Raw genomic sequence first — 272,123 nt, forward strand, 5'->3', positions numbered from 1 at the left:
AGACTAAAACTATTATTTCGTGTCGAAATAGACATTTTTCGAAGACGAATACTTACTGTTCAACGTTTCAAGGAATCTAAATGAAAGATTTGTATGGAGAGTTCTGTTTACATACGTTAGTACGTATGTACATATGTATGTGCGTTCGGGATACCATTTTTCATCGTTCATATCTCAAGTACCAGTAAAGATATCGACTTTAAACAAATTTAGTTTTGTTTTCTTAAAAGTTTTTATTTCTTATATAAAAAAATGCAAGTTGGTGGTTAAATTAATTTGAAAGTTTTTATTTCTTATATAAGAAAATGCAAGTTGGTGGTTAAATTAATTTGAAGTAAATGTCTTCTATCACTCACGAGATATCAAAAACCGAACTTCAATTTTTACCAATTTTGCCTACTATTTCTTATTTATTTTTTTATGAAAAAAACTGACTGTTGGATTCTTATACAAAAGTATTGAATGTCGAAGATAATATTTTGTGTGAGATAAAATAGTTTGAAGATAATATTTTTAAATTTTGATAAGATATTTGAGTCGAAAGTAAATTTTTACCAAGTTTTAGTATTGTGGTTTTTAAGTTATTTTTTTTATTTTTTGTAAAAAAAACTGTCAATTTTATTTTTCTCAAAATTTTACCGAATGTTGAAAACAATATTTCTTGTAAGATAAAATTAGTTGGAAGCCAATTTCTCAAATATTTGCAAAGATATTTCAGTCGGAAATACATTTTTTAACAACTTTGAGTAATATTTTTTTAGTTTCTTATTCGTTACACAAAAAACTGTCAATACGATTTTTCTCAATTTTGTTCTGATTTATAAAAAAACGCTAATTTGATTTTTTCTAAAAATATATTTGTTTGGTATCGCGTTACAATATATAATACAAAATTTAATTCAAGTCCCTAGCTTTATTGGTTAGTGAGATATTTAGGTTTAACCAAAATGTGCACCTTTTTTTAAATTGCTATGGTAAAAAAACCACCCACCCAATTCTTTTGAGGTTCCTTCCTGCATATTTCTGCATTATTATCTAAAAAACAAAATATATATGAAGTCGATATTTCTACTAGCTCTTAGGCTGTGGACGACGAAAAAAACTTAACGAAAGTGCTGACGTACGAACGTATACGTGCACACTTGCGCACAGACATCTCATAAAAAATATTTTATTTCGACTCTAGGGACATTGAAACGTCGAAAATGTCAAAATTTTCAATTTGTCAAATCGGACCTATAATAATTATATTATAATAACTTCCTATGGGAAGTTAATAATTTTGAATAAACTTTCAATAAACGGTTTTTTATACTAAAAAATTAAAAACAAATTTGTCACCTTGAATATTTTACGAAAAAAAAGATATTAGCTCATTTGGTAAAAAATGTACAATTTTTTACAAAATTAAAAACCTATAAAAAAACACAACTAAAAGTTGGTAAAATGAATGGCAATATCTTGGCAATAAATAATCTAAATTTATCTAATACAAATGTTACTTATTTTATTCATTACATATTATTGCTGTCTTTTAGTTTATTTTTACGAAAAATACAATGGACAACTTAAAAAAAAAAAAAACAAACAACAAACTGGTAAGAAAAGGTTTTCGACTCAAGTATTATGAGAAAAAAGAAAGATATTGAATTCAAACTTTTTTTTATCTCACACAAAATATCATTATTATTTTTTTTAAACTTTTAGAATAATCAATTGACGGGCACGATTGAGAAATTATGAGTGTGGGTGTCATACCAGTTTCTTTTTAAATTACCTTATTTTTTTTATAAAGTAAGTACGTATGTACATCTAACTTAGGGGACTTTTCCTGTTATGTTTAGCATTAGTAACGATTATAAGAGGATTGAGTTTGGTAAAGAATTCCACATGGTCGATCCTTAATGAGATTTTCAGTCTAGTGAATTGTTTTAATTAAATCGTTTTTCAAAAATCATTCAATTCAATTTCTCCAAGTTCCTATAGAGCAAACCTTATCGCAACAAAAATCAAAAAATAGTTCTTAATATTCTTTCTTCTTAAACAACATCAGCTTTAAATCCAATTTTATTGTAGTTTATGGGATTAGGAGATAATAAAAAAAAACATTGACTGGTTTTTTTTTTATATTAGACTTTTAAAAGTAAGTGTACTCTTTAAATGATTACTTTAGAAATAAAATGTGTCAATATTATAAGAGGAAGCAAATTAGTTTAACGGAACAAAATAGGTATAGCTGATGATAAAATTCATTGAATAATAAGTTTATTTCTAAAATATTAAGGCTCTTAATAAAATAACTTGTTAATTGTTATCTCAGTGGAATGTACTGATATCATTTATACATGCTCACTTAAGATAGAATTTTAAAATTTGTTTGTTAACAACAAAAATAAATTAGTTTAATACTTGCTACTTATGAGTTTACACGTGTGTGTGTTTTCTTTCAAACATAATATACATATCGCCGGCTGAATGCTTAAAAGCCATATATACAAAAAAATTATTCTTCAGAAAAGGAATTTTAAGGTTTGAAACATAATTTCGCAATCTTGCATTTGACAATTTCGACCTTTGAATTTTTATATACATGAATGGAATATTTCTGTTTTTAAATTTGAAGTCCTAGGTTTGAAAACATTTATTGTTATTTAAAAAAAAATAAAAGTTTAGAAAAAGTCAAAAATGGATATAAAACCCTTTCCATACGAATGTTAAATCTATGAAAACCAAACTGCAAATTTCCTATTTTTTAAAATCTATTTGTAGTGATAAAAATATAAAACAAAAAGGAATATTAATATAATGGCTTATCCCTTCCCTATATTACATTGGCTTAATTTTAAGTCGATAAAAAAGTATGAAAAATGACAAAGTATTTTTACACTTTACAATTAAAAATACGCAACTTGAACTTTGGTTCTTAAAATTTCCTAGAAAAATACATTCATTTTTTTTTGGAATTGGTTTAAAAAATACTTCAGCATTCATAGTATTAAGTTTTAGTATTTTTTCACAGTTTTTCAAATTAATTATTTTTGGTTTTTACCTTTTTTGTTTTTATCCATTTTAGTTAAAACAAAAAAAAATGCTTGAATATTATCGATAAAAACCTTATTAAGAATACTCTAAATGCATTTATATAGTTTGTGAATCTGTAGATATAGAAATAATCTTATTAAAAATATTTTGTTCCCATTATTTTTACCTCGTTTTTATTTTTTTTAAAAACATAAAAAAAAATATTATGGCCTTTTTTGAGAAATTATCCTCATAAACACAGCAAATATTACTTAATCAGCCCTGAAAACTATCAAAACCAGAATGGAAGCGTCCAAAAATAATCAATAAATATGTCATTAATTATAGACAGCATAATACTCGTAAATAAGTGATCTCGAAAATGTTACTTCTATTTATACTTTTCCACCTGATTGCACTTTTGTCCATGGATATAGGGCACATACGCAGGAAAAATGTCACTTGGTTTCAATAGATTGTGAGAGGTTACATGCTCTATATTTCATGTGGATATGAGGAATTTAAGCATTAAGCGCCTGTTTTAAAAACTTTAATAGAAAAACTGCCCCACCTCGTACGAATTTTGGATATGCGACAAATAAGCACGAACAGAACCGAAAATATGTGGTCTATGGAGCAAAACTGGTTTCTGTAACTTTATTGATAATAGAGATAGAGCAACGGGAATAGCACCAAACGAAAGAGATACGATTAGTATAACTGCATCTTTAACTCAGTTTCCCGAAAAAGTGGTCTGTGGGGCATTTAAGCATTCAGCCGGCGATATGTACATAACTCTGTGAAATTTCTTAAAAGCCTTGGTTAGTGAAAAAGCTTAAATTAATGATTTTTAAAATATTTAAAGTATTACTTGAGCCTTTTTCTTTGCATGTAAATAGCATTCCACAATACATACCAATGCGAAGTGTAGTGTAAAACCATATATATTGCATGTCCAGTTAAAATAAAACATCCAAATTATTACTGTAATCTTAACTTATTATTAAAATATATATACCTTCGTATAAAAATAATGACATGGTTTGGCATTTAAAATTGTTTTAGCACTTTTAAACGCTAAGATTAAGATTTCAATTACATAGTCTCAACATATTGTTCACGTCAAAATTTGCCTTTTTTACTCGTTAGCCCTTAAAAGTCATGTAAATAAATAAAAATTAAGAAGTAAACTAATATTAAAACCTAAATCTATTGCTGGTCTCAATAATTATATATTGATAAACTATTTATCTAGAAACTAATTCATAAGGTTTTTTTTTATATTCTATAAACATATAGATTTTCCTGTTTCCAGTAAACTGAACATTTGTTGTCAAATTTTAAATAAGATACGAACAAAATCTCCTTTGTATGTTTTGTTTCTTAATATTAATCCGATGATATTTGTTTTGCGCATTTTGTTGTATGCTGTAGTACTGGACCAAGTGAACATGAAGAAAAATAAAATACTTAATACTTTGCTGAAGGAGGCTTCAGTCCAAGGTTGCATTTGGATTTGTATAAGAGAATCCTTGAAATTGTTCCTGATCCATTGATTGGAGAATTTCCTTGTCAATAGGTGTTAGACGCACCCTTTCCCTTGTAAAACTTCTATCGAAATACTGGGTATCTAATGGATGTTTCTGTAAGATGTTATAAATATTATTAATAAATGTTAAGTGTTAAGAATATACTAAAACCAAAATGTTGTATTATGCAGATGATAGTCTTACCACTTGAGGTTTGAATGGTGGTGGAAGCTGTCGTTTTTCCAGAAGTCCCCAGTCGATATCTTTAAAAAATATGTGATCACAAATATCGCCAGCAGGACTATATTGTGAACCAACACGTCTCGTATAGTCTTTTTCCAAGAGCTTTTATAATTCAAAAAATAAGTATAATTAGTGTAATTAATTAGTTAACTACTATTAAAATAATTAAGCCTTGCTCAAATGTTAAAGCGATGCCTATATCCATATTAAAAATGTTAAAAATTGGGGATTTTTTTTTATTATCATTGACTAACCATTTCTTCTTGTGAGAGTCACCACAGGTCGCAAGATCAAAAAATAGAATAGATAATGTTTACTAGATCTATTGATAGGAGGATAGGGTTTTTTTCATTCATGTCGAAATCATAATTCTGATGAATAGAACTTACTGTTTCATGAGAATAAACTAAATAGTAACTTTTAATTTTCAGACAAAAGCAATTATTGAATTAAAAATAAAAATTTCTTAATTTTCACTTGGTAAAAGAACTAAAAGTTAATTACTAAATTAATTGAGGATGGCAAAATTAAATATAAATTTCCGTGTTCGAAGTTATATGTATGTATGTATGTATATGTACATAGGTTTTGGCATAACTTCATTTAAGTTCAATCAAAATGTGGAGATAGATTGTTTACAGAATCTGTATATTACCATCGAAAAAGTATGCATCACTATTTTTATAGAGGCACTAAATATGAGTTAAATAGCATTATTAAAGTAAAACAATATCAACGGAATCTAATACTCATTTTTTATTTCGCGTTCGATTTTTGTTACTTGCACTGAAATTCTAATGCTGCTATTCAAAACAATAAACCATAATTCAATTTACTTTTCTTAAGTCTTAACATCAGTAGTATCCGTGCCTTGTGTTTAGTGCATAGTGCAACAGGTGCTAAAAGAGGCCAAGGATAAGTTCTTCAGTTTCATGCCCCGAAGTTAAAAATTGTACATGGTTCTTCTGAAGAGCATAAGTTCCTGCGCGGAACCGCAGGTGTTCTAAACTGAGCTCCTTCAAAAAACCAGTGACGATCTTGAATTTATCGGGGTTAAGACTTTCACTATGGTGAATTCCAGGTGAGCGGGTAATATGATTTCAATGTCCCATTATCGCCCCAAACATAGTTTGGTAAGGTTTCTTGGCTAACCGTTTTCTACTGTTATTTTAACGGTCTATGCCCTAGAGAAATAGGGAGCTGCATTCCTCCTCTTAAACAGTTCAATCGTAATACTCGCACTTCTAGAAATGCTCTTCAGTATACCCGTATAAAAGAAAAAAACAGCCCAGTCATAAAGATGAAGAAAGTCGATCAGTTCGACAGGCTCTCATACAAAAATTCGTAGATCCCAAACTATCCTACGCCTAAATGATATCAGGGAATGGGAATACGAGACAGGCTCCAACAACGGTTGTATGCGGTTTAATGACTTTTGGTGAAGATCATCAATAGGAATCTGGCTAAGTGGACTTTGTACAGCAAAATAATGCCAGATAAACATTTCGGGTTTAAGAAGGGTCATGATGCAAGTGGTGAATTTGCCGATTCTCTTCAGTATTTACACTAACAATCTGATAGGTATCCAAGGCAATTGCGTATGGTGAGGAACTAATTGCGTACAGAACGGCCCGAAAGATTCAGGTTATTAGAATTATCTTGCAGCTTGATTGAGCAAGTTGGAGTTAGTTCTGAGCAAAAGCATAGTGAAGTACTTCTGTGTCTGGTAAGATCAGTATTTATATTTCGACATACATACATATAAATGCTGCTGTGACCAGGCCCAGAGAAGCCTTTGGCCTGAAGAAACGGTTGTTTGGCCTGAAGAAAACTTCATTATGACGTTATCTAAAAATCTAATCTAACTAATATTGAATATAAGTTTATTTTTACATTTATAATGAAATTAGAAGCTTAGGAAATGCTACATGGATACATTACCTATTTGTTTACATTTTGTTGTTTTAAATTAAAAAAAATATGTTAGGTACATTTTTCAAATTCAATAAATTTACATACGTACGACATCAAACGATTCTTAAAATATAATTTCTACTATCTCTTAATATCGTTTATTGAACACTAAAAGAATAAATACTCACGCCTTTTAAAATGCTTGTTGCCTCGTGGGTTATATAAACTGGAAACCATGGTATTTCATTACATATTGACCAGAATAGTTCATCCTCATCACATCCACTAAATGGTGATTGCCCAATTAACATTTCATACAGCAAAACTCCAAATGACCACCAGTCGACATTTTGATTATATTTGTCACCCTGTTTGTTTTGAATAATAAATAATAAAATCAATTTATTATTTGATCAGTTTATATTTCTAAGATCTCTCTAAATTTCTCATTCTCCCATAAACAAAACAATATTTTTTTAAGGGATTAATATGTCCTTAATTCGAATTCTGCCTTTAATTTTTTCAATAACATCATGTATTTTAAATTCACCCCTTTAAAAATGCCAAAAACAACCAAAAACAATGTCTTTTAAGGCTAAGTTAAAAATCAAAACATCTCTTAACAATAATTTGCATGAGGATTTTGCAATACAATTTAAATCATTTTAGTATCTTACTTAGTTTTTGAAAATTCTTATTTTTCTTCTTTGAATTCATAGTCTAAAAAAAAGAGTTTTAGAATTAATTTTTAGTATTGATTTCGAATCCAAACTTTATTTTTAAAATGTACTCAAGTTTAAAAGATACTAAGTTTTCAACAATATTTCTATATTTTTCAATACGTTTCAAAAACAGATTCGTTATTAAAAATCTTTATGTTAAAAAAACAGTCTTAGCATAAATGATTCAGCGCTTCTTTGTGATTTTTGTAAGACAGGTGAAATCTAACTATGAAATGATTAAGATACTTTAACTAATCTTTGAAGAAAGGGATTTCAGATTTCTAAAACCAACACAAATGCTATTAAAAAAAAGCTACAAATGCAACATATGAAAAACCTGACGTGTTACATTCAATTTTGAAGTGGGATTTGAATTAAGACCACCAAAACCCATTGAAAAAGTTCCTTTTCATTCCCATATATACTTTAAGGATATTCAAGCAATGTTATAAAACACTGTAAAGGTTCACCATTTAATAAACGATTTACACAGTTTAGTTACAATTTTTTAAGGATTTTAATGGATAAAATTATCCAAATATTTCTGGCAACTTTTATTAAATGGATAGAAATATAACGAATTGTCAGTTATTATCATAGTTAGTCATAGCTCTTCTAAGAATGTATTCTGTTTTTCTATGTGCATATCTACCATTATTATATTGAATTCTTTTGTTCTGTCAAACTGACTGAGAAAATTCTCAGAAATATTAGAAATATACATAAACTAGACAATTATCAAATTTTAATATAATACCTTAATTATTTCAGGCGCCATATAATCTGGAGTGCCACAAAAACTGTCCGCTGTCTTATCTAAATATATTTGGAGTTTACACATGCCAAAATCTGCAATACGGACATGTCCATCGAAATCCAACAAGACATTATCCAATTTAAGATCTCTATAATTTTATATTTGTTGAAGCAAAACAAAATTTTTGTTTACTATAAATGTTTTTAAAGAAGCATTTTACCTGTAAATTATTCCCTTCTTATGTAAAAACTTAAGTCCCGATATAATTTCCGCTCCATAAAATCGAGCTCTGTCTTCAGGAAATCTTCCACTTTCCTGTATGTGGAACATGAGATCACCGCCATTCAGGTACTCCATAACAAAAAACAAATGACTCTGAAATATTAAAACAAGAGAAAATAACATTTTCAATTTCCACGTACATGTAAGGTAAGACAAAATGTGTATATTTAGTTTGAAACCATTCAGCGTTTGTATATATGTAGTTAGCTTTTAAGAAAGATTTTGTATCTTCTCAATATACCTATAGATGTGTTTGATATTCCGAAGCTTTAAAATTGATGTTTAATGAAATTTCGCATGAGGACATGAGCCGTATAATTAATAAAATTATAATTAATTAAAACTGCGAAAGAATAGTTGTTGTTGTTGAAGGATAGAGCGCTAAAAGAAGGATTTTCAAAATCCCTATCAAGGTTTTCGAGGTGGAAGACAATAAATTTTGCGTTCTCGTTTTATCTATCGTATTATCTAAGAGCATGCCAAATTTCAGCTTTGAGGAACTGAAAGTTAAACATATTTCTGTTATACATGTTGAAAACATTTTACTTGTATTTGCATGGCAGATTTTTTGCAGGAGAGCTAGTAGTTCGAGCAACAATTGATGTGTTTCGTACCACGTTTACTCTAGTTTATTATGCGCATCCTAAGAGATGCTGCGCGCGCCGCCGCACAGTGGGAAATAGACGAATAAACCTGTTTACCAAAGTAGGATTTTAAAAAATTAAGAAACATTTTATCAAAGTAAAAATGATATAGAATTCGGAAATAGATTTACAAAAAAAAAATTGTCGTGGATATTTTCGATTAAAGTTGGAAAACAAGGACATTTGGCAAAAATATGAGTAGTTTTAAATTGTTTTGTACCTTTTAAAATGTTTTTTTTTGTAATATGTTTGAAATAGAACAAGCACATAAAATCATAGGTTTTTTTTTGTAATTCGAAATTGTATAGTATTTTTATTTTAGGAAAACTGTTTTTAAAGGTTTTTTTAAAATTTAAATAATGTTTTGACTGTAAGCTGGTTAATTACTATTTTTTCCAAAAAAATCTCACCCGAATACGTCCGAATTCGGATATTATAGCCATTTGAAACTGAAAAGTCAGGTAAAAATAATGAGTTTCGCTGGTAGATAAAAAGAGTGTGTTTGATGATACAACGTTTTTTTAAATATTTTTTGGAGTTCTGAATTTTCAATATCTACCCCAAATAAAAAAAAATCCAGTTTTATGGTAATTGTGAAGGAATTTTTAAAAAAAGTGGAAAGAATACTCTATTGAAACTGCGAATATTGCTGTTAAATTATATCCTTGGTACTACTTACCAGAAAATGTTCATAAGATTCTTTTACACGGAAAGGAAATTATAGAACCTTGTGAACTTTGGTACCTTGTCAGAGGAGGCTCAAGATAGTCGAAATAAGGATTACAGATATTTTCGATCAATGTTGGGTTTTAGAAAAAACATGTTTTGGTCAAAAGCATTTCCTCTTCTTATGGGCGTGACAGGGGGCGGTTATTTTTATAGTTGATTTTCCTTGCATTAATCAATCTTCTCTGAAAATTTTATAAAAATCAGTTCAGAGGTTTAGATTTTATCGAGTTTTTTTCCGGTTCCCCATATAAGGTGCACCATCTGTGCGCCGCAGCCGCGCCGCTGCCGGCCGTGCCGTACAGTGTGCACCGAAGGCCCTATTGCTGTGGGGCAGAGTATCGAAGAAGACCCGAATGAGGCCATTCGACATCGCGAGCGACAATTGTAGCTGTGCCCATCCACTTTATGGAAGATTTTGAGGAAGGATCTTGGTTTGTGGGCCTACAAAATTCAACTCGAGCAAGAATTAAAGCCATTAAGAGCGTCGTACGTTCGGCGAATGGACACAAAACTACATGGCCATCGATCCGGATTTTGTTCAGCGATGAAGCTCATTTTTGGTTGAATGGGTAAATTTATTAGCAAAATTGTCGTAAGTAAAATTATCATAGATAATCCCCAATGGGACGACGGACGTCTCATTCTCAAAAAGTCTATGTTGGGTGGGTATAATAAAAAATTGGTCCATATTTTTTTCAAAAATGAAGCTGAGCTGTTCATGTATTTCAGTCAATTGGGAACGCTATTGAGAGCCCATGAGATAATGATTTTTTCGTAGTGGAAAAATGAAAGATGTTGATGTGGATGACCTTTGGTTTCAATAATATGTCACAACATGTTATGTACAATCAATTTATTAAAGGAAACATTTTGTGCACCGAGACTATATTGAGAATCCTCGTGGGCGCATTATTGCTCGCATAGGTAAAAAGTGGTTGAAATGGGAATCTCGACTGGAATTTAATCGAGCCTGACACGGCGACCATTATTCCAAAATCATTTATGAAACATAATGGCAAACATATTAATAATAAAGTAAAATTCTTGGCCATAAAATTGAACTACGAGTACATGCACTCCTAAAAAACCACCTGTTAAGATATATCACGGAAAAAATATCAATTTTTTTCAAGGAAAAAACTCACCTCAGTTTGAAATGTACAAAACAAATGACACAAATATGGATGTTTTGTTCCCAAAGCCAAGACCTTACGTTCTATAAGAGTGCATTCAACATCATCGTCTTCAAGAACGACGTCTTTTTTTAAGCATTTAACTGCATAATAAAAGTCTGTATTTCGCAGCTCCGCTAAAAGGACCTTTATTAAATATAATTCAATAATTATAGTTTTGTTTTATTAGTTTATATGTAATACATTTTTTACCTTTCCAAAACTGCCTTTTCCAAGTACTGCAAGGAAATTAAAATCTTCAACAGAATATTTCTTAAATCTAGGTATTGTTGTGGCCGGAGCTGTTATTCGTCCTGTTTTTTGGAATTGTAAGTAAGTGTACGAAGTTTCTAAACAAATAATAAGACAAATAATTAAACACAAAAGTAACATTTAAAACATAGAACTAAAATTTAAATATTTATTTTTGAACAGCTTATATATGTGAGTGGAGCTTTTTCGTAACATTTACACTAACATTTACATAACTTTTTAGTGAATTAAAATATATTATTCAAATTGTATTTATAGAAATAAAACGAAAAACGGTACCACGTCGTATATAAGCTGTTTTTATTTGTCTTCACTTGCAAACATTACATAAAAATGAAATAAATTATTTAAAAAAAAATACCATCGTCGTTCGTTTCAATTTTGAAAGCTGGGTTCATGCTTAGAGGAGAACATGGTGAGTCTCTAGTTTCTCGTGCTCCTAAGATATTTATACAAATTATTATAAAATAACGAAATAGTAATAAAATATTTATTAATAAAATTTAAATTTAATCTTATTAAAAAAAAAGTTTAATTCCAAATTATTTATTTTAATATTTTATTTCACTAAAACTTAAATGATACATTTTAGGGCCTACACGTGCTGTTTTCAGAAAATGTAATATGTAATAAGAAATGAGTCTTTAAGTTGTTTGTTGCAGAGCTTGAAAATGGTTCAACATGTATTTGAGAATCTTTTCTAAGTTTCAAACAAAGTTTTTTATAGTTGCAATCCTGGGAAACATGTGTGTACCTGTTACTAGATGAAAGTCAAATAAAATTAAATTTAAAACCACTATGGAGCCAAAAGACGTCTCTTCATTAAATCATTTTTTTTTATTATTTCATCCAGCAGATAAATAAAGTAAGTTCTTAAGTTAATACCATGTTTGTGTTTTTAGTTTTAAACTTGCTTGGTTGTTGTAAACTCATTATAATTGTAAGTATTGAATTTCTAACAGTTGACTATAATAAAAACAAATAATTTAAAATTTTTTAATTTTTTTGTGTTAATAACTGACTGCTATTCTTATAGGTAGGTAGGTTGAAATGGCGATCTCAGGGCAACCTAGCCTGAGATCCAATTAGCGCTGTAGTGCACCGTTTTGATACTAAAAACTCATTTGACCTGTGATAGAAAGGGAAAGATTCATAGAGAAGCTTTATAGCGATTATGTTAGAGCCATTTTGTCGCATTGAGAAAAAAAATAAGTCTCTAATCTTTGTCTCAGTTAGATCATCAAGTTCGTGAAAGAATGATTTTCCAAAGTATTTCATTCTAGTGTTTGCGAAAGCAGGACATTTGCAGAGGAAATGGATTATCGTTTCACTTTCTCTTTGGTCACTTCAACTACGGCAAAAGGTGTAGGAGATACCCAACTTATCTGCATGAACTCCTATAGACGAATGTCCGGTACATACCGCAACAATCCTGGCTATGTCTTGCCTTGGCCTGCATAGAAGATCGTTTGTACCGGTTTTATTATAGGTGGGCCATATCTTCCTAGATATAATGTAGTTGGGTACATTGTTCCACCTTCGGTTTGATTCAGTTTGGTAGATAGAAAAGATTTTACCCTTCATAGCACCAAGAGGAATGTTAACCATTTCCGCAAGTGAGCTATGAAGGGCCGATCCTTGCCTGGCTAGCTCGTCAGCCCGTTCATTTCCCACGATACCACTATGGCCCGGAACCCAGATCAGGGTAACACCGAGGTTAATATTCAAGCTCGCAAGCTCATCGCGACATTGCTGGACTAATTTAGATGAATATGTGGCCGAGTTAATGGCTTTGACAGCTGCGTGACTGTCTGTAAAGATAACCGCATTTCGGTTTTGGTTTGGGCTTTATTTAAGTATCTTACATGCCTCCCTTATTGGCAACAGTTTAGCCTGAAAAATTCTAGCAAAGTCAGGAAGCCTACAGGATTTAGCTATTCTTATAGACGCAAAACTTTTCAGGCTTCCAAATTCTATTGTATTCTAGTTTTTTTCGGGTCATGGCCAAAGTAACCGAAAGACGGAAATAATTTATGAATTTACATTGCAAATATTATGACTGTATGGTTTTGTATGAACTACGGATTGCAAAATGTCTTTTAATTTTTAATAATTCATTGTCTTACTATTCGAATATAAAAACTAATTTCTGTAATAAATTTGGACTTCCCAATTTTAAAGCACGATGCCATTGCTTAATCTTTAATGAATGCAATTTACAATTATTTCATAAAAAGCTATACATATAAAAAGAAGTTCTGGCATTGTGTATAGAATTCTATTAGAGAAGAAAGCGACCACTTAATTATTTACAAAACAATTCATTTTCAAAAACGATATTTTACAATCTAAGCCATTTTGGCTACTCTCAGTCTTGCCAATATATGGCATCAAGAACAACACCAAATTTACTTAAAAGACTTTCTTCCTATGTTTTTAAATTTCTTATTTTAAATATTCTCATCAACATTTTGTATGTTATAATTTATAAAATTATTTTTTATACAAATCAAAAGAAATTAAATAAATAATATGAAAAATATATAACATTTGTATACCTCTTTTAACACATGCTAGAGCTTCCACTATTAGTTTTTGATTCACACCACATAAATTAGCCGTTAATTTTTCACATTTCTTATGACAATTAACGTCACAGTCTAAAAAAGAGGTTTATTAAAATAGATTGTTTATAATTACATATACGGGTACCTATTTATATTTTGTAAATTACGTCCATATTGAATACCTAGTCAATTTGTGGCAAGAGTATGTTTATACATTATTACTCAAACTTAATAATAAATCAAAGGAAAACATGATGTTGGATGAATGTTCTCAAAGAAAATTAGAAAATAATTTGTGAATTTATAAAAACAATGCAAACATAAGTTTTAAATTAAATTCACAATTAATTTGTGATGATTTAGCCAGGTTTGTGGTCAGATTAATTAATTATTAAAAAAAAGGTTTTTCCTTATTGACCGCAAAAATTGTAATAAAAAGGCAAAATTTGTTGTTTTTAAAATTTTAATACTTTTTATTCAATACGAATGCATTTCGGTTCTCAGCTGCTTAACCATCTATGTAATAATAATAAACAAGGTTAAATGTCGCGCCTTTCAATTTATACATAATCAACTTAATACTACCACAAATGTTAAGAATTGGGTTTCCCGTCATATTAAAAAAAAATCAATATGTTTGTATGGGAAATAATTTAAGACAGTTTTTGTTAATGATTGATCATTGTTGAAATATTGCCACCACACATATTGGCAATAATTATAATACATCAACAAGATCAATTTCATGTACTTTCGTTTTATAAAATACAAACTTAATATAAATAAAATAGGAAACATTTATAAATTGTCCTATATTGAAGAAAAGTGTTAAATTGAATTGGGCTATCAAACGGAGCTTTATTTGCCGTTTTGTATAAGGTTAGTTTTACGAATTTAAATGTATCCCTCAATTCTACCCAATCCCAATGGAATAATACTGGCGAGATAATGTGACAACTCTGGCTAATATTAGTATTACAAAAAAATTTTTAAGATTAGTTTTAAAAAGGATGTGTGCAAAATTTTAAATATATCCATTGGTGCAAAACTAACATAGGACTATTTCTTATAAAGTTTGTTAAAGAATTAGACTTCAAATTCTGTCTTTATAAATAAATAAATTAGGTGGAGCAACAGGCCATTGAGAACATAGTAACTTACAATGGAAGCCGAATCCGAACGGCTAATTTGAGAAAGCACGTTTCATGACAAGAATTACTCTTGAAGGATTTGTCAATTCCTCACAAGAGGCAGTATCCGTGACAAAAACTTTTAAATGGCACAGGTAGGGATTGAACCCAAGACCTCTGGAATCACAGTACTACGCACTAACCATTACGTCGGGGGAACCACATTCTGTCTTTACTAAGCTGAAAAATTCAAAAGCAGATAATATGTTCCAAGTATAGTGTATGTATGTACTATAATGTGAAACATAACCAAGTTTAATCAGTCCAAATTCAAGATAGCAAAGTGTAACAAGATTCTATTCAATAAATAAAAAACATCGCACAGAGCATTAACACATTTTCCGGTTTATGAAGCACATTATTAAAAATTTAGCTACTTGATCAATTTCTGAATAAACTTCGAATATGTTATGATTTAAAAAATACCTTTCCTAATATTTACTTCGTTAAGGGCTAATTATTGACTGTACTATCTATTATTCTACATTATTTACTATGCTTTTTTCTTGAAATGGTTTATTTTACTTTACATTAAAACAATGTTTTGCAAATTTCCGCCAATTATTTGTTGAAAATGATGTCAAACTATTTTAATAGAATAGTAAAAAAAAAGGGTTAGGAACTTAAAAGTTGTAAAATTTTACTAACTTTTTCCCTAATTGATATTGATACAATAATAAAAGAAGAAAAAGTAAATTTGCAGTAATATCCTAAATCATTTAAATTCAAACAACCAAATTAATAAATTAACATCGAAGACACATGCCGCTTCCTTTTCAGGACTTTTTGAAATATCAGTTAGATGTTCAGTTTGATTTGGTGAAGAAAATACCAAAGAAAAAGAATTAAGATTTTTCAAATACACATATATATTTTTATTCAACGATTTCAAACGATAAAAGAAAATTATATTCCTAAATATAATTTTTACTTTTATGTATAAACTAAATAACATAATATATAATGCCACGATCGGTAAATTTATATATAGTTTAGCACTTTCTATATCCGCTTTGGCAATCAATATAAATCACCTTGAGAAGTAAGATAAACAGAATTGTACGTATGTACATATGTCCGTGCATGTATTGTTTTATGAAAAAAAGCTATTAACGTTAAACAATTTTAATTAAATGTATAGATAACTTATACGAGTACATATCATCCGCTACTTTTTAGTAACTTGTTATTTTGTCCACATTTGATTAGGTGATGTTTTAAAACACGTTCGTATTCAACTTAAAAATGGGCCTTATTTGTGTTGTATAATTATGAAGTCTAAAAGGATTTAAAAGTTGTAGTAAATATAATAAGTTGCGAACAAATTTGTCATCTAAGTTGTTATTATTATTTTTAAAGTTATTGTTTAGTGATGATATAGAGTAGACTAAGAAAAATGGCTGTATTCGCTCACAGCCGATGCGACCCTGTTTTTTAAAACAAAAACAATTCTCATTTGTCTGTGATTTGTACCTAAATGTTTTAGTGAATTTGTATTTTTTGTTTGTTTTCTATTTAGATTCGAATGAAAATGATTCAAATGATTTGCGTCATACAGTCATTGCATTCAATTTACAATTATAATGAAAAAACAACATACTAGAGGTATTTTCTTTATTATTATACTCTTAACATTTAAAAAAATCCTATTTTGAATAAAATTAAACTAATACACTTAACGATTAATATCCGTTTCTTTAACAATTTGGCATAAACAAATGGAAGATAGGTAATAACTTTGGTTTAATCAAAGGTCATTGATATGGTTGGATGGTATGCATGTTCTTATTATTTGAGTTTAATTTGTATGTTATTACATAAACACTATTTATATCTTTGAATTGTGTATTTATAAATATTTAGGAATGCAAGACTGTAATCAAAAGTCCAAAAAAATTCAAATTTTGTGTTAAAATAAATATAAACAGTATATTAATAAAAATTATTTTAGATATTAATTTAGTGACAGCCATATAAAATAACTTATGGTACTTGGTTTTTATTATTCTTTGTGATATTTCAGCTTTTTTTCTATTATTTGTTATGATCTTTTTGAATTTGACGATGGCTAATGTGTAGTCATTTTTTTAAGCGAATTAATTATGAATCCTTTTGAAATTATTGCGTTAATCCAAGACAACACTCTTTTTTATCTTACAATTTTGAATACATAATAATAGCGTTGAGTCACATCGATAAAAATGGATTTCCGAAAAGATACATACAAATTGTGAGGGGATAACTACGAGTCTTCAAAAACAGTAAATTATATACAAGAGCTATCAGGACCTGCAATAATTTTGAAGAAGATTTTGTTTTGTGATCTCATTCATCAGTTTGAAAGTAACTTTTTCAATTGCTGCTTGTTCTGAATAAGAACTGATAGTCTTTGTGTTTCTAAGACATTTAAATTAAGAAAATTTAGGAAAAATTAGGAAAAGAAGATTTTCTTCAAACTGTCGTTTGATGGTTACTATTTTTTTGAAATAATAATCTAAGAATAATGGTTATTTGGGGAGACACGAACTTGACTAACAGAAATTAATACAATTTATCATAAATATGGTGTTATTATTGAAGCAGCTATAGGATATAGCTATAGTATGAAATGACTTTGATTTTTAATGCTTAAGCTTACGCTTAATATAATAATATTTGTTTGTAGTAACAGAGAGCTGTGAACGATAGGGTTTATGTAGGTTTTTAGTTGTAGTAGCAATTAAATCAATATTTTTTGATAGATATTGATGAGCGAAATATACACCAAAATAAAGAAACTTTTAAATAGTGGCCGATAACAGCGAATAACATCATGATTTGCGAATAATTCGCTTAACAATCATATTCAAATTAAATTTTTGTATTTGATTTAGTGATTTATTCAAATAATAAATTATTGCAATGTTTTAATATTTAAACGAGTTTTTCGAAATACTGCAGTGAACAAAATAGTTATAAATAAATTTTTAAATATTAATTGGTCATAAACACAAAAGTATATACATATATACATGTATATTTGAAAACATAATACATGCAAAACAAAAAACAATTTGTCTGTTTTGTTTTTATTTTAAATGCTTTTTCTCATAAATGTTTATCAAAAAATAACTTCATATACAAAACAACCCTTGATTATTTGCAGGTGCTTTGTGTTATAAATAATACTCGTAAACAGCGTGACATTTGTACACATAATTCAAAAATATTTTTAAAAATTAATTGAAAAATTTTGTTTGATATAAATAATTATTAAATATCACGACAGAATTGTTTTGGAAATGTTTCAAAAATGTTTCCAAAAAAAACTGTTTGTTATGGGACCAGAGAAAAATACGAGTAAATAATTTGTTTCAGCATCACAACAAAAAAGTATTTATTATACATACAAAGTATTTTTAAATGTGTGTAATGAAATGGTTTGTTTATACGCGTAGTCCAAAAAGTCTCCGTACAACAGCCTTATTTAAGTGTTTTTTTTTTTAAATAGTACTAGGAATAAATGTAAAAACTAAAGTGGTAATAATCAAAATAGTTAGTTTTCACCTTCACCTTTTTACCAAATTTAAAAAAATGTGATTGTGATTTTTAATATATTGTTATAGTAAATATTTTGTCTCAGAATCAACAAAAAGAAAGCTGCTGTGCGGAGACTTTTTGGGTTATGTGTATGTGTGGCATATCTATATCCACGTGGTGATGTAGTTGCAAATAGAATAAAATATACGTAAATATCTAAAAGGTTCTAAAAGCGTGCAGTTTTTTATTAAAATAGAAATAAAACATGTTTGTATACGTGAAAGTATATAGGTATAGTTATTTTTGTTAATGGTCATTTCATATTCTGACAACGTATTTTTAAATGGTTGATAAAAGATTTACGATTTTGAGATAATTTTTTTGAAATAAATAAATACTAAATATTAAAATTATCATATACATTTTTGAGAGTTGAAAGCAATTTAGAAACGATTTATATGCGACACTTTGTCTTTTTTCTACTATACATTTGTAGATTTGTTTTTTATTTAAATTTCATTAAATTTCTAGTTTGCCGAAAAGTATTCCTAATATACATAAATGTTTTTAATTCTAATTTTTATTAGATATCTTTATTAAGGTGGTACTACAGTCCTGTGTGTACTAGGGCCTCACCCAACAAACTTCTCAATCCATATTGGTCCCTAGTTAGATATCTCCAGTTGCGCATTGCAAGTTGAGGGCGGAGCATTGGTTTCTATGCGCTCTATTTGACTATAGTCTTTGGGACTTTTATCCTTTTGGCTAAGTGTACGTCGCTATACTGTCTTCTTATCCCAAAGAAACAGAATTCTTGTTAGTTTATATTGTTTTATTTTACTATTTCGGAGTAAAATTACAACGAAATATCATACATAGATAGTCGTCAGTAGTGCAATCATTCGAATGGAACTTGGACATTTTCAAAAGCTGAAAATGTTTTTTTGCTAGCATAACTTAGAATCATCATTGCCTTGAATCTATTCTATTATATTTATTATATAATTAGAAGCTGAACAAACATTTGTTCGCGATAAGAGAAGGTGTATCAAATTATATAGTTTTTCTGAAGAAGGCACACTTGGGCGTATACGTGTTTTTTTAAATTTGGTTTACATATGCATATGATTAAATTTTGTGGTCTATATAATAGAGAAAATAAATATACGCTTTCTTTTACAATACCGAAACTTCATAAAACATTTTGAAAAATGAATTTTGAAGCAGTTATCAAAGATTTTTTATAGAAATCTGTTTTTCAATATTATTTCTTGTGATCGCCCAAATCTTTTGGAAATTTTTTTAAAGTCCAAATATGATATAAATGCACATATGTTTTTTCTTTATTTTTACCAGTTCAAATCAGGCGTAATTTCGTTCTCTGTTTCTTTCCAACACCTTTGTATCTATCAAAAACACAAGGATGACATATTTTTTCATTATATGTATGAATACTGTCAGCTATTGATAGCTCTTACAAAAAATTTTAATTTGTTAATTTAGACCTGAGAAATATTAAAGACATATTTCAAATTTTCTCATATAACCAAAAATGCCAAAAAGGTTTTTGTATGTATATGTATGCATGTATAGCTTAATTACAATTTAATAGAAAGTCGTAATTTATAATTTTTTGCTTACCTACAGATTGGTAACGTTCCACTTTCATCTAAGAAAATTGTTTGCCAAAATTCAAATTATCTGTTGTGCATCGAGAATTCAGTGCGGAATCATTCAGATATTTTTATATTCTTATAGCGTAAAGTGTATGTTGCACTACCTATAGCAAGGAACTTGAGGTTTAAAAATAAATGTCTTATAGGACGTAATGAATTTGTATAGCTAAGTATGTACATATGAGTGTAATTACGAGCAAAGGTTTTTAAATAAAACAATTTTTTGTAATGTCAATGGCGCCAGAAAAATGTAAGATTTGTCTATTCCTTATTGTGAAATGAAATTAGATAAATGTTTCTGGATGCAAAAGAAATAACTTCCTAATTCATAATTATCCACGCAAATTAAATATTTTTCCTCTCCCGGATAATTCAACGAATGATTTAAATTTTGTGTGATCATCTGTGAAGTCATAACGTAGAACAATTTTCTAAATATAAGCAGCATCCGTCTGTTTTAGCTAGGTCGCTCACCGATGACGCATTAGCACGCATGTGTAATTAAATAAGTAGAGAGACGAGAGCAATTCAATGGACCAACATGCAGTTTTAATACCTGAAGCATAGTGTTATAGTTATGTGATTCTTCAATAAAAATGCCTGCTTTTGTTAAAATAGATAAAACCAGGGATGTCAACAAAAATAGTCCTCATCAAAATATTCGTTAGATGTTAGTGCATTATAAGGTGTTGATACAGTGGCCCTTAAACATACATATATAAAACAAAGAAGGAAGTTGTTTTTATTTGTATAGTACGCAGTATGATATTTACTAATAAAACGAAATGGTACGAATACTATACAAATGATCCTTTGGACAGCTCAGTAAGTGTTTCGTTTTTGTTTCAGCTAAGTGGATTCTTTGTGTCTTACAATTCATTACTGCTATATTTATAGGACAGATTCCAAACTATTAAATTGGTTAACACCTGACAGATTGTGTGGAAATGATGGAATGTAAATATTATTATGAAAATTTTGAATACATTTCATGTAAAATTTCCTAAACTTTATTTGTCTGATATATATGTATATGTAGGTGAAATGAAGGGACGATCTTTTTTGATGGTGACTGTTTTTAAAGTAACATGAATTTTTATTTTATCATATCATAGTGTACAAATAAGAAATAGAAAGATAGAAAATCTTTAGATTAACCTTTTAATGTCCCGAATTAATGTACAATGCAGATTTAACGTTTTAAGACTTATAATATACTTCAAAAAGATACAAATACCATATAACAAGATATAACAAGTGATTTTTCATATCAATTTAGAATTTTTATTGTGTAATGTGTGTCCATTTCAAAATTATACAAAGTTCATTTTGAGCATTTTGCATATCAAATTGTTCAAAAAGAAGTATATTTAAACATTTGTACAACTTTTCATACAACTATGTAGGCACATGAAACTTTAAAGCAGGAAAAACTCTTGAATGGGATCCCAAAAATAAATTTGCTCTTTAAAGGAGTAGATAAATAAACAGACTGGAAGACGATATGACCAAACTATCGAGAAAAAGGCAACAAATTACGTCACAAATTTCTGGTCTGTCAATTCACCTAGCCGTTTGCCAAGCATATGCAACAAAACTTTTTTCCGTCTTATGTGGTAACCTTGATTTTTAATTCGCAAAGAATCGATGAGAACCTTTAATAGCCATCACGCAACTCTCACATGCATCTATGCCTATAAAATTGTTTAATACATTTTTGAAACTTTTTCATAGCGATTGACAACAATATTCAAAAACAATTAAAAGGCATCAGTACAGATCAAACGCATCGATAAACGCTGAACCCTCAGGAATAGCCAAGAAAACCATACACACTTATAAGATCTTGAAGACTTGAATCTGTTTTTTCATAAGGAAAACGTTAAAATCGTTCGGATTATTCATTCAAAATAAATAAATACATACATACATATATGTATAAACATACAAATACATGCTTTTATATTTTAATTTTTTTTAAATTCGATGGAGATTCTGAAAAAGAAATTATTTCTAATAAAAGATATTCTTGTCAAGTTGGTAATATGCTATTTACCAACTGCAATTTTTTGAATAATATGAAAATTAAATTTTGAAAATTCAATTAATTATCACCTGTCCCTGCCTATTCACATTATTATGATGTTTTTTTCGATACAATTTAGAAAATAAAGACAAAAAAGAAAACAAATCTAGTTAGGTAGTAAGCAAATTTTGAAACTGCCATGAAAAATACAATTACATACAACAATAACAATTACTTTGATCTTTCACATTACAAGTAAAAATACTTGTAACCGTAAAAATATATTTCCTTGACATTGAAATAGTAAAATTGTGTTTTAAATACAAAAAAAAACAAGAAACGTAGTTCTTTTGTTCAATGTAACAAGATTTTGTTCAATGCGTATATAAAATTCTTTTTTAAAATAGGTTTGCTTTGCTGCTAAGAGATCTACGTGTAGTTGTTTGCAAATGAATACATTATAAGTTTTGGTTTTTGTGGGCTTGTATTATGTTTGCACTTACCTAAAACTTTTTTTGGACTTGAAGGTGTTGTACCACCATCGAATCCTGAATCATTGCTGCAGGTGCTCATGCGAATGATTGCGTCTTTTGGACACAATTCATCCTCGTACTCATCTGAAGTTGTACTCTCACTTTCACTTTCTGTTTCTTCGCTGCTACTATTTGAGGACTCCTCGTAGACGATTTTCTCGCGTTTCCATAGTGGCCTTGGTGTTGCCACCAAAGGATATCGCGGTGCTTCCTCTTTCACATAACACTTCTTCTTTGTATCGATTTTAATTTTTTTATTGGGGTCAAACGCTTGCTGCGCTTCCTTAGCTTTTTTCTTGAGTTGCTTATTTTTCTTTTTCATGCTTGCACTTAAACTACCGTCCCCGCTATACGAATCACTAGAACTGTCGCTCTCCTCGGCCGAGGAGGGTATGTAATCTTCTAGATCAGCATCAACGTCTAGCAGATACTGTGCCAAATTAGAAACTGTCGCGAACTTTGATAAATTATTGCTGCCGCTACCGAGGACAGTACTGTTGCAGTCGGTTGCATCAGTTGTGTTTGTTGTTTCTACGATTCCAATTGATTGCGATTGAGACTGCGATTGGGACGAAGATTCAGTTTTTGTTGCAGTTGTTTGTACCTGTGCCACTGATACATCTGGTATCGCTTTTGGTGTCACTAGCGGTTGCTGTGTAACATTTTGAGTTTCGCTTGACGGTGACGTTTGCACCGATAATGGTGACGTTGCAGCATTTAAGTTTGTTGGTAGACCATCTGCTTGTTTCGAGTCCTTTTCTAGCTTTTTATCAACTAGTTCCGGTTCGGTGCTTCTGACTTTCTCAGATGATTTATTATCACTTTTTGCGGTTGTCAATTTCGTTGACTTTCTCGAGAATGTCTGTGTAGTAGTTGCTGAAGGTTTTTGTAATTCCTCATTTACTGATTTGACTTTTCCCTTTTCCTTATTTATCGGTTTGGATTCGTCAATTTCCTTATTAATTGTGTTAGAAGTAACTTCAATTAGAGACACACTCTTGGTAATACTTTTCTTGGTTGTGGGTTTAATATTTTTGACAGATTTCCTCTTATCAGGTGACTTGGCACCGCTGCCAGATCTTATTTTAGTCGAAGAGCTGTTCTCTTCGTGTGTTGTTATTGTAGTCGTTGTTGATGCTGCTGTCAATAAAGATGCACTTGATTTAGCTTTAGGTTTGGTATTCGTTTCTAGAGGTTGAGGTATTTCTTCTTTGGTACTATTCTTAGGACTGGATTGCTTTTTCGAAGAAATTTTAATTGTATTTTTGATTTTTGGGGAACTTGTAAGGGTTTTATTGAGAGGGTCGTCATGCGTTTTTTCTTTCTTTAATTGATCTGTTAAGAGCTTGGATTTATCGTTTAGTTTTTTCGGTGACAATGATTGTTGCTGTTGGCGTTGTTCGGGTATTAAGGAAATTGACTTGTCAGGGACCTGCGGTGATTGACTTGCTTCAGATTTATTTTTCAGTTTCATTGTAGAAAATGATGCTTTAGATTTTTGGTTTTCAATTTTATTTGAGGAAATAGTGTCAAAATTTTCTGGGCTTTGCAATTCGTTTTTAAACGTTGCCTCAGATTTTATCGCAGAAAACACTTCATTGCCTGATGTTTCAATAGTTGTTAGATTTTTAAGGTTTTGTTCTTTAGTAAATGAATTGTCTTGAGTCAAGACTGAAGCAATGGAGGTTATGATAGTATTTTCATTATTGTGGGAATTAGCCAGATTTGTATCGTTCGAAAATTGATCACTTATTGATTTATCAGTTAACGCATTATCATTTTTCTTGTCCGGGACAAATTTTTTGGACTCAATCTTATCGTTATTTATCAATTTAGATGGGTCCTTGAATGATGAATCTATATCCACGTTTCCAGAATTCATAGTTTCCTCTATCGCAAATTTGCAGTTTTCTACAGTTTTTTTACGTTTATTCATGTATAATGTCTCTCTTGTCCCGATTTGTGACCAAAAATCTTCGGTACTATCTGATTTAGAGATTTTTTTTATAGGTTTTGGAGTAGCAACCTTTTCATCAGGCTCTTCTTTTTTCTTCAGAGAAATTGGTTCATCAGGTGGAAGACTTTTTGGTGAAGAGAACTTGAAAATCTCAGTATTTATATCCGTGTTACCAATTTGTGCCCAAAAGTCTTCACTATATTCAGAATTTTCTTTATTGCTGATAGGTTTATCTACTGTGCTCTTTGGCTGGGAGAAAGATGAGTCCTTTTCCAAGGAAGTAGTGAACTGTGCTTCCTTTGGCTTTTCTTCAACAACTTTTTTCACCTTAACACTTTTGACTCTTTTTTTTGGGAGCTTAAATACCTTATGCTCTTCGATTTCTTCAATATTAAATGTAAATTTGGGCATCACCACAGGGCTTGTTGTTGATGGATACTCTTCTTCAATTGTTTGCTGAATTACAGGTGTCAATGGTGGATTTATTATTTCAACATTGGCAGTTATCTTGTGACGAAGTTTTTTGCTCTTTTTTGACTTGCGGCTCTTACGACAATCTTCTTGACTAACATTACGCTCCAAATGTATAACCTGAAAAGACCCAGATTGTGATTTTTGCAGTTCATTGATTATTTCGATTTCTTGCTCCTGAATGAGAGAGGCTCGTCGTCTTAGTTCACCAGCATTTAAATCATCATCGATTTTATCAGATGAAATGTCCTCGCAAATATCATGAAATGTGGGACCCTGTGGGATGCTCAATCTGCGAACAGCATGCGTTACAGGATCAACCTCGATGACAACTTCACTGAGAGACGTTTCACTACTTTGCGATTGAATCATATCGGTTACAGAAATTTGTGTGCTTTGTTCTTGAACACGATCTTGAATGTAGAATTTTTCTGGCGACTCTTTAGCTATGATAGCCGCTGACTCGTTTCTCTCGGGATTTACTTCAACATCATTTCTTGTATTTTCGTCTGATTCTGAAGTCTTTTTACTCCTTGGACGCATCATTGAAAGTCTCACCACAGCTCTATTTCTTTTGATTGTTGACCTTGCAGTGTGTCCAGTATCGGTGCCATCAATGCGAGGCATAAACGGTGAGTTTGGGTCAACAACACTGCTATTCGTATCACTGTCCGTGTTATTATAGGCTGCTGACTCGTTTTCAAGAGCATCGGACTTTTCGCCATCGTCCTTCCTATCCTCCATGTGATGATGTTTGCCATAGCGTGAGGTTGCAGAAACGTCAATATCAGCGGTATTAATTGTCTTAAGGCGGGTTGAACGTGGTGTAGGAATATAAGCAGTTGATAATGATGGCGAGTACGATGAAAGTTTTGGCGATTTAATACGGGTTAGGGGGATAAAATTTGATCTGTTTAGTGGAGATTCAGTTATTGTCGACAGCTTTGGCTGGTATGCGGACACCATGGTAGTGTATCGGGTAGATCTCGAAGAAGATGGAAGAGAATAGGTTCCACTAAAAGATCGATTATAAGTTGATGAATAAGGAGCATACGGGCTCGAAGAAGACGACGATGTAGACCCATATAAGGGACTACTGTAGTAGGGAGAATACATACTTCCCACGCTACTACTATAATATGAATACCCTGGGTCTGTGTATAAAGGCATTGTCTTGTTTTAAGCTCTTCTTTAATTTGACAAAATTGTATTTATTTTTTTCAATAGACACTGTTGGATGTAGCTTGCAACATAAGTAAATTATTTTAACATACAAAAAACTGAAGTACGAGTGACAATCACATATATTTTCCACAAAAACACAAATAGCCCCTGAGGCGCATATATTTAGCGGAACGATTTATTTTCAGATAAATTGCTGTAGTGTATTCTTTCTTTGTTGAATTATGTAATCTGAATATTTATTGTTTTTTCTGCGTTCTGAACTTCTCATTTAAAAATACGTAATATTGCATCGAATTCAAAATTAATTTAGAGCAATTTCGTTCATCAAGTTTTAATAGACACGAAAAAGAAATAATAAAAAACAAAATAAAAAGAGTCGGATTAGTAACTTATACACAAAGAGTTTTTGGTCAATTATATTTCGAATTATTTTTAGATTGAAAAAACTTCCAGTGCAGAATAATTGATCGTTATTGTGAAGAACAAATAAATAAATTCCAAATTATAATTGATATCTTTTAAAAGTGAATTTATGCAACCGTTTTCGCGGAAACAACAAAAATTACTAAAAATGTATAGCTCGATTCCCAAAGGACAGTAGTCGGTATATGTAATAAGCTATTTTCACTATAGCCGAGACCATCCGACAAACGCTCACCGAATGTGAAAAAATTGATGAAATATTTCAAAAATTGTTCTCAACGAGGCTTTCGAGCAGAATTTTAAGATATTCTGCACAGACTTTGATTGTGAGATCATGGTCTTTAAATGTTTCCTTCTCTTTTACGGAAAGAAAAACTCACCAGACGTACGAAAGTATGTAATTATACGTAGTTCTACTAGAATGGATTGTCTAAATGGCTAAAGAGAACAAAATTTTCTTAGCTTTAATTTTGTTGCTTAAGGTTCTTTTTAGGCAGAGACTTTTTTCTCTTCCTGCACTTGCGGAGAACATGGGTTTATATTTAAAATATTCAGGATTGTGAGATATAGGTTCTATGTATTTATGTGTATCTCAAAAAGTTAAAAATAAATCCCCAAACAAGAATAGGCAGAAGATACAATATTTTTACGTCAGTGAATGATGTTGCAACCTGGACGAATTAAATCGTGAATATAATGATTATTTCGAAATAAATTTCAAGCATTTGTCATGTGCGGAGTGACGTTTGTTGTAATTTTTGAGGTATATATGTACTCAAGTATAAATTGTTGTAATTTTTAATATTTTGTGTTACAAGTCAACCACTTTGCTTTGCTCTAGTAAACAAGAAGATCAATGAAGAGGGAAGAATTAAAATGATGCCCGCTTTTCACCATGACCGTGCTGAAATTTAGTTATCTACTCGATCTTACGAAGTGGTGGTGATTTACCAATTGTTGTCAACGATTTTTGTTTATTTTTTTGGCGGCTGAAACTGTTGAAAATATCTATTTTTGTAAATCCAACACCTTCGTAGCATAAGTATAGCTTAGATCGGGTTCATTCGATGTCATTCTGAGATTGTTACTTTTTATCCACGAAATTGTCTTTGAAGTTTCGTGTATGTTTCTTATCAGAAACTCGACTAGAGTTTCGAATGATCAAGACAAGGTCACAGAAACCCCTTTCTCATGGTTAATGTAGTCACCCAACAACATGACGATGTTAAAATTAAAACGATTCTATGTGGATATCACTGCATTTGTCTTGTTTCTTTTTATGATAAATGAAAATGAAATTAATGATAAATAAGAAGACAGGAAAATAAAGTACTGCAATCGAAATCCAGATTCCGAATTAAACTTTTGGGTACTGGGTCTGATAAATCGTAACAATTTTAATTTAAAATTTAGTTTTTCGAGTTTTAATAAGATCGCGAACTGATAATAAAAAACTATATTAGTTGATAAAAAAAAACATATACAGTGACGGACAATGTAATAGGATAACTTTTAATATGGTAAATATTTAAAGCACTATCTGCAAATAATTTAGGTAATAAAATTATACTGATCTACTGTCAATACTGTCCAAGAGGCTTAGGTAAATTGTAGGAGCAGCAGTTGCAGTTGTTATCAATCTTTGGAAGTATAAAATTTTGTAGATAATATGTAGATCAGAAGGAGAAAAAACTTCTTGCATCGCCTTAGGAAAACTTAAATATCTTGCGGCATTGTTGGTGACTTCGCATATGTTATCGTTCCACAAGAAGTTGTTGGTGATACACATAGTGAAAACATCGAGATTTTCAGTCTTATTGATGCAAGTGCCATTCATATGGAAAAGGGCAACTGGGTAGATATACAAAGCTTTTAAGGTCGGAACCTAATGAGTATATCATATTTTGTCAATGCAGTTTCACATTCAAAGACAAAGATAATTTTAATTAAAGTATCGAGAAAAAACAGTGTGTTCCTTAAAATAAGATATTATAAAAGAAATTTTCACAAAAAAGCCTAGTAAATTATAGGGCAACTTTAAAAATAATAAGCAAACAAAGCGACGGTACTAGATAAACTTTATGAGTCATCAGACGTTTTCCGACTAATGTCGCATTAAGCCTTACAATCTTATAGTGCTTCGATTAAATTAAATACTGTTATCATGCTGAAGATAAACTTAATAATTTTCCATATCAATACTAGTCCATACTCAGTTTTTCAAAAATAAACTACGTACGTTCATGAAAACACCTTCAAAACCAATGCATACTTTATCAGTAGTAAGTATACACGACAACCAAGTTTCCATCTTTAATAAAATGTCTGATAACTCGTTAAGTTAATCTTCTACCGTGGCTTATGTCTCAATTTTAAATATTAAATAGTAATTAATATTACTCAGTAGTAATTAATATTACTCAGAAATAGTCTAGTGCTGTAAAAACCAAACGTCAAAACCAATTTTGAGCCAAAAAAAAAACAATATTTAAAAATAAAAGTCTTACTCGAGAACGATAACTTATTAAGTGACTACCTTTAAAAATACTTGAAATAGTCCAACATGAAAGCTACATCATTAATTATTAACGGCTATATTTATTTTCCAAACTTCTATTTTTTGTTATAAATTTCGTAAAATCGTCTGTAATGAGTTTAGTTTATTTTAAGTTTTGTTTAAATGTTTTAAAACTAACACTTAAAGAGATATTTTGTAAGTATAAGTATAAGTACAAGTAATTTTATTTACAAATAATTAATTAATACATACAATTTTACAACAATAATGCATGGCTATTCGCCGTCTGCCCGATTGACAACTTTGTTTGATTATTACTTAATTAAAAATTTTCATTTATAATTCTATTCCTATACTTTAATGCTATTTTACAATATTTGTATAATAAGGGAACATCAACTTCATTAAGATAATATGTTATACGAGATATTTTGTACAATAACAAATATTGAACTTTATTTGAATTTCCACAGAAAAGATTTTATCATGAATTGAAGTTTAAAATTGTAAACTCTAAACTGTAACTCACATATCCTAACATAAAGACGAGTTCTTAATGTTCTGTAAGGGAGGCTGAAAGAATTACAAAACATAATGTGGTTTAACTTTATATTTACTATTTCAAGGGCTACGGTGATAATTTTTTATTAGTTTCTATTAAAACACAGCTCTCACAGCTTTCTAAATAATAAATATTTAAGAAATAAGAAAACAGAACTTAGTATATTAACTTCCCATAGGAAGTTATTGTATTGGGTCCGATTTGTCAAATTGAGAATTATGACATTTCTCGACATTTCAAGGTCCCTAGAGTCGAAATAAAAGATTTTTAGAAGGATGTCTGTGCGTGCGTGTGTACGTACGTCCGTACGTCAGTACGTTCGCGACGTTTTTTTCGTCCTCCATAGCTCAAGAACCAGAAGAGATATCAACTTCAAATAAATTTTGTTATTCAGATAATAAGGCTAAAAGTTGCAGAAAGGGCTCTCAAGAAAATTGCGTGGGTGGTTTTTTTTTTACCATAGCAGTTTGGAAAAAGGTGAACATTTTGGTTAACCGTAAATATCTTACGAACCAAAACGCTAGAGACTTGAATTGAATTAAATTTTATATAATATGTATATTGTAACGTGATACCAAACAGGTATATTTTTTTATAAAAAAAATCAATATAACGGTTTTTTTATAAATCAATAAAACTGAAAAAAAAAATTTGTCACCTCCAAAATTTTACGACTGAAATATGATTTCATCTCTAAAACAATTTTGTGCAACGAAAAATAATGTTTTTGACATCTAATAAAATTTTGAGAAAAATCTAATTGACAGTTTTTTTATAAAAAATAAAAATCTAAAAAAAACATTACTCAAAGTTCGTAAAAATTGAAAATCGATTCAAATATCTTTTCAAAACTTAAAATTTAAGCTTCAAGCTTATTTTATCTTATAAGAAATATAAACCTAAAAAAAAAAGTTGGTAAAAATTGATTTTCGACTTAAATAACTTTTCAAAACTTTGAGATATTGGCTTTAATTTACTTTTATCTTTTAAAAAATCTTGTTGTCAACATTCAGTTAAAGTTTGAAAAAAAAAATCGAATAGGCTTTTTTTTAAATTAAAAACCGAAAAAAAATTAACAAAAGTTGGTAAAAAATGATTTTCGACTCAAATATATTTTAAAAACTTTGAGATAATAGCTTCTAACTGATTTTTTAGGACAAACTTTGAGAAAAATCGAATTGAAAGTTTTTTTCACAAAAAATAAAACCTAAAAAAAATGTATAAAAGTTGGTAAAAATTGATTTTCGACTCAAATATCTCTATAAAAAAATTTTAAATATCGTCTTCAAACTAATTTTATCTTATAAGAAATATTGTTTTAAAAATTTGGTAAAATTTTTAAAATATTCGATAAATCGAGTTTTTTTACAAAAAATAAAATTCTAAAAAAAACAATACTAAAACTTGGTAAAAATGTACTTTCGGCTCAAATAGTTTTTCAAAAATTAAAAATATTGGCTTCAAACTTATTTTATTTCACAGAAAATATTGTTTTCAATATTCAGTAATTTTTATTTAAAAATCTAAAAATCTACAAAAAATACTACGCAAATTTGGTAAAAATTGATACGAGTACATATAGACAAACTTTTAAGCAAGACAAATCGACAGACGGGATGGGACGTTATCAGTGTGGGTCGCATCCCAGCCTCTTTTTTTTTGTGTATTTTCTTCTGACGCCATTTGCGCGAGTCCATAATTACTACCGTTTTCAGTCTGCACATTCGTAGATTGGAGCTAAAGCAGATAAATTGTAAAAAATTTAGGTTTTGCGTGAACCTTTTGAAAGTATTTTGTTAAACAAAGGTGTCAAAAAAACATACAAGATAGTATAGAGAAAAATGTTTGATTCTTAAAAATTAAAAACCAATCAAATTAAGGTAAACAATTACATATGTGTGTTGGGAAGAAACTATAGTGCGGCACTCACAAATTACACGGTGTTAATCTCTTCCCACTTCAATTCTCGAGTTATTCAAAGATTTTGTATTACATTAACAGATATAAAACGTACATTATGTATTTCAATTAGACATACGTTTAAGGAGAGTGTCCCTTTTCCTTTTTTTGGGACATTTTTGAAATTCATACTTAAATCAAAGTTCTGGTGCATCCAAATCGAATTCGCTTCAAAAATAGATTTCTTCAATTTATTCTTAATACCCGAGTCGAAATGTTGGCCCTATTTTCGTCCTCAAAATTCAGGTTCTCTGATGTTCAAAGAGGTTTAAAGAGATTCAAAAGAGGATCACTTACTGTTAAAATGTTGCTCCTCATTTGAACCTATGGTGGCAGTTATCGGACAAAATACGATGTTTAGGATCAAATGAAGACGGCAGCAAAAAGCCTCAAATGAACCTTTTTTAGCTTTTTTCTTTGTTCATTTAGGTACTCCCTCTCTAACTAGTTTGTTAGACTCTCTCGCTCCCTATCTTATTTTCTTTTCTCTTTCTTTCTCTATCCTACTTGCTTTTGTTTTTTCTCTCTCACTTTCTTTTATTTTATTTATTAGCAAGCTTTTTTAAAAAATAATATAAATTATATTTTAATTTTATTCTTTTTTTATTTTTTAAACAAAAAAGTTTTCTTTAATATTATTTATTAATTTAAAAGTAATAATTCTTCCGCGAAATCGTCTTCTTCGTCGTCGTTATCGTCGTCTTCGTTGGCGTCGTCGTCGTCGTTGTTGTCCTCGTCGTTGGTGTCGTCGACTAAACCAACTTCATCGTTACCATTTTTACTATCACTACGAGCCCTTACCGCCAAATTATCGTAAGCGACACTTTTGTCAAAAATTCGTTTTTTATCGAAACTGCTATTTTAAGCCATAACGGACCCATCCAGATTAATGTTTCGCTCATAAAAAAAACCGTTATAAAGTTATAGCGTTTGCTAAATTTATCGTGACTCTATTTATTTGTAAAGCTTTAACGTAAGCGACAACAACTAAATTTATCTTACATGCCTGCAATTGCTTTTTTGTAGCGCAACCGACCCTACTTGTAATCGACTTCGATTCGTGCTTCACCTTGAGGTGTGACCTGTGGTGCCTTGTTTATTTCCGCGAAAGTTATGATGCTAAAATATCGTTCTCATTGAATTATTGGTTTAAAAGTAGTTTCATCCTAAAAACCGTTCAAATTACTGTTTATCATTGTGTATTCATTGTATTGATTGTAAATACTCGACAGTTATCAAATAAAACAATAAAGTCGACCCCAGCAGTAAGGTATGTATTGTATTTTAATTTTGGTAATTAAAGTGTAATATTCTCCCATTTAAATTATTGGTGCGTTTAATTAGTATTGATCAAAACAATAAATTAGTCTAGTAAAATTTAAATTTATTATTTGTTTGTTATAGTCACGAATGAAGAAAATTACGCAGTTAATATCACCACTCCCCTTACCAAGAAGAGTGTAATCACGAAACTGCTTTTTTCGAGAATATACAGCAAGATACGGAGGTTTTAGTTCTACATTCATTGTTACTAAAAGACAGCAACAACGATATTAACATGGACCCAATATTAATTGATACCACATCACCATCTTTGATCGATTTAAATTCTGAGCAAATTACCAACCCACATGCACCATTACCTGTGACTTCACTTGTTGATTACAGTGATTCTGATACTGACAATTCTTACACTTTAATGTTTTTAGATAACCAAAATAAAATATCACATTTAGACTTCACAAATAATAATGATCATACTAATACAGGCAATCCTACTATTCCAGTTTTCATTGATCAATTAATACAGCGGAGCACCAGTTCACTGTTTGACCAAAGAGAACAAAACGTGCCCAGAAAGTCCTTGGAGTTCCAAGACAACAATGCCTGTATTGATAGTGAAGATTCATGGAAGCCATCCTCATCATCCAGTGATTCAGATGAAGATGAGTCAGCTCAAAAAATAGATGAAGAAACGTGTCGTGTGTTGGTAAAAGAGGATACAGGAAAATAAAACCTATACCAAAACGTCTTTTATCAAAAAATAACCGTGCTGTTGGGAAATCTGTGCAACCTAACCCATGTATGAATAAAAGATGTGGAAACTCGTGTGCAAATAAATTCACTGAAGATGATCGGAATAATATTTTAGAAAACTATTGGAGATTAGGGTGTGATAAAAGACGAAAAGATTTCCTGCTGTCATGTGCTAAAGAAAAACCGATTGGCAGAAAAAGAGCTAATAGTAATATTCGCAAAAAATCATACGATTATTTTATAAGCTACAATGGGCAGAATATTAAAGTATGTCAACAATTTTTACTTATGACCCTAAACATATCCCAAATGTCTTTGAGATACACCATCGAAAATTCCAATAGAATTCTGAACACCGCTCGAGAAGGCATAAAAACTCATCATCCTCATAACAAATCTGATGAAGTAAAAATCGCACAGTTAAAACCGTTCATTCAGATGTTGCCTGCTGTTCCATCCCACTATTGTCGCAATAAAAGCACTAAAGTATATTTACCTCAAGAATTTCAGAACATATCGTTTTTGTATACACACTATGTTGATCACTTAAAGGAAAAGAATCTAGAATCATCAGTATTATCAAAAAGAGTATTTCGCAACATTTTCAAAACAGATTTTAATATTGGATTCCACTTGCCTAAAAAAGATAAATGTACTTTTTGTGAGAAGTGCAAAAATTTATCACCTGAAAACAAAAATATTTTTCAGCAAACCACTGAATATAAAAATCATATTCTGGATAAAGAAAAATGCAAGAAACTCTTTTTAGAAGACAAAAAGGTTGCTGATTCTAACTCCTTATGCGTAAGCTTTGATTTGGAAAAGGTAGCTTATGCAAGGTAGCTGATTCTAACTCCTTATGCGTAAGCTTTGATTTGGAAAAAGTCCTCAGTACTCCACATGGTAAAAGTGTGACCTTATATTATTCGAGAAAATACGCATATTACTCATACTGTTGTTAATCTATATTCTGATAGCTGTGCTGGGCAAAATAGAAACCGTGCAATGATATCAATGTTAATTCTTTTCTTGAAAACTGCAACAACAATTACAGAAATAAAGGTCACTTATCTTTTACCTGGACACACCATGATGCCTGTTGACTCGATTCATAGCACAATTGAAAGTTTCGTTCGCAATAAAACCATATGGGCTCCTTTTGAATGGCCAACTATGATTACAAATGCCAGACATAATCCAAAAAGCTATATTGTAAATGTTTTAAATTATGGAGACTTCATGGATTGGAAGTCCTATTCACAATTTGTATTTCCAGCTAAATTTAAAATAAATTTTAATGCACTAAGAATTGTGCAATTTCATAAAAATGATCCCATTATTAAATTTAAATACGGTTTTTTTGAAGACAGTGACAATTACGAAATTAATATGGATTCCATGACCAGGTCGAGAGCAAACATTGCTACGGTCCAAAAAGGACCCACACCTTTATACGTAGAAGAGCTCAAAATTTCAGCAGCTAAATACAGCAGATTTACAGGAGCTATGCAATAAAAATATAATACCCAACAGATACCATCAAGAGTATTTAAGTATGAGGCATGATGGAACCATGCGCGATGCCCTAGCTGAAACGGACGAAGATGATTCGGATAGAGAAAATTAATTTGTTTCTTAATTTTATATAAGTAAAGTATACCTAGTACATAGTCTGATTGACCTCATTATTTTTTTTTTTATTATTATTCATAATTATTTTGTTTGAAAACCATAATGGAACAATGCGTGGTGTTAAGTTAAAACGGAAGAAGAAAGAAAGAAATACTTTATTTTATTTTATAACTAAATATGTACAAACATAAGTCTAACTCATTATTCCAAATCTTTAATGTAAATAAATATATTTTGATATTATAATATGACTTTTCCTTTTAAACCCCTTTTTAAGTGTCTAATTATTTATCAAATAAAATTTCTTAGACATGGTGATCTTAACAGATATTGTTATCGTAAACGCCAAAATAACCGTAGATTATGACAGCAAAAACAATGTAAGCGCCATAAATAGCTTAAATACTTATTTTTTTGTGTTTTTTTAAATAATGTATCTAAATATCTTAAAATTATTAATGCATGTGAAATTTTAACTAACTGAGACATTTTTGGTTAAAAAATATTTAAAAAAAACCTTCCCCTGTAAAATTTGATTTTTGTCGCTTACGATAATTTTGCGGTAAGGGCTCGACTAGCTCCAAGTTTTCAGCAAGTCAACGTAAATGTAGGCTTATTAAGTATGAAAAAAGGATGATATCTATTTTTTATGTTGATAAACCTTTTATTTTACCATTTAGGACGAAATGAGCGTAGAAAAACGGAAAGAATTTTAAAGATTCATGTAGGACGAAATGAGGACGATGAAAAATCCTTTAGGATGATATGAGGTCCATTTAGGACGAAATGAGCGTAGAAAAACGGAAAGAATTTTAAAAATTCATGTAGGACGAAATGAGGACGATGAAAAATCCTTTAGGATGATATGAGGTTCATTTTACTGCATGTAGGAGCTAATGAGGAGAAAATATCCTTTTAAGGATCAGAATAGGGCCAAAATTTCGACTCGGGTATCCAATCAATTTTGAAAAAAAAAAACACTTTCGGAAAGCCTTACACTCTTTACGTGCGTAGAAAATATAAGATGGATTTGAAGACTAGTTTCAGGAAAGAAAGGCCAAATTCAGTTTTTGTTAAGAAAGCAAAAAATGATATCTGTTCAGAATAAATAATATAAAGTTTATAATCACTTACTCAAGATTTCTTCTTGAAAATCGAAATCTCATTAAAATAATTTAAAGCATTAGGCTCTTTTTATTTTAGTTGTTTTTGACAAATCTGTAGATGAAACCTTTGCTAATTGAATTAAACTGTATGAGCCTTATGATTGATATGAGCTCCTGGATTCTTCATTGGTTAAAAGTTGATGTATCTGTGTGGCGAGAATGGAATTGGGATGGATTTTCGATTTATATAGTGTTCTTGGCCCTTCTTGTTGCAATCAAGTGGAAAACAGTAGAACACAAATTTAGTTTTTATAGATCTATAAAAACTGTATTTAGCATCCTCGATGTTTAATAGTATCTTTTTTCCTGATATGATGTGTTTTAAAAACAAATATACATATTAAACCTGGAAAATCTATTATTTTTCGAGAAAGCCAACATCATATTTCCTTTAATTAATTTATTTAATTATTTACAACAATAATTATTTTGATTACCTTCACATTTTACGCCTTGTCGAAAAAATCCACAAAGAAGAGATCCACAATGATCGCAAAAAGTTGGTGACACAAAAGTGTAAGCCTTGAACCGGTGTGGTACATCTATTTTGAATCTTTCCCGTAACATCTATTCATAAATACAAAAAATTATAATGAAATTATTAAAAAACACACAAATTTAAATCTCCAAAATATTTTGCCTATTTATTTTCGAAAACATAATGTATAATTTTGAGAAAAAAAAATTGTTTGTGTTTGACTTATTTTTATTATTATAAAAAAAAAAAAAAAAAAAACAATTTTATCACTTGTATTTTTTTTTTTTAATTACTCGTAATGATTACGTTGTTATATCATTCATTTTATTTTCAGATGTAAAAAAATAAATGTTTAATAATAATTTCTATAAATTAATACGTCTGACATGTTTATTTTGCGGAAATTACAAAACAAATTTATGTACACTACATACATTTTTAAATTCTAAATTTTATTTTCGAGTTTTTGTATTTGAAAAATCCGGTATGAGACATTTTTGTTTATGAATTTAACTGCTTAGCAATGGTTTGAAGGCTGATTTAGTCCAAATAAATATATTAAGGACTTAACACCTAAAGGAGGGGCAGTACGAGCATTAAGCATTAAATCTGGTCTATATACAAAAAGCCCATTAAACCCTAACAAGCATTATTTGCAAATATCCACTTACACATCAGTTAATATTTAAATACATGTATAAAGTATAGATTTACAAAGAATCTATTTAGCTATAGTTCTATCATTTTATTTAAAAAAATAAATTGGGTGGCGCAACAGTCCCTTGTGAACCAGGGCCTAGTGACTTACAACTCGCAACCATTCCTGTGCGCGAGTACTGTTGTCAGGAATGGAAGGGACCTAAAATTGTATGCCGAATCCGAACGGCTTATTTGAGAAAGCACTTTTTCATGACAAGAATTACTCTTGAAGGAATTGTCAATTCCTCGCAAGAGGCAGTACCCGCGAAAATTGTTTTTTTTTTTTTTTAAATTAAGGTGGCACAGGCAGGGATTGAACCCAAGACCTCTTGCATGACAGTCCAACGCACTAACCATCATGCCACGGGTACATCATTTTATTTACAAATCTTAATATTCACACATAGACATACATAGTATGTATACCGATCGGCGTGTTTCTTATACGTCAATTCTCGTTTTTGGAGTCGTGTCGTTTTACTGGCTTTTCATAAGTCATATTCCACATTCAACAATATGGGCGCATTCACAAAGCTAGTGGCTACGTAGCCAAAAATTCAACTAGCTTTGTGAATGCAAAATTGCACTACAAAGCTAGTCAATCCGGAACTGTCATATTAATGACAAATACAAATATATAAAATAAGTAACATTTGTGTTTTCAGAACTTAAGTAGTTTTTTTTCTTTTTAAATTCAATAAAACCAAATAGAAGATATAATATGATTGATTTATATTTGTATTTAAATTCCGAAAGATTAATTTCATTTTGAATTCTTGTGTCCCTACCGAGCAGCTGATTGTAAAACGTCAAAATCAGTGTGCACTTACTTTGTAGCCGAAATTTTTACACATTTGTAGTTACATAGATTTAGCCAATCAGAATCCCTTGGCTACGTAGGCACTAGCCTTGTGAATGCGACCTATGATTTATACAGTCAGCTGACATTTGACATAAAAGTCATATAAATTCAATTGAAATTGGTTTTGAATTTTTATTTGAGTTTTAAGTAAAATTGTTTTAAAAAAATAATCAACACAGAAATGTATAGTGTGTCAAGCTATTTTTCGTGAAGCAGCGTTGACAACGAAGAGGAAGAAAATAGAAAAAAAGATTAATTAAAAGCAAATCCATAAGATTTACCGGACGCAAAGTACGTTGTAATTATTTGAACAATGGTTTAAGATTTAAAATGAGCTTTTGTCTAGAAGCCTTCAAATATATTCTAAGTTTGATTAAAAGAGAATTCAAATCCTCTGCTAAAGACTCCCATCCAGCATTTTTACTTTTTTTTTGAAGAAACACATCTCCTGAAGTTGTTGACAAGAAGCTCATGTTGCTCCATGAGCTCAACAAGTCTTTTCATTTATCGTTGACTTGTTGCTTTAACTCTAAATAAAGATTTTAAAAATTATTCAACTAAAAACGATCAAAAAAGTCTTAAATTTTGGTGTATTTTAGTTACAGACATTAGCCAGTTTTTGACGACAGGAGTTGGGGTAAATACAAACGTTTTTGTTATGAAAACGACTTACGGAATACAAAATCAAATAAACGAATGCGTCCCACAAGCTTTAAACGCCTTTAGTCATGCCAAATTCGTTCTGTCGTTGGCGTTGACGTGGCGTTCAGAGCATTAAGGAATAAGGGTGATCAATAATTGGTTTGATCATATTGATCTGCATACTATCTTTGATTTTCTATAAAACTCATCGCGTAACACTCGTACTTCCGTAAGAATGTAAGAAGCTAATTTATGATGGTACAGTTTCAAATTTTGAAATAAATTTATCATTCACTGATTACTGACTTAAGTTTGATACTTTAATTTATTCCTTTCACTGAAACTTCTCGAAAAGTGAATAAATAAATAAAAAAGTGAGAAATTAATTAATTGCATTGACTAGACTCTGACATTTATTCTACCTTAAGGAAGAATACTAACACAGTTACAAAACTAAATGGTTTTAGAATAAGATATTTTATTTTGAATAGGCCGCTGTTTGGAAACTGCCATTTTTGAAACTCATCTTTTTGCGAAATTACTTTATAAATTTATCTACTTCATAAATTTGTCTAAAACCGCTTAATCACCTCAGAAAATTTTTATTTGGTTGCAGTTCATAGAATTTTCGGATTCATCCATTTACCTTGAAGATGCTTTTTAAAAGAATTTTATTCGTTTTTTTTTTAAATAATTGTTTACGAGCTCACGCGTTTCTTTCCCAGGTCCATTTGTCATCTCTTGCATTTTTCCGTTCCATTACGTAAAATTGGTATTTTGGATTTGTTGTTTTTAATCATAATGCTCCAAAAGCGAAAATAGTCTTGGAGTTTGGTAATCATCATTTGCCTTGTGCTCAGCTAATATGAAGTTATCGTCTGTAGCAAGTCTAATTCATTTATGTATATTATTATTACCTGTGGAATACTCTTTCCATAAATTGACATGAAACTGGTTCAGTAAGCCGTTTTATTGTACTAAAAATTTTTTGCCGATCTGGAATGACTTAACTGACATTCATTAACGAGTTCATAAACAAAAGGACACAATAGTTTTAAGGATCGTTAACATCATCCTCTTTGCAATTTGTGAATATAATATATTTAAGAACACTTTCTGAAACGATTCTTCTAATACTCTATTTATACGAGTAGTTGTGTGGCTCTGTAAGTTTCTGCGGCTTTGTTCAGATTGCATCGGTTTATCACTTTCGAGACTCCCTGAATAAAGCGGGAACACTAGAGGTCTTTCTTTTTTTTAGAATAGGAATGGTTTGAATTTACTAGCTTTGGAATTAAATATTCCAAAAAACGACATTACACATTATTTTTCATAAATAAGGTTTTAAGGCTTTCATTATTTAGTTATACATAAACTTAAGCCGTGGATCACCAACAACATTACATCATAGCTGATAGGGTCTTGAAATGCATCAAAATGATCTAGATTTTCAGGGAAAAAACATTTTCAGTGATAAGGCAACTTCAACTACGTTACTAATAAGCAGAAATGCTGCATTTTGTGCTCAGAAAATCCATGACTCAACAACAAGAGTGCATCCTATTGGTGAGGTTACTCCTGCAGTGAATGAATTGCACTTCCAAGCTACAGTTTATGATTTTTCAGGCCGGAATTGGAAGATATTAATTTGGACAAGAAACTAAAAATACTCCATTTACTGTACTGTACTGTAATTTTTGCAAGAAACAATCACTTTTTCGTAAGGAAAATTACACAGATCGACAAAAAAATATTATTTGTGCTTGGGTTTAATTTGCCTTTTGTGTTTGGAGCAAAAATACAATTTTTATACAACATTTTCATACAAGAACCGTGGATTGAAGAAGAAAAAAAATGTAAATATTTTAAAGCTCTACATTTTATTGAAAAAGTTAGTGCAAACTAAATGTACAGCCTGATTCAAATGAAGATAAGAAAGGAACCGTTGTTCTTTGGCACTTCTTTTTTTAGTCTTTTCCAAAAGCATTCCATTTATATTTCAAAGGAATGAGAAAAATTTTAACAGTATGAAAATCTAATCGAGCACAACTGGATAGAACGAATTTTTAGCAAGTCTAATTTTTGTTGGAAATTAATAAAGCAAAAAATGTCATTAATGAAGTGTAAATACGATTCTGATTCATTTTACTAGGTATGTGGTAAATTTATTAAATTAAGAGAAATAAAATATGAAATAAGTAAGAACGAGAAACTTTGTGAAGCATACGAAAAATATTTTCCACCTTTCCAAATAGTTTCCTCTAAGGAATCAAAACCAGCCATGGGCTTCGCATGTGGCTTTTAATAACTGTACAAAATGTTTAAAAGGGAAAATGTTCAATCATTTTCAACAATTGGTGTTTATTTAAAACACTTAATTTTTATGAAGGTTGAAGAGGAGTATGAAGTTTGGAGTTCCGACTGCTACTTTTGTATAGTTAATTCAGCTCAACGCCTGAGAAGCAGGAACCAACCAATTTAGCAGAATTAATGGGTTCTCGCTCAAAACAGTGGAATTTACTGGTTGATGTCACGGTAATTGACCAACTGTATCGAAACGATATGTTTTCCAATTTTTTTACAAAAGAAGATGGGTTTTGTTTTTTAAACGACGTAACAGGTATATTTGAAGCAATTGGGATATTTTGTCTTCCTAGTGAATGGCTTCTGTTTATTGAAAGCAGTTTAACTGCACAATGGAAATCTGTTTCCATCTCTTTCAATTGCAAATTTCGAGCTTCTCAAAAATTATGGGAGTGTTGAAATTTTATTTGACGCTTTAAAATATAAAGAATATAAGTGGGAACTTAAAGGAGATCTTAAAATGGTTGGATTTCTGATGGGACTTTAAGGTGGATACACTAAGGCTAGGCGCGCACATGCAACTTTTAGTTTCGAAACTGTTCGGTTTCTAAACTGAGCACTATAGACTTATATATGAGAGCCAACGCACATGCAGAAACCATTCTGTCGCCCATTCGAGCAACTTTTTAGTTCGATCACCTTGAACCAATTCCTTAGTTTGTATCACTAGGAATTATAGGTAACTGCGCGGAAATTCAACTAAATCCTTGAATAATTTTCTGTAAGTGAAAATCCAAAATCATGGCCGAAAAGGACGGATTTTCAGGTCGGAAGCTAAAATGTGGAATGCGAAGATTGCGCATCAAATTAGGATTAGTGAAAACATTTGTTAGGGCTTTGAGTGTTGAATCTGAAGTTTTTAATTTTCCAAAACTCTCGGACGACAAAATTAAAGCTTTGTTGGCCCACAGATACAAACAAATATTCGACAGTGAAGATTTCCCGAAATTACTAACTAAGCCTCAAAGAAAAGCTTGGCACCGTTTTAAAGCCGTAGTATTACAATGAGATGGGATGCACACTTGGACAAATTTAAAAACAACATGGGAACATATTTTGAGGAACAGGGAGAACGAATTCATCAAGATATGTATGACTTTGAACGCCGTTATCAAAGCAGAATAACGAAAGTATGATGGGAGAGTATATTTGGGGTCACAGATGAACACAAAAGAAAAAGCGACAGGATTTAATTTTAAGTTAAGTCATTATTCGTTAGAAGGAATATTTTTTACGAATCAGCCCTTTTATTTATCAATTACTTAAGTAAGGCATAAAAATGGCTGTAAATTGAATAAACACTGGTCAAAGGACTATTTTTTACGAATCAGCCCTTTTTGTCTCCCTACTTTTTGCGAATTGCTCAAAAAAATTGGAAAAAAAGCTATTCATTCAAAAAATTGCACTTCGATGACTCCTATTGGCGAACCAGTGCGTGTTACATAAAAAAACATGAAAGCAATTTTAAAGAGCGTGAAATTCCCTATAAGGTCCATTAAACCGGTTGACAATATTGTAAAAGATGCGTGAGCATCAGAACTTTTTTTAAAAAAAGGATTTTTTTACATGCATTTCACATGGTAAAACTTCAATTTTAAATTGTAAGTACTTAAAATTGATATTAAGAGCTCTACTTTGGTGAGAATTTTTTTTCTATAAGTAAATTAATATTTTGCTTGAGCACCGAAAAAAAAAAATGTGTTTGCGGAAATGAATGACCCTAATGTAGATACAAAACAATACAAATGCTATTAAAACAAATTAATTAAATTTTTCAATACATAAAGAATTTCAATATGAACCATTTTGGATGCAATTATTTGTGTAAGCAGTTATTTTTGCATAAAAAAAATACCATCAGGGTGAATCAATTTTAGCATGAATATTGAAAAAAGAAGGTATTAGATAACGCCACAAGCTCCCATTGCACGCGTGACAATTTTTGACAGATTTACGTGATCCATGGATAAAAACTTTAGATGGCATAGGTGGAGATCGAACCCAAGACCTCTGAAATGACAGTCCAAAGCAGTAACCACCATGCCAAGGGTACTACATAGTGACAACCCAAGCACAAATTTCGTGTTGAACTGTGCTATCTGACAGTGTTATTTTTCGAAGAGCTGGTAACAATTCGCTACTTTGATCGGATTTCCCTACCATTCAAAAAACATCTTTTCGCACATCGTGTGTTTATAATTCTTTTGTTATCCTTATTTTAAACAACAAATTTAATTCACATTTCAAGTTCCATAAAGTTAACATTAGTTTAAAGGGTTTTCCGATAGTATTTTACCTGTTTTACTTAAAAAAATATAAAATCATTAACTACTAAATAAAAAAGCCTGTAACTTTACGTACAAGTGTTCAAATCAAAATTGATTTGACCTAAAATTAAAAATGCACCCTAAGCTAATGTGATATATCTATATGTATTAACCGAGTGGCAAAATAAGGGTTGGGTACCCTAGCCCCAAAGAAAAAATCCCCAAAACATAACCCTCAAATCTAAAGTCCAGAATTCCTAAAATCAAAATATATATATCGAGTATATACTCGAAACATGGTGAATCTGTTCTTAAGGATTTTGATTTTTCCAATTGACGTTTTTCTTCGCTGCTTATTTTCTCAATTGTAGTAACAACATCTATCATTTCCAATTGTGGGACAAAATTCCCAATCCGTGTGTCCCAATGTCTTTTTTTCAAAAATGTAATGTAAATGTAAAATGTAATGTTTTTGTCATTCCCAAGGCAATGGTTTCCAATCATTATTCATTCCAATGCCAAGTTTTTCCAATAATAATGTTATGAATTGATAGTATGGTGGATGGCGGCGCGTGGACTAACAGCTAGGAATCACTATATGATTTGGGGTGGGTGCGAATTTGGGTATATGCAAATTGAGCTTTTAAAATTAATTTAAAATATAAATAAATGTTTCCCTGCTCTAAAATTGCTATAATTATTATTTATTTGCACATTAATATCTATAAAAAAAAATCCTGAGTTTTTTTTATCCCTACAATGCAATTGAGGAAGCGCGGCGATGCCAAGCTTCAACTACATTTTTTGTGCGAGGAAAATTATTTTTGGACAATCGACAACTGACTTTAACTCGGGTATGCTTTCTTTTTCCGCATCCAGAAAATTATTTTTGAACCAGAAGTCAAATTTTGAAAAGTCGTAATCTTCTGAACTATTGCTTAGCTCCAAAAAGTACATTCAAATGATGAAAACAAACATGCATTGACGGAGTTTAAAAAAAAATAGATGTGGGGATTTAGATCCTGGGGATTTTATTTTTAGAGATTTTGTGCCTGGGCATTATGTCGGTATCACGCAAAATAAATATTTCAATATGGACATATCTGCACCTCCCTTTTCTCTGGGCCTCTTTGAATGTGTTTTGCTTTGTATTTTCTGGTTATATTTTAGCTATTATTCCCGAACTATTATTTAAAAACCCGTTTTAATCTATTTTCAATTTTGTAGTATTATTTAAATTTACCAACATTATTCGATAAATACTTGAGTAAGGGTTGGCGTCAAAATCCATAACGAAACAGTTAAGTTATAATTTATTTAAAACAGGAAATAATAAGGACATAAAATATTTCAAAATTACAGTATACACCAAAATAGATATAATTTTGATAGAATTTAATAGATAGTTGTGTATATGGTCTATTCAAATCAACCTGGGGCGACTGAATTAAAAAAAAGTAAAACAATGCAAAGATAAAAGATTTAAAACATTAATAAAAAGATACAAATAACAGTCTAAAACGATTAACTTAGAAATTGTGTTTATTAACTTATAAAAATATATGAAGTGCAGCCTGAAATTAATTACTAACAAAATAAAAACTTTGGACGTAAGTATTTCATTTCAGAGGTAAGTTTTATTTAAGTTAATCAGCTAAGTAATACATTTAAAATGACTTGAGCTTCTAAAAATCTAAGATAATTATAAATTTATGGAAAACTTTCGAAAGTTTGAAAATTATATTCTAGTTAAATGAAATGTTAAATTGTAGTTTTATGATATTGGGGCATATTTGTATTGTTAGACATAAGGTTCAACTATTTGTATATCTGTCATATCAGTTAATAAATTAATTCTAATTAACTAAAACGGATTATATTAAAGTGCTGTGAGCTTATATTAATAAATTGGGAAATGAGATGTTTCATTGACAATCAAATATGTCAGTTTATAAATATCATATATTTATGTATTCGAGAAAGCTAATACGATTTAAATGGCAATTCTCTTAATTTCTTCTTCCAAAAGGAGATATGTGTGATATTTATGTACTATTATTTTTTGTTATAATAAACAGATGATTTATTTGATATTTAAACTTACTATTGTGCTTGCTGAATTGAAACTTGATCCAGAGCATTTCCCCAGTAATTTTTCATGACATCTTTTATGCACGGCAGTCTGACAAGCTGTAAATTTTGAAATTATTGGAAATGAAATTAATGTAGCTAGACTTTTTTTAAATTATAATACATAGCAAATATAGATTCTTCATTGAATATTTTATTTTCATGTAGCCAGACTTGTTTCTCTACACTGTACATTTATTTATTTATAATTATAGGGTAATATGAAATGCAATGTGTATTATAATATTTCTTTCCTTTTTTATTTTGATTAAAGATGAATTCAATTTTTAACATAAATACTCTCTTATTTAAATGTACTCGTTTGTCATTTTTGAAACTTTATTTGTTTTATTTTTAAAATATTTACTCTATTATGTTCATAGAGTATATAGGCCGATTCAAAACAGCTAAGTTGAAAAAGCACTTTTAATGACCAGAATCACTCTTGGAGGATTTGTCAATTCCTCACAAGACTTATAACCATAACCAGTATTAATTTTTCTGTTGCTAATAATAGACAAGTAAAGAACAACTTTCGCAAGGTTAGCAATTAAATTCAATCGGATTCATTCAATGACAATAAGTAATAAGGATGTTTGAATGGAGCTTTAAAGTTTGAACAAATGTTATGTAATTGATCTCTATCACATCACGTTTTTCAAATATACCTTTTTAAAAATGTTAAACATTACATAATTCTTCACAATAAAATATGTGATCAGTTTTGAAAAGACAACAGAAGTAAACATTAATGTGTATGCTTTCTAAAAAAAATACAAAATAACAGTTCTCAACAAATTTTTTGTATTTTTTTTTTCAATTTACATACATATTTCAAAATCTCGATGTAGTCTCAGTTAGATTTTGAATTCGTGATCAGAACAAAACTCATTTTAGCCTTTCTCTTAGCCTTATGAAAGGTTGTGGCAAACAATCAAGTGAGTATTTTTACTAAACCACTTGTTTCTTTCATAACATTGTGGGTTTTTGTTGTTGATGTTCCTTTTTTTTTAATTTAGGAACACAATAATTTGCTGTTAATGGCAGAGTTTCCAGTTTAGCTATTGATGAGTAAAATTAATATAAAAAAAACACTATTTAACAACGTTAATGTATGTAAACTCATGAAGCTGCCGTGAAGCGGTAATACAAAAAAAAAACCTCAATACTGTCAACGATTTTTAAACGAAAAAGGAGAACATTTTTTCAAAGTTTTTTGAAGTATCAGTTACAAATCCGATCAAATTTCGTTTAATCTATTGGAAACAATATTTAATTCGAGTTTTCAATGACCCACATACCGTCCAGGAATCTTTTTTAAAACAAACCCATTTGAAAACATGTAATTGTAGGTTGTTCATTGAACCTGTATTTCGATCATTAAGATTTGTACTTGCAAAACGATCACACAAATTGTTGTGATTTATATGTGCATTAACAAAAGTATTAACAAAAATAGGACTATTGATTTGCTTTAAAAAAGAAACGTTTCCCTTCTTCAAAAATTGGTTCGAAAAAAAATATTTGTGTGGTTATCCTGAATTTAAAAATTGTACAAGATAGTATTTATGTACATCACAAAGAGCCAGTGAAAGAAATGACAGCAAAACACGTATGATGTTTTGCCGCACTAATTAAAAGCATATGTAATAGTAATTACGTTAATAGATCAGCATTTCAAAGATATTTGCCTACAACTGAATAGAAGTACACATTAAAAATTTAACAATTAAGCTATGTTTTGCTACGCTGATTAACATTTAAGAAATGCAGTTTGATTTTTCTTTTACATACTTATACATTGATATCCTTGTTTGCCAAAGCCCCAGAGAAATAAGTTACAATAGGCACAGAATGTAGGTTGACGGAAAAATTTCGCTACAAAACGATGACCATTAACTTCGTGAGTTCTGAAACAATAAAACTTCTGTTTATTAGTTCCATTTAACATAATTATGAGTATCAATAATTGCAATAATTCGTATACTTTTGATGTTTTATTGCTCCCCTTCGGTTGGTGATACTTCGAGGATTCGTTCTTCTATCAACAAATGGTGTATTATGATGTGAATATGAGTCTTCTTTTGAATTTTGTCGAGCTAAACCTAAGGAATGCGCTGATGAATAATTTTCACTGTAGTAACCACTTGAAACGGTACTATCTCTTGGTACCATTCTGCTTGATGAGCCTACTCCTCTGTGTCTAGACTATTTAATAAGAAAATAATAAAAGATTATTATTAAACAAATTCAAAAGAATTTTAACTTAAAATTACCTCAAAACCATATTGATTACTACGGCTACTTCGGGGCTTTTGACTGCTCGAGCTTCCATTTGCTTTTTTGCGCCCATGGGCGCCCGTAAACATCATTGCACAGATTTGTTTGAATTTCTTTTATGATCCTTGTCAAAGTAAATTTTGTGAAGAGCTGAAAAACGTAGTTTTTAAAATAGAAAAACAAAATGATTAGATAAGTTTTAAAATTATTATTATTACATTGGTAATTGGTACCTAAATATAATAGTAAAATTCTGATAGTAAACCAATCATCCAAATTTGATATCGTTTGAAATGTTAAAACTTTCGAAGCTTAAATAGATAAGCCAAATGACTAAATTATCTTGGGAATTCCTTGTACTTACTTACTTAAGGTGGCGCTACAGTCCTGTGTGAACTAGGGCCTTGTACTAAAAAAATAATACATATTGCACACGGAGAATTCAAAATCTTCTAAGAGTAATTTTTCGGATTTGACTTAGAACTGTAGATGTTCTCTATCCCTGAAAACATTATTCTCACTCAGATATGCTTGAGAGTTGTGAATCACTGGGCTCTAGTTCTCTGCAGACCTTATTATTTTGGTAGCAAAAATTAGCAAAATAAGAAATATAAATTATTTGTTAGAATCTTTTGATTTAATTTGTAGTACATATATTTATCACACATATTATTATTATTAAAAAAGAAACTTATTGTGCTAACACTAAACCATACGAAAGTTAAAAAACTGAAGAAGAAGGAAAAAATTTGTTTGTGTATTAAAACCTTGCAAACGATGTTAAGAATGCATATTGCAAAAATTAAAAAATTCCGCTAAACGATGGAGAAATTTTCGGATGAAATTCTTCAACATTTTTTTTCCGGATGAACATATCTTCATTGCAAGTAGGTGACTTTGTATTCATAGCCGTCTCTTACAGAAATTACACAGAACTTCTAACAAACAAATTGAAATTCCAGATGGTCAAAAATTGATATAAGCCAATAGTCACTCCCACTATTTGGAAGCTTTTAAATAGTTGCTCCTTTAAAGAAATAAGCTGTTTATTCAATAAGGAATTAACTTTAAATTACTATTCAGACAACGAGATTGTTGTTTTAACTAAGGGAAAAATATTCCTGAAAGCCAATGTTTTTGGATGTGTAGAATGAACCCAAATTTTGATCACAGCCCAAAAATACCCGTTTTTTCTCCTCTTTAAAATTGAATGTCGTTTTACTTTTACTAACACAAGTACTACGATGCTCATGAATAGATTATGCGCTTCGTTTACATTTATAAATGCAATTTGGCAGTATTTCAGAAGTTCCACAATTACGAACTCAGCTTAACTGTGTACAAGTTTGCAATAACAAAGAACCCAAAAAATATAGAAGTGTCAGTTTATTATTTTGAATTCAATTCATGTATGTACATACATAAATACATATGTACATACATATGTATGTTTTACTCTATTCGGTTGATTTTTAGAAAACTCTTTGATTTTATTTGGACGGAATGAAATTTCTAGCTAGGATTCAACCCTATTTGCTGTTGAATATATCTTGGTATCATAATAATCTTATTTTACGTGACAAAATCATTAAAAATATCCTTAATAAATACAAATATTTTTGTTATCATAATAATAGTGTGATTTTTTAAAGTTTGTGAATTTTTGACCTAACTAACTATATTTTAAGAAAATATTTGTATACAAACTAGTTTTGGAAACGGGCAAAAGACAACGAGCAAAGTCAAACAATTCTTAACTCAGGTCTAGAAATGACCAATTTTTTATTTTTGTTTTCATCTTTAAATTATGAACATACATATACTCCCAGAAGACCTTACCAACATGTTCGAAAAGATTTGATTTTTAGTGAGACTAGCTAGTTGTGCGCATTGAGTCAAACAAACCTTTTTATTAAGAAATTCGAAGTGCGTGACATTGAAAAAGGATAAAAATGATCAACCAATTTCGGTTAATCCTCCCCATTGAACCCTAATATCTTAAAGTTTTGTTAAAACTGAAGCAACCGAGAAAAAAATAGCTATCAGAACCTAATCTAGTAACTTAACCATACTATAAGAAATGGGTTTATTTGCCTTTCCGTGCATTTTAGTAGAAAAGAGATATATATTTAAATACAGGGATAACATTATGTCCATTAAAGTTACCTTTTTTTTCGAAAAAATAATATCCTCAATTAATCATAAAAAGATAACTCCACATATGTAAGATCTCTAGTAGGTTGATATGATACAAGAAAGTTGGCCGACTTTACAAACTAACTCGTTCAAAAAATTGGGTTACCTCCAATGTTAACAATATTCAGAAATGAGTATTTAAAGTTAGATAACTCCCATCATCCCATATTTCTTTAATAATAATTATTTCTTAAATAATAAAATAAATTATGAACATTTTTAGAAAAATGTTTATTTTTTTCTTTTTAACAAAATATTTATATGGATATATGTATGTATTTGTGAAGAGAGAGGGTCTAAAACAAAAGATCAAACTATCGTGGATGCAATGTCATAATATGAAAAAATGCCAAACGTGGAATTTACTATAAGAATTAAGTCACTGCCTTACGAATTTCTTAACCATTTCATATGACCTCAGGGCAAAGCACCATTGAAGATGTTTTTCCAACGATTTATTCATTTATTCCAAGATATTAAAGATAAAATAATGCAATCCATTCATTTCATCATGTTAATGTGTCTAGTTAAAAAGAATTTTCTATAATGATGGAAAACCGAAAGAAAAATAAACAACTTCTTCACTTACAATACTTATGCAAATAATTAAAAAAAAACAATCTCAAGATATTATGTTTTGATATTTTCCTGCCGATTTTCTGTATTGATTTTCGTATGCATAAATATCATAGATTTATTATTACGAACAAAAATCTTAGATAAATAAAATCTTAAGTTCTCTGATCAAAATAAACAACAAGGAAAAACATAAATATTTGCATTTTAAAACGTTTGCCACGTAGCTATGTAGAAATATGGAAATGTACATGTCGATATTTTTATATCTCACCTCCATCTATTGGTTATCCGAATCGAATTTTATCATTTCCTGTGGACTTTGAAATAAGACAGACATTCGGGAACACTTAAATTTTGATGCTGAATATTAATATTTAGAACGATCGGCATAGCACGCACTCTTCCGATGAGCAAGCACATCAGGGAATTCAGGTAGATAGGTATAGTAGGTACAAATTTAATTTTTGTTCAAAATAAAACCCACACACGGGCGAAAAATCAGGCGTTTTATTTATATACAAAACAATTTTTATTCATTTTTGCGATACATCCAAATTGTGGAATTCCAGTTGTTGTAGATTTCCATTAAAAAGAATCCATGAAAATGTATTATATTTTTGTTGGTTGTTTTTATTTTAATTAAATTCACATGTGGAATATAAAAGCTTTATCACGTTTAGTATACATTAATACACAAAGAATAGTTTTAAATTAATTTATTTTATGAAGGAATTCTTTTTTTTTATTTTATATTACTTTAGCAAAGGTACATATACATGTATTGTTTTTTTTTTTGTTTGATTGAAGGTAGATTTTTAAGGACACAAGAAGCTAACAAAGAGAATGTTAGCGTAGGCACTATTTTAAATTATAAAGGTACACAATTCACTTTATTTTTTGTTAAGTTTTATTTCTGCAACAAATTTAAAGACATTGTAATAAAAATAAACCCATGACGCGGAGATCGACAGAATAGGAAAACATTAGTTGAAAAGAAAAACGTTGCCTACACTCAGGGAAATACCTGCGATCTCAAGTAGATTGTTTGAAATTCTTTTTAACTTTTTAATGTAGCTCTTGAGACGTGCACTTTAAGACTGAAAAAAATTCACTCATATTGCTTCATGCTTCTCGATCAGATGAGTTAAATTATGATATTTACAAATTTTCTTTCGATAAACATAAAATAATTTGAGAAAAATCTTGGACAGTGCGCAAGAGTCCGATGAAACAAAAGAAAAGTGCGCAAGAACGTTCATTAATTTCCTTTATTTTAGCTGAATTTTCTTTGCATTTCTTAATGCTCTTAGATTTAAAATATGGTAAGTAAAATTAAGTTAGGTTCACCGGACCAATGATCGAACTAACTTGACTGGCCTATTTTGTAGTTTTATATTGAGCGCTATAGAAATCATTTAAAAATAAACAATCTCTTAAAGTTTAATGAAATATTATAAAAAAAAACTCAAACTAAATGATGCTTTCTCTTATGAATAGTAGTTTGCTAAGAGACAAAATATTCATATAATGAGAATACAGAAAATTAACTAGCCAATTCCAAGTAAATTAAATTTATCACTCTGTTTACTAAAATCATTATTTTAAGCTAAATTTGTCATCATTTTGTAAAATTGTCAGTTTTTTATGTGTCAATATAATTCTAGTTGGTTTGAAAAGTTTATAAGTTTGTAAAAATCGTTAAATAACTCCAATTTTATAGATCAAAACATATTAATTTGAAAGTTATTCACTTATTAAATCCTTAAAAATAAAATTTGCGAAACTGCATATGTACTCGTATGTATGTAGGTACATCTAAAAAATAATTTTTATTTGAATTTCCATATCCTTAGCTCGACTAAAACTATTTGAAAAGTACCAACACGCACAATTTGCTGGGGGTTTTCCTTGTTGAATTTATATTTCAATTTAATTTTTTGTTTTGGGCAGTGGAAACCAATTGAAAATATTATTTTTGTTTCCACTTTCAAAGAAGAAAAATATCTTGATTTTCCAACTTAATCATTTTTATGCGGAGACAAACAGTTACCAGTTAACAATGGAAAAAAGCAAAAATAATTCCCATCCCCAAAAACTCGCTCTGCAATGAATTTAGACCAATTTCAATACTTCCATTTCTGTCTAAGGTATGTGAAAGGATAATGCAAAAACAATTAAGCAACTTCGTCAGTCGCAATAACCTTTTAGTCGATGTTCAATCAGGTTTTCGTTCGCACCATAGCTGAATAACGGCACTAACTAAAATAATTGAAGACATAAGGACTGAACTCGATATTGATATTGTAACTTTTTTAGTCCTATTAGACTTTTCAAAAGCATTCGACATGGTGAATCACTCGATACTTCTAAATAAACTGCGTCACTGATTCGACATATCTTTAGAAGCTATTAAACTACTTTCTTCCTTTTTGAAACATTTTTATGCCGATGACATTTTTATGCCGATGACATTCAAATTTACAAAAGCTGTCCTTTGGGTTTAATTGACGACTGCGCTCTTACCCTGAACCAAGAACTAGAAAAGATATCCTACTGTGCGTCGTGCAATGGGTTGGTTCTCAACGCAAACAAATGCAAATGCCTGGTTATATCAAGAAAAGAATTAGAATTAACATACTTTCCTTCCATATTTCTAAACCAGAACCCATCAGAATTCGTAAATTCCAGTAAAAATCTAGGAGTAATCTTCAATAAAACATTGACCTGGAATGACCACATCAACCAATTAGTAGGCAAGACTTATGGAACGCTTAGAACGCTGTGGACCGCCCAAAACATCACTCCATTAAAAAACCAGACTAATGCTTGCAAGGACCCTTGTAATACCTGTTCTCACTCATGGATGCGAAATTTTTTACAACTGCGATTCCAGCAGCAAACATAAATTAAACATAGCGTTCAATAGTATCATTCGATACATCTTTGGCTTAAGAAGCTACGACCATATTTCACATTTGCAAGAGATTCTGCTTAGTATGCCTTTTAATGACTTCATGAAGCTTCGAAAATTAATACTGTTTTTTATAATCTTGAAAACACGCCAACCAGCTTATATGTTTGAAAAAATCAGAATGTCAACATCGAATAGATCGACGTCGGTGATTTTGCCACGCTTTTGGTGTTTGACCTCAGAAAGGCAATTTTTCAGCGCTGCATGTCGCCTCTTGAACTCACTTCCAACTCATTTGCGGTATATAAGTGATATACATATTTTCCAAAAAAGTATTAAAATCTTCTTTTCGAACCAAAACAACTAACTTCTTAACTTTAACTAACTTAACTATCTTTTCCTTCTTCTATTTCTATTATTTCTATTTTAACGTCAATTAATATTTTATTTATAAATTATTGTTATTTTCTTTTTTTGTATATAATTTAATTTTATATTATTTTCTTACCCTATTTTTTAAAAAATTTGAATTGTTATTATAAAGTTGAGTCATAGGCTTTCACTAATTTATAAGATATCTATTATCTTACTGTGTAAGCGTTATAAATAAATAAACTGAAACTAACAAAAAGTTACCTTGCTAATACTATGAGAACTGTACCTTCTTTCTCTCAACATGATCTTATTATTGTTACTTTCAACTTTAGTACTAAGGGGTTACCAACTTTGTTTTCAATACCAAGATTTTAAAAATATGTATGTATAAATATTAATGTTCTTGAGCAAAAAAAAAAAAAATTAAATTGAACATAAAAAGCGATTAAGCACCACTAAAGGAGTCTGATGATCGGGTTGGTCCCCGTGAAATAGCTATAACTCCAGCCTATGAACTTGGCGGCAGCACACACAAGTTGTTGTTGTTTCATTCTAAATTTTCAATTTTCTATGGTTGTTAAGATAGAGTTTGTTGTGGGAAAGTTTTTATATGTGTCATCACCTAACGATCCTATTTTTGTAAAAACCTTTATTCCACATATTTTGACTCACATGCAATTTATTTTCAACTATGTACTTACGAGTTCAAAAAGGGTTTTTAAAACAACAATTGAACTTCTCAATTAAATTAATATTAAAATTGATACACTTTTAATACGAGTACATATTAATAATAATACACTATTAATTTTGTAGTAAACAATTTTTTGTAAATTTACAAGTAAAAAACTCAAATCTTTTTAAAATTGTTGAGTTTTAATACGGTTAAGAAAAATAATTACTTACCATAAAAAGGTTGCGTAGGTACTAAGTTGAGTTCAGCTTATGAATAACACTTGTTGCAAAATAGTAGTTCATTTATTTCAGTATATATTGAAACAAAGTAAAGTTTTTTTTTTAATTTTTATAATCAAAATTTGTTTTTTTTTTTAAATCATTTATGGATATACAATACAATATATTTTGTTTCTGTTATATTACTTTTTTAAATTTCCAAACATAACATCCACCATTTATTTAACACTAAATATAACAAATTAGTAAAAAATATTTTTTTGTTATTGCGTTTTATTTGATTTGTTATTTATTAAATTGAGGAAATTTCTAAACACAGTAATCATTTTATGAAACCAAAGAGTCGTTGGATTCTGGACAACAATATGCTGAATAATTAATGAAATTTGGTGTTTAATATTAACTTTTAAATGGCTTGAATTTTTTGTATCCATATTTTTTAATTTGATAAATTTCTTTTTCTTATATTTACAAATTGAAAAAATGTATCTTTAAAAGCTTATATTTTTAAACCATGAACAAAATGTCTTCTGCTTGTGGCTGAAGTTTCCTCCATTTTTTTCTTAATAATTCTTGTCTTTTAATGACGGCAAACATGTTTGTTTCATTCAAAAAAAAAGTTTGGGTCTATTTAAATGTAATGAAACATTATTTAGGAGAAGTTTGCTGACTAGATATGTTTTTAAGCAGGTCCTTAGTAAAGAAATATAAAATATTTAAATAAAAGTTTCACTTAGCTTTTTTTGCAAATTTACACATTTGTCGTTGCAATTTTATAAACATTTTACAAACCCAACTAACATAGACTTCAATACAAAATAATTAAAAAAAAAGAAACTATCTAGTAGGTAAACAATTTCACCTTCAATACAACACTAGACATGTAGGTATGTATTAAAGTTAATGATTTTATAAATACATTCGAAATTGATTTGAAATTTACATACATTCGATCTAAATACGTATTAGACTAGCGAAAAAATTAATAAGTATTTTTTTCTTTGTAATCAGGCACAGTTTTTTCATCTTCATCAAAAATTGTATCTCGTTTGTATTACTGTATAAATATTAAACAATTTAGTTATCAAATGAGGGTATTTTTGTTTGAAATTTGAGATTAACAAGAAGTTCAAGGTATGGACATTATAACATTTCAAATAAAAAAATTACGAAATCGGAAAGCTTCTAAATTGAATATCGCCAATTTATCTAAACATCACATTTTACAGTGACACATTTATACATTTATAATCTTTTTTGAACTTTATACACTCATAAATAATATTTTATTTATTTTCATCATATGCATACATACACTTATAAATCAACACTTAAGGATTAAACGATAATAAAATATCTATAGTCATTATAATAACACTTATACCTTAAAAACAACAACTATTTTTGACACATTTAATAAATTAAATAAACATTTTACTAATTCAAACACATATCCTTCATTAAATATATAAAAACTAAGGGATAAGAGTATAATATTATTATCAGTCAAAATTTTCTTTTCTTTTTAATTAATCACACATAATGTTCTATTGGCGTTTCCTATTTGTGCCTTAAATATGTAGCCTGTTTATGATGAACATAAATGGACGATAATATCGCGTTTATATTTTTGTTTTATTTGTAAAAAAAAATAGATTTCCGTATTTAAGTTAGTGAAACTTATTGTTTGAATACGAAGAGGCCTGTCGGGTCCCACTCGTTTTCATCTAATGGTCCAAAACACTCATCAAAGTACCATTCCATTGTTTTGTAAACGTGATTAAGTGACCTGGCTAAATAATGGTCTTCATCGGTGTAGACCTAGAAGAACAAGCAAGAATACAAATAAAAGGCTGAGCACTTGCAGTTTTCCCTAAAATAAAATAATAGTAGATTTGATAAGAATGGGTACAGTGAGGTTGGTGTAACATTTTGTTTTGATTTTTTTAAAAGTCATTTTTTTTTTAAACAATTAATATATCGTTCTGCCCTATAAAGCAAACAAAATCTAGTTGAATATTAGTGATAAACTTTGAACTTCGAATCTATTTTAATATAACAATCTTGAACGCGAATTTGGTGAAAACTCCTGGAGAACTTAATTGCATTAAGGAAATGGTTTTATGCTATGAAAATACAAAGGGAAGCAAAAATTATCATCTATAGCTAAAGTAATTAGATTTTACCATTTCGGATGATACTTTTGAAATTATATATTTGTAAATGTAAACTCAAATTCTAATTCGATATTTGCGAAGAAAAGAGATTTAAAATTAATATCAACAAGAAAATCGTAACTCCCCAAACAATTCGTGTTGGCGGTGGGCCAACTTGTTTCCCAACAGATATTTCAAATTCCGGGTATTTTTAAATATACTAATTTCTAGAACCAGTTAGCTTTCAATTGATCTGTAGTGCTTCATTTTTGGTATAAATACTTATCAATAAAAAAAAACACTAAATTATAATCAAACACACACGCGTACCTGATTTCTAAATTTGACTTCCTGGTCTATCAGTGCTCGAATAAGCATCAGTGAATGTTCTTGATGTATAAATGTATCAGCTGTTCCATGCATGATCATAAGATTGCGGCCTTTAATATTTCCAGCTTTCATCGTGAGATCTGCTTCTTGTAAAGCTCTTAAGTAATCTCCTTTTAATGGAATATAGCGTTCAGTAAAGAACGAATCTACAAAAATGTTGTTTAATAAAATACAAACAAATGTTTTTCCTCACTCTCTTGTTTTACTTACAATGATATCCAAATGAAACAACTGGGTTAATTGCAACACCACATTGTAAGACCTGCTGAGAATCTTCGATAAGTGTCATTGCAGTGGCATATCCACCATAACCTAGGCCATAAGCACATATCCTGGATGGATCTATAAATTTGAGATTATCGCGAAGATACCTACGTTAAACAAAAATGTATGATAAATATTCCTAGATTTCTATAAGTTGAAACAGTAACATACGTTAAAACTCCAAGCTGGTCTTCGATTTCCACTGTACCCAGTTTACCATGAATTTGAGTGCGAAGAAGTTCTCCCTGAAATCCACTACCACGACCATCAATTTGTGCGACAATTATTGACCGCTGACTGCATAGATACCAATTCCAATCGACGTGAAATTTTTCCGATACCAGTTGTGATCCAGGCCCTGAGTCTCTGGAATTTTTTTTAAACGAAATCAAGTTAGAAAGGACAGACGGGGAAGTTATGAAATACCATACATTTGGAGAATGAGAGGAAATGCAACTTCTTCTTCTTCGCGCATTCCAGGTGGTAGGAACAGCCGTACTTGAGCATGAAAACCATGACGTATTTCTACACTGAATGTCCTGATTTGTGGAAGTGCCAATTGAGCCAGCCTGTTCCTGAGTTCTCCACCCGAATTCAACACATAAATTTTGTTGTTCGACTGCGTTTCAACAAGGTACACTGACGGTGAGTCAGGGCCCAAGCACTCCTGAATATAGTATGAAAATTCTTTACTAAAGTAAATCTTGTTGTATAGGCAATTATTCGGAATCTTAGGTGGATTATCATCTTCTGTGGGTGTTGTTTGATTATTTATTGAAGGATTAACGATTTTGAAAGTTGTTGGTGAATTATCGCATGTCAGGCAGGTTGGTTGTGTCGATGTAATGTACGTGCGATTTGGTTTTGTTATATTTAACTTAAGGCTTATTTTATAGAGATGCCGTTCACCGGGTCTCTTTTCAGGGGCGGCCATAAAATAAACGATTTCGTTGACCTCATCCCAGCCAACGATCTCAGTAACTTCAAATTGTCCCATTGTCAGCGGTACCCACCGACGATCGAGAGTTGAAATAAATACGACATGTCGAAAATGACCATGTTCACCGTCACGGACTGATAAACGCTTCAGAAGATATCCTCCATTGGAAAGCTCGTAGGTTGTCAGACCTTCGGTCACGTTTGCCCGAGCATCTGAACCATTCTTTGTGCTATGAACATTGTGATGTGCATTTATTTGTGCACTTATTCTAGATGAGAATATTGGTTTTTCTGCTGGCAAAACCCAACCATCACTAACTGTAACTTCGGTGTGAATGGATTGACAGGTAAAAGATGGTGCCCGGCACAGGACTGTAGTGGCTTTTGTTTGTTCGCGATTTGTGACAGTTACAGAGAGATCAAGAGCAGAAGCCCAAGTAAGACCACCAATATAGCTACCGTTTGTAAGTTCGGTAGGTAGTTTAACTTGGCTTGGAAATATGTATTTTAGAACTGTTAGATTTACAATATTGACTGTCACATTGGGATTTGTAGTACCAGCTTTTGGGTATCTTTCAGATCGAATTTCTGGATATTTCAAATCATCGCCCATCCACGTATATCTTGGCAAGAAATTCATTATTGTAATTATTGTTCAGGGATAAAAAAATGTTCTTACTTATATTCGTGGACCTCACTGTCGTTATATGTTAAAAATGCCAAATATTGTAGATCTGGTGAAAACATCATTGTGCTGCTTCTAAGCTCTGGAACATTTTTGTACATCCAATCTGGAATACCATTTGTTATTACCCCAGTTGTTCCTGACAAGAAATAAGTCGATGCAGTTGAAAAAGATATTAGGATTAAGAATTAACGACGTTTACCTGTTGTAGTAAGACGACAAACGAGGTCGCCTTGAACTTTTGGCTTGTAGTACAAGTCATTCGCATAGACAAAGGCTATCCCTTGGTTTTGTGACGACTTAACACTAGAGGCATTTTGTGGGCTTGGTGCCCATTCTACGTGCTGCAGATAAGGTGCATCCGCACTGTTTTCTGGTCCTAAGGGAAACGTATTCCGAGTGAGAACTTCGTACACATGATGTCTGGAAGAAAAAATCATATATAGTTGATAGATTTAAATACTTCTTTCAAGAATTTGTTTTTTAATAAACAAGCCAAAGAAATCAAAATTTGTATCAAAATGCGCAAAAATTTGATATTTAAAATTGTTTTTTAAGACCACATTGTAAAAGTTAATAAAATAATTATTGTTTAAGATACAGAAAAGCAAAGGTGAACTAAAAGCTATAGACGATGTCTTCTTAAGATTTCTGAAAAAAGGAATAGAACATACATTATTTGGCCCTCAGGAAAATAAAGAGGATTTAAGATGACCTATTTATGCTTAGGGCTAAGATATTTCTATATTCAGCAATACAGAAAGATAAACTTAGGGGAAACTAGCAGTAGCAGATGATTTGAAAGAACATTTTATAAAACTAAAAAATAATTTTAATCACAAACACAAATACCTTGATCCTTCTGCATTGCTATCTGACTGTAATAACACATACTTCTGATCCGGAGAAACCAAAAACGATTCTGCGTTAAGTTGCCTCTGAAATATTAAAATTAAAAAAAACATACATATACCATATATAATATGTCATACTAAGTATAAAATTATTATTAGCTTCCCCATTTTACATTTAAAATACAATTTGTATACAATATTCATCGTAAAAAGCACTTACAAATGTTGAATTCGTCATAAGCACTCGAGTGGTATAATTCTCTAAATTTAGGATGGACAGTCCTCCGGTTGAATCTCGGAACACAAGTTCAACATCTGAAAAATGTAATTTATATCGTAGATATTTTTATATAACTGTAAGTTATTGTTTGATACCATTAATCCATGAGCCATTAAAAGTTTTCCATTCCAAGCTGTTACCAATTACATCGCTAAGTACCATTCGTCGGCCACGAATTCGTGAACCTTCATCCTCTTTTGTTTAGGAGAAGACAAATTTAAAATTCAAAATTATTCAATACAAAACATGTAATACTGTACTTTGAGAACTTACCAGGAGACAATAGAAAAATTGAGAATATAATAAGGCTGAATACAGCTGCTATCACTAATAGAGCAATAAAAATTCCACGCCAGTTTCTTCGTTCTGGAGATATTGCAACAAGCTCCTGAAATAAAAATATACAAGGAAAATTTTTAAAAACTGTGATTATAGTAGAAACATTGTATTTTACTTTATTTTTAATATTAAGTTACAACGCATCTTTATTTTTCTCTCTCACTTTCTATATGGCTTTCTATTTTGACTCTTTTAAAATTCTTGGTTGTTGGTTGACTTTTATTCGCATTTCATAGTTTGTCCAAAACTTATGCTTAATCAATTAAATTTAAAATACTCAATATTTATAAACTTTATTCATACTGAAAAAATGTTACTCTACACAGAAGCGATACCACTAAATTGTGTACTTAAATTAATCGAATAAGAAATAAATGGACAAAAGTAAATTGACAATTTACTCTTTCGCAATTTGTAAAAAGTAACAAATCAGTCAAAAATAACCCTGATTTGGGTAGTCGAAAATTGAATATTTAAAAAGTTAGCGAAAAATAGAAATATCTAGAAATTCTAAAAATGTGCTTTATAACTTTTATCATTTTTTATGAAATGAACACAGATTTAAAACCCGACCTCAAGGGATTCTGAACAGATTTAAGATTCGGCCAAATTTGCTAAGAAAATATATTTTTTTTTATTTTCCTAGGTTAACTGTATTTATTGTAATCGGTCCAACTTAGCGAATTGAACATTTTGACATTTCTCGACGTTTTGAGATCCCAAGAATCTAAATCAAAGATTTTTAAGGAGATGTATATGTGTGTAGTACATCCATTCGTCCGTACGTTCTGGAACCAGAAGAGATAATGCCTTAAAATAAATTTTGTTTTACAGATAGAAAAGAAAATATGCAGAAAGGACTTTCAAAAATTGAGTAGGTGACGTGATACCAAATCAATATAATTAAAATAAATAATTATTTTTTTTATAAACAAAAAAAACTGAAAAAAAACATTTCACCACGAATACTTTACCAGCAAAACGTTTTTGACCTCTGGTAAATATTTAAAAAAAATCGAAGGAACAGTTTAAGAAAAAAAACTATTATAAGTTAGTAAAAATTGATATTCGACTCGAATGTCTTCGCAAAAATTAAGAATATTTCAATCCAATAGACAGTTTTTTTTTTAAATATAAGAATCTACAAAAAATACTACGTGAAATTGGTAAGAACTATTATTCGATTCGCATATTGACTTTAAAATTATTTTATTATATGCAAAATATTTTTGTTAAAGTAAAATAATGCTCTTTGAAAAATGGGTTGTTTTTTATAAGAAATAATAAAATTGATATAAATTGGTTTTCGACAATCAGTGAGGGTCTTGATCTCTGACTCTTTTTTTTAGTTAATTAAGACGTGTATCATATTTTTAATGAACAAACAAAGACCTTGTTCCTAAAAATACTATTTAGCCACCAGAATTAACTCATCTTCAACCAGAAATGAAACAAGCACTCTCAAATTATTTAACAACACGAATGATTGTTTAGTTTTCACAAATAAAAGATACCAGAGTTGCCATATCATTGTATTAATATTCACAGAACAAAATTTCTAATAAAATGCAAGACTGGAAATTCACAAAATAAACATTCAAGAACTGAAATACCGGTAAGCTTCTACACTTTTCCATGAAAATACAACTTGGATTATTGGATTATCAATTCAATTGTCTTATCTGACATTGTTTCCTATTTCTTTAAGCAAATAGTGTAACTAGAATCTTAAGTTTTGTAGATTTTTATAGAAATATTTGTAAAGTTTAATCAAAATCGTTGTTGCCATTTTTGAAATTTACAAAAAGAATCATTAAATGGGAACGACCAATTTAAGTTCAATTAGAAATTATATAAAATTGATATATTCCAAGAAAAAAATTGAAGTTATCGAAATATGTAAACTCTTTTTTATTCAGCATTTTTGTACTGGCACCATTTTAGGGGAGGTTAATACAATTATTGTTGTAGAGTGCACTTTAATTATAAGAGTGTTGCTCAAGAGATTACTACCATACATAAAGGTCACGAATAAAAAACCTAGTTCATAACCATATTCGCATTATAACAAATTAATTCAGTGTTTTTGTTTTCTGATTATGTTTTGCGTTCCTCACAACTTGATGAGTCCTACACTATACACAATATTATTAGCAATGTTTATAGTTTTATTGCTAATTTGATCTCACTGTTTATTATGAGGCTTCCCGCAATTTTATTAAGAGCAAGTAATATTTTGTTTGGTATTCTAAGCCAATTCATGTGTTTATATTCATTTAACATTCACACATAATATTACCGTGACGTACAAACGCATATACATATGTATTATGTACATGCATACGCAAGGCAAAGGCAAAAGAATTTCATGTTAAAAGTCGATTGTAACAGTTTTGTACAAATGGTTCATGTAGAAATTGAAAACTAGAAATATTGTCATCATTTTATTGAGTTGGGACAATAGAATTAGTTATTTTAGAATATAAAATAAACAAGTTTTGAAAAAAAAGCAAAATAATTGTTTTTGTTTTATACGGTTCAAAAATAATCTTCAATTGCTGTTTTTGGATCAAAATCCAAATTTAAATTGAGGTGAGTGTATAGGTAGTGAGAATCTTTGTTTGGTTTGATTTTATAAACATGAGGTGCTAGTAAAAAAGAATGAGAAATCCAAAAATGAAAGTAAATACTTCAAAAAACATATATTAAACATTTTTTTTTAATGTTAACCTAATATATAAGAGAAACAGATACATTCATTTAATTGCAGTTTATGCAGTAATTCATTGTGGACGGTGCCTAATTGGATTACTTATTTAAGAAGGTTGAACACTGTAATTTCTTTGTTTTCAAGTACGGATGTACATTACAAGCGTACTTTTTCGCCCACAATTTAGTTGGATGTGTCGAAGGTAAAGGCAAGATGTCAATAATAGCTTAATGAAATTTTGTTCAAATAGTGTGTGGTAACTCGTATTAACAAAATTTGTTTTCAATAATTTAATAAGGCCTTATATTATAAATTAATAGAATATTAATATGAGCAAATGTCGGTCACGACTTCGTTAATTATCTATTAGAAGCAAGTTATAGCCAATATTAAAAGTTTTGATCATTGAAACCAATTTGAACATTTGAGGTTAGTGTTCATCGTTGAAAGTAAAACTGACAGGTAGAAATACAAAGAAAATGAAACGCTTTCAGTGAAACGATTTTGTTCCGAAATGAGGAATCAATAATAAGTTCATTGAAAGCGAATTTATCATTTAAAAATAAAAATGAACTAGGTAAGAGAAACTATTGTTTTTACTAAAAAATACTACAACTTATTACCTTTATTTTAATACCGAAAATAGCAGAGTTGACTTTCCTAATCGCTTTTAAATCTGGAAACAACATTTTCAATGATGAAAACCAATGATAGCTATAACAGGCCCCTTACTGTGCTGTACAGATTTGACTAAACTTAAATTATGTTCGGTAAGATAATATTGATTATGAATCCATGAGGAAAATGTAAGCTACTAAGCTTAGGCTGAAGTAGACTTTGGCAAGAAAAGGAAGAAATTTCAAGAATCCCATCTTGGTTAAGTTTTTTATATTAATAAAAATGTGCCAGATTCATCAAATTTAAAGTTTAAAATGTATGTGCGAGACATACATAAATGTACAAACGTAGACATTTTGTGAAATCGTTTTTGTATAATTTATAAAAGATAATCGCCGAAACATATTGCTAACGAAATTTTGACAGCATGTAACAATAGTAGAAAATTATAAATTATAACAAAAATAAATATGTAACTGTCCAATCACTTTGCAAACATTGTCATAATTTCGAACAAAAACAAAATTAACAAAAATATATAAAGTGAATTTTTTTTTTGTTTCTTGGGCTTTGATCAATCAGTCTTGGTTTTACCCTACGTTTCGCCAGTTGTTTCCCAGCTTCTTCAGGGTATTTATCTCTGTGCTTTGTATAGTGTGGCCATACCTTAGTTGTTAAATACGGTGATATTAGTGTTGTCCATATTTAAACTTTTCGCACTTTTTGTGCAACTTTTAATCATGTTTTTTTTTTTAAATATAAAATACAAAATAAATCCCCTGAAGAAGCTGGGAAACAACCGGCGAAACGTAGGGTAAAACCAAGATGGATAAGTTTTATTTTATTATTAATCGCATCCAACTGATTGATCATAAAAGCCCAAGAAACAAACAAATTTCTCACAAATTAAACACATGATCAAGTTTCCATTATCAAAAATAAATAAAATATTACAGTTATCAATGTAAATGTTTTATTAACTAACACTTACTTTGACTATTAAACAGGTAGGTCAGTATAAAATATATATTGAACTTCCTAAAACCAGGTATTTAAAATTACTCCTAAAGTTATATTGATTTGTTTTGCAAAATACATTACAATAACAATAATAATAACAACAACAAACACACGAAAAACAACAACAACTATTCCATATTTTCTTACCTCGTCATTTGGCACCAAAGTAACTTTTTTCAATGGAGCACTTACGACAACAGTTTCTCTCTTTAAGGACGAAGGTAATTTAACGACCGAAGAACCCTTCTGTATTTCAACCATTTTTATACAAAAACAAAAGATACACGAAGCAAACAATGACGTATTTTAATTGACACTTGAATAAAAAAGCCTTATGAAAAGGCCAAGAAGTCTAGTACCAAGAAATCGTTCAGGACTTTCGGACGTCTATGAAGACAAATCAATCACAATTTTAGATAGAGCCATTACCTCATGAGTTCTTTTTTGTTGTAGGTAATGTATGTACGTAAGTTAGGTAGGTATACAAGCTTCGTGTTCCTTTTTTGTATTGAAAACTTATAACTCGACGGGGGTACTGTACAAATCGATGATGCAAACTTTGATTCGATAGATATACATAAGAGTTTTGTTGACCAGGTAACGCAAGGTGAATTAATTTACAAATTTAAAACAAAAAAAAACTATTTATTATAAATGATTCCACCATATGCTGTTCTCACTTAGATGATGCCACTTTCGAACATCGATTTTGCTATGCGTTTTCATAGGTACCTACATATACCTCTATACGGATATTAAAACAATTGAATTTGTTAACGATTAAATTATGGTAACTTATTCAACTAATAAAAACGTAATATATGTAGTTATTGTTTTTTTTTCAAATATCTGTGCCATTTAGATGTTTTACAGAGGATTTAAAAACACATCACTTTCGAGAGGGAGGACTTATTTTCTTTACAAAATATCTAACGCAACTGAATGGAATGATTTTTGTTTTTTTGTTGTTTAATGAAAAATAAACATCGGTGTGTTGTTTCGAAAATGTGAAAATGAGAAACTGAGCGTTTAGAAAACATGTGTGGAACGTAATTATTGCGTTATCAGAAAATCTGTTTTTGGATAAAGATGGAAAAGGAAGAGAAAGCATAATTGAAAGCTTAAAAGCTTTATCCGTAAGGTTTGAACACTAGGTAAGAAAAACCTCAGTTTTCGAAAGTATCAAAAGCTTTGTATATGAAAACCATAGTACCTTTGTATATGAAAACCATAGTACTCTCATGGGCGGCATCTACATATTTTTTGTGGAACGTCTAGCGAAGACATTAATGTAAAAATCGATTGCAGTCGGGAGACTTAAAAATGTTATAATTTGATATAGAGAAACATTATAGTGAATTAACGAAAGTCTGGTTGCAAAGGAATACACATTTGTTTCTTTGGGTTTGTATTTTTTTGTTTTTGATTTTGCTTATATTATTTTGTACATTGGCAAAACGGTAGACTTTCTATGCAAAGATGATAAGACAAAAGCAGGTGAATTGCGATATCGTGTAGGAATTTAATATTCTTGGTTGAGATTTTATAATTTTGATGATTTGAGGGTGGTATTAGGGAATTATAACTTGAACTATTATAGGGAAGTAAATATGTAGGTATTGTATTTTTATAAAATAAAAGATAATAAATCATTTTTTTTTTAATTTGGTCGCCTAAACCTTTCTTACAGTTTGTTTTCAAATCGAGCATAAAGAAGTTTAAAATTTCAAAGTAAATTTGTTGATTGATACTAAACGCAATTGAAAAGCTGGTTACACTATTATTGACAACTTATAGTGAAATAAAATATTTTGATGCATGTTAAATTGTTTACAAATATAAAAAGATAATAAACATACCTACCTATTATCGCATAATTTAAGGAAATTTTAACTTGGACGTGTTTTAATGGTAGTGAATTTTTTAAATGGGATGGGGAACTTTTAAAATCTTTTGTTTTAAAAATTAATACAGATAATTGAGTTTATAAAGTACCTATAGGTACTTATACCTTCCGGTCCAAAAAGTGATTCACGGACAAATTTGGAGACAGTTTTACTTAAGTTCTTATGATATTATGCTATATGTAGGTATCTATTTATTATAATCTATCTTTAATAGTAAGTTATCAAGGATGTAAGGAAATGCTTTCTTTTATTTTAGTAAACCTACCCTGGCCCATTTTTAAACTTACATACATTTTGTTTGCATCTTTATTTTTAGAGGAATATTGGACTTTGTAATTGTACTTACCTACATAAATTTGATGACTTTGTCTCAATGGTAAGATATCTAAATTTTAGCAAATGCAATTTTTTTCTGTCAGAGCATATTTTTTAAATTTGGGGTAATTTTTCTATAAATTTGGAATAAGCATTAACTTTTACTACTGTTTTAAAATATACATAGGTACTAATAATAAAATTAAACTCCAAGAGAAATTTACGAAAAAAAAAACAAACATTTAGTGTTGCTATACATAACCCCAGATAAGTTATAATTAAAAAGCAGTTTTAAGCTTTAAGTGTCAAAGATTGTAAACAGAATGGGAGAGGAGAGTACAATAGCTTGGCCGCCAAGATTTGGTCGAAACGGGGTTTTATTTCTTTTCGTGTAGTAGGTAGAGGCAATTTTAGAAGTAATAATGGAAATTGAAAAAAATGCTATACCTAGTCTATTTAAAAATATTTACTATATTTTAAGGCTGAATAATATACATACATACATACCTGTTAAAAAATTTTGTTTTCAAAAATGTTAGTGCCATTTGATTTCTCATAAAAAGGTTTGGAGGTTTTCGTGTTTTGTTTAAAAAGTTATAAGTTGAACTATTCATAAAAAAATTTAAAATTACGAACAATATTTTGCATATGATGAAATAGTTTAATTTCAAAATATATATTAACGAGAATTGTTACCAATTTTAGTAGCAATTATTTAAAGTGTTTATTTCTTATATAAACCAATACAAATTTGATGAATGAAATTAATTTGAATTCAATATCTTCTATTGTTCACGAGATATCGAGAACCAAACGTCAATTTTTACCAAATGTGTGTACTGTTTTTTGTATATTTTATTTTTTGTGAAAAAACGGACTGTTGGTTTTTTGAGTCGAAAATCAATTCATACCAACTTTTAATAATGTTTTTGTATAGGTTTTAATTTTTTATAAACAAAACTGTCGAATCGATTTTTCGCCAAATTGTACCATTAATGTCAAAAACGTTATACTTGTTGCACACAATAAATGTTAACTTGTTGCAAACAACATACATATATGTACATACTTAAATACCTAACTATATATGTACTACATTTGTATGTTGTTTATGCCCTCTAAGGTGTATTGTTATTAATTAAAAATTATATCTACAACAAAAGCAAGGTTGGGACATAAATAAAAGACATACATTTCAACTATCAAATTATTTAAATTATCTGGACCACCATATGTAAAGAATTATTTTTTATATTTATTTTAAACTACTACTACTTTCTACTACTGTAACCTTCCTATCTTATAATCTCTAACAAATTGCTAAGTGTACGGATACTATCACTGTCCGGATGCTATAAAGAATTCCCTATGAACTACCATACCCTTTATATCTTAAATTTGAATTTAAGATCAAACCCACAGCCTGAAAAAAAATAATTTACCAATGGATATCTATATACAACAAAAAAAAACAAACAAATCTAATCTTCAAATAATGCAGAAAAACTTGATGCCAAATAAAAGCAAAATACCAACCAGCTATATCCAAACGTATAACTACCCTCATATTCTTCTTCTTTACAAAGATCTGCAAAACAAAAATCGCATCGTAGCTTTGTATACATAATACAAACCATTGTGCATATAATATATATGTATGTACAAAGATCGTACACAAGGAGAAGCAGCCTTATGAATGTGAATAAAAAAACAAATATCGGTAAAAGATCCTTAACAGCTGATGCAAAAATTTCATTCAACCCCCTTATTAGACACAATATTGACACATTTTTGTTTACTTTGCCGTTTTCTATATAAAAGTCCATTGATATAATGATATAAATAAGATACAAAAACAAATTCATCGAACTTCATATGGAAGCCTTGTATATGAAAACATATACAAGGATGGACTCAAATAGAATGAAGGAAATTGTGTAGACATTTCGGGTGGAAAATTAATTATCTCCCTTATTCTGCAGGCTTCTTATGGAAATGGAACTAATATTTTTCTCTCGCTCCCCCGAAATGTCTCCACTATCGATACTACCGCCAACGACTCGGCATCCGGTCACCCTAAAAAGTTAAGCCTAGTACATACTTCCTCGTGAAGTGAACGTTCGCCAGTGGAGAAAGTTAACTTTTGGCATTGCTCACTGGTACACACTTCTGAGTACACGTTTTGAACATTTGACTTCAGCTTCACCAACAGTTCCCGTACATTTTGCACGTGAATTGCCCGTGAACGAAAACTCTCAACTTTGTTCTCCACTCAGCTTCACGAGCAAGTTCACGGGTGAACCAAAAACTGAAATTTGTATGGGTTCACGAGATGGTTCACAAGTATGTACTAGGCTTTAAAACAAACACTTCAGGTTGAGCTATTCACTTAAGTATCGATTGTAACTGAATATCTAAAAAAAACAGAACTCATCTCAGAGAATCGAATTCTATACTTACTCAATGACATTTCTGTTTTTCCTCTTATTCTCTTGCATCATATCTGTATTTCAATTGTCAAATTTGTATTCCCAAATAATATTTAGGGGCCTATTATGTAAGACAACTAAGAACAAAGTTGAGTTGTAATCCGGCAATCGGTATTACCGATCACAACTAGTTGACTGTCACAAGTCAACCAGTAGTCAACTAAAAAATGGTTGACTTTTTAAATGTGTTCGGAGTATTATGTAAGCCAGTTGAGTTGTCTCTCAGTTGTGATTGTTGTCAAAATTCAGCAACTGATATTTACTAGTTGTGTAGTGCATTTGTGTGTACAAAAAAAACGGTAGGCATCAACAGTTCATTGAAAACCAATTTTTTTAAGAAAATGGAGAAAAAAATGTAAGTTTTACAAATGATAATATAAACATCTGAAAAAAAATAATTTTTTTAGATTAAAAATAGCTAAACCTGCCCAATTCAAAATACTAAAGATGGCATATACACTTACAAACATGATATTCAGACTGTAGTAACCTTTTCTATTTAAATAGAGATGTTGAAGATTTTTTTTTGGTGCTATGATTCGAATATGAGTTCCATCGATCCTATTACTCCAGGAAATCTGGTTTTCTGGTAAAAATGAATTTTTGATAAATTCATCTCATCATTTGTCATACGAGCCTTAATCCATTGTGGACAAATAAGTTCTTCTACTACTTCTAGCACTTCTTTTAACACTACCAAAACTGTTGGCTGAGCAAGGCCTAAATTAAAATCATTACCACTGCACTTTTGGTAACTTCCTTCTGCCATGAAACGTAGGGCCGTGCAGAGTTTGAGAATTGGTGGGATTGCGGAGGAACGCTGTGGTTGTTTCAAATGATCTTTAATTTCATTTAGCACATAAACAAATGCGTCTTTGTTGAGTTTAAAATAACTTATAAATCTGAAACAAAACGAAGACATTAAAATCAACACTCATCAAAGAATTTGTTTATAAATAATACTTTTTGTTTGGAAGTTCCAATGGATTGAAGTGATCTCGAATATTTTTTCTCATCAGCGCAACATTCAGGGGATTTTCTTCTTCCGAATTTCCAAGAAACAAATCATTAGAACTCTCCATTTCCTATTATTTTGTCTTTTTTATAAAATTTTGCACTGAATTCAAAATTTTGAAATTCCTACGTATTTTACTTTACACAGCTGATTTTGACACAAAACAAGCACATAAAAGTAGGCAACGTATTTGGTCTACTCAACTGAAAAAAGTTGTCTCCCATAATACGACTTTTTTTTGCAGTTGTCTTCAAATTGAGTTGTCTTGATTACAACTCAACTAAGTTGAGTTGTGATCCATAATAGGCCCTTTACATTTTCTGTTTTTACCAATCTCTAATGTTTATTTTTAGATATCTCAGTTAAAATCAAAAGTCAATATGTAAGGTCAAAAGTCGAAATAAAAATTTAAGGGCCTATTATGGATCACAACTCAACTTATGGATCACAACTCAACTTAGTTGAGTTGTAATCAAGACAATTCAATTTGAAGACAACTGCAAAAAAAAAATCGTATTATGGGAGACAACTTTTTTTAGGTGAGTTGACCAAATACGTTGCCTACTTTTATGTGCTTGTTTTGTGTCAAAATCAGCTGTGTTCAAAATTTTGAATTCAGTGCAAAATTTTATAAAAAAGACAATAGGAAATGGAGAGTTCTATTGATTTGTTTCTTGGAAATTCGGAAGAAGAAAATCCCCTGAATGTTGCGCTGATGAGAAAAAAATATTCGAGATCACTCCAATTCATTGGAACTTCCAAACAAAAAGTATTAATTTATAAACAAATTTTTTGATGAGTGTTGATTTTAATGTCTTCGTTTTGTTTCAGATTTATAAGTTATTTTAGACTCAACAAAGACGCATTTGTTTATGTGCTAAATGAAATCAAAGATCATTTGAAACAACCACAGCGTTCCTCCGTTCCCACCACTCCTCAAACTCTGCACTGCCCTACGTTTCATGGCAGAAGGAAGTTACCAAAAGTGCAGTGGATTTTAATTTAGGCCTTGCTCAGCCAACAGTTTCGGTAGTGTTAAGAGAAGTGCTAGACGTAGTAGAAGAACTTGGCTCGTATGACAAATGATGAGATGAATTTATCAAAAATTCATTTTTACCAGAAAACCTGGTAAATAGGATGTATCGATGGAACTCATGTTCGAATCATAGCACCAAAAAAAGTCTTCAACATCTCTATTTAAATAGAAAAGGTTACTAAAGTCTGAATGTCATGATTGTAAGTGTATATCCCATCTTAAGTATTTTTATAAAATAACATTTATCATCGACAGGTTTGTGACTACAAAATGAATGTGCGTTTCGTAGATTCCAGATATTCCGGTGCTAATCACGATTCATTTGTTTACAATTTAAGTGAATATACATAAGGAAATGTTAAATGAATTGGATGAGAACACTTTTATTTTGGGAGATGCTGGATATCCTTTAGAGAAACATCTAATGACTCCTTTTCGATTGGCTGACAGTGGGAGTGCAGAATCACGTTTCAATACCATACACGCACCAACAAGAAACATTATTGAAAGATAGATTGGCGTGATCAAAAGTAAATTCAGGTGCCTCCTATCTGCCCGAGGACTGCATTACAGTCCTGAAAGAGCTGCGAAATTTGTCAATGCAAGTTGTGCCTTACATAACATAAGTCAACATTTTAAAGTAGTATATGTCGGTGAAATTCAAAATGATGCCGCGATTGATTCAAATGATCATGATGTCAATGATTTTGTCCATGGAGTAACTGAATCAAGAGCAAGAGAAATCAGAAACAACATAATGAATTCATTTTAGTTAAGTAGTATTATTAGTTTAGTTAGTATTTTTAATTTACATAAAAGTTGTGTAAATACAAAAAAAAACTTAAATAAAGAAAATTTCTCAAAAAAAAAACAAAAAAAAATTAACCATATAAAATTCACAGAATTTGAAATCTTAAAACTAAAACAAAAAAACTAATTATTCTTTAAAAAAAAGGCTATGTTGAGAAGGTTGTTTGAAGTTGCAGGATTTCGATTTTCCTTTTTTGATTTGCACATTCAAAGCATGGAGCTCCGAAGCTTCTTCACATTTTTTCTTTTTTAGTTTGATAGATTTTTTCTTCAATTCCAGCTTTTGTTTGTTTAAACTATAGTTTTTATAGTTTGTATTTTCTATGTTCTTTAACAGCTGCAGCATTTAAGTATGGTTTTCTGTTTGAGTTTTAAGATACCCAATTCTTTCTTCCTCAATTGACTGCAATGGCTATCTCTTCTTAGCTTTCCTGTAAAATGATGTGGATGCTGAGACACTTTTAAGGTGAGGATGAGGATCCTAAAGTGTTCAGTCCACATGCGGTTCCTGTTGGATTCACTGATTTTTGCAGTTCAATCAACCCAACCACGCTCTCTTCCAGATTGGTTAAACTTATATTCTGTGATGTACCGCCCCCTGTGGTTTTCAAATTTAGCTTGCTGTTGGCAAGCTTTCTTTTTAAATTTCCCTTGTAATGGATCCATACCTATATATGTGTATATACTTTGTAAAAAAATGATGGCTTTTGCATTCAGTTAAACTTACTCTTTGCAATTGGGTTCTTTTTGTGAAACCGAATTGTCCCTTGCCTCTGGCTTCTGCTGCAGAACCTCATTCAACCTCTCGAATTGGGCAGGTTTAGTTATTTTTAATCTAAAAAATTATTTTCTTACAGATGTTTATGTTATTATTTGAAAAACTTACATTTTTTTCTCCATTTTCTTAAGAAAATTGGTTTTCAATGAACTGTTGAATGTTGATGCCTACCGTTATTTTTTTTACATAAAAGTGCACTACACAACTAGTAAATATCATTTGCTGAATTTTGACAACAATCACAACTGAGAGATAACTCAACTGGCTTATATAATACCCCGAACACACTTAAAAAGTCAACCATTTTTTAGTTGACTACTGGTTGACTTGTGACAGTCAACTAGTTGTGATCGGTAATACCGATTGCCGGATTACAACTCAACCTTGTTCTTAGTTGTCTTACATAATAGGCCCCTTAGTTCATGCTTTAAGATAATAATATGTAGTATACATTGTACATTATTGTCAAAAAAAAAGGAAAATTATAATTTGTCTCAGTTGGTGTCGGTATGTATGTTTGTATCTTCTTCGAGATAATCTTCATTGTTGTCTGTTTCTTCTAATTCTTCCCAATCAATGCTGTCTATTTTTGCAAAAGGTTTAATTTTATCAGCAGCATGAACGGAAAAATATGGCCGTTGCGAAACTTGAAAAGCTTGTTTGTCGCCGATTAGATATCGATCGTTTTGGAGAACTTTTTTCACTTCAAAGGGACCCTTGTACCTCGGCAGAAGTTTTTGATTGTCCGGTAGCTGGATGCTCTGCTCGTAAGAGGACTAAATCGCCTTCTTGGTATACTTGTGGTTTTTGATGAGCTGCGTTAAATTTATCAGCCTGTTGCATTTGGAGATGTTGGGTAAGGCGATTTGAGTTGTCGCGAAGTTCAGCTAATGAAATATTTTCGTCTTCATCACTAGAAACATCTTCTTGAAGCTGAATGTTTAGTGTGTTGCTGAATGCGTTTTTCGGTTTGAATCCAAATTGTAACTCTTGTGGTGTTTGCTTAGTTATTCTGTATTTTATTGTGTTCAGTCCTAATTGTATTGCTGACAGATGATCTTCCCAGTCTCTACCATCTTGCCGAACAGTCATTGAAGAGAGTGAAACCTTGACTGTTCTGAAATAACGCTCGATTTGTCAATTTGCTCTTGGTGTCCTCACGGCGTTCAAGATATGTTGGATTCCATTTTCTGAGCAATATTTTTCAAATGCCTTCGAGGTAAACGCAGTTCCTCGGTCACTAATAATTCGCGTCGGCGTTCCAAAAAACTGTGAGAGTTCAATCAATGTTTTTATTACAGAGTTCGAATTTGTGGTCTTTACTGGTCGCAATATTAAGAACTTTGTGAAGCTATCGATTAAGCCCAGAACATAAAAGTTCCCTTTCGTACTTTTGACATATGAACCTAAATGATCTATGTGCATCGTAAAAAATGGTATTGGTGTTTTAGGTATAGGATGAATTTGATAGCGCGTTTCATCTTTACCACGTTTGTTATACAAACAGGGAATACAGCTATTGAAGTATTTACCCACAATGCTTGTCATCTTTTAAAACCAATATGTTCGTCGAATGTGATCAATTGTTCGCTCAAGACCACCATGGCCGATGTCATCATGCGATGATTTGATTACGCGCCATCTTACTCCTCTTGGTACAACAAATCGAAGTCCCTTTTCAGTTTTTTTAAAAATGCGTCCATTGTTTAAGACATATTGTTTTTCGTAGTCTTTTCTTCTTGAACATTTTACATCAGAATTACTCAGAACGTCTTGTATTTCTTTCAGTTGACTATCATGGCTTTGTAAAACGGAAATCCAATCTTCTTGTGCAGCTTGGACTATCATCATACTTAAACCTGCCTCCTCCATTTCAACAGCTTTTTCGGTTGGGTTCCTTCTTAACGCGTCTGTGTGTTGCATCTGTTGTGCTGTTCGATACTCCAATTTAAAATCGAATCCTTGAATTTTTAACCACCACCTGGCAATTCTTTTGATGATGTCCATTTTTGACTGAGTCATCTTTAATGAATTGCAATCCGTATAGATTGTAAAATGCTTTCCCAACAGTTAGTATCGAAAACGTTCCAAACTCTCAACAACAGTTAGAGCTTCCAGTTCATAACTACGAAACTTCTGCTCGTCCTTTGTTGTAGCTCGGCTAAAGTACGATACTGTTTTTTTTCACCGCTTTCATTTAGTTGAATCAAAACTCCAGCAAGACCCATACTACATGCATCAGTATGGAGTTCATGTTTTTTTTTCGGATCGTTTACATAATTTTGTTTTAAGGATTTTAAAAGCCTTTCCCATTTCACTTGTCCATTTGAATGGGGCACCTTTTCTTAATAAAGCGTTAAGAGGTGAAGCTATTTTGGCATAATTAAATACGAATCGGTGAAAGTAGCTGGTCAGTCCTAGAAATTGTTTTACTTGTCGTGTATCTAGAGGTAAAGGAAAGTTTTCTATCGCTTTAATCTTAATACTTCCTGGCTCTATACCCTCTTCACTTATCTCATGTTCTAAATATGTTATTTTGTTGGACAGAAAAACACATTTTTTTATATTCAAGGTAATTTTAACGTTTCTGAGAACAATAAAAAGTTTCTCTAACTAATTTAGAATCGTGGGCACATCTTCCGCGAATAAAACAATATCGTCCATATATATTCAAATGTTCTTAGATGCTAGTTTTCGCACAACGAGATTCATAAGTCGCATAAAAACTGATGGAGAATTTGATAGTCCGAACGGAACACGATTAAATTGGTATTGTCCATTAGGTGTTACAAAAGATATTAGATATTTTGAATTTTCATCGATTGGTATTTGGTTATATCAGTGCATTAGATCGAGGACAATAAATATTCGATCAAGTTAATCTGTTTCTCCATGTTAGGCATGGGGAAGTTTTCGCGACCCGTAATTTCATTGAGGCGACGATAATCAATGCAAAGGCGCCAGGAACCATTTTTTTCCTTACTAATAAAGCGGGACTAGCATATTCAGAATTCGAATGTTCGATAATTTTATTTTCTAAAAGTTCATCAATTATTTTGTCAAGATGTGGCCGTTCATTAAGAGAAATACGATAGGGTTTGTATATTAGTATTGTATGCTCTTTTAATTTTAGATTCATTTCGATTTTGTCTGTAATACCGAGTTCACTTAAGTTTACTGCAATACAATCGCGATATTTATTCAGTATTTCAAGAAGTTGGATATGGTCATTAGATGTGCATTTATAATTTGCGACCGAAATTCGTTAATATTAATTTAAGACAATTCCGCTTGTTTTGGATTCGAATTATTCCTTCTTAGTCACATGTTTTGTTGGTTATGCGTTATAGTTAGTTCACCATTTCTTCTTGTTAGGCAGACCTTTTCCGAATCCAAAAAGTTTCTACCAAAATCATTGGGTAGTTTTGTAGTTGATCCTGGACGATCCAAATGTCGATATTTAGGGTAACTTTCCCCAATGTCAGATTTTTAGTTGCTTTACCTATAGCATTGTTGGAGGTCATGCCAAAACCCTGTAGTTTTGTATTGCAATATAATAACTTCCAACCCATCTTTTGTACTTCTGATTGCTTTATAGTACTACAATCGCTTCCTAGGTCTACAAAGGCTTTCATGGGGTGCCCATCTATATCGATATTCTTTACTAACCCGCCTTCGTCTTCGACGCGATGTAACCGGTGTATTTTCTTAGGTGGTTCTTCGAAACGTTGATCATCTTTAAATGGGTGGTGACGCTTCTTGCAGTCACGAGATAGATGACCTGGTGTTTGGCAATTATAAATTGGTTCTTTGCGTTGGTTTTGCAAATTTTGGTGTTTAGAGTTGTAAGAAACAGGACGGTATTGTTCGCGGTTATTGTTCTACCCTCGCTAGCGAAACGTCTTGGTGGTGGATAGTTATGGCGTTTTTGCATATTTTTTTCGCGGTACGCAGACTTTCAATCACTTGTGAAATGCCCAGGATAACGACAATTATAGCAAATTTGGGGAAATGAATTTGTTGAATAAGTTGATTGCCTTTTTAATAAAATTATTATGGTTAGGTTTTAAAACTGGTTGAGGAAGATTCTTAGAAATAATACTATTTTCAAAACGCTGTCTGGTTTCTGCTTGTCTTTGAATATCTTTTAATGATTTTATTGTTGTCAAAAGTTCGGAAATGTTATTGCAATTTGAAGTTATTAAGTCACCTCTTCTGTACCTAGTCTTAATGAGATTTGACTAGATTTGGGTTATTTGATGCCGTATTTTGTGAGGATCGGCTTGGTGACCGCCGACATAAAGCTACTTCTTTCTCAAGTTCAAGGTTTTTCCTCTTCATCTCTTCCAGTTGTAATTTAAGCTTAAGAATCTGAGCCTCACCTGGTTCGACATCAACAAAACGTCTAGGTAATTTTCTTGCTCGCTCCGTCATATTTAATAACTTTCTTTATGTTTTATTATTTTCGTTTAGCACTTTAAAAATTTATCTAATATCTTCAAATCAAACTGATCAAAATCAAAAACTGAACTGTAACGACAATACCAAGTACCGTTTTCATTTATTGTTTCCCCAAGCTACATACTACTCGTATCTATCCATCGCGTTTGTTATTTATGCATACCCTTTAAACATTTAAGGAGTAGGAGAGTAAAATAGATGCACAATTGTTTATTATTTCCCACTCTACTTATACAAACAAACACACATTTGCTTCTTCCTAGAGATTGTGTATATATCTCTCTCTCTTTAACGGCTGAAATTCAAATTTATTATTATACTTTGTGGGTGTACAATATATGTTTTTTTTCTCTTTTAACCTTTGAATTTAAATTTCTATATAAGCTGTCTCTTTCATCAAATAGTAAAAAGATTTGCTTACCAAGTGTAGAAATTATGTTATATTATTGCTAGTTTACAGGTAGACTTCTCTTTTTGTTTGCCAATTAAATGTAGGAATTATTCACTTCTTAAAAGGATTACTTTATCACACTTCTGAAAAAATTACACACTATTTTGCACTGCGCTAACTCGCCAAGCGCCCCTACAGGTCAGATACGAAAAGCGAACTCAACTCAATGCGTCTGCCTCACTTGACGAGCTGCTTTGTGCAGTCCTACTCTAAACTGTTATACCTTTGAGCAAGAGGGATTTCCCTGCTCAATAAGTTATACTGATCCTAAGGAACTTTTACACTATGGGTTACATTCTTGGAAATATTTAAAAAAAAAAAAAAAATTGCTCAATGTAAATGTATTTTGCATGCGATGAAATATGTATAATTTCAATACCTGTTTTTGTTTACGACATTTTGAGTCGAAAACCAATTTACTGTAAGACACATACAGATAAGAGTTTCCTAAGAACGTTGCATTACGTCAACATTTTGCATAGAATGGAATAATTTAGAAGTCAATAAACTAATCTATTTTCGAGAAATCGAATTTTTTCCAATTTTACAATTATTTTAGTTGGTTCTTCTATTTTACAAAAAAAAAACTAACTGCTGTTTTTTTTTTAATTTTTAACTAATTTTTCATAAGATAAAATTTGTTTGAAGGCAGTTCCATTAATATTTGACAAGATATTAATTTTTTTTTTGGTTTTTATTTTTTAGAATGAAAACCTGTTAGTTCGATTTTCCTCAAAAACAATTTGTTAGTTCGTAAAATGTCCGAGGTGACAATTATTTGTTTTCGTTTTTTTTATTTATGAAAAAAAAAATACTTACTTGAATTTGTTTCAAAAATCATACTAACTTTCTATTATGTCACATTTTATAATATACAATGTAATTCAAGTCGCTGGTATTATTGGTTCGTGAGATAGTTGGTGTCTACCAAAGTGTCAACTCTTTTTTAACTTCCCATAGGAAGTTATTGTAACGGGTCCGATTTGTCAAATTGAAAATTTTGACATTTCTCGACGTTTCAAGGTCCCTAAAGTCGAAATAAAAGATTTTTAGAAAGATGTCTGTGCGTGCGTGTGTACGTACGTTAGTACGTCCGTATGTTCGCGACATTTTTTTTCGTCGTCCATAGCTCAAGAACCAGAAGAGATATCGATTTCAAATAAATGTTTTTTATACAGATAATAAGGCAGAGAGATGCAGAAAGGGCTCTCTAGAAAATTGCGTGGGTGGTTTTTTTTACCATAGCAGTTTGAAAAAAAGGTGAACATTTTGGTTAATTTATTGTTACGTGATACCAAAGAAGTATATTTAAAAAAAAATCATTTAACGGTTTTTTTATAAATCAAAAAAACTGAAAAAAAAATGTTCAACTCTAAAATTTTACGACTAAAATATGATTTCATCTTCAAAACAATTTTTTGCAACGAAGAATAATGTTTTTGACATCTGATAAAATTTTGAGAAAAATCGAATTGAATTTTTTTTTATATAAAAATAAAAATCTAAAAAACCTTTACTCAAAGTTGGTAAAAGTTGAATATCGATTTAAATATGTTTTCAAAAACTTGAAAGGGGTATGCTCATTTTCGGCCCGGAGTGTACACCAATGAAATTGGTATCAAATTAAAGGTTGTTCTAAGCCGGATATATCTGCAAAAATGTTTTGTCGATAACTCATGGGAGATCCGAGATATTTGAGATTGAAGTTCGAAATGTCCAACCATTAAAAATCAGCACTTTTTCGACATAAATGCTAATATCTTTGGATATAAAAAAGCTAGGAAAATCAAAAAGGTATTAAAATAAAGGTGTCAAAAATATCTTTCAAATGAAACAAAAATTACATTTCTATAATTCATATATTTTGAGTTATTTTTAATGAAACCTTTGAATAACAGCATTTTTAGGCAAACTTTTGTACAATAATATCTTTTAAAATTCAATTATGATATTAATTTTTTTGGCACAAATAAGTAGCTTAGTTCACAACCTTTATTTTCATATATAATTTTTTAGAGTTTCTTCAACAATTTATTCATTTTGACAATAATAATTCAAAAATATGCATTCGGGTTGCGCTGCATTTACAATCATTGGAGCATGACCTGAAATTCTGTCAGCGCGCACCCAACATCTATGGCAAATTCGATCTGAATTATGCACCTTTAAGAAATACATGGAAATAAAAGCTATTTCACAAAATAACGAGTCTTCTATTTTTATTAATTTTACCTGAAGAGGAGCTACCCATTCAATAACGATGTTCCTTATTCCAACTTGTCTCTCATTATTTGATGAAAGCATATGCGATCTAAAACGTAGAATTGACCTTTGGGAATTAACGCATACCTGTCTTCGATTTCCCACACCCGAGCTAGGTACGTTTCTTTGCACTTGGGAACTATTTACGTTACTTGGATTTTCATTAAAAGTTGAATCGTAATCCATTTTTGTCAAAAAACATATTTTAAGAAGAAATCACATCAAAAAACCAAATATCAACTGCATCAAACCAAAAAAATATAACGGAAAAAAACTTATTGACAGATATTTAATAGCGTGAGTGGTTAACTCTTTCCTGTATGTTAAGCTTATACCGGTCACATGCTACTCTTCTAATATTATAGTGTTAGGTATAAGATTTTTTTGTATTTTGGGAGCATATTTTTGAATTATTATTGTCAAAATGAATAAATTGTTGAAGAAACTCTAAAAAATTATATATGAAAATAAAGGTTGTGAACTAAGCTACTTATTTGTGCCAAAAAAATTAATATCATAATTGAATTTTAAAAGATATTATTGTACAAAAGTTTGCCTAAAAATGCTGTTATTCAAAGGTTTGATTAAAAATAACTCAAAATATATAAATTATAGAAATGTAATTTTTGTTTCATTTGAAAGATATTTTTGACACCTTTATTTTAATACTTTTTTGATTTTCCTAGCTTTTCTATATCCAAAGATATTAGCATTTTTGTCGAAAAAGTGCTGATTTTTAATGGTTGGACATTTCGAACTTCAATCTCAAATATCTCGGATCTCCCATTAGTTATCGACAAAATATTTTTGCAGATATATCTGGCTTAGAACAACCTTTAATTTGATACCAATTTCATTGGTGTACACTCCGGGCCGGATGTCCCTTATAAAATGAGCAATCCCCTTTAGGCTTCAAACTTATTTTATCTTATAAGAAATGTTGTTTTCAAAATTCGATAAAATTTTGAAAAAAATCGAATTGACAGTTTTTTTACAAAAAATAAGACTCTAAAAAAAACAATACTAAAACTTGGTAAAAATTTACTTTCGACTCAAATAGCTTTTCAAAAATTAAAAATATGGGCTTCCAACTTATTTTATTTCACAGAAAACATTGTTTTCAATATTCAGCAATTTTTATATAAAAATCCAAGAGTCCGTTTTTTCATAAAAAATAAAAAAAATAGTACCCAAATTTGGTAAAAATTGATACGAGTACATACTACATATAGACCAACTTTTTGGCAAGACAAATCAACAGACGGGATGGGAAGTAATCAGTGTGGGTCGCATCCCAGCCTCTTTTTTAATTTTAATAGTGAAAAACACCCATTTAATTTAGAAGTCAATTCTGTATTATTATCTATGTGTATACAAACTTCTTGAGATGTTGTCGACGAAAAATGGTATCCCGAACGTATAAACTTACGTACACATACAACTTACTAATAATCTTTATCTATCAATGCAACGTTAGGAAACTTCAACATCTTCAATTCGACAAATCGGACCGATTACAAAAACTTCGTATAAATTTATAAGTAGTATTATTAGTTTTGCCTACTTTTCTTTTGGATAGTAAATAATCTATTGATGTTAATATTCGGCTATCAAGCCCAATACAAACTTGGTGGCGCTAAAACAGCTCATAAATAATCAGGTATAAGTCACTTTGCAACTGTCAACCATTTCATTTCAACCATAGTAAGCAACATTATCATCTAAAAATAACATAAACAAATATGTAATCCATTTATAAAAGTTTAACATGTTTTCTGTCGAGAGATCCATTAGACGTATCTAAAAACGTTATCAAACTGCAAGAATGTTATTCTTTGTAGTTTCAATTAGTTTGAATTATTCGTAGGTTCAGACGTACATATACATATGTATGTACATTGAAATTATAGGTTTTTGACAATTAGGATCTATTACAACAATTTTCAATGGGAAGTAAATAAGAACTTTAATACAAATTTCTTGCGTTTGTCATTTTCTGATCGTTATAACTGGAGCGGTAGTAGATATTTTGTTCCTTCTGAAAATATAAATATTTGCTGGTAATATCGGTTTTTGATCTAACTTCACGTAGCACTTGATGATTGATTATACAGGCTCTGTGCAAGTAACATACAAAAATAGTGTGAAGTAAGCAGCCTTCATATTCGTTCATTATTATTTGTTCTCTGAAAGAGTCCAAAACAATTTAAATGCCTAAAGCTGTTGAACAGAACGAAATTTATTTTACAGCTCTTGTTTTGAAACAAAAATAAAAACTATTTTGTTACTTCGATTATTCTCCTTTTGTTATATGTTGAAATTAAACCAATACTTTTAATTTATTATATTCAATAATTGAATCCACAATTTTTTGTTGTTAATTTTGTTAGTAAAAAGTGTATTCCTTTAGGCTATGTTGGCTTAGTTATTTAAATGAAAAAATGATCAAGCGAAACGAAAAATATTTATGGATTTTTTTTTATTGAGGAACCGAAATAAAGAAATTTCATTTTCCACGATTTGTACCCCTATATTTACTTCCCACAGAAAGTTGTTGTAATCAGTCCGATTTATCGAATTGAAAATTTTGGCAGAAAAAAAATATAAACCTAAAAAATAATACTAAAGCTTTGGAAAAAATTACTTTCGAGTCAAATATCAATTAAACATATTTAATCAAATATTGACTTGAAACTAAATCTCCAGAAGATACTGTTTTTGATATTCAGTAATTTTTGTATAAAAATCTAACAGTTCGGTTCTCGATATCTCGTGAATATTAGAAAATATTGACTACAAACTAATTTCATTCATCCAATTTATTTTTGTAAAAGAAATACAAACTTTTAGGAAATGCTACTAAAATTGGTAAAAATCTCGTTAACAAAAATAGACTTTGCAATCAAACTATTTTATGATGTGCAAAATATTGTTCGTTAGTTTTAATTGTTTTTAAAGAATAATTCAATTGACAACTTGTTTAACAAAACACCGGAACCCCCAAACCTTTTAAGCAAATCGACAGACGAAATTTGAAGTTATCAGTGTAAGTCGCATCACAGTTTCTTTTTTTGATTTCTTAGATAAAAATATTTATTAAAGCTTTACACATATCACATATATTAAAACGAAAATAACTTATATCCATTTCATTCAATAAAAAGTGAGGTTATCGTTGTACTCTTTATTCAAATAAAATGCACGACTGGGTCGCACGAACTTGCTCCTGTATGCAAAGAGTCTGTTTAAAAAAGTACTTATATGAGATTTAAAAATATACCTGTAAAATAAGTTTGACTTGAAAGATATAAATGCCATTTAATTTGTCAAAAAAAACCGCACGATCTTTGCATATGAAAACCATAGAACTCTCATGAGCAGAAACTTTTAGGGCGACCAGATGCAGAGTCGTAGGCGTGGCGTTAGTATCGAAAGTGGTGAAATTCAGCGGGAGCGAGAGAAAAATAGTATTGCCACTCCCATAAGCAGCCAGCAGAATAAGGGAGATAACTAATTTTCGATCTTAAAAGACAACACAATTTTCTTCATTTTATTTGAGTCTATCTTCGTACATATATGTTTTCAGATAAAGAGCTTCCAAATAAAGGTTCATGAATTTGTTTTTGTTTTATTTATATCAACGCACTTTATATAACAAACAAAATGGCTAATTATTGTATATAATAAGGGGATGAAACAAACTTTTGCATGCATAAGTCAGCTGTTTAGGATCTTTTACCGATATTTGTTTTTATTTACATTCATTAGTCTTGTTTTACTTGTGTACGATCTTTGTATATGAAAAATGGTTTCTATTACATATAAAGCTACAATGCGATTCATATAGATTCAACTTGTTCCTTAAAAGCTTTTTTCCTTAAGATAGCTTTATTGTAATTTCATATTAGAAGAACCAGGATGGAAAATAAATAAAATAAGAAAAAGGCAGACCATGAATGTTTAAATTGTAAGGCTATCGCCTATTGGTTGTGTAGTTAGGTAGCAGGTAGATGTCTAAAACGACCATAGAATAGTTCACTTGGCGTGCTTAGCTTTATGCAGATAGATAGATAAGGACATGTTTATGATGATAATGAAGGAATGTTATTGGTGGCTAGAAGGTACATACTACATTCCTTCTTTACTACAAGTTTTCAGCGCAAACATGGAGTTATTACGTTCAGTCTATTTTTTTCACTAAAGTTTTAAAAAACAAGCATACGAACAAGTACAAGAAATTGCTGTTCATGTGTTGTTTACAGTCAGGGTCTTGTGCGTTTTGGATTTTAGTTAAGAAGTGACACGTAAGCAGTAGTTGTAGAAGTTGTACGTAATAGGTACCTTTATAAATAGGTACAATGTGTATGCGTTGAAAAAGTGATTCTAATAGAAAATACATACCTATACTCTTTCTGGCCAGTTTCTTTAACTTGTAGGTACTAAGTATTTATTCTTTTATAAAACAACTATACACTATACAACTTAGTATTTATTCTTTTATACAAAGTTACCAAGATAATACTTCTTGATAGACACTTTAAAATAGAATGTTGATTAAATGTATCATATAAATGTGTACAAAATGCATTAATTTGGATGAAAGATAGGAATGTAATTACAATTTTGTCAAAATAATGCGCTCTTTCGGGCTCATGTACAGTTAAAATAATAAAAAAAAATATTTTAAGATTCAAAATTTTACCTGAAAAATAAGTTTGTCTTCAAAAATTTAAATGCCATTCTATAAATAAAAAAACCGTTGATTTTTCAAATTTTTATTTTGAAAATCGTTAGAGCGGTTTTTTTTTAAATTAATTTTTTATATATAAAATGTTTCAATTTTGTTCGAAAAATATTTTTGGAACGCAGTTGTTTAGTGATTGTAAATATACGTCTCACGTTTGAATTTCGTAAAAAATTGCTGACCCGTTTTTGAGATATAGAGTTTTGAAAAATAAAAATTCAATATTTTTTAAAAAATCCAAACAATTCAAAATTGCATTTTTGTTAATCAAATATTGTTAAGGCAATATGGGAGCTTATTCAGAAAAATTTTTATTAAAATCAGTTCATAAGTAGCTGAGAAAATTAAAAAACAAAATAACGTTTCCATGGGCGGTACCTTTCCTGAGCAATACAAAAATTAATTTTTCTTATTAAAAGAAGCCAAGTTAAAAAATAAAATTTTAGAGAAAATTTAAAGAAAATCTATCGGTTTGTTTTTGAGAAAATTCGAATTTTCGTTTTTTGGCCATAAAAATTGTATGGTGGCCACTGTTAGTTTTGATCTTAAAAAAAAAATGAAAAAAACGCCTAACGCGAATCTGCTCAAAACCTTAACTTCCAAGTTTGAACTCAATCGACCCAATGGTTTAGGCTGTAGGAGCGTGGACAGACAGACAAAACCGACCGGACGGAATCGCGGGACCCACTTTTTTCGACTTCTCTACCATCGTAATATCATGTTTGATTAAAATCTCGAGTTCGAAATTTTGCACGAATGCAAAACTTGCCATATAGTTCCTATATGTCGCAAGTAAAAATGACTGCACATTTACCCACACTGAAAGAATTTTTCGTCCTCCATAAAAATGTGTGTGATATATTTTTTTTTGCTTATTGGATGCATTTGAGGAATGTCAAGGCAGTCCTATATAGACATTAAACTGCAAAATCGCACGAATGATTTTTAAATGTAATTTATTTGGCTTTAGCACCCTCCAGCTGTCTAATGCTGTAGTTGGCTCCATAAAACCAGTGTACATATATAGATTTCCATATAAAAGAAAAAATCCTTGAAAAGGCATTAGACTTCAATTCACCAGTTGATTTGTACATTTGAAAATTATTTTTTTTTACAGAGCATATAAGTAGTGTATACATTATATTATATACTTAATTGAACTATACAAAAATGTCAGCCAATAACTTTCTTAGTTTTAGGGTAAGGGGCCGAAGTCTATACCTTCAAAAAGTCTATCGTTATTTTTGCGTAACGAATGTTACTACATATCTTTTTTTTGGAATGAATTATAAACCAAATATAAATACTGTTTAAATTTAACACCTCATTAATTTCAATTATAATATTCTCTAGATAAAAACTAGTCCAAGCATTGGTATAGAATTCCAAAATTCCATTAAAACGTAGTATTATACAACGTTTAAATATTCCAACTTGTGTTTTCGTTAGTTTTTTACTTGCGACATATAGGAACTATATGGCAAGTTTTGCATTCGTGCAAAATTTCGAACTCGAGATTTTAATCAAACATGATATTACGATGGTAGACAAGTCGAAAAAAGTGGGTCCCGCGATTCCGTCCGGTCGGTTTTGTCTGTCTGTCCACGCTCCTACAGCCTAAACCATTGTGTCAATTGAGTTCAAACTTGGAAGTTAAGGTTTTGAGCAGATTCGCGTTAGGCGTTTTTTTCTTTTTTTTTTAAGATCAAAACTAACAGTGGCCACCATACAATATTTTTGGTCAAAAAACGAAAATTCGAATTTTCTCAAAAACAAACCGATAGATTTTCTTTAAATTTTCTCTAAAATTTTATTTTTTAACTTGGCTTCTTTTAATGAGAAAAACAAATTTTTGTATTGCTCAGGAAAGGTACCGCTCATAGAACCGTTATTTTGTTTTTTAATTTTCCCAGCAATTTATTTATCGATTTCAATAATATTTTTTCGGAATAAGCTCTTATATTGCTTTAACAATATTTGATTATCAAAAGTGCAATTTTTTATTGTTTGGATTTTAAAAAAAATACTGAATTTTATTTTTTCAAAATTTGATATCTCAAAAACGTTTCAACATTTTTCTACGAAATTCAAACGTATAGCGTATATTAACAATCTCTAAACAACTGCATATCAAAAATATTTTTAGAACAAAATTGGAAAATTTTATATATAAAAAATTAATTTAAAAAAAAACCGCTCTAACGATTTTCATAAAAAAATTTTGAAAAATCAAATGTTTTTTTATTTATAAAATGGCATTTAAATTTTTGAAGACAAACTTATTTTTCGGGCGAAATTTTGAATCTTAAAATAGTTTTATTTTTAATATTTTAACTGTACATGAGCCCGAAAGAGCGCATTATTTTGACAAAATTGTAATTACGTTCCTCGCTTTTATCTAAATTAGTGCATTTGGTACATATTTATGTATTTTTATAACTAAAATTATTGTAAATACCAACGATATGGCCGCCCATGTAGCGCAACTGTATCGTATATGATATACCTATTTAATCAACAATCTATTTTAAAGTCTCTATCAAGAAGTAATATCTTGGTAACTTTTTGTATATGTGATTTTAAAATATTATTCTTTACGAATAAGGTTGTTTCACACATGATTTACTTTCCTTCGCCTATATAAACTTAGTACAAGTTAAAGAAACGGGCCAGAAAGAGTATAATGTATTTACTATTAGAATCACTTTTTCAACGTATACACATTATACCTACTTATAAAGGTATTACGTACAACTTCTACAACTACTGCTTACGTGTCACTTCATAACTAAAATCCCATACGCACAAAAGCCTGACTGTAAACAAAACATAAATAGCAATTTCTTGTACCTGTTCGTATGCTTGTTATTTTTTTAAACTTTAACAAAATAAATAAACTGAACGTAAAAACTTCATGTTAGCGCTGAAAACTTATAGTAAAGAAGGAATGCAGTATGTACCTTTTAGCTACCAATAACATTCCTTCATTATCATCATAAACTTGGTTTTATCTATCTATCTGCATAAAGCTAAGCTCGCCAATGAACTATTCTATTCGTTTAAGACATCTACCTACCTTATACCTAACTACACAACCAATAGGCGATCGCTTTACAATTTAAACATTCATGGTCATGCCTCTTTCTTATCTTATTTATTTTCCATCCTGTTTCTTCTAATATGAAATTACAATAAAGCTATCTAAAGGAAAAAAGCTTTTAAGGAACAAGTTGAATCTATATCGAACGCATCGTAGCTTTATACATAATAGAAACCATTTTTCATATACAAAGATCGTACCGAAGTAAAAGCAGACTTATGAATGTAAATAAAAACAAATATCGGTAAAAGATCCTAAACAGCTGACGTAAGAATGCAAAAGTTTGTTTCATCCACTTATTAGATACAATATTAAGCCATTTTGTTTTTTATATAAAGTGCATTGATATAAATAAAACAAAAACAAATTCATCAACTTTCATATGGAAGCTCTTTATGTGAAAATATATACAAGGATAGACTCAAGTAGAATGAAGGAAATTGTGTAGACTTTTTGGGTCGAAAATTAATTATCTCCCTTATTCTGCTGGCTGCTTATGGGAATGGAAATAATATTTTTCTCGCGCTCCCGCTGAATTTCTCCACTTTCGATACTAACGCCACGCCAATGACTCTGCATCTGGTTGCCCTAAAAGTTTCTGCTCATGACAGTACTATGGTTTTCATTATGTACAATTGTACATAATGGCATTTATATCTTTGAAGACAAACTTAATTTACAGGTATATTTTTAAATCTTATATAAGTTCTTTTTTAAACATACTCTTAGCATACAGGAGCAAGTTCGTGCGACCCAGTCGTGCATTTTATTTTTATTCGCTGTATTAAAATCGAGTGTCATTAAACTGAAAATGTAATGACAAAGAGTAAAGTACAGACTATATCCAAGGATATTGCTGTAAGTGATTTATTGACTGCTATTATACTTAAATCATGGTGGCTGAATCAATTAAAACAAAATAAAGGTGAATGATGCATAAGTTAGATATGATGAATAAAATTAACTTAAAAAAGACCTAACCAAAACACCCTAGTTCATTTTTTGTATCTTTAAAAAGATTTCTTAATTAAACAAAATGGATTCTGAATGTTTATGTAAGATAAGTAACCATTTGTTTTTCATTTTAAATAGCTTTATACCATATTTCTTAAGGGCAGATTCTTAATAGAATTTGGAAATAAACATTATTTTAAAGACAAATCTTAAAAATAAAAAAAATCGAGTTTATTTTTAACTTCCCATATTAATTTATTGCAATCGGTCCGAATAGTCGAATTGAAAGTTTTGATACCTTTAGAGAGATGTCTGTGCGCGCGTGTGGGCGTACGCGTTGGTACGTCCGTACGTCTGTACTTTCGGGAAGTTTTTTCGTCGTCCATAGCTCAAGAACCAGTTAAGATATCGACTTCAAATAATTTTTTTTATACAGATAATAATGCAGAAAGATGCAGAGTGGGTGTTTTTTTTTACCATAGCAATTTTAAAAAAGGTGAATATTTTGGTTAACCTAAAATATCTTACGAACCAATAACGAATCAAATTTTATATTACATATTGTAACGTGATACCAAACAAGTATAATTTTTCAAAAATTAGAAGTATGGGCTTTAAGCCAATTTTATCTCTCAGAAAATATTGTTTTTTTGCATTCAGTAAATTTTGTATAAAAATCCAACAGTCAGTTTTCGACTAAAAATGTCGTTCACAAAAAAGATTTTGAAACCAAACTATTTCATCATTTGTAAAAAATTGTTGGTAATTTTTGAATTTGTTGCAATAATTCAACTGACAACTTTTTTAACAAAACACAAATACCCGCTTGTTCCCCAAACTATATGATTCATTTGGAGACTGGTATTCCGCCTATGTTTTTAGATACTCTTAATCTTCATTTCAACTACACCGAAAAAAAAACGTTGGTGATATCAATCAATATTCTTGGTTAATTTGGCGTCAACCAAGAATCATTCTTGATTTCACTATGATTGCGTGATTAATTCTTTTATCAAAACTTTACAATGAACGGTGTTGATTTCGTAATCAATGCATCACCCCTAATAGTTTTTTGACAATATTTGTGCTACACTGAGTATTTTCGTACTCAAACGATCATGGCTGTTGTACTTCTGAAAAATTATTTTTGAGTATGACCATGATGAATAAACAACTCTTGTGATAGTTTAACCATGTACATTGTTGAATGAATACGTTTATTTATAAACACGTTCATAGTCAAATGACAATGTTCAGGCTTAAACTATAATGTTTCTGTTATTCCTTAACTACGTTTATTGTACACCAACTACAACTGTGATTGCTTAACAACGCTTATTTCGTAGTCAAATGACAATTTTCAGGCTTAAACCATAATGGTTCCATTATTCTTTAACTACGTTCCAATACAACTGTGATTGCTTGACAACGCTTTATCTTCAGTAGTTTTTTGGTTTTATACTTACTTTAAAATCTGTGAACTCTAAAAAAGGTAAAATAAAAAGTTGATTTTCATTTAATTTAACTGTTTTTTATTGTTTTTTTTTTTTATTTACTTGATTTTTAATCAATGTTCTTAAAGAATAAAATACAAAATAAACACATTATTCAAAAAAAATTTAAAAGTATAACATTTTTCATACTAGAGTTTGAAAGCAAAGACACAGGAGGCCCATTAAATTCATTAATAATATAAATAAAATAATTTTGAAATCTTAAAAGTTCTAAAACGTTAAAATGATCAATGTAACTGGATATTATTATTTTTTCACATATTATAGATGGAACATTTTTTAACAAAATAGTACAATTAATTTTATAAACATCATTAAAAATACTAAAATAATTATTACTTTCAGTAAGAGAATTGTAACTTATCACGTCATTTAAATACATTTTTTAAGAATTAGCTTTTTTGAAACTCAAAATTAATGATTAAAATTTCTGACTTACTCTTTTTCCACTTTTTTTGTATTATAATTATTATGTCCAAACACCAACTGACGACGACCTTTTTCCAGTTCTTATTTGGAACTCTAGATATTATTAAAGATGCTAAGCAGAATGACGAAGTTGAAATCTTATGTAAGGTTTCTGAAAATAATATTTATTCGCATTAAGTGGTACAAAAAATACAAATGTAATTGTAATTGCATTGAAAAAACAAAAATATGATAAAAGTTTTCGACTTACCCCTTTTGCGATTTTCAATATAATTTTTATGCGTTCACTTCAATGTCCAAACACCAACTACAACCGACGACGACAAGCCGATGCTGAAATTTTAACACTGGAAAAATAATTCCGTTATCTATGAAACGCGTCCTAAACCTAATGATCACGTACGTTGTTGACCATACTGGAACCATTCTCAATTGTAACAATGTTCGTGATGGAAGTTTTATATTCGTGTTAACTGCACTATTATGGATGTATTAAGCTACTCTTACATTTCAACAAATAATTTAATGACAACAAATCAGATTCTCATTTGGAAAATGATAATTACAAAGTTTATTTAAATATTGATTTATTGCAAGGTTGGAGGAAAAGGAAATAAATGGGATGGACTGTGTTTTTTCATAAATATTATGCATCTGTTTTTTTTTGTCCAATTTCTAAATGTACAAATAGTGTACGATTGCTTTTAGGCTACAACAGTTTTTAAAGAAAGTTCTATTCTCTCTTTTTAGTTGTAGACGGGTTTAAACAATGCGGTTTTTAATGGCATGAACAAATCTCTATATATTCCTCACTCAATTTGTGTGTACAAAAATAAGACAAAAACGTTTTGATTTAAGTCCACTCTCACAATGGGAAAATAATAACCCAGACAGAAAATTATTTTAGATTATTTAAAATTTTTTGGTAACACACACAGTCAAGCTTTATTAAAGAGAAAAATAAAGAAAATGTTTTAAATAAACTAAAAAAGTCATCATAAAATATGTTAAACTTATTAACAAAATTTCTGCTTAAATACATATGTATCTTTTAATATCAACCCAAATAGATTTGAGAATTTTGGCTTGCGAATTAAACATAAAGTAAATAATGTAATGACAGTGCATGAGTGTGACCCTGATTATGGTTACAATTGCATAGGTACCTAATGTCCGTTTTGAAATATGAAGGACAGCAAATTAAATTCAAAATAAATCACTTTTTTAAAATTATGATATTTTGATGCACTGTAAGTGGCTGGTTACAATGATTAAAAAAGAGTTTATTCTCAAAAGAAAAAGAGTGATTTTTAGAAAGAAAAAAAGGAACAGAAAAAATCCATTTTCTTACAATTATCCTTTCTATTTTGAGAACTAGTTCTATTCTATGTATATGAAACCAGCAACTTAAGTATTACATATATTTTTTTTTATCAATGAAATAAAATATTCGATATTTTTTGACTCAGTTGATACAGGGCCTCAAAACATTTTAAAATCTAAAATATTGCCAATGACCAGCGTTACCACTTTACTTTGAGAAATTTCAAATCCACTTTCTACTTCGCATCATTTCCAAAATATTGAAATCTACATTATTTCTAAAACTACTGCAATTCTACAAAAAAGAAAAAATCTATTTGTTTTTCGGTATATCACAAAAGTACACGAATTTTATGAAAAGCTTGTGTGTGCATTTGCAGAATTTCCCTCTAACATAAATATTCTACTTTTTCCAATTTATTATATAATTTTTGTTGGGCGATAATCCTTCGCCTGTAGGTACCTCTTTTTTCTTCTTTTCTGTTTGCTTTTGTTAGGTATTTCTGGTAAGCGGTGCTAAAGTAATACACTATACATAGATTAATATAAAAAAAGTTAATTAAGGAAATCTACTTCTATTTTTTTTCAATCTACTTCGCCTTTTTCCTCAAATATACTTCGACTTTTTTAAAAAGTGGTAACGCTTACGAATATTGTTCCCCAAACAAAAACTACCGAACTTTTCACACTGGAATGAGCAATAGACACAAAATAATGCCGTTATCGATAAAGCGCGTCCTTATGATCACGTACGTTGTTGACCATACTGGAATCATTCTCAATTGTAACAATGTTCGTGATGGAGATAATATGATCGTGTTTACCGCAGTATAAAGCTACTCTTACATTTCAACAAAAGATTTTATGAAAACAAATTAGAGAATTACAAAGTTTATTAAAATATTATCAATATTTTTACGAGGTACACGAAATTTTAATTTTTAGGGTGAGTCCTTTTGACTTCTTTTTAGTTTAAGAGACGCTTTTAAACAATGCAATTTTTAAAGGATAAATATATCCATACTATTTAATTAACTAATGTGTACAACAATAAACAAAAATTCTTGAATTTGGTTTTGATTTTCATCCCCCTTTTAGAGGCTTTTCCATAATCTTTCTTTATTAAGATATTATATTTCCGATAATATTTTTTTTTAATTTAAATATGAGAGCTTTCGCAATCAGACTGTAACAAAGTTATTTATAATGTGAATTTTCATTTATCTAACCAAAACCTAGGAATAAGCTCGTTTAATGTGTACGGTGTGACTATTGTGTGAAATTTATTCTCTAACAGATTTCAGCATAACTAGAAAAAATACGGGATCGTTTGTATGAGTTTCTAGTTTAGGGATTACTACAGGATAATATGATTTTTAAGGACTGGTTGCAGAACGGTTCTAAACATATTTGTCTTTTGCTGCGAACTTCATAAACATTTATATCAGACTCCCTTATGATGAATGAATTAAACTCAAATTAATAAAATAAAAAAAAAGAGGACAAATATGATTTTATTTTCTTAATTTTGTTTTTGCTACGTACAACTAGTTGCTCTAAATCTGGCGATCTCGTTCGATTTGATATTCAATTTTAGCATCTAATGTAATTCTTTAAGTATAACATGGGCTTGTTTGTACTCTTCGTCAATGTAACAATTAGGAGTGAAATCACGTAAGGCGATAGTTGATTCACTATGTTTATAAACAGAAAGATTTCCTTCGCTTGTTTGGTTGTTTCTGTGATATACAAACAAGAAAGAAGTAAAAGAGTTCTGACCGTTTAAAACTAATGTATATACATTTTGATTTTTTTTATATAGTACTTAACAATTTACAACAACACCAAGTCTGCTTGGTTAATCTTAACATGAAACGTTGGTTATTGCCACAGAAACGTACCATTTCAATTTTACTATTTCTTATTTTAAAACTATGAATGTGATTGAGTGATTATTTTTACGATACTTAAAAAGTGCGAATATCGCTGCTTTGTTGATTTATTATTAAACCTTGCTTCTTCAAACACGTTTGTGATTGATTTTTCATTTATTGAAATAGTATTCAAAATTAACTATAAGAGTGATCGATGAATTAATGTTTATGGTATCTAAAGGCAAAAAAATATCAACAACGTTTAGTTTGTTAATTTAAACATGAAAAGTCCTGGCTGAATCATCACAGACGTACTCAATTTCACAAATTTTTAGGATTTTTGTTGCTTACGACGTGCATACTTAAGCAACAATGAAATCAACAATTGAATTATCGTTTTACATTTAAATCATGTTTGAATCAGCTATGAATGTGATTGATATCACTATTTTCATGATACTTAGCACGAAAAAAAATCAACAATGCTCGATTAGTTGATTCGATCACGAAGCCTTAGTTGATTTGACTACAATTGTAGTAATTTTCACAATTTTGTCTGCATTGTCAACCAACAATGAAACATATTTGAATCAACCAACCTTTTTTCTTTCGGTGTACATAATACGAGTATTAGCAATGCATGAGCAGGGAACACCAAAAATAGTACTTATGCACTTATTGTCCATTGAAGAAGGGTGTTTCCGAGAGTGGAAGAAACTTGCATCCGAATGTGGAGTAAACCTGGTATTTACAGTTGAAGAGCAAGTGGAATCGTTAAAACCAAAATTTGTGAATTGCTAAAGAAAAAGGGAAACCGAATGTACCATAAATTCATGGAAGAAGTGCAGAATTCGCCTTACAGGTTGTATTATAGCAAATTGGACCACTACTTAAATGAAAGAACATACTTCTCAGCTAACCATTCTACGGAATTAATAAGTACAATCTTCCGATTAAGTGGTGAATTATTGAACCTCAATTTCATACCACACTGACCAGAGTTACCAATTATATGTACCTTATGCAACCGTTAGAAAGAGAAGATGTGTTCCATTTTATGGCAGTCTGTCCCGTTTCAAAGGAATTTCGATTGCAGTATTTTGGATTTCAGTCATTGGAATTAGAGGAAGTGCTAACAATTTTAAATGGAATATGTGGCTGGGAAGTACTTTTTAATTTCACTAAAAAAGCATTAAAATAACGAAACTGCATTGTAAACGAAAACTTTTGAATCAAAAAAGAAAAATATGTATGTATATCTATAATAATTAATAATCAAAATTTAAATAAGAATTTAACGTATGTCAGTCTGGTAGATGGCTTTTATGCCAAACCAATAGACTTTTTGTTAAAATAAGCAAAGAATGTTTGAACTTATTTTTATAAGTCAATAAAACTTAAAATTAAACTAAAACAAAACACGAAAACCTACAAATCTCTTAAGCAAGACGGGATAGGAAGGTATCAGTGTGGGTCGCATCCCAGCCTTTTTTTATTTAAATACATTACAATCAGATATAAACCAATCATAGGATGAACAAAGTTAAAAATTATGTTTTAACATCAATCAGGAAAATATACATTTATTTGGAGACCATTTATTTAAAATAAAATAAGTAATAATACTAAGTAAAAGTTGAGACGAACACAATTGACTATAGCGCATTAACACTGCTGACCAGATCAAAATATATTTACAGCAGATTTTAATTTTTTTTTGAATTGACGCCTTTCAGTATATGACATTCAACTATAGTGGTTCTTGAAAAGCCCATACATCGATCGATGATCAGTGACTGTTTTTGTGGGGTTTATGGTCTGACGTAATGGTCTGACGTTCTTTGTCGTCGTGGGAACACACTAATTAGAAATGGGGGTAGGCTGTTACCGTGAATAGCGTCTGTTATCTGGAGATGATAGGGATAGCGTAGTTTTTTATCCAGAAATTGAGGATAGTTATACGATTTATTGTTTCAACAGCACAAATCTCTGTTGCTCGAGATTTGGTGATTGCCGCCACGTTCACATGAGTTTACAATTGACTACTTCGACTTTTTTCAGTGAGGAAATTTACAAAAAATATCCGTACCCAAATAAACAAACAAATATTTCAGATTGAATTGATCAGAGAATTGGGCATGCGAATTTACGGCATTCAAGGTCAATTATACATCAGTGTGTGTTGGCAATAAAATAAAACACACAAAGTTTTGATTTGACTTTAATCATTAGAAAGAGAGAAAAAAAACACTTGCATACGAAATAATTTTTTGAATCATCTTTTAAACCCACAAATTTTTATAAAAAGAAGAATTTTTTTTAAACCTAACAAAGCACACGCCTTTTTTTCTTATTATAATTATCTCGAACCAGCATTTCCTCAAAAACAAATTAAAGATAATCATATCAATAAACATGGTCCTTCAAATCGGTTTACTTTTTAATTTCAATTTAAAATAGTTCTCCGTAGATTTCACAATCATATCAAGTTTTCTGTGAATTCTCAACTTGCAATACAGAATTGTCATTCATCTGTTTTCATGTTCAGCATAAGAAAGATTTGCTTAAAACTCGAAACGTTTGATGTTTTGAAAAGGATAAACAAAAGTCCTTTCGGATTTGTCGGAAAATTCAGAAAAATCTTCTACCTTTTTCAAGAACACATAATATACGAGTATTTTTTTTTAACAATAAGAACACAGGGATTCTGAATGTAGAGCTTCATGGAGTTTCTAAACTTCTGAAACTGATATTTTTCTTTTCAAAAATTTTTCCTATTCGACGAGTACCTACACCTATACCTACTGTTTGTTGCTATGTTATATGTTATAAACGTGTGGGTTGTTTAATTACACATAATTACTTAATACACATTTTATCACGTTCATTTATAAAACTTTGGAATATAAAAGGGTTTACAGAAATGTATCATTACCACATACATGGCAGTAAAAGGAGGAGGGTAGGTTCTAAGTAGATTGTGAAAAGGAACTTCATTCACAGAAGATGTGAAAATAGGAATATTTATTTCAAAGAAGTAGAAGAGGGCACTAAATAGCAATTTATGTAATGACTTTTATATAAATACCATATATTTGTTTATATTTTGAGAACTATGGACAAAAAATACTATCGTTGATTTAAAAAATTATCATAATAAATAATTCACCACTTCTAAAGAAAAACTTTAAACAACGTGGCGCTAAATTTGAATCGATAAATTGTTTTGACATTTAAGATAAAAAGATTATTTACCCAATTTTAAACGATTTTAACATCTCACTATCTCTTAAAAATGGCCAAGACAACGGTTGGGAATTCAAGTTATTAGGTCCATTTAAGATCATTTGCTTTGTATATTTTCACAAACTGTCACTCACTTTTTAGACATGTTTGGATGATAACAAACAACCTATTGTTAACAGTTAAAAAATGTGTTGTATCATCTTTTACACGGAAAGAAGTTTAGGGCATTTATGACAATGCTAGTATGGCCTTGAGACCCATACGAAATAAGTATCTGTGATATTTCTACATTGTCTTGCAACAACTCCTATAAGTATTGGATTATGTACTATACTGTATGATACCACAATCTTTGCTTGTTACAAATAGGCTCGACGAGACAGCATTGCCTTCAGCCCCATACTGTACTGGTGATGCCGCAATGCTACTAGTTTTTCCCGCGATCATTTATGGCGTGAAAATCGATACCCTTATTGGATAACTGTCAATAGTGCATGGGTATAACTACTGTATCAATATATTTCTACAATAATAAGGGACATAACAATAATGGATAGACTTTTCTGCTAGGAGCGTTGTACATGTCGCCAGTCAGTATGGGCCTGACTCCCATACTGGATTTGGCGTACCGGTTAAAACTATTGTCGACGTTACTATTCTCATTATGGCCAAATTAACTATGCTTACAACTTTTTATCCAATGGAAATTTTACTAAGCCATACAGTGTTCTGTATTGGGTTCACACCCATACTGACGTTATATTCGCAACATATTTCTTTCCGGGTATGCTTGGTAAAATGCTAAAAATGGCTTTAACATTTTACTAAATCGTTCAAAATGTTGCACCATTATTATTATTATTACTTAGTAAATATACAATTTTTTTTTCTTAAATCATTGCCTTGATTTTTAACTTCCCATAGGAAGTTATTGTAATGGGTCCGATTTGTCAAATTGAAAATTTTGACATTTCTCGACGTTTCAAGGTCCCTAGAGTCGAAATAAAAGATTTTTAGAAAGATGTCTGTGCGTGCGTGTGTACGTACGTTTGTACGTCCGTACGTCCGTACGTTCGCGACGTTTTTTTCGTCGTCCATAGCTCAAGAACCAAAAGAGATATCGGCTTCAAATAAATTTTGTTATACAGATAATAAGGCAGAAAGATGCAGAAAGGGCTCTCAAGAAAATTGCGTGGGTGGTTTTTTTACCATAGCAGTTTGAAAAAAAGGTGAACATTTTGGTTAACCCTTAATATCTTACGAACCAAAAACGCTAGAGACTTGAATTAAATTTTATATAATATATTGTAACGTGATACGAAACAGGTATATTTTTTGAAAAAAATCAATATAACGGTTTTTTTTTTTAAATCAATAAAACTGAAAAAAAAAAATTTGTCACCTCCAAAATTTTCCGACTGAAATATGATTTCGTCTCTAAAACAATTTTGTGCAACGAAGAATAATGTTTTTGACATCTGATAAAATTTTGAGAAAAATCTAATTGACAGTTTTTTTATAAGAAATAAAAATCTAAAAAAAACATTATTCAAAGTTCGTAAAAATAGAATATCGATTCAAATATCTTTTCAAAAACTTAAAATTTAGGCTTCAAGCTTATTTTATCTTGTAGGAAATATTGTTTTCAACATTTTGAAAAATGTTGAAAAAAATCGAATTGACAGTTTTTTTTACAAAAAATAAAAACCTACAAAAAAATTTATAAAAGTTGGTAAAAATTGATTTTCGACTCAAATATCTTTTTAAAACTTTGAGATATTGGCTTTAATTTACTTTTATCTTTCAAAAAATATTGTTGTCAACATTCAGTTAAAGTTTGAAAAAAATCGAATTGACTGTTTTTAAACAAAAAATAAAAACTTAAAAAAAAATTTATAAAAGCTGGTAAAAATTGATTTTCGACTCAAATATCTTTTCAAAACTTTGAGATATTGGCTTTGATTTACTTTTATCTTTCAAAAAATGTTGTTGTCAAAATTCAGTTAAAGTTTGAAAAAAATCGAATTGACAGTTTTTTACAAAAAATAAAAAACTACAAAAAAATTTATAAAAGTTGGTAAAAATTGATTTTCGACTCAAATATCTTTTCAAAACTTTGAGATATTGGCTTTAATTTACTTTTATCTTTCAAAAAATCTTGTTGTCAACATTCAGTTAAAGTTTGAAAAAAATCGAATTGACAGTTTTTCTTACAAAAAATAAAAACCTAAAAAAAATGTATAAAAGTTGGTAAAAATTGATTTTCGACTGAAATATCTCTTTAAAAATTTTAAATATTGGCTTCAAAGTAATTTTATCTCATAAAAAATATTGTTTTCAACATTTGGTAAAATTTTTAAAAAATCGAATTGACAGTTTTTTTTTACAAAAAATAAAACTCTAAAAAAAACAATACTAAAACTTCGTAAAAATTTACTTTAGACTCAAATAGTTTTTCAAAACTTAAAAATATTGGCTTGAAACTTATTTTATTTTACAGAAAATATTGTTTTCGATATTCAGTAATTTTAATATAAAAATCCAACAGTCCGTTTTTTCATAAGAAATAAAATCTACAAAAAATAGTACGCAAATTTGGTAAAAATTGATACGAGTACATATAGACAACCTTTTAAGCAAGACAAATCGACAGACGGGATGGGAAGTTATCAGTGTGGGTCGCATCCCAGCCTCTTTTTTAAATAGAAATCGATAATTCTACTACATGTTTGTTTTTTTTTTCTATGTATTTCACATTTAAGGCCCAACTATAATAGGCATAAGCTAGCATACGCGCGCATAAGTAAACGTGCGAATACAAAGAATCTCAATACGAGTGAACATAATGGAGTCTAGCTAAGTTTCGTTCAATTTTTCTCAGTTTCGTTAACTTAAGCACACTTAAGCCTAGTACATACTTGTGAACCATCTCGTGAACCCATACAAATTTCAGTTTTTGGTTCACCCGTGAACTTGCTCGTGAAGCTGAGTGGAGAACAAAGTGGAGAGTTTTCGTTCACGGGCAATTCACGTGCAAAATGTACGGGAACTGTTGGTGAAGCTTTGACATTTGGTTTGTTCATGTTCACAACGTGTACTCACAAGTGTGTACCAGTGAGCAATGTCAAAAGTTCACTTTCTCCACTGGCGAACGTTCACTTCACGAGGAAGTATGTACTAGGCCTTAAGCAAGAGCGATCCCAGTCGCTCGCCGCATAAGTAAAATCTGACATGTAGATACGTGAGCAAAATTGCATTATGGCTATGCAGTAATTCCGCAAACTTAAGTGAATTTTCGTTGGATTTTTGACATTAGCTTATGTTTGCTTATGCCTATTATAGTTGGGCGTTTATTATTTTTTTCATTTATTGTAGTTTTGAGTTTAGTCATTAAAAAAAAAGTTGCTTAATTTGTACCAAACAGTTATGTATATTTATTTGCATCTTTGTGAGGATGCATATCCCAAGAGATATTTTGTCACATTGTTTTGTTGACAGATGAATTAAAGCCTATGTCATCCGATATATACAGGACTATGTATCTCCCATATATGTATGTATGTATATATCTATATCACAAACAAACTGTTTCGTTTAAAGGAGGATCTACATATACATATGTATCTACATATGTACATACATAAATAGAAATCAACTTTTCTTGTATCTTTTATCCACCACAGTCTCATAAGATGTCAAGTTTTGTCGTGTAATATGCTTGCTTTAGGCATGAATTTGATGCTTGGCCCCATCCTTATTCCTCTCCTTCAATGCATCTTCATTCTCCAGTCTTGCATGAATCTGGCCTACTTAATACAGAAAAGAAATATGTATGTATGTTTTAAAATAAATGATGTTATAGATTGTTGGATAACTTGATGACAATCATGTTCGAGCTTCTAAGAAATTGTAAGAAAAATTATTTAACAAGTTGCTTGATAAAAAGAGTTAAGATAGTGCATCAAATGAAGACATGTTATGTAAAAAATCTAAAAACTTTTTCGAAAGTTTAGTATTTAACATTTGTTGAAAAAATTTATTTAAGTTTGTTTCGTCAGGCATACAAATTAGGTTTCTTATTTTAAAAAGTAAATGTTAAACAAAATGTTTAATTGAATAATAATGAAATATAGAACCCGTAGTTACTTTTATTACCAAATTGGCTATGAAATAGTTAACCACGGAAGATGAAACGAATGGGGCTATTAAAATAATTACCAGCTTAGGCTAAATTGTGGAAAAAATACAGCAAAATGTATAGACTCCTGGAGAGTAATGAATTTTTATATATATGTATACGGCACTCAGAATTTCATAAAAATTATATACAAGAAAGGAAGTGAAAAGATTGTTATGAGCTGCCAAATACGAAAACAAAAATATTGTATTAGCAGTAAAAATAAAAATCTACTAAAAAATGTTTGGCTAAAAAGACTTGCCTTCCCTTCATACTCCTTTTTTTAATAATTGGGTTACATTTTAATATCTCAGAGTTCTTACGGAGTTCATCTATAGAACTTTTCGCGTGAAGCTAGTTGGGTAGTAGTATTTGGTCGTCATGGTACACAACACATGCATAGGCTGTAAAACATGTAAAACAAACAAACTTCCAAAATAATAAAAATAGTTTTTACACAAATTAATTTAGTGAATGGTTCAATACGTAGAATATTTTTTTTAATAACTCTGTAGTTAGGCCATGTAGAATGAAAAGTGTGGGTTTAAAGTGTTTGCTAAAAATGAAAAGAAAACAAAGATATAAAAGTTTTCACGGCAGTTAAGATAAAAAGAAGCAATTAATTGACTGAAAAAATATAAATGTAGTCTTCTTTAAGCAATTTGGTACAAGTAAAAGCATTAATTTAGCTAATTGAACAACGTTTTTAATGACTTTGTTAGTCCATTTAATTATGACGTTTTTATTTACATTTTTTTTCTTTTCAGTTCTTGTTTAAAAAAACTAATTTAACACTTGAAATATTTAAAAAGACGTTTCTGTTCTGTAGACACGTATTTCAGATTTTCGCGATGTGTTGCAAGAACATTATGCCCGGATCACTAAAAGTAAGAAATGCTAAGTGATTTGAATCGAACCCAATTCTGCTCTTCAATCTCCAAAGTAGTATGCTGACAAAAATTTGTTGACTCGATGCAAATTTGTTTTTAATAAAATGTTTATGCTTTTAACTTGACTTTTCATAAAAGATATAACATATGAATTTTAGAACGGGTAATCTCAAATTTAAAGTTGTAAACCAAATAATTATAAATCACTTTTGTAAAAAAAATGTCATCTTTATGGCCTTATGGTAAAACGGTGTACATTTTTGTTAATTAATCTATTTTTTTAATAAAATAATAAGAATGTAAGCAATTTTTAAATCTTTGTATTTTAATTTTTCATTTTCATTAACTTTTCATAGAACGTTATTGTAATCGGTACAATTTGTCGATTGTAGGTCCGTATTTTCGGGATATAATTTTTCGTCGTCCAGATCTCAAGAACCAGTAGATATATCGACTTTAAGTATATTTTTGTATAATAATATAATATAATAATAATATCGATAGATGCAGAATGGACTCTCAAAAATTGTATTGCTGTTTTTTTTAACTTGTTGGTTGACCTTAGACATCCAATAAAGCTTGCGATTTCAATTAAATTGTTTATTATATGATGTGACCTTATACTATAATAAAAATCATAATTTTGAAAAAAATTAGGAAAGGTTAACATTTGTGTGAAATTGACCTAAACGATACATATTAAGGTTGAAAATGTATGGTTTGTAATTTGTGATCCTTAAAATATATGTTAATTTTATCAAATTTCACATTCTTTTCTCAATTTGATTATTGGTAAGACCCTATGGAAAATAAAGTTTGTAATATCTAGTAAATTTTTTACAAAAATGTAATTGGTAAAAATTGATTTTTGTGTCTAATATATCGGGAATAATGGTAATAATATATTGTTACAATATTATGTAATGATTTTAATAAAATTCAATTGACAGATTATTTTTTTTAAGAAAAAACAAAAAACTTCCAAAAATAATACAATTTAAAAAAAAATTGTTCTCGAATATCTCCAACCAATGAGAGAAAAATTGATTTTCGACTTAAGTGTCTTAAACAATCCTTAATGTAAGACTCTCTTCATTTTACAAAATAAATTGTTGAAAGAAAAATAAAAACCTAAAACAAAAAATATTAACGGGCATTTTAAATAAATAAATAAGTATCTTGAGAATAAAAGAAGATATTGACTTTCAAATTCTTTCATGCCATAGAAATATTGTTGTTTATCTTCTTTAATATTTAAAAACTTTATTTTCCTTTACAAGTGTATTAATGTAACTCGAATACATCCATTGAAGTACAAATTAAATCTCAAAGTATCAATTAATATTAAGCGAAACGGAAATGTTTACTAAAAATTATTTGTTCTGCCATACCAATAACATTGAAAACAAAATTATATCTGAACAGGGAGAGTGACAAATCAACGAAAAGTAGAATTTTCTTAAAATTCAATTTAAACAGCCGTCACCCGAAAACCGTTATGATTCGGGATAAAGATGTAACCAAAAGAGATTTGAAGAAGGATGAAACATTTTTTAACAAAAATAATAACTACACATCGCTTTTTCATTCAATATAAAAATACATTTTAAAGATTTGATACATAGACCATTGTGGCAACTTGATACCGGAATGAGAAATTAAATATTTAGATGCCTTTAAGCAGTATTGGCTTCAATTCTTCAAGGAAAGGAAGTAAACATTACTGTGAAAAGCTTAAGTTTTTAATTAAAAAAAGTTGTGTAAGCACGTTTGTACTTTATGTTCTTCTGTATGTACTAATTTGTTGAAGAAGCTTTTTAACATTATATTTGCAATTTTTCTGAAAACTTTTTAACATCAGCAGAATATCTAAATGTATAATTTTCTTAAAAGTTATGTTGTAATAAGTAGTTTTATTTACAAATAATTAATTAATACATACAATTTTACAACAATAATGCATGGCTATTCGCCGTCTGCCCGAAGTTATGTTATGTTGTACATTTTTGTTAAAAGAAAAATATAAGTGCAATTCGTTTCGTTTGTTGTACAAAATTGTTTCAGAAAATGTCTAAACATTGAAATTTTGAAAATAAAAGGCGGGTCACCTAACTCTTACTTACTTACTTAAGGTGGCGCTACAGTCCTGTGTGAACTAGGGCCTCACCCAACAAACTTCTCCATCTAGCTCGGTCCCTAGCTAGATGTCTCCAGTTTCGCGCTCCAAGTTGGGTGAGGTCACCTTCCAATTGTGCGCGCCACCTGATCCGCGGTCTTCCTCTACTGCGCTGTCCTGTGGGTGCGGATTCGAAGACTTTCCGGGGCGGAGCATTGGTTTCCATACGCTCTACGTGACCCAGCCATCTTAGTCGTTGGACTTTTACTCTTCTGGCCAAGTCTACGTCGCCGTACAGCCCGTACAGTTCGTCGTTCCATCTTCTCCTCCACTCCCCTTCGATGCATACGGGACCGTAGATCACACGAAGAACTTTTCTCTCGAAGCGACCCAAGGTGCTTTCATCCGCTTTTGTCATGGTCCATGCTTCTGCACCGTATAGCAGGACGGGGATGATAAGGGTCTTATATAGCAACACTTTGGTCCCTCGAGAGAGGACTTTACCACTCAATTGCTTTTTTAGTCCAAAGAAACAGCGGTTAGCAAGAGTTATTCTGCGTTTGATCTCAGCGCTGGTGTTGTTTTCTGCGTTTACAGTGGAGCCTAGGTAGACGAAGTCCTTGACTACCTCAAAGTTACGTCTGTCGATTGTAACGTTTTGACCAAGACGTCGGTGTTGTATGTCCTTTCTAGACGACAGCATGTACTTTGTTTTGCCCTCATTAACCGTTAAACCCATTTTTGCCGCTTCTGCCTCAATACTCACAAAAGCCCCATTGACATCACGCTGAGTTCTTCCGATTATGTCAATGTCATCAGCATATGCCAGTAATTGGACAGACTTTTGAAAGATAGTGCCTCTAGTATTGACGTGTGAGCTCTGCACTATTCTTTCAAGCACGATGTTAAAAAAATCGCATGACAGCGCATCACCTTGTCTAAAGCCTTTTTTGACATCAAAAGGTTCTGTTAAGTTGTTTCCAACCTTTATGGAGCAGCGTGAATTCTCCATGGTCATCCTGCACAAACGGATGAGTTTGGCAGGGATGCCAAAACTAGACATGGCTCTATACAGCTCGTCCCTGTAGATGCTGTCATATGCGGCCTTGAAATCGATGAAAAGATGGTGGGTGTCGATTTGGTGTTCTTGAGTTTTTTCCAGGATCTGCCGTAATGTGAATATTTGATCAACTGTGGACTTTCCTGGTCTAAAACCACACTGATAAGGACCTATCAGGTTGTTGACGATGGGCTTTAGACGTTCACATATTACGGCAGAAAAGATTTTATAGGCGATGCTAAGTAGACTTATTCCTCTATAGTTGGTGCAGTTTAGAGGGTCTCCTTTTTTCAGGATCGGGCAAACAATACTGAGGTTCCATTCATCGGGCATGTTTTCTTCCGACCATATCTTACAGATAAGTTGGTGCATGCTCCTAACCAGCTTATCTCCAGCTGCTTTAAAGAGCTCGGCATTCAAGCCATCTGCTCCAGCAGCTTTATTAGACTTCAATTTAGATATGGCAATCTTTACTTCGTCTAAGTCGGGAGGACGTGATTGTTGGCTTTCGTCGTCTATATCGAATGGGTCATCCTGCCTGACAGCGGAATTCAGTTCTTCGTCGCCGTTATACAGTCTGCAGAAGTGGTCCTTCCATATCCTCACCTAACTCACGCGATTTAAAAAAAAAAACTAACATGAAGTTAGGTTCTATTATCATACTAAAACCGTTTCAAAATTAAATACCTACTTAACAGATTTAAATGCTGCTGGTATCTTAAAGTTGTCCAAAGCATTAAATTTAATGAAATTTAAATTGAATTGAAGTCAAGTTTCGTAATCTTTAAATTCCCATGCTTAAACAAAGCCTTCCTTATGGTAGGGATGAAAAAGTTCTCAATATAAAAAAAAAAAAACAATTTTTCTAAACGTTTTCTCAAAATTAAAACAAATATATTTTGGGCTTTTAATTTATGTCGTCTTCAGGTGAAAAAATCTCTCTAACAATCGTTACGGTTCTTAACAGAATACTACCCACCATGAGTTGGTTGAAAAAAAAAAACAAATTTCACATAATTTACCTCCATTTGGGAGCCTTTTTTCCCTATGGAAGATCCTGCATGTCCTCCACTCTGTGCAGCGTTCATTTTAATTGTTATATATATACTACGTTGAAAGTACTTTAAACGTTTCAAAAACAAAATATAGCAAATAAATTGAGTTAATTTATTCGTGAGATTTTTTTAAATTAATTGTCCTTCGTTGTGTGTGCATTCAATTTCACACTCTAGCTGGGTGATCTCTAATTGTGTTAACCTGAACCGAACATCATCTCATAGATAGAATCGCTGTATATTAAGGTATTTTCATACCTAATTTTTACTTTTTCGTATTTGTCTCAATAGGAAGGCACGTCAAGCTTATAAATCAGTTTTTTGGGCGCGAACGTTTATTTGTCTATCTATTTATACAGAGTTAAATATATATTTATATAAGCTTTTGATTAATTCACACTGTTGTCAGGTGGAGTTAAAGGGGATGACATTGAAGTTAAAGTTAAAGTTATAACATCCTTCATATCATAATGTTACGAGTTGATGGTATATCACTTTCATCATTTTTTATGTCAATTTACGTTTTTTTCTTTTCAGACACACAATCTTGTTTTCTTTTCACATTTTGTCCTATTTAAGTTTCATCACATAACGCCATCAAGAAGATTTATGTGTAGGTGTATAGACTCACAAAAGCAGGATGAATGTAGCACACAAAATAAGATGAAAATCAAACTGAAATCAAGCTATTCAAACAAAACCAAGGAAAGCAATTAAAACAAAAAAGGAGAAAATAAAACAATCCCGAATGTGTACTTAGAGCGCCTCACAGGACGAAAAACGACGGCATATAGACCACAATGTCCTGCCTTGAAGTGTTACAGTGACTCATTTATATACGAAATTTCTGCTCACACCTTATCACCTATAGGCTATATTGTTCTCATCCACCTACGTATGATATACGACGAAGTAAAAATCTTATGTTTCCGCTAAAAATCACGTCATTTCAAAATATCATAAGGTTTTTTAATTTTTGTTTACACCCAGAAAGGTATCTACACACACGTGCCACCCTCGAGCCAATATGAAGACGAACAAAAACCAGACACACACCTGTACGCGCGTTAGGGGGTAATTAACGACTTAAAAACCACAATTTTACAAACTAGCTGGAATCAGCGTTCAAGGATACCGACTTATGTCGTGAATTAATTCGCACTTTTAGAAGAAAAAAAAAGGACTTGTAGGAGAAACTTTAAAAAACAACAATTAAAAAACTAAAGGTGACCACTTGAAACAACACCCACATTGTATATTTGTATACTCTGCGTGAAAACACTAAACACCACACAAAAAACAACAACAATAGAGTCTACTTATTTTTACAGAACGCAGGGAGGCAAGGAGCACAAAAAACGAAACACGGGATTTTATCTGCAGAGGAATGCTGCATTGCGTGTATCCATTCAATTTTTACGGGAGAAAGGGGGTTCTTCTGAAGTAAAAGGTGTTTGCGTAGCGAAATTCATCCATACCGCGAAAGGGTTGATGATATCGTAATTAAATATGTTTCACGAATATATCTCTGACATTTGGTTGATTTATGACCGAGCATACTAAAGCAGCAAATATGAATAAATTTAAAATTCACGTATGTGGTTGGTTTGGTAGGCAGACTATAGAAGTATTTATTTTTTTGTATAGTTTTTTGCTTGAAAAAGAAGTAAACCGCGCCCGAAGGACGAAATGAAATACTGAAAGAGTACCGGATTTGAAGAAAGCTCCTAACGAACTGAATTTGTTAAACCAGAGTGAGCTAAATAAAAGCTATTGCAACGAAGAGCTTTTCGTGAATTCCTTTTTGATACCGGAGATGAAAAATGTTTCTACAATCATCCACGTATAGGATGCTTAAATTTAACTTGATGGTGATTCTGTTTCAACGGGACCGAATCGGCGATTAAAAAGTTAACTTTTATGAATTCTTAACCTTAAAACATGTTAATAAATAAGTGAGAACAGGTCGCTTTTGTTTCACTTGCTTAAATAATTATTCGTAGATAAATTCTACTTAGAAAAAACTACCCATATCATATTTCATTAAATTTTAAGATTGAAAAGTGTTTTCAAAAATTTGCAGTTAGTTTTTTTGTTTGCTTAAACAGATGGAAACTACAAATTCAAATAAATAACATAACAAGTAGTATCCATTTCCTGATAGAATTGACAATCCTCTTAAAGTAAAATTCTTGGTATGAAAAGTGATTTCTTAAAATAGCTATTCGTATTCGGCACAAAAAAGGTATTTTTATTAAACATACTATCCAAAAATCAATTATTTTATAATAATTAATTTTAAGTCAGGGTCGGACTTGTATGCAATTTAGTTTAGACTGCATATTAATTTAAAGAGGAATATAGTCGCATTTATTTTTAAGCATACTTTTCTGTCATTTTGACGCTCAAAGAACACTGTGACTTATTTAAACTCGTAGTAAAAACAAATAATGTACGGTTCATGGATAGCAACAACATTATCACCAATATTGCGAATGTCATCTTTTTAATAAGAATAAATATTGACTAATATGAAATTTTAATTGAATCAAAATGTTATCTGGTTAAATTTAATCGAAAAAAAAACATCATGGAATTATTTCAAATAATTCAATTCAAATTTGACTATAAAACTTACTTTTTTGAATAATAACCTATAACAGCTTTGCCAATAAACTACTATTGACTTACATACATTGGGCCTTACCAATAATCAAAATTAAAGCTGACTTAAATATTTAACTGGGTTTTATATATTTTGCCATACCAATAAACATTTTAATAGTTAGGTTAAATTTATTATTGGAAAACTCAAATATAAACAGAGAGTTAAATTAAAATCCAAATACTTTTCAGGTCACAAGAGTTGAGATTTGTTGTGATTGTTGTCTGCTGATTGTTCGTGGCAATATTTAATAAAAAAGTAAATCGAATAATACTTGTTTTAATATATAATTGTGATTATGTCTTTCAAGTTTATGCTGGAAAACAAAAACATTTACCTGTAGTACCGATAAAACTCTGTATGGTCATAGTTTGAAAAAGGTTAAATTTTGTCTTTATATAATTTTTGCCTCCTTGCTTCGGCCACATTTTCCAAGATATTTATATCTTCTATTATTGAACCTTCCGAATCTGTTTCAAAATTTAATTTTAATCAAATATTTTTGTTTTGTTTATGTTTGCAAATTTTACTAATGTCAATTAAATGCTGTCTTTTTGACAGAGAATGTAGTAGGTATTGTATTAAAAGGCTAATTAGTAAAAGACGTGTTTATTTTGGTTATTAGTATACACGCAAATTAACTCGCTGTTAACACACCTAAAGGTGTGTTTAGTAATTCATTATTGGTTAGGCCCATTGTGTTTAAAAGTTAAGAAACACAGAAACAAAACCAGGTCTCTGTGTCAGGAAACGGAACCGAGACGATGCCGAGACTTCTATCTTCTAGCTGCCAACTCTTAAACTATGAATCTCAAGAAATCTAGCTTAAGGCCTTCTTAAATGAATTCCGGACTATTGTTAGCAGGTGGTAATAAAGCAACTGGGTAGGTTTGTCTCTGGACATGATTAACGCTTCATTGATTACCGTGCCAAAATACTACATTGTTAATTTTTGTTGTTATTTTAAAACTAAAGTCAATCGATTGCGTTGAGTATGAATCTTAACAAATTTACATATCTACATTAAATTAAACTGATAGCCATTGAAACACTCTGGAAAATGATCTACTACACATTACCTTCAGTTAAATTGAAAACAGTTAGCAACAAGTGTATGTTGTTGCCAATATAAAATAGGACTCATATATATATATATATACATATATGTATATGTTTGTGTAGAAAAAATGTGTACTGTTTATCCAAGTGCGAAATTAATGGTCAGTTAAATATTTGGGATAATTGCTAATAAAATACACAAATCTATCAAAGCTTTCCATGGAAGAATTTTAAATTGATTATAATACCTTCAAATGATTGAAAAGATATTTTGTTCTGTGTCCTCTGTGTTCGAATGGCTTTCAATTTTACAGGGTAATTTAGGGTTGAAATATACTACATACTCATACAAAAAAAATACTTTATTCGTTCATAAAACTTTTTGCAGACGTTTTCTTTTACGATTCAAATTGTAGCTTTCAGGCTCTTTTGGGCTTAATAAAAATATTTACCTAATAGAACTTTGTTATTTGGAACACGTGCGCGGCGGCGTCGAAGACGAAGGATAAGACTGAAGGATGGATGTACCTACACTACATAGGTATATATGAGTAGCAATTTATAAGTTGAATAGGAAATAATCTCTGTTGATGGAAGAAGAAAAGTGCCAAGTTGTATACGATGTACACACCACAGCATAACGAGTAGGCTTGGAATTGTGAATAATAGTATGAGGGATAAATCAAAAGAAACTTACGTTTAAATTGACAATAATATTGCCTGTAAGATGTACACATGTTGCATATAAAGAGCTTATGTATTTTTGATTTGTATTATACATACATGCATACATAAATATTCCTGCTCTGTACCTACATAAAGAAATCTTTCAGGAATTCAACTTTCAAGGATAGCACAGTGTTTAATGCTGCCCCCTGTTGTTGACATTTCATCAAATGTGTATTTTTGTGACACTTACTCCATGACGGTTTATGTAGAGGTACCTATAATATAGTTATATACATTCATATGATTTGAAATTCAAGTTTGGGCTTTTGCAACATTTTAAGGGACAAAAAATGCAAATGACTTGGGTGATGTTATACTTTTTAAAAAACTTTTGTTTCTTGAGGGATAATTATAAGACATTACTTTTTTAAGTAGACCTAAGAGTTGCTTAAAGTGTAGTTTAATTTCTGTTCGTTTTGTATTTCTTTGCGTTCTACAATTTAAATAATAAGAATGTTTCTGCTAAATATTTTAGGTATTTAAGAGAAACAAAAAAAAAAAGTTAAACTGAGTTACAACGTTTGAACTATAATAAATAAATAATAAAATATAAAAATAATCTTCAACTTTGACATACGTTTACCATTAGAAATAACTATTATATGCTTAAAAATAGTTTACGTTATTAAAAGTGTCCAGAAATGGGAGTAGGATAAAAGACATTAATTGACTAAGTACGAATCAATTGGTATAGAGTTATAAAAGAAAAAAAGATTTCTATTACAAATTCATACAAAACAGTACTATTTGGAGTTTTATATAATATGTATCCGTAAGTTAAAAAAACACTTAAACTTTCATGAAAAACTATTCCTTTGCATATATGTATATAGGGTTTTCCGGTAACTGGAACCATTAACATTGCTAAATATGATCAGCTCTTCAAGAAATAACGAGGTCCGGAACCTTTTCTTCCTAAATTGCGATTGTTTTGTTACTTCTTGAAAATGGACGTCGACCATTTTGGAAATAAGAAACCATTATTCATAGCTGCAACCTAGTCGAATTAGCAAGGTTCATTCTCATTCTCGAATAAGCAAGGTTTGTTAAATTGTCTTTTTCTAGCCATTAAGAGGATTTGATAAACCCTAATGGTCGGTTTTCTAAAATGTCTGCGTCGGTCGTAGAGACGTGCATACTCGAACGGGAACTTATTTTTGTTGAATTTGGGCCATAATTCCATGGCTGTATAACAGGTGTTGAGACTTTCCCATCATTCATTGTTTTTTACTACCAATAATCTGTTAAGTTAGGGTGTTATATGCGAGTCTTCCAGGCACATCACAGTAGCATGTTCCCAGCAGAGTCTTATGTTATGCTACAAGCTTTGATTGATCTGTCAATGTTTTAGCATTCACATGATGATCCGTGATATTTTTTTCGACTTGCTGTTTGGTGCCTCTTCGATGTCTAAAAACGCCGCAAGTATGTACTCCTTATCACTTAGTGTTATATTATATTAATATCTAAAAGTTTTTCCAACGTTTTAAGAATAAACGATGCAAAAATAATTGTGGTGTAGTTCTATATCGTGACAAAATTTTGCGACTCATCTGAGTTAGACTAGGACTTGACTGTCTATGAATATTTTTAAATTCAGGTCAATTCAAACAATACTCTAAGCCAGTCACAACCTATTCTAACTCAGTTGTAAATGTATCTAAACATTTAGGTTTTGAGAAACAAAAGTGAATAAGTTTCCTTCTATGCGATGCTCATAGAGAGTTTTGGTGATTCGTAGTTATTTCGTTTGAATGTCTTATTTCAAAGATTGACGACAGCAATATTCTCAACTGTTTTTGAGCAACTCCATTCTTCACTAATTTATTGCAGAAGATCAACATTCTAAACAACTTTGACTTTTGCCGAACGAAAAGGTACTTCATTTCAAATTATATATGCATTATTGAATATAGGCAACCAAAACCCTATGAGTTCAAATGAAATAACCATTAAAAAATCGTTTATTTATTTTAATTACCTACTTTAACCACAAACAGTAAATGAAACGCTCGATCAAAATTTGTTATTTTTATAAGACATTCTGTTTTAGCTGTCTTAAAATGTCAAATGGCCCCTAGCTGCGAGAATGAAATGAAAATATAACTAATTACGGTAATGTCGTATTCGACAAAAAAAGTAAAATATATTGAACTTATGAAAATATTCCTTCCTCCAAACAACGAGTCTGTTGCCTTAAAAATTCAATAAAACAACTTTTTGAATTAGAATACATAAAAGTATTTTAATTGAGCAAATAGCTAAAATCTAAGTTTAATTTCGAAATCAGCACTAACAATTAAATCCATACCATATTTTTCAAAACTATCGGAGTATTAAATTAAAAGTTTGTTCAAAACTTCATATGAAGTCAAGTAAGGAATCATAACTTATGAAAATTTCCAAAACTAAGTTAGATACTAAAATGATTTAAATTGTATCTGGAAGAGAAAGATTTGTACTTTGCAAAATCATCATACAATTTATTGTTAAAAGAAATTTTGAGTTTTAACTTAGCTTTTGTTGCTTGTTTTTAGCATTTTTAAAGCGCCATATTTTAAAAACCTGATGTGATAGAAAAATTTAAAAACATGATTCGAATTAAGGACACCTTAATAAATTAAAAAAGTATTGTTTTGTTTGTGGGACGGAAAAACATAAACTTTGTCAATCAGTGTATACGCATTTAAAATTTTAACCTTAAAGTCAATCGACAAACCAAACAAAGAAAAGCCAAAAACTAGATTTAAATTCAGTAACATTCCCTCAAATAGATTACGAAAAATTACACATAAAATCCTTGCCATTGAATTCTAAACCGAATACAACAAGGTTTATCTTATCTTAAATCTTTTTAAATTTTGCATAGATTTATTTCAGTACTTTCATTTAAGATAATAATCATTTTTATATTCACGTATTAGGAAAGCTCAACAACTTTTAGAATGTGTGCTACTTGCCGTATATTTCGATTTGCATACATACATAAAATAATTATGATGTCCATACATTAACAACAAAAGTTAAACTTAACTTTTTTACAGTTTAAAAGCTTTTTGTCGATACACAAACCGAAATGTATATACATACATATTTTAAAAAACATATAACTTTTTAGCAACAAAAGTCAAAATGAATAACATTAACAGATTATGTACAGTTACAGTGCAGAGTACAGTAAATGTTTCTACATTTTACTTGCAACTCTGTCAACTGATGCTTACAGTATTTTATAAAGCTTTTAAGCTTATTCAAAATCCTCAGAATCTGTGTTACACATTAAATAATAATGCGCATATGTATGCTTATCGTATACGCATGCAACAGGCATGCTGATATTAAAGCCAAACAAGGACAATACAAATATTGTAAAAGCTGCATACATAAATGCACAGAATAAATTCTGGTATTTTTTTGTTATCGAACATACCTAGCATATCTTCTTCGATATAACCATTTCTCGTAAGGGAATAAATATGAATCAGAAAATATGGCTAGACCATTTTTTAACAATACACCTTCTTTATGTTGATGCTGAAGTTAAATCTAGAAGAAATTTACGTTTTTGTGTACGAAGAACGGGCACTTTGTGGAATCCAGAATGAAAATCAACAGTGAACAATGTTAATCCAAAATCTTTTGGGATGATGGCATGTAAGATCGGCCACTTACTTTAAAGATATTGAGAGACGTATGCATGCAATTCATAAGAACTTATTTTTTGTTTCAAAGTCTTCACTGTTCTTCAACAGCTTGCAAACAATTTAGACAATGCTGGTTAGGATATCCAAGCTAGAAAATTTTATTGGTGTCAAGTTTTCGGTAGAACGTTCATTAACATAAGCAAACATAAGCTTATGTCAAAAACCTAACGAAAATTCACTTAAGTTTGTGAAATTACTGCGGATAGCCATAATGCAATTTTGCTCACTTATCTAAATGTCAGATTTTACTTATGCGGCGAGCGACTGGGATCGCTTGACGAAACTGAGAAAAATTGAACGAAAAGGAGCAAGACTCCATTATGTTCACTCGTATTGAGATTCTTTGTATTCGCACGTTTACTTATGCGCGCATAATGCTAACTTATGCCTATTATAGTTGGGCATTAGGCCATCAATCAGTATAAAAATTACAAGGAATTGAATATGAAATTAGAGCCAGTAACGTGAAAATGAACATTACCACAATTTGAAATGAAACAAGTAAATGTGCCATTTAAGCCAAATTTCCTTTTCTTAGACCTGAGTACTCGATACCTCAACGATTTGTATTTATATGATATGTGTATGCAGGACGAAATATCTGAGGCACAATTTTCTAAAATTAAAATTCTGGTGAAGAGTGTACACTAACAGCTTTAAAATTAAAAGAAATGTGGGGTATTACTCGTGCAATATGTGCAATAATGTAAGGATCGTTCATTGCACTGAAATTGTTAACAGTTTAGCTATAAAATACTTAGTAATTTTTGTTTAAATTTACGCACAATAAAGCTCCTAATACATTTTGTTGTGTTCCTGAAAAAAATTACGCTCATTTTTAAGGTATTATTATTATATTAAAAATAATCAATTTTATAAACTTTGAACTTGGCTTTTGATACATAATTCAAAGACGGGTTATCATTTCGGTTTTTCTTATTTTCTTTTTCTTAGAAAAAAAGAAAACAACATGACTGCCAAATTTTGAATGGGAAAAAAAGCAACATCATCGTAACGTATGGCGATGAAGCAACCTCGATTTCCCTTCTAGAGAACTAAGACGTTTGCACATCAATAAATTAGCATTAATGACCTTTATTGCTATGTGATACAATCTAAGCCCAAGTATTTTTATTTAGAAAAAAATGTGTTTCTAAAACAATAATATAAACTTGAAAAAACTAAATATTTCTCAAAACACAGTTTGGGTTGGAACCAAACTCTTGTAACTTTGCCTAAATGACCTTTTAAAACTAAAAACTTTTTTTGTAATCAATTTAAAATTTTCTATGACCAAAATTTTGTCCTTAACTCTCAAGATTTAATAGATTGCATTTATAGCAGGAAGCTGAATACGATGTTATTGAGGCAAATCATACTGATCATCTCTTTAAGGACAAAGCGAATTAACTTATTTTGAATTGATTCAATACAATTTTTATGAATTTCTTAAAAGGGCGTACTTGTGAAGCATATTCAAGACGAGGACGCAATATATAAATTGTACAAAGAAATATTAACATAAGGATCATAAAATTCGTTTGTTCGGCGTTTTATAAAACCAAGCATAGCTGAAATAAACACCTACGTATCATAGTACAGTCCACCAATTCGATCGAATAATCAAAATCATTAGTGGTAAAAGTACCGGTATGGTTTTATTTGACGTTGAATAAGCATTTGATTATGTCTGCCTTCACCTACAATTTTAGGCCGAATCCAAACAGCTAATTTGAGAAAGCACTTTTTCATGACATGAATTACTCTTGAAGGATTTGTCAATTCCTCGCAAGAGGCAGTACCTACGAGTTTAATTGTTTTAAATTAAGGCAGGGATTGAACCCAAGACCCTTGCATGACAGTCCAACGCACTTACCATCATGTCACGGGTACTTAAAATGTTTTCACAAAAATAGAATTTTTAGCACTTTTTAAGCCGTTTTTTTTTTTATTCTACTTGTTCTTTGAAATATTATAATGGAAAGAAAAATAGTTGATTTTGTCCAGCATAATTTTTTGTATGCATTTTTATATTACTTAGAAAAAGACAAAACCATCTGATTTTAAAGTTTGAATTAGATTATAATGTACAACAACTCAATTCAAAGGAGTTAAATAAGACAAATTGTGTATTTTATTGAAATGCTTAACAAAATACAACTTGTTCCATGAAAATGCAAACTTTCTTCATTCTATCACCTTTTCTCCCTCAAAGTCCACCTCTGCTTTTCATTCCTTACAAACTATTTGAAGAAACTTGCACTTGTAATTACCATCAACCGCAGTTTTACAGAAATGTAATAAAGTTAATCGAACAAAGAAACCTACACAGACGTACAAACACTAATTGCACTGAAATTCTTCAATTCCAAAACCATTCTTTGTAAATAAAGTATAATAATTATTTACTTTAATGAAAATTATTTATTTAATAGTTGGTAAGTAAAGTATTTTTTTTATTAAAGAACGAATTTAATGAAAATGTTGGACTAAAAAGCAAAGAAGTACTATCCACAGAAATCCCATCACGAAAGTCTGCAAAAAAACTCTCCTGTGGAAATTACAATAACACTATCTTAAATATTTTATTCAACCTTCATATTTTGTTTAAAAAAAGCAAGTAAGAGGCGAGACTGAAATTAAAGGAAGCGAAATGTGGTTAAGGTTGCATATTAATATTTTTTTATCAGTTAAGCACTTTCGTTTTTCTGAGCTGCCCCATAAAATTAAAAGCAAACAAACCGACCGTCTGTTTCGAAATAATTGATAGACACACAATCTAATAAACCATTATTTTCCACAATTATAAATCAAGAAAATGTTGTACCTATGTACGAATTAAAAGCTACATGAGTGAGGCACAATGAAACAAATTGACATAAAAGTGTAAAAGAAATAAAAGCGTATCTGAAGTAATATTATTTCCTCTTACAAGGATTTTTATGATTCAAGATAAGATAAAAACGTTTAACTCTTTCGTTTTTTGCTCCCAGAAAAAAGGTGCAATATTCAGGTTCCCCCTGGCATAATGGTTAGTTTGTTGGACTGTTCAAGGGTACCTGGCTAACTATATAAGGGTTGCCCTAAGGTCCAACAAATGAAGCAAAAACAGGCCAGTCAAAAAGCCGAAGGAAGTCAAACAGTTTCACAGGCTCCAACACAAAAATTCGTGGATCCCAAATTCTTTTACGCCCCAATGGTGTCAGGGAAGGGGAACACGAGACAGGCTCCACCAACGGTTGTCCCAAAGGCCCCCGTGCCTAAGGCACCAGAGGTGCTGCTTGGCATTGGCAACTAACAGGGCTGCAAAGTCAGATAAAGGAGCAAGGCGAAAGGGTAGATCATCTCTACTCTTTGTTGCCTGGCTTGGCACAATTTAGATTAGGATTAAACGAAGAGCCAATATGTTCCAATTGTTGAAAGACTACAGTCCCGATGTGTTTATGGCTAGCGAAACTAAGCTAAACCACAAACACAAATTGACTCATAAAAATTATAATATCGTAAGAAGAGGCCGGCCCGACTCAATTCAAGGGGGCGGTGTCGCTCTCTTTATACGAAAAGACATTAATTATAAAGTCGTATACAACAATGATTTGCTAAAGCTCAAGACGCTAGAAGTTTGCATTGTATGCATCGCTCTCACTCAAGGGAAGAGGATCTATATAATTACGGCTTATGCGCCTGGAGCTCCGCAGGTTAATTACTTTACATCAGAACTCGAGATTCTTTTTAGGGAACTTAAACTGAGCTTGGAAGAAAACTATTTCATCTTGGCTGGTGATTTGAACGCAAAACATCAAGATTGAGGAAATCAACATAGTAATCCCAGAGGTAACCATCTTTTTAATTTGATGAATCTTTACAGAGCGTTGAAAATGGCGTCGACCTACTGGCTACTGAAAAGACATCGTATCCAAGAAGCAGCTCCTTTATGGATCTTTTTCTGTACGACACCAGACTGACAGCTACAGACAAAGTGGGTAATCACACTCAAAACTGTTACAGACAGTCGAGTACGACAGTGATCACTGCGGACTGGCTGCCGTAATGCAGATTCCGAACGAACGCGTGGAGTTGGAGGAATACGTTGCAACGCACTCTTACAATTACAGTAGGGTGCGTTATCCTCCTTTCACCAACGCCCTAGTGAGAGAGCTTCGTTCGAGTGACATAGGCCCAACAAACAACAGAAACCTGACAAATACAGAAATTGAGCAACATTTAATCGCATTAATTGTTTGCTCACTTGGTCGATTATGTAGACCATAAATCGGACGTAAAGCGCGAAACACATTTCGAACCGAACACTGATTTTGGTAATAAAATTCAATGATTTGCAAGCGTTGCTCGTTAGTAAGTCTATTCATGATGAAATGTCAAAGCATACTGAGCATCTTTCTCTTTGACACCATGTCTGAAATCCCGTGTGATCTGCCAAATACTAATGCTTGAAAATCCTAACCTCAAAAAAATCACCCTTTACAACAGATGGACGAAACAATAAAACGAACGTTTGAACCTCACAATACCAAAGCACAAAGAACGAGACCAAATGGACTCTTACAGAAACGCAACTATTGACTCACTACGCAGGCACAAGAGTGTCTTACTGACAAGACTCGAAAACTTGTACAGTCGACTTACAGACTCACATGACTTGGAGTTTAGGACACTGAAGTCGTCAATAAAAATTTTCATCTGTTGATTAAGGAGAACTACAGGTTATCAATTAACAAGTACTGGGACCGCAAAATCCGGTTAGTTAATTCCAGTGACCCTATAGTATGTTCCCTATAATCAACAAGATATACAGGAAAAATTACGATAATGACCTTCCTTGTCTGAAACTCCAAAGAACTGAAGAGAACAGAAACGTACTCAGGACAGTGCAAATAGATCCAGAAGAAGCAATCTTTGACGATGACTTTTATATAATTGAAGATCCGAAGGAAAAAGTGGAGGCGTTGGGAGCTGCCTTCCAGCAAGTGTACAATGTGAATGTTAGCATTCGCCCCAACCACGACCTGGAAAACAGAACAATACTTAATCACTTTTACCTTCGAAAAAATATTACACAATAGCTACCTGAGAACGAACTTCAGTTCATCTTCAACTCAATAAAAACAAAAAGTCAGCAGGTCCAACGATTTACTAAGACATTTGCCGATGGAGGCAATTGACATTTACACCATACTCTTCAATAATGAAGTGAATAATGCATATTATCCAGTACATTGGAAGACCTAAAAAGGGAAAGGAAAACTCCGACCGTCAAATCTTCGGTCGATAAGTGTTCTTCCGAGCACCAACAAAGTTTTCGAAAAGATCATCAATAGGGCTCTGGCTAAGTTGGCTCTGCGGACAACAAAATAATTCCGGATAAACAGTTTGGGTTCAAGGCGGGTCATGACAAAATTTATGCTGCGTCTAAACTCGTTTCTGATATAAAATGGAATAAATCAAAACAACAATGCCCAGGTGCTGTTCTGGTTGATATGGAAAAGGCCTTTGACACCGTATGGTTAGAGGGTCTTTACATACAACTGAGCAGGTATATACTTTATGATATGCTTAACGGTAGAAAGTTTGTTGTCAAAAATGGCAATGCAACTTCTACCACAACATACTTAATTAAAAATGGTCTTCAACAGGGAGCGGTGAATTCGCCGATTCTCTTCAGCATTTACACCACCGATCTGATAGGTAGTATTTTAAATTCAATTCCGTACGCCAACGATCTAATTTCGTACAGAATGGCCCGAAAAGTTGAGGTTATTATAATTCTCTTGCAGCATGATTTCGACAAGATTCAGCGATATTGCGACGACTGGAAACTGAAAATAAATGTCCAGAAGTCGGAGACAATTCTGATCCGGACTCCGTTGCTAAGGGCAACGAATGATACGTGCAAGAACTGACGCAAGATGGTCATCGTTGATCTTCACGGGCAGCCATTACCGAGCAAAAGTGTAGTGAAGTACTTCGGTATCTGGTTAGCTCAGTATTTACTCTTTGAAAGACATATAAATGCTGCTCTGACCAGTGCCAGAGTAGCCTTCGCTCTGACGAAACGGCTGTTTCACAGCAGTCGGATTGACCCCAGAGTGAGGGTAATTTGCTACATGGCCCTCATACGGCCAATGATCGTTTATGGTTATCCTGTGTGGTTCAACGTTGTCCCTTCCCAGATGGAGAAGTTTCGGGTGTTCGAGCGGCTGCACCGGCTTATATCGAACAGCCGAATCTTTTTACGTGCATTACTATTCCATCGAGGTCCCATACAACGGGCCTCGAATCAACAGAATTGACAATTTCGTGATAAAACTCGTTCGAGATAATATTGCAAGAGTTATGTCTTCGACCAACAATTTAATTTTCGGGGCGTTCTATCCGAACGACGATTATTTTGAAATTGCACGCTTGAGCGGCTTCATTCCACCAGCAGTGCTCCTTCGGTTCAGTAGGGCTGTTTCTGATCGGACAATTTCTCCAAGAGTAATTCTTCTCATGAAAATTGCTTTCTCAAATTGGCCGTTCGGATTCGGCTTTAAACTTTAGTCCCCTCCATCCCTGACAATATTACTCGCACACAGGAATGGTTGAGAGTTTTAAGTCACTAGGCCCTAGTTCTCAACGGATTGTAGCGCCACCCAATTTATGTATTATAGGTTTCTAATTCCTGCTCTGAAATAACTTAATATCTAATAACATACTGCCCTACATACTGTGTGTATCTAATATTGCACGTTCAAAATACGAACACAAAAACTAATATTTACTTGGACTGTTTCTTAAGCTTAAGCATGATTCATAAAATCAATAATAATTTTCACTTGTCGGAGCTGTTTGAAAGTCTCAACAAAAAGCATTATTTCTAATAATGAAAACAAAAAACTTTTCAGAACATTTCGCATTCCAGAAGAGGAATATACGTGTTTTAGTATTTTTAAAACATAATACTGTATATACATAATAATATAATGTATGAAATGTAATGCCAAGAAAAGTACCCGCATATTCACAGACAAAAATTGAAACTTTCCTTTTACAATCTACGGCTTTGGCTTTTTGACAATATACCTACTTACGTTATAATAATAAAAGTTTAACTTTTTTAAATATTTTCGTTATCATACTTATTCAAAAATCTAAACTATAATAATTGTTTTAAAATGTTTGCCTCTTTAGTTTGTATATACTTATTCAAATTGATTTTTTTCCTCCAAAAGCAGAACTTTTTAATGGCGAATATAAATGGACGTTTTAAACTGTCGGTTTTTTCCTTGCAATACAATCTTTATAAAACTCACTAACACTTTTTTTTTAAATAATAAATAAAGGCTTTAATTTTTATATTAAAGGGGCTTTTAACTGTATTTGACAAAAAAGTATTCATAAGATGTTTGACCGCACGATTATACAAAAATTCGGTAGATGTGTCGCAAGAATAATTTGATAAAAAAAAAAATTTGAGACCCGGAATAGACGTGGTCCTGTGCTCTTTAACAGCGTTGGAAAATATTGAAAACTCATTCCCAGAGTAATGTGCAACCAAACTTTTTTCTTTAATTGAAGAAATTGTCATGGAAATCTTTGGTTCATTCAATTTAAAGTGCCATGTGACACAGAAAATTAAATACGGAATATTTGTGCGTTGATAATCTTATATGCCGAACATGATATGAAATTATGGTACAGTACCTCTACTCCAAAGATTGAAAATGTCCCGCTGTCACAGTGCATATCTTTAGTTGTTAAAAAGTTTTTGCTAATATTAAAAAAAAACTCCTGCTTTGATAAAACCATGTGTGACCGATTAGTGGCTGCGAGTACAGAGTGCAAAATCTTGAATTATATAGCGTACAAATCTTTAATTATATATTTTAGCGGACAAAAAATTAAAGAATTTATATTAATATTTTGTAGGTATTTTAGCAGGGCGTATGTATCTTACGAACTTTACAATTCGTTGGAAAATGTTTTCTGTTATAAGTTGTTATGATATTAATATACACTTGTATAACTTGAAAAAAGAATGTAGTTTTTTATATATTGTTCTTCGTAACTTTTCCGGAATAATGATTAACAGGGACTATTAATGCTTTATAAAGTGTACTAGTGCATAAAACTTACTTTTACTTATACCTATAAATATATCAAGTGGATTGACATTGGAATGTTTAAACCATGATGTTAATTCGTATTGTTACTTTTTAATAATTATTTAAAAAAATGAAGTGTTGTATAATACTGTCCTAACAATTTTTTAGGCTCAAAAATATATTCCATTTAATATAATTAAGGAAGAGATATTTCATAGGGTCATATTTAGACCTTGCCCACCATAATATAACAAATTAACTAAGAGTATTTTTAAAAGTGAGTTTAAGTAGTGTTTGCGAAGTCTGGAAACAAAAAGAACCTCAAAAATGAGCAGATAAAATATATCAAAGTATATTATATATATTAATATACACATATTTAAAAACTTTCTTAATTTTCAAAAGGATATTTAATAACTTGTCGCCCATTTATTCTTTTCTTTTGTATACCAAACAAAATAAGTAAGAAATTATCAATACTTTTCATATTCCATTCATTGAAATACTTACGTATAATGCTTTTTCCTTTCGCTCGTTAAATATTCTTGCAAACTTAAAATCGAAGCATAAATTGTAATATTTTGATTTTTTTTCCTGCACCATTAAAATTTCAATAGGAATTTGTTGTTGTAAGAAATTTCATTGAATATTAAAATAGTAAGTGCAAACACTTTTGAGTGTTTTCTTGTGAATACAAATTGGTTCGACCAGCTTGTTATGTTGTACACTTCACAAGATAAAACATTGATTCAATGTTTTAAATAGCATATTAAGGCCGGTTCCGTAAACTATATGCAATGTGGATGATGATGAAACCTTCACAAGGGCATTCAATTCTATGAAGCAGATGTGATGCATATTTTTCTGTTGGTGTAAATAGTTGGTTCGATTAATAAAAACATATACAAAGGAGTGAACTTAGGTAATATGGTTTATGACAGCGGAAAGCAATATTTGTGATTTTGAAATACCTTAAATTATCTTTGGTGTGATTAAAAGTAGTTGAGTATTTTACTTTTAAAATATTGATTTACCAGCAAATGTTCTTAGACTCTGTGAAATAATTTAAGAAGAAAAGAAATAAAAGAAATAACATTCATGCATAATTGTTCTTGTGGACTGTAGCAATGGGTGTTTTTCGACTTTTAGTCTACTACATTTCGCCCAGCTACGACAGTTGGACTCATCAGTGAGAATGCTGCCGTAGCTTTTTAAGACGCACGTTTTAGTCGATGACTATCAACACAACCTAAAATTTGCAACATATTGGACAAATTTAAACATCTTATTTTATTGTACTGTTTAAGTATTCCAAATAAATGTTTTCAGTTTGTTTGATCCATTAAACATCATATTTAAGTACTCTTCAAGAAATGTCAACATTTTCAATTCGACAAAATCATCTTTAGTAACGTACAATTTCTAAGTCATTCTCTATGAATACAATGACTCTAAGTCCAATTTTATATAAATAGATTGATTATGAGCACTCAACATTTCTCCATTTCGAATTGTATTATTTTGGTCAAACAAAAAAATATTTCAAAATTAAATACATGAGGCAGACAGAGTTAAATCCTAAATAATGATTGGAATCGATACAGGAGTTAAAACCATATTATAATTATAATTACAATTATAATTATACAATATAAATTTATGTTGCATTATTCTAGGGTAATTTTTGGTTTTAAATCGAATAATATTAATGTTTATGAAGTAATGCCTTTTTGAGTACTATTAAAAAACTTCTGAAAACTATGTTAAGTTAATGAATGTTGAAATATGTATGTGTTTTATTTGTCGTACAAAATAAGAACCAAAAGAACCTATAAAAATATATATTTTAAGCTGTAAGGAAAGCTGTATCACATGTATTGTCGCAAATTAACCAAAAACTTTATTAATTCTTAATTACAAAAATTTCCAAAACCAGAATGGCGATTCTCTCTCGTTGTTAGTGGGGCTAACAAGAAGGTTCTGACGTGTAGACCGACAAGGAGATGCTGACGAATAGATCTGTTTGTTTGAAGTACCGCTTTATGTCAAAGTATGTTTAATAATTATTCCAGTATGATTATGCTTCTATCTCGCAGACTTCGGAATTATTTTTTTGAACGTTCTGGTTATATTTTAGATAAATTCAAAAACAAATGCAAATGGACAGTTTTTGCTAATTTAATTTTACAAAGAATCTTATAGATCTTAAAGATCCAATTGGAAAAACTAGAATAATACTAATGAACTTACTGATAGAAGTTAACGTTAAATATCATTATATACATATTGTCATATCATATCAAAACAAAATGAATCACTTCATCACTTCAAGGAAATCAGCACTCAACGTCCAACCGGACCCATTTCACAAAATGTAGAAAAATCCAATAAAGGCTCTTAATAACACTATAGTGCTCATTTAGAAGTAGGAATAGGTTACTCCACTTCTATCCTATCTTTATAGCCAAGAAAGCCATAACCAGTCACTTATATTTTCCATCCACCACTTTAAATGTATCGGTGTCGACTTTGGCAAACTCCACAGCAGTATAGCGTATTAAGGAAAAAGTCTTACTCTAACACTCCTACATACATACCTAGTAGCCGGATGTATTATAAGGTTTATTAGCCTCTTCTTTATGAGTGAAAGTGCTAATTCTCCATTTTCTGATGTATTTTATGGATTAATTTACATTTTATGTGCAAAACGGATATCTTTTTTTCAAAGAGCAAAGGAAAAACAAGAAATAACCTAAGAGGGCCGTCTTGATTGTGTGTCCTTTATTTGTCCCCAATTTACATTTTGCTGGAGCAAAAATTGCTTGAGTGAGAGATAAAAAATGGTGGTAATTTAACTCCTTAATACAAAACAGAAATTCAAATCAACCCCAGAAGAAAATTCAAAATTAACTGAACTTTATTCACTCACTGAATAATTTAAAGTACATCAGCTTTCTTTTTGTATAGGTTTGTGTGCACTACATAATTTGGTTTGAAAGGTATGCAGCTTGCAGTTATAAATATTTGAATGCAATACCAAGCTTCCATTTTAAAGGCATACTTATTACACATAAAAAGGCAAAAATTTAAGCACACATGAGTGATTTTTAAAGTAAATGTCAAGGAGTTTAAAACATCTACACACACTCTTGTATTATTACTTAATATTATTCACTTACTTATATACATGTGTATGTACATTAGATTGATTCACAAAACTGAAAGAAGTGATGAAATTTTTAAAGTAGCAAATTTGAATATAAACACAATTGCTTTTTTGATAAAAATTAATTCGAAAATTAGTATTATATTTCCATTAAGTTTTAAGACCTCACTATAATGATAATTTTAGCATGTGATATAAATAACAATAACCTTTTTTGAAAGTGATTTTTTATTGAAAGTAGCACTCATGACTTAAAAAATATTAAAATTATTATTATTAAATACATAAATATAAAAGATATGTGATTTATAAAACGAAGAACATGAAACCAAAAGCTTCAAAACATTTTATTCTCATTTCTGAATCAGTTTAATATACATATATACATATATATTTCAAAATCAACGAGGTGTAAGAATAATTAAAACCTAAAAAAGATAAATATGTGGGAGTGGGTGAGAATTATGTCTGCCTTATACCTTCCCCAGCAAGAATACACAAATTAAATTTTGCTAGAGGAAAATAAAAATGTGTGAATTATAAATGTCCCTTATATGTGACATTTGAATTGATTTACTGCTTTGAACACAATGGATCCGAGTTTCAGAGAGAGTCGTATCGTAATAACATTCACAATACAATATCCAGTAGTTAAGTGAGGAAACTGAGCTTTCAGAAGAGAAGGAGCAGGAAATTAAGAGAGTGAATAGAATCTTGGAATTCGAAAATTTGAAGAGACTTTGTTGATTTATCTATCTCATTGATATAGTTTTTAACTGCAGTGATTTCTGGCATTTGTATATGTTAAAGATACAAAATATTTTAAAGGATATTCAATGTAATTTTAAATCTGTGAACTTATTTACTTTACGAAAGGCTAAACAGAAAACAATACAATACAACACAATGCAATGCATTTGCGAATTTGTTTGGCTGGACAAATTTTGACTTATTAGCTACAATCTATGCATGAATATGTATTTTAAAATAAATTGAACTTTAACCTAAGGCTATTGTTAATGTTACTCGTCTTATGTCTACCATTACCGTTTTTCATCCTGGTTTGTTAAAGATGTGGTTCTATGGTTCTTTATACAAATTTAACATACCTTTAAAGTTGTTTTTATTCAATATAATTTCTTGGGCCACAATAAAAAGCTTACCAACCAGACAAGGGCTAATACTTCTGTTAAAAAAAATATAATATTAATTTAAACTAATTTGACTATCGTCGAGAGTGCAAAAAATCTCATTAATCGCGGCTCCTGTGAGCTATTTTACGCCTCTGCCAAACTCTTGAATCACTTGGAATAAAATATACTGGGAATTTATCAATTTTGCTGGTTTATCTTCGGATTATTAGGGAAGTAAAAAAAATGGCAAAACACTTACCGAATGCTGTTTGGGTTTAGAAAAAAAAATAAAAACAAATTATTTTTATTATTATTAGCTTAGAAACGGAATAAATATTATATAAACTTTTGTCTTTCAAAATAAGCTGTCTAATAAAAGCGTTTAAATATATGTATAGTGGTGTATAGGTAAGTTAATGATGTTTTTGTTAGAGGCTTTGTGTGCTTGAGAAAAGAAAATGCAAATAAGAATATATTAGATGTTATCATTAAATTTTAATGTAATAAAAAAAAGAAAAAAACTGTTCTAATTTAAAAGGTCTACAATAGTTTTTTTTTATCGTTCTATTCGTATATATGCAATAGTTATATATTAAAACATATTATTTTTTAAAGCTATATCAAGCTTTTCATGCATTATATAGCAATGGATTGTATCATACTTAGCAAAACCTAAAGTTCGCCTAGAAGATTCATAAAAGTTGAAGAAAAGATAAAGAATGTTAAGAAATGAAAATAGCATGCAATTTCATATTTAATTTGCTTTTTTATTTAATATTTGTTCGCCTTAAATTTACGAGTACCTACCAATGCATTATGTACAAAAATGTTTTATTCAAAAACATCTGTTTATACTTTACAATACTTATTAAGTTCCTTCTTGTATATTGAGATTTCATCATTCACAAACACTTGTGATGTATTGAATTTTGTGTCGTCCTCGATTTATGTCATCCTTCTCGATGTAGAAAGTTCCCGTAAAACATTCAAAGAAGACTCCGTCAAAATGAAGGAGGTCGCCACCGCCCACCGGCTGTTGTATATTGTTTTGTTTTTGCTATGTAGTATACCCTTAAGGGCAAGTTACGAATCCGTTGAAAAATTAAGAGACTTAATTTTACAGTATATGACATACTTAAATCAATAATTTTCTTGTGACTTCTTTTAATAAAGAGAGTTATTAATTATTTCTGTTATAATAAGGGCAGCAAAAATAGTTTAGAGATGTAAAGTTCCGAATCATAAAACAAAAGAAGCTTCAGGGTCACAAACTATGCTGATAATGTAAAATTTTAATAGAACATTGGGATCTAACATTCATCTAGTTTATGCTTTATATTAAATAATTTATTTCTAATATATATACAATGTTTTATGAGTAGTAAATCAGGTTAGAGATTGTTGAATCTTTACTTGGATTCACTACAAAAGATTAATACAGTTTGCTGACTAGTATAATATCGAGATAAGACTTAGTTAAAAAGTTAGTTGAATTTTGTATCCTATGCATTTCCCGATGCGGATACGATATGAATCAAACAGTGAATTTCCGTACTATATCAATAGCTATACTTGGAGGCCACTATTCATATTTTTAGACTTTAGACTTTAGTGGGTTATAATTCATATATAGTACAGTGAGAAATTGCTAAAAAAAACGATCCGTCGAAGTCCAGTTTGTTTATTTGAAAGTTGATGCAATTTAATATTTGGCAAAATAATTTACCAAAAAATCCTAAAAAAATAGCGAAATTCAGACCAGTTTTGAAATCTGGTAAGCTGATTTTTAATAGTTGACTATTAAAATCAAGAAAATACGTCTGTGTTAGGTGATAGTCGATTTCAGAGTTATAACCAAACAATTTGACATAAAATAAAAACTTCAAGAAGGGGGTTTGTTTGTAGATTACTACATTAACATTCGACAGGAATCGAAAAGAAAAACCTGTGTGGAGAAGCTGGTTTTACAGATAATGCAATATTGTCTGTTTATTTGCATGTTTGTGTACAAAAAATATAGTTTAGTCTTAATCAAATAAAAAAAATTGCACATGGAGTAGGTAGCATATTCTTATATGGTGATGAACTATTCAGTTCTTCATTGTTTAACACGAATCAAACTATCTCACTTGCTCTTAATAAGAAACATCGAAACACCATTTGGTTTTTAACAAGTCCTGTCAAATTTAATCATTTTAAAATCTTCTTGTGTAGTGGAAACTCCAAAAAGATTTATTTATTCTAAACTGAGATAAACCTTTGGTGGAAACATATCAAAACTTAATTGTCTTTTCTATTGTTTTTTCTTGCAAAATAAGCCAAGTTAGTACATTTTTATTAACAAAACTAAATAATATAAAAAGTAACATAGAGATTTCAACGAACACAGCCATCGAGATCCAATGCAATATTAATCGTACCAACATTTGAGAACGAAATCACATAAGATCCAATAGAAAATTCTACTTTAACTTTTATCTATATTTGTATACATACATATATGTATATAACTTTTATATACTATTGATAGATTTTCCAACAAAACACGGGTAATATATATGTGTAATTTATTGTTCCTTCTATACTCCCATGTCCATCTCACCTGGATGTCAATTTATTTCTATGTTCAATATTGCTTAAAACATAATCATTTCCACAAATTACTTGTATTCTTTATTTATTTATTCACCCCTGAAATAGGTAAACTTTTGCAACAAAACAATCAAGTAGTTTTATACGACCCAATCGTATACTTTTTTGCACATACTAAGTTTTTGTATATATTTCTATTTCAAATAAAAGAAATTGGAGGGAGTTTTGAATAGGCAAATATATACTTTTACGTTTGAAGATGCATACTTTTACTTATATTGCTTCTTAAATTTTGCCTGCGGAATGGAATTCTTTTTCGGACTTGAAAAAAGCAATTTTGATTGCGCTTACGGAATTCAAAAATTATTTCATCAGGTTTTCTAAGTATATATTGTGTATGCAGTGAACGTATACATACAAGACGTAAAAGCTACTCCGATTGCTGGTTTTTAAAAATTACTAAATTTCTAGAATCTTTATAAAAACAATTAAGTCATTAATTTAGTAAAATGTATGAAGTATATTCATACTCTATATTTGGTAACTTATGTTAATACCTAATGTTAGTCATCAAGAAAGTTAATGTTCTTTTGTGAATTATTTCATTTTAATAAATTGTAAGTGATACAAATCTTATGACTTCTGTGAAATTTACTATCATGTACTTTTTAAATGTAATTCTTCCTCACATACTAATTACAGATTACTTCCTTTAGAGTTTCTTCTCATTTTGCGGAAAGATTAATTGTATAAAGCAATGATTGTTGGTAGGTATGCAGTCACTATGAATTTAAAGTGCACCGTGTATATATTTCTTTATGTCCATTCAAAATATATTTCTTATAATATTTAAATATGAAAATAAAACATAAACGTCTTAAGGGCTCTTGTTATCCAAAAACGTTTGCTGAATATAATTTGAGTTTTTATTTATTCAGCTTATTTTACTTACAGAGAAAAAATTATTGCCAACAATTCACTTATTCAAGGGTTGAAACCTTTTGGCTTTTCGTGTCAGTGGGAGGCCATTTTGAGTGGCAAACAATATTTATAAATTTAATCCCCCGCTTAAATATATTTTTTTAATGATATTGCTAAAAGTTGAAAATTCTTTTAAATAAATAAGGAGGCATTGTGGTACCGTTTGTCACCGTCATAATCATAACAATATACTTAACAAACAAAAACAATTCCTGCAAATTAAATATCGACTCAAATATCTCGAGAACTAATAAAAAGTTAAAAATTTGATGAGCCGTGGGGCAATCAGTTTTTTTTATTTTTACCATATCTCTTAAAATTTTGTTCGAGGATGTTTAAAAAATTGTATTTTTGTAAAAAAAAAATGGGAGAGGGGGGTGGATGAGGCATTGAGCTTCACAGACTCAGTATTTTTGTTATTATTATTATAATTTATTAATATCATATTCTCCTAACAATTTTTAGATATCTTTTTTCTAATTTAATAATATATGTATTTTGTACAATTAATTAGGCGAAATAGGTTGTAGCATTTGAATTTTAAGTTAAAATTGAATTAATGCCATATTTACAAATTTGTATAGTGTGGGATGGACATATTATAAATAACGTATATGATAAAGGAACAGAAACAGAGAAAAAATTCTTTTATGAATTGATCACTATGATTGATTTGAACTGCATAAACAATATTTTAATTATTATATACGCAAATAAATAAAGAGAATAAATATTATCAAATGATGTAGTTTAACGAAGATTCAATGTTATAAGTATCGAAATTAAGAAGCCATAATTTAACGGATTTTAAGAACTGTGGACGGTTTCTAATGCTTCGTAATTCAGCTGGAAGGCTGTTGTATAATTTGCGAGAGACGATAGTGTAAGAAATCCTAAAAAGTGTAGTTCGAAAAATGTTTGATTGTACCCAGTTAGAATTTCTCATGTTATATGTATTAGTTATAGGGCTTCCCAAATAACCACTCCTCACAAAAAATATCTTCAAAACCTTAAAATAAAACAAGTGTCTTACTGGTAGAATACCTGTTTGTCTTAATAAATCTGCAGAGTGAGTGAGGCGGGCAGCGTTGCATATTTTTCTTGGGACACGTTTTAGAAGAACTGTTAATTGTTGGATTTTGTTTAAGTATGCACCTCCCCAACAACTGATACCATATTGTAACTTCGAGTGGAAAATACCATAGTAAACCTTTTTTAACGTGGAGAATGAACAATATTTTTTTAACCGATGAAAGCATCTTACAGTTGAAAGAAGATATTGCTTTAGATCCATAATGTGCTTAGACCATTTTAAATTTTGGTCAAATACTAAATACTTAAAATCTTTCATTATTTCTATACTGCAGCAGTTTACTTCAGAATTGAAGGTATTTATTAAATGAGATACTAGACATTTGCTATTGAAGAGTTTAAAACTAGAACAAGACGAGCATGGAACAATAATTGTATGTTATTGGTGAACATCATAAGTTTGGATTTGTTATTGACTAAAAGTTTATGGTCCGCAAGCCATAGCCTTAAAAAATGTACATCATGGTTTATATTCGAAACTAAATTTAATGTATTAAGTGAATTGTATCCAATTGCTATATCATCAGCAAATGCGTTAACTTTCTCTATTATATGTATATTAATAAGTATATCTATACTTATTAATATACATACGAGCATATCTACTTTTACTTTTAAATAAGATCTTTCAATATCATGAAAACAAGAAGTTTTGATTTTAATTTGCTTTTTGATTTTCATAATTGCTAATGTTTTGTTTAAAAATCTCTAAATCTTTCATTAGCTAAAAGCACATGCAAATAGATTATTTTGTTTTAATATCGTATACTGAATTGAAATTGTGATTTTTTCTTAAAGTTCTTTTTGATTCCTATGAACTTAATTTCTGGTTTACCACCATACTGTATGAGTAGTTCCATTGAACATCACACATGGGATGTTTGGACCTTAACCTTGGGGATTAAGGAATGAAAACATAGCTGGCAACCCTATATGCTACATTGTTTTATTAACTATTAGGTCTCCATTGTTAAAGTCATTACAATAGCTTAAACATAATGCAAATTAATGTGTAATGTATATTCTTACCTATGTACACATGTGCGTATTGTCTATCATGTTTTTTTTTTTATCTTGCAGTTATATCACGTAAACACTATAAGTACAATTTTTAGAGTACAAATTCTTTGTAATTCTATCTTGAAGCATATGTTATCATGCTGAAATGTGAAAAGAAGAAAATTAAAACAGTCTTTATTCTTAACTTATAGCCAAGTAAAGCACCTACTTGTATTGTATTTACGTACACTTTATTACACACATTGTGTTTTGGTTGGAAAAATGGTTCTTTTCATTCCACTGCTACTGCACAATACATATTCTACTCATCTCCTTGCTATCTCCATATGGTCAATCTCAATTTTAATTTGCACTTAAACTATAAGAAGCTATATTACTTGGTTATATTAATGCTTTACAGCATTAGAATCGAATGTTTTATTTTTTTTAATACTTTAGTTTAATAAATGTTTTTTTTCGGTTTAATAAGTAATTTAGGTAGATATCTTAATAGATATTATTAACTTAAATTAGTAGAAAGAAGTGGGAATTGGATATATCCTTTCTTATACACATTTCATTGACCCCTATAATAAAATACAATTTCTCGCGTATGAAAGCCTTTGAAGGATCTGATGCAATGAAGGAAGAATAATAAAGACCTAGGACACCTTCATCCAAACTAGTTTGCATAGTTATATACAATTATTACAATTATACATGTACATGTATTACAATGTGTACATGTACTGTGCAAGGTGCCAAGCTGGCGGGCATTAACTTTAAATCTAGTGACCCTGAAAATGTTTCTGAATTAACAAGAATTAGAGTCAAAGCGAATTTGTTTACAATATTTTTCATTGAAATAATAAAATTGACTTATTTATTTGAAAATGTTGACTTAATAGATATTCTGGTGAAATAAGTCCTAACTTTTAATCACCAATTTTAACAATTTGTTATTTTCAAATGTTGCATAATTAAAAATTGAAATGTTTTTTAATATTTGAAATGAACGTTATAGTTGGCGTTGAGTTTTCTTATAAAATCTAAAAGCTTTGCTTTGTAGATTTGTTTCTTAGATATAATGGTTAATAAGGTTTGAAAATAGAATTTTCTAAAACGCTTATATGTTTTTAAACTCTTAATTGGATTTAAATATTTGAGTTTATACAAGATTTCTTGGTCTAATTTTGTGTGTTTTGGAAAGGTACAAGTACAATTTTTTTTTGAAAAAGTTCTTAAGTTCTACTGATAATGGCGGTATAAAGAGAGTGTTCTTAGATTGGCACCTAATCTGCACTAAGGATAGTCTCGGATAAGCAGTTGAATGAACAGCGTATCAATTATCAAAGTTTCTCAGATCATACAAAACAAAAATAAATTAAAATATGAAGGTTTGCAAAGTAGTTTTTTATTATTAAAAATTTAAGTGCATAGAACGAAATAAATACTGATTTTTTAGTCATTTCTTAAAAGAATTATCAGTAACAATTTTTGTTAAAATTGATAAATAATGTGGAAAAATATTTGACAATTCATTTTTATGAAAATTGATGAAGCAAAAAGATTACACCTGTCGGGTATTCTCCTTCATTCTACAAAATTGTCAAATTATTTATGGAACAGATCTTAACAATAGTCAAGTTGTAAATTAATAAATTGTCACCTGTTGCAATTGTCAATGTTTATGAAATAGACCCCATACAAACTGCCCAACATTAACACCAAAAGAAGTGCGGCCATACCTTCAAACAATGAAAAGCGAAGCAACAATAAGGGACCAAAAGAAAAAAATGTCTCTAATTTTAAATATCATTCCAAAGAAGGATAATAAGCAAAAAGAGCTTAGAAGAAGAGAAATGATCTGCTTAAGGACAAAGTAAAACAAAACAGAATAGTACAAAATTAAAAAATTGGTTGAGACATCACCATCCGAATATGAGCAGCACTCACACCAAGATTGGGACATATCAGTGGAATAAATTGGCCTATTGGAAATTGGTCCGCCAGAATTAATAAAAGAAGGTGACTCTGTTCTAGTGAAAATGTATGGCAAACAGTTCTTTGTGGTAGTCGTCATGAAGAAAGTTGTTGAATCTGGTGAGCTTTCAGTCAGATTTATGAAAAAATGTGCAACGGGAGAAAATAGCTTCGTTTTTTCCGCAGAGCCCAGATGAAAATTTTATTCATAGAAACCAAATAGCAACAAAACTGCCTAATGCTATTAACATGCTCAGAACCTCTCGTTGTCAATACTTTCTTAAATTTCCTGTTGGTTTCAAAAACTACGATATGGAATCCAACATTTCTTATAAAATGTTTTTGTATAGTTTCGTGAGCTAAAATAATGAATGTTTATTTTCGAATATTAAAAAAGTTTTTTTTTTATATTAAAAAATTTTTTTTTAGCTGTCCACTTCCGCCACATATATTTTGGCCTGCATCCTTATCCACCTCTTAGTGGGGGCATGTGAACAGAAAAGAAATTTTAAAGAAATATAAAAAACCTTAAGACTTGATGTTACGTAAGTTTATGTTTGGTCATTTAGTGACAATTGTTCAGTTGTCAGTGAACTTTCGTTGGGGAAGGTCCCCCCTGTGCTGTGCGTCCGTTGCCCACGCGCGTCTTGTTCGAGTCTTGCGCCTAATCGTGATATTTGTCTAATTGTTTCCCCTAAATCTTAAATGTTAACATACAAAAATAAAATAAAACAACTAATCAATAACAAAACGAAACAAAAAAAATAGCAAACAAAATATTAAGAGTGATGAAAAAAATAACAAAAATAAAAAAAAACAATTAATCACGCCACACCAAATCAATTACAATAAAACAAAAACAACAAACAACCAACAAAAAAATAATACATATCATGATAAGCCAACTCAACATAGCACAGTGAGTACCATCCTTCACTTTCCCCTTTTCCCGTCAATCGCATGGCTTAGCATGTCTATCAAATTGCATTGTGTTTAATAACTAATGCAATTGATACACAGACTACGTCATCGTTGATAGCAGATTGTTGACAACAAAAATTTTACTGTTTTGCATTAACAGTGCCGGATTCGATTTTTGTCACTATTAAGGCATAACACTAGTAGTGGCGTGTAACGTGCAATCTGTCAACACCAGAGGGAGTGTGTGCTGAGATCTTCGCTGAGTTAAACCACCTAACTCAGCTGGTCAACGAGCCCACTCGAATATCGGATGTGGTAGGTCGAGCCTGGTAAGTACACTATTAGTATTCTATCTCCTCTAGGCACATCTGACCATTGTGTGATATCAGCAAATTTCTCGTGTAAAAACTCTCCAGTTAAAGAAAGAGCTACTAAGGGAACCGTTTGGCAATACGAGAAAGCCAACTCTGGGACGGTCTCAATAATTACTTCAGGATCTTTAACTGGTCACTATGCTTCCTCGATAGTGACGTTGGCGCCAGAGCTCATATGATCACAAGTTTGATTCTCCTGGGAATGAGAACTTTTATCCCGAATAGGCTTAAAAGCATCAGACCTAAGGAAAACGCATGGTTCGATGCGAGTTGTAAAGAGGTATATACTGCAACGTCCCAAAGGCAGTACAAATTTTTGGTCATTTGTAAAAAATATGAGGAATTCTTCCTCTTCCTCGGTTCCTACGCTCGTTGTGAATGACTCTCCATTTGTTAGCTCTTTAGAGAAAGCAAATCTCTTTGCTAGGCAGTTCGCCGCCAATTCAACGCTGCCAGTGAGTGTTATGACTCCACCTGTACTTGATCGAGTTAATGATTCTATGGGGCAAATCTTTTTTCACACTCGTACTGTAGCGAGAGTCCTAAAAGATCTTAACATACATAAATCTGCTGGTCCGGATGGTATCCCCGCTATTGTTCTGAAGAGGTGTTCTTCATCGCTGGCAAAACCACTGCGTAAGCTTTTTCATCTGACCTACTCCTCAGGTCTCGTTCCGAGCGGATGGAAAACCGCATTTGTCCAGCCTACTCCCAAAAAAGGCGAACCTTCCTCACCGTCTAATTATCGACCGATTGCACTTACCTTCCTTCTTTATAAGGTCATGGAAACGCTGATTAATTATCAGCTCAAGAAATATCTTGAAGAACGGAAGCTTCTTAATGACCGGCAGTATGGCTTTCGTTGCAATAGGTCCACTGGTGATCTCATGGTTTATCTCACCGAACAGTAGAACAAATCTTTACATCGTTTTAGAGAAAGTAAGATTATTGCACTAGATATTTCAAAAGCATTTGATAGGGTTTGGCATCAGGCTCTCTTATCGAAAATGTGTGCTTTCGTTTTCCATGAATCCTTCCTTCATTGGATTAGTAATTACCTTTCGAATTGTTCAATACAAGTTGTATTGGATGGATTCAAGTCTGAAAACCACAAAATAAATGCTGGTGTGCCCAGGGCTCTGTTCTGTCTCTAACACTCTTTCTCATTTTTATTAATGATATCCTGTCTGCAACATCTAATCCAATACATTGTTTCGCTGACGATAGTACTCTTAGCTTTTCATATTTGTTTTCAGATTCACACCCCTTTTCTTCGAATGTGTAACTGCAACGACAATATATGTTAAGCTCATTAAATTCCGACCTAAACAGCATTGTACAATGGGGAATAAGAAACCTCGTGGAATTTAATGCTTCGAAAACCCAATGCTGTCTTGTATCGTTAAAGCGAAATATACCCCCCTTTCATTATTCATAAATGGCACTTGCATCGAGGAAACTGAACATCTCGATATTCTTGGTATGTGTATCAGCAACCACCTTTTGTGGAACGATCATATACGCGATGTTGCCAAAAATGCCGCTAGATGTTTGGGTTTTCTAAGGCGATGCAAGAAGTTTTTCTCCCCCTCCGATCTGACTGTTATTTACAAGGCTTATATAGGCATTTCCACAGAATCTTTCATTTTCAACAATTAAAAATTTTTTTTTTTTATTTTGAGGCACATCTATAAACAAACATTTTCTTGATTGTTTATCATCTAAATAACAAGAAAATACTTGCGTGATTCATTTTGAAACATCGTTAATAAATATCTTCTGTTCTGTGCAGTGCAGTGGATAAGTGTGCATTCAATGAAAAACCTTCATTACATACAAAAAATTGATTTTGTACTGTCGTACAAACTTTGAAATTTAAAAAATTCGATCAACGGCTTTTTTTACTATTGATCATTCGTAAAATTATCATTCACAATAATTTATTTTTCTGTAGGATCTTATCGATAGGTGTGCCGCTAAAAAAATCACATATTCTATACCAATCACGTTTTCAATTTTAAACTTTAAAATGCCATTATTTATTTTTAAATAGAGGCACATGATCCAATTAAATTTTAATTAATTTATTGATTGATAGAGAATAATTTAAGCCTATAAAATATTACCAGAATCGATCGTTGAGAAAGTTATATGGAGAAAAAGATCTGATTTTAATATTGGTAAAAACGGAGGTACTCTAATTTAATGGCTTTGTACTATTTTTTAAATGGTAGCACACCTTTCTTTCGAGGTTTTTCTATCAGTGTATATTATAAATAATTATAAATTAATGATGTTAAGTTGTTTCAAAGATCGTTGAAATGTTTTTTCTTTATAAAACTTAATAAATTTGTATCTGGTACGCTTGAAATTTGCCATATTGAAGCCTATTTTTTATTAATTTGAATTAAAAAATTTAATCCAATCAAGTCAAAAGCAGGTCATATAATTGAAATAAGTCATGATACGAAAATGTATTCACTTAGAAAGTGCCAATTTCATTTCTAAGGCTCAATATACTATAGTAACATGAAAGTTAAAAATACTGTAGAAATGCCCATATATGTACGTCCAAATCGTGATTATAACTCCCATCTGGGCTGTTGCTCCTGCCACTTAAGCATCTTGGATAGTGGAGTGCCTTACCACACTCTGTCTTTCCCAGCTATTGCAATATTCAGGAATTCAAAACCAATGTGCACTGACTTCTCCTTTCAACTCCTCTCTTCCTTTCCTAGTGCTCACACTGTGTCTACATAATAAGGGTAATATATCCCTTTGAGTGTGCGCTTATTATAAAAAAAAATAATAAAGGAAAGCCCAAGTTTATCACATGATACAAAGTGATCGTTGGTCATATACAACGAGGCTCGAATCAACAGAATTGACAATTCCATGATAAAACTCGTTCGAGGTCACATTGCAAGAGCTATGTCTTCGACCAACAATTTAATTATCGGGGCGTTCTATCCGAACGACGAGTATTTTAAAAGTGCACGCTTGAGTGGCTTCATTCCACCAGAGGCATTCCTCTTTTTAGATAGATGCGGTCTGATACAGGATAGATTGGCAGTTCCGTTAATCTACCACGTCAGACGACGAACCGTGGATAGGAGACTACTGTACAATCGGGACGTCATGGCACAAGGCGGAGCAGAGCTCCTTCGGTTCAGTAGGGCTGTGTCCGAACAGGACGGAACGAATAGGGTGAAGCAGGTGAACCAGTTTTGGTGGCTTCAATCGGCACTTGATAGTGGGTAGTCGGGATGGGGTTTACTTGTTTAATAGTTTTAGGGGTTAAGTTTTAAGTAGAATAGGCATGGTGGCACAAAAAAAATAGAAAAAAAAAATACAAAAAAATATCAAAATAAAAAAAAACATGGAATAAAAAAAAAATTAAAAAAAAGACAACAAAATATGAAAAATATTAGATAGTTAAATTTGCTGCTGTGGTTATTCTAGTTTTAAGTAGTTTATAGGTAGAATGCTTCTATCTAAGCGTCGAACTTGTCGAGTTGTAGAAGCTGAGTAAGGTCAATGATTCTCGGGAATTATTTCTCCAGAAGAGCCCTGAAACTAAAGGTAGCTCGCCCCTCCCCTTCCCAATCCTTACCGCATCCTACGTCAGCTTTGTGCTACTATGCTGGCTGATTGCTCCTTATTGCCTGACTGTATAGTGCATCACTGTCTGTCAATACCCTGTTTCCTTCCTTGGTATGGCTTAATTGCTGTTCGTCTCTCCTTTTCCAAAACATATCCTTCCCTTCAACTTCCCAATTGGGCTGGATCTAAGGTGTTATACGACCCGTGCCGATGATCAGCCAGGCTGAGGGCCCAATTTCTAAAAATAGGTCAGTCGTTAACGGAGTATCCGGATACCAGGTGACCTCCGGATTAGCTAGCCTTATCTGTGTAAGCGAATCTCTGCACAGATGGACCTCCCCCTTTACTTCGCCTACTCGTGGGAATCCAAATGTATAAACAAAAACAAAACCCGAACAAAAAACGTCAAACCAGTACCGGTACTCCAGCTACACCGGACGGCAGTTCGGCGGCAACGTTGGCTATCGTTACTCCTGTGCAAAACACCGGAGAAGGGCTTGTGCCAAGTCACTGCCCATCTTCCGATATGGTAAAGGATGTATCACTGACGAAAACGCTTTCTCAGGTCGGTAGTGGAAAGTTCGTGAATAATGATCTTTCCACTACCAAAGAGAGTAAACCACTCTAGAATGCTCCTAGGAGCTCCTATAAACAACGGCGCTATGCGATGAGGATTCTAAAATCCCCTGGTTCGACATTGGGGGATGGAAGTAATCCTATCCTTAGCAAGAGGCAGGAGTGGGCTAAATCCATTCTAGATAAAACTAGTCGGCACGACTCCACGTCAAAACGACAAGGGTCTTTGGAGGAGCTCACTTCCGTCCCTAAAAAGCACAAAGTGCAGAACGCCAACACTCCCAACATGGCTAGAGTACCTCTCACTAAACCATTTAGCGATGTACTTAAAGAGCCTAAAAAGATCATAGTCGCGGTCATTGATAGGAGCAATATTGATGGCACGATTATCTCTAACCGTTGCCAGATGGTGAAACTGAGGCTCTCGGTTGGCTTTTTCAAAGTCATGAGAGAGCATCCGGGTCCACCACCAGTAACAAGCGATTGGAGTTGGCATCAAGGTCATGTCAAACTCATCGCTGGTAACGATTAGAGGTCGCGCGATCTCTATACGCTTGCTGTCGGCATGCTGGGCGAAGTCTGGCCAGGCGCAAAACTCGAGGTCGTTGCAAAGGAAGATATTCCTTGCAGACCGAGAGCTTGCGTATGGATCCCGATATAACCCTGTTGTCTAGATGACATAAGTGCAATGATCAGGATCAGCAACCCGAACCTCCCTTGTCACGACTGGAAGATCGAAAAACTGGAGGAGTCAAAGGGTCTTTATCGAAGTGCGATTATCGTAATCAATAAAGACTCTGTGGCTTCTCTGGCGCGAGATAAGGGCGTAATAAGATACTGCTTCGAGTCAGTCACGCTCCGGGTATATAAAAAAGATGAGGTAGACGCTTCATGCGAGCCTCCACAACCTCCTTTAAAGGCTGTGTCGCAAGACGTAGGGGGTCCCATTGCTGCTATAACCTTCCCATCCTTGGATGTTGTTGATGATCTACCTGGGGCCTCTTCTGTCGCAGTACAGTCTTCTTCCGAAGCTGTGCAGCAAGACGTTGGGGGTCCCAGTGCTATCAGGGGCCCTCTTCTGTCGCAGCACAGTCTTCACCTGAAAACGTCGAAAGTTTATCCCTAATGGAGACCGATGACTCAAACGACAAAGCTCTTCCCAGTGAGGAAGAAGATGAACTATTGGGTTCCTCTTCGTCTGATCTGGATTTAACAGTGGTGGAGGTTGATCTGCCTATTTGTAGCCAAAATGCTGCAAATACTACAGATTAATCTCCGACACTATAAAACAGCTTCGGCCTCCTTTCTTCTCCGCCTGACAAAAACTGTAGAAGATGTCGTTCTCATCCAAGAACCTTGGATTGTGAAATCCTTATTTCGAGGATTGAGAACTCCTGGCAACTACATGCGTGCGATATGTAAGAGGAAAAGGTAACCCAAGGTCCTGCATACTAGTAAAACGTAATCTAAATGTATTTTTACTCCCTAATTTTAGTGATAAAGACGTCACCACAGCCAGTATGGTAATAGACAACCATACCTACTGGCTGGTATCAGCATATTTGGGCCACGACCACCAGCGTCCACTGCCTGGTACCATTCTTAAGAAGACGGTCGCTGAATCAACAAGACAGAAAACAAACCTAATTATCGGTTGTGATGCCAATGCGCACCATACTTCATGGGGTAGTACCGATATAAATAACAGAGGTGAGTCTCTTTGTGATTATATTTGAACAAGTAATATGATAGTAAGTAATGTAGGTAGTGAACCAAGCTTCGTCACTAAAAATCGACAAGAAGTTTTAGATTTGACTCTTGTCTCGTTAAATCTCTCAAATAAAATATTGAATTGGAGAGTATCAAAGGAGAACTCGTTCTCCGATCATAGATACATCCAATTCCAACTTATTGAAGGGACCCCAAAACCGAGCCAATTCCGGAATTATAGGAAAACAGATTTGCCAATATATAGGGCGACTCTGAAAAATCTGATTAAACCATAACTTTCGGATCCGCCATTGTGCGCTCTTGAACTCGATCAAAAGGTCGATGAGCTTACAGCAGCCCTCAATAAAGCCATGGAAACTGCATGCCCCCTCACTACAGTTCGGAGAAAAAAGAAACCATATTGGTGGGCTGCTGAACAAGATATACTCAAGAAAGGTTGTAGAAGGCTTTTCAATCGAGCAAAAAAGACTAGGCGTCCCAAAGATTGGGACTCCTATAAAGAATCGCTCAAAAAGTATAAACTAGAATTGTGAATAGCCAAAAGATCCTCATGGAGATCTTTCTGTAACTCCATAGAAAAATTCTCGGAGGCATAAAGGATAAGGAAGATTCTCTCGATAAATCCAATCATGCCTAGTTGTCTTAAAAACTCAGATGGTACATGGACTAACTCTTGCGAAGAATCGCTAAACCTGCTTTGCCCATCATTGGGATGATCTTCAAAAGTTGTATAAATCTGGTCTATATACCTCAGCGATGGAGAGATGTAAAGGCAGTTTTCATTCCCAAGGCGGGCAAATGCTTGCATGTCAACCCTCAAGACCTAAGACCAATTAGCCTATCATCTTTCATTCTCAAAACTCTGGAACGATTGATCGATATCCATATACGTAAAAACATTGAGAAGAGACTATCAATGTCTCAGCATGCTTACTGCAAAGGGAATTTGGTAGAAACAGCTTTGCACACTCTGGTAAGAACTATCGAATACTCGCTAGAACAAAAGGAATATCCTATGGTGGCCTTCCTGGATATTGAGGGCGCTTTCAACAACGTTGACACATCCGCTATCACTTCTGCTATGACGACCTTAAACGTCGAATACTCAATCTGTGAGTTGATTAATCTAATGCTAAAAAGCAGGATCATCAACTCTAGTTTGGGAGATTTTTGCACAAAAAGGTCTGTCGGTAGAGGCACTCCTCAAGGTGGTGTTCTGTCCCCTCTCCTGTGGAACATAGTGGTTAACGAACTACTAATATTCCTTGAGAGGGAAGGCTACAGAGTGGTTGCGTATGCCGATGATGTTGCTATCGCCGTCGTAGGGGAACATCCTAATACACTGAGAGACCTCCTCCAAAATGCACTCAATATGCTCACTAGATGGGCTGATCACTGCGGACTTAGTATTAATCCTCAAAAAACAGACCTCGTCCTTTTCACACGAAAATACAAGATCCAAGTAATTGTACCTCCTTCAATAAAAGGTATACCACTAATTTTTACCAACGAAGCCAAATTTCTTGCTCTGATATTGAACAAAAAATTAAGTTGGAAATCTAATATACAGGAAAGAGTTAAAAAAGCTACAGCAGCTCTTTTCCTTTGCAAGAAAGCTATAGGAAGCAAATGGGGGTTTCAACCTCGCTTAACTTACTGGCTATACACATCGGTCATCCGACCAATACTACGGGGGTTGCAGTATGGTGGACTGCACTGGAGAGAGTCACATACTACGACAAACTCAGCAGAGTCCAACGCACTGCATGTCTCTGCATAAGCTGGACATTGAAAAATACACCCTAAGCAGCGTTAGACACTCTCCTCCATCTAACACCCCTCGACATCTTCAGTAAACAATTGTCATCGAGTACAGCGATAAGACTCGACTCCAAAGTACATAGACTACACTATTTCTAAACACCTATTTGGAAAAAACTTCCAAAAATGAATGGGAAGACAAAAAACTCCTGGATAACAAAAGTATTCATTTTTATATAGATAGATCCAAGACAAATGAGGGAGTTGGTAGTGGTGTGTATACAGAAAAGCTTAATCTAAGCATCTCAATCCGCCTCCCTAATCATTGTAGCGTCTTTCAAGCGGAAATTTTAGCGATCAAAGAGGTTCTCTCCTGGCCAAGAGAAAACGTGATATCAACTTCTGATATCCGCATCTTATTTGACAGTCAGACTGCTATCAAATCCCTTGAGGGTGTCTCAGCCAAATCTCTAACGGCCCTCGATTGTCGATCGTCTCTTATGGAGATAGCGCAGCAATTTAACATTCAACTCTGTTGGGTGCCGGGCCACAGAGACATCACAGGAAATTGTAGAGCCGATGAACTCGCTAAAAATGCAACCGTCATACATAGGTATACTGATAGCTACATGTAAACTTATGCTTAAAGAAACAGCTTTTTCGATAGCAAATTCTAGGTGGCACAACTTACCAACATGCGCAGCCACAAAACTCATATGGCCTTCACTGGACCTAAAGCACTCAAAAGACTTGTTATCTCAATCTCAAAGCAGACTTCATATTAGCTCCCTAACGGGACACTGTCTTATAGGCAATACGACTTGGTGTAGCCTCAAATGACTTCTGTAGGAGCTGTATGGGCGAAGAAGAAGAAGAAACAATCTCTCACCTCCTCTGCACTTGCCCTGCTCTTTCACTCAGATGTAAACTTCATCTGGAGACTACACTTTTGATAATCTAACAAAGGATATCAAATATCTTCTTCGCTTTATAAAAAGCTCAACATGGATCGACTAGTAAGAAGTAATTCTCTAGATTCATTTGGTAATTTCGTATCACAATGGGCCTTTCTTTTGGCCTAAGTGTGTGGATTCTAATCCGCAGCCACATTAACCTAACCTAACCTAGGTAGAAAGGGTAGTTTAAGTTAGCTTTAAGTTTTATATTAAGGACCTTATTTTAAGTAGTTTTCAAATAAAAAAAAGGATCTTGATATCAATTTTTTCAAAATTTTCTAATTAATACAAAAATAAATTAAATTTAAATTGAAGTAAAATAAATAGTTAGTGTTATAGTTTAACTTAGAGTGTCCGTATGGGACCATTAAGTTAGTTGTAAGTTAAGGATAATTAGTCTAGTTTTATGAATTTTTGCCTAGCTTTAGGATAGGTTTAAGAATGAACTAATAAAAATGAATTAAAAAAAAAGTGCGTTTGATTATCATGCCAGAGGTCTTGGGTTCAAAACCTGCCTCTTGCGAGGAACTGACAAAATCTCGAAGAGTAATTCTTGTCAGGAAAAGTGCTTTTTCATATTAGCCGTTCGGATTCGGCTTAAAACTGAAGGTCCCTTCAATTCTTGAAAACATTATTCAAACACAGGAATGGTAGAAAGTTGTAAGTCACTAGGACCTAGGGTCTAACGGATTGTTGCCCCCCCCCCCAATTTATTTATTTAAATACGTATGTACATTGTACACATGCAGTTATGACGTGAATGTGTGTATTAAGTTTTTGACTGCTTTTTACTCCTGGCTATTATGAACAAGATAAAGATTCTTTAAGAAATTTGTTTGATTTTTTATTAAAAACAGTAAATGCATTTTAATTATTCTGAATTAAAATAAATAAATATACACTTTCATTTTATTATGTATGCCATTTCAATATTCATGCATTTTAAAATCAATACGGGCACTAACACCACCTTTAAAACTTTCTTTTCCTTTTCTAATGCTTTCGATGTGTCTTTGGATTAAATAGGGTACCAAAAACTGCGACGCGATAATCGTACTAATATTCAAAAAAAAATACTACGCGGAACTCGTTATCCTTCCGTTAAACTCACCACAGAGACTTTCTTTACAATAATTTCTTCAACCAAAATACAGCCACTTGGTTTCACACCATAAACTATAATATTCAATTAAGATAAACATCAATAAGGTATCAAAGAATGCGAAATTACTTCCCATTGATATTTCAATAAATAAATGTCCATACGTACATACATATCTACATAATAAATGAATAAAGTATGTATAATGTTTGTACGAACTTTGAAAGCTGTCAACAACATTCTATTCGTTGAAGTTCGTTCATTCTGTCAAATATTCCAAAGTTATTCCAAAAACTTCACCTCCACGGTATAGATATTAGATATGTACACTGTACAGTACATATATGAATATACTGTGCAATACATGACGAAACGACAATTTAACATAATTGACTTTCTGCTGAAATATATATGTACATGCACAGAGTGTGTAAATCTACCCTACACATACAAATAAATAAACGTGGAATTTTCTTTAATCGAATATGCAGCGTTCTAGTATATTAATCTTTATCCCTCTGGGGAGATGGTATTCATTTATTTATTCATAAATTAATTTTATTCAGAAAATTTCACATTTTCATTGAAATGCGAAAAACAACTTTTGTCAATCAATACCTTTCAATTCAACCGGAAGCTACAATTAAGTGAAGTGTAAATGAACTAACAAATTAAACAATTAAATAACTCATGGATTGTTGATTTCTTTGTTTTTGTTCAGGGCGGTGTTGTCAATTAATGCAAATTTGTCCACATTTATAAGGGTAATGTTTGAATTTAACAGCCAATCGGTGAGATGGTGAGAAAAAAGGTTTCATTTAAAAACCTTTTTTAAGGCAATTCCGCTATGTTTGAAACAGAAGTATTTGCCTAGGATGCAACCAGTTTTGCCAGCAATTAACGAGTTAAAACGTGATCTAAACAATGTCGGATCTAGGCCGTCGTAGGGGTCATGAACCCCTCCTCCTGAGACATCATTTTTTTAATTATCATAGAAATTCTCTTTAATTAAAATCCAACGCATTGCGTTAATTGGTATGACCCCCTTATATTTTGAATTATGTATTTATTATAAAATATACAACTAGGTTTGTTTTGACAATTTAAAATTTTAACCAAGAACTGGACCAAGAACACAATATGAATCGGAAATATAGGCCTATTCTAACCGAGCTGCACAAATTCATCAACTTTTACCCTATGAAGACTCAATGAGATATAAAATATGAGATAAAAAATATTGTATGTAAGCAAAGATTCGATCTACAGATTTTTTAAGCAATTTAAAGATATTCAAACTAAAGTTGCCTTTGAATTCCTTAAACTCGTCTTCAATTCTGTTTTAATAATTCTTTACTCACATAAAGAAGACTTTCTTAAATGGTTTTTTGTTTCAAAACTGATTTTCTATTAAATACACTTACTTTTAGATTATACAAAAATCCAAGAAATATACATTATAAAGCAAATTTGCTTTGGATGCTATAAAATTGAGATTTAAAAAATGAACACTTTCGTTAACTGATAGCTCATTTAAATAAAAATATGAAAACTTTCAATCTCTCGAGAATGGAAGTGAGAAGAAATTCTGCAAAAGAAATGTCTACGAATTTTCAGCAGATTAATTATACGAATAAGCAGCCTAAAATTAGACTCCTGTAAATTGCGTCAAAAGAAAATATGCAAAAACCAAGGCAGACAATTTTTCATATTAGATTCTATTTTATTTTTCTGGAAAACTTTTTTCATTTTCTGGCTTCTTACACCTTTATTTTTGCAGTATTCTTCGCATTTATAGAAATGACAACACCAGAATATATTGCTTTTGGAAAAAAAGCTACACAATTTCTAACATTTCTATATGAAATGTAACCAAAAACCTTCTAAACTATTGTATGTTAGCCTTGTTGGTTAGTTGTCACTCCAGCCTTGGAATATGTAAATAAACAATTAAGATTATGTTATTAGACAGATATCCAAAATGACGTGTGGAATTGCGGGACCCACTTTTTTTGACTTCTCTAACATTGTTATGTCATGTTTGATGTCATGATTATAAAATCGAGTTTAACATTTTTTCCGAGTGCGAAACTTGCCATAAAGTTCCTTTGTGTTATGAGCAAGTAAAAGTTGGCTGAGCTAACAAAGGATAGGAGTTGACGTTAATGTGACACATTTCAATGAAATTTATTAAAGCAATTGTAGAACATTATATAAGAATACAACAAACTTGAATAACAGCAATAACATAAGCATTAACCACCAAAAAACCCTCTGGTCCTAAGTTAATTATGAAAAAATATACTCGACGTAATAATTTTAATGACACATAATCAAAGAGATGTGCATAACATTTATTAAGCTAATGGCATCAAAACCTTGTTAGATTTCTTTTAACCTTGAAAGAATAAAAGAAGAAAAGAAAAGAAGAGAATAAAATTAAGTGAGGTTGAATTTTGTTTTAAAGTGTTAAAGGGCGACGTCGACTTTTATAAAATGTAATTTTAATTGTGTTTCTTTATGAGCTGAACCATTATTTAAAACTGAGAAAATCATCGTTATATTTCAAAAATGCTTATCGATGTCAACTAAAAGAGATGCGAGATTCTAAATAGGATATACGCATTAAAACAAAAACTTTTTCCCCATTTACTAATAACTTGATTAAGAAAGAGTTACACAAACGTCAAACTACTCTCAACATAAATAGCCTTCATAGTCAAATTTGAGAGAATTCATTGGTAGCATGTTACATATTTTTATTTTGGAACTTTTCTTCATTTCTATTTGGCCAATCTGAAGACAAGAATGGATCATTATACGAAGTTTTAGTTTGCATAACGCGTTGCTTGGTCAAGTGTCCCTTTACAACACTAAAACTTAAATGATACACACATAAAATTCTCAACTACAATGGTCAACAATTTGAAAGTCAAATTTTGTGTGTCCAAACAAAGTTTCCTGACCATATTATTTCTTGAAAGACAAATACCCATTCGGGTCTTATGATTTAACATTTAGGGTGTTGTAAAGGAAAATGTCAATGGTTCACAGTTCGTGAAATTGTTATGTCAAATTTTACGATATGGTGTTGTAACCGGAGATTTGCCTGCCCTTTGGTTGATATCCTCTCCATTTCTAATGACATAACATCCTCCATCCATGTTTTAGACAAATCCAATTAACAACTTTTTTACAAAATACGAAAACCTACAAAAACAACACAAAATTCAAAAACAAATATTTTTAGACTCAAGTTTTATAAAAACATAGAAACATATTAACTTCAAATTTTGTATCTCACACAAAATGTTGTTATTAATATTTTGTTAAAGTTTTAGAAAAAAAACAGGCACGGATAATATGTTATCAGTGTGGGTTGTTTTTATAAAACGCGGAAAGTTATAACTCTTACATTTTTAACATAAAGGTAGATAATTATTATAAATTTTAATAACAATATCTTACGTAAAAGACATATATTTATAAAATTAGATTAAGAAGGAAAATTAATAATAAAGGTTAACCTAAAATGTAGTCGTTTTTACAAATGAATTTAACAAGGCTACTAAAAATGTAAAAGTTTAGATTATGTTTCACTACACTACACATTTTCAATTTTCTCCAAATAATCTAAGATACATTTTAAACCCTTAAATTCTATTGAAATTGTATACATACATTACATACCTACATGAGGTTTGGAAAATTGAAATGCAGCTAAGATTTCACTTTTAAACAGTTATTTAAATATCGTATGCACCTTGGATAAAAAAAAGTATTATTAATGTGATTAAAAGTTCTCAACTTTCAAAAAAAAAACAGTAAAAGCCTTTTTAAAATATTCATTTGATCGATGTCAATTGCTCTGGAATAACCTTCAATCGCTCAAATCTATATTTACTATTTAGGGAATACATACACATTGTAGTATATTAAACGCGGTTATCGTCATGTGTGCATTTCTAGTTTAACTACATTGATACAAAACCTATGTATGTATGTATAGTATATTGTATATGTACTATGCCTCTATCATTGCGATGAAATTCACTTCAAAAGTTGATAAAATGAAAAATAAAAACATTGCTTTCGTCCTTGGATAGCGAAACATGCTCTTTGAAAATATAAAATGAAAAACAAATAGAAAATAAAAAACACCAACCTTTCCGTATAAACAATTCATGAAATTCATGCTTTTTTGGAAGTATGTTAGTACCATATACAATATACATATATGCATATACAAATCCATACATACATTGCTCAACTTCAAATAATTATGTGTAGGAAGTTATATATGCCGGTATTGAAGCAAAAGCCTGCAGACCGTGTTTGCATATTTCCTCACATTCATTTGAATAAAATTGATATGACTTTCGGATTTAATTTCATGAATTTACGAGGTTTCTGTGGAAAATTCTTTTTTTTTTCAATTGCCTCAAAAATATCTTATGAAAAGGAAACCAATCGACTAACAAACCACAAACTAAGAAGGCTCTTCAAAACTGTTTTTTTTGCCATAATTTTTAAACATATGAGGTTTCCTAGAAAAAATAATAAACAAGTAGGCAATTGTATAAATAAAAATAAGATTCATATTTGTTCTGCATTGTATTACATACAGAGCAAAAGTTAAAATAGATAGCTAGCTAAATTTTTCAGAAAATAGGAAAACATATTTACTTCGGTTTTGTATTAAGCATAATATTTTTGTTTTAAATATTTTAAAGACATCTTTAACCCCCGAAGTAAAGTAGAATGTGTAGCAAGAAACCCACTCAATTATAATAAAAATTAAGTTATCAAAAATACACACACTTTAAATGCTATATAGAAAGAATCTACAAAGGTAAGAATTGTATGACAAACAAATTTTAAAATTGCAACGTAATTAACTAAAAAGACCATAATTCAAAAAGACCAACAATGTTATTATTTTATTTAAATTTATGGTACTAGGTACCAAAAAAAGTTGTTCACAAAACTGTTTAGTTGTTTGTTTATATTTTCGTCAAAAGCAGGTACTATTATTCTGTAAATCTGACATTGTTTTGTTAATCAATAGTCTTAATTTTAAAATTTGTATTGCATTCTTAAATAAAGGCATTCTTTAGGATGCTAAATTAAAGATACACGCAATGACAAGTGAGTTAGGGGTCTAGTCAGGCTATTATTTTTGCTTCTGAGTGAACGACCAACCATTACAATTCAACAATGCAAACATAATGGAATCCTAAAGTATAAACTTATTCGGTTTTACAACTTTTTAAGTTTATACTGAACTATCTGCTACAATATAGAACTATATCCATAAGTCTCTCTGACAAGTTTAATGCAAGTTAGTGGAAAAGTTGCAATAATGAAACAAATCGATCGAAATTACAAAAAAAAACGAAAGAAATCTGTTATTTCTTTTAGAATTGAAACGGAATGTTCACATATTTCTTTAATAGTAAGATTTAAATGAAGGGAACTAAAAAATCTTCCTTACTTACTTAAGATAGCCTTACACTTCTGTTTGAACTAGGGCATCGCCCATATAATTTCTCCATCTAGCTCGATCCTTAACTAGGTGTCTCCAAAAACGCACTCCAAGTTGGGTGAGATCACTTTTTACCCCATCTGACCCGCGGTCTTTCTCTACTGTGCTGTCCTGTTGGCTTGGATTCAAGGAGTTTCCGCGCAGGAGCTTTGGTTTACATCCTCTCTACGTGGCCCAGCTATCTCAGTCATTGGAATTTTATCCTTCTGGATTCAGGTTAAAAAACTGGAGGTCCCATTTCTGACAACAGTACTCTGACACAGGAATAGTTGAGAGTTGTAAGTCACTAGGCACTAGTTCTCAACGGACTGTTGAGCCACCCAATTTATTTATTTTCTATAGTCAACGTTGCTGTATGTTCCATCTTTTTTTTTACTCACCTTCTATACATACGGTGCCGAAGATCACGCAAAGAACTTTCCCCTCGAGACTTTGCTTTCTTATGCCAAAGAAAAAGCGGTTAGCAAGATTAATTCTTTGTGTGATGTCAGCGCAGGTGTTCACTTAGACAAATTTCTTAACTACCTTAAAGTATGTTCTCTCTGGATGACAGCATGCACTTTGTTTTGCCCTTGTCTTAAGCTTTGTTTGACATCTAAAAGTTTGCTTAAGTAGATTTCAACCTTTATGGATCAGCGCGAATTCTCCATGGCCACCCTGCACAAACAAACTAGTTTAACAGGGATCCCAAAACTAGACATGGCTTTATAATGTTTGTTCCTGTAGATGCTGTCATATGCGGCCTTAAAATCGATGAAAAGGTGGTGGTTGGCGTTTTAATGTTCTTTGGTCTTTTCCAGGCTATGGTACAATTAAATCGGTACATTTCGTTTTCGACTTAGAGAGAGGTTACTTGTGACCTAGTGGGAAAAGGGTATGGCATTCTCTTGCGATTGTCGCCGTTCGACGTTGTATCTGTTCGCAACATCTCCCTGTTTTGCCCTAGGTCTGAAAATCCGAAGTGATGCCTTTGCTGTAACGAGGTAGTGGTCTGAGTCGATATTAGTTTCTGCTTCCAAGATGCTCGAAGAGTGTCTAGCGCCGATATATTGATCTTAAAAACACCACGTTCAGTTTTGACGTTTCGTTCCGCTGTTAGATAGATGAGCCTGAATCCCTTATTTAAACTTCCAAGACGATTTTAATAATTTAGCTAAACAGCTCCAAGTACATATCCTTGGTGTTGGAAACATCCCTCCCTTCTATGGCGTTGTTGATTTTTTCAGTAGGAGTCACAATAAGGATGTATCGCAGTTTTTCATTCTTGGCGTTCATAACTCTTAATAGCAGTCAGGGACCTTACTCGAGCTGCCTTAAAATTAAAAGCTTTTTATAAAATGTCAATTTTACTAAGAGACCTTGAAAATAAAATCATTACATAGCACGACCAAATCGTTAAAAGTTGTGAAAAATCATTATTTACGTAGTACGTGAGGTTGACGCATTTTGGCCTATGTTATATACTTTTCATTCTTTTATTTATAATAATAACTTTATTTCAATATCGATCAAAAAACGGTTTAATATATGTATGTATGTCCATATCAATAATTTGCTTTCCGTAACAACACATTTTTTTATTAGATTATATTTTATTTATCGTTTTGTTCCTTAATTAGTTTGTGTATTAGAATGCAATTTTCTACATTATTATTTTTTTCAAGCAATTAAATAAATTTGTCTACTTAAAAAGAGAATATTTGATTGAAAATAAGAACTAGAAGAAAAGTTTAATATTATTTTCAGCCGGAAAGAAAAGGAATATTTTAGAATATTCGTTAAATTTTTGTTTTCGTTCAAACCGTGCAAAACTTTAAGAGCATCAACCATGCACAAACAACTCATTTTCTAATATAGAAAGAGAAACATTAAAAATAGCTTGTCTAGAAGGTATTGGTAGTTAATGTAGTAATTAAAAGAAAACTTACCCCTATCCGTCCTAATAGTAATGCATCCATTTCACCTCCATTTTGAGCTACAACTGGAGCTGTTGTTACAATTGAAATAGCTGGTTCGGATGCGTTGCTCAAATCCACTGACATCTTGTTAAATTTTGTATTAGTTTCTCAGCTACAAATTATTATATTGTTTTTTTCTTACATACGATTGGCTTATAACCAATAATGAAAATTATGTACAGAAAATTCAAATAGTTTTCAAATGCATAAATGATGTGCAAAAAGATATGTTCTGTGTGTTGAATTATATTTTAAGATTTCTATTGTTTCTTTAGTTGCTATTGTTGTTTGATTTGTGTTTGTTGATTAAGTTGGTCCTTGAGATTAATTTCTTTTGTTCATAACTTTGCGTTTTTTGTCGTTTTAGAAAAAATATAGATTATCTTTAGATTTTTATTATATATACATATATTTCTTTGGTTCAGTTTTGTTTAAAGCATTTAAGTTACAGTTATTGTACAGTTTTCTAAAACAAAAGGTATCATTTTCATTCGAATAATTTTTTTTATAAAACAAGTTATTTTCTCAAACTTATTTTGTTTCAAAGGCGTTTTACACAATCGGTTTTTATTTCCAGACACAAGTTAATTTTGAATTAAAAAATATGGATTGTTTTATAAAAAAACAATGGGAATTAAAATTAAAAAATAAAATATTTTTTGCTGGGAAATTTGGAGAATCTCAATTTTTATTATTTTTTTGGACAAAACCCTCCCTTCTACACTTTTGCAGAGTTAAGAAAGATGAAACCTTAAGTTGCATTATTGTAATTATTTAGCTAAGTATTTTAACATCCAAAGTCGAATCATCATTTTTTATTAATCTCACTTCAACACAATTTAAACTTGATTCTCGTCATAGAAGTTAGTACCTAATTACGATTTTATGTTTTTGAGATTATATTTTACTACCACCAAAGAAGGACAAACTTTCCCATTATTAGTTCTTGGAAAGGTCATTCACTATCGTAAAAACAATACAAATAGTGATAAGAAATAATTAAATCTTTTTGTTAGATTATTACAATATATGTAATAAAACTAAATTATAGTTTCTTCATCAGTTAGTAGCTCTCTCGTACTTAATTCAACTTCGAGAACTCAATGTGACAGTAAATAATATAAAATCTCTCGAAATAAATAAATTAGTTCAATCTATCTTAATCACAATTAACATGTACTTATAACAAAAAGTCTATAACTATATCGTAGTAAAAACAACCCCACGAAATCCTATCAAACTTCGAACTACATTGAAAAGTGGATCTCATATTCTGGTGTACAGAAGGAAACAGAGTTGCCTCTAATATTTAATTAAAACTTCGTTGCGGAGTTATACATTTTATACTTTAATTGTTTGATGTAAGATACAATTTTTTGAAATTAGACCCATTATATTAATTTGGAAACGAAATTCTTCTTTATAATAAGACAATTATACGGATATCTCGAAGTTCTCTGCCGCCAACACAATGTATCGAAAGCCAGTGGCAACATTGCCAAAAATGCAATCAGAGAAGCCGCCTCTGATGTGCTGGGTTTCCACCTAGGAACCCCTGGTTTGATGAGGAAAGTCGATAGGCAAATGCAGCCATACAACAGGAACGCAAAGCAACGCTGTATAAAGTGGAAACATCATGGTGGAACCGCAGTCAATGCTGAGGATATGGAACTACCACTTCTGCAGACTGTATAACGGCGACGACGAACCGAATTCCGCTGTCAGGCAGGATGATGATAGATTAAACATAGACGAAAGCCAACAATCACGTCCTCCCGACTTAGACGAAGTAAAGATTGCCATATCTAAGCTGAAGTCTAATAAAGCCGCTGGAGCAGATGGCTTGAATGCCGAGCTCTTTAAAACAGCTGCAGATAAGTTGGTTGATAGCATGCACCAACTTATCTGTAAGATATGGTCGGAAGAAATCATGCCCGATAAATGGAACCTCAGTATTGTTTGCCCGATCCTGCAAAAAGGAGACCCTCTAAACTGCACCAACTATAGAGGAATCAGTCTACTTAACATCGCCTGTAAAATCTTTTCTGCCGTAATATGTGAACGTCTAAAGCCCATTGTCAACAACCTGATAGGTCCTTATCAGTGTGGTTTTAGACTAGGAAAGTCCACAGTCGATCAAATATTCACATTACGCCAGATCCTGGAAAAAACCCAAGAACACCAAATCGACACCCACCATCTTTTCATCGATTTTAAGGCCGCATATGACACCATCTACAGGGACGTGCTGTATATGTCTATGTCTAGTTTTGGCATCCCTGTCAAACTCGTCCGTATTAGCAGGATGACGATGGAGAGCTCACGCTGCTCCATAAAGGTCGGAAACAACTTAACAGAATATTCCCATGTCAAAAAATGTTTTAGACAAGATGATGAATAGTGCAGAGCTCATACGTCAACACTAGAGGCACTATCTTTCAAAAGTCTGTCCAATTACTGGCATATGCTGATGACATTGACAAAGTCGGGAGAACTCAGCGTGATGTCAATGGGGCTTTTGTGATCACCACCGGATCAGGTGGCGCGCACAAGTGGAAAGTGACCTCACCAACTTGGAGCGCGAAACTGGAGACATCCAGCTGGGGACCGAGCTAGATAGAGAAGTTTGTTAGTTAGTTCACACAGGACTGTAGGGCCACCTTAAGTAAGTAAGTATTATACAGATATAGGTAAATGCAAATTAAAGAAAAGCTCTATATTTCAGAAAAAAATTCCAACTTTTATAATAAACAGTAAATATTTTCCCACAAACTTCTGTACTCAGAGGATTTAAGTTTATGACCGTGGCAACACTGTTGGATAGGGTATTTTCATATATTAAAGAGAACTTTTAGTTGTTGAAATACTAAACTACGCTTTCTGGTATGTATTTCCTTCTATCTCTGTGACGTGTTGAAAATGTTATAACAGAACTTGACACATTCGGGTGGTAAGAAGAAAGTTATTTCAAATTTAACTTGAGAACTATTCAATGTTCAAACTTTGTCAATACATTCTTGTTGTGTATACCTATAGGTATTAAATAATAACGATTTACAATATTCGTATATAAAGATAGACACACCATAACGGTACGAAAGTAAGCTAAACAACGCATGTATGTACATAGGTATACTCCAAAGTAAATATTGGGGTTTCTGTATTATGATATTAATTGAGAATATTTTTTCAAGGATAAAGTTATGTTTTGCTGTTATTAGAATGAATAATAGCTTTTTTCGGGTAAGAGGTAAGGGATTTATTTCAAATTTCTTTAAAAAACTTAGAATTATAATACTCTCCTATCGAATGAAATGAAAAGTATTTAGAAGGCGACATGCTTACATTTTCTAAGTTGGATTAAAAACATATAGATAAAATAAATTTCGAATTTGTAGTTTTTTTTAACATTGTATTGTTAGATACGTTTTTAAAATTCTAAGTCTGCTCGTTTAAACTTAAATTTTCAGCTTTTCTATGCTGAGAATTTACCATTGGCAACTTTGAAGGAAATCGGACCAACAATACCTGAACGTATACCGATAATGCACATGCCCAACTATATCAATAGCGTTTCCACATTGTTCACATATCTTGAATATAAGTCAACGTTAAATATGTTGGAAAGCAGATCTTCGCGTGGGAAACCAACTAGATCAACGTTTCACACGAGCGTCATCGATTCTGCTGACCTAACGTCGCCAACAGCGGATATGCACGAGACACTCACCTGAGGCAATAGGTGATTTTAGAATAAAGAATTTAATTGTAGTTTAGTTTAAGATTGAATCTCAAAGAATAAAGATATATTTTTTTAAAATGAAAATATTTAAGGAAAATACAATTGGCGCCCAACTAAGTGTGGCTCGCATAAGACGACATTAAGTGCTCGCGTAGGACGACGTTAAGTACCTCGCCGCGTGTGTTAAGTCAGTGCTCGCATAAGACTACGCAAGTACCTCGCCGCGTGTGTTAATTCAATGCATAAGTCGACGTCAAGAACCTCGCCAACCATAGCTAACACGAACCCACAACAAGAACCAGATCATATCAGGATTCTACAGAAACATTGAGGCTCACGAAGTTGTGTGGTGAAAAATACCCTAATAGCAGCAAAGCAGTACAGCAGTGCAAACAGGACGAATGTTTTTCACACCAACGGGAGTTATAACGTTCCTGGTTCTATTATAGTAACACTTAGTATTTAAGAAACTATTTTAATTTGTATACTACTTTTTTTTATAAAAAATTAAGTAAATCCAAAAGCAAATTATTATACAAAAAAAATTAAGTGAATCCAAAAGCAAATTATTATAAGAAATTAAGTGAATCCAAAAGCAAATTACTATACTAATATTTAAAAAATTAAGTGAATCCAGAAAACAAATTTATTAAGAAACTATTAATATAAAAAAATTAAAAAAAATAAAAATTCTAATTAACCCTAAACTGTTCTGGTGAAACTAACATCAAGTGAACATTTTTAAATAATCCCTATCATGAATATCTTAAGAACAGAAGTTATAGCGTTATATTCAGAAATGAACTCTCCGACCAATTTTACGTCAACTCTGGTGTTCCACAGCGTAGCCATTTAGGTCCTTTATTATTTATGTTATATATAAATGACATAACATCCGTTATAAAAAACTCCTCCGTTTTAATATACGCTGATGACATTAAAATTTTCAAATCTATTAGTTCAATTAATGACTGCTCACAGCTTCAAGAAGATCTTCATAGTTTCAGGGAATGGTGCAATACAAACCGACTTTTATTGAATATTGACAAATGTAAAACTATGTGTTTTACACGCAAAAAAACAATTTAGGTTATAACTATTTATTAGATTCTTCCTCCCTTTGTAAGCTTTCCGTTTTCTCTGATTTAGGTGTTATTCTTGACAATATATTAACGTTCTGTGACCATTATAACTTTATAGTTAAAAAAGCTAACAAGATTCTAGGTTTTATTAAACGTTTTTCTCGTGACTTTCGTAACCCCTACGTCTTAAAACTTCTTTATGTATCATTTTTCAAGCCAATACTTGAATACGGCTGTGTTATATGGGCACCATACTATTCAGTCCATATTGACAGACTTGAAAGTATCCAAAAAAGATTTATGCGTTTTTATCTTCGTTTTCTTCCGTATTCCCAATTATTCACACCACCTCTTTATCATCAGAGACTTTTGCTAATAAACCTCCCTACACAAAATAGGCAATATCTCTAATTTTGTTTTTAAAATTAATTAATGGTTCTATTATATCCGCAACAGCTCTGAATCGTCTAAATTTTAGCTATAGTAAAACTAGCATAAGAAGGCAGATACCTTTATGTCCGATCTTTAGCAGAACTAACTATGGTATGAATAGCCCTTTAAATCAATTGATTTCAGTCTTCAATAAATTTTATAATTTAATTTCATCTGTTAATGACAATGTTAAAAGTAAACAATTTAATTAAAATTTTAAATTAAAAATTATGTAAAAAGCTATAAGTTTATATTAACGTTAGATAATTAACGGATTAAAAAAATAAATAAATTGCTCCTCCTAATGATCAACCACAACAACCAGGTGTTGCTACACCTGCTTTGCAGAACTTAATATCAGCAATGATAACTCAAGCCATGCAACGGGAAGGTAGACAATTAATCTACCCGATTATGAATCGTAATGCGGATCAGTTTCCAGGCATCGATCAAGGTATAAACCAAGATCAGATGGCAAACATTGGTGAAATGGACAAGCTTCCAGATATAGTACGAAGCCTACGCTAGTTCTCAGGGCAACCTGCAGAATTTAGTTCATGGCGCAAAAGCGTAGAAAGGGTCCCCTTAGAGGATCTCCCAAATACTTCGGCATTATGAATGTCATTCGAAACAAAATCGTTGGTCATGCCGACCATATACTAGAATCATACAATATTCCATTGAATTGGAACAATATCTCAAGATCCTTCACCGTGCACTATGCAGACAAGAGAGATCTAGGAACGCTTGAGTACCAAATGACATCATTGGTACAAGGCAATAAATCTGTACAAGAATTCTATCATTCAGTGTATGAACACCTTTCACTGATATTAAATAAAATATCTACTATGGAAGTCAGGGGAGAAGCACTTAATCTTTTAATGCATTCATACAGAGAAAATGCACTTAATACCTTTATTCGATGCCTTAAAGGGGACCTACCTAGACTCCTGGGCATTCGAGAGCCCTCTGATCGACCTCAAGCCCTTCGTTATCAAGGTTATCGAGGTAATATCCCATTCAATAATTACCAACACAAATTAAATCCTCTCCAAGCTAACTATCCTGAATACACTCAACTAAAACCGAATTTACCACAAAAACCTATCCAACAACCCTTTTATCGTCCTCAAGTTCCTAACAATACCAAATACCAACAGCCCGAACCAATGGATACTTCCAATATTAAAACAAATAATGTTAATAATGTTAATTATATGAACAGCCCATCAGCTCCTAAGAGAAAAATCAATCTCCCTTCTCAACAAATACATCCCAATAAATTACAAAGAAATTTTGATGTGAACACCTCTCCAGCTGATCCAACTGAGGAACAACAATACGAACAAACCATTCAAAATGAAGATAAATGTCACGATCAAACTTTGCAGGAATACGTAGAACATTATCCACAAGATTATTCTGAAACTTTTCCACAACAAGATACAGACGATCCCTGCAACCAGCAATATAAGAGGAAATGTTAAAATTACGCAACACTCATTTTTGAACCTTTTCGTCCTTAACGACATTAAGATACAATTTTGTCTCATGCCTGAATTAAAATCGTTTCATGCCACTCTAGGAAACGATAGCCGTAAAGACCTCTCGGCAGTTATTCATATAAAAGATAATTTTATGATTGTCGAAAATAAAATCAAAATTAAACAGCTAAAAACCCATAATACTATCAATATCAGGACGAACCATATGTCCGACGTTCAAAAGACAATGATTCAAAAAGCAATTAACGAATTCCCTAGACTTTTTGATAACCCGGATAATAAACTTTCATGTACTACAAACGTCAAAGGAGAAATAAGAACAACGAAAAAAACTCCTACTTATTCTAAATTTTATCCTTACCCAATGTCACTAAGAGGAGAAGTCGAAAAATAGATACAGGCACTATTACAAGGCGGCATAATCAGGCGATCAAGATTTCCTTACAATTCTCCTGTTTAGATTGTACCGAAAAAAACCGATGCATCTGTAAATAAGAAATTTAGATTAGTCATAGATTACCGAAAGTAAATTACCATAGCCGACCGCTATCCCATCCCTGAAATCAATCACGTTTTAGCCAATCTCGGAAAAAATTCTTGGTTTTCTGTTCTTGACCTTAAAAGCGGATTCCATCAGATTCCTTTGAAGGAAAAAGACATGGAGGAAACTGCATTTTCTGTTAACCACGGGAAATACGAGTTTACCAGGTTATCATTTGGACTAAAAAATGCCCCTTCAATCTTTCAAAGGGCTTTAGACGATATACTTCGTGACTTTATCGGGAAAATTTGTTACGTGTATATCAATGATATTATAATCTTTAGTTCAGATGAAAATACACATTTTGAAAATATTTGTAAAATCTTTAGAACACTTAATGAAGCAAATATGAAAGTTCAAATCGATAAGTGTGAGTTCTTTAAAGAAAAACTAGAATTTTTGGGTTTTGTTGTTTCTTCTAAAGGTATTAAGACCAATCCGGGAAAAGTAAGCGCAATCAAAAACTTTAAACCTCCAAGAACTCTAAAGGAATTAAGATCCTTCCTTGGCATGTCAGGTTATTACCGTCGGTTTGTCAAAGACTATGCAAAAATCGCAAAGCCCTTGACATCAATTTTAAGAGGGGAGGATGGACGCGTGTCCAAAATTATATCAAGTAAATGAAGAGCCCTATGAATCCTTTAATAAAATCAAGAGATCTTTAATATCATAAGACATCATTTTAAGTTACCCCGATTTCAGTTTACCCCTCGAACTTACAACTGACGCCTCAGATTACGCAATATATCTAGGACTTCGAAAGTAACCAAAGAAAGCTATGCCACGAATGAGAAGGAAATGCTCGCTGTCGTGTGGGCTTTGAATTCATTAGGAAATTACCTGTACGGTTCTGCGAAAGTTATAATCTTTACCGATCACCTGCCGCTAACTTACGCACTCAGTAGTAAAAATAAAAACACAAAACTAAAACGCTGGAAAGCTCAACTCAAAGAATACAATTATGAGTTGAAATACAAGCCTGGAAGTACTAATGTTGTGGCGGATGCTCTATCTAGATCACCACTAGCTACCCAAGCACAATGTAATTCTCTTACCCCAACCATTCATAGCGATGAATCATCAAGTCATGGACTCATGTATAGTGTGGAATCATCTATAAATCGTTTTAAAAATCAAATTTTTCTGTTAGAAGGTACACCCCCCAGCCAAAACTTCCAAATGATATTTCCAACATATCATAGATATACTATTACAGAGCCCAATTACTCCGAATCGAACTTAGTCCAAATCCTAAAGAAAATCCCTAATCCACCCGTAACTAATGGAATTAAAACAACTGAACACATTATGGGTATGATACAAAACATTTACAAAGATAATTTCAGTTCAATCACAATCTGTTTTACACAACTTCTAGTACAAGATATTGAGAACGAACAGGATCAAGAAAATCTAGTTATTTAAGAACACAATCGTGCTCATAGGAACCAAAGAGAAAACAGAGCACAAATTTTGGAAAAATATTTCTTTCCTTAATTAAGTAAAAAATTTAAAAAAATTACCAAAACATGACTAATTTGTAAACAGAATAAATATGAAAGTCACCCGAATAAAGTTCCGATACAACCAACTCTAATTCCTAGATATCCTGGAAAAATTATACATATCGACATCTTTTCTACAGAAGGAAAATTAGTAATAACTGCAATAGACAAATTCTCTAAATATGTAGTAACAAAACTAATGAAGTCAAGAGATGTAGAAGACATTAAACAACCAATTAGAGAAATCGTTTATAGCTTCGGAATACCAAAGCTAATAGTTTGCGACAACGAAAAATCTTTAAACTCATCATCACTGCTATTCATGTTACAAAACAAGTTTGGAATACAAGTTTTCACTACACCCCCTTATACGAGTACCTCTAATGGACAAATAGAGAGATTTCATTCAACTCTCGGTGAAATTATGAGATGCTTGAAGGCAGAAAAAAAAAGTTCACAGAACTTTTAGAAGCCTCCGTCCATGCCTACAATTCTTTTGTTCACTCTGTGACGGAGAAAAAACCTATTGATATATTTTTTAGTAAAAACACTACAAGTACAGCTCAGGTAGAAGACGCATGTATCAAAAATATTGAAAAATTAGAGTCAAAACAAAAAAACGATTTAGCATACCATAACAAAAGAAAATCTGACTTAACAACTTATTACCCTGGAGACACTATTTTTATAAAGGAAAACAAACGATTAGGATCCAAACTTTCGGCACGTTACAAAAAAGAAAAGGAAAAGAAAATAGATCTACCACAATTTTAACAGAATCAAGAAAATTTGTTCACAAATCGAACATTAGGAACTAATTTTCATATCCTAGAATCCAAACCCTATTCATTTTCCTTTATCCCACAGATACCTAATAAAACCAATCCAAGGAACCGTTAACATCCTAGACTATTCCAACTCACCAATCATTATCCTAAATAATGGAAAGGCCAAAATCTCTAAAGGAAACTTTAAGCTTATCCACACCGTCGAACTGACTCCATACGAAAACTTCGTTTCGAAAGCACAAAATGTTTTTCTCAAACGAATTCCAAAAACTAACCCTTATTTTTCAATTATTCACCACGAAATAGAACAAATTCAAAATATCATCCAAAATCTTAAAGTAAGTAGAGCAAAACGATCATTAGACTTCATCCGAACAGGATGGAAATGGATTGCGGGATCGCCCGACCACAATGATTTTACCATTCTTAAAAATAAAATAAATAATGTAATAGATAACAACAACGAACAGATAATAATAAATGAAAAATACAAGAAAAGAATAAATTTACTTACTTATGTAACGAATGAAATTATTAACACTATAAAGATAGACAGTACCATTGAATATCAAAATAATGGTACTATTTAAGATAAAACTCATTAAAGAAGAATTAACGAAAATTATTTATGCAATCGAAATTGCTAAGCAAAATATTATGAATTCTAACATTATGTCAAGGAATGAATTAAATGTTACATTAGATAAAATGGATAAAGAAACATTACCATTTATAAATATAGAACAAGCAATTAAATTTGCCGATGTCAATATTGCATCCAATACAGAAAATTTACTCATAAGTATCCCAAAAACAAAAAAAGAAATATATGAAAAATTAGTTGTAATTCAAATAAAAAAGAAAAAAACGGTCTAATAAATAAAATATCTCATAGAAATATTTTAAGAAATCATAATAAGGTATAATAAATAATTGTAAACAAATCGAAGATATTACTCTTTGTAAACAAACCGATTTATTAGATTTAAATAGTAATAAGTGTATAATAGGATTATTAGAAAATAAAAATGCATCATGTAATTTCAAAAATAGCCAACATATTGCTCAGGTTGAGGAAGTATCAGCAGGACTTGTCATCCTTAATCAATTTAACGGTACAATAGAAGCTAATAACCACACGCAATCGCTTAATGGAAACTAATTAGTAAAATTTTACAACAAAACAATAATGATCAATAACCAACAGTACGCTGATCAAGAAATTGTCAATATTCAAGCTTTGCCCCCAACATTACATCCAACTTATTCAGACCTTGCAGTAGAGGAAGTCCTATCGCTGGAACTTATGAAAAAATTGCATACAGAAAACACACAGCTTCTCAAAACGATACAGCTAGAAAAAGATGTCGTATTCATCGTCATAATATTTATACGATACAAATCCAGAACATCCAACAATAATCCGATAACAACACAACCTATAGGTTAGGTTATAGTGGCTGTCCAAAATGGAAACGGACACACTTAGGCCAGTTTAATGGCCCATTGTGATACCATATGAATCTTGAGGCTTCCTCCTAAGCTCAATGGAACCAGCTTGAGTCCCTTACGAAACGTGAGAGGCTGATTATACCGATATGATTTAGATCGTTAAGATCTTTAAAGGAGAATTTTCCTAGGTAATTCTTGCGTTTTCGAGCTAGAGCAGGGCATGTGCAGAGAAGATGATGAACCGTTTCTTCCTCTTCCTCGTCCATACAGCTTCTGCAAAAGTCATTTGAGTCTCTCGGCGTGCTTTCCTATTAGACAGTGTCCGGTTATGACACCTATTATCGAGCTTATATGCGATCTGCTTAGAGAGCAAGCACCTTGAACGTTTTAAATCCAGTGTTGGCCAGATGTTTTTTGTGGCTTGACATGTGTTGATGTTGTTCCACCTGGTGCCTGCCTTCCTCACAGCGTCTTGCATTAGCAGCAGTTTACAAGTAGCGATTGGTATGCCAATACTTGCCAAACGTGGTAGGATGTACTGTACCGTTCCTGGCGAGTTCATCTGCCTTACAGTTACCTGGAATGTCTCTATGGCCCGGCACCCAGCAAAGGTGAATTTTAAACTGTTGCGCCATCTCCATTAGAGATGATCGACAGTTATGGACTGTTATAGAGTTTGTAGAGACAGAGTTCAGAGATTTGATAGCAGCCTGGCTATCAGAGAAAATACGGATATCAGATGTTGATATCACGTTTTCTTTGAGCCAAGACAAGACTTCTTTTATCGCCAAAAGTTCAGCCTGGAACACGCTACAATGATTGGGAAGGCGAAATGAGAGACTTAATTTCAGTCGTTCAGAGTACACACCCCTTCTTTTGTTTTTGACCCATCTGTGTAAAAATTGATTGACTCATCCTCCAAGAATGTCCTATCCTCCCAAAAAGATCTGGTAGGTATAGAAATCTGGAAGTTTCTGTCGAATTGTAGTTGGGGGATGGTGTAGTCTGTGTGCTTTGGAATTGATTCTAAGTACCTTAGAATTACGGAGTGGCCAATGTTGTTGTTAGTCCATTGCGACGAAGCATTGAGGCGAATAGCAGAGCTTGCAGCTATTTGTTTGCTAAATATGTCAAGAGGTGTAAGGTAGAGCAAGGTGTCCAGTGCCGCAGACGGGGTCGTGTGAAGCGATCCGCTTATACATAGGCAAGCTGAACGTTGGACTTTATTTAACTTACCCCTGTTTATACCTTTCTCTAAAGCAGTCCACCATACTGCCACACCCTACGTTAAAATCGGTCTGATTACCGATGTGTATAGCCAATGCGTGATTCTGGGTTGTAAACCCTATTTATTACCAATAGCTTCTTTGCAAGAAAAGAGAGCTACAACAACCTATAATAACGATAACAAATCAAGGTGAATCTCATCAATTATCACCATCATCCTTATAAAAATATCCCAGTCTTTACAATATCCTGTAAAAATACAAGGACGCATTATTTTAAGACGGGAGGAGTTAAAGCTTCGCGTGGGAAACAAACAACGTTTCACACGAGCGTCATCAATTCTGCTGACCTAGCGTCGGCAACAGCGGATATGCAACGCACACTCGCCTGAGGCAATAGGTGATTTTAGAATTAAGAATTTAATTGTAGTTTAGTTTAAGTTTGAATCTCGAAGAATAAAGATATATTTTTTTTAAAAGAAAATATTTAAGGAAAATATTATTTACACACCGATTACTTGTAGTAACCGTGGCGTGATGAGTAGTGCTATATGTCAGATATTCATTCCTGACAACATTACTCGCACACTAAATCTATCGATGAACAGTTTAAGTTATATAAAATGCTCATTCGACTTAAAGCTTCATTTTTTCCCATAGTTAGTTCTATGGAAGTCAATATGTATAAAATCAAAAGAACATAGGTGATGAGTTCCGCCTCGGTAATTCAAATGTACACAAGGAAGCAAATAAGGTGCATCAATTTCACCGTTAGTAAGTTGATGAAGAAATATTAAATCATTATTAACACGCGTTTGATGAAGAGATTGCAATTGAAGAAGATGAATACGATGCTCATAGGGAGTCAGATGATAAGGATCTTCCCAAGGAAGACCCTTTAGGGCAAAGCGAATGAAATTATGTTGAATTGATTCAATACGTTTTCTATGAATTTCGTAATAGGGAATCCATACCTGCGAAGCATATTCAAGATGAGGACGAACATGGCAATTATACAAAGAAAGGGTAATATAGGGATCATTGAACTCCTTTGCCCAGCGTTTTATAAAACCAAGCATAGAACTTGCCTTATTAACAATAAAATTAATGTGATGTGTAAACTCTAAGTTGGAACTGAAATAAACACCTAAATCTTAAAATGCTGTGATATACAATAATCAAATACACTAACGACTCGTTTTTTAGTAAAAGTCATCGTCTGTCATTTAAAAGGGTTGAGTAAAAGGCTATTTTTCCCACAACAAAATGTGAAACTATAAATGTCGGATTGTAAAAGGATACGATCATGTGTGGACTTTATAATCTTAAAAATGTTCATGTCATGAGACAAAATGAGAACTTCACTTGAGCGTAGACATGACGAAACGTCGTTAATAGACATGATGAACAGAAAAGGGCCAAGATGGCTTCCCTGGAGAACACCAGATTGAGGAACAAAAGGTTCTGAAAGACAATTTCTAAATTTTACCTCATAGGATCTGTTTTCAAGGTATGATTTGATCCAATCTAAGAATATTGTGGAAAACCAAGAGCTTTGAGTTTAAATAAAATAATTCCATGGCTAAGTTGATCAAAAGCTTTAGAAAAGTCAGTGTATACAAGTTAACAACAGCAACAAACGTTCCCACGAAAGCTACGGTCATCCGATACATCCTGCACGCGCGAAAGTAAACTGTGGGAAATGGGAAATGCAATCTTGCACTTTTGTCACCTTAGATAGCTTACTTCATTTCCAAACATTTTGTTCAGAGTCAGTCTTAAGTCTAATGTCGTGTGAACTAGTTATAAGCTGTTCATAATAAATAAATAATTTTTTTTTTAAAAGGAATTCAACCTCGTTTCAATAATTGGCGCCCGAGCAGGGACGGGTATTGTGCTAAAAAGTGAATTTAACAATCGAACGTGAACTAACTACTTATAAATATAAAACATTTTCGTAATACGCGACTGTAGAAAAGTGTGCTGAAATATTCAAAAAAAAAAAAAATAACTATTTATAAATAGAAACATTTTCCTAATACGCGACTGTAGAAAGTGCGTGACAAAAATTACGTGGAAATAACAAGGAAGAGTATCCCGAGTCAATGCGGAAACCAGGAATCTCCGCTGGAAAAAAAGGAATTATACTCCGCTGGAAAAAAAGGAATTTTACTCTCGACCGGCACAGACCCGAAGAAAAAAAAAATGAAAATATTTTTCTGTAAGAATTTTTAAAACTATTTTAAACCATTGCATTCTTAAATTCTTATGAAAATTATAATTCTTGTAAGCATTTGAAATTTTGTATATCAAAAAAAAACAAACATTTATATTGAAAATTAATTTTTGTAAACATCCACTTTCAAAGACAAGACTTAAGACTCACAAAAACCTTAACCTAATCCCTTTTCCTAAAAGTGTTAGCATTATTATTATTTAATTCCAATCAGTAAAGGATTTTGCAACAACATTCGAACAGCAAAATGGTCAACCCCGATCAACCAAGTAATGCAAGTTTAGTACCTCCTCCACCACCTCAAAACTCTGCAGGATCACAAGATTTAACTGATTATATTAACCAGGTAGTTGCGAACGCTTTCTCCCAAATAGGAACTCCTTCTAGGGAAACCGAATGCTTAGACCAGCCTATTGATATCGGTCAAACTAGGAACCTAGAGGGATTAGAAAAAATCCCAGATGTGGTGAAATGTCTACGTCAATTTTCAGGAGAACCTGGAGAATTTAGCTCCTGGAAAAAAAGCGTAGACAGGATTTTAACAATCTACGAGCCTGTTCGAGGTTCCCCGAAATATTTCGGCATCCTTAGCGTTATAAGAAATAAAATTGTCGGCCTAGAATCATATAACACTCCGTTAAACTGGAGTAGGATTTCCAAATGCCTCATGCTACATTATGCAGACAAGAGGGACCTTGGTACTCTCGAGTACCAGATGATGGGTTTGGTTCAAGGAAACCAAACCATCCCTTATTTCTATCAGCAAGTTTACCAACACCTTTCTTTGATACTGAACAAATTAGCATCCATGGAACTAAGTGCGGAATCACTTACTAGTATGACTAGTGCGTACAGAGATAAGGCATTAGACACTTTCATACGTGGTCTAAAGGGAGATCTTCCTCGGCTTCTTAGCATAAGAGAACATAACGCCCTCCCTCAGGCACTACACCTCTGTCTCAAAAAAGACAATGTGAACTTTAGGACAAATTATGCAATGAATAACCAAAACACATTTAAAAGATCTGTTCTTCAAACATCCCCTTCACTACCGCCTCGTCGACAAATCCCTTCTAGCAGCACACCAGCTTCTGGAAATAGGTTTATACCCGAACTTTACTATAAACCCCAACCAAGACCTTACTCCCAACCACAACAACCAATGAACCGACAGAATGTTCCTTACCAAAAAAATTCCTATCCCCTCCAACATAACCAAACCAATCCATACAACCGGCATTCCTATTATCCTAGAAATCTTCCTCCGAAACCACAACCAAAGCCCCAACCAATGTCAGTCGATGGTTCCGTCCAATCGCAAAAGGTCAACTATCAAAATAGACCAAAATATCAAAACCCAGCCCATAAGAGGCCTAACTCTCAACAAGTCCACACACCACACAAATTTCAAAGACTCTATACCATACTACCTTAGAGGCTACCCAAATATCGGGGAGTCTAACGAGATCAATGAGCAGCAACCATACGAAGACTATGAAGGCCCCGTTTACCCTGAGGAATACGACGACGGCTTGGATGAATATGCCGATCTCCAAAATGACGAACAAGTGGAGCAAACTCAACCAGAAGAGGTTCATTTTTTAGACTAGATAGCTCTTCGCTCCCGTATTTTGAATTCAAGGCGAAGAGCGGAAAAGTATGTAGATTCTTACTAGACACCGGATCAAACAAAAACTACATACAATCATGTTACATACGGAATCCCATACCTAATAAAACCATATTCTTTGCAAACTCCATTAATGGTAATACCAAAATAACTCATCATGCAGAACAAGAAATCTTCGGCGCAGATATCCCCAAAATCAAATTTTACATTCTCCCCAATTTAAAAACATTTGACGGAATCCTTGGAAATGACAGTTTAAAGGAATTGAACGCTGTCATTCATACTAAGGACAACTTCTTTGTAATTAACAATAATATCAAAATTACCCTTAAGCAACAATCCTCTCAGGCAGTTAACACAATATTAAATACTAAAATTTCTCATTTATCGCAAAATCAAGTCGATCGATTAACTCAAATTTTTCACAAATGCCCAAATCTCTTTGCCAACCCCGATACGAAACTAACTTATACTTCGAGAGTTAAAGGGGAAATAAGAACTTTGAATAATGAGCCAGTTTATTCAAGGGCATATCCTTACCCAATGGCTTTGAAAGATGAAGTCGAGTCCCAACTCCACGAACTTCTGAGAAACGGAATTATAAGACCATCGCGGTTAGCATACAACTCACCGGTGTGGGTAGTTTCCAAAAAACCGGATTCCGAAGGAAGGAAAAAATACCGAATAGTCATCGACTACAGAAAATTGAATCTCGTAACAATAGCAGATAAATACGCAATCCCAGAAATAAACGAAGTTTTATCAAATTTAGGTAACAACAAGTGGTTTACAACAATAGACCTTAAGAGCGGTTTTCATCAGATTCCTTTAAGGGAATGTGATATCGAAAAAACGGCCTTCTCCGTGAACAACGGGAAATTTGAATTCCTCCGGCTTCCTTTTGGCCTAAAAAATGCACCGTCGATATTCCAACGAACACTCGACGACATTCTTCGAGAACATATAGGTGTCCGATGTTACGTCTACATCGACGACATCATTATATTCAGAAAAACGAAGAAGACCACTTTGGAGACGTCGAACTTGTCTTTAGGACATTAGAGGCGGCAAATATGAAGGTCGAGCTAGGAAAATCAATTTTTTTCAAAACCCAGGTCGAATTTTTAGGCTTCGTTGTATCAGAAGACGGAGTCAAAACAAATCCCGAGAAAGTACGTAAGATAACAAACTTTCCACCACCTAAAACATTAAAGGACCTCCGGTCTTTCCTGAGCTTGTCCGGATACTACCGTAGGTTTGTCAGAGACTACGCTAAGATTGCAAAACCTCTGACATCCCTTCTGCGAGGGGAAGATGGACGAGTGTCCAAAACCCAGTCAAAAAACACAATGATTCATTTAGACCAAGAAGCCGTAGAAGCATTTAAGAAAATAAAAAATATCCTAATTTCCAACGAAATTATGCTTGCCTACCCAAACTTTTCAAAGGAATTTCAACTTACCACCGACGCATCTGAATATGCTATTGGTGCAGTTCTGTCGCAAGACGATAGACCAATTACTTACCTTTCAAGATCACTGAATAAGACCGAAGAATCATACGCCACCAACGAAAAGGAAATGCTAGCCATTATATGGGCACTTGGCTCCCTTCGGAACTTCTTATACGGACCAAAAAAGGTAAAAATCTTCACTGATCACCAGCCTCACACCTTTGCGCTCAGTAACAAAAATTCAAACACGAAAATGAAAAGATGGAAGGCAAAGCTTGAAGAGTACAATTATGAACTCCAGTACAAACCTGGAAGGGCGAATGTTTTAGCAGATAGCCTTTCGAGACCTCCGCGAACTGAAGTAAATTCAATGACGGCAAGTCTGCATCACATCATCACATTACCTTATCCCATCAGTTGAAGTCCCCATTAATGCTTTCAGTAACCAATTAGTATTGTCAATTGGCCAAGGAACTAGTTATCAACTGAAGAAACCTTTCCCTGGTTACAATCGTCATATTTTTACGGAACTTAGCTACACCAAAGAAATGATAATTGGTATTTTTAAGCGGTATCTGAATCCCAGGGTTATTAACGGTCTGAAGACGGATGAGTCAACTATGGCCATCATCCAAGAACTTTATCCACTTCATTTTCTTAACTATAAAATTCGTTTCCTCAGTCAGAAGTAATAGACGTTCCCGATGAGACAGAGCAAGTAGAAATAATCCTTCAGACCCACCGAAGAGCTCATAGGAATGCGTGCGAAAACAGGATTCAAATCCTAGAAAAATATTACTTCCCAAGGATGAACTCGAAAATCCAAAACTCCCTTAAGCGCTGTACCATCTGTAAAGAAAACAAATATGAGCGACACCCCAACAAGATCTATATAAATGAAACACCTCTGCCTTCCTATCCAGGTCAGATAATTCACCTCGACATTTTTTCCACACAAAAATTTTTAGTCCTTACTTCCATAGACAAATTCTCGAAACTAGCGCATGCGATAATCATAAACTCCCGGTCGGTAGAAGACATTCGCCAGCCTTTATGGGATACACTCTTTCATTTCGGTATCCCCGAACACGTCGTCATCGACAATGAGAAATCCTTAAATTCAATATCCCTTAAGGCTATGATGGAAGAACTCAACATAACAGTTTACAAGACCCCGCCATACAAAAGCGAGGTTAATGGCCAAATTGAGAGATTCCATTCTACCTTATCGGAAATCATGCGATGTGTGAGTTCTGAATTCCAGATTACTGAATTCCGAGATCTACTTAAAAGATCAGTATATGAATATAATTCTACCATCCATTCCACCACGGGAAAAAAAACCTATAGAAGTATTTTTTGTTCGCGAGCAAAGAGTTTCCCCGGAATTATACAAAAAGGCAAGAAAAAGTAATATTGAGAGGATTAAAGAAAAACAACTGAAGGATTTACAAACTCATAACAAAACACGAAAACCCCCTAAAAAGTACCAAGTAGGAGAAGAAATTTTTGTTAGACACAACAAAAGAATAAGTTCCAAATTAACAGTACGCTACAAATTGGAGAAAATCAAAGAAGACAGGAACACTACTGTACTTACCGAGTCAGGGAAAATTGTCCACAAGAGTAATATTAGAAACTAATTTTCACAAAATTTCAGGATTCCCTTTGTATTAGCCTGTGCCGAGGTACAAATACTGGACTACTCAAACTCCCAAATTGTGGCCATAAATAATGGATTAGCAAAAATTCAGAATGGAAATTTTAAGATCATCCATACAATTGATCTGGACAAATATGAAGAATTCATAGATCAAGCTAACGCCACCCTCCTTTCAACGAACATCAAGTCCCATATCCTTTTTCCTCTCCTTCAATTTGAACTAAAAGACATACTAACCTACATTAAACCCAATAGAAACAAAAGATCTCTAAATTTCATAGGATCAGCATGGAAGTGGCTCGCTGGCAGCCCCGACCATGACGATCTCTTCCTTATTGAAAATAAAGCGAATAATTTAATTGAAAACAATGAAAACCAAATTGTCATTAACGAATTGTACAACAAAAGAATTAATAATATAACTATAGTCACTAACAAAATCCTAAAAGAAATACGAGAAAATAAATATCTAGATAACGAATTACTTGTAACCCTTAAATATAAAATTAAAATCGTTAAAGAAGAGCTTGTTAACATTAAATACACCATTCATTGGGTGAAAGAACAAATTCTAAATTCAATTATTTTATCAACCGAAGAAATAGAAATGGAAGAAGCAATAGAGTTTTCAAATGTCAAAATTTTTACAAACAATTCAATACTTATTTATGTAGTTAACATCCCACTTACAGATTTAAATCTTTGTGAAAAACTTTCTCTTAAACCGATTAAAAGGAATAATAAAGTAATAAAGTTACCAAACGAGAATGATTGTAAAATATTAATATGTGAAAACAGATTTTATAGTATTAGAAAACCATGTAAAACTCTGAACAAATTGTCTGTTTGCAACTCAGAAAATGTTATAGAAATAAAAAACTCAGATTGCATTCCCAACTTGCTAAGGAGCCTCAACTCATCCTGCTCCGTCACGAACGCTCAACACATCCCTAGCGTCGAGATAATCGAAGAAGGTATCATTTTCATCAACCAATTTGAAGACACAATTACAGTAAACGGAGTCGAACGTCCCCTAAGCGGAAGTTTCCTCGTCAAATTCCATAATGCAACGATTAGATCAAGGACCAGACCTATCGCTCTGAGTAGATATCATCAGTACGTGTCCTACCTGCGATCATTCAACCACAACCATACGAGAAGGAAATCAATGAAGTCCTTTCAACAGAGAACACATTGAGAAGCTCGAAGTAAACCACCTTATCCATCAGTCCATCTCTTACGGCACTGTTATGATTATCATAGGAATCATAGGGCTAATGTTTTTTATGAGAAGAGAAAAAACAAAAGTCACTATCAAACATGAAGAAACCCATCGAGAAGTACCATCTGAGGTCTCTATAGCCCCTACAACTTTCAAGCCAATGGTCATACCTACGCTAAGTCAGCTGAGAAGTCCCAGCATCCCGAAGATCTATGATGCTCCATATTTTTAATTACTGGACGAGGGCGTCCAGATTTAAGCAGGGAGGAGTTAACAACAGCAACAAACGTTCCCACGAAAGCTACGGTCATCCGATACATCCTGCACGCGCGAAAGTAAACTGTGGGAAATGGGAAATGCAATCTTGCACTTTTGTCACCTTAGATAGCTTACTTCATTTCCAAACATTTTGTTCAGAGTCAGTCTTAAGTCTAATGTCGTGTGAACTAGTTATAAGCTGTTTATAATAAATAAATAAAGTTTTTTTTAAAAAGAATTCAACCTCGTTTCAATAATCTACACAGTCAACTTCATAACCTTGTTCTAAAGCGTTTGAACATAATGTTTGAGAATGTGAGGAGATTAGTAACGGTTGACCTTTTATTCACAAAACCATATTGCTGTTCGCATCAACTTCATCAACTTATTGAGAGCTATTAACAAATGAATAAGTGAAGTTAACTGGAATTTGATTCTGATTGAATCTAATTTTTTCTTTAAGTTTACAAGTTTCCAAAATTTGTAAGGATTCTCTTTCAAAGAGGTGCCCATATCAGTAACATAACAGGCGTATACAAAATTAGAAAGAGACTTAAATTCATTCAATAATTCAACATAAACAGAGAAGTTGTTTGGAGACAGAGTTTTGAGATAATTTTTAAATGCCTTATTTCTTTTGTTACGAAGTAAACGCAATTCTTTCGATACTGAGGGTGGTTAAAGTTAGTATTTATTGATTTCTTAAAAGGAAGATTTTTAAATCATTAGAAAAAATTTCCTTAAAAATTGAAATTATTATTTTTTTATATGATATATTATATGAATTCAAATTTCTTTGTTTGTTTTGGAAGGTGAAATGAACAACTTAAATTCGTAATCGTCAAATAATTATTGTTTTCTTTCTATCTTTTTATTCCTATTTAAGTTCCACTTCCATCTTTGGAGTGGAATTTGAATGTGTAATGATTAATCAATCGTTCTTTTAGCTATCCATTTCTATAAATTGGTCTTATAGATGGTATCTTAATAATGATTTGCAAGTAAATAGGAACGATTAATTTAACATCATTCTATATTGGAATTCGTAAAAAATGATTATACTACATGCGTTTTTTTTGTCTTTTTTTTTAATCTTCTTATAATATAGACACTATTCCAGATGTTAGCACTATGTACTCCAATGTTGATGCCTCGATTAATGTTGTGCCTCCACATTTATCTGTAGAAGAAGTTTTGGTTGCTTTATGCGAAATTGATATTTCGAAAAAAGGGGGGGTCATGACAAAATACCACCTCTTCTTTTATCAAGATGCTCATCCAGTTTATGTCTTCCCCTAACACTACTTTTTAACAAATCAATCTCATCAAGTACTTTTTTAGAGGAATGGAAAATTTACTTCGATTTATAAAAGTGGTGCTAAGCAATTAATCAAAAATTATAGGCCCATTTCGAATCTATCGGCTATTCCAAAACTTCTAGAAAAAAATCATAATTGGAAAGTTCTATTTTTCTTTAAAAGAGTTATTGTCGCCTAGTTAACATGGTTTTGACAAGGACCGTTCAACAGTCACAAACCTATGTCTCTTTTTGAGTTATTGCTTAACCCAAATGGAGAAAGGTTATCAAGTGGATGTACTCTACACACATTACGTTAAAGCAATCGACCGAGTTCTTTACGGCTTGCTTATTCAAAAACTAATGAAGATGGGTTGCAATAGCTCATTTCTAAGTTGGTTGGAATCATATATTTCCAATAGAAAGCAGATTGTGGAAATAAATGGGTACTACTCAAGTCCTATTGATGTTGACTCAGGTCTTCCCCAAGGTAGTCATTTGGGCCCATTGCTTTTCCTTTTGTTTATAAATGATTTACCTTCAGTTTTAAAGAACGGTATTTGTCTAATGTTTGCTGACGATGTCAAAATTTATTATTCCATCCACACAATTTTAGATTGCGGAAAACTTCAGATGGATATTGATTTGCTCCTTGATTGATGCAGATACAATCACCTTCAATTAAATTTCTCCAAATGTAAAATTTTCAGTGCGACTCGATCACTAAACATCATTAGTTTTATGTACAAATTTGGAAATGATCCTCTTTTAAGAGTTTATTTGATAAAAGATCTGGGCGTACTTCTTGACGCTAAATTAGATTTTCGTGCCCATACTGACTTTATAGTTTCCAAAATAAATTCAATGCTTGGATTCCTACAACGAATTGCATCTGATTTCAAAGGTGTCTATACACTTAAAACGTTGTTCAATTCATTAGTGCTTCCTTATTTGGAATATTGCTCTATAATCTGGTGCCCATTCTATGCGAGTTGATTACTTAGATTTGAGCAAATTCAAAAAAGAAACTTAAATTGGTCAGGTGACATGTCAAATTATCCCTCCAGGTGTGCTCTGATTTGTACAAAAAACGATTGAAGTCAGAAGGAACGCTCAAAGCATAGTTTTTAATTAATTATTAAATTGTAATCAGCAGATATAAAATCGATTGAGATGAAACAAATAAATAAATAAATAAGCTGAAAAATAAATAATTTTATTATAAAGTGTAGATAAAAGGGAAAATATAAAATGAAATTTCATTCCTGCGATTCTACAATTTTATCCCGTATTCCCGTATGTTCATATTTAATTAAATGTTCCTTAGTTTTTATTTTTATAGACTCTTTTAATAAAGAGAGTATTCTATAATATGTGTTCAAATAAAAAATTAATTTATGAAGTTTTTAATGGAAGATATATACGTATGTGCATGTGCCACTGTCAAATAATTAACAATGACGCTGACTATTTTGAATTAAAGAATTCAAACTAGAGTGTTTCTACTTCTATGACAAACCTTATTATGCAGAAACTTTTTATTTAAAATAAAAACTCTTAACTTAATTTGAATAGTTACATATACTTGTAAATTTTATAGCCCCACAGTTGATGTGGTGCGAACGATGTGATATATTGCGTAACTTTTTAACCAAGTTTGTACATACTTCTAAAAACAAATCCTTAATATAACAGACTCAAACAATAATACTAAATACTACAGTATTTCTATATAATGATGCTATATTTGTCATCATTATTACAGCAAACCTTTTTCAAGATTAAACTTTATACACGACACGTACCTTATTTTACGTCATTTTATTGATTTTGTTTTTCTCTATTCTGTGGTTTCTGTTATTCTTTATGACGATGATGGAAAGTCCATTATCGTGACACTAAAATGATATTATATACAATAAATCTTTTAAAAAATATCGTCTAGGTGCACAATAATCCTCTACCCTCTCTTCAACAACATACATTATAGTTTTCAGAAATATCTATAAACAATTTTTGTATAGATGTGAAAGTATACTACAAACATACATATGTGTAAGTAAGGTATATAAAAGTAAGTATTGTTTGAGAGGTAGGATATTTGGTTTAATGCTCTTATCATTTCCAGAAGGATAAACCTATTGTTATTCAAATGATTTTTATAGAACATCATAAACATTCAAGGACATACAAGATACGTCAACATGCATATATAAATACAGTTATTTCATAAATTAAGCATACACCCATATGAAAATAATTTATTCGTTACTTTTTATATCTGAGATGCGATGTTTTTGGAAAATTCTTTTTATTTTATTAATTTTTATTTAAATTAACTAATTTAGGTTTGACGGTTTGAGTCTTTAATTAAATTGACATAATTATGGACAAATGGAAATTTGTGGACATTCTTAAAAGTTACTGAATTTCCTAGCAACATTTTATTTTCAATAACGGTTGTCTTATAATGCCAGAAACCAGCACAAGACTCTACATCAGTTATGATGGCTGAAAGTGGTTTTAGATAATGATATAATCTTACAATTTTACTACACTTTAAGATATCTCCTTATTTTGATCTCCAGGTGTACGCTTAATTTTGTGCCGTGTATTTTAGGAGTTTTGTAATTGTTATTCTATTTTGTTAATTAATATTTCAGTTTTTATTTTTTTTTATAACAAAAAATGTCTCATAAAGCAAAATTGAAAACAAAAATACAAAATATTGAATTATTATAATTCAAAACATTTTTTTTTGTTCTTGGTGTATTTTCAATTCTGAGAGTAACTGTATATAGAAAACAAAATATTTAACATGAAAAGAAAGGCGATGTTAAGTTTTTATTGTAACTTATAATTGAGATTTGACTATTCATGTTCACGTATTGAATACATACAGTTAATGAATATCAGAAACTTAATCATGAAAAAAGTATCTGGGATAACATTTAAATTGTTTGTTAATTCTAAATTACCTTTTCCCCAAAACGGATATAATTTATCGTATAGAAAAAAAAATATCTTTGAAAAAATGTCATCAGGCAACCAAAATTAAGTGCCAAATATTTTTTCTATATATGAATAGTTGAAAAGCACTTCGTTTCCACACTTGCATACAATGTTCTATAAATAAAAGACATAATGATGGTGTGTACAACTAGATAAATATTAATATTCACATGTATTACCTACACGATAAAAAAAAGGATGAAAAGGTTGTTTGTATGTACATACATACATATTTATTTACCCGGGTAAAATATCTTGCAAGTTTATTTCATTATATACATATATAGCGATACATCTGAAGATAAGTGTGAAAAAATAATCTCAGCCTTGAATTTTTATAAATTTCTTTTATTCTTTGAACTATAGATATAAATAAGAAGTGAAATTTTGTCCACCTCAGAAGTTTTTTTAGTCTGGCTGCACTGAACTATTAATTTGTTGTTGGAACTTTCAACCTTTAAAGTTTAGATTATTTGTATTATTTCCAATAATAGTATAAAAAACTTTGTGTATGCTTATTTTCTTGTAAAGTTAAAGTGAAAACCAAATGACACAGAAGACTCCTTTACGGAATTATTAAAAGTTAATCATTTGGTAAGCAGAATTGACGAATTGACCAGCTTCAAATGAAACTTTGGCGACCAATAAAATCAACTTTATCATGGAATACCGTCCCATCAATAAAAAAAAGGCTTTTACCTGGATATAAAGTTCTGCAAAAGCATTGAACTTGAAGGTGTCCGTTAGCCTGAAACAGCTTAATTGAAACCCATCATCTCTTTTGATTGATAGCATAGAATAATTAGTTAACTTGGCAAACGTTTCTCTTTGTGCAGGATGATATTGAATAAAAAAAAACGTTAAACCATCAAAGCAAATACTCTCTTTCCAAAGTTGTTAAAAAAGGTTTAAAATCCAAGCACAATACAAGGGAAACAATCATTTAAGGTTCAATGACAATGAAATTTGTGTACGTTTTCAAAAGAAAAAGGAATAAAAAGGCAAAATGAAGGAATCGTTTCAGGAATTGACACTCCAACGCTAAAGTTTTGGCAGAACATTTATATGGAACAAAACATAACTTTGAGCTTGTTATAGGAACTTTGTCTAACACCTAAAGGCAGACATCAATATACCAAAACTGTAGATCAAACGAAGTAAAACTCCTGTCAAGTGTTGGCTAATTGATGTCCAGTTCGGCAACGGAATGTTGTGGCGCCCAAGGTAAATAAGAAGTGTTGAAAGAACTTCCATCAACCACACGCTCTAATACTAGTCAACAATATAGGTATACATACAAAAGTGATTTATCTTTTTTCATTCTATTAACTAAGCTTTTGTTATTATTCTTACTGAGTTAAAACACATTTACGGGATATCTTTTTTTTAACCCTAAAGCTGGCCAATAATATGTTTTGAACAAAAAAAGGAATAATCAAACGCAATGCTTTCATTTTTAACAAAGGAAAAACACACACAAATAAAACTCGACAATTTTGAACATGGTTAAATAACTTTGATCAAAGCCTTATAGGTACTAAGGAAATTGTTTGTATTGTTGTTATAGATAAAAAACCCTTTTAATAATATGTCAAATTCCATTTAATAGAGGTGCAACATCCTGTATGAGGATTAAATGGGCTCTTCATATTAGGAAATTCAAAGGCGAGCTTCAATAATTTCGTTCATTTATTTTTATGTATTATTCAACCATCGCTTCAGCCATGAACAACTTAACCCAGCTAACAGCTTTTTACAATAAATCTGTCTTTACCGTTCCCGCCCGCTTCCCACATCTGATGTCATAACAATATCAGGGGTGGTATACATACTATATACATAAATATGTACATACGTACCGTTCATACCTCCTTATTTTTGTATATTACATTTTTGTACTTGTTTATTTATTTTCGTTGTTTATGTGTTTTCTTGTTTCTTTTGAATATGTATATGTTATAAATAATATGTATGAAAGTACAAAACTCAATCAAAAACCAAATTAAGCTACATACAAATATGATAACGATATGGTTTTATGTAATATTTAGACTCAACATCACCGTTGATTTTTGGCTGAAAAACGAAGTAAAGAGATAAAGAAGAAGCACATAAAATAAGTATGGTGATTTGTTAATCAAATAAAGCTTAAGTTATAAATATTCATTCGTTTGGACGTGCATTAATAAACTTGTTTTAGTTAAATTCGAAATTTTATTGAATGTATAGTGTCTACTTTTCGAGGTATTCGCTTTTTATCACAATATATTCTCAACTATTTAATAGTTGGGAGATTTATAAAATTAACAGACGTGCAGAATATGTTAAAACATTCTGTTTAATGGACAAATATATGATATAGGATAATATTTTCTTTTATTCAAATTTACTAAACCCTAAATTGATGTGAGATCTGCCTGTTTCAGATAAAAAGTTAAATTTTAACTTTCGATATAATGTAATGTGCCATTTAAATAGGTAGTCGATTTAGACGAAGTAATATTTCCGTTTGACGTTTAACAGGTCTAACCAGCTTATAACGAAATATGGTAAGAAGAAAGCATTCCCGATTGATGAAACTTTAGTATTGTTTGCCCAACTTTTAAAAAAGGATGAGATTGCAACTGCAGAAATTATATAGAGGAATCAGTCACTTGAACATCGCATATACAATATAGTCTCTACCTTAATATTTGACTATCTAAGGGAAAGTAGGGATATCTAGTTTTTCCATCAATTTCAAAGGTTTGAAACCACTTTGCTGAAGCTTAGGATGTGCATTTTTGAATCACATAGGTATCGATGGAACATTCGCAAGAGGCGGGTTGGCGGTTAATAAGGGCAATACCAATTTCTTGATGTCATCAAGAAATTACCTTCAACACCGACGCACGTATAGATCAAAGCGTCACCATTGTCAGATGTAACTTTGAGATAGCTAAGTACTTTGATCCCCTAAATGAGCGCGCGCTGATATCAAATGAAGAGTTACTCTTGCTTACTTGTATTTCTTCCTCGAGCAACCAACAAGTGTTGCTTTATAAGAGCCTCATCTATACCCCACCTTAACTTGCATTGTTTGTAGAGAAACGTTCATAAAGTGATCTATAGTTCCATATGCCAACTACAAAAATGCAAACAAGATGAGTGGGGGAGAAGGTAGAACGACTAAGTGTACGAATGAATCCTGGCTCACTTTGAGCGCATGGAAATCAAAGCTCCGACTAGGAAAGTCTTAAAATCGACCATCGCAGGACTCCACACAAATATGGAGACATCTACAGCTATGTACCTAGCTAGTTGGAGAAGTTTGTTTGGCCAGGCTCTAGTTCACACAGAACTAAAATTACAATGCCATCTTAAGTAAGTAACCTGATTAAATACATTGCAAAATTCCCTCGGAAAACAAAATGGATATGTTTTTTTTTTTTTAAGGAACTGCAAAACATATCATTGGTTTGTTAGAAATTTTTTTTTAAATTAGTACGGAAAAAATGCTTTATATATTTTTTTAATTTTTTTATTAACCAATAAATTGATTGCATTATTTTTTCATACAGTTAGTTCTGATAAATTTAAGTTAAATTTAAAAAAAGCATTATGAATGCCACTCCACTTCATCCGCTATATCAAAAAACCTTCAATAAAATTTGTGGATATCCTGCCATTTTTATTACTTTAAATATTCATTTCACTTATATGTTCCCAATGTTTATGTCTTCTAAAGACATATTGATTGTTGCTTAATTTTAATTAAAAATTTCATAGCTGATGTTAATTTGGATTCCATTTATAGATATACAGACATACATACCTCTACCTAATGTACAGTACCGTAGAGTGAAAAGTATCAAAACGTAGACATTTCCTTGCAATAAAATGTATCTTCTGTGTATCTATTTAACAACACCATAAAAAAAGCCCACATGTTAAATTAAAGATAAAATAAATCACGTTCCAGCGAATTGCTTCTACTTTATATCCTATGCATGCACATTATGTATACCTATTCCTATATCTTTTAACTAGAATCATTTGAAGGTCATGAATTAATATTTCTCAAGTTTACTTCTTTTCTATTTAAAATGGAGAAAAATATGTGACTCATCATATTTTTTTTAAAATTAAATTCACAAAAAGGCCAAAAAGGATACATCATCAATATATTAAATGAAAGTATGTACCTATAAAAGCATACAAAATTTGGATATGTTTATACGAGAAAATTCTCAACTGCAACTACCCAGCTGTTCGCATTGTTAAATTATGTTTTAAACTTATGCGTGATTTTTGTATACTATAACTATAAGGATAAGATGAATTGTTTTCAAACATTTTTTTTCACTAGTTTTGTTATACAAAAATACATAAGTACCTGTATGTAAATATTGAGTAAGTTTTTAAACCAATATAAAATATGTATGTATGTATATGTATGTACATAAGTGATGTTATTGATGATAGTATAGATAGTTGATGATTTGCTGGGAAAGTCGTAACTTTTGACCTATTTATATAACTTTGATTATCAAGTTGACATCTATTCAGGTCACGTATTCATTGATTTGAAAAAAAAAATATCAATCTCAAGAGCTACAATTTTTAACCTTAAAGCAAAATGAAAAACAAAAATTCCTTAAAATCAAAAGTTTCTGGGAACCACTCGTGGAATTTTGGTGACAGTATTTATTTCCCGAAACTTGCCTTTTGTTATAGGGAGTGTTTGTTCTTAGATATATTGTACATATACATACATATGTATGTACAAATTATCTTTAAGATGGCAGACTTCTTTTTCCTGGTTGCCATTTAACTGATTTATTTTTAGTTTAGTTTGGCATTGCAACCTGAATAGACTGACACCTATATAATAACTCTTTAAAATTATGGTTTCCTTTTTTCGTGAGCAAATTTTGTTTACCGACAAAAGCTTACTTTTGTTCGAATGTTTACTACAAAAATGTAGCATTTGCATTAGCAAGTGCATGTCCAGACGCCGTTACATTCGCAAAAACTGACTTTTATGTGTGCTTTATTGATTGGTGGAATAATAGGTCCGTTCCGTACTGCTTTTAAAACGATTCTGGCCAGAACGGCTATAGACGTATGGTTAACGAATTTTTCGTTCATCAAGTCATGCCACAGTTGATTTATTGAAAGAAAGGTTTAAAAAACGCATAAATACAAATTACGGACCCGTGAATTGGCCTTCAAAATAGTGCGATCTAACGCTGCTTGACAGTTTACTGTGGGGATATGACTATGCCTCCAAAAGTCATATTTAAATTATAGTGTAAGAAGACTACCTTTCGAATGAAATCAATTTGAACAAATCGTCTGTGTTATTCCATTTATTTGAAATTGTTTATTTCTATTTCAAATAAACAGAAAATTTGAACTGTTGATTTTTGTTAGTTTTAAATATCGCTTATTTATGTACCTAATATTGTCTGAAAATATTTTTTGTTTGGAGCTAAATGTCCAATTTTTAAAAGTTGTAGATGAACACTCTACTGGCAGTTGATTAATTTATTTATTTTCACTAATTTCTAGCTTGCAATAAAAAAATAAATTGGGTAACGCAACAGTTCGTTGGGAACCAGGGCCTAAAGTCTTACAACTCTCAACCATTCCTGTGTGCGAGTACTGTTGTCAGGAATAGAAGGGACCTACCATTTTAGACCGAATCCGAACGGATAATTTGAGAAAGCACTTGTTCATGACAAGAATTACACTTGAAGGATTTGTCAATTAAATCAACGCACTAACCATCATGCCACGGGTACTAGCTTTCAATATCAAATTAAAATATTAAAGTCCAATAAGGTTTTTTTAACATGTGATATTGTAAATCAACTGTAAGTATTTAGCAATACAGTTTATAAGGGCGTGGGTATGTACACGCAACTATAACTTCATAACATAAGTACGCATGTACTTTACAAGCGATTATAATTCAAATAACATAGCAATTCATGTTTTCAATATGGTTGGTATCCACCTTAGATTTTGTTCAATAATCGTTACATTTATTATTAATTAATTAATTATTATTTAAACAAAAAAAAAACAGATTTTCTCTTGGAAGATTTTATGAGAAATATAAATTATTTTTATCCTTAAGTGTCGTTCCACAACTTTCAGCAAACACAAAAATGGGAAAAAGAGACGCATATACATCCCTTGAACTGACAATGAACATTTTTCTTATCTTAAAGCTTGTTGGATTTATAAATGTATTATCATGAACAAGCCCCTTGAATATGTTTTATTCGATTTTGTTTTTCCAAGACATTATGTTTGCTTCAATAATATAATAGTGTGTTTATTGTTTCCTAATCCCTACAACATATCTTTTAATTCCTCACCCAAGAGGACAAAAAGCTAAATTAAATAAGTTTTACTGGAATTCGAATTTAATTTATTACACTAAACTATAATATAATCGTATGTTTGGATTAATTTTATTACTTTTGTTCATTGTCTTTGTAATGTGTTTACGAAACAAATTTTTTAATTGTCAAGTAAATAAAAACTTCGATATAAATATTATTAATATTAACGTCTGTATGCAAAACACAGGTATACCGATGGTCCTTTGAAATTCTATATCAAATGATCTAAATTGAAACAAAACTCAATTAACTTTGCCATTTTCTCCCTTGTTGCAGCTAAACAAAAAATTCTACCAAAACTTTACTAATGCAATTATATAAAATCACCTAGAGAAAAAGTTTAATACTTTAGAGAAACATTGAAACACCAACACCATAAGTGGTAAAGCGGCTTACTATTACTATTACTACTTACTCTTACTATTTACCACTCCCGTTTGCTAATGCCTACAAATTTGAAAATTTTAACCATCGCATTCGATATATCAGTTTTAGCCTTCAAAGATAATATTGCTACTGTATAAAACTAAATATACAGGTATACAACTTCCATTAGATAAAAAAAAGCATCCTTCGAAACCAAGGACCAAAAGTTTGATGAGTGATGTAAAATGTTAATAAAATAACGATATCGTCTTCAAGATTTACAAGCAATACCTACACCATGTCTCCACCTTCATACATATATGTATCTAGTGTGGGTATCTAAAAAGACGTCTATAAACTTTGATGGTTCTATGTTCAGCAGGCTTGTTAAATATTTTATCATGTACTTCGGACAGCCCTGTTTTCATGTATGTATATATGTATGTATGAAGCTGGATTCTCTAATGTTTTAAGCCTGTGGTTTGAATTAAGGATTTTATAAGATATTATCCTTTTTGGTACATTTTACAAAATCATCTTCCTAATCATTTTTGATACAACGTATTATGTCAATACGTGTTACAGCTGCTCATCATCATCAAAGCTACCACACCTTTTTACCTATATATTTACATTGTTTAAACTTAAATTTTATAAATTTAAAGAGGATTATTTAATTTTGAGTTTCTTCAGATACTCAAATCTGACACTTACAATTCAACCCATTTGAAGTGGATTATTGGATAGCCTATTAGAAGTGAATATCGTTTTATTCTGTTGTAAATAATAAATAGGCAAACATACATACATATATCGCATCCACACATCAAATCTTACAAGTTCTTGGAGGTGGTACCTGATGACGATTAGGGTAGATTAAAAAGTATGAACTGACATATGCCATAATGCTAATATTAACTCGTTCAAATTAATTTCACCATTATAAGAATTTTTAAAAGTTTTTTTTTTGTGTCCGTATTTTTTTAAGTTTAAAGCTTGCAGGTTTTAATAATTAAAATGGTATTTAAATGTTTTAATATCGACGGGAAATAATGTGGCTTTACGAAGAGACTATAGATATTGAGTATAAGAAACATCAATAACATGCGATCTCTTCGCTTTTCACAAAAAAAAACGCAGCAGTCGATTGGGACGATATAGACATCAAGTTACCTGCTTTAAGTATTTGCGTCCGATATCAAATTAAAGGATAAGGGGATACAACAGACGTCCCAAAAAGTCTTAACATCGAATTGCTATATCTATACATGCACATATTATATTTCGTTTTCTGAGATCAAAAGTGCGCCCTTTGAATATATAAACATAAGAAAAGGTTATGTAATAAACCTTGGCCAATGCAAGCTTTATTGTGATATTTGTAGAATTAAAAAATCCTTGACTTGTCAAGATCACTAACATACCTAACGTCTTCTCGAGCTACCAAGTGTTCCGATAAGACATTTGAACATGACCGACTTAGTTCTTGAACTTGCGTTTTAGGTTTGTGATTCCGCTTCAATTTCGATTTTGTTTTTCACAGAATTGTTTACCTACGCTGCATTATGGGTTTGGAAAATCTAATAGGAAAGCCATAATTGTTCATTTGTTTCAAGAAATGTGTTTCTGGCTTAGTAACGAAGGCTGTCAAACAGTGACGAATATAAATGTTTAGTTTCTAGTAATACTTAAGTTAGTATACACATATGTTCGAACAATTACTAATTATCCTCGAAAATGACTGCCTAATTTATTTCGTTTTTCTCCACGTATTTTTGAATACTATCTCGTCTTGGAATCTCAAAAAGTTCTTACTATTAACCTAAAAATTGAAATAATTTCCCTTGTACATGTTCTATATATTTTTGAGATGTTTTTGTTATTATTTTGCGTCAAATCACAAATTTAAATGCATCTTTTGAAAAGGAGATATAAGCTTTACAAAGCCTGATATTTTACCATTAAGATTTTTTTAGTACTGTTTCAATACTAAAAACGAACATTTTTGAAAATTAAAACTTTTTTAACCAAAATATTCTATGAATACTCATCAGTTTTCTTTTTAACTTAAAAAAGATAGACATGAAATATCAATTATATGCATAATGTTTAGTAAATTAGCCTTAAATAAATTGTGTAGCACCGTTTTCTTAAAAAGCACTCAACCTATCTCGATAAATATTTAAATGTTGGCTGTCGGTATTAGGTAGTCTATTTTAAATCGTTATTTGAATAAAAATAATGTTAGTATAGTTAAGTTTCGCAGTGTTTCCTTAAATAATCTGGAAAACAATTTCAATGGCAAAATTCACCAATCGAACTCAATAGCAAAAACACTGCCTCAAAATATTGACAAAACAACAAATCTGTGTATACTGTACACACATTTGAGTATAGTAAAATTCATTATTTCCAAATGGAAGCGCCTTCCACCACACAAGTGCCTGTGCCGTAGCGTCTCTATGAACGTACATGTGTGATGTGTATATACAATATCCTCTAAGTGTTCCTATAAGTGAAGTACCTACATAATGTTCTTACATACAAAACAAATAACATCCTTACCGGCTTCTTCTTGGTAAGCGTTGGCGTAGAGTAGGAAAAAATTCATATCCAAAATGGATGATGTGTGTTTCTGTTTTGTTTTCCCCAAAGTCTCACAATGCGGTGCTGCTGCCCATCAAAATGTATTTTCAATCTCAATTCGCATTTATCCAGTATTCCAGTAGCATTTACACCACTCTCACCGCCACCGCCCAATTCGATTCAATTTAACATCAAAAATACAAATGTGATTACGTTGTAAATCCTTGAATTAAATCAAGTGTATATTGTACCTCCTCAGATAGGTAAGTAGGTAAATATTTTGTGAATTGTAAGACAAGAAATTATTTTGACACTCAGATGTTTTCACACATAAGATATCAATTAAATAATTGACAAAAACTAATCCGATAAATTACAGATACAAACTTAAAATCTCTTAATCATAGGTTAATTAAAAAAGACGTAAATTATTTTAAAACGTCCATGAAATTATACTGATGAACACAACTTTGAAGTGAATAAAAAAGGTACCTAGGTTATCCTCGAAGGGAACTCACAAGGTTGCAGGATTATTTAATAATCGTGAAGTTGGATGTTAAAATTTAAATGAGAACATAGAGTAGAGAACATATGTATAGAGTGAGGGATAGAAAGGAGGGCTTTAACAATAATAGGTGTAGGTTGTTATGCTATCGACCGACGACGATAGTAGAGCTATAAAAATAGTTCAAGTAGAACAAACACACTTTATTTTGACTATTTTTGTATAGGTTAATAGGAGAAAGAAACATAAAATACTATCCTACCGAAATGGTTTTTAAATTCACAAGACAAGCTTTTTTTTTGTAGGTATCCAGGTAGATCAGCGTCCTTTTATAGTTTTTGTTTTTTTTAGCTTTATTAACTTAAAACTCTCGATGCAATATTTTTGTTTATTTACACTATAAACATAAGTGCGCGAATGATATCGTATGCAATGCAACACGCGAAGCCCGTAAATCGTTAGCTGTACCTGATGAAAACCCGAACAAAGAACAACCAAACAAACCAACTAAAAAAGGGAACATCACACACGAAAACAAAGACAACAAAGTAAACAAAACAGCCGTGCAGAAGCAAAGACAGAAAAAAATGAAAAGACTCGATTTAGAAACAGCGTTAAAAAGCAACAAAATAGTGTGTCAACACGCTCGAGAATATAATTTTCGACTGAGAAATGAGAAAAGTCCTTTCAATCATCAGCCAGCAGTGAGCAGGATACTGAATATGAACTTCATCGTATTGCCATTTAAGCTTGTCGTTTATCGCACACGTAGAATAGCTGTTAAAACTGTATGGGTACACATTTTTTCTCATTGCCCATGTTTTTTTTGTTGTTGTTGTTGGGGCTAGAAAAGCCCTACATACCCCAAGTCCCAAGCATAAACCCATGGGAACTCAACTCATCTAATACGACGTAGCATTCACGTTCACATTGAAGCATCTACCCAAGGTGACTTAACAGTTAACACCAGGCAGTGGTAGGGCAGCCATATTGCCAGCGCGTTGTTTTTGGCACACAGGGATGTTTTATTTTCAGGTGGTTGTTGTTAATAAATACACGCAGAGCCAGAGATGATTGTGGTTTCATAAGACAGCTGATTCCAAAAAAGCTCGTTTACATATATCACAATATGACAGGAAGAAGAGCTTTTTGAGGAAACAGAAGTCTGTATAAGAGAACCTGAACGACCAAAGAGAGATAAAGCATTCTCAGATGTATGAGTTCGAATCAGGACTACGGCCTAAGTTCGATCTGCAAAAAATGTATGATACATCTACCATCTCCAACATTACACATTAGAACATCCTTTTGTCTCCTTGTCAGCTTGAGTAATGAAACTGCAATTTGTTTCATATGTCAACGCTTTCATGTTTATGATGGCATATCAAATTGGCATATTTTTTTTTTATTTTTAAGTGGGAATGGAAACTACAAAAACAAACTAGGTAGGATAGGTATGTTTAGGGGTAACTATGTTTAGCGTTTCCGTGTGATATTTATGAAAGACATGAAATTTAATGCTTTCGTTGACACGTTCGTTATAGTTGAGTGTAAATGTGTTAGGGATGCATTTGACCATTGTTATATTTGCTTTGAGTTTGCTATTGCAAACAATATTGCTGTTAGATGTCTAGGGCTATGGTAAGGAAAATGAGCCCATTTGTCAGAACGTACATATCTGTATAAATAGGTATGTTCTCAGGTACACTTATAAGGGAGAAAAGAGAGATATGCAAACATGATGTATAGCAGGTATTTTTTTTTTTGCTGTTTTCGACATTTATTCAAAATTTTTATTTTTTTTATTTTGTCTTATCAGAAAAGAACTTAACTTTTGTGTTAAAATATGAAAATGCAAACACAGTAAAAATCCCTAAAATACATATACAAAAATTATCAAAACAGATTTATCATAAAACAAATCTGTTGCAGTCAATTTGATGACTAAGCTTAGTATAGAGCTGCTATACGAATATACATTGTTTAAACACATTTAAAAACTTTTAAGTCTTAGGCTTAATCCCTTAATCTTTTTGATTTAAAGTTGTTTTTTTCCTGCGTGCTACCACTTGCGAGGAGTTGACAAATCATTTAAGAGTAACTGTTTTTTTTTTCGTTAAGTGCTTTCTCAAATTATCCGTTAGGATAAGTCATAAGAAACTGTGGGTCCCCTCTATCCCTGACATGACTCACACTCATCAATGTTTGAAAATTATAAGTCACTAGGACCATTGCGCCACCTAATTTCTTTTTTTATACCTATCCCAAAATCTACCAAAAATACATCAAATTAACAATTGTTTGACTTTTAAATTGAGCCAGTAGTTCTTAGAAATAACTAAATATGAACAAATGTTTTCTATAAAAATGTTGTCTATATTATAAACCTTAGCGCTTTAAAGTTAACAATCTTGCTTTAGATCAATTATTCAGAAACTTAAAAATATAGTAAAGTGTTACTCCTTAAATTGTTGCTGTTATTGGATATTGTTGACACAATTCAAATCTGTTGATATTTCACAAGAATACTCTCATCTTACATCAATAAATTGTTGATTTTCTGAGGTTCTATACACGACAATATCTTAAAGCTTAAATGGAAGCTTCAGTCCTGCTATTGGTGAACGCCCATCATTAAGTCTACTTTTCAACGATTCTATGAAATGTTCAAAGTTACCACATCCATAAAAAGGTTCTACAAATTTAATGCCCAGTTACCATCCTATAGCGAAATTGTGTCCAATTCCAATTCATTCCTTGTCTGTGCAAACATTTCTTTTTATAATTGTTCTTATGTTGTGAAAATAAACATGGCTTTGTAAAATAAAGATCTGCAATTCCTAATGTATTATAATTTTCTACATTTTTTGAATTCGGAAAACAATCTTAAGTCGTTAGCATCTTTTCAGACTTCAACAAGGTATTTGACAAATTAAGTTATGAATTCTTCTTAATAAATTAAGTCATATCTTGAAGATAGTTTTTAGAGCGTTAGATTAACCCTTCAAGTCTATTTAAAGTCAATTCTCGAGAGAGTCACATTAATCCGTTGCTGATTATTTTATTTACTATTGATTTGCCTTCTAAAAAGATCTTAATCAATTTTGGGAATAGTAATGGCGCAATTCAAATCTTTTGATTTAAAATATTGACAAATGTAAGACGACGTATTTAACACACTAACTTAGTGAAATAAATTATGACTCTATATTGAATTCGTCACGTTTAAATATAGAATCCAGTTCTTTTGACTCAAAAAAGCTAACAAAACGCTTACTATAGTCAAAAGATTGTCCCGAGAGTTCTGTGATCCATATATTACAAAAATTCTGTATTTTCTTTTGTCTTAATTAGGCTTGTTGTATTGGAGCCATTATGATCCGTTCATATTGTGAGAATAGAAAGTATTTAACGTTGATTTTTTAGGTATTTGTCTTCGTTTTTTCCCCTTGCCCGATATGCTTTTATTAACTCCATACACTCAAATGGTTCCCTTGATAAACCTCCCATTTCTTTCAGGTCATGGAAAGTTTTTGCAGTTCTGCTTTATAGGCTTTTCACACCAAGTCCAAAACCAAGTTTTCGCGAAATGATCAGTTTTCGCCGAAAACCTACATCGAAAACTCAAGTTTTCCCATAAAATTTTGGTAAACCACAAGTTTTATATAAAACCTCTCGAAAACTAATGGCAATTCAAAGTTGAACTAAACAAACAAACCTTTCGAAAGATTCAGCGCTCAAATTAATGTAAACAAAACAGCTGATGGCTGCTGTCAAAATAAATGTTTTATTTTGAAATAAATTTGGTCTTGGTAATTAAAATTATTTATACAATTATATTATATATCCTTACAAAATAAGAATTATTTCTTTTTGTTTTTTATTTACAGAACATGGAAGAGAAAAAAAAACAAAAAAAGGAAACTTTGGGGAAGCTGCGTGGCAACAGAAACAATTTCGGGAAAATTTGCAAAATATGTTCGACGCTTTCGAGGCGAGTCCTCAAAGGAATAAGGCAAAGAGATAGTCATGGAGAAATTGCAGCCCATCATAACAGCTTCAGTGATCACTTTGGATGAGTGTGATTTTGATACGAATCTGGAACTAGCAATTGTCCTTTTCTGCTCCGGCCATAAGGACCTTCAAGAAACCGTTTAGAGTAGTTACTCGGACGGCCGCAATATACGGCGATTCTGAAGACACATTTGACCAACAGAAGCCATAGTCATAAGATTGGATTAGTTGTGAAAGAAGAAGAAAATGTTTTAAATAAAATGAATTTTTATTGTAACTATTTTATTCGTTGTTAATTCTATGATATATTTTCTATCAATTAGCTTCTCCTTAGTGAATTGTTTGGACCGGTTGAATTGAACTAAGAAGATTGCTGCAGCCAATCGAGCTTGTAGTTCTTGTTGTTTCATGTGGTGAGCCTATTCCACCCGGCTAGAACTTCAGTTGAAACTTTTTTTCTAGACGAGCTAGTGTTACCTTAAAATTAAAATCAATTTGAATTGGTTAGAATTCATTTTATTTTCGCAAATAATTTGATAAGAACACAACTTTTTACTCACAATTTTTTATCAATACAAAATTTGACAGTCGGTGTTAAACAAATTTAAATGTCAAATGAAAACGTGTAAATGTTCGGTGTGAACTATTTTTTGGTTTTCGAAAACATTTTGCCAAAAACCCGGTTTTGGGTTTGGTGTGAAAAGGCTTTAAAGTTGGTGAACCTGAGGCAGGCTTACTTAAAAAGAAATTTATCCCTAATAGTAATAGTTCTTAATTAATTAACTGGTTAATTTAATAAGGTCTCTATACTCATTCACTCTACAAACGACAATATCAAATATGCAACTTTAAATTTAATTTGTTTGCTATACGTAGTTGAAATATTGTAATTTTAAGTTAGATTTAAGTAATATTGTGAACTTAATGTGAGCATTTAACGTATTCAATAATCAATAATCATGGCCTCTTTCTTATTCTTATTTGGTGAAACATTTCTTGGAAGTCGGCACATATAGCGAAACGTCTTTGAAGAAACTTGAGTATGCCGAACATTAAGGAAGTTAGTAAATCTAAGCTCTTGAAGAGAAATGCCCACAACTTTGGCCTCCACATCCCAAACAAGTAATACCTTGCCATGATTGTTTAAATTTTGAACAATTTATAAAAGATAGAGTTATTTTACATATCCCTCTGTGACGTAACTTTCGACTTTATTGTGGAGTTCCTGTGTTCGACTTATGATTTGTTGAATGCGTTACAAGCGTTTTCTAAAGTAATGTCGGTTATTCTAATTGGATGAACGGGATGTAGATTTGGAAATTACTGTTAGTAGTGATGTGTGCAAAAGTGTTTCCTAAATCGATGTTGGCACCATAGATCAGTAGACATTTAGACAATTGCAGTGGTCGTTATTGTTTCGGCATGTGTTATTTCATGTGTAAGCCCAGCCATGTGTAGCTCATGTTTGAGCCATGACCTTTAGAGTCCAGCTGTTCGGTCTATGTTTTGAGTCCACTTTTCTCGCAAAGCTTCAAATTCAAATCTTTTTCTAAAGCTTTGATCTTTGGGACGGTTTTGAACTCCTCCCTCTTTAGGTCATCGAAGCGGAATGTGCTTTCGATAATTGACTGATTTTTTCTTAGTGTAGAAAGGTTGACGAATTTCTTCTGACACTAGTAAATAGGACTTTGTTTATAGTATTTAGAGCCGATGTGGAAAAACTGATGTCAAGGGGTCGTATGGGCTCTACTTACAATGCAGGTTTATGCTGTGAAAAAATTGGTTTGCTTTTTGACGGAGAGACTTCGATGAAAAGTGTTGTATCTATGGTTGAGTAAAACTATGATGCAATTAATTTAGTGAATTCCTTTCACCGTGGACATCGATATTTTTTAGTTGCTTTTTCCAAATTCTGAGCATCTGCGCAGGCTGCATATGCGAAATATTTATTTTGTATAAAGCTGTCTACTCCAGCGAAACCAGTTCCCGCATACGTCGCACGCCTTCATGTTGCCTTTTGAATCATGGATCGCTGCATAATTGGAAATTATATTTTATTCGCTGATAATAAACAATAGATGAATTTCGTCAAAAAACAGATTGATACCTAAAGGAATTATTGTACCAAATAAAAATAACTTAAATTATGTGGCGCAAGAGTCCGTAAGGAACTAAGGCATAGTGACTAAAAACTCTCATCCACATTCCTGTGCGAGTCACGCCAGGAATGGAGCTGAACTACAATTTGCTAATTTGAAAAAGCACTTCTTTAAAAGAATTACACGGAAAAAAAAGTTTAGGTCGTACAGGCAGGAATTGTACCCAAGACCTCTTGCACGACAGTCCTAAGCACTAACCATCACGACACGGATACACAGAGAATACCACATGTACAACAATATAATACTTATGTACATACAGAAGTATAATTTAATCAATATACTTAATAGGGTTACAAAATTACAAATTTTTTTACAGCCTACAGTTTTTGAAGTTGCAGCAGTTATAGCAGGGTAAATAATTTTTTTCTTCTTTACACATTTTTCTAACAAAACATCCAAGATTTTTGCTTATTAATTTATTGACTATTTTGTCAAAATAAACTTCTAATAATCTATCACACTACATCATAACTATGAATATATGTACATATGTATGTATATAACAAAAAATAAATTTGTAAAGTCTTTTTTATATAAATTGTGACATCCCTTTCTTGCCGCAATTTCATTAACATGAATGTGGTATATTGTGATCTGACAACAAATTCAACCCCAAATTATAACATTACCAACTCTAACCACATTGCAAATTTTATGGAAAAAAGAGTCTTATTTCGTTTACATCTTTACTATGTATAAACATATAAGACATAGAACCACATTTGTTGGTAGTCGTTGTAGTTGTATGTGAGTGTTTTTGCCAAAATGACGCATTCGGGTTTCGTTTCGATATTTTTTCTGGTCCATTATTTTTGTTGGTCTATCTGAAAAACACACATTCGTAATTTTCGTGTTGAAATTTTAACTTTTATTTCATCGTCATCTCATGAATTCCAAAGAAACTTTTATAGCAATAATCAAATTGAAAAGGGTTCTTTCATCAACCTTTGTCATTTATTTAAGGAAGAAACAACAACAAAAAGATACCTCCCATTTAAAATAAAATATAATTTGACCATGGAAAAATTGTATAAGCCCTAAGAGTCTTAGTTAATTTTACTTTATACTCTTAAAATATAAAAGGTCTATAAATATTTAAAAGCATATATTTACATTACTTCATCATCTTCTAACAGTAAAATATAAACTTGAGGTTTAAAATTTAATGATTAATATTTCTGTAGAAATGCTGAGTTTGGTGAATTAGTTTAAATTATATGATCAAATCAAATGGGGTGGCGCAACAGTCCGTTGTGAACCAGGGCCTAGTGACTTACAACTCTCAACCATTCCTGTGTGCGAGCACTGTTGTCAGGAATGGAAGGGACCTACAATTTAAGGCCGAATCCGAACGGCTAGTTTGAGAAAGGACTTTTTCATGACAAGAATTACTCTTGAAGGATTTGTCAATTCCTCGCAAGAGGCAGTACCCGCGAAAATTATTTTTTTTTTTTTAAATTAAGGTGGCACAGGCAGGGATTGAACCCAAGACCCCTTGCATGACAGTCCAACGCACTTACCATCATGCCACGTGTACTACTAAATTATATGATATATGGATTAAAAGACCGATAATTGGAATTCATAGCAAATACAACACATTAAAGGTAAATATGCATGTAAAATATAGTACTTTAATTTTTTATTCAATTTTTACTTCAAAAAATAGAAAAGAAAAACAAACTAAAGCAATCGCTTGATGATGTCAACCTACTGTCAACCCAGTTACTAAATACATAAGAATAAAATTTATTAGAAACGAAATAGTTATGACTTAGATCATTGAAAACCTGTAAAAAATACTCACTTATCGGCTGTCAATATTTCTCAAAATTTTACAAGATTTTAATACGAATTTTGTGTAAGATACAAATAAAATTAATTTCAATTTACATATTTCTCTGTTCTCCATTATGTCTGAGTCAAAAACCATTTTGTATCAGTTTTATGTCGCTTACAAATATTTTCCATACGATAAAATAAGTTTGATTTGCAATGTCCGTTAAATATTTTTATGTTTATAATAATAAACCCGATCGATTAGATTTTTCTAAGAAAGATTTGGTTAACAACAATATTTTTTTAAGTAAACTGTCAATTGGATTTTTTTAAGTTTAACAAAATGTATTAAATAATTTAAATCCAATATCTTTAATTGTTGCTAAGATATTCGAGTCTACTTTTAACAAAATAAAAAAAAATAACAGATGTGAAAAACTACATACTTCAATGCACGTAAATATTTTGGAGGGAATACTATTTTTAGATCGCAAAATTCGAGGTATTAAATACTTGCTTTCAATTTTTTAATTAAAAAAAAAATGTTGATTGATTTTTTTTCAATTTTTTACACATTACAATATTTGTATCCAGCCAAAAAAAAATTATAAAGAACTGCCTACTCAATTCACAAGATCTTTTGCTGTTATTATCTGTATTTCAAGTCAATATCTCTGACGGTTATATAGAAATTGACGAAAAACATATCTGCAAAAGAACTTGATTGTGATTACGTCGAGAATGTCAACATTTTTAATTCAACAAATCCGACCGATTACAGAAGCTTCCTATGCGAAGTTAAAAAAAATGTTACCCTGGAAAACAAAAAAAGACCTTGGGAGGTCTTTAGCATTTTTAACTTCCCAAAGGAAGTTATTGTAATGGGTCCGATTTGTCAAATTGAAAATTTTGACATTTCTCGACGTTTCAAGGTCCCTAGAGTCGAAATAAAAGATTTTTAGAAAGATGTCTGTTCGGGCCTGTGTACGTACGTTCGTACGTCCGTACTACCGTACGTTCGCGACGTTTTTTTCGTCTTTCATAGCTCAAGAACCGGAAGAGATATCGATTTCAAATAAATTTTGTTATACAGATAATAAGGCAGAAAGATGCAGAAAGGGCTCTCAAGAAAATTGCGTGGGTGGTTTTTTTACCATAGCAGTTTGAAAAAAAGGTGAAAATTTTGGTTAACCCTAAATATCTTACGAACCAAAAACGCTAGAGACTTGAATTAAATTTTATTTAATATATGGAAACGTGATAACGAAAAATAATGTTTTTGACATCTGAAACAATTTTGAGAAAAATCGAATTGACAGTTTTTTTTACAAAAAATAAAAACCTAAAAAAAATGTAAAATAGTTGGTAAAAATTTACTTTCGACTCAAATATCTTTTCAAAACTTTGAAATATTATTTTATCTTATAAGAAATATTATTTTCAACATTCGATAAAATTTTGAAAAAAATCGAATTGACAGGTTTTTTTACAAAAAATTAAAAACCGAAAAAAAATTAACAAAAGTTGGTAAAATTGATTTTCGACTCAAATATCTTTTCAAAAGTTTAAAATATTGGGTTCAAAATTATTTAAGCTTGCAAAAAATTAAAAACCGAAAAAAAATCAACAAAAAATGGTAAAAATGATTTTCGACTCAAATATATTTTTAAAAATTTGACATAATAGTTTCTATTTAATTTAAGGACAAATTTTGAGAAAAATCCAATGGTCTGTTTTTCAATAAAAAATAAAAACTTAAAAAAAAATGCATAAAAGTTGGTAAAAATTGATTTTCGACTCAAATATCTTTTCAAAAATTTGAAATATTGGCTTCAAACTAATTTTATCTTTCAAAAAATATTGTTGTTAACATTCAGTAAAATTTTGAAAAAGATCGAATTGTGTTTTTTTGGACAAAAAATTAAAAACCTAAAAAAATTCAACAAAAGTTGGTAAAAATTTATTTTCGACTCAAATAACTTTCAAAAATTAAAAATATTGGCTTCAAACTTATTTTATTTTACATAAAATATTGTTTTCGATATTCAGTAATTTTTACATAAAAATCCTTTTTTTATAAAATATAAAATCTACAAAAAATAGTACGCAAATTTGATAAAAATTGATACGAGTACATATAGACAAACTTTTAAGCAAGACAAATCGACAGACGTGATGGGAAGTTATCAGTGTGGGTCGCATCCCAGCCTTTTTTTTTTTTGAGATTAACTGACTATATTTAAAACATGTTTACCAGGGAGTTAATCCTGTGAATTTAAAAAAAAACGTGCATTTAAAATGTATACAGTTTTTGATATCTTTGATTTCTATGAAAGCATAACTACCACAGCAGTATTCGCGACCTTACAAAGAAGAACTATCTTTGTTTTACTATCTTATCAAAAAATAAAATTCAAAATAGAAAAACGAACAGAAATATATAACGAATTAAGAGTATATTTAAAATTGTGTTATTTGAACTTGAATTATGTTTTTTTTTTTATAATTTGGAGAAAACAGTGTAATTTTCAACATCCACCATCTAGATATTATTCATCGTTTTTAAGCAAAACTTAAACTCATTAAAAACAGTAAAATAAATCTTAAGACTTAGTTTTCTTCCTATTTCTTCTATTTTTTTACACATTTTCAAATTAAATTTCAATACATTCTCACCGATTAACTCCTTCAACTTGATAATGTCGTTATATAAAATCTCACACACACAAATTAATCATCAGAAAAAATGTTTCAATTTTTTTACGATTTGACAAATTAATGTACTATTGCCAAAAAAGGAACATGACGTACAAATTTAAGCATTTAAAATATACCCAGGTTTAAAAATAAATCATAATTTTATAGAATTTTCACAAAAATATAGGCAATATTTGAATTTTCTATCATTTTTCTAAATGAAAAAAAATAAAATGGACAGTTGACTGATCGAATCATCAATTGCTTTAAATTAAAATAATTACTTTAAAATTTAGTAATTTCCAATAACTAACAAATGTCACTTTAATTTTTTTTTTATTTTTACTGTAGCAAAATATAAATACTTTAGTAAATAGGTTTTTATTGAAATTTAAATTAATTCGAAGGAAAAACTACAACAGAACCTTCATTCAAAATAATAACAAAAATAATACATAATATAATAATATATCGTCTTAGAAGAGATGAGAGAAACGGGTGTCGTATAAACAACCTCATAATTATTTGTCAGTTTAATATTTAATAAAAACTTATTCAATTATTAGATATCAAACAATAAACATATCTTTTATATGGTACTCGATACTACATGGTGTCAGATTAAAAATAAATAAATAGAATTGATTCAAAAATAAAAATAGGATTGAATCAAAACCAAAACCAATCTTTAAAAAAAAAATGTCACTCAAACCTCCAAAGCCCTTGATCATAAATAATGAACTAGATACATATGTATGTATGTCTCAAGAATGGAAAACTATTCCACAGCAATTGAACTATCCAAAAAGGACGAAGCTATTCAAGCTGCAACTTTACTAAGTAATAAGTAATTTTATTTACAAATAATTAATTAATACATACAATTTTACAACAATATTGCATGGCTATTCGCCGTCTGCCCGATTGACAACTTTGTTTGATTATTATTTAATTAAAAATTTTCATTTATAATTCTATTCCTATACTTTAATGCTATTTTACAATATTTGTATAATAAGGGAACATCAACTTCATTGAGATAATATGTTATACATTCTTCTGATAATATGTCACTACCAAAGACATGTCTTCTTGTTTCTCGTAGAACAGGACATCTACCCATAAAATGAAAAATGTTTTCTCTTTCACCCATATTGCATAATTCGCACAGTAAAGGCAGGTCTTCGCGATGAGGTATGTAATTTAGATTGAGAAGTTCTCCTCTTAGTCTAAATATCAAAGATATATGCTCCGTTGGTAAATCATCTCGGAAGTAGTTCCTTTGGTTGAGGTTGTAGTTCAGCTTGCTATATGACATTCTATAGATGGATTCTTCTGCCTGTAATGCGTATCCCAATCTACATTTTTCGTCTACTTGTGAAATCAAGTGATACAGAGCGGGTTTCCACCTTTGATACTCATCTGGTGCTAAATTTATATTTGCTTCTTCCGCTAGCTCCAACCAATCTCTAAACCACCCTGATTTATTTCGTATTGTGTGAAGTGCTGCTTTTTTTGGGAGACGTTCATCTGACATCTCAAGAACATTACATATATAGTCAATATTCAATTTCAGAGATTTAATAAATAGAGGAGAGATACCCGTTTCCAGCATGAGCATGTAGTTTGGAGAGTTTGGTGGTAGTCGAAATATCCTTTTGATATAAAAACGAAGCAGTTTTTCAACAGACTCATACTTCTTACTACCCCAAACCTGGGCTGCATACATTAAAGTTGATTCCGCTACTGCTTCAAATACTTTATATTTACTGCTATGAGCTACATTTTTATTACTAAAAACATTTTTATTTATTGTAGTTTTGGCTTTTTGTAGTTTCTCGGTTAGATGTTTTTCCATACTGTTATTCTTGGTCATAGTAATCCCTAAATAATTGTATTCCTCGACTACTTCTATTCTTTCATTGTTGAATGACCATTGTTCTTGTCCGCTTGCTCTACCTCCACCTTTGCAAAAACAATCACCTTCGACTTCTCTAGATTAACAACTAGTCTCCAAGTTGTGCAATACACACCAAGTTTATTTATCATAAGCTGTAGTGACTCTGGTGTATTAGCAAACAACACTATATCATCTGCGAAAAGGAGAGCCTTGATGAGAGTCCCAGCGTATTCTACTCCTCCCGGCAAATAATCGGTGATATCGTCGATAAAAAGTGCAAATAAACTTGGACTTAAAATGCAACCTTGCCTTACACCTGTCTTCGTTTCAAACCACTGAGAAATATGTTCGCCATCCCACACTGCTGCTTTTGTTTCTAGATACAGGTTCTGCAGTACACGTCCGAATTTGTATGTCATTCCCAATCTGTACATCTTGTACATCAGTGCATTGCGGTCTATCGTGTCGAAAGCTGCTTTGAAATCGACAAAAAAGACATATAGCTTCTTATTTCTGTCCAAAAAGAAGTCAGCGACACTTCGAAGTACAAAAATGTTGTCAAAAGTAGAATACCCTTGTCTGAAACCTGCTTGAAATTCTTTCAACAGTTTGTATGAATCAATCCACAATCTAAGTCTACTATGCAAAACTGAAGTGAATATTTTGTAGGACGCATTCAAGAAGGAAATCCCTCTATAATTTGCAGGGTCTAGTGTATTGCCTTTTTTGTGGATGGGAAAAATAAGTGCTTCCTTGAATTCTTTCGGTATAACTCCAGTATCCATGATTATATTATACATGTCCGTTAATCGGTTTATCAACATGTCCGAACCATATTTATAGAATTCGGAAGGTATTCTATCTGCTCCAGCTGCCTTATGCCCTAAACAGGCTAACTAAATGGGCTAATCAATGTGGATTGGACGTCAACCCACACAAAACAGAATTAATACTCTTCTCGAGAAGATATAAAATTCCTCAGATTCGCCCACCAAAGATTAAAGGAATACCATTAAGCTTTTCCGACCAAGCTAAATATTTGGGCCTCATTTTAGACAAAAAACTAAATTGGAAGGCAAATATTGATGAAAGAGTCAAAAAGGCTACTGTAGCGCTTTTTACTTGTAAAAAGGCCATAGGATCAAAATGGGGCTTCTCCCCAAAAATAACCCACTGGCTATACACTTCGGTAATCAGGCCGATACTCATTTATGGAGCCGTCGTATGGTGGACCGCACTGGATAAGATGGTAAATCTAAATAAACTCATTAAAGTCCAGCGGTCAGCAGGTATGTGCATCACAGGAGCACTTCGCACAACACCAACCGCAGCACTGGAAGTGCTTTTAAACCTAACACCACTTGACATCTTCTCTAAAAAGGTGGCTGCCAACTCATGTGTAAGGCTTAGAGCCACCTCTCAATGGACCAGTAACAATACTGGACATACAACCATTCTAGACAATTTCAGATCTATCCCAGATCGCTTAGACTATACCACCCCAAAAATGGTATTTGGTAAAAGATTCCATGTGTCCATCCCTTCAAGATCCTCCTGGGAAGAAGAGGGACCCCTGGAAGACGATGCGGTACACTTCTACACTGACGGTTCAAAGACCGATCACGGAGTTGGAAGTGGTATCTTTTCAGAACAACTGAATCTCAGTCTATCCTATAGACTTCCCAATCAATGTAGTGTATTCCAGGCAGAAGTAATGGCGATTAAAGAAGCACTATCCTGGCTCAAAGAAAACGTTATATCTTGTAAGGATATACGAATCTTCTCGGACAGCCAAGCCGCTCTTAAATCTCTCGCGCCTGTCTCCACAAACTCTCGAACAGTCCACGATTGTCAATCATCTCTGAAGGAGATGACGGAACAGTTTAACATTCACCTCATTTGGGTGCCGGGCCACAGAGACATTCCGGGAAATTGCAAAGCCGATGAGCTCGCCAAAAACGGAACACTTCTGCCTTATGTTAGACAAAAACATAACATAGGAACACCACTTGCTACATGCAAATATCTTCTCAAGCAATATGCTTTAGAAACAACAAATACTAGATGGTCACAAAGTACCACCTGCCTGGCAACCAAGCAAATATGGCCAAGTATTGACTTAAAACGGTCAAAAGGCTTGATATCACTAAGCAGACAAAGTATAAGCTCTACAATTGGAGTAATAACGGGACACTGCCTCATAGGTAGACATGCTCTGAGGCTAGGGGTCTACACAAATGACTTCTGTAGAAGCTGCATGGACGAGGAGGAAGAGGAAACAGTCCAACACCTTCTATGTACATGTCCAGCACTCTCCATTAGAAGGAATTACTTTCTCGGTAATCCCTTCTTCGATAATACCAGTGAACTGGCAAATATTGACACAAAACGTCTCTCTAACTTTATTAAAAGCACAAAATGGTTTGTTTAAATTCATTACTCTCCCATGAGTAACCTCATTAGTGGTATCACAATGGACCCTTGAGGTCTACGTGTGTCAATGATATCTAGACAGCCACTCTAACCTAACCTAACCTATTACCCCCAAGAGTTTGGGAAGCACTGATATTTGTAGCCAAATTATTTTCACCACCTGGAACGTACCCACTGCAGCTGCCACTGCCATCAATTATTTGACGTAACAATGACGTTCCGCATTCGCAACTTTACTATATTCTCTTGGTCGTGATGCGCTGAAAATTTTGAATAATATAAATGCAACTGCAGAAGATAAAAAGAAATCAATACTATGAACGATACATTTTCCATAAAACAAAACAACAATCAAGAGAATGTTTCGGAGATTTTCTTCATCGAGTGCAAACTCAATTTCAAAAATGCTCCTACGACTCGAAACAAATTGACGAATTCGTTTTGGATCAAATCGTCTTAGGCGTCTCAAACCAAGATCTTAAACAAAAACAAAATATATACTGTTAAGAATGAAGACTTTGATTGCAAACGATGTGGTACATTCCATGGATTAAAAAGCTGCCCTGCTTTTAACAAAGTCTGCAGGAAATGTGGTTTCAAAGGAGACTTCAAACAAATGTGTCGTTAAAATCTAAAACAAGATGAACCTGCAACAAGAAAAAATAAAAATACAAAATGAAAGACTTCTGCCAAAAAAGTGAACAGAACACAAAATTCAAGTCAGTCTCATAATGATGAAACCACTGATGCCTGCCATGAGATGAGAATGATGATTCTGAATATACCATAAGTTCAATCAAAATGAAAGTCGATGCATTAAACGATGAGCACAAATGGTCAGAAGCAGTAAGTGTTGGCAATAAGAAACTTATTCTTAAATTAGATACAGGCGCTGAATGTAATGTATTCTTTTTGACAATACATTACATTCAGCAGCAATCAAATTAAAGGCCACAATCAAAAAGTCAGCCACGAAACGTTTGATAGCCTACAATAATGGTTCGATCAATGTTATTGGCGAAGCAATAATGTTATGTAAAACGAAAAATGACAAAATACAAAAAATACTTTTTAAAATCGTTGAAGAAAACCTTCAACCTATTTTGGGAAGAAAAATGTGTGAAAAGTTGGGTTTCATACAAAGAGTCTATACTGTTGACAATAATGGCTGTTGTACTGCTTTCGAATATGATATTGATTATATTGACAATCCTAAATTCAAAATTATTCCACCGCGCCGAATACCACATACCTTAAGAGACAAAGTTAAAATTGAGCTAGAGAATTTGGAAAAATTAGGTCATTCAAAAAGTTACAGACCCAACACCAGCAGTAAGCCCTATGATTAATGTTCAGAAAAGTGATAAAATTAGAATTTGCATGGATTCCACTGAATTGAATAAAAATATCAAGCGTAGACACAGTAGAAGAAATTACAGCAAGAATAGGTAAAGCAAAATGGTTTACGAAGATGGGTTGTCAAAAAGGTTTTTGGCAACTTAAGGTCAGTAAAAAAACGTCAATATATCTAACATTTTTTCCTTGGGGAAGTTATAGATATCTGTGACTACCATTCGGAATGAGTCCAGCTCCAGAAATATTTTCAGAAGTTATGAATCGATCATTAAGTGGTATTAAAAACTGTGAAATTGCAATGCACGATATTCTCATTTACTCTGAAAGTAAAGAAAAGTTAAGAGATATTACAAAAAGAGTAAAAGATACTTTAAAGAAAGCTGGATTCAAACTAAATGAAAATAAGTGCTATTACGAAAAAAACCGTATGGTTAACTACCTAGGAAAATTAATTTCAAATTTGTCAAAACTAACTAAACCATTGCGTAAGTTACTTCATAAAGATGTTGAGTGGTTTTGGGATGCTGAACAAGAAGAAGCTGTTAATAAACTTAAGAAGATGATTTCAACTACTCCAATGCTTAAGTATTATGATGTGAAATTAACAGTTCACGCGTCTTCTTAAGCAATGGGTGTATGTTTACTTCAAGACGGTCAACCTGTAGCATATGCAACAAGAGCTTTTTCTTATACACAAAAAAAGTTTCCACAAATCGAAAAAGAAGCAATGGCGATTAAATTTTCATGTAAGAAGTTTCATGAATGCATTTATGGCAAACAATTGTTAGTAGAAACAGACCATAAACCCCTTGAAACAATATTCAAAAAACCAATGGAGAAAGCACCAATTCAACTTCAGAAGATTTTATGGGATGTGTTGCAATATTCACTAAATGTACTTAATAGGAACAGATATACCGATTGCTGATACCTTGAGCAGAGACTGTAAAACCAATGAAATTGAAAGTGATGAACAATATCAAGTAAATATACCAAGAAACGTTTTGTAGTAGCCACTAGTAAAGACAAGGAACTCTTTTTACTAAAAGAAATAATTGAAAAACGATGGCCTAATGATCAAAAACTTTTACCAAAGTCTATGCGTAGATATGCTACTTTTAAGGAAGAATTGTCAATAGATGGCGTAGTACCCGTAACATGATGGTTAGTGGGATCGAAACAAAAAGAAAAAAAGTGGGATGGACTGTCATGCGAAAGGTCTTGGGTTCGATCCCTGCCTATGACACCTAAAGTTTTTTTTCACGGATACAAATTCCCCAAGAGTAATTCTTGTCATGAAAAAAGTGCTTTCTCAAATTTGGCGTTCGGATTTGGCTTAAAACTGTAGGTCCCTTCCATCCCTGACAACAGTACTCGCACACAGGAATGGTTGAGAGTTGTCAGTCACTAGACCTAGTTCTCGAACGGACTGTTGACACACCCAATTCATTTTATTTATGTCAATAGATGGTGGATTATTATTCAAAGCGCGAAAAGTTATTGTTCCCGAATCAGAAATTTATTCAACTATCAAGCAATTACATGCTGGTCATGCAGGAATTGTTAAGACTTTGACAAGAGCACGTCAATCTCTTTACTGGTATGGTCAAACGACAGATATCAATAAATATGTTCAAAGGTGCTCAGTTTGCCAGCAAACACAAAAAAGAAATATTCGTGAATTTTTTCATGCTCAAAACAACCAGACATTTTTGAAACAGATGGTGGTCCACAATATAACTCAAAAATATTTTTTAAATTTTAAGAGACTGTAATTTTAAACATATTACTTCTTCTCCAAATTGTACACAATCTAATGGTTTTGCCGAATCACGCTGAAACAAAAAAAACTGCATACCTAATCGTACATTGTAAACCAAGAGAACCTTTAAAAATTGGTGATAGAGTGAGAAATCAAACTGGGCATCGAAAATGGAGCCCTGCTAGAGGTACTAAACTAAGAAGAAAAAAGAGGCTGGGATGCGACCCGCACTGATAACTTCCCATCCCGTCTTTCGGTTTGTCTTGTACTTGTATCAATTTTTACCAAATTTGCGTACTATTTTTTGTAAATTTTATTTTTTATTGAAAAACAGACGATTGGATTTTTATATACAAATTACTGAATATCGAAAACAATGTTTTCTGTGAAATAAAATAAGTTTGAAGCCAATATTTCAAATTTTTGAAAAGATATTTTAGTCGAAAATCAATTTTTACCAACTTTTGTTAAATTTTTTTGAGGTTTTTAATTTTTTGTACAAAAACTGTCAATTCGATTTTTTTTTAAATTTTACTGAATGTTAAGAACAATATTTTTTGAAAGATAAAAGTATTTTAAAGCCAATGTCTATAATTTTTGAAAAGATATTCGAGTCGAGAATCAGTTTTATAAATTTTTTTTTAGGTTTTTAATTTTTTGTAAAAAAAACTGTTAATTCGATTTTTCTCAAAATGTCTCCCAATTTTGAAGACAATATTTTTTATAAGTAAAAATTAGTTAGAAGCTATTATCTTAAATTTTTGAAAAGATATTTGAGTCGAAAATCATTTTTTACCAACTTTTGTTAATTTTTTTTGGTTTTTAATTTTTGTGTAAAAAAAACCTGTCAATTCGATTTTTTTCAAAATTTTATTTATTTTTTTAAAGATAAGAGTAAATTAAAGCAAGCAATATTTCTCATAAGATAAAATAAGTTTGAAGATTCAAGTTTTTGAATCGATATTCAGTTTTTACCAACTTTGAGTATTTTTTTTTTAGATTTTTATTTTTTATAAAAAAACTATCAATTCGGTTTTTCTCAAAATTTTACCAGATGTCAAAAACAGTATTTTTCGTTGCACAAAATTGTCTTGGAGATGAAATCATATGATAGTCGTAAGATTTTGAAGGTGAATTTTTTTTTATTTTCAGTTTTTTTGATTTATCAAAAAATCTTTAAATGATTTTTTTTTTAAATATACTTCTTTGATATCACGTTACAATATATTATATACAAATTAATTCACATCTCTAGCGTTTTTGTTCGTCAGATATTTAGGATTAACCAAAATGTTCACCTTTTTTTCAAACTGCTATGGCAAAAAACCACCCACGTAATTTTCTTGAGAGCCCTTTCTGCATCTTTCTGCCTTATTATCTGTATAACAAAATTTATTTAAAATAGATATTTCTTCTGGTTCTTGAGCTATGGACGACGAAAAAAACGTTGCGAACGTACGGACGTACGAACGTACGTACACACGCTCGCACAGACATCTTTCTAAAAATCTTTTATTTCGACTCTAGGGAACTTGAAACGTCGAGTAATGTCAAAATTTTCAATTTGAAAAATCGGAACCATTACAATAACTTCCTATGGGAAGTTAATGACCATCACTTAAGGAAAACAAAAGACCACCACCACGAACGATTTGAGACCACCAGAACGATTTGATCCAGGTGAATATTACTGTAATTTTATATTACTTGTACAATGTACATACGAGTAATAACATGTTTTTTTTTTTTTTTTATAATTAGCAAGCACTAAAAGGGTTTTTTATACCTTTAATATGCCAAAGACACAGTGTGAGCATTAGGAAAAGAGGGAAGGGTTGGATAGGAGGTGTCGGTGTACATTGGTTTTAAATTTCTGAACATTGCAATGACAGGGAAAGATAGAGCGTGGCAAGGCGTTCCACATTCGCGTAGTACGGCTAAAAAAAGAATCTCTGTACTTCATAGTACGTCCGAAGTTGGGCTCAAGGGTAAACTGATAGGCATTCCTAGAAGCGCGGGTATTACGGTTAAATTGTTTAAGGGGAGGAATGCAACTGGCTATTTCACTAGAGCATAGTCCGTTAAAATAACGGTAAAAAAGGGTGAGGCAAGAAACCTTGCGTCGATGTTCGAGTGATGTAAACGAGTTGATGATGTTAATGTCACCAATCATTTTAAAAGCTCTTTTTTGAATACTGTCCAAGAGGCTTAAATAAGTTACTAGAGCACCAGCCCAGAGATGAGAGTTATATTCAAGTTTCGGACGTATATAGGTTTTGTAGATTGTAGCCAGATCAGACGGAGAAAAAAATTTCTTGCAACGTCTCAAAAAACCTAGACATCTTGCGGCATTTTTGGCAACATCGCGTATGTGATCGCTCCACAATAGGTGGTTGCTGATGCACATTCCGAGGATGTCAAGATTTTCTGTTTCGTTGATGCAAGTGCCACTCATAGATAGTGGCAAAGACGGTTTATCTCGCTTTAACGATGCAAGACAGCTTTGCGTTTTCGAAGCATTAAATTCCACACGATTTTTTATTCCCCATTGTACAATGCTGTGTAAGTCGGAATTTAATGAGCTAATCATATTTTGCCGTTGCAGTTCCACATCCGAAGAGGAAGGTTGTGAGTCTGGAAACGAATATGAAAAGCTAAGAGTGCTATCGTCAGCGAAACAATGTATTGGATTAAAAGTAGCAGACAGGAGATCATTTATAAAAATGAGGAAGAGGGTCCGAGACAAAACGGAGCCCTGGGGCACACCAGCGTTTATTTTATGAGTTTCAGACTTGAATCCGTCCAAAACAACTTGTATTGAACGGTTCAAAAGAAAATTTCTAATCCAACGAAGAAGAGATTCGTCGATACCGAAAGCACGCATTTTCGATAAGAGAGCAAGATGCCAAACTTTATCAAATGCCTTTGAAATATCAAGTGCAATAATCTTACTTTCTCCAAAACGATGTAGAGATCTGTTCCACTGTTCGGTGAGATGAACCATGAGATCACCAGTGGACCTATTGCTACGAAAGCCGTATTGCCGGTCATTAAGAAGCTTCCGTTCCTCAAGATATTTCTTAAGCTGATAATTAATCAGCGTTTCCATGACCTTAGAAAGAAGGGACGTTAGTGCTATCGGTCGGTAATTTGTGGGAGAAGAAGATTCGCCTTTTTTTGGAATTGGCTGAACAAATGCAGTTTTCCAACTACTCGGAACGAGCCCAGAGGAATAGGATAGATGGAAAAGCTTACGCAGTGGTTTTGCTAGCGTGGAAGAACACCTCTTCAGAATAATAGCGGGGATACCATCTGGGCCAGCGGATTTATGAATGTTGAGATCTTTAAGAACTCTCGCCACAGTTCGAGTACGAAAAAAGATTGGTCCCATAGAATCATTTACGCGTTCAAGAACTGGGGGAGTCATGACACTATCTGGTAAGGTGGAATTTTCGGCGAACTGCCTTGCAAATAAGTTGGCTTTATCAATAGAGCTAACTAAATGAGTGTCATTGGCAACAAGCGTAGGAACCGAGGAAGAGGAAGAATTCCTCATGTTTTTTACAAATGACCAAAAATTCTTACTGCCTTTGGGACATTGCAGTATTTTTCGCCGTAATTTTTGGTCATGTAAAAATTTGGTCCTTCGAATATAGGCGTTGCAGGCCTTCCTGGCTTGCTTAAACTTTTTCCGGTTTTCCTCAGTTGGGTTGGCTTTAAAACACCGGAAGCTCACCTCTTTCTCCTTGATAACCTCTTTGCAGCTCGAATCGAACCATGATTTAACCTTGGGTTTAATACTTTTAACCCTATTCGGGATAAACGTTTCCATTCCCAAATGAATCATACTAGAACTCATATCTGCACTGGAGTCTACGTCGCTACCGAGGAAGCATAGCGACCAGTTAAAGATCCTGAAAAAATTATTGAGACCGTCCCAGTTGGCTTTCTCGTACTGCCAAACGGCTATGGTCCGATGTGCCTAGAGGTGTCAATACACTGATTGTGTACTTATCAGGATCAGAAGTGAGAAACAAGTCAAGGGTATTTTCTGCTCGGCCGTTAACGTCTGATATTCGAGTAGGCTCATTGACAAGCTGAGTAAGATGGTTAAACTCAGCAAAAATCTCAGCACACATTCCTTCGGGCGTTGTCTGGCCCGAATGGCGAAGCCACGAAGAATTGTGGACATTGAAGTCGCCCGTAATAACGATTTCAGTGTGAGGATACAGGGAGACAATTCTTTGTATGGAGTCAGACAGAGCATCAAATTCCTGAGAAGTTGAAACTCTGTCCAGGTTTGGGCTCCGATAAAGAAAACAATAGTGAATGATGTGCTTATTCACGGAAAGTTTTAACCACATGAAATTAAAAAGGGAGTTGGTACAATGACCGTATTGTGGTAAAAGTTGATATGCAACATCATTCCTAATATATATGGCGAGACCATGGTGTGAGAAGAATAATGGCACTAAGCAATACCCATGAATAAAAAATTCAGCAGGATCGGAATCTTCACCTACTTGGGTTTCACTTAATGCCAAAACAGCTGGTCTGTTAGAATTAATGTGGATGTATACAGACAGAAAATTCGATCTTAGCCCACGAACATTACTATAGTCTACTCTAAAATAACCAGTCATTGCAATATAAAAAAAATCTTAAAATCAAAACAAACGAACTTCTAAGAATATTACTGTATAAGATTATTTAAAGATCTTTACAATACAACCTCACTACTAGTGTTATGCCTTTAGTAGTGACGTTGAATTGTTCCGGACCCTGACAATCAAAACAGTAATCTACAATCCATTTGTTATTGAATGAACCAACACATACACATCATTGAGCGAGCTTTCTGTATAACAGTTTGTTATTTTCGTTAATTGTTATTTTTCTTTAAAACCTTTTATTTGAATTATTTATTACTTTGTTTTAATATCTGCTAATATTGTCTTTCTTTATTTATTATTATCTACTTTGGTTTAGCAAATACCAGGTATATGTATGTATGTAAAAAAAGATAGATGTCGTATAAAAAACCTTATAATTATTTAATAAAAACTCATTCAATTATTAGATATCAAACAATAAACATATCTTTTATTTGGTACTCGATACTACAGGGGGTAGGTAAATTATTATATGCATATATCTCAATCAAGATGCACCAGTAGTTATTTTACAAATAATAGTATGTATGATCAATAATTACAAAATCAGTCTTATAGTCAACTAAAAATAGTATCACATTGGGAATGACTTAAGAAATACGTAAATAAATAAATAACTTAGTAATTAAATAAATTCACAAATAAATAAATAAATAAGTGTATAAATAAATAAATAAATAGAAAAATAATTAACGAGAAAAACAAGTTAAATAAATATACAGATATAAATAAAACTGCACATAAATTGAAAAGAGAAAAATACTTAAATAATCAACAGGTAAACAGGAATTTAAGAATGTATGTATACCAAATATAATTAAGTAAACAAATTTATCAAATAACAGGTAGGTTTTTAAAAAAATATAAATTTGACTGTCATAAATTAAAGTACATTCATATACTCGAACATCAGTTATAATATTTGATATAAGTGGAAAAATGCCACGGTAGATTTAACATCATCTTCAATAATTTATTTTGGCTTATTTAAAGTCTTTTAACGTGTATTTTTGCAGATTTTCACCAAACTGGTGACTCATAAAACATAATAGCTTGGAATATGGATTTGAAAATTATGAGTTTATTTTTGGTGCTTAGTTTAGAACGTCGATTTATGAATGAGTAAAAAATTTTATTTTTTTTTTAATTATTTGTTGTATACGGGTCTACCACGATATCTAGAAATTAATTATCTAGAAAGTAAAAATCTCGAATATGAAAATCTCGAAAACAAAAATCTAGAATGGAAAAAATCTCGAAAACAAAAATCTAGAAAATAAAATCTCGAAATGCCAAAATCTAGAAAAAAACATACATTCTGGATAACTTACTGCTTCTTAACAAACTTAAAGTTGACAAGTAAAGTTATTAATCATACAATTGCACATTGCTACACAAATGCACCTTTCTTATTGTTTGAACAAATTTTTTTTCTTGCTCAGAAAATAAAATATTGGTTAAACTGATGTATTTGTGTTTTATTGACTTTTAACTGTTAAAAATACAAAAAAAAAATCTCGAATTTAAATTTTTTTTCGAGATTTTTTTCTAGATAGAGTCTTTCGAGATTTTTGTTAGTTCTGGATTTTTGTGGATTCGAGATTTTAGCGTTCTAGATAATTTTTTTTTATTTTCGAGATTTTCGGCATTCGAGATTTTTGGCATTCTAGATTTCGTCATGATCCCGTTGTATACATATGTATTCCAAAAGTGCGTTTTTCATCAAGATGAATTCCTAGATATTTAGCACTTTTTTCACAGTTTACAGTAGAATCACCAATTTGAAGATTGTTGCTTGGTAAGAAGCATGTTTTTCTTTTTCGTGTAAAAAAGACTGCCTGCGTCTTAGAAGCATTTAATTGTATCTTCCAATCATTGAAGTACTCTTGTATTGTATTTAAATCAAATTGCAGGTTGGTTTCTATTACGGAACCAACTTAATCTGATGCATAAATGCAGGTATCGTCTGCAAAAATTCCCTTTTCACAGTATCTTAAACTGGGAAAATCAGATGTGAATAAAATGTATAAGATCGGACCAAGAATTGATCCTTGAGGATATTATACATTTCGGACTAACTTAAACTAAGAAAAGACTTTATTATCTTAAAAAGATACATTGGAAAGTTCATTATTTATAGTTTGTGTATAAGGCCATTATGCCAACAGTAATGTCTTTTCAATGTCTAGCAGGACCATTCCAGTATACTTCTTCCTATTGCTAAATTAAAAATAAAATAAATTGGGTGGCGCAACAGTCTGTTGTGAAGCAGAACCTAGTGACTTACAACTCTCAACTATTCCTGTGTGCGAGTACTGTTGTCAGGAATGGAAGGGACCTGCAATTTTAGACCGAATCTGAACAGCTAATTTGAGAAAGCACTTTTTCATGACAAGAATTTTGAAGGATTTGTCAATTCCTCGCAAGTGGCAGTTCCCGCGAAAATTATTTTTTTTTTAAATTAAGGTGGCACAGGCAGTGATTGTACCCAAGACCCCTAGCATGACAGTCCAACGTACTAACCATCATGCCACGGGTACTACATCGCTAAATTACTTTTTGCATATTTTGTTATTCTGTGAACTTGATGTGCAGTACTGTGAAAAGTTCTGAACACAAATTGTTCGGGCATCACTTTTAAAATGAATAAACATCTAATATTTTGAAACAAAACAGTTACATAAAACAATTTCGGTTGGAATAACATTTTAAATAAAGCTAATTGCTGTCTGAATCATTCAAAATTAGGGACACAAAACGACTGCTACTAAGTACTTATGTACTTTTATATATTAATCTTTCATCTTGATGAAAAAATTTATTTTAAAAATATTTACTTATAAAATAAATTCAAAATAATATACGATATATGTTTTGGTAATGTAAAAGAATAATTAGTAAATAACGATTTGTAATGTTTATTTCCTTCTAGACTGTTTTAGTCCTACTTTTTATTTATCGGTCCAAGCCCAAACCACGTTCGATAAGTATAGTACTACATACTTGCCTCTATTGTTATATGATGACCTCTGCCACGATAATTTTCTTCGCTTCTTGGTCGGAGGTTTTTTGAGTCAATTTGAACATTGGTCTGCATGATTTCTTTATATTCTGTAAGAAATGAAAATAAAAACTTAAAACATTGAATTGAAGTGTAAATTAATGAATGAAGTAATAAATATTTTCCTACATCTACTAACGCCTATCACATAACTAATTAGCTTCCACTTGAACTTTCCTTTGTGAAATACGTGTTTTTTCTGAGATTAAAAATATATTACTTTAAGTTAAACTTCGTACATTCTGGAAATACAAACTGAAAATATTTTGTTGCAATTTATATCAGTTTTGCACAGCAAGAATAATTGTTAATTAATGCATTAAAATTGATCACAAATCAAAGCACTATAACTTTTTTACAGGAACAAACTTATCCGATTTAATCCCTTCAAAATTGAGAACTTTAAAAGTTAGAAACTTTAGATGAAGCAGTCATATGTAGCTACCCAATTTACAATTTCTTCTAAAAGTTGTTACTGAGGTACAGTACTTAACCTCACAAATAAATTAAAAAAATAAATAAATAATAAGATGACGCAACAGTCCATGAAGAACCAGGGCCTAGTGACTTACAACTCTCATTGATTCCTATGTGCGAGTAATGTTGTCAGAGATGGAAGAGACCTACAGTTTAGATGCCGTATCCGAACGGCTAATTTGAGATAGCACTTTTCATGACAAGAATTGCTCTAAACGTGAAAAAAATTAGGTGACAATTGCAGAGATTGAACTCAAGATTCCTTGTATGACAGCCCAACGCACTTTTTTTTTTTAATTCATTTTTAATTAATTTATTCTTAAACGTATCTTAAAGGTAGACAAAAATTCATAAAACTAGCCTAATTATCCATAACTTCAACTAACTTAATGGTCCCATACGGACACTCTAAGTTAAACAATAATACTTAATACTAATGCCTAAGATCCTAAGATCTATTTTACTTCAATTTATGTTTTATTTATTTTTGTATTTATTAGAAAATGTGAAAAAAAACTAATATTGATATCCTTTCAGCCCAACGCACTAACCATCGCGCTACGGGTACCACGGGTACTTAACCTCACAAAGAAAGCATACATTCCTGCCAAATTGTATACAGTTATATTCCATTATTATATAAATATATTCCGTACTTACTTTTCTCAAAAATATACTTAAATAAGCATATTCCTACATCTTTACAATTATAGAGAATGCTGTAACTTCTTACTCTTACTTCATGATCTGGATATCAAAATTGGCGAACGAGGTAAATGGAGAAACAATGCAGTGACAAAAGAAGTTTATCAAACAATTTTTGGGTGCCTTGACCGGTTCAAACACCAATGTACAGGTTTGTGAAGGATATAAAAAGTTTTTTAAATCGATTTTAACTTTAGCGAATCATTGCTTTACACATAACTTACATACTTTTTGACCATTTTCAAAATTGAAACTTGTACAAACTCGTACTTTGATCTGCTCTGATCGAAGACCATCTAGTTTCTAGTCAATCTCTCAGTTTTACCAATTGAGAGAAAAGTTCCAAGATTAAATGTTAGACATCTATTTAATCGATGTATGTAACGGCTGATTTTGTAGCTATTATCTTTTTGGCAACCCTGGTTTAAACAGCTGACGCAAGTTTAGTGTATTGTTTTACTGTCAAACATCTTTATTTTGGTCTATAACTTAACCATGAATCTTACAAACGAACAACGCTTGCAAATTATTGAATTTTATTATTAAAATGCGTTTTCTGTTAAGAAAGTTTATCGTGCGCTTCTTACATTTTATGGTCAATTTAATCGACCCACTGTAGCGGCTATCCGGAATATTGTGACTAAATTTCGTACCAAATTTACATTGTTGGATATTAATTGCAGCTGTATCGTTCAGTGTTAATGTGATGACCATCAATTATCGATTCGTCACCGTACGCAGCTATTGGGCCTCTGTTACTCAACAACGTGGAAATGGGAAACGGGAGGATGTAGGAGTGATGCATTTCAAAATACAACTGGTGCAAGAATTGAAGCCGAACGACCTACTGCACCGTAAAATTTTTGGTGAATGGGCCCTTGGAAAGTTTGCCGAATATCCACTTTTTTACCGAAAAATGTGTTCAGCGAAGAATCTCTTTTTGGCTCAATGGGTACGTTAATAAGCAGAATTCTCGATTCTGCAGCAGAAGCAGAACAAGTGAATATTGATTAAATAAATACAAAAGATCGGATGGAAGTAGAGAACACAATTTTGTTATAAAGATAAGATGGTTCCTTCTTTGCTACGATGCCATTCAAAGCCTTTAAAGTATTGTAACTTAGATATGCGTTTAAGGTACAACCAAGTTAACTTTTTCTTATACGCGGAAACATGACCATAACGCTTAACACTGTGCACATATTATGTTGTTGAAGCAGCATTTAGGTTTCTTTTAGATTCTGAGCTATGACTGCAAAATATCAGGCATCCTTAAGTAATAATAGGGATAATTAAAGTTTTTTCTAGGTAAAGTCTAATATCTTGTGGTGTATGCTTCTGAGTGAAGGAAAGTCTGCGTAGACATCCATACATTTTTCCTATAATGTGTTGTACTCGATTTTCTGATTGCCAATTTGTATGGGTGGAAAATAACTGAGATCAAGCTTATGTTTATAAATTACCATATGCATTTAGATTTTGCTGGGTTCAACCTCAAGTTATACTCCTCTTACCAACGATACATTCTATACAAGTCTTCATTACGTAGCTAAGCACCGTTTTCACTCATGCCCAATTCAGAACTTAGGCGAATCTGGACATCTTTTGCATACAAATCAATGGTCGAATAACGCACCTGGTTTGGAAGGTCCTTAATACAAATGCAAAATAGCAATGGTCCTAGTATTGATCCCTGGGAAACTTCGGAATAAAGATCTACCAATCCTGAAGCATGTTTATCTACAACGCCAGCTTGTTTTCTCCCAGAAACGTAAGAAAACATTAAATCGGAACCTAAATTTTTTAAATCGGAACAGCCTTTTAATTTTTGAAATAAGAACACTGTGATTAACAGTATCAAAGGTTTTCGAGAAGTCAAGTAGTCCTAAAAATGATACTTGATCATGGTCAATAGCACATCTTAGATCATCAGTTACTTTAATGATAGCAGACATACAACTGTGATTTATTCTAAAACCGGATTGGTTAACACATAAGAGATTTTTATTTTTTTTTTTAATTTCGAGACCTGGCTATGTACAATTTTTTTTTAAGACTTTTGAAATAAATGGAAGAATCGAAATTGGTCTGGATTCAGGAGATGTTAAGCGAGTAGCAGGTTTCTTGATCTCAGGAAAAGATCTTGTCGTAATGATTGTATTATAAATATACGAATGGGTGGGAAGTATGTGAGGTAGTATTATTTTAATAAGCGAGGGGTGCATTTCATCAAACCCCATGGCTTTAGATTTAATTTTTAAAATATTTTCTACTACACCAGCTTCGTCAACTGCCTGAAATTCAAAACAATTTAAGCTCGGATCCACTGGCTCCATATAATAGCTATTTCTACCTCATTAAGAGACTTTCTCAAAATCAGCATTAAGAACATCAGGATTAATACTTTCAGGGTATTTTCCTTTCAATGGTCCTACTCCAAGATCTCGTATATTTTGTGTTTTACAAGGTAGATCTTTCCTCAATTGATTTGAATATACCTGTATTTAAGCTTCCCTTATTTTAATGCGTACTTTGTTTCAAAAGTCACGAAACGTATTATGAAATTTAGTCAATCGAAAACGTTTCCATTGTTTGTAAGCTAAGTCTCTTGGCATCATCAATCATAATATCAAGAGAAAACCACGAATTGTGCTTGATCACTTTAGTTTTGAGGTTCACATGCTTAACAATGAATGGAATTTTTTAAGAATAAAACGTGGTCATCGGCGGAACCCATACAAATATTTGTTGCCAGTTAATCTGAAATAGATCTTGTTCCAGTTGAGCCAAGTCAATCTTTCCTATAGCTTTAAAAAGATCAACTTTTATATAAGACGTATCCGATTTAGAGGAAATCTTCAGATAAGTCCAACTTAATATCCTTAAATAATGTAGCGATCCGATCAAATAAACGGTCCTTTTACGTTTTCTAATAACTATTTTTGTGCATTCTATCTGTTTGTTACTTTGTGAAGTGACCCACACTGATAACTTTCCATTGTCTCCCGCTAAAAATGTTCGATTGGTGTTTTTTCTAACAATTCAATTTTATTATCAAGTAAAATTGAAAAAGGAGATATGCAACTTTTAACTGTTTAATGTGGAGATGTATAAGAGGAGTTAAATCGATTTATTTAAAAAGAAAAAACAAACATTACAAGCAAACAACAAAAAGAGAAAACTATTATAAGAAGATGCAGCCAGTTGCAGCAGCCTAAAAAAGAAAATGCCAGTTGAAGTGAAGCAGTAGCGGTGATCGCGTCTATTATATATTTATAATTTAAACTTTAATTAATTTCTTTAATAACGATACATAACTTATATAAATTGAATTTGAAATAAAAGAAAAACGTCTTTGAGTGAAAAATTCTACAAAGGAAGGAACGGATAGCCAAAACAAAAAAAAAGAAGAGAAGTGGACTCTTGTTAGTGTTGGCTGTTGAGTGCATTTGCATTCGGGTGGAAATAGTGCTGTTTAGTTTGTTGGACAAAGAATTGTTGGTGATAGTTGCAAGTGGTCGGGTCGGTGGACTTGGTCGGGTGCTACGCTGTTTGGTTTTTGGTGAAGCAATCCGAGTGGCATATTCAAACCGTTGTTCGTTTTTTTTAATTTGAGTTTGTCTGAGCGAGATGGCAGGACTTAGAGCCATAGACAAAATGAATCTTAGTCAACTCAAAGTTGAATTGAAGAAGAGAGACGAGAATACTGACGGAATGAAGGCGGAATTAAAGTTTCGTTTGATGACGATATTTATAACAAGGAGAGCAATGGTGTTGGTGGTGGTGATGATAAATAACGACTTTGAAAATGAAGACGCGGCGAATTATGATGATGAGAATGAGCAAGATCACGATAATACCATTTACCAAAAACACTATATATAAAGATATAAATCCTTCGTACGTATCACCCTCCAAAGCCCATTTGTTTACACTGTTGTATTTGTAATGTGGAAGAATTCAACGAGAAATATTGACGTGTTTTCACGCATACATAGAAACACTTAGTGAGTTTTTTAGGGAAATTTAATAAATTAGAGGAGAAATTACGCGCACACTATGAAAAAGTTTATGAGGTTGATTTCTGGTTTAGCTTGTAGGCAAACCAAGATGTCTACCGAGGTTTTATATCTTTATATAGAGTGTTTTTGCCATTTTCACAGTAAATTAGTTGAAGGTGAATCCCAACAAAATTGAAATGCGGTTGTCAACTTCGCGGTTTATTTCTTTTCGTGATGCCGAAGAGTCGGTCGAAAAATTTAATGGTGACGGGCGAGAAGATATAAATGTTTGGTTGCAACAACTGGCTGACATTAATTGAATTCTGCAATATAGTGATCATGATTCATGAATTATTGTTGTTCGCGAGAAAAATGTTATGCGGGGCGGCGAAGAAATATGTTTTGTTGAAACCCAAAATTAATTCTTGGACTGAATTCAAATCTGTGATGAAAATGAGTTCGAAATAGAAGTAAATAGTCGGGATATTCACGAAAAATTACGAAATCGTAAAAGACAGTCAGCGGAACCGTGGCGAACATATACGATATGATGACAATAGCGTCGCAAGGCAATTTGCAAACTAAGGCTTTGATCGATTATATAGTAGAAGGGGTTCAAGATAACTCACCAGAAAAACTTATTTTACACCGTGCTACAACTTTAGACATGCTCAAAGAGAAGTTCGTGGATAACGAGAATTTAACAAAAAACAGAGTGGTGATAATTTCGAATCCTAGAAAGACTATATCTCGAAGTTTTAAAATAGATGCGGGTGCTAGCAATTCGAAATGTTTTAAATGCGGTGAGCATGGACACATAGCCAACAAATGTCCTAGTGGTGATAAAGGTCAAGCATTTGGTCATATATCACCAGCATGTCCACAGAAGAATATAAACAAAATGAAACAAGTTCATCGTATGTGAATTGTTGCCAAGAAGTCAATAGAATGTCGGTAATGTTAAATTTGCGCGGGAAAATATTTAACGCTTTGATAGACACTGGAAGTGATGTTAATTTGATAAGACGCGATATTTATAAAATAATTGGCTCTCCGAAATGTACTCATTCTAATAAAACATTTAGTGGCTTAGGGGGTCCATGCGTCCAGCCCTGTGGTAAAATACGATAAACAGTAAATATAAACGGTGATGACTTTAAAAGCGATTTTTTTATAATGTTGGAATATAGCATGAAGACAAAAATAATAATCGGTGCGGAAATACTAAATAAGTGCGAAATATGCAAAACTCCAAATAAAATAACTTTTCGGAAGATCGAGGATTCTGATATGACAGGTGGTCATTCAGACAAGACAGCTGCTTTGAATGAGCATGACATTTTCAACATTGGTATAGCTATGGATTTCGACGAGATCAATGTTCCAAAAGAATATTATTCTGAGGTAAGAAATATTATTGATTCATATGTTTCTCAAAAAACAAAATCGTCAAAAATTGCTACCAGACTGGTTCTGCATGACGAAACACCAATTTTTCAGCGAGCCAGGCGTATGCCCCCGTCTGTTATCAAGGCGCAAACTGAAGAATGGCTAAGAGAAGGTGTTTTAGTTCCAAGCATGTCCGAATATTCTAGCCCAGTCGTTGTCAAAGAAAATGTAAAGAAGAAGGATGGAAATAATCGTCTATGCATGGACTACAGGTGTTTAAATAGTATTGTCCAGAAAGATAGATTTCCTATGTTAAGGATTGATGACCAAATAGATAAACTCTCAAGGTACAAAGTATTCTCTCCCATAGATTTAAAGAATGGATTTTTCCATGTCTCGATTGGCGAAAGATAGTCGTAAATACACTACCTTTTCTACGGTGGACGGTCATTTTGAATTTACAAAGACACTGATTAGCAATAATAGAAAAACTCAAAATTTCATCAACGTTATAATAACTTTAATTTATTGTTCTTTAACAAATCTATTTCTTTTATAGATCAAGACAAATTTTACTTTCGTGTATGACAAATTTTATGCAGAGAGATGAGCTGTTAACTCGTTGGTAGTCGCTGGCAAAAAAGCCGATCGATCGCGAAACAAATGCACTCGATGCATCATAGATTTTTCAAACCATACAAAATTTTATGTATAAAAAGTTAACGTTGGAATCATAGCCAGCATAAGAAGTCTATGCATAAAAATCTTACATGCAATCATATGAGGTGTGAAGATTAAAAGATTAAGTTGTTTGTTTTCTTAGAAGATTAAGAGATTAGCTTTAGAAAGTAAATACATAGGGTATAATATTCTATGTTTGGCAATTGAATAATTTTAAGTTTTAAGTTAAGTTATTAAGTTTTATACGAAGCAAAATATAAATTAGCGAATTGATCAAATTGAATATTAGTTATATAATAATAATTAATGATGATTATTTATGTGAACATAATTATCTATAATAGGCAAAAAAATAATAAATATCATTTCTGAACAGACACCTTTTGGTCTTTCTGTGTCTCCATCTAGTTTTTGTAGATTCATTCAAGATGTTTTTAAGAATCTAGCAAATTTGGGTTTGGTTGTCATGTACGTGGACGACATTGTTGTTCCAGCGAATGATGAAGTCGAGGGATTAGTAGCAGCGGAGCACGGTTTTGGAAATAAGGTGGGATAAGAGCCAATTTTTGTAAAGAAGTGTCGAGTATTTGGGACACGTTATTTCTGACTCAAACATTTTTCCTTCACCAGCGAAAATTAGGGCTGTAGAAAACTTTTAAATACCGGCAAATGTGAAGCAACTGCAAAGTTTCCTAGGCTAAGTAGGATCCTTTAGAAAATTCATCTTCCGTTTTGCTGAAGAAACTGCACCATTAACGCAACTTTTGAGAAAGGGAGTAATGTTCAGTTTTGGAGATAAACAGAAAAAGTCTTTTGATAACATAAAAAGGCTTTTATCAGGCGAACCTGTTCTAAGAATATACAACCCCGAAGCAGCTGCAGAACTGCATACAGATGCTAGTAAGGTGGGATTGGGGGGTATCCTGATGCAGAAGAGTGAAATTGACGACCAATTTCATCCGGTGTATTATAAGAGCAGGTGTACAAGGAAATCGGAGAAAAACTACCATTCTTATGAGTAGGAGGTACTTGCTATTGTATCAGCGTTGGAGAAGTTACGTCCTTATTTATTGGGAATTCAGTTTACCATCTACACTGATAGTGTAGATGTAGAAAGGACCATGAAGAAAGCTGATATGCCAGATCGGGTAAAGCGTTGGACAATTTACTTGTCAGATTATGATTGCAAGGTACATTTTCGATCTAGTACGAAAATGAACCATGTTGACAGCTTAAGTAATCAACCAGGCTCAAGAAAAGGATGAGAGAATTTTGGCAATAAAGACAATTTTAAAAGATCAGGAATATGAATATTATTTTGTTCAGAATGGTGTTCTTATGAAGCAAGTGGAAGGAAAGGATCTTCTTGTGGTGCCAGCTGAAATGCATAGGGAGTTAGTTCGGCGAGCTCATGAAAAACATCACTTTGGTATCAGGAAAAGTGAAGAACAGCTAAAAACCAAATTTTTCATTCCAAAAGTAGCTGAAATAATTGAAAAATGTATCCAATGTTGTATCCATTGTCTGCTGATAAAAAGGAAGTACGGCAAACCCGAAGGTGAGCTTCATCCTATTACAAAGGGTGATCAGCCATTGGAAACGCTGCAAGTGGATCACATTAGGCCCATGACAGAAACAAGGAAGTCCTACAAGTTCGTCCTAGTTGTGGTTAACGGATTCTCCAAGTTCCGTGGTTATAACCAACCAAGACTACGAACTAAGGAAGTATTGGATAAATTGGAGATACTTTCCTCAACTTTTGGGTATCCCAGGCGCATCGTGACAGACCGAGGAGCAGCGTTTGTATCAAACGATTTCAACACATTTTGCGAAAACAATAAAATAGGGGCAATCAAAATAACAAAAGGATTACCACGATCATTATTTCGGTATTAACGAAGCTTGCGATAGAAGAACCTGAGAGGTGGTACAAATACACAAATCGAGTGCAGCGATGCATTAACTGTACGTATCACTCAAGCATTGATTTAACTCCATTCGAAGTCATGACGGGACTTAAAATGAGAGATGGTGTTGATGAGTCCGTATTCGGATTGCTTCGAAACGAAATGATACAACTATTATAAGAAGATGCAAGCAGTTACAGCAGCCCAAAAAAGAAAATGCCAGTTGAAGTGAAGCAGTTGCGATGATCGCGTCTATTATATATTTATAATTTAAACTTTAATTAATTTCTTTAATGAAGACACATAACTTATATAAATTGAATTTGAAATAAAAGAAAAACGTCTTTGAGTGTAGAATTCTACATAAATATCAAGAACTGTATTTTGAGCGGAATTAAATAATTTTAAATATGTAGTTCCATTTGCTTTCGAGATATTCGAGTTTTAATTATTTTTAACCAAGTTTAGGTAGTACTTTTGGAAGTTTGTTATTTTGTATAAAAAAAACTGTAAATTTAATGGGATGGATCATAACTTTATACTGGTAACAATATTGCATAAAATTAAGAAGTTTTGAAGGCATCAAAATTATTTTCAAGAGATAAAATAAATGTTTATTTATTGTTAGTAGTATTTTTTTATGTTTTTATTTTTTTAATATTATTATTAATATTTAATATTTAATATTAAAGTTTTAGACAATCGAAAGAGGAGAACAAATGGGAAGTTATCAGTGTGAGTCGCACCACAGACTCTTTTCCTATTTTGTTTTTTAGTTTTTGCTTGCCTATTTAAGAGTTTTTGAATCCATATATTTTAGACCTTTGCTTTTTTCTATCTAACGAACTCCTTTAAATTTGTAATAAATCCATATTAAAAATACTTTCTTTAACATATATTTGTCCCTAAATACAGATTAAATATTTATAAAAAATCAAGCATATCCATTCTGCAATAGTTTAGAAAACAAAACGACGGTCAAAAAGTCTAGATGCTGCTTACTTAAAGTGAACTTTTAATTCAAGCGAAATGTTTTTAAAGCATTATTTAATCTTTTTATTAAGTATTTAACAGACCAAGAACCTATAATCCCCAATATAATGATCTTCAGGTTGAAAAAGAAGTTTAAAATGATATGGTGCAAGGACAAGTATCCTCATTTACATAATTATGCATATCTAAATCTATCCTATAGCATTCCAAATGCATGTTTGCAAGATATTTGATCTTTCTTTGTGTCCAACTTAAACGAAAGAGGTTACTAGTAACACACTTTGCTTGGTTGTAATATTTGTTTGTATTTTTCCATCAACAGCATTTTTATGTTCGCCATTCCCATTCTGTTATGTCAAATATTCTGGTCATGCCACATAAATTGTTTTTGTATGAAATCCTTGTACCTTCAAGGACTATTTTTTTTATTTGTGCGTTCACATCATTGATGGTACACTCGCTCAGAAGTATTGATTTATTTATTTTAGTTTTATTTTATATTTGTGGGCAGAGTTCAAGCTTTATATCGACTCATCTATTGTAGTTGTTTCTTGTATTATATATCCTTTGATGAAATTGTTGTCTATTCTGCATCACGCGTTGGCTATCAATTTAAGTATTGTTTGTCGAATAAAAAAAAAAACAGATTCACAAGAAAAATTAAAGTTATTTATATAGCTATATATATAAAAAACGATTGTGTTGGGTCAATACATTCGACAATACATTCCGATTCCATGACTCCTTTACTGAACTGTTGGCAATAGTCGTTTATTAAGTTTTTATTGCTCACGTTTGTCTTGTTGGGCGTAATGCTTAAAAATGTATGACTTTACAAGAAAGCGGAAATCTTTTCTTCTAAGAAAAGTCAGTCCCCAGGTTAGGAAATGTTTAAGAGAGAAAGTCACTTAAAATCGATGTTCAACATGCATATTATAACACATGTACATTATTGCAACTTGTTTAAGAGTACAGATTTCATACACTAAATTCTTCGTGTTATTTGTTTATTTAAGAAATTTTAAACTTTCATGGCAGTTAACACAGCGCAGCTTACGTTAACCTGAAACCTATGCCTATGACCTGCACATCCAATAATTTCCCACAGGTGACCAAATCTGCAGCTTCGTTGCATTTAAACCGGATGCATTTCACACGCGCATTGAACAACACGCGCAAGTCCAATAATTCTGACGCATCTGGGAACCAGGTTTATGGAATTGGTTTTAGGTATGGCTTTGATTTAACTGATTTAGTCTTATTTCGGGCATTGTTGAGAACGGTTCAATAAAATTAACTTATTAAAATATAACGTTTGTTTAACTCTATCAGTAAGTCAAACGGTTGGGCTGACCCCTCAGGGGTTAAAAAACAATATTATTTCTTTTATTGATGTTTTTGTAAAGATCAAATAAAGAATTCGAACCTTTACGTAATCTATTCTTTCACAATTCTTCAAAACTTCAAAACTGTACAGATTATTTGGAGGAGAAGAACTTGTACCATGAAGAAAAATGCGTTTAGCTACATACGAGTATGTACTTCTTCTGGATTGAATCTCAAAAAAATTAATGTCTTACCTTACCGCAAATCCTAACAAGTACTCGTCGTATGTACGACTTTAGATTGCATAAGACCTCTGGCATCACAGTTAATTTGAATATTTAAAACAAAATATTTAATGAACCTCGAGAGGAAAGTTTTAGTATGAGCACTGAATTATGTAGAAGTAAATATAATCCATAACTTTTTTCTTGAGTTATCCAATATTTCGTTCGACATATTTTTTTGCCAAAGGAAAAATTATTCAAACAACCTCAAGGCAAATTTCAGCCATGAACAAACTAACTATATTGAACATGAATAGTTTGAAGACATAACATATTTTGTATTCTTTTTTTGTTGAAACAGGATGCTATTACGTTACTTTTTATTCATAGGAGTTGATTTGAAGATGGTCTCGGATAAAATTGAATGAATAAATCAAGTGTTTCGTTATATTGAAACGAATCAGGAATGACAAATTTCATCCGTAAAAAATGATAATAACATACACTCGAATAGCAGATGTAATTAGACTTTTTACTTAAGAAACATTTGTTTATAACAGATCGCTGCTGCAATACTATCTATTGCGAAATTTTCAATGGTTGTTACTACGATTTTTGGTCTGTTATATCATGAAACTGGTTTAGACTTTTGTACACGTAATGTAAACAATTTCGTCTCCCTAAATAAGGATCCTACCGATGTGAACTTGTGCATGTAAATCTGTGTCTATAAACAACCTACATTACAGTTTACGTTATATAAATTTTACATAGATTTTCTACTTTACTTAAAAAAAAAGGGATGGTCGTTGAGGACTCTAGGATATCAAACATAATTTTGTTTGCATAAGGTTTAAAGCTGATTTCAAAAAATATAAGCATTGCGAGTATCTCTATACAAAAAAGCTTATTAATCTTCTTTTAAATTTTAGTTTACTTAAAGAGTTGCGTATTGGCCTTTGCAAAAAGTTGAATGACAAAAGATTACCCCAAGTGTACAACCGTCGGTTTTTATTTCTAAAAAAGGTCTTTTCCAATTTACAATTTATACAAATGGAACCAACTTCAAATGTCTATATTTTATGTTTTCTGTCCTCATTGGCAATTTAAGCTTCCCTGCAATTATGTTTTATATATTATTTCAAACATTTTAATCTTTTTCTTACTTTTTAAGGTTTTATTGTATAATTTTGGTATAACTTCCCATGAACTTTTATTAACGTTGATAAATATTTTTTTGTTTTTTTGCGACTCTATGGAATGCATAACGAAATACGAGTTAAGAATTTAAGTTTTGTGTCTTTGTTTTGCAATAAAGTAATGTTTTGTGTATGTATGCAATAATAAAAAAATATTTCTCTGTCATGAAAAAACGAAACTATTTTAAGTAAAATATTAATGGCCCCATTTAATAAAGAAAGGATACAATCTGTAAAGAGTGTTCTTAACGACACCAGTATTATAATACATATATTGTGCATCCCGTTGATAAATAAATGCCACTTAATCTCGCGCAGGAACAAAAATATCTGAAAATTCTTTTTAGTCCAACAAAAAAATCCCTCGCCTTTTAATATCCTGTACAACGACGTGATTAAGGATGAGGTATGAAAAATTAAAAAGAGACATGTATTTCATTGTGTCAATTTGAAGTTATTGTCAGTTTGTCAACTATTTTGAGTAACCACTCTGTGCTGTTGTTTCTTTCCCTGATCAGCGAATTTAATAATTCAAAGACAGCCAATAATAACAAACTTCATGGCTTGTATAAACAATGAATACATCCATTTTTGATCGAGAAAAAAAGTGACAAACATTTCTTCGGTAAAAGCAGTACAATTTAAAAGTACGCACGAGAAAATTAATTCAAGCCACGACGATATCGAATGGAACTTGCTTTTTTATGACTCACTAATAAGCAATAAATTAACGTACAAAAATTAATTAAGCACTTTAAATTAACTTAAATTACCAACAACATATTTAAAAAGTAGTAGAAATCTTAACAAAATGTCCTTGTGCCGATGGATTTCGGCAAATCAAAGGTTATAGTCTCAATAGTGAAATAAACAACGTTACTCTTAGTCCTTATACCTGTATGCTATATATATTATATATACAATTAAAGGAGGGATTTCCCTCTTATACTGACTGTGCAGTGTCTTCTTATGTTCTATCTTGTTCATCATTCTGGAAATCTATGAACATTGAAAGTCTTTTTTGCTGCAATTTAAATGTTTATTCTAGAAGTTCTTAATTTGTGTTACTATATTTTTGTGATTTTATTTGAAATAATTTTAAATAAAGTTATTTGAAATAATGTTAAAAGTTAAAGTTATTTGAAATAATGTTTAACGGATTAATCTATTACAGCTCACTACCGATCTATAGAAAAGTCAAAATATTGTTTTGGAAAATCATAAACCTTCAAAAACTAGTTTGAATTGTGGACTGTTAAGAAGTATTTTATAACGGATTTATAAAATGACATAGCAGGGACGATGGAGCCATTTCATCGCCTTCATACATTAAAATATTTCGGAAAGTTCATCAAGATCGTTTAGGAATGCCCTTGCGAAAGTTGGCATCCAAGAACAGGTCAGGGCAGGACATTTACAGTTTCCTTTTTATGTTGGTATCCACAATGACTATTGTGAGCTTTGCTCTCCTATCAGTTAGTGTCCTGTACATATTATATTGACCCCGGCTATATCATGCCTGTCCGCATAATATATGTAACTATCTATAGAACGGTTTTTGTTATAGGTAAAGGCCATAGATATCTTTTTGCTTCCTTCATAGCTTCCGCAAGTTAATTTCCATTACTTACTAACTCATTACCAAAAGTTTTGTTTACAGGCGTGAAGGACAGTGAAAGCCTTCTTAGCCTGTTCTTCAATAATTAATTTTTTTATTAGTTTGGTATCATGAATGACTTCTACAAATTTCGCATTTTGAGATAAGGACAGCATTTGTATGTTCAATAAGGTCAGAGTGAAGGCAGGTATTTAAGATTTAATAGTAAAGATCATCAGAGCTATCTCCGTGAATTCGCTAATCACGGTAACGAACTTTCCAAATCATCTGCTTAAGCTACCGCCTTCACACCACAACTTTCTAGCTTAACGAGAATTTAATTCATGACTACAATTCATAGGAGCGTATAGAAAACATCAAGAAAGAGATTGTGTTACTTTAAGAAGCTTGAATCCTTTTATCAGTAAGTAAATCAAATCAAATTTCCATTCTCGAAACAAATCCTCCAACTCGAAGTAAGTAAATGATTCGTGAATCGATTAGGAAGTTATTAAAAGCACCATCTATGACTAGGAAGTTGACAAGCGTGAGTTCTTTTTACTGAATTGTCTTCTCAATACAGGTAATCTCAATAAACTTTTCTTTAAAATATGCGAGCTAAAATTCTTTTAGCGGTTTATGTCCCAATTCTTCGGGGAACCCACTTTCGGGATAAACACTACTTTAACCTGTCGCCATATATCCGGTACATAATTGGGATAAAAGCATTCCTTGAAGATAGTCTCTAGCCATGTTGTTGTTATGTGTTTCTGTTTTTGTAGCATAACTGCCAATATGCCATACACACCTGGAGATTTACAGGAACAGAAAAATGTAGGTTAGGTTATTTAAAGCGGCTGTCCGTAATGGAGTAGGACACACTTGTGATACGAAATGAATCGTGAGAATTTCTTCTAAGCTCAATGAAACCAGTTTGAGTCCTTAAGAAAAGTGAGAGCCTGATTGTGTTAATATGTTTAAAATCGTTTAGATCGTTTTAGAAGAATTCTCCTAGGAAATTCTTGCGATATTAAGCTAGAGAGGGAATGTTCAGAGGAGGTGAAGAACTGTTTCCTCCTCTTCCTCATTTACCTTCTGCAAAACTAATTTGAGGATACGCCTAGCCGCGTGGTGTGCTTTCCTAATAGACAGTGCCCGGTTATGACTACGATTATAGAGCTTATATGCGATCTTATTAGAAATAGCAAGCACCTTGATCGCTTTAAATCTAGTGTAGGCTAGATGTTTTGTGTGCCCTGACATGAAACATTAATATCACAGAAAATTTTGTCTCTTTTCATAATATAAGTAATTTCTTTTACATGAACTAGATGGGTGTTGGAAGTTCTATTCATTAATTACTTTTGTTGTTTAAACTTACTGAAAATCTTTGTACTTTTTGGAGAGCCGCTTTTTTCTTTATGAACTATTGAAAGTACTTTTGGAGGATTTTTATCAGGAATTTTATTTCCAAAACTTCAATTGACGGAATAATCTTATCTTATTTTCCAAGTCATCCCAAGCATTCAAAATAACGAACAGTATCTAATAATTACAAAACATTCGCGTGACTATAATTAAAAGTTACTATTAATTTTAAAATTTTAATAAAAATAAAATAAGTGAATAAAATATAACAAAATAATATACAATTTTAAAAAACTATTTGAGTATTTCTCCAAATTAAATAAAACAACGCAAAGGTTTAAAACAATTTCCGGAGAAACATATTTAAAATGTTAAAGAAAATTTTAATTGAATAACGACATTTTTTAAAGAAGATTTCGATCGATTTGTTTATTTTTATTTTAAACTACAATAATCTCACTCTTTAAATCAAATTTAAGAACAAAATTTAACTTTCTATCAGCAAATTTCTTTCGTTCAAATTTCCTCTTTACCATTAATGTAACATGTCTTAAATGTATAGCAAGATTTCGTTACACATTTCATTCGTTAAAAGCTTCATTTGTGCGATCTAGTCATATATTTCCGTTGAATATGTCCATAATCAACTCACACCACCCCAACCAATAAGTTTTGTCAACCTACCAGAACTTGTTATAGGATAAAGGTTAAGGTTCATTCCGGCTTACGGTTGTCGTGTTATATCTTAAATGATGTGGTGTTGGTTTTTGCCTATTTGAACAATATACCTTTAGTAGTTTAGAAACTCATGCACGTTTCAAATTACAAAACACAAACCAAAATATAGCTACAATCAATTGATTATAGGTTGGAGCTCTAACAAAAAAAGGAGTATGGGCTTAGGCTAACTATATAAAAGTTATTGTTAGATATTTCATGAATCAAACCGATAAAATTTCGGCAACCAAAATTATTAACACCACTTATACATATTTAAAACACGCACAAATGAGTATGTCAAAAAGCATGAAGTATGACCAAAATGGTTGCCTTAAAGGGAGAGCTCAACGTAATGAGCCCTTCAGGGAAAAACGCTTGGAATAAATTAAATGTTATCTGCCATTAACATATATTTTATTTCTACAGGACGCTTCCATCATATTTATGTCAAATTTAAATTTGATAAAATCTATTTTGTTTTGTAAACCAGAGAACAACTATTCAATTGACCCTAAATAAACGACTTAAAAACATCCTCCAATTAAGGGAACATTCTACTTGTATATTTAGATAGAAATATAGAGATACTAGGCTTCATTAGTCATAATACCTACTATACTTCATGTCTATGTCCAGCCAACATACTTAATTAAAACAAAAATTAATGAACTATGTACATTCAAGCATTTCCCCCTATAAATTTTCTTAAAGTTTAATTTGTTGTCTTGATCCCCAACTTGGCAGCAACAAAAAACAAAAAAAAAAGGAAATACAAAAATAAAGAAATATCTTTACAGAAGTGGTCAACTAATCCAAATTATCTCGGTTACGATACAAAAGGAAGTGTCTCTCAGTCTCAGCATCATCAACATAATGAGTGTGGGCTGGGCTTGGCTATACGCTTGTGTTTCACGTATATAGAAAATTCCATCGATTGACAATAATGTCAAGCTATAAACGACCCCCACTCACAAACTGCTGGAGCCATAACGAGAAATGTTCTCCTTCAAACAATTAGTTTTTGATGTATAAAAACTACCACTACCAACATTACTTCTTTTTACACATAAACCTAATACATACAAACTTCTTTAGACGTTCATTTTTTTCTTTTCAAGCACTTGAGGCCAAAAAATGTAAATAATAAGCCTGAAAATCCTTTTCAATATATATGTAATCTTTAGCAGTATCTATAAAAATTCTTGCAATTGCTAATTTAAGAGTTTTTTTTTATATTTCAGCTTTATTCAAAGGCGTTTTAAGTGAATTTGATACTTGAATAACTCTGCCTAAAAAAAGGGAGAAAGAGTTTTCGTTTATTGTGTTTAATTAGAATTTCTCTGACACTTAAAATATTTTGTTACACTTTAAGCATCACGGACCCAAGGTTTGATAACAAATGGGGGCGTTGATAGAAAAGGATACAACTTAAAAATCGTTATGTGCGGGAATAGGGAAAAATGGGTCTGAGCTACAGAAACTGTGGTGTAATACTCATCTTATAAATCTACAAAGTTCGTAAGGAAATAAAAAAAATATGTTTGGGTTTAAAATTAGAACCATATGACGAAGAAAAAACCATCTCATTCATCCTTTCCTTTTTAAAGGGAACTTATTTCAACTGTTAAGTTAATTACTTAACATGTCAAACGAAAGCCTACCAAAGGATTTTTACTTCAAGTGCAGTATTAATGATGAAGAATTCAGCACAGTTTTAAAGTCAAAACCCCCAGATGAGCAAGTAGTTTTTCTTTTAGAGACTGACAGTGATGAATATTTTAAACTTCCTCAGTTTTTCTTTATGGTAGGTAAGAGAGAGGTACACATGGGTTATTCGGGCTTATAACTCATAAAACTTAAAAATCATATTTGCCACCTCGAATATTTTACGAAATAAAAAAAAAACGGCTTAGTATCCAGAATAATTGTATGAAACGAAAATTAACGTTTTTGGCATTTGGTCAAATTTTGAAATTTTAAAAATTTTGAAAGGGCTCTCAAGAAAATTGCGTGGGTGGTTTTGTTTACCATAGCAGAAAAAAAGATGACCATTTTGGTTAACCCTAAAAATCGAATTGAAATTTTTTTTAAAAAAAATAAAAATCTAAAAAAAAAACATTACTCAAAGTTGGTAAAAATTGAATATCGATTCAAATATCTATTCAAAAACTTAAAACTTAGCCTTCAAACTTATTTTATCTTATAAGAAATATTGTTTTCAACATTCTGAAAAATGTTGAGAAAAATCGAATTGACAGTTTTTTTACACAAAATAAAAATTTATTTTCGTCTCAAATAGCTTTTCAAAAATTAAAAATATTGGCTTCAAACTTGTTTTATTTCACAGAAAATATTGTTTTCGGTATTCGGTAATTTTTATATAAAAATCCAACAGCTCGTTTTTCATAAAAAATAAAATCTACAAAAATAGTAGGCAAATTTGGTAAAAATTGATACGAGTACATATAGACAAACTTTTAAGCAAGACAAATCGACAGACGGGATGGGAAGTTATAAGTGTGGTCGCATCGCAGCCTCTTTTTTTGTTTATAATTAACAGGCAGGGGTTATTAATACCCTTAACATGTTTAAAGTATGAAGCATTGCTAGCTTCATGGACCTAGAGAAGGACTAAAGAGGAGATACCGGTGCACACTGGTCTTAATACAGGGAAAAACAGAGTTTTACATTCTCGAAGTGTGTTGTTATATATCTATTATTATCTAACTAACACTGAACGCACTCTCTCTCTAGTCTAGTTTGTAATATCTATGTACAAATGTCAACTACCAATTAAGAAGAAAAGAATAAAAAGTGTGTGCCTAGCAAAGAAGAAGATTGTGTTTCACATTAGTGGCGACGAGGATGATTAGAATCTTTTAAATTATTAAAACATTGTATTTAAATATTACTACAGTAATTTGCATAAATTGTTTTAAAACACATAACAAAAAAGTAAAAAAAAAAAAAAAGATAGTTGGAACAGCCGAAGACAACAAAATACACCTGCTTCTACACTACATGGCGAAAGTGTTTGAGAAGCAAATTGTATTGGTCTTTCACTACCATCAGGAAAAATATGGCTCAATACAGCCCCAACGCCAACTGGACTGGCATCGGTTGCCAGCACTAACGGCAACCTTGGATCGTAATGAACTAAATATGTTTCCATTTGAATTTTTGAACGTACGGTTTCAAAAGCTTTGTCGCAACTACTATTCCAGGAAAATGGAACGTTGTTTTTGAGTAAGTTGTTAAGTGGATACAAGATCGTACTCAGGTTTTTAAAAAATCTGCCATAATAATTTACTACACCGATGTATGCTCGAACTTCATTTTTATTTTCCAGCTTTGGCATTTCAGTTATCGCATTGATCTTTTTCTTTACTTTATGGATACCATCGCAGTCGATCTTGTATCCACAATACTCAACTTCGCTAGCCAAGAACTCACATTTTTCAAAATTTACTCTCATGTTTCCGAACGGGGCAATGGGAGTAGCCCATCTTGATGTTTCAACCTTTTCAATTATGCCATTTTTTTCTAATTCGTAAGAAACATTGATGTTCTCTACGACAAAATAGCGTTCAAAAACAAACTTAAAACTATAAATTGCAAGCCCTCAGAAATTGAAAAAGAACTTTGTAATATTGTATTAAACTATCGACGCACTCCCCATTCCACTACAGGGAAGACAAATGTTTGGAAGACAAATACGTTCGCGACTGGATTTAATTGTTCCAAAGAAACCTTACCTTCAAAATACAAAAGAAATTAGAGATAATGTTAGAAAACTGTTTGTCAACGATCGGGTTTCGGTTCGCGACTATAGTTGTAATTCTAAATATCAATTTGGAATCATAATGGAGGTCCTTGGTGCGCTTCATTATACTGTCAAGTTGGATGATGGACGGATTTGGAAACATCACATCGACCAAATACACCGAATAGGCTCAGGTATTGAAAGGCCTCAAGAAGATAAAATTCCATACCATTATGATATAAGTCAAAATCCTAAACTATTTTAAATTAAAGAACCAAAACAGAACGACACAATAATTGAAGAACCAAACCATTTTGAAAACTCAACAAAACCTTTTGAAAACTCAACAAAACCTTTTGAAAACTCAACAAAATCTTTTGAAAACATAACTCAACCGAATTTAAATAAAGACACGAATTTAGAACCAAAAGTTACAGAACCAATGCCAATTTCGAAACCGAATAGACCAATAAGACAAAGAAAAAAACCAGATCGTTTAACGTATAATTCAAAATTCGATCAAACTAAATCAAAATGAATTTATAAATTGAATTATTAAAAAAAAAAAAAAACGTTTTCAACTTATTTGAAAATTAGTAATTAAAAGAATATAAAAATTATATAATTATTTGAATTATTTTAAAATAAAAGTAATAAAAGTAGTAATTTTATAAATAACTTATACTTATAATTTAATAAGTAATATAAGTTTTAAATTAATTTGTAAACAAACTAATCTGAATATAATATTTGCTTTAAGAGTTTTTGTAAAATTTTGAGGAAAATCTAATTGACAGTTTCTTACAAAAAATAAAAACCTAACAAAAAAAAACAGTACTAAAACTTGGTAAAAATGTACTTTCGACTCAAATAGCTTTTCAAAAATAAAAAATATTGTCTTCAAACTCTTTTTATTTTACAGAAAATATTGTTTTCGATATTCAGTAGTTTTTTTTATAAAAATTCAACAGTCCGTTTTTAATAAAAAAATTAAATCTACAAGAAATAGTACGCAAATTTGGTAAAAATAAATTGATGTTCGGTTCTTGATATCTCTCAAAAATCTATTTAACAAAACTAGATTTTCAAATTAAAATATTTCTCTATATGAAAAATATTGTTGGTGATTTTAAAATTTTTAAGGATTATTCAACAACTTTTAAGAATTATTCAACAACTTTTTTAACTTAACACGAAAACCTACAAACTTTTAAGCAAGACAAATAGACAGACGGGATGTGAAGTTATCAGTGTGGGTCGCATATCAGCCTCTTTTTTTATTTTTAAATTTTACATGAACAGATTTCAAGTAAAGGTTGGCAACCATACTTTTTATACAAAGTTAAATTTTTGAAAGTTGAAAGTTCGAAAAAATTGTATTACTCTTTGAAGAATAGAATGAATACCGAAATAAAATATGTTCACAAATTTTGCTTGCATTTCTTAATTATTTACTTGTTGAAAAAATACAAAAAATGCTAAATTATATAATTAAAAACGGTAAAGTTTTCTAAAGATGATAATCATTTATCGCTATGGCGCATAAGCTTGAAAAATTACCATTTAAACATTTTAGGATTACTGGCAGGATTTAAAATAGTAGTTTTAGTATATATGTACGTATATGCAAATGCTTTACAAGATGAATGCCACCAGCTCCCTAGCTTACAATACTACATCCCACATGCATTTAAAACATTGGATTGGAAACCTACTCAAATACCAGAAAAGAGGAAAACATATATTCATACACCACATACAAAAGGGTTAACTTTTCAAGCAAATTTAAATTCTGGCAATAAAAATCCATGCGTCATCATAGTACATGACCATCCTAATTTTATTATTTCACGTCATCGAGTTTGTGAACGCCTTAGCTATCAAGAATCTTTCTCCATTACTTAGGTTTGCTTTCTTTGTAGCCTTCATAAAATCACAATTTACAACCTAAGATCAATTCAATTTAATAGGGTCGATGGGTATAATTTTGGTTCCGCTTGTTTGGATCTTTTTTGTACAGAAATCAATATTGTTCTACATAAAAATATTAAATTGTTTTGGGCAAAACCGACAATTTTGTTTAATAGAGTGAGATTTAGGATTAAATAGTAAAATTATTTGATAGAGATTCCATATTAGTTAAAAAAGAAAACGAGTTCATTAGGTATTTTGTTTATATTTTTAAAGAAGGAGAAAATTGGTAAAGAAACCTCTTAAATTGCTCTGTTCATGAATTCTTTATAATGTGAAAACCCAAATTTTCCGTATGAACCTGAAATGTTATTTTAAACAAATCTGTTTCATAGTCTAGAGCTTCTAAAAACATTCGATTTCTTCATAAAACATCTGATTTCTTTTGTATAACTTTCAGATGCAATTCTTTGAAATGAACAACATTTATTTAGTATGTAATAGTAAAATTCACAAAGGAGCAAAGGAGTTAAATGATCCCTATGTTACTCTTTCTTTGTACAATTGACATGTTCATCCTCATCTTGAAACTTCTTGCAATGTGCGAAGTGTGCCACCGCGCATGGCACGCAATTATGTGGTTTTCAAGAAAAATTAAACGCATATAATTTAAATTTATGACCAAGAATTTAGCGATATTATTAAGATAAGGGTTCTTCTACTCTGAACGTCGAACTTGTCGAGTTGGAGAAGCTGAGTAAGGTCAATGGTTCTCGAGAATTTTCTCCAGATGAGTCCTGAAACTAAAGGACGTTCTTATCCCTCTACCTTCCCAGAATCTTCATCCATTCCCACATAAACAAGGCATACCAGCCTACGTTTATGTCACCATCTCCCATCTCCCATCCCACCTCCCACGTTGTTATGGCGAAAAAGCTGGCAGCGCTCCTATCTCCTATGCTTCCTCTCACTCTAGGTAACCTAGCTGAATTGCTGTTACCGAATTCCAATCTTTTCCTTACACATCAGAATGATGAATTAACATCAACTGGATTCCTCACCCTTTCTCTTCCTCCCCAACCACCTTTCATCTTTATTGGGCTGGATCTAAGGTGTTAAACGACACGTGCCGATGATCATCCTGGTTGGGGGCCCAATTCAAAAATAGCCCAGTTTTTAACGGAGTATCCGGATACCTGGCGACCTCCGGATTAACTAGCCTTATCTGTACATGAGAATCTCTGTGCAGATGGACCTTTTTTCTTCGCATCTCGTGGGACAAAGATGAACAAAACCAAAACCAAAAACAAAAATGAAAAAACCAATGAGACCGGTATCTCTTCAGGACCGAGCGGCAGCTTGGCTGCAAAGCCTGGGCCTGGGGCGTCGACTTCTCGATGACGATGCACCCATTCCCCCTCATCACCCCTCTAATCGCGACTCCACCCTCTACAAAAGTCGTAGACAGTTTATCCTTAATGGAGACTCAGGACAACCTTAACATGATCCTTCTGAGCGAGGACGAACTCTTGGGTTCATCCTCAGACTCGGAGGATCAGAACAAAACTGTGGTGGAGGTTAATCTGCCTAATTGTAGTCAAAATGCTGCAGTTAGTACAGATTAGTCTCCAACACTCCATAAACGCCTCGGCCTCACTTCTTCTCCGTCTGGCATGAAACGGGGAAGACATTGTCCTGATCCAAGAGCCATGGATTGTGGGATCCGTTGTTCGAGGACTTAGGACTCCTGGGTACTACAAACTTTGAGTGACAGATAAAGATGAACCTAGATCTAGCATACTAGTGAAACGTAGCATTAATGTATTTTTACTCCATCGTTTCAGTGACAAAGATACCACCGTAGCTAGGCTGGAAACAACCAAAGGAAGTTTCTGGCTAGTGTCGGCGTATCTTGGCCATGACCACCTTGGCTCTTTCTCTGGAAAAACCCTGGAGAAAGTCGTCGCTGCAGCGGAAATGCAAAAGATCCGCCTTATTATTGGGAACGATGCTAACGCTCATCATACTGTATGGGGCAGTACGAATATCAACAACAGAGGTGAGTCTCTTTTTGATTATATTCTTGGTACTAACCTCTAAGTAAGTAATGTTGGAAATGAACCAACCTTCATAACTAAAACACGACAAGAAATCTTAGACATAACTCTTGTCTCAGATACTATACACCATATGATCTTGGACTGGAAAGTATCCAAAGAACACTCGTTCTCTGATCATAGATATATCCAGTTCAATATAAATGTGGATGATAACCCGAGTCCATTGACTTTTCGAAACTATCGGAAAACTGACTGGGCTTCATACAGGAACTCATTACAGAGTTTACTAGAACCTGGACTATCTAGTCCTTCCTCTAACGCTAATGAACTTGATAACAAAGTCAATGACCTTACCTCAGCTATGAAAAGATCGCTAAAAATTGCTTTTCTACTTATACACAGAAGAGGAAAGAGGAAACCACAATGGTGGGCCTCAGAGCTTGACTCGCTCAGGAAAGAATGCAGGAAACTTTTCAACCGGGCCATAGCCGTAAGACTAGCCTCTTATTGGAACTCCTACAAAGAATCCCTAAGAATCTACAAGAAGGCACTAAGGAAATCCAAGCGATCTTCTTGGCGATGCTTCTGTGGCACGATAGAAGAAACTTCCGAAGCCTCTAAGTTACGAAAAATTCTTTCAACTAGTATAGCTATGCCAAGCTGTTTGAAAAATGCAGACGGCTCCTGGACAAATTCAAGTAATGAATCGCTGAACTTACTGTTGGACACTCACTATCCTGGTAGTTCTCTTACCGAAACTTGCAACAGTTTTATACGTTCAAGTTGAAATACAACATATCCACAAGGTCTGATCACAGGGGATAAGCTTCAATGGGCTCTCAACAGCTTCAAACCATTTAAATCTGCAGGACCAGATGGAGTAATACCAGCCGAATTACAAAAGACTTCTGATATAATTACACCAATCCTTGAGGCAATTTTTACCAGCTGTCTTTACCTGATCCATGTTCCCTCGGCATTGAGGGAAGTTAAAGTTGTTTTTAAACCTAAAGCAGGTAAATGCTCCCAAGTCAATCCTAAAGATCTACGACCTATAAGTCTATCATCATTCCTTCTTAAGACCTTGGAAAGATTGATTGATATCCATTCAAGGGCACGTATCTGTCTTCATCTCAACATGCCTGCTGTAAAGGTAAATCGGTGGAAACACCGTTACACAGAGTTACAAAGAGTTCACTATGGTTGCTTTCCTTGACATCGAAGGTGCCTTTAACAACGTGGACACATCTGCAATCACATCTGCACTAACATCTCTATATCGAAGAACACCTTGACATCGAAGGTGACTTTAACAACGTGGACACATCTGCAATCATATCTGCACTAACATCTCTATATGTAGAGAATTCGCTTCGGGAGTTAATTCATTTAATGCTTACTAGCAGAATAATTAACTCAAAACTGGCAACTCTTCTAGTAGACGATTCGTTAGTAGAGGGACACCGCAAGGTGGTGTTCTATCCCCTCTCCTCTGGAACCTAGTGGTGAATTAAATCCTTACTAGTCTGGATGCGGAGGGATTCATATATTGTTATAGCAGTTTCAGAAAACCATCTTAATATCCTAAAAGAACTCTTACAAAATGCCTTGGACAGACTAATACTTTGGGCTGATCGGTGTGGACTGGGTGTTAACCCACACAAAACCGATCTGGTCTTATTTTCGAGGAGATACAAAATTCCATTTGTCAACCCTCCCTATATTAAAGGAATCCAATTAAAATTCTCAGACGAGGCTAAATACCTGGGTCTTGTCTTAGACAACAAAACTAAATTGGAAACGCAACGTACAGGAAAGAGTCAAAAAAGCTACTGTAGCTCTCTTTTCTTGCAAAAAAGCTATTGGTAATAAATGGGGTTTACAACCCAGAATCACGCATTGGCTATACACATCGGAAATCAAACCGATTTCAACGTACGTTGTGGCAGTATGGTGGACTGCTTTAGAGAAAGGTATAAACAGGGATAAGTTAAATAAAGTCCAACGTTCAGCTTGCCTATGTATAAACGGATCGCTTCGCACGACCCCGTCTGCGGCACTGGACACCTTGCTCTACCTTACACCTCTTGACATATTTAGCAAATAAATAGCTGCAGGTTCTGCTATTCGCCTTAAAGCTTCGTCGCAGTGGACTAACAACAACATTGGCCACTCCGTAATTTTAAGTTACTTAGAATCAATTCCAAAGCACACAGACTACACCATCCCCCAACTGCAATTCGACAGAAACTTCCAGATTTATATACCTCCCAGATCTTTTTGGGTGGATAGGACATTCTTGGAGGATGAGTCAATCCATTTTTACACAGATGGTGAAGGTGTGTACTCTGAACGACTAAAGTTAAGTCTATCATTCCGCCTTCCCAACCATTGCAGCGTGTTCCAGGCGGAGCTTTTGGCGATAAAGGAAGCCTTGTCTTGGCTCAAAGAAAACGTGATATCAACATCTGATATCCGTATTTTCTCTGATAGCCAGGCCGCTTCAAATCTCTGGACTCTGTCTCTACAAAATCTATAACAGTCCATAACTGTCGATCATCTCTAATGAAGATGGCGTAACAATTTAATATTCACCTTTGCTGGGTGCCGGGCCATAGAGACATTCCAGGTAACTGTAAGGCAGATGAACTCGCCAGGAACGGTACAGTACAGCCCATGCCACCACGTTTGGCAATTACTGGCATACCAATCGCTACTTGTAAACTGCTGCTAATGCAAGACGCTGTGAGGAGGGCAGGCACCAGGTGGAACAACATCACCACGTGTCAAGTCACAAAAAACATCTGGCCAACACTGGATTTAAAACGTTCAAGGTGCTTGCTCTCTCTAAGCAGATCGCATATAAGCTCGATAATAGGTGTTATAAGAGGACACTGTCTAATAGGAAAGCACTCCACAAGACTAGGCGTATTCTCAAATGACTTTTGCAGAAGCTGTATGGAAGAGGAAGAAACGGTTCTTCATCTTGTCTGCACATGCCCTGCTCTAGCTCGAAAACACAAGAATTACCTAGGAGAATTCTTCTTTAACGATCTTAACGATCTAAATCATATCGGTGTAATCAGCCTCTCACGTTTCGTAAGGGGCTCAAGCTGGTTCCATTGAGCTTAGGAGGAAGCCTCAAGATTCATGTGGTATCACAATGGGCCATTAAACTGGCCTAAGTGTGTCCGTTTCCATCTTGGACAGCCACTATAACCTAACCTAACCACCTAAGATAAGGCTTTGCCTTTATATTTTAAAAATGATGTCAGTAAATTGGCTGCCTCGAATGAATTTCCAGCCAATTAATTCAATCGTGAAAGTGGTTCCAAATATTCTTTTCGTAGGCATCAATCACCTCTGGCTTATCTGCGTAGACAAGCGCCCGCAAAAAAAATAGCCCACCGGTGTTTAATCGGACAATTTTGCAGGAAACGCCACAGGCCCCTGATGCGAGATAATCCGCTCACCAAAAGTTTACTTCAAAAAATTGATTGTTTCTTTGGCTGCGTGGCCCAAATGAAAAACTTCCAATTCAGACACGAAACATTTTTTAATAGCATTCCGATTCGATTTTGAAAAAAATTGAACCAATGATTGATTTCTTTTCAGGATGTAACGGTATCCCAACAATAGCTTGTTTATGATCACTTCAAATACAAATTTTGCTCATTAACGTATCTGTTCAACCAAAAATGAGCTTAATCGCTGGTATATACTTTTTGTTATAAAGACGAATTCAAGGTAACCATCAATGATAACAAGATGATATTACAAAATCAGTTACTTCTTCCATCCATAATTTACTTAAATACCATTTCAAAAGCGATCTTATATATTTTCTTATAATATATATGTAAATATTTACATATGCATCAAATTAGAAAACATTTAAAAACTTGTAAGTCAAATATTTTCTTATTTTTTTGTAAATATAATAATTTTCAATTTAAATTAATACTGACTTTGAAAGTTTTCATGGCAAGTTAAAGATAAAGTTTGTTTAACAGTTATAAAATCACTTTCCCAAGAGCCGCCTGTGTTGAAAGATAATGCCTTTGTATATGAAAACTATAGTGCTCCCATGAGCAGAAACTTTTACACTTCAGTCTCCGACTAGCTTTCAAGCATTAAACATTTCGCTAATTGGCTTGTGACATTTACCTTTTGTGCTCACACTTTCTCTTATTCCAACCTAGTATCCATCTCTTTCCTCCCTTTGTGATCTTCCATTTTACTTCAAATGCGTGTGCTTACCCCGCGAGTGAAGTGTATCCTAACCTAATCAATATGGCCTCAGGGCCAGTAAAAAATGGGACTTTGTTCGACGGCCTAACTGTTGATCCCTCTCCTGAACCCCGTTCTACGTAAATTCCAAGAGCTACTTCCTCTTCCCATGAATTCCCTTCCCTGAAAAAAACATCATTCCGAAAAATCCCGGTTCATTGTCATTGCCCCTAAAAATCCAGATAAACCCTTGACATCAATCAGCGTCTTTTTGTTAAAAAAAAAGCTGTCGATGCAATTATCACTAAATACGATAGTATATCCCAACTAAGAGACGGTAAGCTTCTCATTCTAACGAAAGACCAATCCATTGCCGATAGATTTCTAGCTGTCAAAACTCTTTCCAACATGTGCCTAGTCACAGTATACCTCTACGATTAACTCAACTCCTGCAAGGGAATAGTATATGCTCCATGGCTCATTAATGTCCAAGAAACCGAAATTATATCCGAAATGAAAGACCAAGGAGTGACTCAAGTATACATATTTACTAAACAACATGAAGGCAACCAACGACGTCCGACAGGATTAATGCTATTTACGTTCGATCGTTTCCAGCCACCTGATACCGTTTTGAGAAATCCTGCCCCAAATTCCTTCAAATGAAAGAAATACTTTCTATTCAAACTCGAAACAAATGTACATTATCAGAAGCCAAACGCTTATACCAGGAAAGTAACCTGTTAAAGCTCCAAACATCTTCTAGCTCATTTGCAGATACCATCAAACAAACATCAACTATTAATTTAACAATACCAAACGGTTTTGACATTTTAAAACAGAATAACATCAAAACCAAAGATAACCCTACCTCTCTTCAAAGTGACAACAATACAATACCTCAAATAAACAGTATTACAAAAATAACAGAAAATAATTCAGCTATTTAAAATCCTAAACTTAATAACTCTTTAAAAGAAAAACAAACCTCAGAAAAAACACCTCCATATTCAAATCCATCCCCCTCATTCCCTCCTATTCCATCACGTATTGGTGATCTACCAAATACTCAAAATCAATCTTCACTAATTTTACCACATACTTCCAGTAACAACTCTTCTAGTACTACATCAAATTCAGCTTTGAAACGTCAAATGTTCACAACGTGTACTCACAAGTGTGTACCAGTGAGCAATGTCAAAAGTTCACTTTCTCCACTGGCGAACGTTCACTTCACGAGGAAGTATGTACTAGGCTTAAGCAACAAAACAACTCACCTTCTAAATCTCTACCACACAGAAACTCTCCTTCTGTCATGAATATAGATGACGATGACGTTTCTTAAATGACATTAATTTCTTTCACTCAATGTCTCCATCAGTAGAGAGGTGCATTTGGTTACCCCCCTTTTCCCGCATCAGCGTGGCTGGTGGTTGGATGACCAGCGATGTAATTGACTTGCTCAATTGCATTGCGGGTCTTTTAAGCTACTCTCGGTGTTGTGTGGGATGGGGGTATGCCATACGTTATTTCTCTGCTGGATAAGACAAGTGAAGAAAAAAATTCTTTCGGCAGCTCAATTCTTTAATGAATATTTAAACTATATTTATTTTAAAACCATGATGATGCTCAAAATTTTACAATGGAACTTGAATGGATACTTCAATAACTTACATGAACTGCAGTTATTAATAAACGACGAACAACCTTCAATCATCTACTTACAAGAAACACACTTTCAAAATAATCTGAATCCTTATCCTCCAAAACAATACTCTGCTTTTTTCCATAACCTACCTTCAAACTTTTCTGCTAAACAGGGAACTGGGCTTCTAGTTCATAAGTCCATACCTCACAAATACTTTCATATAAATTCTCCAATTTCAATAATTGCAGTTGTAATCGAGCTAAATACGAAAATAACCATTTTGTCTCTGTATATTCATCTAGAACAAAGTTTCACTGCAAATGATTAGGAAAATATAATAAATAAAGTCCACACACCTCTACTGTTAACTGGTGATTTTAACTCTTGGAGTCCCATGTAGGGCTCTCCAATATCTAATTCCAGAGGCAAATTCTTGAAGATTTTATATCCACCTCAAATCTTCTCATACTAAATGATGGGTCACCCACTCATTTCTCAACACATGGCACTTTGACACACCTTGATCTCTCTCTCATTTTACCACAGCTCTACCCCTTATCATCCTGGAAAGCCTAAACAAAAAGCTTGGCAACGTTTTAAAAAACATCCAACCGAGAGCGATTATATAGCATACCGTAAATCAAATGCACTATTTCGCAGATCAGCCAAAATAGCTAAAAAAAAATCTTTTGAAAGTTTTACATCTATTATTAACCCCCGAACGCTTTGGTCTGGCATTAGAACACTTTCTGGAAATTTTATTAACCACTCTATTAAATGTTTAAAATCTGAATCCATAAAAATTTCAATAGCCAAATAACTACACTAAAGATTCAAACTTTGCTCATTAATCATTTGTTCATTAACGCCTAACAATCTTGTCTTGAAACAACAACTCAAACTTACAATCTATCTGCATCAGCTCGATCTATAGAACTCCCGATTAGTATCCTTGAGCTGGAAAGTTCTTTAAAAGACAAAACTCCTGGCTTTGACAAAATGTCGTACCCTAGCTAAAAAATGCACCTAAGTCATTGAAACTGCGCTTCATTTCCCTATTTAACAATATCCTGGACACTGGAATTATTCCACAATCATGGAAAATTGCAAGTATTGTGCCTATTCCAAAACACGGTAAGGCTATAAATGAAGTGAACGGTTACCGCCCAATTTCTTTTCTGCCTTGTGCAGGAAAAGTTCTAGAAAAAATAATTTCAAAACGACTTCTATGGTATTTAGATAAAAATAATCTTACGAATGTAAATCAAGTAGCTTTTAAACGCGGTCTATCAACAACTGACGCTCTCCTACACGTTGACGATTTTATCACATCAGCCCTTTCTTCTAAGAATCATGTCTCAGTTCTGTCAATTGACTTTGAGAAGGCTTTTGACATAATTGGAATGCATATTGTAATAAAGAAGGTTATCGATTGGAAGATTGGTCCAAAAATGTTTCAATATATAAAATCTTTTTTAACAAATAGAAAATTTAGAGTCAAAGTTAACAATGTTTATTCAGCTGTAAATAACGCCGAGAATGGTATCCCTCAGGGATCACCCCTCTCGGTGATAATTTTTATAATAGCATTCAATGAGCTAAGCGAAATTTTAACAAAATTTTCTAATATTCGTCATTCTTTGTATGCAGACGCCTTAATTATTATGTCAAAATGTAAAAAAAAATCCGATATTACTAACACGTTTCTAACCATATTAACCGAAATTAACGAATGGTCTAAGCTTTCTGGTTTATTAATCTCTTTCGAAAAAAAAAAAATTACTACACATTTGTAAAAAAAAAAACAAGTTGCTCAAAGCTGATTCCACTTATTTTCAATAATATCTCTATACAAAATGTTGATAATCTTAGGATCCTAGGTATATTGTTTGATACTAAATTTAATTTCAAAAATCACTGTTTAATACTCAAGAAAAACCAATTTTATCGAAGATCGACTACGGCCTAGTTATCTATGGTAAATGCTGCAAGAGTTCGCTTCAATTAATAAAATTCAGCATTCAACCATCAGATGTTGTCTCAAAGCGTTTTGAACAACTCCCGTAAAAAATTTGCTAGCCGAATCTGGCCTTCCTTCCATGGAAGAAAGATTCAACTACCTAACATCTCTTCTTATTCCAAAGTTAATATCCACACCTAAGTCTCCAGTTACAAATGATACTAAACAAACCCTATCCCGGAAAAGAATTCCTAGTGTTCTCTCTACAATCTGCAATGCGCTTAATATCGCTCGAACAATGGACATTTCGCTTGACATTCGATCCCAGAAAACAACAGTTCACCCACCTTGGCTACTTTCCGAATCATCGTTAATTACTAAAGACTACACAAACAACCAAACTTACCGAGCACTGTATAATGCTATAGCACACAAATACAAAAGTGAAAATTGGAACTTTTTGTTTACAGATGGCTCTAAAACAGAACATCTCACTACCTTTTCTATAGTCGACGAAAATAAAAACTTAATAATGAATGGTCTTCTGCCACAATATTGTTCTGTTTTTTTCTGCCGAAGCTCTTGCAATTTACAAAGCTACAAAAATCAAGAATTTCAAAAAAATTGTTATCTGCACTGACAGTCTATCCACGTTATCTGCAATAAAAAATGTCAACAACAAAACTCCAATTGTACAGTATATAAGAGATTGCCTTATACAAAATAAAACCAAATTAAAAATTATGTGGGTACCCGGCCACGTAGGGATACTTAGCAACGAGGAAGCCGACATAGCAGCTAAAATTGTAGCTGAGAAACCACTTCTCTCATTTGACCCTCAAAACAACAGATACTTAAAAGCTCTAATCCGAAAAAATTGGCTCAGTAAAAGGAAAGAAGAATGGAATAACTAAAACCATCATTACTCAAGACTTAACCCATTATTAGAACATATACTTTTATGATGAGATGTTTTCTTCGACTTCGCATGGGACACACTAACTTAACGCATAGCCACATATTTAACAAAACTACACCTTTACCCTGTCATCTTTGCAATACAAATACCAGTCTTACCATGGATCACCTCCTCGTATGTCACAAGGTCAGCCAAATTACCAACACTCTACAAAACTATTTTATCTATTGATTTAGTTAAAACACCTTCTGAATCTAATATAAACACTACCTTTAAGATACTTCGATTACTAAACACTGACAATTTAATCTAATATATGTAACACATATTATCACATTTATCTTTATACTTTAACTCTTACAACTAATACACATTATCTAAATTTTCTATATACAACTTATGCTCTATGTTTCCGAGATATTTTACGTATCTAGCTGATGGTCCTCGTAACTAGGCTTTATACTAATATTATTATTGTAATTTATTTTACTTGATAATAAAGAAAAATAAAATAAATAAAAAAATAAAACTTTTGCACTTATCTCGGGTTATCTATAGCATCATTAATGTTTGTTTTTTTTTTTTTTGAAATTTCTCTTGAAGTTTAATTTTATTATTAGTACCTATGTATATTTTAAAACAGTAGTAAAACTTTATGTTTATTTCAAATTTATAGAACAATTACCTCAAATTTAAAAACTTTGCTCTGACAGAAAAATAGAAGGTAAGTACAATTAAAAAATAAATTAGGTGGCGCAAAAGTCCATGAAGAAGCAGGGCCTAGTGACTTACAACTCTCAACCATTCCTGTGTGCGAGTAATGTTGCCAGAGAATGTAAGGGACCCACAGTTTACGAGTATATGCTGAATCCGAACGGCTAATTTGAAAGCACTTTTCATGACAAGAATTACTCTTGGAGAATTTGTCAGTTCCTCTCAAGAGGCAGTACCCGTGAAAAAAGTTAGGTGGCACAGGCAGGGATTGAACCCAAGACCACTTGCGTGACAATCCAACGCACTTACCATCACGCTACGGGTACTACAATTACAAATATTAAAATCTAATATTTCTCTAAAACTAAAGATTTAAAGAAAGTTTATATAAGTTTAAAAATGGGTCAGGGTAGGTTTCCTTAAATAAAAGAAAGCATTTCCTTACATCCTTGATAACTTACTATTGTAGATAAATTATAATAAATACCTACATAAAATCATAAGAACTTAAGCAAAACTATATCTTAAAATTTGTCCTTGAAACACTTTTTTGTATTAATTTTTAAAACAAAAGATTTTAAAAGTTCCTCCTCCTATTTAAAAAATTCACTACCATTAAAAAACGCCCAAGCTAAAATTTCCTTTCATTATGTGGTAATAGGTATGATTATTATCTCAACCAAAAATATAAAATGCCTTTGTCTTATTATTTTTGTATAGAAAGACTACCGTTTTGCTTATGTAACCAAAAAATATAACCAAACCAAATTACAAGCACAAAGAAACAAACGTGTTTTCCGCACTCACTCAGACTTTCGTTAATTCACTATAGTCTTTCTCTATTTTTGTCTGTTTCAAATTATAACATTTGTAAGTCTCCCGACTTCAAATGGATTTGTCCATGAATGTCTTCACTAGACGTTCCATAAAAAATATCTAGATGCCCTTCCAACATGAGAGAACCATGGTTTTCAAATACAAAGATAGAGCATCAACAATATGGCGACGATCACCTGCTTAAGTTGAATTAAAATAATAGATCTTTTTATTTTTTCTTGAATATATCTATCTATACAAATTTAATATTTAACCATTATAAGCAATGTGTAAGCTTAGCAAATGTAAAAATAGGAACTTTAAAATCGGAATGATGAACCTCACCACAGTGATTAAATTAGAGCCAACATTAATGGATACCTTTTCATAGCATCATGTAAACTCATGGGTACATGTCCGTTTTATACTTATACTTATTATAATATAAAATGTAACACAGAAACAAACTCATTTGCCAGTTATAAAAAATGATTGGAAAATACTTTTATACACATTTTTGTTAATATTTACAAAGCAAAACACATAAACAATTTTAAATTCATTTCATCATACATACGTACATTTAAGTTTGGGCGTCCTAGAGCCAATGCCAGACACGTATGGGATTCGTAATCATGTCATGTCGATACGGAAATTGACTTTGAATTAATAATTTGGTATTGCACCTTATCGATTTGGTTCTTATAATTTTGCAGGATATTATGTTATCTGAGATTTATTTGTACTTGCAAATTACTTACATGTAATGTAATGTTATTTTAAAATCAAATTACTTGATTTTATAATAACATTACATTATACAGTCCGGGGCGGACCTGGGCCTCAACCAACATGCCTCTCCAGCCAGCTCGGTCCCTAGCTAGTTGTCTCCAATTTCGCACGCCAAGTTGGTTGAGGTCCTCTCCCACCTGGGTGCGCCACCTGAGTCGCGGTCTTCCTCTACTGCGCCGTCCCTCGGGATTGGATTCGAAGACCTTCCGGGCTGGAGCGTTGATGTCCATCCGCTCTACATGACCCAGCCATCTAAGCCGTTGGACTTTAATTCTGCTAACTAGGTCAGTGTCGCTGTACAGCCCGTACAGTTCGTCGTTATATCTTCTCCTCCATTCTCCATCTATGCGTACGGGACCAATGGAAATGAGAACAGGGATGATGAGTGTCTTATAGATGGTGATTTTAGATGCTAGAGAGAGGACTTTACTTCTCAATTGCCTTCTAAATCCAAATAAGCAGCGATTTGCAAGAGTTATTCTTCGTTTGATTTCAGCGCTGGTGTCGTTGTCTGTATTAATAGCGGTGTCTAGGTAGACAAAGTCCTTAAGTACCTCAAAGTTATAGCTGTCCAAGGTGACGTTTTGTCCAAGACGTCGTTGTTCAGTGTCCTTTTTTGATGACAGCATATACTTGGTCTTGCCTTCATTGACCACTAAACCCATCTTCTTCGCTTCCGTCGCAATGCTCAAAAACGCTCTACTGACATCACGCTTTCATCTTCCAATTATGTCAATATCATCTGCGTATCCGAGTAATTGGATGAACCTTTGGAAGATTGTGCCTCTAGTGTTGACGGTTGAGTTTTGCACAATTCTTTCCAGAACGATGTTGAAGAAGTCGCATGACAGTGCATCGCCTTGTCTAAAACCTTTTTTGACATCAAACGCATCGTTAAGATCTTTTCCGACCTTGATAAAGCAGCGTGCATTTTCCATCGTCATTCTGCACAAACGGATAAATTTGACAGGGATGCCAAAACTAGACATTGCTCGTTAGAGCTCTTCCCTATAGACGCTGTCATACGCGGCTTTAAAATCAATAAAGAGATGGTGGGTATCGATTTGAAGCTCCTGGGTTTTTTCCAAGATCTGCTGTAGTGTGAATATTTGGTCGATAGTGGACTTTCCTGGTCTGAAGCCACACTGATAAGGACCAATCAGGTTGTTGACGAATGGCTTCAGACGTTCACATAATACGGCAGAGAAGATCTTAAACGCAATGTGGAGGAGACTGATGCCTCTGTAGTTGGCGCAGTTTAGAGGGTCTCCTTTCTTAGTTATCGGGCACATTATGCTGAGATTCCACTCATCGGGCATGCTTTCTTCCGACCATATTTTGCAGATGAGTTGCTCCCTACCAAGTCATCACCTGCTGCTTTGAATAGTTCTGCAGCGATGCCGTCAGCTCCAGCAGCTTTGTTTGACTTAAGTTTAGATATAGCTATCTTCACTTCGTCAAGGTCAGGTAGGCGGAATTGTTGATCTGCGTCGCCGAGATTGAGTGGTTCTATCTCCCTTACAGCGGAATTCGGTTCGTCATCGCCGTTATATAATTTGGAGAAGTGATCTTTCCATATTCTCAGCATCGACTGCGGTTCTACTACGATGTTCCCCTGATCGTCTTTACAAGTTTCGGTTCGTGGCTGGTACCCTCGGGAGGTTTTTTTTACCTTTTGGTAAAATTTACGAACCTCATTCCTGTTGTGACATCCCTCTATCTCCTCGATCGCGCGCTTCTCATCCTCTCTTTTTTTCCATCTAGGAAGCCGGTGTTCCTCTCTTCTCTTCTGCTCGTAGAGCTCGCGAGCAGCTCTAGTCTTTTTTGTTCAGCGTCGTTTTATATGCCTCTTGTTTCGCTGCGTGCGTTTGCCGGCATTCGTTGTCAAACCAGGGGTTTCGCTGTTGTGGCCGTGTGAAACCTAGCATTTGAGATCTCTGATGGCTGCAAGGCACTGGTTTTCACTGCTTAATGCAGGCAGCATAGGACTCTTTTAGAGGTTATTAGAGACTCGTTCGGAAAAGGACATGGTAGTCTCTTGCGATTGTAGCCGTCTAACGTCGAATCTTCGCACAGTACTTCCTTGTTTTGGCTTGGATCGGGATATCCGTAGCCGTACCTAGGCTACAACGAGGTAGTGGTCCGAGTCAATGTTGGCCTCTCGCAATGTTCGGATATCCTGGATACTGAAGAAGTGTCGTGCGTCGATCGCAATGTGGTCAATCTGGTTGACGGTTGATTGCTCAGGAGATTTCCATGTCCCCTTGTGGATATTAAGATGCGTGAACTGCGTAGCTACCAGAACGTCAGCGAAATCGACTAGCCTGAATCCGTTGTTGGAGATAGTGTCGTGCAGGCTGTATCTCCCGATTATGCCACCAAAGATGTCTTCTCTTCCAAGCTTGGCATTAAAATCTCCTAAGACAATTTTAATGTCATAGCCAGGGCACTGCTCATATGTCTTGTCCAAGAGCTCGAAGAATATGTCTTTGGTGTCTTTATCTTTCTCCTCTGTTGGGGCATGCGCGCATATTAGGCTTATGTTGGCGAATTTGGCCTTGATACGGATTTTTGCCTGAGCCTAGTTCCAACAACAAATCCACACCCAAATAGACGCTGTCTTTGTTCTCGGTAGCAGTCGCCGTAGTAGATATCGCAGTCTTTTAGTTTGCGTTTGCCCGGTCCATCCCATTGCACTTCTTGGATGGCGGTAATATCTGCCTTGCAGCAGTTTAGGGCTTCCGCTAATTGTTCGGCTGCACATGGTCTGTTAAGGGATCTAACATTCCACGTACATATCCCAAGTTCGTTGTCCTTATTTCGTTTGCGTGGGTTGTCAACAGTGAATCCGTCCGTATCCTAGGCTTGTTGGTGCTTCGAAACTAAAGGTATTTTTTACGTGGCCAGGAAGTCACCCCGACGGCACAACCCCAACTTGGAGGGCCAGATCCTTAGCATAACTCCAAGGAAGGCCTGTGCTCCGAATATGTCCAAGAAGCCCTATAAGGTGTTCACTAAGTAGTTTAACCTTACTGGAACTGTAGACGCCATCGTTGATTCCGTCTCGAGAATTCGTCCGCTGCCGCCTGGATAAGGAGAGGTGCCTTAGTGGAAACACCTCTCCCCCCCTCTCTCGTTTGCTGCCCCCAACAACTTCCCACTGGATTTGGAACCCAATCTCCAGTTTAGGTACTAGGCACCCGATGTTCACCGCGGGGAGGTGAGAGTAGGAGTTGATAGACAGAGGTGGGTTTCGAGAAAAACCTGTGGACGCTTGTGTCCTCTTGAATGCACACGTCTACCATTTGAACATCATAAAATCAAATTGCATCTTTTTAATTTCCATAACAAGTTACTGTAATCGATCCAATTTGTCGAATTGAGAATTTTGACATTTCAGGGTCCATGGAATCTAAATCAAAGATTTGTAGAGAGATTGTTTTTGTGAGCGTGTGTACTTAAGTTTGGGCTACCATTTTTGTCATCCATATCTCAAAAACTAAAAGAGACTAATATCGACTTTTAATAAATTTTGTTAAACAGATAATAACACAGAAAGGACTTTTAAAAAAGTGAACACTTTGGTTGACAAAAATGTCTCCCAAACCAATAGCACTAGTGACTTCAGATAAATTGTATATTATATCATGATACCAAACCAGTATAATTTTAAAAACGAAATTCAATTATGGGTTTTTTGTATAAATCAAAAAACTGAAAATAAATATTTTCAAAACGTTTTTGACATCTGGTAAAATTTTGAGAAAATTCTTTACAAAAAATTAAATACAAAAAAACATTACTAAAAGTTTGTAAACATTGATTTTCTATTTTGGTAGAAATTAAAAATATTGGCTTTTAACTAATATCTTATGAAAAATATTGTTTTCAACATTGAGTACATTGTTTATAAAAATCCATCACTCAGTTTATTTTTAATTCAAATCCATAAAATGGGTGAAAATCGATGTTCGATATCTCGTCAATAAAGGAAGGTATTGACTGCAAAATGATTTTGTTCTGTGCTAAATTTTAATGACAACGTAAAAAATGCTACTAAAATTGGTAAAAAATCAGTTTTGAACTAAGACAAAGATTTTAAAATCAAACTTATTTTATTATATGCAACATATTGTTGCGTAGTACCCGTGGCATGATGGTTAGTGCGTTGGACCAACATTTACAACAGATGGACGAAACAATAAAACGAACGATGGAACGGACAATCCCAAAGTACAGAGAACGGGACCAAATGGACGCTTACAGAAACGCGACAATTGACGCACTGCGAAAGCACAAGAGCGGCTTACTGACAAAACTCAAAAACTTGTACAGACGACTTGCAGACCCACACGACTTGGAGGTTAGGACACTGAAGTCGTCAATAAAAATGTCAATCTGTTGATTAAGGAGAACTACAGGCTATCAATTAACAAGTACTGGGACCGCAAGATCCGGTCAGTTAATTCGAGCGACCCTAGTATGTTCTCTAAAATCAACAAGATATTCAGAAAAAAGAACGACAATGACCTTCCGAGTCTGAAACTCCAAAGAACCGAAGAAAACAGAGACGTACTCATGACAGCGCAAATAGATCCAGAAGAAGCCATCTTTGACGATGACTTTTATATAATTGAAGATCCGAAGGAAAAAGTGGAGGCGGTGGGAGCTGCTTTCCAGCAAGTGTACAAGGTGAATGTTAGCATTCGCCCCAACCACGACCTGGAAAACAGAGCCCTACTTAATCACTTTTACCTTCGAAATGATATGACCCAATGGCGATCTGAGAACCGCGGTTTCATACGGTTCAATGACGATTCCTTGGCAAATGCCATAATCGCCGAGCAAACGGGACCAAGTCCCTTGTTAGTGACGAAGGTTGAGCTTCAGCTCATCTTCAATTCAATAAAAAACAAAAAGTCAGCAGGTGTCGATGATATATCCAACGTTGTACTAAGACATTTACCGATGGAAGCAATTGACATATACACCACGCTCTTCAATAATGCACTGAATAATGCATATTATCCAGTGCATTGGAAGACCGCTGTGGTTCATCCTCTCCCGAAAAAGGGAAAGGACAACTCCAACCCGTCAAATCTTCGGTCGATAAGTCTTCTTCCGAGCATCAGCAAAGTTTTCGAAAAGATCATTAATAGGGCTCTGACTAAGTGGGCTGCGGACAACAAAATAATTCCGGATAAACAGTTCGGGTTCAAGGCGGGCCATGACACAATTCATGCTGCGTCTAAACTCGTTTCTGATATCCAATGGAATAAATCAAAACAACAATGCACAGGTGCTGTTCTGGTTGATTTGGAAAAGGCCTTTGACACCGTATGGTTAGAAGGTCTTTACCTAAAACTGAGCAGGCTTGGCATAAGCAAGCCATTGTTGTATATACTTTATGATATGCTTAACGGTAGAAAGTTTGTTGTCAAAAGTGGCAATGTAACTTCTACCACAACATTCTCAATTAAAAATGGTCTTCAACAGGGAGCGGTGAATTCGCCGATTCTCTTCAGCATTTACACCAGCGATCTGATAGGTAGTCTTACAAAGGCAATTGCGTACGCCGACGATCTAATTGCGTACAGAACGGCCCGAAAGGTTGAGGTTATTAGAATTCTCTTGCAGCGTGATTTCGACAAGATTCAGCGATATTGCGACGACTGGAAACTGAAAATAAATGTCCTGAAGTCAGAGACAATTTTGTTCCGGACTCCGTTGGCTAGGGCCACGAGGGATACGTGCAAGAATTGGCGCAAGATGGTCATCGTTGATCTTCATGGGCAGCCATTAGCGAGCAAAAGTGTAGTAAAGTACCTCGGTATCTGGTTAGATCAGTATTTATATTTCGACAGACATATAAATGCTGCTCTGACCAGGGCCAGATTAGCCTTCGCTCTGACGAAACGACTGTTTTTTAGCAGTCGGCTTGACCCCAGAGTGAAGGTAATTTGCTACATGGCCCTCATACGGCCAATGATCGTTTATGGTTGTCCTGTGTGGTTCAACGTTGCCCCTTCCCAGATGGAGAAGTTTCGGGTGTTCGAGCGGCAGTGTTTACGACGCTGTACCGGCTTATATCGAACAGCCGAATCTTCTTATGTGCATTACTATTCAAACGAGGTCCTATCAACGGGGCTCGAATCAACAGAATTGACAATTTCGTGATAAAACTCGTTCGAGGTCACATTGCAAGAGCTATGTCTTCGACCAACAATTTAATTTTCGGGGCGTTCTATCCGAACGACGAGTATTTTGAAAGTGCACGCTTGAGCGGGTTCATTCCACCAGAGGCATTCCTCTTTTTAGACAAATGCGGTCTGATACAGGATAGATTGGCAGTTCCGTTAATCTACCACGTCAGACGAAGAACCGTGGATAGGCGACTCCTGTACAATCGGGACATCATGGCACAAGGTGGAGCAGAGCTCCTTCGGTTTAGTAGGGCTGTGTCCGAACGGGACCGAACTGATAGGGTGAAGTAGGAGAACCAGTTTTGGTGGCTTCAATCGGCACTTGATAGTGGGTAGTCGGGATGGGGTTTTAAGCCTTGGCCGGCTTACATACTTGTTTAATAGTATTAGGGTTTAGTTTTAAGTAGAATAGGCATGGTGGCACGAAAAGAAATAGAAAAACAAAAAAAAATACAAAAAATACAAAAAAAAAGAACATTAAAATAAAAAAAAAAAAAAAAAAAATGGATTAAAAAAAAAAAAAAAAAAAAATAGACAACAAAATATGAAAAACAAAAATGTTAGATAGTTAGATTTGCTGCTGTGGTTGTTCTAGTTTTAAGTAGTTTATAGGTAGAATAGGTAGTTTAAGTTAGTTTTTAAGTTTTATTTAAGGACCTTATTTTAAGTAGTTTGTAAGTAAAAATAAATAAAAAAGGTTATTGATATTAGTTTTTTCAAAATTTTCTAATAAAAACAAAACAAATAAAATTTAAATTGAGGTAAAATAAATCTTAAGGCCGAAAGGCATTAGTAATTAGTGTTATAGTTTAGCTTAGAGTGTCCGTATGGGACCATTAAGTTAGTTGTAAGTTATGGATAATTAGGCTAGTTTTATGAATTTTTGTCTAGCTTTAAGATAGGTTTAAGAATGAACTAATAAAAATGAATTTAAAAAAAAAAAAAAAAAAAAAAAGTGCGTTGGACTGTCATGTAAGGGGTCTTGGGTTCAATCCCTGCCTGTGCCACCTTAATTTAAAAAAAAAATAATTTTCGCGGGTACTGCCTCTTGCGAATCCTTCAAGAGTAATTCTTGTCATGAAAAAGTGCTTTCTCAAATTAGCCATTCGGATTCGGCCTTAAATTGTAGGTCCCTCGCACACAGGAAGGTACTCGCACACAGGAATGGTTGAGAGTTGTAAGTCACTAGGCCCTGGTTCACAACGGACTGTTGCGCCACCCCATTTGATTTTGATTTGAACATATTGTTGCAAACATTAAGTTAATTATTAAGAAATATACAATAACAAAAAAAAACTCATAAGCAAAGTTTTTCGAATCAGGAATTATGAAAACAAAGAAAGATTTTGACTTGCATTTTTATTTCACACAAAATATTATTTCAAAAGATTTTGAAATCTAACTAATTTTATTATATGCAACATGTTGTTGCGAACATTTAGTAATTTATTAAGAAATATACAATAACAACAAAAAAAACTCACAAGCAAACATTATTTAATCAGGAAATATGAAAACAAAGAAAGATATTGACTTGCATTTTTATTTCACACAATATATTGTTGTTAATATTGTGTTACAGTTTTAAACAAACAAAAAAAAACGAATGAGTACGGTATCTCTTCAGGACCAGGCGGCAGCTAAGCAAACACAGAGAAGGGAGTAATGGCTTACCATGGACCCTCCTCTGCTGTTGGTAGCAACGAACATATAAATGTAGCGATACCTAATTTCAGTAGTGGAAGGGTTGTGAAAAATGGCCCTACCACTACTAATGAGAATACTTCCAGAAATGGAAAACTCTCAAAAAGCCTTTATAGACAAAGGCGTCAAGCGGCGAAATTCTTTAAGGCCTCTGGTGCATCATCGGGGGCTGAAAGGACACCGCAGCAAACCGCTAGCTTCGAATGGGCTAGAAGAATACTTGCTACAACAAGGTCCAATAAGGACTCTACGTCCAAAAGAGAAAGGTCTCTTGATTGGGCCGCACCGACACCAAAATGGCCTCGGGTACACAACACCAGCACCCCCCTCAATCCCATCAGGAAACAATCCAGTTTCAGTGACGTCGCGAAGGGCAAAGTCGTGGTTGCGGTCATTGACAGGAGCGATGATGATGGCACAATATCGGCTGATCGTTGGCAGTTGGTCAAGGTTAATCTCTCGGGTGGCTTTTTGAGCATTTTGAGAGAGCTTCCATCAGGACCACTTCCTTCCATAAGCGATGGGGGTTGGCATCAAGGCCATGTTAAACTCATGGTTTGTGGCGACCAGAGATCTTGTGACCTTTACAAGCTTGCTGTCAGCCGGTTAGGTGAAGTTTGGCCAGGTGCGAAGCTCGAGGTTGTCGCTGTGGAAGACATTCATAGCAGACCTAGGACCCGCATTTGGATACCAAAAAACTGGAAGATAGCCAAGCTAGAGGAAGTGAAGGGTCTTTATAGGAGTGTCAATTTGGTACTCAATAAAGAATCCTTGGCTCCTCTAGCCCTAAACGAGGGCTCCATAAACTATGGCTTCGAATCCATTAAAAATCGAATCTATAAAAAAGATGAGGATAACGCGGAAAGCTGGCCTGTAAAAACAACCGAAGGTGAACTAGCATTCGGTGGGCCTAGGACGTCGTCTTCTCTCTTAACAGAGGGTGACGATGCACCCATTCATTCCATCCTCTACAAAAGTCGTAGACAGTCCCTCCTTAATGGAGACTGAGGACGACCTTAGCATGATCCTTCTGAGCGAAGACGAACTCTTGGGTTCTTCTTCAGACTCAGAGGATCAGAACAAAACCGTGGTGGAGTTTGATCTGCCTAATTGTAGTCAAAATGCTGCAGTTAGTATACAGATTAATCTCCAACACTCCATAAAGGCCTCGGCCTCACTTCTTCTCCGTCTGGCATGAAACGGGGAAGACATTGTCCTGATCCAAGAGCCATGGATTGTGGGATCCGTTGTTCGAGGACTCAGAACTCCTGGGTACTACACACTTTGTGTGACAGATAAAGGTGAACCTAGATCTTGCATACTAGTGAAACGTAGCATTAATGTATTTTTACTCCATCGTTTCAGTGACAAAGATACCACCGTAGCTAGGCAGGAAACAACCAAAGGAAGATTCTGGCTAGTGTTGGCGTATCTTGGCCATGACCACCTTGGCCCTCTCCCTGGAAAAATCCTGGAGAAAGTCGTCGCTAAAGCGGAAATGCAAAGGATCCACCTTATTATTGAGAGCGATGCTAACGCTCATCATACTGTGTGGGGCAGTACGAATATCAACAACAGAGGTGAGTCTCTTTTTGATTATATTCTTGGTACTAACCTATTAGTAAGTAATGTTGGAAATGAACCAACCTTCATAACTAAAACTCGACAAGAAGTCTTAGACATAACTCTTGTCTCAGATACTATACACCATATTATCTTGGATTGGAAAGTATCCAAAGAACACTCGTTCTCTGATCATAGATATATCCGATTCCATTGACTTTTCGAAACTATCGGAAAACTGACTGGGCTTCATACAGGAACTCATTACAGAGTTTACTAGAACCTGGACTATCTAGTCCTTAATCTAACGCTAATGAACTTGATAACAAAGTCAATGACCTTACCTCAGCTATGAAAAGATCGCTAGAAATTGCTTTTCTACTTATACACAGAAGAGGAAAGAGGAAACCACAATGGTGGGCCTCAGAGTTTGACTCGCTCAGGAAAGAATGCGGTGGATGTGGCACGATAGAAGAAACTTCTGAAGCCTCTAAGTTACGGAAAATTCTTTCAACTAGTCCAGCTTGAAAAATGCAGACGGCTCCTGGACAAATTCAAGTAATGAATCGCTGAACTTACTATTGGACACTCACTATCCTGGTAGTTCTCTTACCGAAACTTGCAACAGTTTTATACATTCAAGTTGAAATACAACATATCCACAAGGTCTGATCACAGGGGATAAGCTTCAATGGGCTCTCAACAGCTTCAAACCATTTAAATCTGCAGGACCAGATGGAGTAATACCAGCCGAATTACAAAAGACTTCTGATATAATTACACCAATCCTTGATCCAATTTTTACCAGCTGTCCTTACCTGATCCATGTTCCCTCGGCATTGAGGGAAGTTAAAGTTGTTTTTATACCTAAAGCAGGTAAATGCTCCCAAGTCAATCCTAAAGATCTACGACCTATAAGTCTATCATCATTCCTTCTTAAGACCTTGGAAAGATTGATTGATATCCATTTAAGGGCACGCATCGATACAAGACTTCTGTCTTCGTCTCAACATGCCTACTGTAAAGGTAAATCGGTGGAAACAGCGTTACACACTTTAGTACGCACCATCGAATATTCCCTCCATTATAAAGAGTTCACTATGGCAGAATAATTAACTCAAAACTGGGCAACTCTTCTAGTAGACGATTCGTTAGTAGAGGGATAGGGTGTTCTATCCTCTCTCCTCTGGAACCTAGTGGTGAATAAAATCTTAACTAGTCTGGATGCGGAGGGTTTCATATATTGCTATAGCAGTTTCAGAAAAGCACATTCGCACAAAACCGATCTGGTCTTATTTTCGAGGAGATACAAAATTCCATTTGTCAACCCTCCCTATATATGTATATATCAACATCTGATATCCGTGTTTTCTCTGATAGCCAGGCCGCTATCAAATCTCTGGACTTTGTCTTATTGTGATTTACAAAATAAAACACAATTTATTATTTTTCTTTTTTTTGCCGACTCTTCGGCTCGGATGCCACCAGTTGAATGGTGTCTGGAAATGTATGTACTGATATATGGTTTGATTCTATCCATTAATACCGAATAGTTTTTTCCATTTTTCTCGACTACGAATTGTTTTCGTAGTTTTTTTATAATTTTGAATAGACCCTCGTAAGGGGATTCCAAACTTTTTTTTATTTTGTCGCTTCTGTGTTTAGATTGTTTGGAATATAAACTGATTTCGAAGTTTTTCTTGTTTTAAGGTCCTGGGCTGGAATATTTTTAAAAAATTGTTGAAATTGATCTACGAAATTGTGTTTAGTTGTGTACTGAGATGAACAAACGGAAAGATCTAAAGGTAATTTGATGTTTTCTCCGTAAAGGAGTTCGGAAGGTGTGTGTTCGAGGTCATCTTTGATTGTAGTGCGAATTCCCAGCAAAATGAGTGGGAGTTGTTGTGTCCAGTGAATTCTGTCACTTGACGCACGTATGGCACTTTTCAATTGGCGATGGAATCTCTCCACCATGCCGTTTGCCTGTGGGTGGTAGGCTGAGGTTCGAATTCGGTTAGTCCCTAAGAATTTCGTAAGTAGTTGAAACAACTTGGACTCGAATTGAGAGCCTTGGTCGGTTGTGATTGAATTCGGAACTCCAAATCTGGAGACATGTTCTTGAACGTAAGTTCTAGCAATTGTGTCTGTGTTGATATCTCGTATTGGGTAGGCCTCTGGCCACCTTGAAAATCGGTCGACAATTGTCAATATGTACTTGTATTCGTCAGATGGAGGGATATCCGATATCCATGTGGATATGTTGAAATCGGCCAGGTGGAATAGGTATTTGTTGGAGTGGAAATTTTATATGTCTTTGCACTTTTTCTTTTTGGCACCTTCGACACGCTTTCTCTCATGAGTTTATATTGTGGCTCATTTTGTTCCAGAAGTACATCTTGGCGATCTTTTTTCTTGTGCCACGAACTCCAGGGTGCGAGATATTGTGAATTTGTTCGAAAATTATCTTTCTGAAAGATTTTGAAACGTATGGACGATTTTGCTGTGTGGACGTTTCACACCAGAGAGAAATGTTTAAGGCTGCAATTCTTATGAATTCGAATTTGACTTTGGATTTATGATTTGAGCTTTCGCTAGTTCATCCACGTTAGTGGGTGAAGAATTTTCTATTGCATCTGTGTTTGGACGGGACAATGTGTCGGCGACCACGTTCAAAGAACCTTTGACGAATCTGATGTCACTAGTGAATTGTGAAATAAAATCTAATTGACGTTCCTGTCTCGGACTGCGTTTGGCTTTGGTGAAAAGTGCAGTTGTGAGAGGTTTTTGATCGGAAAAAATGCAGAAATCTTGCCCTTCCAAGAAATTTTGGAAATGAAAGATGGACAAATATATCGCTAGCAATTCTCGATCAAAAGCCGAATATTTTGTCTGTGAAGGAGATAGCTTTTTGCTAAAAAATGCTATGGGCTCCCAGGCTTCACCATTTTGTTGTTGGAGAACCGCTCCAATGTCCGTGTTAGACGCATCAGTCGTGATGCTGAGTTTTGCGTTTTCGCGTGGATGGTTTAGCAAAGTTACTTTAACAAGTTCCGATTTTGCCTTTGAGAATACTTCTTGGCACTCAGCTGGCCATGTGAATTTTCGTTTTTTGTTTTTTTCGAGACTGGTATATAAAGCGTGGTATAAAGCGGTGGTAATAGTTCACCATACCAACAAATCGTTGTGCACTTTTAATTGAAGTAGGTTCTGGGAAATTAGTGATGGCTTCAACTCTACTTTGGGATGGTTGAATTCCTTCTTTTGAAATGTCGAAACCTAAAAATTGTAGTTTTGAAGCGCCAAAAATACATTTTGAGTTTTTTATACGTAATCCGTATTCTTCTAACCGTTGAAAGAGAGTTCTCAAATGTTTCTCGTGTTCGTCAGAAGATTTGCTCGAGACCAGAATGTCGTCTACGAAAACCCATACAAAATCAAGGCCTTTGGTTACTTGTGACATGAAACGCTGGAATGTTTGCGCTGCATTCCGTAACCCAAAAGGCATGCGCAAAAATTCGAATAGCCCAAAAGGCGTTGTAATTGCAGTTTTGTGAATATCGTCTTCTGCCACCGGAATGTTGTGGTATGCGCGAATTAAATCGACTTTTGAAAAAATAGTGCAACCTTGTATGTGTGCGTTGCAATCGTGGATGTGAGGTAGCGGATTTCGATCAGGAACGGTCAAGGCGTTAAGCCGGCGGTAATCGCCACATGGTCTCCAATCGTTCGCTTTGTGTTTGGCTGCCATGTGTAAAGGAGATGCACACGGGGATGATGATGGTCGGCAAATGCCGATTTAAACCATGTATTCGAATTCCTCTTTTGCTATTTTAAACTTTACGTTGTTCAACCGTCTTGGTTGTGAACTTGGCCTTTGGTGAGAATGTGGTGTACCACTAAATGTTTGATAGGTAGAGTGAAATCAGGTGGTTGCATAAGTGAAGAGAAATCTCTTAAAATAGAGTTATATTGCTCTTCGATTGCGAAAAAACGAGGACTTGTTATGTTTTGATTGCAAAGTGTTCCTGTGACACTTGATTGAGTGAGAGGATCGATGAGTCTGGATTTTTTTATGTCGATGATTAAACCTGTTCGTTTAAGAAAATCTGCGCCTATAATAGGCTTAGTGACAGATGCGATAACGAATGTATGATCAAATACCTTTCGAAAACCAAGTGTTGTTTTGAGGTGCTTGGTACCGTAAACTTGAATTTGTGAGCCATTAGCTGCGGAAATAATTTCATCGGGTTTGTATCGCCTTTCGTCTTTCACCATGCTAGATGGAATGGCTGAGACATCAGCACCAGAATCGATTAAAAACGTAAATTTTGAAAGTGGATCTTTTATGAAGATCCGGCTTTGAAAATTTGTCGTTTTACTGTCATTCGACGCATTGATGACAGTCGTTTCTAGTTTGGGGAATTTTTATTTTTAAAATTGCACGGACTTGTGCATTTTAAGGCTTGTTTCCCGTACCTATTGTGAAACCAACAAAAGTTGCTATTTTTCCTGGAGTTGGATCTATTTCGCTCAAAATTGATCGAAGATGTTTGTCTTCTACTATCCCGTGAAGGGCGCTGACTGAAATTTAAGCTGGATAACATTGATTTTATTTCGTTAATTTCACTTTGAAAATTGGTTCTTATAGTGGTAAGCTCACTTATTGTGGTGTCGTTGTGCGATGGGATATTAAACGAAGAACTTTGTTGCTGATAAACATCGTATATTTCATCAGCCATGTTCAGTAAAACGTCTAGTTTCGTTTCTGAGGAAGATTTTATTGAAGCCTGGACAAGAGTAGGAAGTCTACGTCTCCAAAGTTCTAGGATTAGACTTTGAGTGACAATCATTGATTGTCCAGCTAATGTTTGTAAACTTCTGTAAAATTCAGAAGGTTTTTTGTCTCCCATCTCTTCGCCCGATAATAGTTGTTCTATACGTTTACTCTCGCTCATGGAATGTCTATCAATTAAAGCTTTTTTAAGATCTGTGTATGGCGAGTTTGAACTTTGAACTAGGATATCGTAAACACTTGCGGCCACGTTTTGAGGAAGTGCCTGTACTACATAGTGAAATTTTGTTTGTTCTGTAAAAATATTTCGCGTTGAAAATTGAGACTCGACTTGAATAAACCATATTGCAGGCATTTTCTTCCAGAATTCTGGTAGTTTAATTGAAATCGCGTTAATTATACCAGATCCCGCTGGTGTTACGGTGGGTGCTGTTGTAATTGTCGTTGTGACGGTAGTTGTACTACCTGAACCATTACCGTTTCCCGTCATATTCGGAAAAAAACAAAATTTTGTTAAAACTTTCCAAATTGTGAAAATTTTCTTTGCAGAGAGAAGGAACCCAGTTTACAAAAGGATCTGTGCGATTGCAGAATGAAAATAATTTGTTGTATTTTAAACAAATCAATATGATAATTGGAAAATTTTGAAATTTTAATTATTATAATTGAAGAATTTATTTTTTAAAGTTTTATAATTTGAAAATTCGTGTTTAAAAATTTTATAATTTGAAAATTCTAATATTTTGTAAATTGTGCAATAATTTTGAAATTCGTAAATTTATAGTCTGCAGTGATTATTGATTGTAATCGTAGTTTATAAACTTTTGTTTATAATTATATTCAACGTAATATATACCTATATTTGTAAATTAATTATTTCGTACTCTTTAAAAACAAGTGAATGTTATTTGTTGTTTTTGAAAAGAAATAAATTTTAAAGTTTTGTTACGAGAAAACAAATTTTGAAATGAAATTGAAAATGTGTTCGATAATGGCGGCAAGGTGGTTCGCAGTGGGTGAGGCGTGTTGGTGGTAAAAGTTTGAGCGAGGTGTGGCGAATGTATTTGCAGGACACCTGAGCACCAAAACTTCCACGTTGCTTAGCAGCTGGTGGTGTTCCAAAATGGTCGGCCGTTCTGCTTTGCAACAGACAACCGGCGGTGTTGAACCACTCACAGAGCTAGTCGGGACCAAAAGTTTGTGCGAGGTGTAGCGACAATGGGGTATGAAACCCCCGAGCACAAAATTCTTACGAGATGCGGTGGAGTTGGCAAACGAATCTGTCTGGGTCTGTCCACGAAGGCGTTGATGGTCACGCACGCTAAAAAAACTTGCCACGAATTGTGCAACGTGACGGTGATGGCTCGCAAGTCGCAACAAAAACGTCGGCGTTGTTGGTCGGCCAGAGAAGTCGAAGTGGCTCTAAAATGTGCCTTCTTTTCGTTGGCGAGGAGTTGATGGTTGCTGTTGTTGCGTGGTGATGGTGTTGAAGAGGCGGTGGCTGATGTTAGTGGCGTGGTATTTGTACGGTGCTTGGTACGGTACTGTGCTGCCGTTATTTGGCGTGTGTTGCAATGTACCGCAACAATACTGCAAATTTACTGCACGAATTTTTTAATATTAATTATTTTTTGTAAACCGAATTTAAATATTATTCGACGTCAGGGTCACCAATATTGTGATTTACAAATTAAAACACAATTTATTATTTTTCTTTTTTTTTGCCGACTCTTCGGTTCGGATGCCAATAGTTGAATGGCGTCTTTTATTTTGTACATGTCATCAATAGCATATAATATATATATAAACACCAGCGTTACCACTTTACTTCAATTGAAGTAGATCTACTTCTTTTTTTCAAATAAATTTAAAATCTACTTCCTACTTCGCACCATAATAGACTGAATCTACTCCTTTTTTCTCTCACTCTTGTATGTAAAAACTTTCTAGAGAATTAAAAATCGCTTGAGTATTTGCATTTGCAGTGAAGTTACGTCTTATCTAATGTATTCTAGTGTAACCCTTTTGTCATTTTCGACCTACATGAAAGGGCCTAGAAGGACATTTATCATAATTTATAGTCAAAAGGGCTGTTGAAAATGTCTAGGCCGTATTTCAATAACAACGACTTAATTTTATAAAATAATGCCCTAATTCTCATCGTTTCACTTCTCAATAGACGAAAATTATTTATTGTTTTTGTTTCGTTTTCAAACAATCGTTAACGACGTTTTCAAAGCTTGTCGATCCCCCAATAACAAATTTACATAGTTTGATTTTGTAAATATCTTTATCTATCATACATATAGGGCCTGTAAGGCCTAAAAATAACAGTAGTTTCAATACAAATTTGTACGGTCAAAAATCGATAATTCGATTTTTTTTTTTCAAAAACAAACCGATAGATTTTTTTAAATTCTTGCTTAAATTTGTGTTCTTAGTTTAGCTTCTTTCAATATAAAAAATATATAAAGGCTAAAGCATCCCAGCTAAACTATTTTTTTTCTGCCAAAAATATCATTGTTTTTATTTTTAATTTAAAAACAAATATTATTTTTTTTTCGAAATTTGATTTTTTGAAAATGGGTTATCATTTCAAGAAACTATAAAATAAAAATAATAATAAAAACATCCTTAAGTCATTTGATATGACTAACACTAGCCCAATCTTTACTTTTTCGTTACTAACAACCAAGATTTAATTTAAGAAATGTTACATTAACGTATTGAAGTATATGATATGAAGCCTTAAATAATTACATTTTTTTTTCTATTTTTATTAAAATAATATAATTTAAAAATATGTAGAATAATATGAAAAAGTTAATTTTTGAAATCTACTTCCATTTTTCTCAATCTACTTCACTTTTTTCCTAAAATCTACTTCCATTTTTTTTGAAAGTGGTAACGCTGATATACACATCTAAGTCTGAGACATAATGGGTTTGAGAAATACTGGATTTCTTCTCTCTATTCTTTGGCGACTCAAGCGCCATTAGTTAAATTGGGAAGTTCAAATTGTGGATTGCTCACAATTGGTTTTGTCACTACAGTCTCTACAAACTCTATAACAGTCCATAACTGTCGATCATCTCTAATGGAGATGGCGCAACAGTTTAGTATTCACCTTAGCTGGGTGCCGGGCCATAGAGACATTCCAGGCCCATGAACTCGCCACCACACGTTTGGCAAGTACTGGCATACCAATCGGTACTTGTAAACTGCTGCTAATGCAAGACGCTGTGAGGAGGGCAGGCACCAGGTGGAACAACATCACCACATGTCAAGTCACAAAAAACATCTAGCCAACACTGGACTTAAAACGTTCAAGGTCTGAACGTTGCTCTCTCTAAGCAGATCGCATATAAGCTCGATAATAGGTGTCTTAACCGGACACTGTCTAATAGGAAAGCACGCCACGACAAGGCGTATTTTCAAATGACTTTTGCATAAGCTGTATGGAAGAGGAAGAGGAAGAAACGGTTCTTCATCTTCTCTGGACATGCCCTACTCTAGCTCGAAAACGTAAGAATTACGTAGGAGAATTCTTTTAACGATCTAAACAATCTAAATCATATCGGTATAATCAGCCTCTCACGTTTCGTAAGGGACTCATGCTGGTTCCATTGAGCTTAGGAGGAAGCCTCAAGATTCATGTGGTATCAAAATGAGCTATTAAACTGGCTTAAGTGTGTCCGTTTCCATCTTGGACAGCCACTATAACCTAACCTAACCTAACCTATACAAACGGAAACGTACGGGAAGTTATCAGTGTTGGTCGCTTCCCAGCCTCTTTTTTTAGTTTTCAATTACTATGGAATTTTGGAACTAATACAATTTTGTTCAATCGTGACTGCGTTAATGGTAATTACTGCAAAAAGACCCAATTGATTTTTCATATGCATCATTGGGCTTATTAAACCCGAAAGAACAAGTTCATGAAATGATCAGGTCGTGCATTTTTTACTTTTGTGACTGATAAATGTATAGAAGAAAGAAGAATTTGCCACCAAGAAAAATGGCTGTATCCATATTTACTCCGAAGTTAAGACATTAGATTAATCTGCTATATGATAATTATCACCGAAAGTGAAATTAAAGATTAAATATTTCTTGTTAATTAAAGAAAGTAAGCTGTGAACACACATCTTTAAACAACACCTCTATTTATTCTCGTACATGATGTTAAGCTTGTTGTAATGACTTTCATATATAAAAAAAGACATCCCAGATCATGGTAATTATGACTTGCTAGCACAATAATAGTACGTACATATAATCACAGTGTTTGTTAAGCATACAATAATTATGTTCATAAATATGGAAGCATGTAGTATTTTTGGTTCCTAAAGGTAGAGATTTTATGATGTAGGTTGTTCTTAGGACATACCTTGTACATTGGAGTATAAATTTTTTTATCACCAACATGAAAATCTCTCCCTACATACCTACTAAGTTGTAATATTAAACTACATGTGGAAAAAGAAGCTTCATTATATTTACTCATCTAACGTGTTGAATTAATACATTACAACCAAAAACTAAATTTTAAGTTAAAAAAACAAAAAGTTTAGCACTGTTCAAGCATTTTTGAATTTTCATAGCATTATAAAATTTCGCTGTCTTTTTTATAATGTACCTACACTCAACATTGTATATTTGAAGATACCCAAGTATGCCTGGAACTGTAAAGGACGATGTCACGTTTTACCTAGATTCATAATTTTTTTGTTCACGGTTTTCGTATGGATGACGTCTCTTAACATTAGAATGTCATCAAAACACAATAAAATGTTATGACGTCTTTTTTAACCAATAGAATGATATTGGAAATATACATTATACAAATCAATAAAAAGTGTTTTCATGATTATTAAAATGCGTATATCAATGTAAATACATATACACATGAATGCATACGAGCATAAGTATATATTCTTACGAGTACTACAAGCAGGATCCGTCGAGATCCGTGCATGGTGACTCGAATTTCACCATTTATAGCCTTCTGTAATTTTATGATGATGAAGGTGTAGTGCAGGTTTGTTGTAGGTAAAAATTAATAAAGGCCCAAACATATTTTCACGTGCATATGTTATGTATGCTATGCATATTAATTTAATATACAAATACGGTGGAAGTATAATCATATCTTATTGATTTTTTAAAAATTGTATCTAGTGGCTGTCTACATGTAAGAGTAACACATAAATTCAATTACATAATACAACGCATCAAAGCATCGATGTGGATTGTTCTTATTTTAAAGCTATACTTAGTAATAATGGTCGGGTATTTAAACATCAATTTAAAAGTCATGTTCATATGAGGTGGTAGAACACTGTTTTAAATTTAAAAGGTAGCTGGCATGCGACTTCAATTGGTCCCTAAAAAAAAACTTAGAAAAGAATGTCGGTAATTAATAACTGTAGATTATGCTGTTTCTTATCTAGATATTGGGACGTATAAACATTTATTGCTGCATTTAGATATTTAAGTCAAAAAGCAATTTTAACTAATTTTTGGTTTTTATTTATGTAATAAGTGTAACATTCTATGAGATACATTTTTTTTGCATTAAATGCCAATGACGTTATTGAGTCTCTTAGTTATTAAGATGTTGTAAAGAGTTTGTAGAAAGTCCGGATACACACACAGAAATCTTTCTAAAGACCATAGATGTTGATTCTATAGGGACCTTAAAACGTAAAAAAAGTCAAGTAAAGAAACCTGCATGGTTATCTATTTAGATCTTCTTCTCCAAACTGCAAATTTTCAAAGTCAAAGAGGAGTTCAACTTTTGGATGTCTGGCATGAAGGTATAATTCATAAACTTGTTTCCTTAAATTTTCTGTCGTTATTATTCTGTCAAATCGGTACACATATTACTTTAGGTGTACCCCAAGGATCAGTACTTGGTCTGTTTTTATATAATTTATGCACATATGCTTTCTATAAGCTTCCAAACTGTGAAAGTCATCATCACATTCAATTTGTTTTTGAATTAAACACAACTTCGAATCTGCTTTGACCATTTAACAACTGGAAAATCAAAATAAATGCTGCAAAAACACCTTGTTTATTGCCTTTTAAAATTGAGAACAAAATGAGTGGAAATGAAGCATAATCTGGGGGTTCACTTGGATAAAACACTGACTTTTGTCTTATACACATACAGCAAACTTTAAATAAGTTAAATAGTTTTATTAAAATACTTTATCCCTTTATGAATTATAAGTCTAAAATGAGTACAAAAAACAAATCGATTATATTCAAATCGAATCAACTAACGCAATTGAGTCAATCTTTGTCTAAGCCCGAAAAAGGAAGCAATTTTGGGTAACAAATCAGTTTTATTATTAAAAGAAATTGAAAGGAAGATATGCAATCAAATATTTTTGTTTGAGCTGCTTTATGTGGAGATATGTATGATCGAGGAGTTAAATCAATATATTTTTAAAGGTAAGCACTATCTTTGAATTCATATTACAAAATATTAACAACAACATGAACAACCTAGAAATCAGTATCTTCTTTTACTTTCAAGATAATTGTTCAACATATTTTAGCGCTTTTAAGTATTTAGTAGCTTCTTAATTTATCTCAGTCAGTAATAACCTTACAACATATTTTTTTCCGTTCTCAAAATGCTTGAATCGAAAATCAATTTGTAACAGTTCTTAGTTTTTTCGTGCAGACCTTCGATTTTGTAAATAAAATCGAATTTTTTTAGAGTCAAATATTATTTCTAACCAAATTTTATTACTTACTTTTAAGATTTGTATTATTGCTAAGGGAACCCTCTATTTCATTTCTTTTTCAAATTTATAAAATATTTGCAACAATGTATTTTTGTTACCAAGATATTCGAGTTCAAAAGCTCGTGAGATATTTTAGGTCGAACAAATTGCTATTGTAAAAAAAACCACCCACTCCTGTTTTTTAAAAGTCCTTTCTGCATTTTCCTGCTTAATTATATGTATAACAAAAGTTGATTTTAAGTCGATAACTTTTCTGGTTCTTGAAATACTGAGGGCAAAAAAGTTTCCTCAACGAACGTATACACGCACACACAAGCATCTCTCTAAAAGTATTTGATTTAGATTCAAGGGACCCTAAAACGTCAAGAAATTTCACTTTCAACCATTCCTGTGTGCCAGTATTCTCACATATAGAGATTTGAGAAATCATTTTTCATAAAAAGAATTACTCTTACACTTCAGAATTTCAGAAAGTAGTTAGCTTATAGCAAGCTTCAAACTACGATCAGAGGCTCATCATAAGTTCATGTGTTAGTTGTTAGTAAGATAATAACACAATTAAA

The 272,123-nt window shown here is 32.4% G+C and overlaps 2 protein-coding genes and 2 long non-coding RNA genes across 6 annotated transcripts; 2 read left to right on the top strand and 2 right to left on the bottom strand.

The window, feature by feature from the left end:
- Nucleotides 1-3,999: 3,999 nt before the first annotated feature.
- LOC129944180 (putative protein kinase C delta type homolog) lies at nucleotides 4,000-52,287 on the bottom strand. 2 transcript variants are annotated; one of them, XM_056053416.1, is made up of 15 exons: nucleotides 51,476-52,287; nucleotides 48,426-48,579; nucleotides 48,137-48,357; nucleotides 47,944-48,059; nucleotides 46,124-46,209; nucleotides 37,145-37,274; nucleotides 13,845-13,946; nucleotides 11,648-11,725; nucleotides 11,227-11,363; nucleotides 10,987-11,160; nucleotides 8,407-8,561; nucleotides 8,187-8,334; nucleotides 6,896-7,075; nucleotides 4,755-4,895; nucleotides 4,000-4,664 (listed from the first exon to the last, which is right to left on the bottom strand). In XM_056053416.1, exons 2-15 carry the CDS (start codon nucleotides 48,519-48,521, stop codon nucleotides 4,515-4,517), a joined length of 1,914 nt encoding a protein of 637 aa, XP_055909391.1. In that variant the 5' UTR covers nucleotides 48,522-48,579; nucleotides 51,476-52,287; the 3' UTR covers nucleotides 4,000-4,514. The 2 variants fall into 2 exon arrangements, with proteins under 2 accessions (XP_055909391.1, XP_055909390.1); XM_056053415.1 differs by lacking the exons at nucleotides 11,648-11,725; nucleotides 13,845-13,946; nucleotides 37,145-37,274; ... (3 more) ...; nucleotides 48,426-48,579; nucleotides 51,476-52,287 and adding an exon at nucleotides 22,768-27,110.
- A 3,602-nt stretch (nucleotides 52,288-55,889) lies between these two features.
- On the bottom strand, nucleotides 55,890-189,945 carry LOC129944632 (inactive dipeptidyl peptidase 10). Of its 2 annotated transcripts, XM_056054198.1 has the most exons (13): nucleotides 189,563-189,945; nucleotides 154,372-154,867; nucleotides 61,247-61,361; nucleotides 61,069-61,167; nucleotides 60,914-61,008; nucleotides 60,692-60,777; nucleotides 60,042-60,262; nucleotides 59,834-59,978; nucleotides 58,647-59,777; nucleotides 58,387-58,581; nucleotides 58,162-58,322; nucleotides 57,892-58,097; nucleotides 55,890-57,226 (listed from the first exon to the last, which is right to left on the bottom strand). In XM_056054198.1, exons 2-13 carry the CDS (start codon nucleotides 154,483-154,485, stop codon nucleotides 57,086-57,088), a joined length of 2,709 nt encoding a protein of 902 aa, XP_055910173.1. In that variant the 5' UTR covers nucleotides 154,486-154,867; nucleotides 189,563-189,945; the 3' UTR covers nucleotides 55,890-57,085. The 2 variants fall into 2 exon arrangements, with proteins under 2 accessions (XP_055910173.1, XP_055910172.1); XM_056054197.1 differs by lacking the exons at nucleotides 154,372-154,867; nucleotides 189,563-189,945 and adding an exon at nucleotides 65,808-66,594.
- LOC129944633 (uncharacterized) lies at nucleotides 66,164-66,681 on the top strand. Its single transcript, XR_008781468.1, has 3 exons — nucleotides 66,164-66,267; nucleotides 66,345-66,450; nucleotides 66,523-66,681. It is a non-coding gene; the product is annotated as an uncharacterized LOC129944633 (long non-coding RNA).
- On the top strand, nucleotides 72,023-73,494 carry LOC129944634 (uncharacterized). The gene is made up of 3 exons (XR_008781469.1): nucleotides 72,023-72,155; nucleotides 72,218-72,622; nucleotides 72,678-73,494. It is a non-coding gene; the product is annotated as an uncharacterized LOC129944634 (long non-coding RNA).
- Nucleotides 189,946-272,123: the final 82,178 nt, after the last annotated feature.

Source organism: Eupeodes corollae, chromosome 2 (genome assembly GCF_945859685.1).
Source record: "Eupeodes corollae chromosome 2, idEupCoro1.1, whole genome shotgun sequence".
NCBI classification, from domain to species: Eukaryota; Metazoa; Arthropoda; class Insecta; order Diptera; family Syrphidae; genus Eupeodes; species Eupeodes corollae.

Bases quoted from the DNA above. Each gene is read 5' to 3' on its own strand.
- LOC129944632 (XM_056054198.1), bottom strand. From the start codon at position 154,485: ATGTCAGTGGATTTGAGCAACGCATCCGAACCAGCTATTTCAATTGTA. The intron at 61,009-61,068 runs GTATCAAACAAT...TACATTTTTCAG, and splicing joins TAATGGCTCATGGATTAATG to ATGTTGAACTTGTGTTCCGA. The intron at 58,323-58,386 runs GTATGTTACTGT...TGTTTAACGTAG, and splicing joins GACCAGCTTGGAGTTTTAAC to GTATCTTCGCGATAATCTCA.
- LOC129944180 (XM_056053415.1), bottom strand. From the start codon at position 26,395: ATGCCTTTATACACAGACCCAGGGTATTCATATTATAGTAGTAGCGTG. The intron at 8,562-10,986 runs GTGAGTTTTTTC...TTAATATTTCAG, and splicing joins TTTGTACATTTCAAACTGAG to AGTCATTTGTTTTTTGTTAT. The intron at 4,665-4,754 runs GTAAGACTATCA...AACATCTTACAG, and splicing joins CACCATTCAAACCTCAAGTG to AAACATCCATTAGATACCCA.